Source organism: Neopelma chrysocephalum, unplaced genomic scaffold (genome assembly GCF_003984885.1).
Source record: "Neopelma chrysocephalum unplaced genomic scaffold, ASM398488v2 Primary Assembly neopelma1_68, whole genome shotgun sequence".
NCBI classification, from domain to species: Eukaryota; Metazoa; Chordata; class Aves; order Passeriformes; family Pipridae; genus Neopelma; species Neopelma chrysocephalum.
The window spans coordinates 2918453-3168049 of NW_020897727.1; the positions used below are offsets into that span (position 1 = coordinate 2918453).

The window sequence follows — 249597 nt, forward strand, 5'->3', positions numbered from 1 at the left end:
CGGCCGGTCCCCGGCACGCCGGCCCGGCCCGCGCCGCGCTCGCCCATCGCCGCCACGGCCGCGCAACGACCCCTGCTGCCCCCGGCAGGCCCGCCCCCGCCGCTTTCAGCCAATCACAGCGCGCCGCTGCCGCCGCTCCGCGGCGCTATTGGCGAACAGCGCCGCCAGTCACAGGGGGATTCGGGGATTTCCAGCCCATCGTGGTTGTACGAGCGGCAGGGCAGGGGACGGGGGGCGGGGAAGGGGCGGGGGGCGGGGCACTCCGCGAGAAGGACGCTGATTGGTCACGCGGAGCTCGGAGGCGGGACGTCGGGGCTACGGCGGCGCTGATTGGGTGGAACTGGCGTGCCCCCGAGGGCGGGGCGGGCACTCGCGGGGTCGGGGTGGCCCCGCCCATCCCGTCCAGTCCCTCAGGGCCGGACCTGGACCCGGACTTGGACCTAGACCTGGACCTGGACCAGCCCCTGCTCCGGGGCTCCGCTGTCCGCGGGCCCGTCCCCGCCACCCCTTCTTGGGAAGGACTCGCGTCCTGCGTCCAGCTCCTTGTCCTGAGCGAGACTCGCCGTCCCCGGCGCGGCAGCACGTGGGGACGGGAGGAAGGGGCTCCTCGGGGCCCGGTACGGTCACAAACCTGGCCAGGCGCGGAACTACCCACTGAATTAATGAATTGTCCTTCCGTGCGCACTGGGGAAGAGGGCGGGAGGGATTTTAGCCGTGCGGTTTCCCCACTGCACAGCCTTTACAGGCGCAGGGTAATTCCGAGCTCGCTGGGGAAGCAGCGGCCGCGGAGTTCGTGAATGTCAGGCTTGGCCTGGCTTCAGTACCCAGTTTTGAAATATTTTTTACTTTCAAGAAATGTAAGTAATACTGCTGAATATTTGATTTAATAAAAGCCAAATGAAGCTCCTCTTTAACCGACCTGCTTTTGATTGTGACTGTCGTCTGAACGCTGCGCAGTTTCATCCACTTCACATCGCTGTTGTTTATATATAGTGAGCTCTGCTTAAATAAAGAATGACAGAATGAACTCTGGGATAGAAGGGAGTTGCTCAGCGGGACGGTTGTGTTTACAAACTATTCACACATTTCCAGAAAGCAATATTTGTTTTTAGAGAAGATTTTGTTAATTAATTTTTTTTAATGCTTTTCTTTTTTCTTTTTTCTTTTTTTTTTTAAATAATGTGGTATTTTAAACCGGTGCTTTAAATTTCATTTAAAAAATATTTCTGAAGTTTTGCCTTGCGAGAAATCGACATCTTCGAAAAATGCAGTATATAATCCTATACCTAAAGTGGTTACAGTAATATTGACATACAAATAAACACTTTCCTGGTTTCTTAGCACCTGTAACATTCCTGTAATACATGTTTTTTATGTAATTTAGTAACATATGCACTTCAACATTAGCTGAAGGCTGTTCCAGTTAATCCTGTTCCCTATAGCTCTCCAGAATCCAGAGACACAGTCAGTAAGCAGACCCAGTGCAGCCTGAAATCTAAGCTCTGGAGCCCTGTGTGTCACTGCCGAGGTTTTTGCTAGGAAGATGGGAAGGTAGGACACAAGGTTTTATTGGTCTGGATACGTGCCAGATGGAAAGGACACAGACACCAGCAGGAGTTTATTGGAAACTCCTGAGGAAACACTGAGAGTCCATCTACTATGGAATGAATGCTCACACTAATCATTTCACTAGTCACTTACAAGCAGAACTGCATTTCAAAGTGTCATTTAATTTTTAAAGAATCTTGAAAATACATACTAAGATTTATGCCTTACATTTCTTCATTTTGCAGGAGAGCTCCCAGTAACCCCAGCCATGCTCAGCTGATCCTCAAGGTGGCTATCTATACACAGCTGCTGCAGCCCTCCACTTGGAGAGCTGCCTTTTATGCTACTACAACGTGCATTAGCATGTCTGCTATAAACCCTGTTATCCCAAATTTCATTATGTTTACGTTTTGGGTATAGATAAATCACATGGGGAACATGACGATAAGTATTAGCCAAAGTACACTATAATTATATGTGAGAAGAAAAGGGGACAGACACAACATGAGCAGAAAATATCAAAATACTTGATAGGAATGACTACATGTAGTGTTCCTAATAACTCACAACCAAATGTTTAAAAATATTCTGTGTTCCATGTAATTATATACTTAACCCTCTATGAATCCATCAGGAAAAATGACCAGCATGACCCATTTAGAAGGTCTGTCGTTCTCCAGACAGAACAGTGCTTGTGACATTTAACCCAAGTTAATATCCCATTGACCCACTGGCTTGCGCACAGCTCCATGTCACTGACACACCACAGATGAAAGGCAGGCCAAGACTGGTGTTTACTCTAAAGCCCCTTCATACTCCTTCAGAAGTATAAAGGAGTTGTAAAGTGATAACAGGACTTTGGCAGTGTAAAACGGGCCTGGTACGTCTCTTTCATGTTGAAAACCCTGTCAGTAACACCAGCATGAGATATTTTTCATTAAACAGTGAATGATTTCTTTAAACCACACTCTTGTTAAGAGAGACATGTTTTGTAATAATGAAGTATGGTAAACAAATTCCACTTTCAAATGACACAACACAACACGATTAAATATTATATCATAGCATGGTACAAAGTTTTGTGCTGAGCCAGGATAGGAATATGGTATTCATTTATCACAGCATCACCCCAAAAGTGCAGAATATTCATGCAAAACAGCTGAATTTTTTCTGCTAATTCAAACATGGAAATGTTGGTATTTATCCAGCTGCATTTAAGAAAAAGAGAGGAGAGGTTCTTGTAGAAGCATCAAAGACAATATTACCACACTTTCTAAATATTAGTTATGTGATAAAAAGGGACTTGGATAAATATGTTAGGTATTTCTGCTTCCCGCTGGTTTTTGGTGTTTGTTTTTTTGTGTGTGTGTTTTTTTTTCTTTCTCTCACTACCTACAGTTCTAATGAATGATTTAGTAAAATAAATAAGGTTTAGTTACATAGTTTGGGGCCTGAGATGGAAAAGCAGCACAGACTATGAAGTTGCCTGAAGCTGTACTTCTTAGGACAGAAGCTGAAGAGTATTTTGTAATAGGGCTAATACAGCCACATTCTTTAACAAGAATAAGACCTTACTGTGCCTATAATGAAATGCCAATAAAATCTGCCAGAAAATTGCAGTTCATAGATGACATTGGTTTATCTCTCAATTTTTCAAGCTGATACCAGCTTTGTAGTCTATGGTTGAATACTGTATCTGTCTGGGTTTGTGTAATCTATCTGATTGGAAAAATGGGAACTGCCCAAAATGGAGTATAAATCAAGGCAGAATGTTTGACACTATTACAGCAGTCTCTTCTGTTTTTTTAACTACCAAAAGCACCAACACAGTCTTTCAATAGTGGCAGGCATCCTTAACATGACATCACGCTGCTGGCTCATCTGGTGGCTAGTTGCCAACTTTTGGGCATAAACTTTCAGGTTATTCTTTCTAAAATGAATATTTTCATCTTAAATTGGTATGGAGGACCTAACTCCTATGACAACCACCTTTTATGCACTGCAGTGTTATGATTGATATGAACCTTGCCTCACTCCTACATTATTGCAGAGCACTTTTTTTCCATATCCCTTGGTAGATGCATTTTAACACTGTGTTCTTTATGTTTGATGAAGCCAGTGCTTTCACAGAATACAAACTCTATGTGAGCCAGTGCATGAGGATCCCTTTTCCATCCCTATAACAGAACATTCTTTTCCGTTAAAATTTACCACAGTTTTATGAGTATTCAGGTAAATGGATGGTGTTAAGTGCACTTGCCCATCTCTCAGAATGCTCTGCTGCCGTTGTGAAAATTTTCTTTTCGCCTGCTTGACCCTTTACACAGTATTTGACTATTGGAAGTGAAGCTGAGTATATAAAAAGAAAAATACGAATTATGCATTCTGCTAACAAACATCAGTGTATACTGTAGTGGGGTTTGCATGTGCTAATCAAGTAGACGTTTAGGAAAGTAAAATGCTGCCAGACTCACAACACTGGGTCCGGTGAAGGGTGAGGTGCTGTTCAGAACCAACCCGAGCTCCTGGGAGCGGGATGAGGAGCAGTAGCCTGCTAAACCTACTGTGGATGTCATGGCTCCTGGGCATGAGGAACACGTTCAGGAACCAGCTGTGACCATAAATGCTGGTTCAACAAGGGCAGGCAGAACTCTTGTAGAACATCCTTGATTTGTAAAGTAGTTCGTATCTATCAGCCGCGATCATAATAACAGATTTCACTTTTTTTTTAAATCATCCAGGTTAACTGGATTAGGACTTACTTATTCTGAAATAATTGAAAGTAGAGGTCATACTTAATATACTGAAAAAAGTACTTTTTTCTTTTAGCATTTAACAAGAGAAGGACAATAGCACTAAGCATCACAAAATAATACATTGCTTTTTGGCAACACATAAATTAACAGATTCAGAATTCAAAGTTTAGATACATCTGTGAACTGTCAGCATGAGCAAAATGCACTGAAATCCCTCTTGGTTTTTGCTCACAAATGTAACCAAACCCATAAATCTAACTTTAAAGGAATGAGAGTAGAGCCAGAAACACATGCCTTGTCTACACTTAAAAGGGTTGGCTGGTATAGCTACACCTTAGAGCTGAATTGGCAAGCACAGATTTCTGTTGTAACTTAAATCATATTCTGCATGGAACATGCTAAAGTGACTGAAGGACTCTGCCAGTATAATGGCATCTACACAAGGGCTTTTGCCAGTGTGGTTGTAGCTGCATTGGAGTGATTTTTCATCATTCTGACAGCTATTTTGGCAAAACTTCTACATTCAGACAAAGTCCAAGTTGGAGTTGGCATTATTTTATGTGGCAAATAGAGCAGAAGAGAAGCACTACCAGTTTATGGCCCTGGTTCTACATTATTGTAAACTGTTTGTTCTGAAGGAATGTGTGGAGCAGGATCCATGTGGTCCTTTGGATGTTTGCCTCCCACATTTGAGCTGCATTAAAATTGCTTGGTTTTTCAGTGACTGAGCTTTGGCAAAGGGGAAACTTACATTACTTAAAAAAGATAATGTCCATATTATTTACCTCAGAAATAGCTATCCTGAGGGTTTAAAGCAAATTTCCAAAGTGAAGTGAACTGCAAAAGGAAGCATCTGCGCCAAAGGACATGTGGATTAATACATCATTCTATTTCACTTTGTCCTCAGTTCAACAACGAATTTAAGCGTATATTAAGCATAGGATTAATTTTAGGCACACTTGTAAGCCCATTTCAAGTTTAGTAGACATGTCAGATATGATAATGCTCCCACTTGAACTTTAATTAAGCAGATATTTGAAATTAATCATATGTTTAAGCACTGTGTGGAATCAGGATTTCTGTCAGAAGTGCAAGTTTATGCAGAACGAGGCTATTTGCTGTGGTAGCACCTGCATTTTCTTTCCTGAACTGGATGTTAAGTCTGTACTTTAAAGACATCCCAAAAGGCATTATTTTTCCACATAAGCACATTTACATATTTGGCTCTTTTTTTTCCTAATCTCCCTTTTGTTAAGTGTGTTTTTTTGGCTTCACAAATCCATGCAGAGAAGTTTTTCATTGATTCTGTTAATTGCATTTACTGTTGAACTCTTTCCTCTGCCAAGCCCTGTGGAATCCTGACTCTGGGGTTCCCAGACCTGCCCGGCGCTGGGCCCTGCTCGCCGCGGGCGAGACACAAGGGCTGCTCGGGGCAGATAGGAAATTTCATGCGTAATCAGCCAGCACTGAACCTGTGAGCCAATGGGACGAGGAAGTCTGATTTAATCAAGGCTTCTTCCTTCCTTTTTGTAAGACACAGAATGTGCCTGCTAGAAGAAAGCACAGACGTTTCTCTGCATTCCGAAAATGCAAAGTGGGCTTTGCGTGGCCTTGTACAGACCGTCCATGTGCCACAACTAACAGCAATTCAGCAGTTTCCAGGTGAGTGTTCTGTGCACTTTGGTTTCTAGTTATTTAAAACTCAGTGAAGGAGCTGGAGCAGCATTTACCCTGAAATGGAACAGGATGAGTGTCTGTTCCAGGTAAAATGGTGTAATTTGTTGCAGGGGTTTTGTATTGTTCTGTATTTTTTTAATATGTAAAAATAAATAGTAGCTTACTTAAAAGAGCTTGCAATCATTTTTAGCTGTGAAAATGAAACTGTTTATATGAAGCGCATGTTTTCAAGGCACATATATTCAAGGCAGAAGACTTGTGTATCATAACATCCAATTCTGCATTCTTCTGTTCACAAGTGCGTTATGTTTCGCTGGTAGATGATTTTTAAAGTAGCATTTATATATATAAATAGACACTCACATATATGCATATGTTAGGTATATAAAGCTATACATATGTAAATTTTTTTAAAATGTAAATACAATTTTGCTTACAAAGTTATCCCAGCTTACAACCAAGAAAAAAGTTGTCATTTAAATTTGTTTGGCCATTTTCAGATTCCTCATTTAATCTACTATATATGCTCTTGGGATAAACTGTTGTGATTTTCAAAAGACTGACCAGTTAGACAATAAGTGGCTACTCTTCATGCTCAAAAAGCAGATCTTAAGGAGGACTCCAATAACAGCGAGAACTTTTCATTCCGAGTCTGAAGTCCGAAAATAAGGGCTTCCATGATGCTTTTATTAAGGAGAATGACCACATTTATGTACTTGTTTATCCAAGCCAGGCAAAGGAAAGGTTTCTGTTAGGGGAAAGTGGTTTGCCCTTTCATTATTTCCAGTGGGGAAAGTAATTTCCTTTTATAACCTTGCAGCTTGCCAGAAATCAATAGGACTGCTGAAGGAGTTTCCTCACCTCTGTATCCTGCACTGCATAACTGGGTGGTTGGCAATTGGAGGCAAAATGATATGTAGTAACATCTCTCTCCTAAGCTCTCCCATTATTTAATAACCACTGCTTGGGCATTATTTTAGCAGGGCTTTTTAAAACTGTATTGTTCTGTTATTTGATTTTCACCTATTGGCTGAATTGTGAGCAAAACTTCACTCATGATAACTAACTGAACACAATACCCTGGCAAAGCTGTTAGGATGTTCTTAGAACTTGTCCAACTGCTAGTATAACACAGTGATGTAACAGGTAGGTTTTGGGTTTGGTTTTTTTTTTAGTAGGAGCATATTGTGTTAGGCGTTTTATCAGTGTATCGTAAAATACTGGTCCTAACAGAACAGGCATACAGATCTACTACAGTACAGTATGTAGGGTAAGAGGACTAGTAAAGGGAGAATGTTTTTATACAATAATTAGTAAATTCAGTTATTCTTACACTGAGCCATTGTCAAATGCACTTGTTTTGTTCTCATAGTACAGAGACAAGTCCCTGGAGGCAACCTGAAACTGTGAAATGTGATAAAAACATTGTACTATTTTAGATATCACTCCATTTTGCCCTACAGGTTGTTATTAAGAACAGATGGCAAGTTTTTGAGTCTTGAGAACGGTATATTCTAGCAGTGTAAGAGAACCAGGCTGCTAGTTATACTGAGTATCTTCAAGATTTTACTTCATCTGAACTCATACTTGCAAGCTTGAGGGCAAAATACAAGGAGGAAAAAATCTGCCCACACTGAAGTTCATGACCAAATTCTTACAGGTAAGAATTGATTTCCACACCTAATCTTATTCAAAATAACTTCTTATGGTTTTCATATTTGGTTTTAATCTGCCAGAAAAAAATATCCAAGCACTTTCAGCAGTAACAGTGATAGGAATGGTTCTGCACTGGTAGCTGTGTAGATATTTCTTTTTTTTACTTTAGCTTTTATGAAACTACAGTTGCACTGATACAAGTTCACAGAGAAAAATGAGTAAGCAATAAAAAAGATTACCAAACTGGATCCTCTAAAGGCGTGGTACTAAGAAATATCATGGGTTTTGTAATCTTTCAGTGAGAGCTTGCAATGGACCAAGATTCACACGGCACAGCAGAAAGGGAACTGTTGGAAGCTGTAAGCAGAATTACTACATTTTCTACCACAAGCCCACCTGATAAAGAAGAAAATCAACCCAAAGCTGAAATTTCGTGTCAAATGAGAAAAGAAAACCCAGAAAAAGATGACTTGAAAGGTTGATGCTATCTTCTAATTTTATTTTTCATCTAGCTATTTATGCCATTAATCTTTTATATAAAAAACTTTTCTTATTAATTGCAGCAGTAGTTCAAAATTATACTGCTACACTGCATTGAAAATAACCCTTGATTAGACTTGTAATAATAATGTAGCAAGAGTGAAACAGATGCATATCCAGGTGTGTTTACACACACACAGTTTTCCTCTTAAATTGTTTGTACCTAAAATGTATTACAGATTTGATTTACACACCAGGAATGAAACCAGTGATCATCAGATGGCCTGTCTCAGGAGTGCACCTTCTGTGCATCACAAAATCTGAACTTCTTGATAGTATCAGCAAAGACACCAAGATTGAAGTTATCTCAAGCAGGCGGCTCTCACATGCCTTTAAAGAGGCAGCATGGAACATTTACTATGCCCAAGATTGCTGTCATTTGTTATTAAATAAAATGTTATGTATAATTCAAAATATATATAATCTCATCAAAATTTTTCATCCTGCAAGGATGTCATAAAACCCACCTCTCTTAGGAAATATTTGCTTTGTAGAGATCAAGCCAAACCCCAAAAGCCTTGATAATTGAAACTGTATGGCCAATTGATTGAGAAAATGTAAGAGTAGGAGTACTATGATGCCTTTACAAGTCTATTTCTGCATCAAGCTGATCTCTTACCCTTCATTTGTGCTCATTCACCTCCATTGTCAGAATGCTACATACATTGCAGACTGACTTCGGCTGACTGCCTTGACAGTGTGCCCACTGAAATACAAATATTCCACTTCTTTTATCCACTTTGCTAGCCTATATGCCACCTGATGAAAACTGTTGTCAGTAGATTTCAAAGATAGAGAAATCACCCTTTTGAAATGCTACATCAAATTCTCCTGTAAGCAAACTCTTCAACCAGCTGTCCTATATTTTTATATATGCATACGTATACATATGTATGTGTGTGTCTGTATGTGAGTGTGGGAGGAGAGAGAAGGGAAAAGAAGGAGGTATGTAAAATATTTGCAGCTGAACTGTGTCATCAGCTACAAAAGAAAAGGAGGATGCAAAAATTCCTCCTTCATTTGAGCTGGTTATCCAGCTTTGAGGTTAGGATATTCATGTTTTCTCAGCTTTTGCCTATTACTGCACAAACCCCATATTTGAATAGGGTCAGTATTTGAAAATATGTCTAAATTTGCAGCTGCATTGTGTTAACTCCTCCTTTGAGCAACAAAGAAGCCTGGAGAAACATCTGACTCAGAAGACTCTGTTGATGTTTCTTCGGACTGCCTCTGGGATGGTGAACAAAATCTCATGCTCAGACTGTGCCTGAGGTTACACCCTTCACATACAATACTTCTTGGCACTACTTTTTCTACAACTTTGTATTCTGCAGATGATTTGGTGTCTTTCAAAATTTTAGACCAAATAACTTTCCTCAAACGGACCTGTCATTACTATCAGTGAAATAACTTATTTTATCAGTCTTTAGTTCTTGCTGTTACAGCAATAAAAAAGTCTAGGCTATCCTTTCACAATAAATGCACAAGAGCTTTCTTTCCAAATGCAAAGGATATAACCTGAAATACTAAATGTATTATTTTTAGATTTCAACGCAACCCTAAGTCCCCACTCTTCGATGACCACTAAGGAGCTTCAGGAATACTGGAGGAATGAAAAAAGCCAGTGCAGACAAGTCAAACTCCTTTTTGAGATCCCATCAACCAGAATTGTAGAGCACCACTTATCTAAATATGTGGTAAGCTAAGAAATGAATATGTAAGAAGATCATTAATTTTTCTTCACTCTACAGGGGTCTGCACAGCACACAGCATGTCTCTCTACATGAAAGCCTTACCGAGGGCCAAGTTTTGCAAGCCACGATCATACAGTGTAGAAGCTCACTGATTGTATGGGCATAGCTGGTGGAATCTGCCTTTAAAAAATCCCTCTGATAGTCAATTCACAAAATCTGCATCAGTGCAGAAGTGATATCAAGTAAATTAGTAGCTTTAGTATCCCTAACACCCAGAGTTTTGTCAACATTAAGGAAATTCACACAAGGAAAAAAATATCAATATAGTTACACTTCCACTGAGCTAGCCTGCTGTAGCAGCTGCAGTACATTTGTATAACTTCCACATCAGAGGTTTCTGTTAGCACAAGTGCAGAAGTCTTTGATGTTGAAAAAGCCTAAGACATCCTCCAGCTACATCGATTGGGATTGTTCCCCTTCCCTACCTAGAGCTCCCTTAGGTGGCATATTTCTGTCGTAGTTTTAAAATGAAACGGGTATCATGGGTAGGAACAACAGAATAGGTTGGATTTTTGTATCTTTACTCGTAGTATTGACATTGGGCTTTTATTTCTGCTCCTGGCCTTCAGAAAGACTGATCTAGAGTGAGTCTCTTACTACTCCTGTAAAATTCAGATAGGGATGATTTCCTTCGTTGCTACAACCTCTGAGATGAAAAATGCCAAGAATCATACTAGCATTGCTGATACTGGGTCATCCAGCTTGGTAGAATTTGGAGCAGGTAAATGTTTTGCAGCCTGGCCTGAGATCTTGTTGCATTCTAGACACACCTACTTAGTTCCTGCTATACAAACCTACTTATTGCTGCTGTTATTGCATACTCAATAGTATCCAGCTTGCTGAATAGTTCAAAATTATTTTAGTATAACTGTATAAGAACAAGAGTATCACTCAGCTTATGTGCAATTAGTTAAAGTTAGTTATAAGTTACATATCTAGGCAAAAAGATTTACATTAGAAAGAAATTGAGCCAATTTGACAGTCAAATTAAATGGTATTTCTTGCCTTTTTCATGCACACTCCACAAACAAAAAATCCCAAGTACTTGTAAATTATTCACTTAGCTGCCCTTGATAAAATGACAACTTAAAAAAATTGCTCTTATGATTGTTTTAGAATGCATCAGGCATATATACACTTTTCAGCAGGGAGCAGGACAAAGTATAGGAAAATGTCACAGTGCTTACAAATGAAAAGAGATCAGAGAAGTCAGCTCAAATTTAGAAACCTTTCAAGAGGCGCCTGTAAAGATCATTTATGAAGATTAAAAGAGAGAATTTCTCTTTAAGGAAAAACAAGGAAGAGAATCAGACAGACACTAGAACGAGTTCTGGTTTGCACCCTTCAGAGCAGCAAAGAAAACAACTGGCATGAGTAAAACCTGTCCAGTTCCTGTAAAAATCAATGGGAACAGAGTGAAGTTGAATATGAATATGGACATCTAAAAGGCTCACAGTCTGTGTCCTTAGCTGGTGTGTGGTGCCACAGTCAAGCTGGCCTCAGTGCAGCTTCACTGGTTTACACACATTAGGGATTTGGCCCTTCCTCAACATCACAGTGCTTTGATCAGATCCAGAAGAGAATCTATTTGTACAACACGTAACACACAATTTTGCTTTGCAGCTTTTTTCCTAATATCACATTTATTATAACCATTTTGAGGCTAGTGAAGAGCTGAGGAAGACATACTCTTGACTTACAGTGGGGCAGCATTGCTGTTAGCTATTAGTGAAGGAATTTAGATAGCAAACAGATTGTTGTAGAAATGTCAAATTTTTTTTTATTATTTACATGCCAAGTAAGTTTGAATAGAGGGCAATGATTTAGAGGGGGGGGAAAAAGGCTTTGGAGTTGCTCCATCTTATTTTTGCACATACCAAATATATTGCCAAATACTCCCTCTTCTTTCACAGGATTAATAACACCCCCAAATCCCTAGTAATATCTCTTACAAACAACATTTCTGAATACTATGACCAATGTAAAATAGATTACATTCGATATTAAGTCTGGGAAATCCATTCAGTTCACTGAAGTTGATTGATTGCAGCAGCCATGGCTGTTATAAACAAAGTACAGCTACAGAAATGCTTTGTGAGTGTTTTTATGTGCCTCAATCTGCTGCTAGTTTGCCTTTCCCAGCACCTTGCAGGATGGAATCTGTTAGTGCACTATCTACAACTTATTTGCATGCTAAGGGTAAGTCTGGTGACAAAAGTACAGAACAGCAGGCGGTGGGAATTATTAATTTGATGGTTGCAGATTTTTCAGGCCTACGCTGAGCACGCATCATAATCCCAGACAGCACGTGATTCAGCAGCACTGCTATAAACCATAAGAGTATACAAGATTACACACATAAAATTGGTGCAGGAATGTTTTAGCTGGAGAAATATACAGGCACAGTGTCTTTTCAAAGCAGTAACAGAAAAAATGTGACTGCAATAGGGCTAGAATGCTCCTTCTCATGCTTATTTTTTTGTTTGATTGTGTTTAGATGTATAAAATCATCATTCTGCAAACAGGGAGTTTTGACAGCAACAAGTCTGTAATTGAACGGCGTTATTCAGATTTTGAGAAACTGCACAGAAATCTGCTGGAGGAATTTAGTGAAGAAATGGAAGATGTGACCTTTCCCAAAAAAACTCTAACGGGGAACTTCACAGAAGAAATAATCAATGAGAGAAAATTAGCCTTCAAGGACTACCTGAGACTTCTATATTCTATGAAATGTGTCCGAAGATCAAAAAAATTTATTGACTTTTTAACAAGGCCGGAGCTTCAGGAGGCGTATGGTTGCTTGCGGGGTGGCCAGTACCCCAAAGCTTTGGAAATCCTTTTGGAAGTCATTGGTCTGCAGGAAAGGCTGACAAGAGGCAACCCTGTCTCAATTGTCCCTACTCTCTGTGCTATCATGGTGTGCCACAAGGACCTGGAAAACCCAGCAAGTGCCTTTGAATATGGAGAAAAAGCTCTATCACGCCTTCGTGTGCATTCCAGCCACAGGTATTATATCCCATTGTTAGAAACGATGATCACTCTGGCCTATGAACTTGGCAAGGACTTTCTGTCTCTGCAAGAAAAACTGGAAGAATGGAAGGCAAAGAAAGATCCTGTACGGGTATTTACCCTGAAAGAACTTGCAGTTCGGGAGTATGTACAATGAGCACAAGAAACAATTTCATTAAAGAGCAAATTCCTGAAGGAGTAAGAACTGAAAATTATCAGTTTGGCAAACGTAGCATTGTATTAATAAAAAAAAAAATTAAGTATCTTCCATGCTCCAAAGGGACATTAGCATCGATGTTGGAAAATATTACATTTTCTCTGCAGATATGAGGAGTATCTAAGGAGCACCTTAGGGTTTTTTGAAAGAAATTTGCGAGAAAATAATCATTTATGTTTTGCTTATTTTGAACGAAGCTTATTTTGTGTGAAAAGTCAGAATAAGAAATTGCAATGAATAAAGCACTTAAGAATCTGCAGAATCAGAGGCATTTCTTGCTTATGTGGAAACTATTTCCTTTCAAGAACAAAAACACTTTCTCAGCTGATGCAATTTAAAAGATGCATCTTCAGACACTGAATGTAGTTTTTTCCTCCTCAAGCTCAGGCCTGGTCAAACAGCACTTTGCTGTTTTTGAGAATGATGGGATTGGTCCTGTTCCCACTGAATTCAGCTGCTGTGGGCAGGAGAATGTGGGGGGGAAGGTTTACAATCAACTTTGATAGGAGCAAAAAATACAAGGGATGATCATTCCATCAGAGATGAGGGAATGTACCTCATTTCCCTTTTGTAACTAGCAGAGTTTTATGACTGGCATTGAAGGCACATTCTTGTTTGGAGTGATCTTTAAGCACAGCTTTGACCAGGGTAGAAAATTCAAACCACATGCACTATATCCATAGTGGAAAGGGACTACAGGAGAGTGCTGTTGGGGAGAACATCTGGCTATTATAATGCTAGCCTTTAATTCTGATTATTGAGCTTTGAGATATGGTTAGCAGACAGTCTGTGCTTCCCGCTTTCCTGTCAGAGGTTTATATAAATTGGGCCTTGCCTTAGCTTTACAGCCTGGTATACCATGGAAGCATCATCTTCGTGGCACTGCAATATTACAGCTAATTTTTTAGGGATCCAACACACCTAGAAAATACTAAGCTTGTTTTGGCCCTAACACTCTTGGGAAAGCTTCCTAAGAGCTGAAAAAGTCTCTATTTAACTGCTTTGGTAATTTCCCTCAACTCTATGATCTTTCCCATACACTTATTTTAACAATCTGGTAAATTAATTCTCATAAGTACTGTAATTAATTTCATTAACTAGCATGGGTCATTATTCTCTGCTGAACACAGTCCACTAAATACTTTCAGGCCTGAACTCCAGTACAGAGACTACATGCACCACAATGACACTATCAATAAGTTAGGAATAACTGTATTAACTTACCTCCCAGACACACGAAAGAATCAGCTAATTGGAAAGGCACTGAGCCTGAAAAAGTTTGCTGTGTATTGTTACAAGAAGGATGTCTTGAAAAAAAATACAGAATAATAGGAGTGTCTAGGGTACAATGTTAATATTTTAAGTAGCTATTAACAGCTAGGCATTAAACTCAAAATACATGGATTATTTGTTATTTGACAATTGTTTTCTTCTAGTTATACCAGCAGTAATAGAATTAAGAGTAATTAATTAAGAGACTTAGGGACTAATCTTCCCACAACATACCATATTGCAGGACAGTTAAAATGAATGAAAGGTAACACCTTCTTAGAGAATTTCTGAATCAGTAACAAAGCACTGAAGAAGAAAGCATGTCTGGGGTCTCCATCACATTCAAGCACAATCAAGCTAAGCTAGAAAGGAGTCATGGCCTTCACACTGCTCTAACTCCACAGCAGTTGGTGATGAAAGACCAGAAGAATAGGAAAAAAATCATTTCCTCCTTTTTGCTCCCTCCCATCATTGTGTGCAGTGCCCAGGGCACAGCTCCCTTGGATTCTCCTCAGGTTCCCATGGGATGGCACGTGAGTATCTAATTGCATCCACAGACCCTCACAGCTGACCATAGGATTAGAGAGTCCATAAGGACATGCTGTCTGACAATCACCAGGAAAGGCAGCACATCAACAAGATCTTACTTTTAACCTTTACTCATGGTAATGTTATAAATTTCCATCTCAGAAGGACTGACTGATCCAAAGCTGACCAATTTCTGCTCGCATGTTTTGAGGTGCAATTTGGCTGAGAGAAAAATTTATATAATTCAAAAGGCACTAAAATAAACAGTGAAAAAAAACCCCACTGTTTTAATGGGGTGAGCCAAATCTCTTGTTTTCCATACAATTTACTAGTAGAATTTTGTCAGCAAAATGATCCTAGAATAGGTTTCATTGTCCCCATCCACCAGAAGGTGAAGGTCAGTTTCCTTGTATTATGGGGGAAGATGAACTACATAAATACAGGAATAGTGTGAAGAAAGAACATTGTTGGGTAATTCTCCCACACTGAACTTCCTTATTTTCAGCTGTGGCAATCAGTTGGCCACAACATCTTCAGAGCTACCCAGTAAGAACCTATCATCTGCCTCACTCAAAGGGCTGATTTAAATTTCTGCCGCATTGAGACTTCCAATCAAGCCACTTCAAAGGGTCAAGGGTAACGTTCATAAAATGAGTTTGTGGTTTCATTACTATTAGAATACAACAAAATTAAAATCTCCCCAACAATTCAAGCTCCCCCAAGCAAATCAGGTATGCATTTCCTTCCTACAAATGCAAAGCCTGTGACCTCTGGATTTATTAATCTCTTCAGGGATTGCATTGAAAATCTCAGAAAGAAAAAGCTAGAATGGTTATGGTGACAAATGGGGATCCACAGAGCCTGGATTTCACCCGGAGCTCTGCCACAGACTTGGTCTGAACTTTGCACAAGGAACTTAACCTCTGTGCCTCTATTTCCTCACTCAGTACTTCCCCATAAGGTTTCCTCATTCAGGTTTTCAGTACTCATACATCAGGAAAGCTTTGAAACCTGACCAAATGAGTTAACTCTAGCATTTAACTCAGAAATGTGCAATGGGATAGAGGCAATTTTGATTTATACAAGCCTGTTTCATTTGTCAAGGATATCTTGAACTGAAAGAGAACTTAGAAGCACTAAGTTGCCAAACCTGTGTGCTTATGGTGGATTGCACAGTTTCTTACCAGTGCAGTCTTATTTTAAAATCAGGTGCTACTTTCCTTATAAACTAGAGAAGTTACAAAATTATCTTTATATTACACTGTGCTGTAGTGAGACCATGCTGGCTGATCAGCTCCACAGGCAATCAGCCAATTCCAATTTCTTAGCTATATACTCTCAGAGAGTGGTTGGACCTGCCAAAAGAATTCTGCTTCCTTTTACTCACATTTCAAAAGTCAACTTCTGCATATTCTTTTTTACTTGATTTTTACAGCAAAGTGAGTATTCAGCAGTTACAAGTTACTAAACTGAAGAGTAATGGCATTCCTGCTCCCATAGTGATCCAATTGTCTTCCACTCGCAATTGTCCAAGGTAGGGACAGCCTGCAAGGACCAGGATCCCTCTGCCTGTACATGCAACTTTATCTTCAACAGTTAAAAATGTGTAGCCTGGTAGGACAGATTTCCTGCAGGCAGTCAGAGATTAGTATCTTTCCCCATTACTTTTGCTCAGTGCAGCAATACAGTAGCATTGCTGTATTGTCCTGGCTTTTTCATAAGATGTATAACAACGAAATGGGTGCTCTACACCTGCCACCACATCTTAATTTTCCTCTGAATAGTGTTTTAAGAAGGGCTCAAAAAAGAAATAGCTAAAATTTCCATCCACATCTACCTGTCTTGCTTATCTATTGCCCTTCCTTAACTCTTGTTGAGAAGCCATTGGACAAACGATGGCTGAAATTCTTGTGCACTTTCCATGGGGTTCACATGCTGTCCCCAAAGTACACATCCCAGCCCTCCAGGTGATGGCCAGCACAAGTAAATAACACTGCATCAGTGAAGCTATTTTGGAAGAAAAAAACTCTGGTACTACCACATATGCAAGAACATAACATAAATTAACAAAGCAGGTGGTTCCTGCTTCCAGACAGCCATTTTACTTCCACTCTTCACTGCTGTACAATATTTGAGTGATAAAGGCTTGTTTTATAAATAAATCCATTTCATCCATTTCCTGTCTCCCAAAACAATGTGTGCTCTTTACAAAATGTTTCTTTGGTTTAATGAAATAAATGGAAATGAGCAGTTTCTGGCATTTGTCCTGTTTGCATTATTAACCTTCATCAGCCATTCTCTGTACCTAGAAGGCAGCTGGCGTCAACAGGCAGAATGTCTGGAGACCCAAGCTCTGCTCTTGGCAATGTCACAAGCCCTTGAATGAGTGACCTTGATCAAGTGTAATCAAATCTCAGGTTTCTTTTGAATACCAATATGGCTTTGTCCTCTTCTATAAAGCTGTGTTTTACTTATATTTTAGCCGTACATTCCAACGTATCATTTTCCCCATTTTACACCTGGGGGAATTGTGGTACAAGAGAAGTGATTTTTCTCAAAGTCTAATACAGTGGTCTGGAGACCACACTGACTGCCTGGAGAAATACTGAAGCACAACTTGCATCGCAGATTTACAAAGCAGAGACATGTCACTGTTGCATGTTCTTAAGTACATCTTGCATGAACATCCACAATACAGCTTCATTTTTGACCTGACAAAACTGTGTGATATGTCTATGGAAGAGAAAAGAGTGGATTAAGTCTGACTAATTAATGTATTTCAAGAACTAATAAGTGGTTGAACAGCACAAATATTTAAACCACTACTTTACAAAAATAGCAAAGAAAAAAGTCTTGCCTAAGAGATTTTTAGGATATATTAAAAAAATCTCCAGACTTCAGTATCATTTTCCACAAGATGGAACAGGAAAATATTTTCAAATGCATTTTTCCAGTTTTAAGAATTTCTCAGAGCTCTGGAATTTCTTTCCAGTGCTCTTGTAGTCTTAACAAGAAGAATCACACAACCACTAGAGTACCATATACATTAGTAATTTTTCTCAACAACAGCACACAATGCATCAGAGCTTTATAGTATGATCTTACTTTTCCAATTGTCACTGGCACCTCTGAAGTATATCTACAACAGATAACAATCCAGGTGTAAGTTCACATTTAATTTTTTTCCAGGAAAAAAGGTAAAAAAAAAAAATGCTGTCCAATCAAAATCTGCCTAGAATGTCTGACAAACCACAGGCTGCACACAAGCTAGAAGAAAATTTAAATAAAATCTGGGCAGATCATCTCCAAGAGTCCATGGAGAGTTGCATTACGATCTATTGAGCTTTGCCCCATTTCCATATCAATTATTATATCATTTGGGGCATTAAGTAGATAATACTGTTTACACAACTTTCTAAAATAACTAAAGAAGCCCATGAGGATGTCTAGTTACTTATGAAACATATGCAGACAAGATGCTCTCTGTGCAATGCAGCATCTTGTTTACAGGGAATCCTGTGATCTTTAACACATACTTGTTATTAACTCCTGTTATCTGCTGCATCACTGGAGGATAATATTTGCTTTCCTGAATCTTAATAAGGCTAAATACATTTATTGAATTCAACAGATTTGTACAATCAGCATGGGAGTCGAGTTCAGGACACAAGATGAAATCTAGGTTTTGTGGCTCAGACAGCAGCTGAGCAAATCAAATCAAGAATGTGGTTTTTTGTGGTTTTTGTTTTCTTTTTAGATCAAAGACAGGAGTAAGATGTGTTGAAAAACAAAACACAGTTGTAATGGTGCAAAATACTGAATGTCAATTCCCATCTGGATGAGGTGAGAACCCCAAAGAACCAACAAACCAACCCATTTACATTAGGATCACATTACAACATATGTTCATCACACTTTATGAGTATATATATGCTCTATATACAGATACACAAGACACAAATTTTCATGTCAGACCAGTAAGAGCTGAGAGTAGCTACACTGAAATAAGTTATAATGTAATTGAGAGCACAGTAAGTCTTACTGTACATATAAACATGTGCAAAATCTCTATACACAGTGGATGGACAGATGGCTGATGAGTGGTTAGAACAAACAAATTTGAATGTTTTAATGCCTAATAAATGTTTGCCAAGTATTTAAAAAATTTAGATCAGAGCTACTTTTACAAGTACCACATGGATATATACATATATATGTGTATATATATATAGTCATAGTACGATTTTCTTCTATTAGAAATAGTAATATATATATCTAAGTCTGTGATTATTAAGAAAAATGCTGAGGAGAAATAGACTGGATGAACTTTCATTTACTAATATCTCTAAACTAGTAGTTTAAATATTGTTTCATTTCAGACAGTATGAGACTCTAACTTGATAACTGGTAGGAAATCTTAGAGAATTTTACTGAAAATGCAGAATTTAAATCCTAATATTTTTCTCGTTGCTCCTCAGAGTTAATAAAGGTTTGCCTCCTCCTGACACGGGACCGCAGTGCCACTAGATGGAGCCGCAGCATTTTCAGGAGCTCAGGACCCCGCGAGCTCAAGGGAATGGAACAGAAAACTTTTTTAATGACTTGAATTTTATTTAAAAAAAAATCTACTCTCAAGTCTAACATTTAAATTTTAATATGATTAAACTAAATATATATCTCTCAATTCCATTGTGAGTTCAGACTGTAGCGCCTGGCTTTCCAGCTGTCCTTCAGGACAATTTACCATACCCCTTTATCAGGCAGCTCTAGGAGCCTGCTGGAAAGCTGAAAGAGAAAATGTTCTTGCAGGCTTTTAGACCTGGTGAGTTCAAAGCCAGAGTCACTGCAGCGTCTCAGTTCCTACAGTACCTTTTCCTTCTGATCAAAAGGAACCAAGTAAAACTCACAAGTCTTAAAAGAACTATCAAATAATGGGGGGAGGGAAGTAAAAATAAATGGACCCATAATGCCTTCTGAATGGTGCGGGGGAAAGTTCACTGACTCCATTTTAGATAGCCACACTCCATGAGACCTGATTCTGAGTCCAGCTACTATAATATATATCTGTTAATTTCTTTATGCACAGGTATAAATATACTGCAAACAGTATGCATGCACACATCTTGATTTTGAGCTTTGTGTTCTTGTTGATAACGTAGAAGGGGAACATGTGACAACTGAACCTGTGCTGCAGCTGCCAGTCATCTCCTTTACCTGTGCTTTAAGCAGCAAAACACAGAAATGTTTTCGGAAGCAGCCGCTGAGAAACTCAACAAATCCAGTCAGCATAGGCCTGTGTTCCCTGAGTTCTGCTAGAGATTTTATCAAATTGCTGGGATGGCCTGGATTTGGAGACTGGCTTCTCCCCCCACTGAGTGCCAGCTGCAGACCAGAGTTTGAAAGCAGCCTCCCCCTGCATCAAGATTTTTTTTTTCCAAAAGGTTTCTGCAGAATCTGCCAGCTTTTAGAAACAGCATGAGGGAACTGGGCAGTCCTGTGGCAGTAAAAAGCAGGAAGACTATGCCAAAGTCTTTGAAAGAACAGCCTCAGGAGGTGAAATCTTTGAAGGTGTGTCTCCATCCTTCCTTTTCAGCTTCCTACAGAAACCATGGAAGGAAAATAAAAAAAGAAAAAGGAAAGAGACAGGGAGAAAGAAAAGAGAGACATACAATCTCAAAAGACAAGACATGGATTTGGTTGTTTCTGTCACTGCACCTCACCTCCAGGAACAGCAGCTTAAATGTGTGCTGAGTTAGCAGAAGGGCACTTCCATGGACTCAATAATAAAATATAGTGCTTTTATAGGGCTTCACATGTTCAGAACATTTTATAAATACTGGGCCAGATTAATCCAGGCTTTAAATCTGCATAAACCTTGGCAGAGGGCTCTGGTCCCCATGAGATTATGAAGTCTGCCATGAAACTAAATTGTGATGATCAAAAACAGAGATTCAAAAAAGGCACAGCCAGGAAGAAAATTTTGTTATTTGTGAAACGTGAAGACAGAAAAAAAATCTATGAAGAGACAAACAAATGGTTGGTTAGTTGCATAATAGACAGCTTCATTTCTAGGGCTGTCTTTGGAAAATTTTGGGAATAAATTTGGGTATAAATTTTCCTTCATTTCATCTCCTCTGGAGAACAAGGGGTCATGCTGATTTTTTACAATAAAAACAGTACCTCAGAGGGACTGACAGGGAAAAACTAATTTTGGTTCATGCATTTATATTTTTCTCCTCCTGAGGAGATAGCAGTGAGGATACTTGGTTAAAAGTAAACATAAACAATGGTATAAATTATATAGTCTTCACAAGCAGCAGTAAAACCCAAATACCTTATTCCTTGATTATTATGCTCCATGTTCCTCTGACTGGCCCACATAGCAACTGTAAGAGGCTTGATTTGTACTGCATCAGAATGTATTTTACATGTACTTAGATTTGAAATGTATTTAAAATTATGATTTGTCCTGCTGTGCAGTAGCTTAATGATAACTGACCTAATTTGCCATATAAATCTCTTGTATAGGAAAGGAATACATTTTCCTTTGGGAAGGCAGAGCACTCTGAAACAGCCTTTGTTTGCTGCTGCCACCCCAAACCCCTTCAATACCTAAGGTAAGAGGCAGAGGGTGAAGGCAGTGCAAGGACACTCTTTATCTGACCTCAGCACATTTTTCCTATTTTGGTCACCCTGTACCATCCCACTGATGTTCCCAATGGAGAGAATGAGGGAGCAGTAAACATGATCAACAGCAACAAGTGAAAAGTTGAGACAAAGAACAGTTACCCAGCTGATCACAGACAGAGGAATCACCAGGTAGAGCTGGGTAGATTACCTGTGTGTCAGTCCAGAGGTTCAGTCATTCCACTGGATATATTTATAGCTACTATTTTGCATGTTTCACAACATCACTATGTTGATCCAGAGACTCCCTGCTCCTTCCTCCCATCTCATCCCATTCTCTCTGTCTCAGACACTGTAATTATATTGGGATCAAAATAGATAGATTTACAACCTATGGAAAGGTCTCTAAATTGAAAACAGTGTAGTTCCACCTAAGACTTTCCTGCCTGTTGCAGATGACCCTGAAGCATCTGTGCTGCTCCCACAGTTGCCATGATGTGAGGTTGCCACTGACACCCTTTGTCTCACTGCTCTGAAAACAGCAGGGACAAGCCAAGGAGGTGGACTTCCACCAGTCTGACCTTCAGTACAGGCAGAGCTGTTAACAAACATGCAGGACCATTATTAGTAAGGCCACTGAACTAACCCCTCTCAGTTCCCTTCTTGTTAGTCCAGATCATCAGCATCTATTTCAGGCACCATCTCTTTCCTAATTTGATGCCTCTTTACAACCTACAGTTCTCTTCCATGAAGATGCAATGATGATGATCAAATTATTGCCTTAAATATTCTACTTATTAAAAAAAAAAAGGATAAAAAGAAAATCTTGCAACAATGAAAGAAGTCATATGCTAGTCTGATTTTCATTAAAATCTCTAGGTCTAGGAAAAAACCTAACTCTTAGCCTCCTTCCTCAGCATGTCACCCTGTTCCTCCTGACAGCTTCTGGCAACAATCTGCTTTTTTTAATCCTGAGAAACCAACTGAAGTTTGCTTTATCTCCAAGCCCCTTGCTCTGCAAAAATATTTGTATCATTTTGGATCCATGAGTCATGTCCCCCAAACCTATTTGTTTATTTCTCCCACTGTCTTTCTTGTGGATGACTGAGGCCATGTATCAGAAAGAATTGTGTGGCTTTCCCATTTCTTATCAGAAGCAGCAAAGGTTAGAACAATGTGCACATAAAGGGAGATCAGATAACCCACCTATGTATTGCTTCACCTGCCACCTCCAGGTGATTCACAGCACTCATGCAATTCATTCTGGTCAGCAGTGTTAGAGTAGTGTATTGTACTGCCTGGAAAATCACCCCCCAAGCCTGTTATAAAGCAATACACTGAATTAGTTGCTTCTCTTACTCTGGTGTAAGAGAGAACTTGCCCTCTGCCTGTTTGAACTGAGTGCATAAATTTCTACCTTCTCTTTACCAGTTGGTCTTTTTGGTTTTTTCTTTCTAAATGAATCTTTTTGGAATTTGTATGTAGTTCAGAGCTAATTTTAGCTTGATCAAAAAGTGCTCTGGGGATGCTTGCATAAAAGGTGCTATAGAAATGTACTACATTGCATCGTATCCAAATCAAATTCAACATAGTTAAAAATTAGCTATGGTAGTAAAAAACGCTGCAGGGATGAAGCTGGCACAGAGTCCATGATGGAAAAAATGTCTAAAGAGTTGTGATCTCTGTATTTTCACAGGTTAAGACATGGACCTTCAAGGGCAATTTGAACCTGAAGCTTTGAGATATGAGCATAAATTAAGAAGGGATTTATAACAGTGGAACACTGAGCTGCAGGCATGCAGAAAAACACCAGTGGATCTAGACTACATAATGCTCAATAGCTGTGGGTAGTAGGGTAGATCACTTGCCTTTGTCCCTGCCCTGTTGGTAATGATGCAAGGCACATGACAAGGACATCATGTAGGAGAATCAATACTCAGAAACACTGAGAAAAATCTTATTTTTTCCATAGAATGGAGAAGCAGTGGCACTCTGAGGTCAGAGTTAGGCAGTCAGGTATACACGGATAATTGCAAGCATTGCAGTCTTCACAAACATGTATTGATTCACCACAGAATGCCTCCCAAAGAAAAGGAATTCTTAAGATTTCTTAACATTCTCCCATGAGAACAAGTTTCTTTTTCAATCCATTGTGCTACTGTTACAACCTTATTTTTATTTTCAAGAATTTTCATTGGATCACAGAATTCCTCTCTGACACAGCTCACCTTTTAGAGATATTTTTCAATTGATCTAATCCAACCATTCTACCTAAGAACTCCTTTGCCTGTTCAAAAAAAAAAACACAACAAAACCCAAAGCAAAAAAAAACAAAGACCTAAGGATGCATGTAAAATGTAGCATCATTAACAATTCTTTAATATATACAAGCAAATCTGGCAACTTTAAATCATGTTACTACTTTGAAACATGCCACAGACTGTCTTTTCCACTTTCTACTTAGTGAATCTTCATAGGGTTTTTAATACTCTTTCTACTTTTGCCATGATCAAAGGAATTGCTCTCCGTTTGCTTGTTCCTCTGATAAGTGATAAAAGATGTCAGTGAGACTAATGAGAACTGCCTCCAGCTTCCTTCATAAAGCCCTGTAGAAAAGAAATCACAATGCATCGTCAAACCTGCTAGTCTTTTAGGAAATAAAATGTGGAAAAATACTAGGCACAAAGACAACAGGGGGATGGGAACGGAGGAGGAGGGGGGGGAAAAGAGCTTTTACAAAAGAAACAAGGATATTGATGTGTAAGCAGAAATATTACTCCCATCAATAGCCTGTATTGGGGTAAATCCTGAAACAACTGCATATGCAAATGTGGAACTTCATTTCTTTGTGCCACAGTATTTGCTCTTTCACACACACACATATTGCACATATTGGAAAGGTCACATACAGCTTCCCCCCAATCCCATTATACAGCAGTGTTAAAAATCAGAATCCAAATCCAGATTAGGTCTTTACCCTTCAATGCTGAATGACAGTTCACTTTACTTTTTTTCAGGATCTGCCAGAACAAAACTCTTTTCAGTTTCAAAGTGAATTTTGCTCACTAGTGCAAAGGCCCTCATTCCAGTGAGGGCTGAAGGCAGTCAGCACATCTTCAGGCCCTAAAACCATGGACATGTTTCCATTTACTGACACTGAACACAATTTGAATAAACTCCACGGATCAGATGACGTGTGTGCGCATCGAGACCAGTCCCAAAGAATGGCAAGATTTTAATTTGTGCTGAGAAGAGGTGCTCAACCTTCTAAACAAATTCTCCCTCCCATTCCTGTTTCCTGTAGATTTGCTGACCAATATCTCATCTTCAGGGGCTGCTGTTGTGTTTCCTCTAGCCCAGATATTGGTCAAATGCAAATAGATAAATATCTTGCTAAGGTAGGACAGGTAGTCTCACTTCTTTGAATTAAACAGAAATTGAAGACATACAAATCAAACAGCTGGCTCATTGCCCATGTGCCATCCTGCTCCATGGCAGATGTCTAGAGAATGAGTTCTTGCTTTTCTAGACTAACACAGGCATGCCAAAAGGTGGTGGCATTGTAATTTTTCCTGTGAATAACCTGTGCTTGGTGGATTGCACATCAAACCCTGATGAGTCAGACCTATGGGCTTCTTAGCGAGTTATATGAAGGTTGAGAACAGAACAGCCCAACAGAGAATCACAACCTTAAAGTCAGCAAGAAGAAAACTGATTTGTTTTTTCTTGTTTTGCATCAATACTTCTGTTATTTCCCAAAGTAAGGCCGATTATCTCAGGCTGGTAACTTTTAAAACATATTGATTTATGACTAAGAAGAGCCATTTCATTATATCTGCATACATAGCTTCCTAACTATACACACTTATTAAAGCAACTATAGAAGGTAATAATCTATGAAAATTTGGATTATAAATCAATATTTATAAATAAAATGATTGAAAGGAGAAAATGTAAAGTTATCAAAGTGTATTTTCCTTTTCAAATTAATTATTTTAATCAACAAAGGAAGGCTTATAAAGTGACTTGCAATGGTTGTTTCTAACCATCATGTCAGTCAAGATTTTAAAACTAGTAGGCCGCATCTTATCCTGCTTTTTCAGAGACTTGGTGCCAGACAAGGCAAATAGGATATATTTAATTCCAAGACAAAATTTTAATACTGTTATCTTTTTTTTAGACAGATAACTGAAGAGTACACAGTGAAAACAAATATCTCAATTTTCTACATGTTGACTTTAATCACTAAATGAAATTGAGTAAGTGGAAGGCAGCAGAACTGTTCTCTTCACTGCTAATGAGTAGTTACTCACTGACCTGATGTGAACACCTTGCCAGAAACACATTTTAGTGGGTTTTTCTTTAAACTTTGAATGATTTAATACATCAGAATAAATTGGACTCAATGTGGGTTTAAAACTTAATTTTAAAGTTTTACTCAAGAAAGACTTTTTTAAACTTAAATTAAAAGTCCAATTTATTTTTAAGTCATTGATTTTTATCCATCCTGCTGTTTCTCTTCATTAAGGGAAGAATGACTCTGATGCCTCAACAGAACAGAAACTCTGATCTTTCTCCTGGGGCTCTGTTTCCCCTTTATACTAATACTAAATATGAAGGGTCTATGGAATCTTAAATAAGGAAAAGAAATGCATTTCTAAGCTGGATAGGGGAAGGATTAAGTCAGGGAAGTAGCCTAGGGGAGAGTGGAGCTACATAAACAGATAGACACCCTGAGGCACCTTCTATCACCATTAACTTCACTGGATTGAACCACCAATTAACACCAGCCCTGAGTCTGGTCGGTACTTCCTAAGCCATAATCACAGATACTCTTAGGGCTGCATCCTTCTCAAATAGTACAATTACAATGTTAACCACCAAAAAACAGCAGAAGTTGCTTTTGATTCTCTTTGGATTACTGTTACCTTGTGAGAGAGTCAGTGAGTACACTAATTAGCATAAGAATAAGCCGATGTTTGAATTCAATTTCCTTCGTGATCATATTCACCAGAAGAATCATTGGTTGGGGAAGATACAGAGTTTTGTGCTTATTATTTAAGCTCATAAATACTACCCTCGCAGCTTTCCCCCCATGCAAACACCTGCAGAGAAACAGTGCCTCTTGTATTCAAAACAAGAGCTCCTTTATGGTTTTTGTCATGTGAACTGTCCATTTTGTGCATTTTACTAAAAATATCAGGACACATTTTTGGCCTGTTTTTACAAATCTCAAAGTATTGAAAAGGGCATTTAGCAGCAACTTGCTGGTAGCTTGAAATTCACAAAAGAATTTCAGCAACACAAGGTGATTATAAACATCCAGTCCTGCTCCAAAACAGAGTAATTTCTCAGAGATTCCACAGGTGTCTGCCTGCGCAGGAGTTAGTGATGACTAAGGTTTGTAGCCTCAAAAGACTGAAACTGGAAGCTCCAGACTGTTGAAAAAAGGCCTGCTCTTCAATCGTTATGATTGTGGGAACAATAATAAATCTGTTTTAGGGCCACCTCAGAAAGATGCAGGTTTTTCATTTGGTATTTAGCTCTATTTGTCAAAACTTTCCAGGGCATTTCGAGAGAGCCCTGATACTGTTTGATGGAAATGTACTGGTAATTTCCACACCTACACAGCAAAACTGATTGTCAGAGCTGCATCAGGGAAGAAAGAGAACCTGCAAATTAGGAAAGAAAATAGAAATATGAATACTGTTCTTCAGAGAATGAAGAGAAAATGTTATTGAGACATCCAGCTATGCATGTTAACTCTGTCCAGCACTCAGACAGCTAATGGACACAGGTTGGTTTGTCCCCTGAATTCCAGCCTCTCCAGTCTCTCCAATTCTCCTACCTACAGGCTGCAGTACTCAGAAATACCCAATTCAATTAAATAATTTCTACAAAAAGGAAGAACCAAACCCTCAGGATGTGTCAGCTGAGAGAGCTGTTTAGCTTTGCATAGGCTAAACTGCATCCTGCATTTTGATAGTCCAGCTCCCATCCATCAGCACCCTCTTCCCCAAGTGAGAGAGTGCCCACCCAAACTGCCTCATCCCTCCCCATCCTCAGCTGGACAGGGGAGAATAAATATAATGAAAGGCTCATGAGCAAATAATGAGAAATAAAAACACCTTTCCCTCACCTCTCCCTTCTTCCCAGGCTTAACTTTACTCCTGAATCGTCCCCCACAGCACCACAGGGGAATGGGGAATAATGGCTTGCAAAAAAAGGTGAAAGAAAAAATGAATGAAAGAACGAGGATAAACACAATTAAAAAAAAAAAAAGGAAACCAGTCAAATAAATCTATTAATGTTTAAATTTAGGAGGGAAGAAGGGAGGGATATAAAAGAATAATGAAATACTGACATAGAATTAAAATTTCGCAAATAAGGTGCACAGGGAAAAAAAAAGAGGGGGTAGTTAGAGAAATAAAAAAAGCCCAAAGTGAAGAAAATATGAAAATAAAGAAGACTAACATAAGATGCACATCTCAGTTATTGCAGTATGATAGCCATTCTGGGTTTCTGTCTCTCTCAAACTGCACTGTGAATCAAAAACTGGATGTCAATCTTTACTCATTTTCAGCAAGAAAATCATTATTCTTTTCATGTTACTTTTCTTTTTAAAAAAAAAGAAAATTGGACTGGAAACTTCCCAGTCCCCCACAAGTTGCAAGAATTTTCTACTTGAAAATGAAATTTTACAAGTGAAAATTGTACTGCAGCTCTGCATCAAAATATTTTAGACAGTTTTAAGAACACCACCAACTTTCCTTTGGCAAAGAAAAAACAAAAAATCTCAAAGGTTTGCTTAGAAATTGCTTAAAGCTTATAGGGAAAGCTGGGAGTTTTCCAAAGTTGTTTTTATTATCTTTGCATAGAAAACATAAAGGCAGATGAATGACCACAGTTGAAGTCTGATAAAAATTAGACCCTAGAACTCTCTACCATCTGCCTGGGTTTTTGCTTATTTGCTTATTTTGCTTATTTTTCATTCAGGTAACATCTCCTTCCTCTAGTAATTTCAGTGAAAACCATTCTAAAAAGCTATTCCTGAAATGATATTAAACTTGGACAAACAAGTTGAGGAATTGCTGCAATGACATGTATTAGAGTTTTTCCAGGGGAATCAGCTTATTTTAATTTTGTTGTATCACTTCTGGGAAACATCTTAGCCAGAGCAATTTTTTACACTTGATCATTTACAGGGTATTTCTTTCATTTAGTAGGTTTTTCAATATGTGTAAAAGACTAGGGATTTACCCATGTTATTTTCAGGATATAGAGGCAGGGAGTTCAAGGAAAAATATTAGTGGTGAGGGCTTGTAACAGGAATGTCATAGAAATGCTTATTCTTGTGATCAGTTCCATTTCAGGGCTGTTAGCCAGACCTCTTGTAATAAATTTAGGCTTTCCTAAACAGGAAACCTCAGAAAAATTCATTTGAATGAACTGTAGCTGTGAATTAACGTTCCCAAGTGCTTTACACAGACATGCACTTAAGGGTTTAACAGACCACAGTGCAGTAGAGTTTGGAGATGTCTAGGATATAGCTGAGAGATACCACAACCTCAGCAGTAATTATTTTTTAACAACATAATTCAAATTGGAAGACTTATACTCCTTTTAGTATCTTCAACACTTCAGTTTCACTTAAGTCGTACTTGGTTTTATCCTTGGGAGACCCAAGGTAAGGAAGTGGAGAAATAGTTTTGCCTAGTACTGCATGGAAATGAGAAATATGACTCAATTGCCATAAAAACCAACAACACAAAACCTGGAAGATGGAATCCTTGTCCCTTAAGGCTCTCCCCAAAATGAAGACCAGTGAATATTTCTTCTGCTTTACAGCTGCATGGAAGACACATATACCCTCATGGACAAAAGCTCTCTAAGGACAGGATCAGTGACAGATCCTGTGGAGAGAACTCCACTGAACATATATATGGTCTTTCTTGCTATTCAGTTCCTACATCTTACTGGTTTTTGGTATAATTTTAGAAATCTAATGATAGAACTGCATGCTGCAGTCCTGTCCCACCTCAGAGGTGCTGTGCACAGAGGTCAATGCCCTCTCTAATGGCATTTCCTGCTGCACTACTTATGTCGTGTGTTCAGGTGCTTCCCACTGTGGTACTCAAACATGTTTCACAGTATCTGCTTTCACAGTACCACTCTTAATCACCATGCCCAGTTCATAATCCCTGTTACTTGATTTATTACTTTTCTTCTGGCTATAGAACAAAAGATTTTATTTTTCTGGTTCCAATTCTACTTTGTGATCCAAGTCACCTGGAAGGACAGATGCCCTTGATTGGCATTCTGCCACCAACAGTGTCATAGCAGTGATGTTACAGTGAGAAATAGTGCCTAATGCCAGGCTCCACACTGATGTATGTCATTCCTGGAAACATTGCTATTTAATGAAAATTTGTTTTGACAGCTTTTGCAAGGTAAGTCCATCACCCTGTTCTTAATTATTTAATGTTTTCCATATAGATTAACTATAATATTCTTTACGTAATAGTCACAAAATTTACAGAAGCCTAAACAGATTGAATCTTTACGTAAGCAGACATTTTCATTCACTTCACTGGGCTGCTACATAAATATAAGCAGGTGCAGAAGGCAGCTTGTGGTATATTGTGGTTTCAGATATTTAAATTTTCAGTTTGAGACATCCTCAAAATGATAATCACTACAGGATAAAAATATTTGAGACAGTGCATTATGACTGAAATCAGCATTATGGAGCACAGAGGCCAGAAAGGTATTTAGGTCAGCATTTCTTGTCAGTGTAGCATTCCGGGGCATGCAGTCTGAAGCTGCCACCTCCCACTCACAGAATGGGCCTGGACACAGCATTAGCTAAAATAGGGGACTATCAGCATAAATCTGGGAGATTGCACTCTGCCACTTTTTGTGTGCATGGACATTTAGATCCAGTATTTTTTTCCTATCCAGATCATTTATAATCTCAAGTGAAAGCAAGACTTCCCTAAAATGTTTTAAAAGCTGTTCTTGACTGAAGCACAGTTTATCTGTGTTTAGTGTGGTGGAGCTCAACAGCAAAATTCATACTGATGCTGAGCAAAGCTTTCCAAATGGAAGGGTTTTCTTTCCAGTTGATAAAGCACTGGTCTTAGCTGTGAGAACTAGGGTTTACTTCTCACTTTCCATCATCCTCAGAGCAAAACAAAAAAGAATTTAGGCCTTTCAAAACACTTACTGCACAGAAGCTCTAGAGAACAGAAACACACACAGAACAGCAATGCAAAAACATGGTGTGCTTAAACTCTCTCTTGTCCATCTGTACCTTATGCACAAATTCCTCCAGAAAAATTAATACTCTCCATCTGGCAATGGAGGGTGCTTTGAGCACTTTGGAGCAAAAAGGCCATTATAGCTTTAAGCTCGTTATATAAAAAACTCCCATATTTTTTAAATTTATAAATAAACGTAATATGCTCAGAGAAGAGAGCAAATTATTAAATATTAGGAACAGATGGGAAAATGTCAGACCATGGCTACTTGTATTTCCTGCATTTCACAGCTGGTTTGCAAGTATGAAGCATGCAAAGCCTTAAGCCACTCAGATCAAATGATCACAGTGGACCAAATTCTGTGTCCTTTATTCAGGCTATTTATTCTGCATTTGATTCACGTGTCGTTTTGCCTGAAAGCTACACCTTCTTGTGCAAAGTGCTTTCACTTAGGACTGATTGCAAAACCTCTTTAAGATGGTTCAGTAACTAAACCAAGTTTCCAAACCCCTCCAGACCCTTTGCCTTCAACTGTACATCAAGGAGAGAGAACTGTCCAGGGCTTTCCTAGTCCCACCTAAAAATCTTGTATCTTTCCCTACAGAAAATGGTAGTCACAGCAGGTCTCTTTTTCTTTCTCTTCAGTTTTTCATCTGTTTTAGCCTCTTCAACATCGTCAGTCTCAGGAAATATGAAAGGCATCTTTATTTCTTTGGAGAAGAAAAACAGGAGCTGTTTAGTACTAAGAACACTTTCTCCTAGTTTAGTCTGTTGTGAACGTAGTTACTATAAAATAAAAATAAAAAACCCACAACAAACAATAAAACCAACAACAAAAAAACAAATCAAAAACCTCCCTGAGAACAAACCACTGGTGTCATTATATTTTAAACAAAAAATCTAGATGATAGATGCAGCCAGACACTGTGTTCCTTTTAACCTGAAACTCTGCCTGTGGGCCATATCATCCTAAAAAGTCTTTGATACAAGTTAGGAACTAATGCTAGGGGCGTATCCAGAACTGCACACAGGTACCTGCTGATTTGCCAACTCACAGGTTTCAAAAGTCTTGTAGCCTGCTCCTGGCACCTCTTGTCAGTCACTGACAGGAAGATCTTCCTCTGTGAAGGGCGATTTGCACAGCAGGGGACCTGCAAAGCAGCTGCCGCAGGTACTGCAAAGAAAATACAAGAAGCAAATTATAAAAAAATGAATGTTTTTTAAAAAAAAGGATCAAGAGAGGGAGGGGAGGGATTTGCTTTCATGAAAAATGGGGCACAGAGCAAAGAGGGCGGTAGACATGAAAATGCCATAAAAACCTCGGGGTGCAGGGGATGTAGCTGATCAAAGACATTAAATGCCACATGGTGAACGATTCAGTGGCACACAGAGAGGCCAGGATGTGCCTCTGTGCATCACAGCTGCACCTGATCCTGCTGCCTGGGTGTCCTGCTCTGTGGCCGTTCCAGGGAGGGCAGGGCCTCCCATGCTCTCAGTGCAGGAGCAGAGCTTGAGCCACAGCAGCCCCTGCTTTAAATTCTCACGAGCTACAGATAAACAGCTCGTGCTTTTGGCAGGATGGCAGAGTCCTGTGCACTGCAGCCGTGTCATCTCACAGTGCTCTGGAGAACATGGCACGCAGAGGGACCATTTGCACATCTACTATATTCCCCTCAGAGACAAGCCTGAATTATTTAAAGGCATAAGAGGGAATACTTTAGCTTCAGCTTGTCATATATGGAAAGGAGAAAACATAAAATAGTACATTTAGTTTTTATAAGTCAAAAATCTAAACCCAAACACAGGATTAATTTAGGCTTTCTGCTTTACAGAATAATGTTAGAGGTTTGTCCAGAACATGGCTTCTCTCTCCCCTCCTCAAGTCTAGTTTTTTTATTTTTCAGTAACTAGGTATCAATCTCATCAGCATTTATCCTTTTTCCTGCCTCTTTCCGCTTGCCTAAATCTGCTGTCACAAAGAATTCTTCTCACACCCATAAAAAAGGAACCTGAAAAATCTATTGTAACAATCATATCTTCATACTGTCTTCCTAAAGGGTTTAAAGATAGAAAAAGCTGGCTTTGTTATGCCACTACACATTATAAGCAAAAGATGAACAGAGTAAATCAAATAATAAAAAATACACGCAGAGATAAAAAGCTGAGTGACATCTTCCCCCCCCCAGTTAATTCAGTCTGCAAGATTGTAAAATGTTTGCCAGCTCCTGCTAGTTGAGATGCTCATAGCTATGACTTGTAAGGTACCCAGAATTTCAGTCAAAGCCTATTTTCAGGAGATGAACTCTCTTACCAGCTTTTGGGAAAGCAAATGCTGGTGTGGGATGTGTGACTGCAGTACCCTTAGGTGGATTGTTAGACAGCCCAGACTAACTGTATGGTTGAGATAATTATGTTTTACAGTGCTGGAAAAGATGAGTGAGATGACACTCCATGACCTATGGCTATGGAGTGAAGGAGGTCCTTGCAAAAGACAACCAAAAGACCTTCCACTCTATTTCAAGGAAGAGCTTATCAAGGAGGGCAATGAAATGGCAGTTACATGTGTATCAGTCACAGCTACCTCTTCCCAACTGAAAAAGCAATAAGGATTGCTTTACTTCAAGCTGCTGAATAACAAAAGGTATTGCTTGCCTCCCCTCTGAAAATCGCCAGAAATATGATTGTATATAGGACAATTTATATCTAAAAGCATGACTCTGAGGAGTAACCAAAGGTAAACCAGGCTTTCAAATCTAACAATGCATAGATTTTGATATATTCAAGACCTAGATACAGCCTCAGCATTAGCAGCTTTAAAATCCAAATTTCTGGCCCAGTCCAGAGCTGCAGCTTCAGGCATGCCAAACAGCAGGCAGATTCAAAAGAGTTCTTCAGCTTTTGCTAGAAATTCAAACAAAGAACAAATTGACAAGAACTAGAGAAGGAATCAGTTTACAAACTCGATATTTTAAAGGTAAATTAGAGTGCCCGCACGTTTCTTATGTGGCTATTCCAAGCTGTCTCCAGCAATGTGTACTAACAGCTTAAACCTGAGACTATGTAATTTCATACAACTGCAGCTGTGTGCCAGCTCTTTAAATGATTCATCTAAACAGCCATAGTTAAAATGCCCCAATTTTCTAAATCAGTTGGGAAAGATATTTCATAGCAATACGGAATTAATACTGTCCAACTTATTAGAATTAGTCATGACTATAATTAAGAGCATGCACAGGAGTAGCCATGGGAAAAACAGACCTCTGAAAAGTACTTTTGGAGGTAAAATTACATATTGATCCCTAGTGATAATGGGATAATGCTTCAAGCTTGCAGGCAAAACGACAGGTTTTTTTGAACCATGAAAAATGAACACACCAGAAGTTAAGTGAGAAACTTAATAAGTTACAGGTGAAGCAGAATATTTTTCTAGGTGGTAGAAGGACATCTTCAAGGATACAAAATTTTTAAAAAGAATTTGCATTTACTTTGCACTAAATAAGTGGCTGTAGAAGACAAAGATTATGATATAGACAATTCTTAGTGATTGGATGCTCTGTTAGTAAGGAGGAGGGTGCTAAAACTAAAATGACTCATTAAAAATAGATTCATTGCTGAACTGTATGAGATACCTTAAACTTAAGCATTCAAAATTATCTAAAAAGGAAACAAGTAAAACAGAGGTGGAATACAATATCTGTCACTGGCTGTCATGGTGGAAAAAAAAGGAACAAAAAAAATCAGGCACAGTAGGAGAGAAAAAAAAAAGGGTCCAGCGTATCATTAAGTCAACAACCCCCAAAGAGCAGGATTATTTTAAAGCAGAAATTCCAGTGCTGCCAGATGCCTGTTTTCATAAGGACCAAGAGAGGTTGGCTGCACACATTTCAAACCCACTCAGACTTGTGGGCTTAAAAATGTGCTCTTGTAAGCAAGCCTTCTGCATTCCACAAAGAAGCAGAACACTCACATTTCCAGAAGCATTAGAGGTTGGAGCTGACCTGGTAAACCTACTTATTGTCATAGATGAAGACCAGAAGGTATGCATGGCAATCCCCAAACCTGGCATCACTTGGCACCTCATGGCACTGGGGAAAAGAAGTTCAGGAACAAAATATGCTAGTAAAATATTAAAAAGAGAAGGAAGAAGGGTAAGGTTGATACTGAAAACTTGTACAATAGCCTTGTCTTTGAAAAGCAGAAAGAGAGATGATCTGAAATGCACTTGCATTATTTTTTCATTGACCCATCCTTTTCCTAGGTTCCAAGTGAATACATTTGTAGGTGATGCAAAAAAGCAAGCTGCTTTGTGCCACAAAACCAAAAAATCTTTCCATTAGAAAGGGCACTCACCATTTCCTTTGCTGACAAAGACTCTCACAGACACTTCCCCAAAAGCAGTCCTTTCCAAGGTTAAATACAGCAAATGTAAAATTAAAGATATTGACCTGTTTTCAGGCCAAATCCTCAGCTGCTGCACATTGACAGAGCCACTGATTCACTGAATGAAGGAAACATTTGATCAGATGCAGGTGGGCCACTGGAACAACAGTTGCCAGCCCGAAACATCAATTAATAGTTTAATTAAAAAGGCAGTCTCTATGACTGAGAGGAGGATAGAACAATACTATAAAATCTAAAACCTTCAAGAATAGATTTTTTTGTTAATTCTTCAGAATCAGACATCTACTTTCACTGTTATTATTATTTGTTATGAGATATTAGAAGATATTTGTGTATATCAAAATAATAGAAAAGATATTTCTGATCTTTTTGTTTCACACAGTTTACCTATAAACAGAAATACGATGTCAGCTTTGAAAAATCTGCCTTTAGAGATAATAATTTTCACCCAAATATCTATGGGACTTGGAGAAGATTTCCAAGACAATATGAAGACAGTTTTCCACCCCTTTGGTAATTCCATTGGTCTCCCTGTCCTTACTTCATTTAATTTAGAAGGGTAGAAGTAACTAATCCTAGTGTACAGTTTTAATACAGACAATGATTTAGCCAAAATGTCTTTTTCCATAATTTGTCAGCACCAATTATCAAATGCAAAAGAATAGAGCTCCATAGAGCTCATTATCCTCTAGCTAAGCTCAACTATTTCAGTTTTAAATTCTACTACATTGTCATGAATCACTATTACTGCAAGAGCAAGACGAAGGCACTTTTCTTTAACCTTCCTTTCTTAGCAGCATATTGACTTCTACACAAGTACAGAAAAAGTGTTGCAGAAAGCAGTTTCTGAAAGATGTTTTTCATCAGGGTTTCACTACTGACAGGCGGCTCACTGGAAGGCAACATCACAGAGATCATTGTGTCTGCCCTCGGTGTCATTGCTGAATTTATGTCTGCTTCCCACATTCTTCCAGGCATCTGCATTTAGATTATGTGTGAAATCCTAGCACTCTTAACCAATGGCAAAATTCCCATTGACTTCAACGGGGCCTGGATTTCTTCCTATTAATGTGTGAATCATAGAATGGTTTGGGTTGGAAGGGACCTTAAAGATCATCTAATTCCAATCCACCCTGCCAATCCCCTAAATTCATTCCAGGAACACAATTGTTCTCTGCTAATTAACAACTACATGACATTTGTGAACATCTCTGGAATAAGGCTCCTGTAGCCTTTTGTCCCTATTTCTGTACTTAATATATTGGTTAAATTTTACAGCATTTTAACCTCCAATGCTTTCAGCTCAGGTAACACAAGCACTTCTAGTGGATAGCCTATGGGACTACTCACGGTTAGAAGTTAAATGCAAGGTTAAGTGATGAAATGTCAGGTTCATGCTTTCTATATAGCTTTTTCATTGGAGTGTATTTGATAGCTTTCTGCTGAATCAATCGAGAATACTGTTGCCATGAATAACTTCTGCTATAAAATTGATAGAAATCAATAAAAATAATGAGAGAAGCAATCTTTGTGTGATAATTTATCATTCAACTGCTACAAGAAGTCCAAAAAAAAAAAAAGGTGAATAGGCCTGAACAGGCACTTGAAAAGTAAACCAGCATGAAGGCAGGTACAAGGGAGAGGGAGGGAGCATAAACACAGGAAACCACTTGGAGAGGGACCATATCAGAAGACTCTCTTCGAGGTTTCAATGATCACATGTCCAAGTCAAGATTACAGATGGTGTCACAGGCTGGGAAGGGCCCAGTTCCTTTGTGTAAAAAAAAAATCTATGACCAGGAAGATTCACATTTCTTTCACAGGGTTTTTGAGAGATATATCTCTGAGGCAGCTTATATGAACCCCCTAGCCAAGAAGCATTAGTTCTCTCTACTGCTACACTATTTGGAGGAGTGAGATGTGATTTGTGACTTCTGCTCGTACCTCTCTGTAGCTATGATAAAGCTCATGTTTAAAATCACAAAGTAAAGGTTAAAACAGTTATATGTGTGACATTCTATGTGTTAGTCTATATAGATTATAAATTCTGTCCAGAGCCTATAAAACCATAGCTCTAAGAACCTTGATGCTTCAGTTCCTACTAACCAGATAGATATACTGCAGCTGAATGTTGCAAGTATGATTTAAGTGAAAAATCTGAGTATATGTGCTAAAAAAAGTAGAAAGGTTGTTTATTCTGCATTTTCTCTACCTGTGTACACAGGTTTCTAGGGGGTTTTAAAGCTTAGTAACATGTGTAGCTGAAAGACTTGAATCCATCCATACAGATTTGCAGACATTTGTCCAAAATGTTTAGAGGCATTAGACTCTTTTTGAGTCTAATGTGGTGCTGGGGTGGATTCACAGAGCAGGACAATCTGAAGGACCAACATTGTAATTACATTATTTATAATGTAGTTCACAGAAATAGAGATCATTTGTTAAGCCTTCTTTTTCTGTATATGACCAGGCCAAGATATGTCAAGAAAAAAGAGTAGTAGGTTAAAACATTTGTGGATGTTATGCAGGGTAGAATAAGGAGATATTTGTTCAGAAATATTTCAAGACTGTCTCAAACTCTACCCTCAGGATGAAAAAATGATATTTAAAAACGGAGTTATTTATACTTAAGAAAAACAGAATAGATATGTCTTCACTGCTCCTTCTCTACTGGTAGGCTTGGAAAGACAATGAGGCAAGAAATTCCTCATTAACCTCAACCGCACCTGTCTCTTCCAACTGCAAAAGCTTTGTTAATGTCTGTATAAGACTAATATATAGGGTCAGATTATGACATTCTTGTGAGCAATACCAGTGAAATAACAGGACATTATACAGAGCATGGACCAAGATGCTGTGTAAGAGAAAAGGTATCTCACTTTTCAAAACACTGGGAATGAAAGGTTTGTGGAGGACAGTCCTTTAACTTCTCAGTGCTAATGTGCCAATCCAGCAAAGACTGAGTACACACTAAACTTCAGGGAATATTCATGTGCTGAAAATTCAACAGCTGCACAGCATTTTCCTGCATCAGGAGCTCTGCCAGTTTTTATACCCTTTGCAGTTCATAGACTATTCTCAGGTTGCAGTTCTAAACTTTCCCAGATCTGCTGATGATCACTAAGACGTGCAAGGAGATGATAGTCAAACATTCCTTCTTAACTTCATTTACTTTAGTCACTTCACCTTTTCATAAATGGAGAGGTCATATGCTGCTCTAGAATGTGTCTGTGTCATGTTGGCTATTACTTCACGGTGCTCTAAGGAGCAAATGGAGTGTTCGCTCAAGGTTCTTGACAATTCCTACTCTTTTCACAGTCATGACTATTAGTGCCTCATTTCCTTTCATTTTCTATATCGTTCTATGGTAATTTGAGAAGAGTGCTGATCCAAGAACAGGAAACACAGAGAAAAATTTTGAACTCTGGGCCTCGCTCTACAGCTAACACAGCAACACAGTACCTGCTTCCAAGAGCTGTTCCTGTGAACACACAAGTAAGTGCTGTCAGGGTCAGTTTTTCCACCTTCCTTTAACAGTCTACAAAATGTATTCTATAACATACGCCAGGTTAATACAGAAATATTAGGAGGATTACTTAATTTGTAAGACCACTGAGGACCTCAGAGAACAGGCACTAGTTGAGCTCAAAGTATTTGCAGGAATCTCTGTGGATTCCTTTGCTGGTAAAACCTCAGACCAGACAAAGATAATCTTACTTGGCTTTCAGCATCCAACCATTAGAGGTGAGTGGTTATAACGCTGCTCTGAGTGAGCTTTTGTCTTGTAGAAAGGATATTTAACAGCATACAGTGTATCAAGCCTCATATTAATAAATGATGAAATTCATTTCAATCAGAATTATTGCCACAAGCACTAAGAAGTGTAATTAATATTTTCTGGTGTGCCTTGTCTCATAATAGTTTTTATTCAACATGAAGGATCACGAGGAGTTGTATAATTTTGAGCAGAATGCTACAACACAAATTCCTTGCGCTAGGCTTTAGTTTAAGGATTTTCCACCATAAGAAAATCAGGTATGAAATACTTGTTATAGTGCTTTAAAATATGCTAACTTGAATGGTGGTATTTATCTCAGTGAAAAGTTTTATGTTGCTGAGAGCCAGATTTCTGAAACTGCTAAATGAGCAGGTAGACACATTTCTTCACCTGCAACACCACTGCCACAGGCTGCCAAGTCATGCCCAGCTCTGCATTACTGTAATGGAGTTACAATTACTGCAGAATGGAGTTAAATTCTCTGTCATCACATCCATGCACACACACAGATTCTCATATCTCCTATGTAAAACTATTCCTCTGGATACAGTGATGGAAAATACAGAGGTTTTGCTATACAAGCTGTAACATTAATATCTGAGGAAGTTGGTGCCAATTGAAATCAATGAAAATTGGATTTGCTGTTGAGGATTTTTCCAGTGGGAAGAGTTTGAGCTGCCTGTGTGGGATTTTCTGGGTTTTGTATGACACTAGGTGGCAGTAGTTGTTTTAGAAGCCTTTTTCCTTTCTTTCTTTTTTAATTTTGATCCATAAATAGAAGTGAAAATGCATACACAATAAAATCAGTGCTGACTCCACTGCCAGTTGACGAGGTTGGAAAATATAGAGAACCTCAATACCAGATAGCAGTGTATGACTTGAGAACCAAGACCAAAGATGTGTCCAAATAGTGATGGCCAGTCCCAAGATCTTGTTAAGAAACCTAAGAAGTCATACAGTCTGTCATGGGAAGATTTCTTCTAAGGCCTTCTCAGAACTAAACATATAAATTCTTTCCCTTCTAGGGCTAGTCACTACATTATCAACAGATAATGCTCTTTCCTCACATGTGGGAAACTTCACCTTTTTTTTTCTTTCCTCTTTTGGAGATAAGTTATCTTAGGACAAGAAGAAGTATGCACATTAATAACGAATTGAAAGATCCACTTTCTACGTTGCATGCAATTAGGTATTTTTTAATTAACTATCAGAAAAAGAATATGATATATTCCCAAAACATCATTTATCTAACAAGTAACAAAACATCAATTTAACTTTTTTTGAATTCCAATTCACCAAATTTTTTTAAATATTAAAGTGGATTCAAACATCACTATCTCATCATAGTGCTGTTTAAAATAATTTTGTATTTCTACGCTTTCAGTATGCAAAACAAAGAATTAAAACATGCAGATCAAATCTAAAAACTCAGGAGTGTTCTAAAAACTATATTTCAGTTTCTTCTGAGCCTGATATTTCCTGATCCTATAAAAGTATATATAATCAAGTTTGTTCTCTATATCCATCTTCGTAAAGCGAGGTGTTTACTTTTTTATGAAAACTGAGCTTTTCACCTAATCATTGAGACAAGGAACTGAAGCTTTAAAAAAAGTTTTGTGAGGTTTTCATTTAACTTGCAAGAGTTGGCAATGCTGTATTTCAGGAACTGCTGGAATGGTGCTTCCTGAGACCATATATATCAGCTGTTCAGTGGAAAATATCAATCCTCTATATAACCCTTTTGGGCAGCAAGGGAAGCAAGAAATGGCTGAGTCAGTGAGGGGGTTTTAACAGTACCATTTTCCATGTTGTAATCTAGTCAAAAAGTCCCTATTTGTAGAAAAAGACCCAACATTTTTTGTAAGTCATCATTGGGAATTTGGTTTTTTTCATCATACTCAAAAGCCGTCACTGGCTGAGCTCCTCCTTGAGCCATGGTGGGATGTTGACTATGAGCAAGAACTAGTCCAGAACTAGGTTGTCTCTTAAAGACTCTTTGAGCACTAACTCTAGATAATGAAAGCAGTTGCACTCATGGCACAAAGTGTTCTCGCTAAAGTGGGGGTGATCTCTCCACAAGATTTCACTTTTGGAACCATGTGCTAAGGAAATGAACTGTCAGGACAGCACTGAAGATCACAGCACCCCGGTAGAGAACTACAGCACTACTGGATTTCTAGTAAATGTGGAATTTCTGGCCAGAGTTCATACAACGTTTTCATTTCTCTGATCCCAATGTTATTTGCCACCAGACCAGATATTTGAACTCATCTATCCTAATCTAGTTCTCACATTCTTCTCTTCTCAAAGAAAAAAGAAAACAGCACATCGATTTTTTTTTGTCTTCAGACTGACAATGACACTGTGCAGACTAATAGTGATACAGTTATGAACTCCAGCTGTCTTTGGTAAGGAAAAGCCATTAACATTGGCTTTCCCTTTATCCTTTCCTTTTATATCTACTTGCTTGTTAGCTGAACTTTCTTTGTACCTCTTGAAACCCACTGTAATAATTCATACTGATTGCAAAAGACATGCTAGAAGAAAAGGCTGCAAAGCCACTTATTTGTAGTTATCTCAGTTGTTGATCTTAGCCAATAAACTGCTGACTGATCACTGCAAATGTTTCTGCTTATAGCAGATATGCAGTGGGCTGATACTTAATTCGCTTTAGCTTCTGGTGCTGCTGGTCTATTAGCATGACAGCCAAAATGCTGTGCTGTGCCCCAGCTCAGGCACAGCACAAGTGATGCACCACATTTCAGAGGTGGTGTCTGTGCTGCTCTGAAGTGGGACAGACTGGACCATCCAGCACATGCCACTGGTGTCACCTCAGAGGTGCACAGTGATCTACACATCCAGCACTCCTAGGCTTGTCCATCAAAGCTAGTATATTTTAAAAGAGGTGGGGAAAGTAACATGTGGGAAGGAAATGGGTATCTTAGGTTCTACTCTGATTTCTATTGACAGCTCTGTACCATCTGTGGCTTTCCCCACTCTCAGTTTTACCTTTATAGTGTTCACTGCGAGGTCCCTTCTCTGTCAGGATGATGCTGTCTGTGCTCCAGGGGTTCACGTCAGCCACAGAACTGAGCTCTTCCTGGTACTTTGCAAACAACCCGTGGTGCATCACTGTTCTGGGATGTCCTCTGTATTTATCTGCAGAATTCCAACACACAACAACCAAAAAAGCTGAATGAGTGGAATCTGGATGTTTAAAACACTCCATCTGGGCTTCTACCTCATCTCTAGACAGGCACTTCTAGCTACCCACAGGCAGTTTTATCTTTGAAACTCAAATGGAAATTTTATCCTTCATATGCCCTCAGCTTTGAGCCGATTACCCCAATGCAAAACTAAGCCAGTCTGTGTAAAGATACCCCCTCCACAGCCCTCACACACTGTGAAGGAGACAGCTAACCACAACACTCAGTTTTGTGCACACTTGCACTGATCAATACTGTCATTGCTTCTCTGTATTCCCTGCCTCTCCCCATCCATCTGCTTTTTCTTGTCTTAGCAATGGCAGCTTTTGGAAAATGGAGTGGCTTTTTGGTTTTTTTCTTTGAACGAGATTTGGGGGTTACCAACCCACAATTAGAGCTCCCACACTCTACAGTTCTCCAGGTGATAAACACTAGCCCAGAGAAGCACAGAGAGGGACACACACTGAACACCTGCTTATAAGCTCAGGGCCCATGTAAGGCCCATGTAGCACTGCAGCTTCAATGTACAAGATAAAAGTGCAAGTGCTGCAGGGCCAGAGCAAAGGAATAAATTTCAGACACACGGAGAATGCCTAATATAAATAAAATAAACTGTATAAATCAAATATTTAGCTTTTGAAATGCTAGCTGTTCCAGATGTAAAAATCTAAACAATTATCCCTGAGATAAGCATCACAAAGTATATTTATATTTCCCCCTAGGTTTTATTTTGTGTTCATTAATATATACAACATTTTCCTTTTTAAAAATACTTTATGAGCCACATGCTCTCTCTATGTACTTTTATGGAATTGCTATTGGAATTGGATGAAACTGCATTTGCATTCAAGGGAAAACTCACCTCACTGTAATCATGTCTAATTTGTTGGAGCACTGAGTATTTAAATCAGGTTATTATAATGTTTACAGCTCCCACAACCCCCAAATTGCATGATAATTGTCATGTCACGCAATTTATAGCTATGCAGACTCTGCACTAAGACTGACAGGACCATTGTGTATATTATTAGTCAAACACTTGCGAATCTGAAGAAATTATGAGGAAACCAAAAAAAATGTGAGGAGCAGAGTCTTACTACCATGGGCGCAATGCAGTTTAAAGTAAACCCACTCCATTTCACTACTGAAAATGTGCAGTATTTCTGCCCTTTGAGATCCTAGAAGAACATTTCAGCTGGTATATTCAGAGGTTCAGGTGGTAAGCAGCCTTCAAGTAAACAAAGACTGGCCAAAATGTAAACTCTCTGCAAGTACATATTCTTCTTCTGTTAGGCAAATTTACTTCTTCAGGTTTATTCCTGATATCAGACAGAAATATAAGGACTGGATTGTGAAGTATTCAGAAAGAAAAGAACTACTAAGTACCTAGACAACAATATGAGTGCTGCTTGACTTTCAGCTCTGCAGCGGCTCTATGTGGAATTCAGCAGCTGAATTGCAGACTTGTAAGCAAATCTATGACACTGAAGGAAACACACCCTGCTCATTTTACAGCACTTAGCACAGTGTAGTAATGCTTCATGAGTAAGTTTGTAGATGTCACTATAAAATCACCAAGAATAGTAATTTCTCATTAAGAGGGGGGAGGGAAAAGAAATGAAAAGACAATTATGTTTTCTGTCCCCAAACTATAATTCTCACTGGCAGAAAATGCACACAGCTGCTCAAAACTCAGTGGTGCTGCCAGTACTAAAATTCTCTTCTAGAAAGCTGGGAGAAATGTGGTCCCTCTTTTCCATTTCTCAAATGCAGATCCCACTCCGTGGGGCAGTAGCTGCTCCTCACTTCCAGAGATGTGTGGCCAGTGGCAACTCCATGTTCTCCTCTTTTAACTCAGTAATGCCAAATTAGTGGGGAAGAAAAATGAAGGCACTGTAATGATCAAAGAGGAAATTTTGCAAAAAGGCACGTGTGGTTGGTTGCTAATGAAACACAATGCCAGTGGTTCTTTTCAAACAGGAAGCAGATTCTCCTGTTACTTTATGGAAAGGCTGACGAAAATTTGCACCACCTTTGAGAATAGTTGTTCTGGAACATCCTCTTTAGGCGATCTCCAGCAGACTGCTGGCAGTGAGATGGAGCAGTGGCAGAAGGGACTTCCCTGTGGCTTGTAAGTAAATTGATTAGGACTAAAGCCCTGAATAGGCAGGCTCTGTACTGGCTACGTGAGGTTGTGGCAGCCATGTGGGCCAGTGAGCTGAAAAACAGGTGGTCAGCAGCAACTGCCAAATCAGCATCTTGACCTCATCAATAGCCAATAAAAAATAGAACAGAAACAAGATACAGATGGTGAATAACTAAATAAAAAGATATTAAGCTGCCAAGAGGAGCTCTTCTGGGGAGTAAACTGGCTATGATACCACCAATTCTGACTAAGAAAAAGAGATGAAATTGTTCGTATAATGTATTCAGTGTATGACTATGATTCATATGTTCTAACATTCGAAAGAGAAAGAATTTGAAGTATTTAGATGGTTAATGGTTATTAATAAGGCAAGTAATATTTATAAAGATGTAAAGATATTCTCATTCAAGAACACACAGTCAGGGAAACAGAAAAAGAAATAGATTCTAGAGACCAGTTTCCAGTAGAAGCTGATTCTAAAACAAAATGGAGAGTTGGAAAATGGTAAATTAAAAATCAGAGTATTAGATTACTTCAAAAATAAAGAATGCAAGTCAAACAAATATACATTTTTTTAGAATCAAAAAAATTCAAGTTCAAACACACCTGCCAAAGCTTCAAGATTCAAATCGACCTATGGGATGGAAGGAGCAGACAGGCATGGCCATTGGAATGTGTTACAGGAAAAACGTGTAAGATAAATGAAACACAACAGCCAAAGCACCCAACTCTCTTGTGAGTCATGATAGATAACCAGCAGGAACGTGGTGGATGGTGATAGCCAGTGAGCCCTGCAGCTTCAAAAGACAAGGACAAAACATTAGGTTAAAAACAGCTATTTACAAAAGAGCAGAGACTAATTGTCCAGTTGCCATATAGGAAATTGTTAGATGAACATGTTACTATGACAAGAAAAGAAAGATGAAAGCTAATGAAGGAGCAGGTGACAATAACAGAGTTATGGTAGCATTGCTTTGCTAAAATTTATTTGTAAACAGAATTAAGCATTACATGTTACATTTTTTTAATACAGTAATCCAGAGGGAGAAGGAGTGGAGTGCTGAAGGATTCTGTGCATCCACAATGCCCTAGGGTAGCTACATCAAACAGAAAATGGAAGCAGTGTCCAACAGGATTCCCAGGTGCCAAGGCAGAAATACCAGATCTGGGAAAGTATCCGTATGTGTAAACTATTATCACTACAACACACAAGATAACAAGTCTTGAGAACTGCCTCATGCATAAAAAAATGGTGCTGAAGACCTGTCTGGCCTGTCAGCCTTACCAGGACATTCCTCCCTTTGAAAATCTCTGAAGTAATAACATTTATTAAACTTTTTTTGTAAACATCAGTTTTCTTGCTGTTCTGTGCTTGTTTGTTTGGTTTACCATTCAGCACAAACAAAGCAAGTTTGGTAACTACGTTGGAGGGCATCGTTAAATCTCAAAGGTAAATGAGAGCAAATCTCAAGAGGAACAAGCAAAGCCCCTCCAGGCTCAGGAAGTGTGGTAGGACACCCTGACACCCTGCACTCCTGACATCCTGCACTCTGGGGCTTGCCCAGGGCTCCTCTCCTGCCTTACAGCTGAGCTGGGACTGGCAGAGTGCCTGTGGGAAATGCCAGACTCAAGCAACCCCCACCCCCATCTCTATGTATTTCTGTGTCAGAGAACAGCACAGTCTCCCTTAGACCCCACAGTCTGGATTCCCTGTGCTCCCTCTGGCCTGGTGTTGTAGGGCAGGGCCCTTCCAGCAATGAGCACCCACACCTGGGTGGTTGTGTGAGCTACTGCACTCCACCACAGCTCTGCCTGCAGGTCTCCCTTGGCATTTTTGTGATCTACAATACTCCTAAACCAAGCTTTGCCATTGTATGTGGCCATTTGTGCATGGGGCTGTGCCACAGCTGTCAGGTCAGCTTGAGAGCATCGCTGCTGGCCTGGGTGAGGGTAAGGGCGGTGGCCATGCAGGCAGACTTGATGATTTATAGACAATCAAAGCACACAAACACTTCCCTACAGCATGTGATTTCTGGTTCCATGATGTCTCTGTGTTGCCAGGGCCAAAAGTTCTCTGATTTTCTTTTAAAAACTGGCAACTACTTATTAAAGGTAATTATTAAACTTTAAGTTTCAGCAAATGTTTAAAATACAATATATTGTAGAAGCTCATATAAACTGCACCTGTAAGTGACATCTTTGCAATAGTCTTGTACATAGGAGGCTCAAAGCTATTTCTTGCCAGCAGCAGTGATCCACAGACTTTAGATGTTGTTAAAAAGCTTACAATATCAGCAGGGCAACTGCTGCCTCCATTAGAAACATGATACTAAGATGCTGATTAATACCAGGAGGGGGCTTTAATCAGCCAAAGCCATATGCTATTTCACTTAAGATGAAAGTGCAAATGATAATCATTATTTCAGAAAGGATGTATTTAAAAGAAGAGCAGAACAGCAAGTGGCATCTTTTTATCATTACAGCTTCTTCATGAAGTCCCTTTTTTTCTAAAGCTTTATAAGCTTTTATGAACATCTGGATCATTTCTTCATTATATAGGCTTCCAATATCATTATGTTTGATGTAGTGTTTTTAGGGGAGCTGTGCTAAATGTCTAAATATACAATTAATTCCTATTAATTATAGTTTTCAAACTGATGAAATTAGCCATCATTAACTTAATCACTTGTATTTTATCTTAAAATTGTATTCACTCTTTTATAATCCCTACATCTAAAGCCATTTCTTCCCTGGGCTTTGTGTGATGTTTTGCATGCTGTTTGTATAAAGGTTTGCCAGCCATTTTCAAATGCTTGTAGAACTGAAGCTGTCAGCAGCAGGCCATTTTAAAATAGAACCTAATTCAGCTCAGTTGTTTTACCAAGAAGTGCTTCAGAGAGAAGGGAAAAAAAAGAGGTGAATTTGGATCTGTAAAGGGCAAGACTTCATTAGACCTGATGAAACTTTAGTTCTGTATTCCTTACACCAAGGTAAGGGGGTTGAGCAAGGCTTAACAAGAGGAGAGTAAGGGAAGAGAGTAATTCACTGGCTTCCACTCCATGTGGCAGTAATTCAGCATGAATAGAAACAAATGATTTAGAAGTCTGCATTGACTGTACTTGAAGAATTACGAGCATCTTTAATGTCAAGTTACAACACATCTAAAGAAAAAACATCTCTAAAGCTTTTTCTGAACACTCTAGGCTTATTTAAGGTTTCTTCTGTGACTTAAACTGGAACACATATTATGACACCTTAAATGCCTTCCCTAGTTTCCAAGCTAAAGTTAGGTAGATATTCCCTTTTCTTTCATATGGCATTTGCAGAATTAAAAGAGAAAGAATGAGGGGGTTAAAAGCACCAGAACAGACCTGCTTAGCTCTCATCAGTCTGCTTTCAGGCACTGGGAGTCAGAAAGAGTGCAGGGAGCCAGAACTGCTGTTAGCACTGAAAAGACACAAGTATCAGCTTTGTGGGGTGGGGTGTGTCCAGGACTCTCTCCATCTACAACTGTTGACCCTCCACAGAACAACAGAGCATGGTAAACAAGAATTACACAGACTCCAAGACAGCACAGTGTCTATGCAGCATTGCAGTCCATCCTGCCAACCCAGACTCTCTCAACAGCACCTTTTGGGTAAGAGCTGAGGCCCACAGAAAGCTGCCCACCTTCTGCACTCTTACCCCATCACAGCCCAGGATGTACCTCAGGTGCCTGGTTTGGATACACTTTAAGGAATGAAGCTACTGGAAAAGACATTTCTCTTTAGAGGTTCATCATCCTGAGCAGGTATTTCTAATTCCATCTATTACAGATTTTTTTCTGCTGGATCTGAAGGAGTTTAAATGACATTCATGTCCACCTTTTATAAGGAATGTGGTATTATCCTGGTTTTGTACTAAGGGCTCACAGATCTCCTCCTCTGCTTGAATTTACATAGGAGGTGTTAAATACATCAAGAGCACGAAGACCTCTCATTCTGAAAAACAAAGCTGTATTCTTGTCTTTGTTTTCACTGGCATTTTGTGGTAGCAAATACTTTCTTTAATTCAATTATCTCCAATCTCAGAAACTTCTTGTCACAGCTGTGATGTCCCATTCTTCTATTCAGGTAATTTATTGTATTCTTCTCTTTATTTATGATATGGTGTGATATCAAATGATTATTTGGGGCTCAAGGTTCCATCCATCTGCCTTGGTGTCACAGACCCACGTGCTCCTGCTCTGCTTGTCTTCCAGGCTCCTGTTTTGGGAGGCTAACATACTTAAAAATATAGTTCCCAGTGCCTCAGATTACAAGGAAGCAGATTCTACATTGCTACCCCTTTCTTCCATAACATGTTGGAAAATTCTTACTTCTGTCAAAAAAACCCTCAGCTTGATTGACACTGAAAATTCTCGTTCTGAGAGAGATTGAGCAGGAGCTAAAGTTTGTTTTATTCCTTCTGTAGTGAGACAAGGTTGTTGTTGGTTTTGAAAACTTGTGGCAGCATGTGAGACCCAGCAGCAAAGTTGTGCCGGCTGGGGATGGAATCCTTCGATCTGTTTTAATCACTACTTTATTTCCTTTCAGCTCCTGCCTCTCCTTTGGCTTCGCTCTCATTTTTACTCTCCTCCAAATGGAAATTTTAAAGTATAAGACTCAGATATCCAACCCATGGCTCACCTCCAGGTGTGCCACAATATGTCTGCTCATCATAGGGGCTGCTTTTGCTCCAGAGGGCAAAGCTTTTTACCTTTGATCACTCCAGATGTATTTTCTCCTCATAATAAACTGAAAATTACAATCATCCCTTTTGAGTCTCTGACAGCTCATTTGCCCATTATTTCTTCAGTAAGGCATTCAGAGAATATAGTGGTACACAGTCTAACGCAGTTTTAAACCAAAATTCAGGAACAGTAAAAATGAACTGTCTCTCCACAAGTAAATTAGCTGCAAGGTGCTCCAAGATCAAGACAGCAGCATCCAGATCCAGCAGGTCTGGAATTTAGCATTTACTTCAGAAGTTCCCAAGCTGGGCTGACAAGGATGGCCCAAAGTTGACTCTGTAGTTCTGTATAATGTAGATACCACTTCTTTGCAAATCCCTCCTGACTAAACACAGAGACCAGAATACTCCAATTGCTTCTAGGTAATGTGAAAGACATTCATGTGGCCACTTTAACAAACTTATTCTGGAAAAAAGACTGTGACTGATTCAAGAACATAAGAAATATTGCAGTAGGCCAGTGGGGCACCTAGACTAGCATTCTGTCTCCAGCAGTGGAGGAGTGACCTTTAACCCAGACCTTTATTTCCTGTCTCTTAACCAGTTTTCAATAAAATAACCTATCCACCAACGATTTTGCAAGGCAATGTCTTCAATAACCTTCTGTGTGTTACCTTCAAGAAGTTTTGTTGAAAATCAAAGTATTGATATGCACATGCTTATAGACATCTCACTGAACTGCAGCAGGTTAGGGGCAGGATTTCCCTTTCCAGAAGCTCTTGCCCACTGCACCACATTTCTCTATGGACTCACTGAACCTTTTCTGTATGACAAATTCCACCCTCACTGTGCTGTTTATCCCAAGATCCCCACTAAAGCTCATTTTGTATTTCACTTACATTTCATTTGAGTAATCTCAGACAGAAGCACTCAGGAAATTGCTCATTTGCTTCAGGCATGGTAAACTCCACAAACACCACAGCTGAGATCTGAATGGTCTCTGAATTAGCACAACCTGCAGCATCCAATGGGCTCAGTCCATTTAGTTGTGCAAAGGGTGACAAAAATCTTGCAGCTGCACCTAGAGGTATGATATAAACCCAAAGGCTTGTACCTTTGCTACCACCCCAAATCAGTCCCCTTTGAAAACTTTTTTTTCCATTTTTTGCCATGACAAGATTCTTCAGAACTAGCACACAGAGCCTTTAAAAGATTAAGGTGCTTTGCTCCTAATGATCCCTTTGCTTACAGAATGGGTTGGGGGTTGCAGCCTACGGGATCCACGGCAAATAAACAAACAGCAACAAGGACTAATGACTAAGAGGCTCAGTTTGTACTAAGATGCCTTGAGCCGGAGTCCCAGCTCTGCCTCTGGCAGGCTGCAGGACCTTTGAAAGTCTTTCCGTATCCACTGCACTCTGTAATTATCTTGTCTATTTAGATTGTGAGCTCTTGGTGTCAGTGATTGACATGACACATTTGTACAGTGCCAGTAAAACAGGAGTCATAGCACAGCCCAGGTTAGGACCCCGAGGTGCTGCTTTAATTACAACATCACTCTCCTGTTCTGGCATTGCAGTAAACCATAGCTACATTATAATATCCACCTGCTTTGGGCCATCTGGTGTACATAAATGTCCCTGTCCATTTTACATGTAAATATAACTCTTTGAAGACTCTTCTTATTGTTACCAGTCATTGCTTGTTAAGTGCTGTCAAAGTTTCCTGTGCTATAGGAGAAGTGGATCCAAGGAGCTTTAAAATCCAAGCAGAGCAGCAAACTGTTTGGAGACAGCGTGCAGGGGATGAGCCAGGAGCTGTTTCCCGTTCAGGGTGTTCCCCAGGAGTGGGCTGCACTGCAGCTGCAGCAGGTTGCAGGGAACTGGCAAAGGGGACAATGTTTGAACAGGCACAGTTTTGAGCATGGAAGGAAGTTGCAGGTTCAGGAAGCACAACATAGGACACTGTGCTGAACAAGGAAGGAAATATAAAGACAGAAGGATATAAAGGCAAAAGGAACAAGAGGAGGGACAGAACAAAACCGTAGCTGTTCTCTAGGGAGGGACAAAACAGATCAAAGCTCCTAAGGCTAAAAAAATTAAAATTTATATAAAAGGGATTAAGCGGATAAAATATTTCCAAATGGGGGAAGAGGGGAAGCTTTGGTTGTCACATACCTTCTAGTGTCAGAAATTGTAAGAAGATCCCCACATTTTTGCTATTGCATAGAGACGTCTGCCTTCCTGTGACAATGGCCCTGAATTTCAGAGCTGGAGTACGACAGAACTCTGATACTGTAACAGATCTGTTCTGCTAAGCAGGGATTATCTTTGCATAAGATTCGTATGAAGTGCCTCACACAAGTGAAGCTGAATAGGGCTTCTAGGCCCAACTAAAATACACAGGATGCAAAAAAAATCATCATCACCATCACCACCGTAAGCTGAAGCAGTGTGGCACTCCACTGAAGAATACTGCAGTCCAACTGTCTGAGAAAGAGAATATACTTTGAACTAATTTATCCACTGGTTCTTCTATCTTTTAAGGATTCAAATGTCAAGATCACCTCTTATCTGCCAATCCTATTCCAATTCCCTTTGTCTGGAGAAATTGAACTCAGAGAGGATCATAACAAAATGAGGTGATTAAGTCTCCTAGAACAAATACAGTGCCTTCTCAGTGCTGAAGGGTAAAACTTTCTTACTTCCAAAGTCTTTTGAGAGTCCTGAAATTCTTTTCTTCTGCATTGCATTTTGAAGTTGCTCCCCATGAATATCGTTGTCAGACAAGACTAACTCTCCACCTACCGACTGTCAGTTTTCACAGAGATGACATTTAAAAGACTCAGAGCTTGAAAGCTAATCTCTCTTCTCAAAAATTATATTTCCCAGCAAATATTTGGATATATACCAGACAAATAAGGTGAATATGAGTTTCCTTGTAACAGTTCAACCACAAAGATGAAGACTGTATAAGAATGGGACTTAATTTAACTAAAAAGACACTTGTGACAAAATAGTGTCAGCTTCAGACCAGAGTTCTGTGTAACTGCAACTCTTTAGAAAAACAACAATAAAAATCTGAATGAAAATTTCATTCTGTAAATGCAATACTAAGGTTGACACTGTTATCTGCTGGGACAGTTTCTATGAATAGTGAATCAAATCCTTCAGCATATTAGCATGGCTCACAGTAAAGAAAATACCTACAATGCCATGGGAGGCGTGATAGTTGCATTCAGACAACCAAACTGTTCTTAACACAGCCTGGCTATGGCTCAGTGCTTTTGTGACAGGACAGACTTGACAATGCTCAGCAGCCCAGATGGGTTTTACAGTCTGGGCCGAATTTCATTCTGTGACGGCTTCCCTGGCACCTGCACCAAAGGCAGCTAAAGTGAACTTGAGAGTCTGTGGGATCCCATCACTGCACTAGGAACACATCTGAAGTCCTTGAAAATGTTTTGGGAGTGCTTTTGTCATCTCTTTTCTTTTGTATTGTTATTATTTTTTAGAATGATCCGATCCTATTGCACTTCAAATTAAGCTTAAGTTTTGAATGCCAGCAAGACACTTCAACCATTTCTTTTAGACCTTAAGGTGAAAGATCTCAGATGTCACACACAGCAGCTTACAACAACACACAGTATTTCAGCTGCTCCTATTGCTGTGGCATCACCCTAATCCATCAGATTATTACAAAAACATTTCTTTTGCTGCACATCTGCACCTGAAAGCAGCACGAGATTTGACTACAGATCTTTGGGAGTGCTTGATGCAGGACTAAAGATGCCACCCTCTATTTTTCTGCTCCTATACAATGGTCAGTGTTAGTTCTGCTCCTGTGCCCACTGTTTCACAAGGTTCTTCTTTCTTGCTCCCATGTTCCATTCAAACCCCAGAACAAGGTCCTGGTGCTTTAGCAGGGAATAGCTCAGTGAGGCTCTACCTGTGTGTAATGGCATTCAGTAGGATTTTTATCAACAGTTCTCCAAAGGGTAGTGCAGTTGCACACCATCACCAGGGAAGCTTTCCCATTCTTGAGCTTCCCAAGGCATTTCTCTAATGGACGTGGAACCCATAGGTTGATGATAAAGCTATAAAAAAATTTAAAAATCCAAGTTTAGAGAAAATATTAAACAGTTGAGTCTTAAAATTATGCAAGATCTCATTTTTATATGTCTGTACTCTGTAAATCAGCATGTATTATAGCCAACTCACACTACTCACAATCAGATAATCTCTGTTCACTTTTGTCTCACCTAAACTTGGAGAAAATATATTTGGCTGTTGACTTTGGACTTTCCCTGACACTCTTCCACACCTAATCCTCTTCAGCCAAAATAATCTGAGTCTGACAGGGAGATTTGGATGAAAGAAAAGGTCTTCTTTTATTCAGATTTTATTTTTTGTCTCTGCATATTATTTTCTTAAAGTAGAATGGAGAGGAAGAAAAGTTCAAGAAATACAAGAGATGATTCTTAGGACACATAGCTTTCCAGAGAAAATGTAGGCGTTCTCTCTACTAATATTGTTATCTTCTCACAAGATGTCCCTCATGTAAGAATGAAAACAGATACAGTGTCAATGCTCCCATGCATTATAACCCTCATTTTTCTTTTATAAGTTATCATCCCAAGGCTGCAAAGTTTCCACGGAGTTTTAGGCAGCTCTGAATGATATGTGTTCTTAAACAGAAAAAGTCACTCTGTGTTTATGCATGTCTCTTCCCCATATTCAAAGTGCTATTAAATATTGTTTTCTTCTGATTATTCTCAACTCACAGAAGAAAAGCCTGATAAGAATTTAAGTGCTTTGACTGAAGCTATGGAGTTTTACCTCCTATTTCCCTGGATTTCTGTGGCTATCTATTCCTTAACTAGCACACAGGAAACATCCAGTCATCTCTATGTTCTGACAAATATTTCTGATTTTAATGGGCAAGGCTCATTTTAGTGTCCTAAAGGTTAATACACACCAAAGGAGCCTGGCTATGCCTGGGAACTCACCTGTATACGTTACTTACTCAGATAGCCCCCATCGTGACAGGCACCCATTGCAGGGGGTTTATGCCCTGTTCATTAATCAAAGCTATTTTGCAGTCTCAGTCTAGTTTCCAGCAGACAGATGGTAATATTAAGACGTTGATACATTTTAGACTCCAAGCCCGCAGAGCTGTCTCAGCAAAGGAAAAGACTGACTGGCAGAGAGCCCGGACTCCCATCGCAGCCCCCGTGGGTGCTCCCTTTTCCAGGGCAACACGCCCGGTGCACTTGCTCTGTGAGTAAATCAAGCAAAGCACACACAGTTCATCAAAACAACCTTTTACAGCTTCAAGAATAATGAAAAAGAAACTTAAATTCAATGCTAGCAGCAAGAAGATACAGTAGTAACACCCCCTCCTACAGCTAATTTTCCAGTAACATCACTGGATGTTCTCCTCACGAAAAATATCTGGTTTGGATCCAGAATGTGCCTTCCTCTTCATCCCAAAACTGCTTAGCCTCCCCAAGTGACTATCACTCCATTACAGTCTCTAGATCCTAGGTACAAACCGAGTTAAATAATTGGCACTTTCCTTTGTTTGATTCAGCACACATCTTTTGTCAGTGTTGAGACACTAGAGACCACAAAGCAACCACTATAAATTTCCAAAATGAACTGTGCTGGTTTATACTTTCCTCTCTGATGCTTTTCCCAGTATTAACTCTGCATCTTCTGAAAATTACACTTTGTCAAATTAAGCACAGTGGGTGGTACACTTACTATTGTTAGGTAAAACCATTGACAGAGCATTCATTCCTTATAGAACAACAAGGATTTTTTACCAAATTCCCATCTTGATTCTACACTTTTTAAAAAATCCACTTTTTCTTAATCTCTTAAACTTGGGCTAAGCAGAGTTTTGAGGTTTGCAGAGCTGTTCTCCAGCTGAGTGTTTCCTTTTAGATATGCACACCTCCTTGTTGGACATTCATTATCAAACCTTGTGTTTGCCTTTTATCTACAAGTCCTCTTCAGTGTTCAGCATAAACTACATGGACACCTTGCAGATTGACATTTCTTCATTCATGCTTTACCTTAAACAGCATGCGAAGACATCAAAGAAGAGGAGCCGACTTTGATGTTACAAAATGAAAAACGCCTCATGATTTGCCAAGACCAGGGGAACTTGTAGTTTGCTCTTTTTTCCCTTAAAGAAATACTACTGCTTTCCCCATGAATATGTGAAAATCTTTGCTATTTTCACCAAACTTGTATAAATATTTTGTTCCTGGTAAAACATCAAGCCACGTCTCATTGCAGTCTGTTAAATATGGGCCCCAGTGCCTAAACTGCAGTGTCTTGAAGGAACACACTTTATTTAAAGAGCTCATTTGCTTCGCACCTGTGACTTTGCACACAAGGAGTGTCACGAACCCCAGCATCACCTCACTAATGCTGATAATGACTGTGCTTGTGCTGAGTTTTTCATTCACAGGTCACTGAGAGGGATCTACAAAAGCATGGTCACTCCTACACTGTAGATAAAGGAATTGTGCAATAAGAGATGTTATTTGGTTTGGCCATGGAAGCAAATAGCCAGCAATAAAACAGAGCTGTCCCAATTCCTTGCGGGTGCTTGACTCGGCAGCTCACTCTGTTCATGAAACCAAAGTTGATTTCCTCAGCACCATAACAGTCACAAAAAGTGCCAACAGCCCTGGGAGGAAGCCAGTCATACCTTATCAGAAGGTGCTGCACACCACAATAGGAAAGACCAGATTTGGTTCATAATTCATGTTCCTATTGTTTTGAATACTAAAGAGGGAGGTTTTCTTTGCGTGTTTGCTTTCATTGTTTGAAGTGAAGAGCTGCCCTGTCCTTATAAGGAGAGAAGGAATGTGCGTAATTAATCCAAGGCTAGAGAACAGAGACATTAAAAATGAACATTTGTTATTGATTTCCCAGACTGCAGTGAAACTGAGAAGAATATCATGGGAGGAAAAGATATGTAATTAAATGTGATTTGTTCGAATGCTGCCGAGGTAGGTCATTGCATATGTATCATTCAACTACATTGCTTCAACGTAAAGCACAAAGTTCCTCTCCCTGGTACAAAATCCTTTGATTAACCAGGCTCCCTTCATTGGTGGAAGGGGCCAACCCTTTTGTTGTTTTGCTGCTGGCAGTGTTGCTTGTGCTATTTCTTTAAGACTCTTCATCAGATGTGGTTTGTCAGGAACATGCCTAGACTGTAAGTCAGAACAGAGCTCATTTTCTTTGATGTGCATTTGTAATGTGACTGCTCCGAAAGGAGGGGAATGAAAACTTTGGTCACACTGTTAATCTGCAGGAACTACATTTTAAGCAACTGGATGCGAGTAGGCTCTGCACGTACTGTAGTGTCGGCTACTCCTTTCAAACAGAATTTTATCAATAATTGGTGCCAACACAAGAATGTATGTCAAACACTTAGCCACACACAATTCAGTGAGAATGTGTTTAGTCCAGACTTTCTGCTATATTTTCAGTTTTGGACCTGAATTTTTCCAAACCAACACATATAGCTACTTTAACCTCATTTCTTGCTGTATTGTGCTCAAGACCAGCACAGATACCACGAGTTTCACTATTTGGCTCCAGTGTCACAGGTTTTGTATTCAAGGCTTTTACCCTTGAGCAAGTGTTTTGCACACCGAGAAAATCTGAAATTGAAAGGGTTACACTTCCTTGAAGGTCCACTTGAATGACTGTGAGAAGAGAGCCAAAATGGTAATCAGATCCCTATGAGATCATATTGAAAGCAGCCATGCCTATTTCACAGAGTCTTCTGATGTTGTAGGGGTCTGTAAAACATTTAATCACTGGAGTTTCAATAAGTTGAGATTTGTTGTGAGTACTGTAGAGAGCACTCTTCTTAGATAAAATGCTGCCTCGTAATGCTCTTACAGCTACATGAGCCAGAATGCAATCGAATATCCATGGTGATTTAGCCTTGCACCGTCATCCCAGTGAAGGAGATGCAGGATTTTAACAGCTACATAGCAGTGGATTAATATAACTATTCATTACAATTCATGGGAGGCCTGATCCAGCTTCTGTCACAGTAGAAGGAAAGATGCCATTTGATTTTGCTGTGAGTTTGGATGGGGTTTTGTGTGTCTAATCCTGTAACTGCCCTCCACTGCCACAGAAGCTTCTCTAGGGCTCTCTATTACTCTGCTGCCCAGTGGCACCTACACAGCTGCCTGCCTCCTCTTATTACTCAGTGGAGCCCAGGTGATGCTAATTCTGTCAGGCAACTAAGCCTTGCTACAGAGGGGCTTAATAGCTAAACCTTGTCTACCTTGTTTTATTTTATTCAAGCCTGTGAGGTTCTGACTGACCTATGATTTATGTTTGGCATAAACCATGTTGATGTCTGTCTCTGAAAGAAGTATTTGAAGATGGCTCTGCAAAAACTCACAGATGTGACTGCGTGTGGATGAAACCTAATCAGCTTTGCTGACAGGGTACCATCTCCTCTGGCTCAAGGTGTGCAGGGAGCCAAGAGACAACCCTTGCTGGCCAATCTTCACTAAACAGGAAGCAATCGTCATCTAGTTGAGCTTGCACCAAATAAACCTTTTATTAAGCCTATATTTTGAGAAAGCCCTTCTCCACCAATGGTATTGTTTGAAACTTACTTTGAAAGACTCAGAAACCAAGCTAAAACGGACCAAGATTAAAGAGCAAATAATTCACACAGATCAACCCAAAAACCTCTTCCGTTTTCTTGGAAGGATCCAAACCTGTAGACTGTCAATGGAACATTGAAGAAAACTGAAAGGTAGTTTATGCCTCTCAAGTGCTTAAAACAAAACAAACAGCTGAGCCCATTTTATGGTACCGTTTCTGTCTTTGCAACCACTACTGAGCAACAGAATGAGGAAGTTTGTAGGTACCGAGGCTAAAAGATGGTTCAGTGTATGGTTATATTGTGTTCTTTCTGCCCGTACAATCAAAATATACATTAGATGAAAAAAAAAATAATTACCTGGGCTGCTAGAGCCAACCAAATAAAAAGGGTGCCTCTTACCAAAGAACACTGAGTTTTCAGAGATGGTTCCTGAAATATGCCAGGTTTGAAAATGGAAGCCTCAGAGCATCAGTCCTTTCCTCTTGGCTGACAGGCACTTGCAGAAGAACAGAAAAGGCTTTCCAGCAGATATTTTGAGTGTCAGGGGAAAAAAAGTACTCATGAATTAATGTGGATTTTGAGGAGAATGATATTGCCTAAAAATACCATTGTTAGTACAGGCTTTTTTGACAGACTTGGCAGATTTTTGCAGCACCTTCTGACTGTAAAAAATTGTGTGTGTGACTTAACTGTTTTATTTCTGCCTTTTGGAGTTTAGTCTCTGTCACTGTTGCCCTCTGCATTCAACTCCTCTGAGCACCCAGTGCTCCTGACACTCATTGTTATTCTGCTCTCTGCTTTCAACAATATTCCAGTGAGATTCCCTCCTTGTCAAAGCACCGACTCAGTCTACCTTAGAGAACTGCCTGTTGATCTCTGAGACACAGGTGAATCTTTCTGGTTTCACTATCGTTATTAGCTGGCCAACAGTGCCAGGATTAAAATGTTAAACAGAAAAAAAAGTGTTCTCAACGTTACTTGTATCGCTTAGAGTAATAGAAATCTCACAATAATTTAGTGCTCTGCTGTGCTTGAAGATTGAACATTGAGTAATGCTTATCAGTATCACATTCACTTCCTCCCCCCAGCTTTGCTGCTAGTGCTCAAGTCTCACCCTATAGCCCCTTTTTCAGGCTGCCTATCAGATGTTTTTGAAAAGAAGTGTTTGGAGGTATAAGGATTAGCCAGGTGAAATCCTGTGTGATCCCTTTGTTTCCCAGGTCAGACACTGAAAAGCACACCATCTATAAGCCATATTTATCCCCCTTTTTTCTTGAGCCCAAAATAAGGCCTGGTCAAATCACCATAAATATTCTCATTAAGCATTAGCCTATTCTTAAGGAAATAGTTCTCAGTATCAACTCAGCTGCAAGAAGCCCTTATTAGCTTTGTAAAAGCTGTATAGCAGCAGACTAGAGACAGAAAGGTAAAGGAAGCAGATTAAATTCTCAAGCAGCACTGTGCCAGTTTAAGATGCCTGCCTCCAGTCACAAACTATGCCCCTGTCTGTAGCAGCAGCAGTCACTTCTCTACCAGTTTGGATGCATTCAGGTGAGGGAAGTTCCTCGGCCTGAACAAGCCTTATTTCTAGGCATGGTTTCATGCAGCCCCAGGACATTCCAAGCTGCAGCCAGCAGGGACTGAAGCACTCCAAGGCTGGGCTGCAGCTTCTGCTGCTCCTGCACTCCTTGCAGCCTCCTTGCAGTCCTGCCAAGACCCTCTGACACTCCACTATGTTGCTTGAACACATTCAGTAGCTCCCCAAGGGAAAGACCTTCCCTCTCTGAAATCCTTCCCCATGTTAAAAGACTAAAACATAACCACAAAAAAAAGTAGAGGACTAAATACTGTGCATTTAATAAGGGCAAAAAGAATCACCAGAATTATAACAATGAGACCAGTCCCCAGCACAAGGGACTGGGATACTGGAAAGGACAGAAACACCTGTTTGCTGCACACCTCAAGGCAGTCTCTGCTGAGAAGCCTTGGGAAGTAACTTCTCAATGTTCAGAAGTTTATCCCATTCCTTAAACACATGCAACACTGGCTGCTGTCAGAACTGTACTGCTAAGCTAAACTACCTGTTTTGGTAATATTTGGTAATATTTGGTAATATTTGGTAATGCAGATTTGGGACCTTTATGAGGCATAGTCATCTCCAGAAATTTCATAAATAAACCTGCTCATTGCTTGCCTAATTAACTGATCTCATGTAGCTGCAAACCCTGGTTAAGGAAACTGGTCCACTTCCTCCACAGTGGCAAATAACAAGCATTACACAGCAGTGATCCAAATACTTCCGTCAAATATTTCCAATATCTCTGAAATCTTTCAGAAAACAGTGGGTATGTTGTATTTTTTGCTTGGCACTACAACTGTAGTGCATAGTACCACTGTAACATCAGACTCTCATTTATCCTTCCCCAAATGGACTCTCGCAATTAAGGGAGAAAACCACGTCTTTAAAGACCTAAGAAGTGCTATCACACTTTGAACTATTATACTCCTCAACTTAAAAATATTATCTACGCAGTATTCTCCTTACCCGAGAAGCTCAGAAGTAGGAATTAGATGTTTGAACTCCTTCAGCAGTAAGAGAACAAGGAAGAGAAAAAAAAAATCAATCTACTGCAAGTGACCACTATGGGATATTAGAGCTGACACTCTTACTGTTAATTGAAGTACTATACTGTATCAAACAAAATGGTTAAGGACTTAACTGTATCTAACCGTCTATTGGTAGAATTTTGAAAATCAATCATGGCAAAATATATGAGCAATTTAAGCTCTTACTGTAAAGAACAGCAAGTCATTGCAAGCAAAAAATTCAAAATTGCCCCAGCCCTTCAAGCTTTACAACTGATAAACTGCAAAAACCACAGTTGAGCCAAGCCTTTCTCTCTTGGAACTTGCTAGAGCAGCTCGTGGGATTACTGCCCCAAAGTGTCCCTTCTGCCTCCTATTGGAGCATAAGAGACTTTGAAACATCACAAATTCATTTTCCACATGGAAGATGATTTTCAGATTAATTTTTTTCTTCATGTTTATCCTTAAGGTAGTTTTCTACTCAGAACTCTGAGAAAAAAAATAAGGGGTGGGGGGGTATGTTCTGGTTCCCATGCAGTCTACATCAAAAGTTACCAGGGCTACAAACCAGTTAGCAAGCAAGCTGACAGACCTAACCAAGAGGCTGCTGGGCCCCCTGAAGGAAAAAAAGAAATGACTGAAAGACATCAGAAGAGGAAAAATAAAAAATTAAAGTCCATGCTGTTGTGCTAAGCTGGTCAGAGCATGCCCACTTCATCCTATTTAGGGTGAAAGTGTCTAATATTATATCTGACTGGAAAAAAAAAAAAAAGGCAAGAAACTAAATTCAAAAGTTCTGAACATTTTTCATGCTTTTCCCCTGGCAGTGAGTGCTGCTGACTGGCCCCCTTGCAGACATGGGGAGCCACAGTCACTCCCTGGCTGTGCAATGGCCACCACGAGGGCTACATCGACCGAGCTCAGGGTGTGAGGGATCCCTTGGCAGCCACAGCCAGCGACAAATCAAGCAGTTATTTTCATCAAAGTGATAGAAACAGAGTTGATCAAAACAAGCAGAAGGCACTGTTCTGTTTGGTCTGTACACTTTGTACACTGCCACTTGGGAACTTAATTAGTCCACATGCTTCATGTTTCTATCTTTAGTCTGATGGCATGCAGCTGTTCTTTTCAACATCGCTGCCTACTGCCCTTGCCCTGCTGTTGGGGTACAGTTGTAAATAGAAAAGGCGGGATTGCCTCAAGTTTAACCCTCTGCCAGCCTTTGCTGATTGCCTAAAACAGAATATTTTGGCCTAAATTATGAAGTAAATTGTTTCATTACCTCATGGGAGTTCAGCCATGTGGCGGGGTATGGAAGGGAATCCTGCAGTCTCACAGTGCTCATCCCATCCCAGGGCCACCCTCCAGAGCCAAAATGCTGAAAAAAAATCAACTCTTTTAAGGGCAATCATGCTTGTTGGAGTGAGGAGGAAGCATTTTTTAATCATTACCAGCATGAGGTGAGGGAGCAGAGGTGGTGCTGCTTCCTACCTCAACTGAGGTGGGTTTGGGGCAGAACAAGCCCTGACATGAAGTATGAGGGAATGTAGCTTATTTCAGGGTATCGAGGCCTGGCATTTTCCCCAGAAGATCTCCTGCCATGATAGACAGTGATTAGGATTGTGTAAGGATTTATGAATAAAAGAAAAACAATCAAGAAGTGAGGTTGTGATGGTCTTTTCATATCGTAACAGGAAAAACCATCTACTGAAGATTCCCAGCTGGCCAATGAAGCCAATATTGAGGAGAGACTCAGCAATAAGGGCGTGAGCTCCCACTCCTGGTTGCCTCTGTGTTCAACATCAGGATAAGCCTCAACACCCCTATTTATGGCACAGGAAGGAGGACAAAGCTGGCTTTATAGTCCAAGTCTGCCAAGAGGAGAAGGGAATGCCACTATGCACTACATGCAATAAATGAGGGTCTTCAAAGTCCTGTCTCTTATGTCATTTCTTTCACAGAGTGTCACAGCCTTGGCCTTTCAGCTGGGACATTCATATCTCCCAGCTGGAATGCAGTTGGCATCCCCAGGCCTGGCTGTAACCTCCCAGTTCAGAGAGCAACTAATTTTTCTGAGCAGTTAAGAAGTTACACATTCATCTGCTCCTGAGGTTAACCATATCAGTATTCTCCACCTCCTGCCTCCCCCCCTTCCATTAATTTTTGTCTCTTGTAATCATTTTTTTCTCATATCCTAGAAATTCCTGCTTCACTACCTTGACATGGCAGACTTTGATACAATTACAGCTTGGCTACATATCTTAATTTATGTTACAATATTGCTGTAGTGATATCGGAGACAAATGTTTAATTCACAGAACCTCAGTTTCAAACTACAGTCCCTGAATGCAAACAGCAGACTTCAATATTTTTTCATCAATTTCTTAGTTCATAAAAATCAATTTTTGTAGAGTTTTTACACTGTACATAAAAGACTGTGGCATCAATTAGCCTTAATTCTTTTTTTTTTTTTCTTTTTTGGAAACCTCTTTGTAGGAAAATCTCTTATTTCAGCAATTTGCATTATCCACACAATCTGCTTTGAAGTTCTAAGTTATGGTAAGAAAAGGATCCACTTATCTGCACATAAAAAATGTTCAAAGCTTATAAATTCCCTGAAACAGATGTACATTATCATTGGATTTGCCTTTCTCTCTTTGCTGTTGCATGGCTAATAGAGTTTCATGTGCCCCCTCACATCCTCCCCATTTAGCATCTTTTCTCTACAGAAGCATGCACCCTACTGTGCCAATCCACACTTCAAAGATTTCTGTCTATCTATTAGAAACAAAGCACAAAGTGAGAACATATGGCCCCTTTTAAATTTCCCACATTTAAGTCAATATCGTTTCTTTTCTCCTTTGGCAAAGAAACATAATAAGGTTTATCTTCTCCCTTCCTAAATCTGCTGGCTCTCTCAGACTGCTTGTGCCAATTCAGCAGTTACTTTGCAGTATCAGACTTGGCAGCACATATGAAAACAAAATCTCTAATTTTTTAAATTGCTTTTATTTCTTCAGATCAAGAAGATGCATTTAAATGATGAAAAAGGACAAAACGTAACTGCTCACTTTCAGATAAGTGGATTTTAAACCCATGAAAGGGCACAACAGAAAGTCAACAGCGAAAAAATTGTCTTGTTCAAGTTATTTTCACGGTGACATCTTTCCAAACTGACTAAAGGGATGGAGGAGCATTCTGGAATCTAAGGCTTTACCAAGTACAAGCACCTGCTTGTCACACATCCCAGATATTCCACAGAAACCCAATGTACCGGGGTTAAAGGGGAATGATCTGTGAGACACTGATGCCCCTCTTGAGGAAAAAGGGCAGTTACCTGTCTCAGGATCATTTTTTCTCCTAGGTTTTCTCTGTTGGTGTCAGATATAGTGAACATACCTCTTGTGTGCTGGCAAGAAGAAATTTTGGACCATTTCTTTGGAGTAACTCCATCCTGCACATCCTTGGGGAGATGAGTAACAGGGCACGCAGGATGCTCGTGGTGAGGTCTCCTGTTCAGAGGATTTCCTTTACAGTTGTGGGCTATAGAAGAAGTATCTATATGAACAAAGGCTCCAAGTAAAATAAACTTCATTAACTATTGTTAGAGAGATCAGCAGACACATAATATCCTGTGAATGCTGAATTCCTGATTCAACTATAGGAAAAAGAGCTGCAGTGGTGATGTTTATAGCAGAGGAAGGTATGACAGTCTTGCCCTGCTCCCGAAAACACAATTACTTGCTCCTTTAATTCATAGTTATTAGCTAAAATGACTCCATGTTTCAGACTCATAAGACATCAAGATTGTAGTCTTTAAATTAATTGATTTTAGCATCCATTTATTAGACCAGGAAAGTTCTTATAAAACCTGTCCCTGATCAGTGCAAGCTGGGAGCGTCCCAGGACCCTGATTCCAAGAGAGCGTAAATTGAAGTACCTCTGTTCACATCTGTTGATCCACTAAAGCTGCACAAAGTTACAAAGTTGCCATTGAAACCTATGGAAGTCACATCCACAGATCCACTGAGGGTTTCTGGCCCTAGCAGAGGGCACATTCAAACAGCAAGTTGTGACTACAGACATCAAAAGTAAAAAATATTCCCTGAGAAGGCTGTAAAGAGACAGGAGGAATGTGAGGCCCACAGTGCTGCATATTGCTCCACTTCATACTTTGGCACTTACTGGAAACTCCAAGTCTCTTTAATTGAGCTTTTCCTCCCTTCCACTCCTTGCAGGGTGAGAGGGTTAATTGCTTTGGACCGAAACATTACAATTTTTGTACTCCTGCTTCCTAATGGCACATTGAACACGCAGAAATGTCATGTGCACACACCACAGAGGAGTCCATACAGCACTCAGAGCAAGGATGAGAATAGCTGCAGACCTTCCAGCCATGGATATCTATAAAGCACTGTATCTACAGCTTTAAAAATCAGCACTGGCCAAGTGAGACCTTAATGCTAATTGCCATAGGATTTCACTGTTTATCTTAGTTGAACTAGAGTTACCAGTCATGGTTGTTAACAACCTCAAGTGGCACTTTATTCATCTATCAACAGTCTTATCCTGTGAACAAGCAAGCAAAGAACTATAAACACCCACTCCAAAGTCACTTTGTAGGTTTAAGCTGAAGCCCACAGAAAAAGGCTATTCACAGACTGTCAGTGAGAACAGACAAAATACAACCTCCAAACCAAGGTTTTAATCTACAAAGTTTTATTTGTCTTTTTAAACTTGTAAACCATAAAAAGAGCTTATCAAATATCTGAAATTAGTACAAGAAAAAATGATGACTCATATAGCAAACTGCATTTGTAAGGTCCAAATTCCAAGACATGCATGGGGCTCTCCTGGCTTCCATTTATGAAGCTGAAGACAAATTTGGCCCAGTTTGTTAGGTGTTTCTTTAGAAAATTCACAAAGCCTCAGCGTGCTATACTTCGTGAATAGAACAGAACAGGAAGGAACAAGTGTAAGAATAAGCACTCAGCACCAGAAGGATCTGAACCCCATATCTTCATCCACAAAATACAATACCAAAAGAGTACATCTCTTAGCTGGTAGTAATTACATCTGCTTTGTCTCTATGGACTAGGCACTCAAAGGAAGACACAAATCCCACTTCATAGACATGTCCTAAAAACCAGAAAGCACAGTGCACTTCATTGCCAGCATGCCTGATATTGTTAACGTTTGCCCATTGCCAAATTTATGAAACCCCTTAAATATTATGTCTTCAACGTTCTTTTAAAAAATTCTGGAACTTCCTACTCTCGTACCCCAAAATGAGACAAGCCTAATGAGACAACCAATAGGCCCAGTCTGCCATTCCTTGTGATGCAAAGATTATCTGTTGTGTCAGTAGATTTCACAGGCATATTTTAGTTAGTGCTTAGTGTTTAGAAAAATCAGGACAGACAGCAAAGCTTTGGGTAACATTTGACCAACTTACGTGTGTTTGTAATCAAAGAGAAAAAGAAATGATGCCACTATTAAAAACATGTTCTAAAGAATATTCAAAGCATCTGTAGAAACACCTCTGCTTATAAAAAATTTTCCCTCAGCTCAGACAGGGACTCAGGAAACCAGGGCATCATTCCTTATTCTGCCACAGCCCCAGTGGTGATTACCTGCGACTTTCCTTCCTTGTTCCTCCCCCTGCACACTAGAGATCAACCTCTTATAGAAAGTCTTTCAAGTTTTCCCAGTGAAAAGCATTTTATGAACTAGTGTTGCTATTTTATAAGCAATAAATGTACCATAAGAGATTCAAAAAAGTAATATGAATATAGCTCCTCCATACAGCATTTTCCTGCCTCTTGTGTGTCTCCCCCAGCCCCTCTGTTGGACATTTCTATGCTATCCCTACATTTCTCAAATCTTTCTGTCCATCTCTTTCCAATCTTTCTTCACAGCTCTTACCCTCACAGTAATCTGCCTGAATAGTCCTTAAGTCCTGCTATTTAAAAAAAAAAAAGAAATTAGAAGACCTCATCCATATGATTCCTGTAATTTTATGGCATTTAGAATTGAATTGTCTAGAATTACATAGAAATATAAAAGTAAATTAAAACATCATTGAAAACCTCATTATTTAGTAATTATAATCCAAGCTTCAAGTAAGATGCAGTTCAATGTCTATTGAATAATTTCAATATAAAGTTATTTGCTTTTCTATGTCTGTTACTTTTAGACCATTTTGAGCAAATTTTAAATGTGCACACAACACAAAAAAATGCCAAAACAGCCCCTTCAAAATCAAATCAACTCAACATCTGTCAAATATGCAAAGAAAATAAATTATTATGTCATAATTTGAGGCTGGTTTTGCTGCTAAGTGCATTAGGAAAGAAATCTTCTTCCAGAAGCTATTTAGAAAACACATTAAGTTTAATTTTTATTTTATGGATTTCCAAACATGTTTCTGCTTGGTACATTTTAAAAAAAAGAAGTCTGAGAACTAACAGGATGCTGAATAAGACTTGGTTCCCAGCAAAGCCATGAATAAGTCATGTTTGAAAACATATTTTCAGATCTTGATGAATTGCATCAAGGTAATTAAAGGTGAGACGTGATTAGCTGACATGTTTCCAAACATGAACATTCTTGCCTGTACTCCAGGCAAAAATTATGGTGAGTGTTTTTGCAAATTTTCTAGCATGATGAATTTTTCTCAAGTATAATCTAGGCCCCAAGGGGCCCAACTTTCCTGTTAATTGGAATACAAATGAAATCTGTCATTCAATAATTGAGGTACACAATGACATATGGAGAACAGTATGCATTCATCGTATCTGTATATTTATGTGGCAACTTGTAGACAGTCAAGCATACACAGTACTGATCCCTTTTTAAAAAAAACACCTCTGTCAAAATCCATCTTGTTCCACTCACTAACTTCTGCCAGAGGACACACGCACACACACCCACACACATATATATATATACACACACACACATATCTTTCAGGTACTTCTCCAGCTAAACCTTGCTATTCTGTCCTCATGATTACAGAGGTCATATACTTGGCTTTTTAATTTGATATGGCCCTAAGGGGCTGGTCTGCCAATATGCCAAGAGCATCTGTACCTCATCATCCAAGGGCAGAACTGGGTCTTCATTTCTAGCAATGATTAAATGACATGTGGATGTTTCAAACACATTTGGAAGTGTCTTGAAGTCCTCCAGTGATATCAGTATAAAGCACAGTATTTGCTGCTAATCTTAGTTAATTTACCAGCTTGATGTCTTACAGTAAAACTTCCATTTAATATTAGCTACTACAAACCCATCAGCAGTAAGATGCATAAAAAATAAATACTGAAATTACTGGCTGCACATTATGTAGACTTCAAACCCGCCTTCCTGGAATGAAATTATAGGCTCCCTGCAGCCAGTGGGAATCTGGCAGTCTTGCCAGAGATTTCACTGGGACAGAGATTTTACTACACAGCCTTAGCTTAGGTTACTTCCTATTAGGTGGTCATGAAGTTGCGAGAAGAGCTTATCAATCCTTCTTTTCAAAAAACTGTCTTTCCCAGAATTGCAGCTGGTAGAGGTGAGCAAAATTTTTCTATTGAATTTTTTCAGCAAATAGTGCAAATTTTGGGATCGGTTTTGTTTTGCTGAACTGCCTTGTGTAAAAACCAAAGAAGTCAGTGGAAAGGCTGGAGTTTCCATCTGAAATGACTTGGTGTCACTCCATTTCACTTTTAAATAGTAACAATATACTCAACTCTGATATTTTTTCCCTTGGGAATAAAATGTTTTTTTAACCAGAAACGAATTTATTTTAAATCTTAATTCAGCTATAGTTTTGAACAACTTAAAATAATATTTTTTTTTTAAAAAAGGTGTTCAGAATTAATAACAAGATGAAAAATCAGTTATTCGACACAGGTCTAACAGCAGGGGACAAGAAATTTAACTTTGAAACTTGATAGCTTAAATATAAAACCAAAGCATACCCAGTCCATACGTAATTTCCTGATCCTGTTCCCAAAAACATTAATGCAAGCTCTTTCATCAGTGGGATCTGCAAGCACTGAGAGCAATTGCAATAAGCCCCTGAAATCCACAACAAGAAGAAGGAAATATACTTTCTGAACTAGTAAAACTTTAATTAACAGGGGGTTCTCTTGGCACAGTTTTTGCTGTTAAATAAATAAAGCATTTAGTCAAAACCATCTATATTTACTATACAAAATACTGAAAAGCAAACATATTTAAAAGATACGGAAATTTAAGGTTCTGTGAAAAGAATCTGTGCTACATGTTATTCACACTTAATGCACATAACACAACTGCAACACAGTATTTAGATACTGTATATTCATACATGGCTGGTGTAAAGTTTTAGTATGGGGATGCCACGTTATTAAAATGTATTTGTATTTCACAGAATGTGAGCAAGGCAGAATTTGTCTTTCGAATCTCTAAATATAATAAACCTAAACAAATCAATGCAATAGTCAGTTGTGTTCTATTTCAGAGTTTGCTTGGCACAGCAAGTACTGCACACTTCTCAATCAGATGGGATTTTGTTATTGGTGCTGTTATCTTTTCCAGCAAAAATATCTTTGGGTGAAAGAGTATTTATACTCCTTTGCTTCCCTTTCTTAGAAAACCTCACAGTTCTGAAAGCACTCGAGTTTTCCAGAATGTTTTCTGGTTTTCAGCAATAATCTGCATTAAAAAAATTGACTACAATTTCCACCTCTTAGTCTTTCTGACATATGCTTTACTGAAAAGAGAACAGCTTTAATTACTCCTTCAAAACAAATAGCATGGCATCCCTTCTTGGATGGAATGTACACTGTGTGTTTGCATGCGGTATAATGTAAGTCACTTGAATACATCAGACTTTGTTAACACTATAATATAAATAAGCTTATTCCTTCTACTAGACATATAAATGCCTTTTTTTTTTTTTGCAGTCCATAATTATATATACATTGAAAAAGAATGATACACAAGCAGCAAAAAAGGCTTAGACTAGAACAACTCAGTGGTAACTAACCAAATTTGTGGCCTTTTCATATTTTCAACACAGAAAATTCTGCATATAAATATTTTTGGACTTAAGGAATTTTAAAATAAACAGAACAGTATAGTTGTCACACAGATCAAACACATTTTAAAAACATTTTGTTAAATTTAACAGAACATGCTGTTGACAGCTAAAAAAAAAATAAAATAAACCAGATTTTTTAAAGAGGACAATAAGTCTAAAAATCTGCTGATCCAGGGAGACGAGAGATGGACCTAATTACTAGGAAGCAGTGATTCTATTCAAATTTCATGAAAAGGCAAGGCTTTCCACTGTTCTTTAAAAGGTGATGTCTCCATGTTCTTAGAAAGGACAGCATCCCTCTAAAACTGGTCAGCAATAAGGTAATACCCCATTTTGGACTGATCAAAACTCTAGTCAGGAAAAAAAATACCCTAATCATAAAGGGCTTATATCAATGTTGGATAGTTACATTTTACAATATATACTATTGACAAAATACCACAACATTAAAAATAATTAAAACCGAAAGAAAATACGTTTATAGAACAATTATGTTTCCATGTAAGAGTTCTCTACTTGAATGTTCCAAAAGAAATGTAGGTGTTTTCAGTCAGTTTCTATCTGCAAAATGGTGATCTGTACAAAACCCAACTGAATCTATTATAAATCTGGGCTCCAAAGAAAGCAAAACTTGAACGTACTGCACCTTTTTTTTTTTTTCACTTTTCCAATTTGCTTTTGACCTTCAAATTTCTCAGCAGCCATTAAGGTCTTGTGAGTGTGGTCTCATTCTCCTTCATGGAATGGAAGCCCTTTGATACGGAAAAAAGCAGAAGAGGCCAGAATGATTGTGAATTACACTTTTCGTACATGTTGAATCGTCTCTAAAGTGGGAGAAGCACAAACTGGTAGGTGCTTGGGAAATTTAAATTGGAGGCACCAAGAATATGCCATGGGATATGTTTCCAAAAAGTCACTGTTGTGGGGAAAAAAAAAGTTAATATTCAAACCACAGATTTCTAAAACACAACAAAATGTACCTGAGAGTGTGCATATTTATATATATATATTTATATTTATATTTTATATATATTTGCCAACATTTAAAGTGAGAAAGTATATTTTCCTCAATTCTTTCTCAAAACAAAGAACTGTGGATTTAAACAAAACAACCCCCCAGTCAACCCCTCTCCTTCTCAAACCCCTATGAATGATACTTATGGCCCAAGCACTAAAGTCTAGTGATGCTTTGGAAAACCCCATTTCACATCCTCCTCTTTTCATATGGTTACCCCAAACAGAGTGGAGAATAAGCAAGAGAAAAAAAAAATAAAAGAAGTATATTTAAATATTACCCAGTATATAACAGACTGTACTTGTGTCAATGAAGAATCTCCAAGAAAATAAAGTGTGAGTCATACAAACGTAGCCCTGTTGACAAGTTTAGCTAATATTTCCTCGTAATTAAGATAATTTGAAAGGATGTGAACACAAACAGGCTACATGAACGCAGTATATTAAATTTCCCCCCTGTAGCACATTACAATCAATAAAAAGAAAATAAAATCTGAATAATACTAGAGGTAGCAGCTGTTTGTATTTTCCATTATCTGAGTATCTCTGGAGTCCAACTCTTCGAACATTGCTCCCCTGATAAAAGGCTTGTGTGCGATCAGCCGACATACAGCAGAGTGGTAAGCTAGATGTCTGCAAGAGTGTTTGAAGTATCTTTCCTATTACAATGGAAGTAGTACTTGTAAAGAAGTGCGTTGACGACCTGTATTAAATCACAGCTCAAAAAGCTATGGCTGTTTGCTGTTTTACAAGCCACTTACAAACAAAAACAAACAAAAAAATCCACAAGGTGTTTAAGTAAGCTATGCGGTTCCACAACATATAAATAGGGTAAGTTTCAAGAGTTCCATATAACCTCTAAAATATATGCAAGCTGAATATTAATGGAGTAATAATAATATTAATCATAGTAATGCCTTAGTTCTGGTATCACAAGAATGCATTTCCTTCATATGGGATGATTCTTGGAGGATGTTGGTGGGATCTCTTCTATGTCTGGTAGAAGTGGTGGTAGTGGTGGTGGTGCTCGTGGTGGTGGTGGTGTTCATGTCTTTGTATCATTTGTCCAACTTGGCCTTCATATAAAATGACTGTGGGCAGGTCTCTCACATGTTCCTTTTCCACAACTGTCCCCGGAGACTGGAAGGTTTTGCACATTTGGTGATTCTCCTTTGCCCTCTGCTTATGCTTCTTGTGAATCTGTTGAGATTGCAAGGGAAGGTAAGGTAGATTCTGGCCCACCCGTGCACTTGGGGAAGCCATGGGCATGGGCACCCCTTGAAAAGGTTTATTTCTAACTGCCCTTCCAGGATGCACAGGGGCGACATTTTTGCCCTGGGTTTTGGGAGACCTCACAAAGTGCTTGTTTGAGTCCTGGTTCCGGAGCCTCTGCTGGATTTCTGCAATCTTGGCATACGAACTTTCAGCCAGATTGATGTGGTTTGGATCCACCACTTGAGATTTCCTATGATGAGCATGGAAGGTTTCAGGCTCATGAGAACGGGATCTAGTTTGATTCACAATTCTGCCTGGTGGGTCATGTTTTTGAGCTGCTGGAGGAGATCCTAGGAAATAACAAGCTGAGTTAGTCATCTAGCATTTCAAAGTTTTAATTAGTAGCATGCAGTTGGCAGGGACAGCATTATCGGCAGAACAATTTTTTCCTAAGGAAGTGAATGCAATTATAGCTGTCTAGATTAATTATATTCAATTATCTGACCAGTAAATAATACACACACAAATATATATACCTATCAATAGAAGAATGAATGTGTGTTTGTGTGTGTGTATAAACGTCTTTACATTGCCTTCTCTTGGTCACCAAAGTAACTGTGAATGGAATAGTAAAATCCTGGCAGAGTGTAGGGAAAGAAAGGAAATCCAAATCTCTTTAATTTGGGGACAGAAGCCAAAATTCCAGGTATGAAGCCACATTCTTCTATTTTTGGGTCAGTAGTGAGTACAAAATATGTGCTGGTATCATCTTGGGAACAAGCTCCAACATCCAAAAGTCAATCCTTGCCTCACCCATAGACTAAATAATTTAGATGTAAAGATTGTTCTTCTAGGCTCACCTCCAAGTTTACCTACACAAACAAGTACATCAAAGCAGCCTTGCAGCACATTAGCCATCCATTGTGATACCACCTTCACCAATAGTTATCTTGCAGTATTCACTATTCCTCCCAGTAAGTCACTACAGACAAATCACACAGGTTCACAATTCTCTGTCCCTGATATGGAACACGCAACTTAAGAAAGAAAAGATGATGAAGCTGTAACATCAATTACCTGGCCCAAACTTTGATGTGTAGTTTTCTATTCCTGCAAGATCCAAATAGTGGTTTCTCCTTTCAATGTTCTCATCAACACAGTGACGATAGCACCCACTTTGCTCTGGATTGTTCTCACTCTGGTGGTATCTGTCAGCAGGAAGCAAAATTACTATTCAGCAGAACTTCTTTAAAGTTGTTATTACCATCTGCAAACCAACAACTAATGGCCCCTTTGAAGTGACAGGAGTTGCTCACAAAGAAACAACAAAAGCTTGAAATTCTGGATGACCGGATTTGCTAAATCGATAGGCCTGAACTGGCTGTTCCTTCCCCTCACATAAATCAACCCCGATGTTGCAAAGCAAAGGAGGCTTTCAAATTGCATCATGTGTGCAAAAACAAATAAAAATGCTCCTAGGGTTTATTACACTTTGTCTTGGGGCCAAACCATTCAACTGATTCTCCAACGTGGACATGCCAAAGAAAATCTGCTGTTTGATTCATGACCGTTCCCACCGCTGTCAGGAAGCACTGGGGTAAGACTCATGTCAGATAAATGTTCGTGTGTATCTGCTTCAGAAAGACAGGCAACAGCACAGGTGTAGGAACTAGAGAGAGTCTGAGAAGAGAAGGTGTTGCTAGGACATCCAAAGGTAAACACTGCTTTCTAAAGTATGATTAATAAGGTCAGATCAGACACTGGCTTTAGAATCTCAACTCTTTTCCTGCTCAGCTTTGCAATTTTATTTATAGCAGAACTATTTCCTGAGAATGAATATCTGAAATACCATTCATTCATGAGGCAGAAAAAAATGAGGCAGAGGTTTACAGTATTGTAGCCCATAATGCCAAACAACTTAATTCAGTAATTTAAACGGATGTCTGCAAATATGAACAATATTTTCAATATAACGAACAGGATAAGCAGAAAACTCTTGATTAAGTTACTGCCTGTCATTCAGACAATTCGGTCTCCAAGACCACAAGATTGGCTTTGCTCTTTTTCTGCACTGATGTCAACCTAAGACCAGAATTTGGCCTTCTATCCTACACCAGTTGCTAAATATGGGCTCTTTACTGTATGGTGCCCAGTACTCTGCTTCGAGTTTATTAACACATTTCCAAGTTTCCAGAGGCTGCTGATCCCATAGAGCTTTGGCACAGACAGCTTTCCTGGTCTAGCATAGTACTGTTCAGGGACTTTACAGAACTGAGTCCCCTCGTGTCTCTGTCAGACACAGGTCTACAGCTTCTCTGATAAAAGTCGCAAGACTTGACCTACCTGGAAGATCATTTTTGCTCTACTTTGATAGAGTCTCCTGAATGGAGGAGAGTCTGCCTGGAAAGCAGGTAAGCTTTAAAGACTCTGAGTCAGCTTTGAACTCCAGAAGTGACATGGGGTACTGTCAAAAAAAAGAGGGAATGTCCAGATATTCTTTATTTTTTGGATACATAGCCAACACAGTACCTTTCCTGCCTCAGACACACCTTTACAGGTTGTTACGCTTTAGCAGGTCAACATAAAAGGTCTCTGGGGCTAGAACCTGTCTAGTTGAAGTTGCCAGGCAGCTTCACCTACAGAAACCATTGGGACTTGCACACATGTGCTGAAGACAATGCACAGTTCACCCAGAAAAAACATCATTGGGATTGATCCAACACAATTAAGCAACACTGTATACAGCACTGTCTGTTGGAAACAAAGTTAACAGGGAACCTGGTTTTTTGTTACTGTAATAAATTCAATCTCTCATCAAGACAGCGAAGAAGAACTATGCCAGGACTGCCACAACCCTACGTTTTAATAGCTTTCTTACATGCAAGATGACGTTCGACAATATCCATGCAAATATACACAGTGAAGCAATTACACACTGATGAGAGATGTGCTGCAGTGTCAAAGACAACTTCAAGTACTTCTGAGAACTGAAGTGTCTGGCGTCCAGCCCCACAGTGCTCTCTTGCATACACATGGGAAGACTCAGGCATGCATCAACCATGCATCAAGAACTGTGTAAAAATACACAGTGTTGTTACTGGTTTTTTTGGTTTGGTTCAGTTTTGGTTTTAATAAAAAATGGCATCTGTTGAAGTGTTTGTGGAGTGTACAAAAGCCCTTTCTAAAATTCCCACGCTGGAGTGTCATCCTGATGGTAATAAGCACACAACAATATATCAGGAAAGGGGAATAGAGCAGTGACAGAGCACAGGGCAGAAAAATGCAGGGACATTTCCTGAAAGCCTCACTTACCCAGAATGTAGAGTTTAAGTCAGTCAGGGAGAACTAGGCTATCTAGCCATGAATCTAGCTACTTATCTTGATACTTGTATTAGCCCTACAGGTGAAAACTCCTGCCTGTAGCTTCCAGCAGATGAAAAATCTAACCCATCTATCTCCCAACCTTCAGGATAAAAACATTTCTATCCATTTTATCTTGAATATTAATCACACCTCGCCTAGAATTCCTAAGTGACTGAATTTGTGAAATGTGTGCACTTCTCACAAGTCCTCATTGCTGCTTTCAAAGGGGAAGCCTCTGCATTAATATTGTGAGATTCTGATGTGAGCCTCAGCAGCTTTCCTGAGGGTTATCAACTTGGTCAGGCTGCACACACATCCCTGCAACATGCACATGTGAACAGCACACTCTTTGCTCTGTCCACATTTATTGGGATGCAATAAAAACTGTCTGATGCTGATCTGCTCAGACCAAGATACAGATTTGTTCTGTCTATGAAGCCTCCAAGAAAAGGGATGAGAAGGACAAACATTTTGTTCCAGCATTTGATGCTTTTATGACTGTGGATTTAATTGGAAGTGCCTGCCATTCATAGAAACACTATATTTGCAGAACCAGGACTTTCAGGTGAATGAGAAGGGGACTTCAAACTGAAAGGGGATTTTTGCAATAAATTATCAAACAAAAACAGTCTATTGAATTCACACAGGGCAAAGCTTTGCTAATGGGCAGAGGGAATCTGAACACCACAGCTGGGCCAGCAAGTAAAACCATTCAGTTGCATAGAAGATTTTGTACAGAAATTACTATTAATCTTCTGTCACCAGTTAACTCTTCTTTTAATCTCAAATTTGATTGTACTGGGATTTGCTCATTGGAATAACTTACTAGCATTTTTTCTCTATGCAAAAAAGGGAGGTACTGTTCTCTTGTCATTTTTAATAAGACTGAATACTCCTTCTCCTGATAAGTTTGTTACATATTCGGACAAATATCCCTAAAACCAAGGAAAGCCAAAAATGTGTGGAGTTTGGGTTTTGGTTTATTTTTGTTTGTTTGTTTTTTATTAATTTGCAGCTGAAGAAACAAATGTAACAAATGAGTCAATGTCATTTCTGTACCATTTCAGCAAATACTTCCCTCTGCCTTAGTGTGAAACATAAAATCTTAAAACGTATCAAAGCTATACAGCAAGATGACTTGTTAGCTCTCTGTTCTGGTTATGACCTGGCAACCAAGATAGACCTGTGCTGTGCTATAAACCTCACTTATTTGCAGATGGCATCTAAAAAGGCAATACACGTCCTCCAAAGAGCTCACAGAGGAAGAAAATTTCAATTTTCAATATTTTTTGCTTTTTTGTTTGTTTTGTTTTAATATACGAAGTATCCACCCATGAAATCTGCTCATGGTTCCACAGTGAAAACTCCTGATATTCCTCTATTTTAACATAATTTTAAAAAATAAAATGAACAAGCAAGAAAGCAGTGGTTGAGGTTTCCTCGGACGTGCCCAGTGCCTGTCAGGAGTCAGGGTTCTGTCCCCTTACCTGAGAGAAGCCCGCTGCTTCTTCTCAGAGCTTCTTGCTTCTTCATTAGCTTTGTTTTCAGCTCTATGCCTGGCACTCTGCAAATCTGACAAGGGAAAGTATATTATTCTCACATTACTGTTCCTGCTGATCAGCATAACTAACGTGCTACACTGCAAACACATCTTTTCCTGTCGGTAGATCAAGACGTAACATATCATGTCATGTAACCTTATCAAATGTGCTCTTGTCCGCTCGACAGATTTTAAGCAGATATAACCTTGACTGCAGGACATAAGTCAGGGTTAGGCTGCACACCATGTGGCAGCCCAAATGGAGCCACATTCACACTGAAATGCTTGTCCCTCAGGAGGGCTCAGCAGTTTGCAACTCAATGCTGTACTAACTCATCACATAGTTCCCCAGCAGTGCAGATCTGCTTATGTCTGCACTTGATGGAGTGGATGTATTATTAAAACTGAGGTAACAAGGCTCTCCTTTTAGATGAGATGCCCACATTTTCTACTGAAATATTACTTTAAATACTTTGAAGTATTTCAACTTAGTACTACTTTACCTACTGAAGTAATTATGCTGATACAACTATTATTACAGTGAATATAAGTTGGATAAGCCATCAGGGTATAAGCATTTTTATAATGCCAGCACAAAAAATGTGCAATTTTTATGCATAGATTCATATATGTTACTTATGCTTAATTTTTTATTTTTACCCAAGAGCAGTGATAGCATAAAACATTTTATACTGCTACACCTGCTTCCATACAAACCAAGCACTGTAATATCAGCAGAATTAGAGTGATACCAGTGAAAAAGGCCTTAAATCTGCCTTGCAGTACACAAAGACAATTACACAACATAGGGGTTACAAGAAGCAATCAATCAGGAGAGGGAACCCTAATTTGCTAAACTGACACTCAAAGGAATGAGGCAATTTTACACCCAAGATCATAAAGGTTGATTTCCAAAGGCTGATTGCACATCCTTACCAGTATGATTTAACAAAATACTCTTTTTCTTCTGGCTGCCATCTGGTGCCACAGTAAGTTTCACTCGCAGAGTTTTGCTGGAACTGGGAGAATGGTTTACTGATGCATCAACTACCTCATAGATGGTGTGAAGCAAGCTGGTAATATCCTATAGTTGGATTGAAACACAAAAACACACAGTACTGTGAAAATGGCATGAAACCCACAGCTCTGATGCTTACATCTATTTTGGACTTGGGAATAATAAATGCTGAAATATCCGCAGAAGTCACTGAATTTAAAAGAGTTCAACCTGCACAGAACCTTACGATCTGTATCAAATAGATTTATGAACTGGGGCAAACCAGATCAAAACAATAACAGCAACAAAAGATATTCAGGTTTCCCAACCTGTGAATCAGCAAAATGGTTTTCTGCCTTTTCTTTGATTTTAATAGAAGCCAGGACTAACCATTCACACTCCACTAAAAATTTAATGCACATGGCCAAAACAAATAGAGAAATTGAAGGAAATCTTGGACATTGCAGCCTTCCTACTTCTTTTTTTTCCCCTTGGGATAGTTAAATGGTTCGTTATCTAGAAGAAAACCACTAAGAGAAGTTGCAAAACTCTAAACCTTGTGTTTGGAAATAAATGATGTCTGAATATCACCCTACCATATGTGTTTTGGGGTCTAGCTTATTTTGCAAAATCCAAACCAGTTATAAACCTATATTTTTGAGCTGCAAATATTATCCAGTTGGGCCGTTACAGAACATTCTTCACAGATATCTTTGAAGGCAATGGGATGTGAACAAACACTTATGTGTCTGGCTATATAAAAAAAAACACCAGCCAATTTTAATAAGTCAATTGTTTCAAACAGGAAAAACACTGTTTAGTAGCTGGTGATGCTCAAAGGTCTCTCAGGTTGATCTAATCTAGCCAGGCTCAAATAGGGTATTACCTTAAATTGCCAAAATGAAAAGGAGATCTCTTGGCTCACTGCTTTTCCTCAAAGCGATTTTACCCAAATTGATCTCGGGCACCAATCTAAGAACAGAGCATTCTGATCATTGTATGTTATAAAGAGCCCATTCAATACATATCTAAGAATTTCTCCATGCTGGTCTTCCTTTTCCTTGATCTATCCTAGGACCTGGGCTCTTTCCAGATGCCTGTGAGCACAAAAGAAATATCTAAATAATATTTTGTTAAGTATAGCTGGTTCTGAGGATTAAGAGTCAGGTCTATAAAAACCTCTACAACTTTTCCTTTACCCAGGGGTCACACCTGTTAACAATGGCAGCTCAAAGTTTGGTATGTTCTAATGGGTCCCAACATTTTAGTAGTCAATATACCACACAGCCCTCTTTATGTAACCAGATTTACAGGGTGACACAGAAATATTAATTTCTACTCACACAGAATTTAGGGAAATACTGACCTTCTGATCAGGACAAATGCTTTTACAGTAGATGATTTTTCAGCTCAGTGGGCAGAAAGAGTAACTAAATCCTAGAGGGTCCAGATTTTGTCTTAACATGTACCCTCTCTAACTTTCTGCCCTCAGGGGGGTTTCTCCAGACTTGAGAGTTCAAGACAATATATTCATAAAAAGAGAGCAGAATTTACAGTCTCCCACTTATTTCTCCACTGATATTTTTTTCTACCATGACTGTCAGAATCTCTCTATATGGGCTGTTACTACCATGTCAGTAGCTGCTTTCCATACTCTTGAGAACCACCATCTAAAGCTTGAAAGAGGGAAAGACAGCTCCATGAAAATCTGGTGGACACCTCACAGCTCTTTAACACATCTCACTTCTCCCACTTCCACCCTAATTTGAAACGTAGCCAGACCTCTAAATACACACAGCCGTATCTGACAGCCAGCTTGGAGGGCTGGATTTTTGTTTCGTCTATGAGGAAAACCCCAAGCAAACACATTAACAGACAAACAAATCATATCTGCTGTTCTAGGAGCATTGTGCTATAATCCTACACTTTGATAAGCCAAACCTTCTCCTTCAGCAGAATACTTAAGCACCATATTTATTCTTAACAGGGCTTCATGCAGTCAGCACTTGGGTGAATGGAGCTTTTTTCATACATTCCTTAGCAAATGTTGGTTAGCCAACATGTCATCTTTCCATGCAGGGCTGCTATCAAGAGTTTATCAACTCTTTCATTCACAATAATCTGTCCTCCTGCCTTTTTCAGCTACAACAGATATTTTTAAAGCAGATGTACATCTAGTCTATTTTAACTTCAATAGGTAAAGACAAAAAATCTCCCACTGTCCTTTTACATGATTTTTTTTCCCCAGAGTTGAGGTCTAACTTGCTAACTGGCTTAAATCTAACCCTTGTGCTCTGTGAGGGTCTTTCCAACAAGCTGCTTGACTCAGCAGTTTAAAAAGTACCCCCAAAGGCTGTCATGGAAGGCCAGATGCAGCATTTGCATGACACATAGTTGGCAAGTCAGAAATATGTGCACACAAATATAACATCAGGACAATTTACATCTCTCAGCCAAACAGGCCCAAATGAATGTAAATTAATGCCCAGGTTGTTGAAGAGACTGCACAGAGGAATCAGGACACCTTGTGGACTTACACACTGCTGCCTTTGCATTTTGTTACATGTTTAATAACAGCTTCCTCCACAAGGATCTGAACTGCTCTGCATTCTGGCACTGGAGGAACGTGGTGGTCAGATTGGATATGTACCAAGATCGAGATTAGGGATATCCATAAGAAACCACTTAATGCTTATGCTGATCTTTTAAATACTGACAACAACATATTTATTATAGGATTCATTTACTTGTGGTCCTGATTTGGGGTTGGGAATTTCAGCAAACTGACAGTTCTGATTTGGTCAAACAAGGCTGTCATCTGCCAAGGTCCTGGCTGAGCAGGTACCAGCTACAGGGCAGCTTGAAACTCCTGTTGCTTCCCCATTATTGCTTCTCAGTTGTAAAATACGAGTTTCTGAGTCACTGATCTATTGGGAATGGTCTTCATCAATGAGATTTGAACTGTGACTAAAACTACCTTCTCACAGCTCTGTTTTGGCAGCTAATATGGTCATGGTTTCTTGTCAAATTAGTAGCAATAAACCATTAAAGTATATGTTGCAAACTCTGTATTTTACAGTTACATGTATATTTACCCCCCAAAGTATTTTCATTTTCCAGTAGCCTGCCAGGAGACTGAGGCAATTAATGTTTCCCTTGAAAGTTGTCCCACACTGAACATTATCTGTAATTAAATTCCTTAAAAACTGCTCAAATCCATTGAGTTTACCTTCTACACACGAGTTTGTGCATTTCACTGTCCACAAGAAATTTGGCAAAGATCAAGAATAAAAGCTAGTTAAATTTTCCTCTCTTCTGAAACACCCATCAGCATGTCTCAGAGCCCACCTACCAAAGAATTTAACTTTTCTGTAAAGTGGGTTATGAGTTTTACTAGTCATGTGATTTTGCAACTGCTTTGCTTAATACTGCTTGGCACTTCCCACACAAAAAAGTTCATCCCACATTTCTCAAACTTGCTCACTTTTTACATGAAAAATAAACAAGAAGAGATTTTTCAGTGTTGTCCATTTAAAAAAAAATTGCTTTTTTTAGTGAAATGTACTTTAAACTATTTTTACTTACAAATCATTGTGGATTTTAAAAATACTATATTACATGGGTAAAGAGAAACAAGAATGAACAAATGAACAAAGATTTCTCTCCTTCATAGCAAATGGATTATATTTAGAGGGGAAATATGCTGCATGACTAACTTCTGAAGGGCTTCTAGGATGCAGAACTTCTGCTGGGATAGCTAGTTTAATCAAGTAAGAAAACTGAAACTATTATATTTATCCACAAAGGAGAAAACAAATGCTTGCTGGGTAGCAAACAGCCAGCACATGCCATACCCAGATTTATTTGTGTTTTGCTTATTGAACACCAGAGTTGATTTTTCCAGGGTGAAGTATTTAAGCAGTGTAATCTGCATGTTTTTCCCATCCTATTTTATCAAGGAGATAGTACAACAAAGTATATTAAAAAGAGCAATTTTAATAGCTTGCCAGAAATATTTTCATTAGAAATTTTAAAAAATGAACAGTTAAGGCCAAACATGTGTGCTACATTCACACATATATCCACAGAATACTTTACAGATCTCTAGTAGGAGATTAGCAGTAATTTAGAACATTCAGAGGAACCAATGGGTCTGAAAAAAGAACAAGAGCATTGAAGTATTCCTTATTCCTTACAGAAGTTATGTGACTGAGAAAGTCCCTATTCTAGGTATTAATTTGCATTTCTAAGGAATGTTAGTGGTACAGTGACAACCTTATTTTTCCCATATTAACAAAGCTTATCATCATAGGACTAGCTAGCAAACTAGAGATTCTGTGAAAGAAACTAATAGGCTTTTACAGTAGAATTAATTTAACAGAATGAGATATTTGCACCAGAAAAAAGCCCTAAAAAAACCCCAAACCACCAGCCTCCCCTCAAAAACACAAAACACCCCAAAACTCCCCATGAGTTTAGAAACACTGAAAGAAAACATTCAGTTTGACTCCTTGTAACTTGTCTGGGAGAGAAGTCTTTGACTCCCATTAAAACCAAAAGAGAACACCATATTTTCTTTTAATTTTTCTATCTGGCACAAATCTGATAGCTGAAATGATGGTTACTCTGACACAGACAGGCACCACTCCTCTGTCTGTTGGTTCCATTGCTCTTTCTATATCCTGAGTTAATATGATGTTGATAAATGCAGTGAAAACCAAGAACTTTCAAGATAAGGGTCAGGCTGATAAATGGTGGCCCCCAAAAACCCAATATCCTTTCTCAAGTCAACAATTTGGTGCTGAGTTCAGAATGCAGATATAACCTCAAACCTTTTCATTCATCAGAGAATATGAAAAAAAACAACTAGAAAGGGAAAGAACAAGACACAAAGGAAACATAAGAGAAAAAATCGAGTATTTAATGTAAGATACAAAGAACATTTTTAGCATTAAAAATGCATGAAGAGAAACATCTATATCAGTTCATTACCTTTCCCTTGGAAAAAGATAAATACAAATGTCTCATTTGTACTTTGTTTGTAGTCTGATTTTTACATACAGCAGGATGTTTTAGTGCAACATCAGCTCTGTTTGATCACATACATTTTTGAATCATTCCTATTTGGAATGAGAAAGGAGCTTCATTTGCTATCTAGTCAAAAACTACTAGGGAAGAAATTCCTTTTTTTTAGTCCTGACAAGCAACTTTCTTGTGTGCTTATTCCTGTGCAGCCGCTCACCAAAGAAACTCAATTTTCCAAGGAAAACTGATTGGAAAGAAAAAACAACCAAAAAAAAGCTGGGGTTTATGAAGTATAATTACATTCAGAGAGCTCAACATAAAACCTCATGGATCAAAACACATTAGTTCAATTATCCAAGTTTCAAGTCTGATTACAAATATTCGTGTGAAGATAATTACAGTGCAGCTGTCAGTTCTAAAAAGGCCTGCTGTACATAATGAATTGTCCTCTTATGGCTTAAGGAATGAAAGGAAACATTATTAGCCAAGTTTTGTAATATACATATTAGAACAGGAAAAGTTATCTCCCACTAAACCAAACGGACTGAAAAACGGTCGTCTTCTATGACAGAAAAAGCAGTAGTTTAATAACATACAGTAATGCTAATTTATAATTTGCCATCCCAATAATTATGCTTTCATAATGGGTGTATCTCTTCAAGAAGCATGACTAGATGTGAATTTCTAATTATAAGGACTACAGAATAAGTCATACAGACTCTAGGAGGAAATCAAAGCAACATTAAGTTCAGAAAATGTTGTTAAGATCCAGAAGAAATTTCACTAAGATGGAATTTGAATGCTCTTGTGGTGATCTGTCATTGTGTAAAACCCAAAGGGAAATTTTATCAACTAAATAAGTATCTTGTTTACAATTTTTAAACATTTTAATGAAAAAAACATTCAGTCCACCTGTAAAATTGCACCCACCTACGTGTCTCTTACAAACATAATTTAACACTGTGGATTCCTTTTAAGCTTTCCGGACATGAAACCCAATGTTTTGAACACAATGACTTTGAATCAAATGAAATGGATGTGGGTGGGTAAGCCACCGCTCTTCCAGTGTCCCACTTTTCCAACATGATAAAAACAAGAATAATAAGACCGATTTCTTTTTGTAAAGCACCTCAAGTGCTACAGGTAGAAAACTGACTTAAGAAATTTCACCTCTTTGTTAAATCCAGCTGTAAATCCAGGAGACATTAAAGTAAAATTTTCCAAGAAGGAGAAAAGGTCCATAGTAAGCTTTTCTCACCAGAACACTGGACCTTTGTCAAAAAAAGCTGACTGGTTCTGAAAGCACTTTCATCAGCTCGCTAAAGGGCAGTGGTACAGATCAGCCCTCTTCCTCAGACTGCCTGTTCTGTCCCTGGTCCAGCAATGTACTTCACATACATTTAACTCAAAGCATGTCTCTTATTAATTTTAATTGAAACTATTAGAAGGTTTAACATTCACCATCGTTCAGTCATTTGCTGGAACAGGAGCAGAGTAGCTTAGCAAAGGACAGTATGAGACTATGTCTACCAGTGTGCCAACAGAACAAGAAATTCTATGTCATGTGAAGGGACAAAAATTACTTTTCTGTGGCCAAAACTATCTATGAGGTGCTATTGTTGGTCATTTTTGAAAAAAAAAAAGCCTCGTAAATAGCACCTGGATTCAACAGAACACAACCAACAACATGGATTATACAAATGGCCCTGGAAGAGTTTACAAAAGAAATGTGTAACATAAATGGGAAGATCTGCAATGGTGCATACTATTTGTTTCTATCTTTGGTCACATGTAAAGAGCTGAAAATTTGGTCCCTTGGCTAAAAGAAATTTTTTTGGCACAGGTTCAAACCCGAATGTAGCAACCTCCAGACCTCAGAGTAGTATGATTTTCAATCCCTGCACAGATTTGGTTTCAGTTAAGCTGCAGTCTGCTTTTGTAGCAGGGAGAGGTAGAATTTGGCTGTAACATATTCTCTAAGTACAGTCAAATTAAGCTCTTTGGTGTACCACATAATCACAAATAATTATTGTATACATACTTGAAAGCATATTGGCATTATGTTCAGCAGATGGAACTCCCACTGACATTAATGGGAATTCCATGCCTGAACGTAAAAGACACCCATGTGTGTGGGTTTGGGTTTATGTGTTTTTCCCCTATTTTTGAGTCATGATAATCTTGTAATGAAGACTTAGCCTTAGGTCTCGAAAGACCTGGGTTCAATCTGCCACTACGTTCTTGTAAGACTTTGAGCAAGTTATTTCAGTTTTCTAGTCTCTGTTTCCCACACATTAACACATATACTACTTCCTCACCCCACCCTCCTTGCCCCCTCTTGCCCCTATGTCACATCTTCCCATTTGAAACTCTGGACTTGGCCTGCAACTTTTCATCTGCTTGTCCTCTTGCATGAGGGGCACAGATTTCACTTGACTATTCAAAGCACTATCAGAGTAGAGACAATAAAAATAGCCTAGTAATGATGTTCAAATACATGCTAAAAGCCCTGAACAACCACAACATTTGACAATTGGTTCATAAATGTCAAAAGAGATTTACTTCAGTCTTACAGGAAAGAATTCTGCCCTCAGTTGGTGCCACTACACTTTCAAGTGTTTACCCTATTCCTTTCAGTCAGTTTTTAGCCATTGTCACAGACACCAGCATAAGAGCTAAGAGAGCAAAAAACCTTTGCTTTCCAGTTGATTATCTAAAAGCATGGAAGAGAGTAAAAGATCACCTCACAAAAAAAATCAATGACAGCACATGGCAGTAAATCTCAAGTAAAAGACATTCTTCTAGAAGAAGTGTTATCCAATTTGGGTAGAAATAGTTCTGAAACTGTATCTAGTTCTAATCGGTATCTGTTCTCTTATTTAACTTCTCATTTGCACAGGAAATATGACTTGAAGATATTCTGATAATAAAAAATCAGGTATGCTGTGACAGCCATTCACTATGGTCCTCCAGCAAATATCATCAATGTTATCTATATGTGGAAGGATAAGGCAGAGATCAGCCCAATATTCATGAAAACAATAGAACAGTATAGTTAGTACTATTGGAAAGAATGTCAGCAAGCAACCTTGCTATTTGGTTAGCTTAACTCTGAAAAGCAGGAGAGAAGCCAGAACAATATACATTTGCAAGGGTTTATTTTGACAGTGTGTTTAGCTGTTCAGTTGTTTCAGATATTTTTCCTCCTCAAATGCCAGTACTATTTTTTAAAGGCTAATCTCAGGTATTAAACAACAACCAGCTTAAAAAATGGTACAGTACATCTGAAAACAGTAAACTAGTGGTGGGATTGTTTCTAGGAGGGAAGGGTCCATGGAAACTGCTGTTTAAGTTGGCAGGACACCTCTGCTTCATAGAAGAAAAAATGTTCCTGTTATAAAACACTTATCTTATTAGCAAACGCTGCACATAAAGGGGCAGCTGTACTTTGCTTACCTCACGTGTGACTCTTCCGTTGTTATCAAAGTCATACAGTGTGAAGGTCCATTCTTGCCTGTTATCTTCCTCTACAGACACATCACATTGCAATTCCTAAGAAACATGCAAAGAGCAGCTGATTACCTAAAGCAAAAGGCCTGTTTGCAGAGGAGACTCTCCATAGAAGGAGGCTGCTTGCTTTCTTCCTTCCTCCCTCCCTTGTGGGAGGAAACTTTCGGGATATGTTCTGGAGAGGCCTCTGTCCACCGCAATGAAGAGGTCTCATCACAATCACATAACCATCCTAACTCTCTAGGCTACACTTCAGGGAATTCACAAAATGCTTTCTACTTCATTGTAGAAAACAGAAAAAGGTACAAGAAAACTACTCCCTGAAGCTCTTGAAATACAGTAAGTTTTCCCACTAAAAACTGAGAAGGAAAACTCTGCTTAACTCAGGAAGACAACAGACTCAGAGAACGAGGCAGCACAATAGAGGGCCAGGAGCAGGGGTTAATACAACATGGACACAAATCCCCACCAGAGAGACCTGTCCTTGGCACAGATATTTGATAGGCAAAGATTGTCAGAGTTAGTGCAGTGCAGCATCATGCCACTGGAGCTCCTGAAATGGAGCCTGCCTAGGAACTGGCAAGTAAGAATGACCTGGGAGTGGTGCCTGCTCCGCGTTTTAACTGTGCTTCTGTTAGTGAGAGTGTGATTTGTGGAAAGCCTGAAAGAATCAATTTGTTAAAGTGGGAAAAAAAATCCCCAAACCAAAACCAAGACTTCGGTCAAGAACAAAGGATGCACTTTGACTGACTCCAGTCACCTGAGTGAAAATCATTTGCTGTCTCTCAATCAGTCTGTGCAATCAGAATTATCCAGAGCCACAAAAAGGCAAAACAGAGAAGTTACAGTGCAATTAAAATGAAAGTCACTGTATGCAAGTAAAATAAACAGCTCCAAATAAATTCAGCCTGATAGACTTCAAAATACCTGGTTGATCTTCTGACTTGAAACCAATTCCCTACAGCAGTAACGGGTACCCCCTGTCCCCTGCCGAGTTCAAAGGCAGTCTTCTCTCAGTTGTAACAAGCCCGGCTGAGAGCTGCCAAGTGCCCCACACTCCACTGTGGAAACACAGTCTCGTATTACATAAACATTACCGGCACCTTTAAAAGCCAAATCACATCCACCTCGGATTTAGACCTCTTGTCGCAACACTTGTGTTTCTGATTCTTTTATACCTTTGAAACATTTACCAATCTCTTGGCTCCCAGCTTACAGAGCTGGAAAACTTTCATTTGTAGAACAAGGGGAAAAATATCAATACTTGGTTTCTTGCCACATATTAATACTTCCCTGTCCCACACTGCCTAACATAACATCTTTATGTGAGGATGTGCTCTGCTTAGTTAAGAGCCATGGAAACCTTCCCTGCATTAGTCACGGTGCCTAGTACCAAGTGCTAACCTTTATGGCATGCCAAGAACTACTTGGGAACAAACGCAGACTTTGCCGGCACAGTGGAGTTACAGCTACTCTGGCACCAACCATGTTGACAGGTGTCCTCCAACATTCAAATATCAAGGCACTGTTAATTGCAATTTATCATGCCTTTCCTGTCTGCAAATGTCTGCTGCTCAAGGTAGAATATAAAATGTGCCTAGAAGAAGAGTTATCACTGTGGGGAAAAATGGGCAGGAAAAGTCACCTCCTCCCAGAAGGCCCACAAGCACCTAGCAACATCTGAACCACCCATGAGAAACCTACATCCTCTTAATCAGCCTTAAAACAGTAAAAAATAAATCATGCGAGACTATTCAGTCTGTCCTAGAGGAGGAAATGAACACTCGAGCCATGCTGCAAGGTGGCTGCATGGTCTTTTAAACAGCAGTTGAGGAAACGCAAAGCTCATTACTGTGACAGGCTGACAGCACTGAAAGGCACAAGTTTGCCATGTCTGCTAGAGTGCAGAGATGAAAATTCATGCTGTCTCTTGCTGGCACCAGAATATCTTCCTCCTCACCAAGACAGACAACCCACCAGCTGGATGACAGCATGTTTTAATACTCATATTTATTAAATCACTCCCTATATAAACAAAATCCACCAACTACACACAATGTTGGCAGTTGTATGATGTTTGTAAGTCTACAAGGAGATAGACTACTGGACTCAGTGCCCTCCTTTTCCTCTTGCCATGTGATCAGACGAATTTCCCCCGCAGGAGGTCAGAGTTATTTCAGTTTGGAGACCTGAGTACAAAAGACCAATCATTATGGAAGTTTTCACAAGCATCTTGTACACTGGGCAGATTTAACCAAGTGCAGTAGTCCATGAAAGTCAATCTAAAGATTTGATAACACGATAACTGGCATAATAGATAAAGGGTTAAACCTAAAGCCTCTTCTTAATATATATTTCAGATCCTACAGAGGAATGATCATCATTTTATTCTGTCCAAACCTGGAAATAAATGCCATTAATCACCTCGTAAGGAGCACCAATAGTAAGGCACTGATTTGTGCCAATTCTGCTGCTTCCTGTGCCCATCACAATCGCTGAGAGCAATAAACGTGCATCAGATGACATTATTTGGTCCACAGGTTATTTTTTTACCATAATTATGTCAGTACAGTGAAACTTTAAAATACAGAGGACTTACTTCAAATTTCAGTTGCTTCTTGGAACTTGTGCGTGTGTCACTTTCTTTTTCTGCTTTCTTTTCATCTCCACTGCAAACTCCATCTGTCTTCTCTGGAGGCAAAGCCACTGCGAAAAGAATATTTAAGAAAAAACGCTTATAAGGAAATGTCAAAGCAGACTTATATTTGCAAATCTGTCTTTATATTTAGGGTGAAATTGATTTCAGCAAACTTGTATGAGAGGATCATTATACTTGATTTGCTTTTGTGTTCACTACACATCTGGGATAATTTCAGCAGACAATCTACCAACAGCTTTTGGTACACAGCCTCTCCTACAAACATCACTAGAGTCACAGGAAGTTCAAACACAATATTATGAGAATATAAATCAGCAGAACTGTTACTGCAAATAAGTTGAATAATTTGCAAAATATTGAAAGTTGGTGACATGTTGCAAAAACACATCACATTCACTGGCAGTGAATGAAGTAATGAAGCTGAAATAAAGTCCTCATTCTGTTTCAATTTTCTTCTTCAAATACACACTAACCCTACTACCTTCCAAGAAGGTAGCACTACCTGACAAAAAGGTTAAGCTACATTTTTTCAAGTATGTATGAAACAGTATATTTCACCCAAGTTTCAAGTTAAAACATCATGCACTTGCATAAATCAATAACACTCATAAAGAGCATCAATATCAACATCTATCATAACATATACCAGATATATAACAGAAAGATATATGCTTCTCATGTGGATTAGAAGACAAATGCCTAGGAACTTAATAGCTGTGCCTTTGGCTCCTGCAGAGGCACATAGCCTTGCACATGATGAAAGCCTATATCCAAAGAAAACTATATTCTATATTCATTAGCATTATGAAAATATACATGGATTTTTAACCCTACTCTCAGACTTTTTAGATATGATTTTTTACACATCCATACACCTCTGCCATCCTAATCACTAGACCACTGCCGCGGCCCGGGTTCGATTCCCGGTCAGGGATACTCCCCCGGGCAGATGGAGCTCGTCAGCCCTGTAAGGCCATCCATCTATGAGAAGGTCACTCTAAACAAACCTACGTCCTGAGGACCTCACTGCCATTGTCCAAGCTTGCTTGGCCCCGGCAGATGAACCTTAGGATTAAAGGGTGGGCTCAGTTCAGCGCAGGCTGTGTCTCACCTAAAAAATCCATTGCGCAGGCTTGAAAGGTAAAAGACCTTTCCCAAAATCTTTGTTCACGAAGACTGGCCATACTATACGACACCTCTGCCAACAGTGTTATCTCTATACTCCATTATGTATAGCAGTAATCCTGCCTACTCCCCAAAAATTAGCAGATATTGGGAGAATATGGGTCCTAAAGTCAACATTTTTTTTCCCTTGCGCTGCAGCTATGTAGGAACTGTTTCTTGGAGATGCTTTGTAAGTAGGATCTCATTTAAGTGCCAGTTCAGTCAAGTTAGATTCCTTACAAAAAGGGAGATATGATCCCCTCTAGTTCAGGGCAAGCCATTTCAAACTGGGTTTACTCTGTGGCTCTCCTGGTGTTCCACACTGCTGAGCTGCCTCCCAAGCATTCTTCCAGGAAAGCAAGTCACTAACATGCTAGAAATTAAGATACTCTATTAGGCATTTTCCAGCACTTTCTTTCATGTTTAAAATAGAACAATTAGCTTAAAAAAAAACCAAACCAAAACCCCAATTCCCATTACCATGTCTTTATACTCTCAGAAACTCCAGAAGCTAAGATTTTTGCCACAACATTCACATTGCCACCCTGCAACACATATCACATTTTCTAGTCTCATTTCTTTGTTTAAATTTAACATTGTTGTTTTACTTTTGTTTGTTTGTTCTTAAAACTGTGGTATACAAGATGGATGTGCAGTAAAGAAAGGGGGAATGAAGTAGAAACCCTAACCCTTGGAATTTCCTGACTTTGATACTTATTTGCAGTTTTGATGTTATACTAACAGCAGCTTCCCAACACACACGTAATTTGCATTGTACGAATGCAAGCAGAGATAGTATTTATTATACACATACTGACATGCTGATACCCTTTGATTTCTGCTCCAAGTCATGTTAGGGTTCCCTACACCAAATATAAACTAAGTAGGAAGGTCAGACAAAGGAAGGCAAAGCTGGCTTCACAGCAGTTTCTTCCCTGATCCTTTTAATTTGGTGTTATTGGACAAGCAGGGACTGTTTCTTATGAGGTTTTTGTATAGTGTTTATGACATTTAAAGCACTTATTAAAATAAATATTACTTACAATACATAACTTTAAAGTATATCTGAAGAACCACCATTTGCTTTATATTCACTTGGTCCATAAATACAACTCAACCTTCTTGGAAGTTCAAAGCTAAGGCCACAAAAAGACCCCCATAAAACAAAAGACAACATTTGCTTGTCTACCTTAGTCCAGCTCTGTTGTTTCCTTCAAAAATCAACAAGAAATTAAAAGGTAACGTGGGCCTTCATAAAAAAGACAGTTACATTGACAGTGGTACCTTCTGGTTCCAGGAGCAGCCCTTCCACTGGCACGTTTAATAACCTGCCTGGATGTACAATTTGTGTATTCAGATAGGAAGCTTTCCCTTTCATGTATAATTTATGTAACAGAGGAAAAAATGTGCACTGACAAATTACTCTTCTCAGAAAAACAAGGGTTGAGCTATTGGGGAAGGAGGGGATACATCTTGCAGTACACTCCTTGAGAGAGTTTAAATACTGTATGCCAGAAATTATCCTCTTTGAGCTTTGCTGACCTTTGATCTGAAGAACTCATTGGCCTTGCTGCTCCAGGGAATTATCCTTTGAAATCAGTTACTCATTTTGGAGCTCAAATGGAATGGGGAAATCTGGTGATCTCATCCTGATGTCAAGTTTCATTCAGCAAAGAAAAATGAGATCTAAACGAGGAAACTTTAAAGGGGAATATGGGGATATTAAAATAGTATTTACAAGTGATCAAACAATGTGTCTGTACATATATCCTCATGTGCCTTATCCAAACCCAATGAACATTTAAAAATACTTACTGTTTTGTCTGAGAAGAAGGATAAGTGTTTGGTATCTTGCTTCTATACTTAGTTTTGACTATTGACATGTGCTCAATTTCATGAAGGATATAAACACATGCTGAACCTACTTATAAATAAAATGAGAATGTCTGCTTGGGGCAGTTAAAACTGGCAGCCTGTAAACAGAGATCCACCAGTGAGCTGCATGCCAAGGTTCAGATATATTCACAATGTGAGCTTCCTTTCAGCTCTGCCAATGATATTAAACTAGACCAGACAAGATAGCTATCTCAAAGGAGTGTGGAGAATTAATAGAATTGTGTTTCCAAAGTCTAGGCCATCAGAAATAGGTCCACATACAATATATCATCTGTGCAAAAATACTTACCTCCCCACTCAGATAACAAGCCCTGACAAAGAGAACATGCTACATAGACAAATACATATAGAAACCTACCCTTGTTGTGGGAATCCACAACTGGAGGGGAAAAAAGTATATATATTGCTTCTCATGGGAATAACCATATGCTCTCAAAAACAATGTTCCCTAACAGAATGTTTCATGAATTGAAATACTGCATATGTTTTCTTTATTATGCTCTTTCCTTGTTCATTATTAATGGTCTTGTATTCACTTCTATAACCCTAAGACACTATAAAAATGCGTCTGGACAATATTTGAAATTGGAAAGACAAAAAAGGAAAAATATTAACTTGGAAAAATTGTGAAATACCATTCTTTCATGAAAAACAAACTGACTGGCTTAAGTGTACTAGCAGATGTTTCTCTCTATGATTGTTAATTACTACCACCCAATTGCTCCTAATTGAAGTGGGGGAGGAAGAGAGGGAGAGAATGAACACCAGTTTAAAGATATTAAGACTCATCTCAGAAGAATTAGGTCCTTTTTTTTTCAGGGTCTTTGCATTCCTAAGGGAAGGGGGTAATAATTCAAAATGCTCCTTAGGAATCACCAAAATATCCCAGAAATGAGGTAAACTGCTGTGCTGTGTGCGTTGAATGAGCATAGAATAGTAAGCTTCAGGCAGCCAAACCATTCTTCCCTCGTCTCCATCTGCATCTGAGAATAAGAGAGAAAAAAGGAGTGCCAAAATAAAGCTGCACTCAGGTGGAAAAGTGACTGTTTAAACTTTCACCCTCACTCAGGTGGCTTGTCATTCCACATTTCTCAAAGGCTCATTCCATGCTCTTTATCAAATGATCTTCCTTCTCAAAATAAGGACAGTTTCATTCTATTTTTCAACTGTACCTACCATTAACAGGATCCTGTGGCCAGAATCAAAGAAGGATGCAACTCTGATGAACGTTCATGTCTAAGTCACGGCTACCAACTCAAATCTGCACAGCAGTTGGGAGAACTCAGGCTAAAGACAAACTACTTCAGAGCTTCTTTTGGATGCCATTCCAAAACATACGTGACTATTGCATCTCCTTAATTCAAAAATCAGAACTGTGGGAGAAGCTGTGCAACTCCACAATGATAAATTATGACTGGACATTACCACTGATGTCTTAAACCTATATTAATGTCAGGGTCATTACTGTGCAATTTTTGGGAGAAACCAGAGTAAAGGTAAAATTGGAGAACTGACAAAAATGCCACCCGTGAAAGTAAGCATCTGGCATACATGAAAACAAACCTTTGAAGTGGAATATTATTAGCCCTCATCTCATGGTAGACAGATTGGATTCCACAGCAATTTTTTAAAACTACTACCACAAGCAAAGGGACAGAATTATCTGTACACGGGGAAAAAAACCAACAAACCTTGAACCTGAGATTTGTGGGGAAGTAGGATAAAAGGAAAATTTTAAAGTGACATATCAAGACACAGAGACGAAGTCAAAAGCCCTTCTGTAACAGCTCAAATTGAACTTCAGTAGCAGTATTTGACTGGTGGAATTGAGCAAAGAGGTGGCCCAACCGAGCTCAGTAGTAAAATTCCTACTGATGTCAATAGGGTTTCCCTTCCAATTTACAGATCTAGCAGATGAAGAACTCAGAGACTATGAGGACCAAAGGGACAGAAAGAGAATTAATTTCTTTTTTTTTTTTTTAGAGGAAGTCTCTGATGTCTAAATTATCTGGTTCTGTCAACATTTTTTCCATTGCAAATCAGGTTTGACAAACATAACTGACATTCTTCACTGACTGCACAACACCCAGAGCAATAACAACCACGTTTGAAAGTCTAAATCGAGGAGAAGTTCTTTAATTAACAATAACATTCACATTCAGATTTCACTTTCAAGTTATCCTGGAGGCCATGGATTAAGAAATATCACCCCCATTAAGATCCCATTTTGTTTTATTCCACCGAGGTAATTGAAATATCTCCCTGATGGAGATAACTTTGCCTGAGCAAAGGTCCTCTTCACCAGTGGCAAATGAACATAGGGAGAATGGAACCAGGAAGGAAGTAACATTCCTGTTCCACAGCCACCAGAGCAAGAGCATAGAAAAACAGGCTCGTCCTGGGTCAGTGCCAAAAGCATGTATTCAACTTTCCCTGTCTAAAAGCTGAAGCTGATGAATTAGACACACCCTTCAAAACAACAAAGATAAAGCTGCCTTCTCTGAAGCTTACTGTAGGGAAATTAATTGTCCATTTTAAGTCCAGTGGGACAAGTCAAAACCAATTTAGCAGAAGCTGTACTAGTAGTGCCTTGTACCAGCCTGGGATGGGTATTTCAACCCGAAAATAGGGAGAGAAGTCATGTTCTTCTGTTTCACGGTTTCCTGTTGACACAAATTAAAGGTTCTATTGCACACCACAGAGTGAAAAAAAAAAAAAAAGATTGTCACAAGATCTACTGCCAGCACCCGACCAGGGGGAGGCAGAGCAGAGGGGTAGTGACTCAGGACCTTGTGACAGCTTGCAAAAAACAAATTACAAAACAAAACAAAAGAACAAAAATAGACAACCAAAACATGTTTTAATCATTCAGGCATCAATGATTCTAAATGACAAGACATCACTAGGACACTGAGGAATGGCTAAACTGAAATTCACTCAAATATTCCTTTTCTCTTGTGACTAAAATTTAGTCAGACTCACAGGTCAGTGCAAGACCTCTTCTCTTAAAGGTTCAATTCCTTTTGCCAACCTCAATAACTTGCCATTGTTAAACAGAAGTATTTGCAAGCCTTGATACAGAATCACAGGTTTCTGTCTGGGTCTGCCTTTCCTTTTTTCTTTTTTGGCTTTTATGTTGGGTGGGAGGGGCGGGTGGGGTGGATTTTTTTACTATTTCCTTAAAAAAAAACTTTTGTACTAAGGATGCAGATACAAAGGACAATATGGTCTCTCTCTGCTAGCTAGGGTGTAACTCATACATGCTTAAACACTAAACCTAGATTTCTCACACTCTTTCTGGCGTGAGTTTGCTAAAGGGAGGGAGTTTGCTGAATTCTGCCAGATTATGATTCCCTTTTCCAATTAGTTCCCCAACTGGCTGTATTTCATCAACAGAAACTGCCAGATTAAATGCCTTACTTGACCATCTTCACCCAATACACTTTGATGTTCAGTTCTCAAGCTTCAAAATACCTTTTGGATGAAGATCAGACAGCACTAAACAGAATTACTAATTAATTAAGCAAAGTTAAATTTTAAACACTGTTTGTTGTGTTAGCCAAAAGCCTGAACAGAACAGTCTTTTTTTTTTTTCCCTTCCTCATTGGAGATCAAAGAAGATCATTTCTCACTCCCCTCCCCTATCTTAAGGAAAAAAAAAAGGGAGAGGGCAGAACACTACAACAGGGAAGAATCTCCATAAGCTTTGGTCAGAATAGTTCAGAATAATACCTGTAGCAGCAAGATTTATGTTTGATCAGTGGACATATCAAAAGCCACATGAACAGAATGCAATCTGCTGTAACTCTCTGTACTATTTAACACGGGTAAGTACTTCTTAAGTGAAAACTGTCACTGTCACATGGACCACTTACCACTTTTTAACAGTATTATATGTCCCTGGAGCTCTGAAGGGGCCTGTGAAGCATTAAATTCTGTTGCTGAACAGTGACAGATGGGGATATCAACCCATCACTTGTGACTGACTTAAAGCAAAAGAAGAAAGACTTCTCTTTTCTAAAGGTGGCCATTTACTGATTTTGGTTAGTAGATGGTTAAAATTTTGCATTTTAAAAATCCCTTCTCAGTGTAAGTTGCACATATGCATGTTCACATAGGATTTTCTATCTTGAATTTCCTTTGTCTCTTTGGGTATTTTTCCCCCTGAGATTCACAAGGGAAGAAAAAGAAGAAAGAAACCCAGCCACTACATAACCCTTTATTCAAATGAAGGCTGAGTAGGTAATGTTATTAATAATGTAGGCTTTGATATCAACTCGCTGCCATCTAACTTAGATGTTCAATGGGAAAGTCGTGTTTCTACCACCTTTGCTATGATAACAGGGCCTCTAAAGGCATCTGAACTCTAATATTCATGTCATGGGAATTGCTTCCCATGAGGAAGAATATCACTCTGACCCTCACAAAGCTAACCTTTTACAGAGAGCAGTATTGTCGACCCATACTGTAACGTTATTTTGGCTGTAATGAATCAGTTACACATCTGACAACTCTTTCATAGTTAATATTCAGTAGTAGTTCAGTGTTCCCATCCTCAGAACCCTATATTACCCTGAGAGGTGGGGGAGGATGGAGACAACACAATTGAAATGCATTACTGTGATTAATATAAATAGGCCAGCATATATATGTGTACATAAAAACATACGTCTCTTTCCCTTTCCATATTTATGGATGGGTCAGGAATGGTACTGAGGTGATACACCACACACTACAAAATATGCACAGAAATAAAATTCATCAATGCTTGACCCAACCACCTAAATTCTAGGGAGCACACAGGATCTCACCACAAGAAATTATTCCCACAGAGCAAAGGCAGGTGTCTGGTCGCTGTTAAATAATGAGTACAGTGCAGCCTAAAGACCTCAACCAGAGATGGAAGCTCACTGTGCTACATACTGTTAAAAGTGCAGAAGAGGAGATGGTTTGGAGCATGACTTGGTCCAGGCTTACAGGACAAGCCAGCCCTTCCTGTTGCTCTGGAGAGCCCACGCATTTTGCAACTCAAGAATCAGATTTCCATTTTGAGCTACCCCTTTGGGGGAAAATCCTGTAATGTTCTCCTAGACACCATCACTGTGGATTTGCCTTCAAATGTAGCCTCTTGAAATCTGGGCAGCAATCACTACATGCCTGTGTCCTGGGCAGCAGCCCTGCAGGGCACAGGCACCTGGGACAGGGCAGCTGGGTGCTCTGTACAGCTCCCAGAGGGTCCTGCAGCAACACAGCGAGCGGGTTCATCCGAACCTCACTTTGCCAAGAACACACCTGGATGGTTCCACTTTCTGTAAAGGTTCCTTCAAACAACAAAACAAGGGTAGAGCCCCACACTTTGGCTTTGTGCCCCCAAATCCTTAGGCCGGACTATAACTCCCTCCTAAATACACCTTTGCACAGAGTCCAAGGATGCCTTGGCTCTCCTTGGCAGCTGCCCTGCCAGCACTGAGCCCCGTGTGCAGCCCCGTGTGCAAGGCACAGCAATGCTCTTCACTCCTCCAGAGCCCTGTGGAAATTCCTTGGGTAGCAGTTCTTTTACTTCTGGATATTTTGTTTTACAACTAATATTCCCTTCCTCTCTTTCTGTTACCTTTACAGTTTTAAACCCTTTTTGGTACAAAGTTGAGCACTTTGGATGACGTATTTTATTGCTGAAAGGACCTGGGTTGCTGGATCAGATTTATAAAGCAAGAAAAATACTGATCGCTGGTATTTTTATTTTTTTGGTAGGATGGGGGGTTGGGACTTTCCATCTAACAAGAGCAGCTGGACTCCAAGCTCTTTCAAGAGTAGAAATGTTGCTTCAGGTTCATTTCCACAACCCCATAGTGCTGCATTTATTATTTGCTTTTACTCACAAACTAGTTGTGGTTACAAAAAACAAGCTTGTCTTCCAAACAAACGACATTTTATCTCTTTCTCCACAGGAGAATAAGGTTGACTGCTACTTGTGCTTTGAGGTTGGGATATGATTGAGATGAAACATCTGTTAAGAAAAAAGGTGTGGGGGGACTTTTTTCTGCTAAAAATATCATGCCTTTTTTTTTTCCACCAAACTTGAAACATGTGATGAAATTCAACTTTTAAAATATAACCCTGGAGCTACTTGAAACTATAAAAGTCTCCTCAGTATCTGAGGCAAGTCAGAATTTCCACTGTTCAAGCTGGGCTTTTATGAAGAGCAGACTTTAGAAAAAGCTGTAATCTGTCTAGGTAACAAAGGGCACTTGTTCTGCCTGGTGAGGTAAAACTTTGGGTTTCTGTAGCTACTGCAGCAGAAGTGGAGTTGAAACACACAAAAGCACCCTGACTGATACACACTTTGAATTTGGAACAGCAACTGGCAAAGCAATATGTTTGTCATGGAAATTGCCTCCGTAGGTCTGCATCTACACACTTGTGTTTGGAAGGTTCAGCAGGATGACAGGTTGTTGTGGCTAAACTATCCAGTCCCAAGGGTCTGGATCGAGCTGTCTACATGAAACAACGGCTCCTAAATTCAGTCCTAGAAATGCAAGAATTGTTTTATCCTGTGGTAATGTGTACCTTCACATGAGACACTGGGGAATATGAAATCCCTACGGGCAGGAGAGAAGGGCCTTAACAGGAGCACGCACATGGGATCTAAACAAAAACCTACTGCAGAAAGCTACCAAAAACCCAGCCAAGGCAGCACTCTAACTCACTTGTCTGGCCATGTCATGGTTCAGTTAAGCACAAGAAAACTTGCAACTTTAGGAATATTTGGGAGTTGCAGCAGGACATATTGCCTATTAAATGCAGTATTCAAAGTTTCTGAAAATGAGTGTAGTGTTTCTTGTAAAGGCAAGGGATCTGAAACAAATATGTTGCCTTCTGAAATATCAAAGGCCAAAACTTTCAATTACAAGGGCACAAAACAGGAATAATTCCATGAACACCGGCATGAGAGTATTATCTGGTCCAAAATCTTTCCCTGGAAATATGCAATAGCTTCACATGGGTAAAAAAAAAGTTAAAAAAAGAAAAGAAAAGAGAGAGTCACAAGAGAATCAGAGAAGAATGGCATTTTGACTCACTTTTCAAAAACATATTTAATAAAACCTCCATGAACTGTGGTCAAAGCTACAAGAAAAATAACTGGTAATAATCATTGCTGGGAAATTAAAAGTAGAAAAGAACCTTTGTTCAAGTAGAATAAATGAAACCACTGGTATTCATCATGTTTCCAGAGAGATTGTTTTCAAACTCCTGACTTGTTCCCATATTTCATTCTTTGTTCTTGGTGGTGGATGTCCTGAGGCAAAGTTCAAGTACATTTTTATACTGCTGTACATGTACAGTAATGCAGCTTTATCTCTGTATCATACCCACCAGATCTTCTGTCCCTCACACGTACACCCAAGTCCATCAGTTTGCCAAGGTACATCTGATGGCAGACCCTGACTCCCAGGTCAGGCACCACTGCCCAGGCAGGAGAGCAGGACGTGCAGACAGACACGGGTAGTTGTGACCCAGCCACCCCTGGGAAGGGTTGGGCAGGTGCACCCACACTGTGCAGGGCTGTGACCCAGCCTGCCTCCCTCTGCACTTGCTGTGACTGTCACCCAGCCGAGGCCAAAGGAACAGCTCACCTGGATATGCCTGTGTGTGCTACAGCTCCTTCCTCCTCTGAATCACAACACTGACAGTCCAAGGAAAACACCAATGACCAAGACAGATTTGGTGAGTCCAGCTTGCTGAGGCCCAGCCCTTTCAAACCACATGCACAGACCATGACCCTCATAGCCCTGGCACCCATTTCTCAGCCCTGTCTCAGTTGTGCTACAAGGCAGCTTCCTTTGAGCTTCACTCACTGATATGGACAACCAGCTGGGTGCCAACACTGTTGCCTGAGCTCTGCTGTGATGCTTTGCTCACCTTTGCGGTGCTGAAGGCAAATGCAAAAGCCCTCCTGCCTTTGACGAGATCCCCCTGATCATCCTTTTGTCCTTTAATTCTTCTGCTTCCCACAAGCACCATGATGGTCTGGCTCTCCCATGCTACAACAGAAGCAGCTTGAGAGATCCACAGACATAGATTTTTCAACAGCTGTACCCACTGTTCACAACTACTCCAGAGCTGAGAGTAAATGAATATTCTTATTCTTAATTGATCCTTTTTTTAATGACCCCTCGGAAGGAATATTAGCTTCTCTGTGGAAGAAGGAAAAGTTGCCAGTCTTAGGTAGATGGAAAGAGCATGGAAAACCAATATTATTATAAATACCATGTATATAATATTATTTTAAATCTTTCCATGTTTAAAACATTCATTAAGGATCAACTCCTTGCTTTTTTTTTTTTCAAGGTGCTTTTTCACTTCCCTTTTCATTATCTTGGTTTATTACTGAGGTATTTTTTACACATTACATACAATTAAATTAATATTAACATTTGGTTTTCTTTGGTCACCATAAAAAATATAGGCCACTTGTAAGTTTGGAAGGCTTTCTTGTGTTGACACCCTCTCTCTGTCATATTCTAAGGGACAGATATGGATGCAGAAAATCCCAGGCTGCATTCTCAGCCTTGCTATTGTGTTCCTGAAGCAAACATATAACTTGTTTGTGTTCAATATAACAACTTTTCAGATATGTAGAATGATCTAAACACAGAGGTCAACGTGAAACTATTACTAACACCATGTATGAACTTCCCAGGCTAATGCAGAGGATTATAACCCAGAACACTCTCAAACCAGGGACAAAACACATCATCTATCAAAACCTGTTAGGCAGCACCAGCAGGAGCTGGTGGGGTGTCAGCTAAAGGGAGCAATACCCTACATGCAGGGAACAAGCAGGATGCAGGGAGGAGAGCACAAACCCTCCGCACAGCAGCGGCTCAGTGTGAGCAGGAAAGCTCACCCTCCAAGGTGTCATAACAGCCCACTTTTCACTGCCTTTCTGTGCTCTGCTTGCCAACATGGGTGGGAGCTGTTAGACACTGCAAAGGTTCATTTGGAAACACCTGGAGACCACTAACTTGTTACACACAGGCCATGGGCAACCGTTGGATGGCAACAGTCTTTCATCACTACTGACCTGGCTGCGCTTGAAACAGCAGCTCTAGAAGTAAAAGCCTCTGATCCAAATACCAACCCCCCTCAACTGGAACAGCTAATGTTAAGAAACACTTGTACAATTTTATATTTTTTTTATTTTTTTTTAAATGCCTTATGCCGTAAGATTTTCCTCCCACTCATGGCAAGCAGCCTACCTGCTTCTTATAATTTCCTGGATCTGTGCACAACCACAGGAAAACTTCTGCTAATCCTACCAGTCTCATGTTCTTTGGTGACTTTTATTCTAACTGCCAAACTAAGCAGTTTTCTCCTGGCACTCTGCACTGCTCCTTCCTCCCCATACCCCCACGTCCTTCGGTCCTCCTTCCAACCCACAGTAACCAGCTTATCAGCTGCCAGCCTCAGCAGGGACCCGCTGCTTGTCAGATGCTGGTGGCTGCTGCCCGTGGGTCACCCTGAAGCTGAAGATATTTTTCAGAGTTGTTTCATGTCCCATTGAGTAGCAGGAAAGGATAAAGCAGAAACCTCTCGAGAGCTGAAAAAATGCAGCCAGTGAGCAAGTGATCACCAGTTCTGAGGTGATCACATAGCATATAGTCATGCATAGCAAATCTATGGTAAGTGCATAGGATTAGCAACAAGTCATTAAAATGCAGAGTTCCCATATAACATTCAAGCAGGCTGACCACAAGAGCACTTTTAAGGTGGAATTATTAGCACTCTATTTACAGTGTTAGTAATAAATAGGTATTTGGTTTAAGAACCTAAGAGAGAAGGCACTTTCTGCAATGCAGCAAGCCTGCATCAACAGTTCTAGGTAGGTAATAACAATGGTGCTGACATAAAGTTAATTTGCCTGTGTGCAAGATGTAATCTATCCTTTTCTACAAATACACTGAAATTTCATATATATAGTATGTAAAAAATTATTTAAGCTTTAGGAAATAAATTAAATTAAATAAATAAATAAAATAAATAACCATCATAAGTGAAGGCATTAACTAGGGAGAATCATGCAGTTTGACATAACTGCTTTTTATTACCCATTCATAGCTCAGCCTAGAACATTAATTATTAGAGCTAAGAGATTAGCAAAGTATGGTAAAAAGTGTCTCCCATGCAAAAAGAAGGTTAGTAAAACTAGTTAAAATGCTTGTTCAAGTTCTCCTTTACTGACAAGTTTATAAACAATTTGGGCCCAAGTACCACATTTTGCCACCCTTCCTCTGAGTTGACAACCCAACAAATATTCTTCCAGTTACCAATTTTAGGAATAAGTCCAGGAACTAAAGCCTTCACTGAATTTTTCCTGAATGGAGAAAGCAGCCCTACTGTGGGGTGCAGTGGGGAAGGATACTCCCCTCATGCCCTCCCCTGCAGCCCCAAAGGAAGGACTGACTGGACACACTAGTACCAACTTGAAAAACATATAGTAATACTGTAATATTACTATAATTATAATACTTAATATAGTAATATTAAGAATATAAGGATCTTTTTTCTGTTTCTCTGAATACAAAATGCTTTACTTGCAGGTTTAAAAATTCCATCATGTCTTGTAAATATGTGAAAAGTGCAACAAGTAGCTCTTTTACAGATATGCTAGATTTTTTTCCAGCGACAACATGTACTTTGAACTCTGCTGGAGGACTCTCTAATATTTATAGGCAAGAAGATGACCTGAATAATTTGTCCTTTCTGGTACCAGAACAGGGAACATCTTACATCTAGGGACTTGGATACAACCGGGTTGGAAAACAAAAAATTGGGTTTGTTGATTCCAGCCAAGCTCCGTCATTGCTTTCAAGAGGACTTTGGATATCATGTTCGGATAAGGCACCAGGAAGGCTTGGATATTCTCCAATCTTCTGTTGAGAGAATAATAATCAAGACATCACCCTTGGCTGACAAATGAAACAGGGAATAGATTGCTATCAGTGTAAGAGGCAGCTCTTCTGGCAGGAGCAGGACTAGACTGATCTCCAGAGATGCAAGATTTCTGATTAGTAGAAACACCTGAGTTGTACTTTTCAGGAGAACAGTGACATGAGAAATCACATTATCGCATAACTATCTGAGATGATAGGTTAGGTGTCTCCTGATAGGTTACATATCTCACCTTGAGCTCAAGACTTCACTGTGAACTCCAAAAGGCAGCTGAAGTAGACTGACAGGTGTGTCCCACCGGGCTCTAAAGAGCTTGTATTGAGACAAGGAGGAAGTCATCCCTTTATGCAGTCAGAATGCATCAGAGAGAGATTTTCCTTTCTGAATTGATCTTTCTGAAAAGTTTTTAAATGTTCAAGCAATAACATGGAGAAACCCCAGTTCCCTTCAGAAAGGCACGCAGTGGTCAAGACAAGAAAGTTCTTCTGGTCTACAAGCTTTAGCTGCAAAAATTTCCCAAACAGTCCAGGGAAAGGAGGTGAAAAAAGTTCTGGAAAACAAGAGCAGGACTCTCTAGCAATGCATTAGAAGCTTACTTATACCTTGAAGAGTTAAGTGAGAACTTAGATGTCATTATTGAACACACAAACAGCAGATGTCTTTCTGAGCTGCCTGAGTATCTCCATGACAGAAGAGTGACTTGCTGTTTGATGCCACATTCAATTCCTGCCTGCCATTTTAGCTTCTCTGTTGACATGAAATGAAAAGTATCTGCCAATGTCTGTGCTAGTTTTTGTGACTTCTTCCAGGGCCACCTCCAGTCATTCAGTTCTGGTGACCTTTTGTTCCATCTAGGGCCAAGGAAGAGAAAATGTGAGCTCTTTCATCCTACACAAGAAGAGTGATGAAGCAAATGTTTTCTGTGCAGGAACTGTGGGGCAAGAAAGTTGAAGCACAAGACATTTGTACACAGCCACAGCAGATTGCACAAGTACTCTAGGTTTGGCAAATGGGAGTCTCTGAAATGCAGTGGGAAATCACTTGGAATGAAAGCTGCAAATGAATCCACTGCAGAACTTATATCCACCATGCCCAATTGTTGAGTTATTAACGAAAGAGGAAGAAGAAAAACAGAGTCAGAGTAATATGAGACTGAGGTTTCCATTGGTGTCTCTTATCTAAGGAAATCGCTGACCACATAAGAGAAAATCCAAAAATTTCAATTTAGTGACTTGCCCAGCAGCAAAATCAAAGGCAGGTGGTGGATATATTAGACAATACTGGTCAAACTGTTTCTTTCCGCACAGCACTTCGTAAACAGAATCACAGCTATTGAGTTCTAACCTCTTGTCATGCAGCAACATTGAGTCAACAATCCGCTCTCATGGCTTAATGCTTTTGATGTTTACTTTGTTCTTTGTATAGTTCAAAAGAAAGCACTAATGCACCAGTCCTCTTACCAAATACAATCTTAATCCCAGAATCCCGAGCCTTTTGCTGTTGGCCAGTTAAGTCTGTTAAGACGAAAGGATTTGATCAAGCTTTACATAACAACACAGAAGTTAAATCCAGCAAAGAGAGTTCTTTTTATCTGTACTGCTCAGACAGCTAAGAGGGGGAAAAAAGAGAGAGAAGAAAAAAAAAAGGTAATGAACTTGGCTATGTAAAACAAAATAAGGAATTCAATTATTTCTCTTATTGCCACTTTGTCTTTTCAGTGAGAGTCTTCTAAAGAATTCAGATTTATTCTCCAGTAAAGTTTCTGAGTGCAAAGGCTATAACTTTCCCCCAAACCAGAACTGTGGCACCTGCTGTGGCTTTTTGCAAATCTGAGAAATGTTTCTTTTTCTTTTTTTTTTTTTGCATCCCCACCATGTATTTATGAAGGCAGAATATAGCTCTTTGATGCATGGTATTTGATAGACCTGGGTTTAAGTCTTTGTTTTGCCATTCATGTCCTCTGTGAGCTTAGTCCAACCAACCATTTCCCGGGTTACAGTTCCTTGTCTCTGAAACCAGCCATCAGTGATTTTGATGTTCCTATGACACATGAACATATAATCATCCAGCACACATATTACACCAGCACATATGTAAAGATAATGAGGCAGCAAAATAAAGGCATAACAACTATTTTAGATGGAAATGTTCCAGAATATTAATTACTTTTTCCCACAGAAACATTTCTACACAGAGAAGAGGAATGGCAGTGGTCATCTTGTACCTAAATCACACAGAATTCAAGCTGTGCCCAAACACAGATGTCAAATCAAGCTTCAGCTTCAATTTATGCTAATATCACAATTTTATGCCAGTACAAAGCACAGTCATTAAAAATATGATGCCAGTAAAAACTACGAGCTGATATAATAAGGGTGCTTTAACACAATGCTTGTAGTATTGTCTGACAAATTATAGGAGTTTCAATATCCCGTTCAAATAGGAAGTGACCAACACTGTCCCCAGGATGGCAAGCATAGCCTGGAGATCTGAGAGCAGAGGGATGAGGACCAAGCCTTGACAATCTGCATGCATTTGCCTGAGCCCTGGGTGGGAACAGTCATCTTCCTCCCAAATGGAAAGATGCCACAGAACAGCTCTTCCCCAGTGACAGCACACAAAGCATGGACCACCAGCTGGTATCTAAATCTGGTCTTCACTACTCAGATACTTCATAACAAATGAGATGCATCAGAAGTAATAACATGAAACTGCTGAAAGACTGAAACTGCAGCAACCTAAAAGGTTTTACACCCTAATAAAAAAAATCCTGCTGCTGACTAAATTGGAAATATTATATATTGAATATTATGTTTGCTATGCAAGACGATTCTACACAACAAAGAAAGAAATAATTAGAGGCAAGGAAAGACAGAATGAGACAAAGAAAATAAAATTATTCACCTTGCTGACATTTAATATCCTGTGTGAAGTAGTTTCTCCTATAATTCTAAAATTAAAACCTACCCCTTATTATCATTATGACCCACTGTGGGCAGATATGAAAACTGAAACAGAAACGCTAAAAAAACCCCCATCATGGCAAGCAGACTTTGCTATTGTGATTAAGAGTAGCCTACAAGGACCAGCTGAAATTGAGCTCCTGTGTTACAGCACATGCAAGGGAACATTCTCTGTTAACTACAGAGTTGATAGAAACGTGGAACCCAAGAAACATGGTATATTAACACATTTCACAGGTAAGGAACTGGAAGGTAGACATTATTAACATAAAGAATCTTTTAAGTTCAGTTTAGACAGAAGCCTCTAATACCAGAAACAAATGCCTGGATTATAAAAGGACAGAAATTTCCAGGTTAAGCTTGACATGGTTCATTGCTCTAACTAAATTTGGCATATTGTTTCCACTACCCTATAATATAAATCTAGCACACAGCTCATGGAATCACTTGTAATACTAGACAGTGTCTGAAGTCTGTTTTCCTTGAAAGGAATGAGCAGCTAATTATTGTCCTCCATTCATCAACTCCCACTTGCCCAACTGAAATTCAAGGTACCTCAGATGTGTTCCCTGGTATGCAGGATATAGCATCCATACTCAAGGTCCCCAAAGGCCATTCCCACCACAACAGTGATTCCACCTCAGTTGCCTCACAGATGAGGAGATGAGATGGAAAGAGGTGTCCAAGGCAGTAACAATTCCATTCACATTCAAGAAAAATGTTTTGAGTAAGAGTCTCTAGTCTTTATTAGAAATTAATGTAGGAGTTTCTAAGGCTGGTCTGTGTAACACAGAAGGGAGTGCAGCACATCACATAACCCAGTGCTGACATTGTCAGTGACTGCATTTGCCACTTCTGCTCAGGACAGCTATTCACAACTGCTATCAGTGTCAACAGCAGTACCTAGAAAAAATTGTGAGACCTTGAATTAAAACACTTGGTCCCTGTGATACAAGTGGGTGACCTTTTTCAATACCAATGGTAGCAGATAGAGAAATAACACCCTATTTCCATCCTAACAGTTTTTTCAAGCAAAAAACACATCAGTAGTTTAAGAATTGCATTCTCAATATAGGCATTCTCACACTGATTTGTTCACTAACTTACTCCAAATTACCTTAATATTAACCAAAAAATTTTGTTCTTTAAATACCTTCTAGGTGGAAGTGTTCATCACCAATAGTGTCTCTGTAGCCTTCCCCAGATAAATCCTGTTTAAAACAAAAAAAATAACCAAAATTAATGACAAATATACTATATACTAAGTGTTGAGGTGTTAACAATATGTACTTAGTATTGCCAGAATTAATTTAAAACAGTAATGAGAGCACAGGAGCTGTTTTCCAGGAAAGAAGTCAATCACTTTACTCGTGGTAGTCAATGCATTTGATACTATTTTACAGTGCTGTGGACATACTTTTGGACAAAAATTTAATGAAGATGAATTGGCCATAGAGGGGAAAGAAGAAGAAATGTTCATGTTCAAATAATTTTACAAAATAGATTGATATTTAACATTTCAAGATTCTGTCAATCAAGCAAGTTAAAAAAATTCCAAATGGAAATGATAAAGGAGAAATAAGCCCCTCACTACCTACAGAGGAATGTTATCGCTTGGTTCCACCAACAAACAGAAAACTTTCATATGCCAGAGGTCACCCAAGAAAAGCAGATATGAGATTCCGATGAGCTGCCTAATCCTTCAGTCCCAAAATTAATGAAATATTGTCAGCCCCAGCACATCTAGAACAACACAGAAGCAGATGCCATAGATATGCAGATGAACTTATCTCAGAGCCAAAAAACATTTCTCCAACGGTGCTGAAGTAGTAATGAAGGGCATCAGTGGGATTTGGAGCTAATCCCACTTACAAAGACCCTGAAGAACATTCTTACTCTCTTAATAGCAGACCCTTCCAGCTTCAGCTCCCCACCCCAGTTAAACCATAAGCAATGCCAGCTATCCTCATGTCCTACCTGCTCTCATTCATTCCAGAGGCTTTAGCATCACCATAACATCACTGACCTTACATTATAACATTGCTCCCTAAATTCTCTACAAACATTATCTGCCACTGATAAACAGCTGTGGTGACAAAGAAGAATATGGACCTAAAAAGTTGGCATGCTGCACTCCTGGCCAGTTCAACTTTACCTTCAGACACACACCAGGAACACAGAGTCAGCATCCTCAGCATCAGTCTGTGAGCTGGAAGTTGACAGCTCAGAGCTTTTTTGTACAAGACAAGAATAAGGTAATAAATAACCTGTGAAAAAAATGTCTGGTTGCATTCATTAGCTTTATTGTTAAGGAATGTGATCAAGATAAAGCAGTTCACCTCCTTTTGTTGAAAAAGCTGACAGAGGTTCTTTGCCTTCCACATGCCCAAATGTTATTCTTTGAGATTAGTTATATCAAAGTAACTAAGCCACAAAAGCATATCTTCAGAATTTTCCAGTATCAATTTCTGCAACAGCTTGTTAAATATTAGAGTTCACAAACACTACTGGATAGATAGCCCAAAAACCCCGAAAATACTGTCTGTTTATGAACAGGTCCCCTCAAGTACAGTTAGAAGTCACAGGACAAATGGCTCTGAGAAACGATGGCAATCTGGCCTGGAATGCTGGGATACTACACAGCACAATGCTTTTTTAAAAGCTGACATTCTGGATTTAGCTTTCCAGGTAGCAAATCACAAAAACCTATTTTTGTTCTAGTTAAAAATGTCTCTTTTTCAGGGCATGTGCTAAATAATACCAATCATTACCTTAAAAATTATGGAAGAAATCGACAGAGAATTAAAAGAAGACAAAATAAAATGTTGGCATGACTTATCATATTTTTGCAAGATGATGGTCTTTCCAGGGCCATCTAAAGATTAGTATACTTTTGTTTGATCAAATTGTCCCTTGTCATCATTTTCCACGAAGCTCGGAGAGCACACCTCTGACTGCTTTCATATATAGAAGTGATTCTGCTCTCCCACAATGCTAAATATTCAATAACTCTTTTGATTGGGTTTTCGGTTTGGTTTGGGGTTTTGTTTGTTTGTGGGTTTTTTTGTTATTTTTGTTTTGATTGGTTTGTTTGGGTTTTTTTTAACTAAAAGAAGGAGTCCTGCTCCCTTTGAAAAAAACAAAAAAAATTCTATTAACCTGGTCAGCAAATATGCAATGAGTAGGTATGCTCTTACTTGTAGTGTATCTCTGATGATAATACTATCTAGGTGGTAGCCTTCATCTCCTAAAATTTTAGCAAAGCAAGTGCTGCATCTGGGTATCAAATATTGCCTGTTAAAATGATGTCATTTGTCTCATCCTCTACCAAGCTCACAAGTCATTAATTTTTGTGTTTTTTCAAAAGACATCACTTAAAAATGAGCATACATTTATTGATGTAAAATGCGCTATCAAGTAACTCAGAGGAAAACAGTGGAAGACAAAGTGTAAAACAGCAGAGTGAAACATTAATATTCATGATGCTAGCTTCCTTATTTTCTCACTTTTAATCATTACATGGGTCTTAAGCAAATATGTTTTATATTCTAGTCTAGTTTCATTCCTTCTCTAGCTCCTAGTTATTTAAGTTAAAGTAGTAACTTAATGCAAGCAAATTTCCATTAAGTGTTTCTGCCTTAAACCAAATTACTATAAATTAACACAACCTAAAAAGTGTTTTCATGCTGTTGAACCATAATATACCTGTTAGACAGCACATAAATTGACAATCCATCCAGAAACTGATGAGAGTATCGTTTGAACATTTAGTGACACATTTAAGCAGAATTCCTGAGCTCCCATTCAAATGTGTTCCCCTCTGTGTGTAAGATTATGACATGTATTATCTTTGATAGACAGCCATGTATCTGCAAAAGGTGTGGGCTTTCACAGGAAAAAAATGTGGGGGAAAAAGAAGATACTCTCTCATTCATCTTATCATCATTAACTCTTCTGTCAGAAAAACTGCAAGAGAGTTACTTGAATATTTTTAGCACCACCAAGACAGATGCCACAACCTGGATAAACACCAAAATGCATCTGCTTGAGAAAAAGTCTCTGGGCAGTGTATGTAAACTCACACTCAACAGAAGAGTACAAAATCTGAGAAAGCATCAGAGAAAACAATTCTCTCTGCAGCTCATACTCCATAATGAAAATTAACCTGCACAAATTGCCTTGAAGTGAATGAAACAGTGCATCTACCCACAGCACCCCAAAATCACAAAGTGGACTAGAGTAAAGGAAAAGGGTAAAATGTGTAAAACAGAACTCACGGCTCAAGGAATTCTAGCCGGAAGCAAATGTTATAGCCAGGTAGGAATATCTGACGCTGGGGAGAAGCATGTTTGGGCACAAAGCAAGCACGGGCTGGAGGGGATGGAAAAGCCAGCAGTGGCTCTGCGCTCAGCCTGGCCCTGCTGCGAGGTCCTCGGTGCCTGTGCCATGGCAGGGCTGGTGCCCAAGAGCAAAAGCAACAACATTTAGGTCATGGGCAGTTGTACATCACTGTCCTGACACGATGTTTTAAATCACAACACTGCATTTTCAAACTGGAACACTGAGTCATGAAGCAACCAAAACCAGATGTACCCTGTGAAATACTATAGAAATGAGGTCAGCAAGCACTTGAAAGAATAAAGAAAAGAAACATTTACATAGAAGGATTATTCCAGCATGCCATTGCTGTGGGTTGCTAAACAGGAACCCATCTACACTAAGTGTCTCTACCTCACCAGGAGTTTCCCAGATAAATAAGTTGGCCTCTGTTAGCTACTAACACAAATCACACTGAATGACTAAGATTCAGGCCCAAACATCTGCTTCAAATCTCGGAGCAGCTGCTGCCTGGCCTGGGTAGAAAGGACCTCGTGTCCCATATATCCCATTCTGAGAGGTGCCTCTGTACTCAGCTCAGACCTCAGAGGGTGGGGGTGGAGAGAAGAATTAATTAGTGCAACTCTCTCAGAAATGTTGCTGAGTATATGCACAAGGAGAAAAACAATATTTAAAAGCTCCCACACCCCAGGGCTTCTATTCAGTTGGGTACAAGTCCGGCAATCGTCACTCACTTCCCACCTTCATTGCACAATCAGACTCCGATTAATTCTAACTCGCTGGAAATTTTAGGGTTTTTTTTAACCTCAACATCAGCCCTAACCACCCTGTGCAGTTTTCTTACTGATACAAGTCTCTGGAGCCAAATGCCAGGCACTCACTCTAGGGCTTCCAGCTACTGACTTCCTTCTCAGCAGCCATCTGAAAAAGCTGCAATCCAAATCCTCATCCATCATTCTGCCTACATCACTTTATTCCTCTGATGCCTTTGCTGGCTCCCTTTCTGCTTCTACATTGAGGGGAAGCTCCTTGACTTTACCTTCCAGGCTCCTCGCAGTTATGTTTGTGGTCACATCTCCTAGTCCTTATGCCTACCAGTTCCTTTCATCTTGCTCAACAGTGTGACTCCATCTACCTGTCCTGACTCTGCCCTTCCATGCAGCTCCCCATGACATCCAGCATGTAAGAACCAAAGCTACAGATTGCAGCCAGAGTGTGTATTTGAGCAGCCTGAGCCTGGACTAACATGGTCTTCAATGCAGTTTTGCTCCAGTGTAACTAGAGACAGCTACATCCATAGATGTATTAGATGTATCAAAGGATAAACTTTGATTTAAGTAGGTTATCATGATAACAAGGACATTTTTAAAGTTTGGGCCCCCCTACTCTCTGTATTACATCTCAAGTCAATATTGTGTTAATTAACATTTTTCCAAAAGGTGTTGCTCTTTTCAAGTAGAAACAAGTTACTTTACTTCTCCTTCTTCAAACATCTCATTAAAATCCTTTGATTTAGCCTTAAGATAGTCAATTTTCCACATTTTTGGCAGAAAATATGCACACATTTCCTGTTTTAGTGAATTTTTTATGAAGGAATCATATATATCCTTTTTTTTTTGCACAACATGCAAAATGACAAATTGTCAACCAAGAAAACTTTCCTCCCTATTTTTACCCATCTGACTAAAACATGTGGGTTTTTCTTTCTTTATTCTCATACTGATGCAATAAAGTTCCAGCACATTTGGAACAAGCAAAGTTGAAGAAACACATTTCACAACAGGACTGCAAGGGACAGGACATGTGGTAACTCTGTAGATTTTACAAAGGTTTTTTACATCTTCTGTAGATTTTACAAAGGTTTTAAAGTCACTGCCAACAAAAATATTGTGCTACCTATGCAAAAACTTCAGTTCTTGATGTAGAAAAAACAACCCCAAGAAAAGGAGGCTCAAGAAATTGGGGATGCCCTTCGGCCTTTCACCTGAATGACTGAGGGCCCTGTCAGGTGCCAAGTGGCCACTCTGAATCCTTCAGTCTCACTCGCAGGAAACGTATTTCCAAAATAAGTTTGAAATTCATACAGCAAGTCCTTAGCAGATTGTGAGAACATCATCTATTGAAGATGCTTCAGGAAACCCATCCAAACCCCAAAGCAGTCATTATCATTGTTTTACTTCACTTTTAATCTTGTTCAGACTTGAAGAGAAAGAGGAAAAAGACTTTTTAGAAAACAGGTTGATGAAAGGAACCTTGTTCCCCTTTGGGTATCTGAAATTTCCCATGGACTAGAAACACAGCCATGTGTAACTGTGATCAGCTCAAGCCTAGGCTTCACTACTAGGAAGCCTGCTCACACCTCAAAAAACGGTATTATTTCTTTTAGGATAATGTAGGTCTAAGTAGGTATTCATTTATCTGAGGGGGTCATAATTTTTTAAATATGGGGTTACAGACAGGTTTAAAACTTAAAAATAAAATAAATAGCCAGACGAATGTGGAGATGACATTGTGCTGGGTTAGCAGCTTTCGTGCAGACAAACCCATGCAGCCAAAGGTACAGAAAAGGAGACATTTATGCACACAATTTTGTGCGGTCAGTACTTACAGGCCAGAGGTAAGAATGTGCTTTGGGCATGCATTTGGTTCTCTCTGCACTTGGAAGTGAAGACTTCATACTAATATTCTCTTTCAAAAATGCTTGAAGATCCCCCTCATAAGCTTCTTCAAATAAACAATACGCTCCTGTATTACATTGTCCTATTTAGGACAAGAGCTTCCTTTCCTTCCCTGTTCATAAGTAGTCTGTAAATCCAAGGCCTTACACAGATAAAAGCATATATGCCAAGCCTCACTATGATGAAAATTGAAACCAGGCAAACACATTTAAGAATTAAAGCATATGCCACATAGAAAAACACTATAGAGCAATACACATTTATGCCTTGGTTTAAGCCTAATATTCTTCTTCTACAATGTATTTCCCCTTTTCTTCTGCAATCATGAGGTTTTACTTTTTCAAGTTGACCATTCTGGATAATTTAATAACAAAAATAATTTGCTAGGATGCAACTTTCTGTAAAGAACACATAAAGCAGCTCACACTTGAAGAAATCAGAGACTTTAATTCTTAGACCAACATTATAATTGCAACACATTGCAACTGAAATGATGTAGATTGGTCAGCAGAAGCAGCAAGCTCAACTTCTATAGTGGTTTATTTCTCTGAAATAAGAACCCATGCTCTGTCATTGCAGAAGGGTTTTTCCTCCTCCACCATGCATCAAAGCTTCTCTCAGACAAAATTTTGTCATAATATAATCACAGCAGGTAGAGTTGTTAAGAAAACAGACTTTTCCTCTAAGATGTCTGATAAATGATCTTGGATGGGTTTCACTGCTGTGGTTTAGGATTTTACTGGTTTTATCTGCCATGTTGGCCTCTGTGCCCAAAGTTATGGTCTTCCTAACAGAGACAGCAGGACACGAGAAATCTAGCACAGTAGATACCAAAATTCATCCTCTGGTACCTTAGCACAAAGATCGCAGTAATCTACCAGCTCCAAAAATATAGTGGTGACACACAGAAACTCATTTTGCTCAGCTGCCTCTGCTCTAGGAGCAGTAACTCCCAGCCATAATAATGTGGTAACAGTGTTTGAAATCACTGCATCTGTATCTACCAGTCTGACAGAATTGGTGCCCCTGCAACCTCATCTCTGGTGACTGTAGAGCAATTCCAGCTGCTGATAAATACTGTGATGATAAAGACAGGACAGCCAAAAAAGCCAAAACAACAACCCCATGTTAATCTCCAGCCACAAAGGATCATGAACAATTAGAGGCTTATGAGGCAGAAAATATCCCCAATCTTTATTTTCCTGTTACATATCCTCAAATGGGTACAAGGAACAGTTGTTGTATGATATGCTTTTAAGGATATCCCATTCATAGGAACATGAACATGAAGCTGTTGAGGAAGTGAAAGTGCAAAGCAGAGGATGCTTACAGAAAAGCCTTCATGGAAGACATCTGAATAAGCAAGAAAAGAAATGACTTTTTGTTCCACATTGCTTACAACATGCAGCTGAACCTCTTTTGTCCCAGAGACAAACACATGCACCAGGCTATACCACAGGATAAACCATAAATCCTTTCTTCATTTTTCTGATGTGTTTATTTTCTCCAGCCTATGAAAATCAGGTAATGACGATAATGAAACATGCTCTTTTCAAGTAGCTTTGTCATCTCTGCTGCAGTGGGCAAGTAAGCATCCTCTTTCAGTGGTCAGTCATTACAATCCACATTCAAAAAAGGCTACCTGCCTGCTCATTTAATTTGAATCATAAGATTCACACATACTGTGGAACAAACACAGAGCTTGTATATATAAATCAATTTATATCCTGCATATATATATTGAAAAATCTATAGAGGAAAATAAACGCAGCAATAATAGCTTAAAATACTAGGCACTTTAATCCAATGTATGTTAAGACCTGTAGATACTCAGAAGATCCATGTGGACAGTTTTACTTACATTATTCCAGTTTCAAGACAGAACATTACAGTTTCTATGATGTTTTAACCCTATATTTCATGGATCTTTATAAACCCTTGCTAGGTGTTGCAAAGTGACATCTTCCATTAACACTATTATTGGAATTTTGGAAGTATTATGACTTCTAATTCTTAAGGTGATAGGGTGAAACACAGTTTTTCAAGGACTTCTGCCAGATAAGAGATCATATAATTGAAAGCAACTGTAAGAACAGATGTATGAAATCAGCAGTTACTTTTCAACTGAAGGGTCCAGCCATCTTCAACTAAAAAAGATCATCAGTCTTTGAGATTAAATAGGACTGAAACAAGAAATGACTGCTTTTTGCTATATTTAAATTCACTTTGAAGCTACTTCAGAAGAATAAATGAACGCACTCTACAGATTCAGCTATTTACCTTACTTTGTTCTAACTATACTCTAATCTCTTTGCTGATTGGAAAATCAGTTGTCCCATGTCCCCCAGGACCTTATCTTCAACATAGATTATACTGATGAACAAGTCTAAGAACACGAATGAAAGAGGACAAATCTTCATCTTCCCTCCAGCCTGGAGAAGCTCAGTAACTCCTCCAAATTGCTTATTTTGGGCTTCTTCTCCACAGCAGACAGATGGGTGTAGCTCTGTAATAAATCTGATTTTCTGTTCAACTTCCTTTCATGATAGATTTGGTTACCAAGAAACAATTTAACAGACAGATTTAAGTGCACTGAGGTGATTGTATCCAGGCATGCCCTGGGAAATAAGCTTGCAGAAAACGGCTACAGAGCTTGACTACAGAATAACTTGCTCATTTAAGATGTGATCTCTGACTTCAGTGATCATTACAGCTTTAACATACTGCATTCTGAACCCTTCTTGTGAGAATAGTCTGTCTTCCTACAAGGCTCGGGTTTTCATACTGCACAAGGGCTTAAAGCTCCCCTAGAATGATAATCAATGCTCCTCTATTATGTTTATAGCTCTAAGTCTTTTCCTGCTAATGGATGACGTATATTTATGCAGCTGGAGGAAACCTGGATTCAATAACTGCTCCACCACAGACTCACTGTGTGGTGTAGGGTAAGTCACTTAAGTCTCTCTGTGCCTTCATTTTTCAACTGTAAAACGGAATTCTTGGTGCCCACCTTTGCAAAGAGCTCTGAATCCTCAAGATGAAAACATACCCCACTAAATAATATTACCTTGTTAGGAAGCACAGGTGTGTGACCCTGGACACATATGCTAATGTTGAGCCATAAATCTGTCAACAGGAGGTGCTGGCAAAACAGATGGTTCACATTCCTTTTTAAACCACCTCTTTGTCCCCAGAGCCCAGGTATGTCAACTAATCATTTTATAACTGGTCGGGGTTTTAATGGGCCAGGAAGTCACAGAGAAGCACAATACCACCAGCATTATGGCTACAAACAGAGCCAACAAGAGGAAAAGACAAACCTAGAGGTTTCTTTTACTCTTCTCTCCTGCCTCCTGGCATGTAGGACAAGCACTGTGAGGCTCTGCAGAAAAAGATTAAAAAAAGCAGAACCAGTCTCCACACATTCCTGAAAGTAGTCCAGCATGGGTGACCATGCCTGACTGCTGACTGGTGCTGCATACATGGAAACAAGACACATGGTTTTTAATTACAGGCAGTAAAAAGTCACAGACACACACCATTTAAAAACCTATTTAAATGAACAGTTGCATGTTGATTCACAGGGTCAGGAGGATTACAAGCAAATAAAAACTTCCCTTCTAAACATTTATTTTTTTACTTAAGAGTTACCTCTATTATTAGAAATTCCAATTCCCCGTCTCAATAGTGAAAACTGAGTACCCGGCATTTTCCTTGAGAATGTTACTGTAGCAACAAGGTCTGGGGCAGGATTTATGCTGCAGGCTGGGCAGGCGGCTGGCAGGGAGGGCTTAGGTGGGCTGGGCAGGCAGGGAGGGCAAGACAAAGCAGCAGGCAGGGTGGGCAGAGCAGGAGGCAGGGCAGGGCAGCGCACTGGGCAGGGCAGGGCAGCAGGCAGAGCAGCAGGCAGGGCAGAGCAGCAGGCAGGGTAGAGCAGCAGGCAGGGCAGGGCAGGGCAGGGCAGCAGGCAGGGTAGAGCAGCAGGCAGGGCAGGGCAGGACAGGGCAGCAGGCAGAGCAGCAGGCAGGGCAGGCAGCTGTGCAGGCCCGTCTGCCACGCACATTCCCATAAATGGAATCGCAGGGCCAGCGGCCCACATCAAAGCATGGAGTTTAGCAGATTTCCCCTTCCCCTCCCCCTGAGTCTTTGAGACGGAGACTTCATACTCCAGAATTTAATATCTTTTTCCTCCCTCCCCCCATCAGCCCCTTTGTCTGTGTCTCTGTTCTCTAAGAGCTAACAGATGTTGATGCCATATAGTTTCAAAGAAAACTTTTGATGCCCACATAACTCATTACAACTAATATATTCCAAGAATGCTTGTAGCTCAGGAAACACTGGGGTGAAAAAACAGAGAAGGGGCAAATGGCTACACTGAGTAAGCCTTGAGAGAAAATAAATAGTTCACTTCAAAGTCATCAGGGAATTCTTTAACAAGCTCTTTCTTCCGCAAAACACAGAACAAATTCAGCTGAGCCTAGAATTCCCAAAGGAAAAAAATAAAACCAAACTCCATATAAATGGCAAAGCCGAGGAAAGCATCTGAGAGGTCGCCTGGCTCGCCCAGCAACAAAGTACAGCATTCTCAAGGTTCACCATTCCCAAGCAACCTGCACTGTGCCAGGGCACAAAAGCACTGCTGAAAAGCAGAGACTGTCAACAAAAACAATACAGAGAGCCCTAGAAAAAGCTAACCCTGTCCCTCTGCACGGAATGAATGCAGATGGCAACGAGATTGCTCAATTCACTGAGCACTGTAATTCAGCCTTACAACATAGGAGGAGGACGTTTCACAAAAGTCACAAAGAGAAGAAACACTCCCTCATTTAGCAAAAGCAGGTGACTGTATTTTTGGGGGCAGGCAGGTCTGTGTTCTTAGCTGTTTTCTAGGGTTACATCTAGGATATAACCCTTCATAAATTTTTCCAGCAGGTCTCCTCCCCTCCTCTGCTGCTTCAGCACACAGCTGCATCCTCCTCTCCGTTTGGTGAGCAGCCCCCCAGGAGTCACCAGGGGTTGGTAGGGAGAGGGGTTGAGAAAAGGGGGGAGGGCAAGAATGCGATTACATCAATTTCCACAGCAGGAGGATCAGATTGCATCATTGTACACAACTTGGGGCCCGCTCTTTTATCCCTGATGCAGGCAAATTTCCCATTGAAATCAGTGGGAGACTTGTCTGTGCAAGGACTGCAGAATCGGGTGTTCTGTGATCACAGAATTAGAAAGCAGTAGGAAGTCACACCTGGCAGCACCTCTCTCAGTGGTGCTGTGCCCTCCATCGGGATGGATATCAAATCACAACAAATGAAAATATAACAATGATGTTAAATCCCTTCTCCCCCTCATACACAAACTCCTAAAAATCCACCACTGCAGTTACTGTATAAAAATCTGTATAAAGTTCCTGCCAGTGTACTGCAGATTTCACACAAAGCAAGTAACAATAAGAAAGAAAATATCGGGGGGTGGCAGGAATCCATCCTACTACACATATGTAGGCTTCTCTCATCTAACAACTAGAAAGCAAAGAGTTTTAAGGGTTTTAAATAAGCAGGTGTGTTCTGCTTGGGTTTTTTTCCAGGGGTTTAGATGGAAGAGAAGAAACAAAGACAGTCACCCCTACTGCAGCAACAACAATGCATGGTCTCTTTTTTCTGAGTCGTTCCAATACAAGTCACAGTACAGTAACACAATATGTGGAATTATTAGTTTTTCATTGCTGCTCATGTGCAAGCACCACACTTTGTATCCACTTGCATCTGCATGAAAATTTTTCTTGTAGCAACTCAATAGTCTCCCCACTTTAGCTGGCTCTACTCTCATACACACCTTTGCAGAATACTTATCCCTCAAACACACTTGTAAACAGCTTAGGAAAACCTGAACTAAAATCTTCTATCAGATTTGTTGAGGATAAAATGTGTTTCCTTGCAAAATGATTTCTTATTATCTCTCCTGCCTCACTGTTTGGGGATAAGTCTTTTCCACTAGTGAATAACAAGGAAGGCATCCTCAAGCCTTGGGGTTTTATAAGTAAAATATCATATTACTGAGGTCATCATCCACCACATTTCAGAGCACCAGGAAGCTTCAGCAGGAGAGCAGAGAGCAGAGTTCCTCAGGTAACTCAATTTGAGTGGGGCCAAGGTGGGAAACGTCAGAAGACAGGGGGTAAACACACAGAATCACAAGATTTGAAATTCTATTCCATAAATTCAAAAGCTCACTAAATTCTCAAAATAGTGTACCCGTAGAATCTGGCTTCTAAAAGTTTCCTCAAAACTCCCCAGTGCCTCTGGACTACGAGGACTATTCAGCACATGGGAAGCCTGGGCAGCCCTACCAGTACCACTCGCCTGTGGTGGCTTCGCTGGTGACATCCAGTCCCCACCAAACAGCAGGTTCTGAGCTATCAGGAGGCAGCACTTGGCCAGGAACTGCCTGTGTGTGTTTTTCTCATGTTTTTTACCACTGTCAAAGAGCAATTTCCAGTGTGGGCTAATGACATGCTCCTTCTGTCTCACATATACCAGAATACAGTGAATACAGTGAGGAAAACCAACCAAGAACCACAAAATACATGATATAATATAAATATTATATTTTCAGTGTCCTGGTCAGGCCTGGTATTAGTTTCAGCTGAGCCCTATCGTGACTATTTTGTGACAGCAAAATAATTTGGCCTTTAGGATGAAAAAATAGCAAACAATATTTAGAAGGAAAAAAAATGCAGATAAAAAACTTAGTAACTATTACTTACGGTGGCTATTGGTAGCGTGAGCTGGAGTTTCCTCAGCATAAGGTGAAGCACAACAGCAGCAGCATGACTGAGGTTTTACATTAAAAAATAACTGAATGACAGTCTAAGGTTCCTCATAAAGCTGGTGATGCTTTACCTTAGAAATCTGCACCTATAACAGTACTCTGACTTTACACCATGATTTTGCCTTCTATATTCAAAACATTAACTACAGAGGAACTGATACATCTAGCTTATTAACAATCTTGCTGGACTCTCTCAGCTGTTTCTATATATTGAAAATTTACATTCAATAGGCTAAGTTACCTTTGCTGGACTTTGTCAAAGAATAAACCCAACTTATAGACAAGCCAGAGCACAAAACCTTTCAAGTACATCTCCTTCAAATGGTCTTAATAGTAGGAGAACAGCAGTATTGAATGTTCTCAGAAACTTGTAATTCCTTTCCAATCTCAAGCAGACAAATTAAATAGAATTTAATTCTTTCATTTTCCCAAACTCTTTTGGCTTTTTTTAAACTTTTAAAGAAATCAATAGATTTTCAACTCTCCTGCCCTGAAGAGTAAAGGTTTAGACAGAAATCTTTTAGGTGTGTATATCTTCCTCCAACAGAACTTCTGGTGATCCATACAGGAACTGTGTTATATAGGAGGGAAAAAAATCCCTACTTCAGCCTGTCATGATGGAGCAGATCCTGATTTTGGTGCAACTCTGACATTGTGGACATACAAAACCCCAAACACGGGGCCATTGCTATGGTTTTGTTTCCTGAACTGGGCAGAATGATGCCCAGAGACATCCAAAGATGTTGGAAAGGCTTTTGTGGCTGTTTCTCATCACTTCAGGGAAAATGTTTGGTTTTCTGATTGTTTGTTGCGTATGTTCTTTTTGTTACACTGCAACAAGAACAGAAAGGCTAAGGGGAAAAGACCAAACACCAAGCTTCCTCTCAAGAAACACTGATAGAAAAACATAATGCAGTCTCACAGAATATGGACACATATCTGACAAAAGCTGACCTTGGCATCAGACTTCACATAAAATGGGAGAGGCCAAAACCAGCACTCTGAGAAGCCAGCTTAACCAAGGATTTTGGATGCTGTCAAAAGCCATAAGAGCACTGTTTCCATGTTCTGAGCACACCACTGGCAAGTCCTCAGTGTGCTCCCCTTGAAAAGGTACAGCCCCCCTTTAAACAGGTGGCATAGGAAACACAACTCAGTGACTGGCACAAAACACTTGGACAAAAGTGGCATCGCTTGGGATCACAACAGACACTTTCTCTTCCCATAGAGGGTGGGAGAAAGCTGAAAGACAAACTTACGGTACTTCAGTTTCAGCACAGGTCCACAAAGCCCTCATCATGTGGCTGTGACTAGCAAGGGACACAAACTGGAGTTTTAAGAGTCTTATCAAGTTACCATCCTGCCTTACTTTCTTTTTTAAACCAATCTAACTCCATCTTCGTGGCAAGGTGTTGTTCTCATTTGCTATGATTTATAACATCTTATTTAAACATAAGGGCTAGTGGAAATCCTTTACAATGTTTATACAATCTTTAATGTTTTCCATGAGGACCAGACACATTTGGGAGGGGAAGGAGAAGGGATGACAGCCCAATGCAGATTATATGGAGAATAGCAGGCTTGACTGACCCCATGCAGCTATTAAAAGGACAGCAGCATTTTAAAATTCACATTTGCCCAGAAAAGTTTTACCTAGTCTTATGTAAACACTGGAAAGGCATTAAAGGAAGAAGGAAATCTCAGCATTTCCAGACAGTTCACTTTGACTTTACAAAGACTGTTTCTTTAATGTCTCAATTCAAGCCTGTTGGTCCTTTTAATATGCTCCAGTATGAAAGTCACAAAGAGGAGTGGTGCAAATAATTATGAAAATAAAGGAAAACGACAAGGAGACTTTATTACCTCAAGCTACTTTCATTTAAATTTTTAAATATAAACTAGGGGAAATATTTCATCCCAGTCATTACTGGCATCTCAGTTAACATTATTATTTTAATGTCAAATGCTGTTTAATGCTGCTAATTTTTAATAGCTTGTATTCAAAGAATGAAAGAAAATTAACACAAACAGATCTCTCTCACTAGGCACAATTCTTAACTTCAGTCAGAGAGGTCTGTCAGGCAGCCCAGATTGCATCAACAGCTTCATAAGCTCATGACACACCAGCAACATAGCACAAACTGTTGCCCAAGCTGTCCTGGCAGGACATGCAAGCCTTGATTTTGATCCCAGTTTTACCCTAGTTTCACATTTCAGTAACTGCAGTAGAACAAAATCAGAGTGACTGGAAACAAAATTGCGCCTTCACCTCTTGCCGAAGCATTCAAGACCAACTCATTTTCTAGTCAGCTATAGCATCAATATCAATATCAAAGTAAATATTTTAACTTAAGTTGAAAACTCTTTATATTTCTTCCACAAGCAAAATATTAAGAACTCTGCCCTAGAGAAAGATAAAAGGAGCCAATCTCCCCTTTAAATTACCAAGCAAGCCTGGATTTTGACTCCTTTTTCAATGGGAAGTCAAAACGTCTGACTCCAATCAGTTTGTATAAACCAGCTTTTGTTTTTCCTTTTACCCAAATGACTCCACTCTTAAGGATTTATTGTAACTGGATTGCTTTTCTACCCAGCAGGGAGCTGTAGCACTAGCAAAGCTGTTCCACACAGTAGGTTTTCCGCTGATTGAATTTCTAGACTTTCAGCTCTTCGGAAATGTTTGCTCTTGTACAAGCTGTCAGAGGGAAATTGTGTGCAGTCGATTTTGTCTCAGCTAAAGCCAGGCGGGGTTCCATATGCAGCCAGCCAATGTGGAATTGAAAGAAGGAAGATCAATCAAATTGCAAAGGAAAAAAAAGGTCTCAGCACAAACAAACAAAAAAAAACCCCAAAGAAACAAACCATACAACAGAAAAGGGCAGGGAAAAGCATATGAGAATGAAAACCATTTCTGCAAATAGGTGCACTAAACAGAACCAGCGACATCCTTTTTTAAAAGGAAAGCTTTTATTTAAAAATCATTGAAATAAGGACTAGGAGCCATTTGAAGAAGCAGTTCCATTAATCATGCACAAAGGCAACACCACTGTGTTGCTCTCAAACCAAGCTGCTGTACAATCCCTCATCCCTGGAGCAGCCCACGTTACCAGTACTGCCATGGCTGTCAGTGCCACGGTCACAGCACAGCAAACAGCCACAGGGAGCTCTGCTACACAGTCTGTGTAATCAGGAACACACACTGGGAAGGTGTAGGAAGCCATTGGAAAGCATCTCAGCTGCCATGCTTGTCACAGATGGTGGAGGGTGATTTAACAAGAAGGATTTTTCAGCCATCACATTCTCAGTATCTTACAAAGACCAAGAAGTCACCCCCAAGTGCACCACAGCCATTATCTTGCCAGGCACGTGGTCTAATGGTCCCAATTGCTGCCTGCACCTGAGGTTTTGTCCTTTAGAAATCTAATAACTGACAAAGCCAGAAGTGCACATGGGCCAACACAACCAAATAAGTCAGAAGTAACAAGCAGAGATCAAGACATTAAAAATCTGTATTAAAAATTCAATAAAAGGATATCAGGATAAGCAGCACTTGTCCATGGTCTGGTCTGCAATAGCTCATCTTTTGAACCCATAAGGACGTATTTTAGTTCTAACCATATTACAGAGAACAGAAATGCTTTTAGGCATAAGCCAATACTTCCAAATGACATAGTAACCCATGGATGTGACAACACAGGTGAGCTTTAGACTGGGAATCTCTGCCCTGCCAGCCATGGGCAAATAAGCCTCACAATCTTAAAGTGCACCATAAGACAACCAGAAGCAATTGCAGGGACACCAGACACACCACCCTGCCTCTGTACCAAGGTTTGTGTTTTGAAGACCCTGTGTTAGAAAAATTATGTCGCCTGTTTTTCCTTTTAAGAAATAATTACAGCTAGTAGGTCATTCTTTTTTGACACGCAGTGAAAATCACAAAGTCATACAACAGGGATTTGGTTTTAAATTGCTGGACTTGACCTTAAGTCAAGTACCAATCTCTTCACTCTCGTGACCAGTGATAGGACTAAAGGAAACAGCATGAGCTGTGTCAGGGGAGGTTTAGCTTGGATATCAGGAAAAGGTTTTTCACCTGGAGTGTGGTTGAATACTGGGAGAGGCTCCCCAGGGAAGTGGTCTCAGCACCAAGCCTAAGTTCAAGAAGCATTTGGACAATAACTCTCAGGCATGTGGTGGGATTGTTGGAGTGTCCTGTGCAGAGCCAGGAGTTGGACTCGATGATCCTTGTGGTTCCCCTACAACTCAGCATATTCTATGCTTCTATGATTAAAAGACTCTAAGTCCTACTACCTTGTATTGTTCTGGACTCATCCTCATGTCTAAGTTTAGCGAGTAGCCAGTGAGTACAGCAGTATCCACAGTATTCACTGTCTTCAAGGACAATCACCCTGTCTTAACACCTGTTACACACATAATGGGCAAAAAGTGACTGGTGCAGAGTCTCAGTGACGGTGCAAAAAAGAACCTTCAGTTTGCCATCACTGTCTTTTCTCAGAAAACTCTATACAGTGAGAAAAGATGACATCTATCATGAAACAAATAATAATAATGAGGATTTTTCCATCTATTCTTCCCTAGTCATCTGCCTTCCATTAACAGTGGTTTTCTCTCTCAGTTCCTACCTTATTTCACCTGTTAAGTGTAGCTCAGTGATTTTCCTGCTGGGAATCTGTTCAGACACGCTTTTCCAACTCAGCGCACTGACAGCCTGACATTCGTGCTCCTAATCAACAGTGCACCTCAACAAAGTCTTGATGATGAAAGGAAATATCCTGCCTCCAAAGTATTCTAAAGGACCATGTGGCTGACGAAGACATTTGCACCACTATTTGCACCATATTTAATGAACCTCATTACCTAATCAGTTGTCTACTCATGCTAGTCACTGAAGAGTTTCCTCATTTTTTCCTTTACCTCTTGGGAGGATACATTTCCTCTTTGACCACAAAGAAAGATATTGCAAACAAAGAAGAAAGAGGTCAGTGATACACAAGAAGGAAGCACAAGGCTACAAACGACCTGTAACTTTGATCAGTCCTTTCTCCTGATGCTACTAAGATTTAGTCCAGCTGTCCCAGGCACTAGTGCTAACAGTGTCCCAGCCTAGGGTTATAAGCATGTACAATAGCTAAATAAAGTGTTGCCTTAAGATAAAAATTCACTCATAAATCCCAACAAAGGTTATTGAAAGGTTATTGCTCTCCAATAAAAGATACACTGGCATTTTCAACTATCTTCAGATTTGATTTAGAGGGACATAGACTTTGATTCAACATTGCAAATGCATAGCCTTCAGTGTTCTATGGGAAAAGCAGAACAAGAATTGGTTAATTCTCCCCACATAGTCTGAAGAAGCTTTGATTGCCTGAAAGACTTTTTACCTCATTATCAATTTCAATCAAGTTTTCTATTGCACAATTCGGTTTGAGGGCAAGTGGTTACACAAAGTGCAAAGAATTATTCTGGAGCTGACAGACATAACTGAGGCAAGGTAGGTACAGCTCCAGCACATATTCTCACCAACAATTACCCCTAATCAACTGCTTAATTTCTTAGATCTATTCCACTTTCAGGTCCTAAAAAACAAGAACAATATCTGAACTGTCTGTCAAAGCCAGTGTTCACCATGACCAGCCTTAAGCATTCTACAGACTTTGCTCTATTTACCTGCTCTGAATAAAAGCCTGCCTTGCTCTTCCTCTTCTAAAAGAGAAAGCTATAAGAGGGAGAAAGTGGAATGACTGAGTGGAGCAAGAGGACTTTTGGGGACTTTGGAAAAGGAAGAGCAGAGCTTAGAACTTCGCAGCTCACCTCCATGTTCTCCCAGCTGAGACACCAAGAATCTCATCATACTAACTTACCTATGCACTGCACTGGAAAATACATACCTTCCTCAAAAGGTTAGAGCAGAAGTTTGAATGTCTGAGTCACTCTAATGTGTGTAATTATACAAAATACACATTGTGGATTTACATCTCCCATTTAAGTAAATGAAGTTTTGCCATTGATTTTCATGGAAGGAGACCTTATTTCCAGTGCATAGCATAGGCCAGCTGCAGATTAACATCCTAAACCATATGCCATGCCTTTCAGGGCTCACTTTAGACTACAACTGTCTTTCATCTCAAACAAACTGCTGTCAATCTGCCTTTATACAGTTCAACTATTACCTTGCAGTTATTACTAGAAAGTACCAACTGACTGCTTTTAAGGAGCAAGGCAGTTTCACACAGAACCAGGACGAAGAGAACAGAAGAAGATAAAGTAAGAAATCTAGAAGGTACATATATACTTTTTATTATTGGTATTTTTAAAGACACAAAAGACATTGAGGTTGGGAGAATTTAGACACAAGAACACTGGGAAACAGATGCAGAGAAGAAATTAAAGGCACCCAGTCATGGAAACCTTTGCACAGGCACTAAACCTTATTCAAATGAATAGTTTTTTTGAAACCAACCTGACTCCTCAAATTAATAAATTTAACAGTTTTCAGGATCAATCATCTCAAATGAATGCCTAAAATAAATGAAAAGAAGATAGAAGATATCAGAATAACAGCACACGAAATATCGTATCACACTAATACTAATGTTAATCATCCCTCATTAAACAAACTTCAAAGCAGTACAAGAAACCTGAATGGTAATATAGGCAAGATTTATACTGATGATAGAAATGAGGCTAAGGTACATAATAGCACATGCAGTGAAAACGAAGTAATCAGAAAGACTGAAGCAAAAAGACAAAGCACAAGGACTACAGCAGGAGAGAAAATGGGATGTATGTAGACAAAGAACACTCCCAGATGTTTTATTCCCTTGTGTGTTCAGGGTCACAGCCTGCAAACATTTAACACCTGATGAAAAGACTAAAGCCATGGCCATTACTGTGAGTTTCAATGACCTGGGTCTAACTCTTAAAGATATTCCTAGGTTTAGAGTTGCAGGGGCTTCTAAATGAGCACACACACGTGCATCTGTAGGATTTGGTCATTAGCTCACAGCCCTCTCTGAGTTGCATTTTCCTTATAATATTTCTCCAACAGCCACAGCCTTATCCAAGTGAGAACAAACTGCTGAGAGTGTGACAAGATGTGGTGCAATACAGAGAGCCAGTGGAGACTGGTATTTATGAGAAAGAATGGACAAATTCTACTGCTTGTCTGAGAGAAATGAGATGGGCTGCTGGCTGACACCAGAAAGCACTGAGAACACTGCCCCAGTGAGAAAAAATTCTTTAGCATTTAGATGAACTTTCCTCAGATCATGTATATGTAAAATAAAGTCAGGTATCAACAGCTATTATATACATGGAGCTGCTTTAAAAAAATCCCTCAAACTATCAAGAATTCAAAAGAAAACTGGATATGAAGAAAATAGTTCTATGGATGATGTCTTTCAGTGAAGCTCTTTTGCAACTCTATGTGCTATGGAAAAAAGAAGCAGATGGATCCTCTGTCCATCTTAACAAGTTTCTGCAAAGTGTCACTCTGCTGAAGCAGCATGGCCAGCTGACAGTGCAGTACCTCACCCACCACCAGGCTCCCTCTGTGCTGCCAGGCACTGTCTGTACTACCTGAGCAACCATTTCAAAGTAATCCCCAAAGTTCCTACATAAGCTGTTCTTACATCAGTGTTTATAGTACAGACATCACTCTCAGACGTGTTGTATAAAGCAGAAAGGAGTAACCATCCCCATTGACACAGCTCAAAGGCAATAATTCACAAGAGGCATGCTAGAAAACAATAAAACAAATATCTGAGGAGTGGTAAAAAGGCAATAGAGGTAGGCTAGAAAAACATATATCATTATAGAAGTATAGGACCTGAAAGTTACACCAAGGTGATGGAAAAATTAAATGATCAGATGTTCATTGTAAGCCTTTTTTGTACAGTCTTTCCAGGATCTCCAGTGCCAAAGCAGAAGCCTCAGCAGTTTGAGCTAGGGGACGGTGTCCCTAAACAGTCACCTGCTGCAGGCTTAAAGGCTCTGCAAACAAGATACAGAAGGATTTTCAGTGCACAGGAACAGAACTTTAAGTAATTTTCTGGTCCATTTGAATTGATGGATATTGTAGACTCAAATACTGCAGGGAAGCCTAGGAGGAGAGTGTCTGTTAACATGTGACAAGTGTTTGATCAGGAAACAGGAACGCAGCCTGTCTTAGATCACAAAACACAGTGGCTGGGATAGTTTTGGCACATCAATTCAAAAATTCTCTGCCCTAGGATGGATTGAGGTGTTTCACAGAGGCTGGTAGTATATGGATTTTGCACTGAAGTCCAAGGTATTCTCCATTTGCCCACACAGTACTAAGACCATTTTAGTTTCTCTGCTTTTATGGCAAACAACTCTGCATACCCAATATTTACCAATTGTAATGTGGCAGCAGAATCCCTGTTAACAGCTCAATTTTGTGAATCTCTTACACAACGCCTGCAAAGAAAAATTTCCAGCTGCTGAGCTTGTTATGGGTTGGGTACTCCTTTGCATCCTGACTGAATCCTAAATGTGCCCAATAAAGCTCCGTTTATTTTAACTAGGGATATTTCCATAGGCCTGTTTTGATGGGCAAAGCTCCTTCTTCTCTGCTTTGGTGTCTTTTCCATTAAAGAGTAACAAATTTAAAAGTTTAAAAATAAATAAATAAATGAAACAGGAAACTATCATAGCTTCAAAATCTCACTTTCTGGATAGAATTTAGGACAAGGGACAATGCTAACAAATACAATTTGTACCAGACTTTAAAGCCTACATACTCAAGCCAATGATCACACACATACACAAATTCACACTGTGAATTCTCTTATAAGTTTGCTGGAGATAACACACAAAAGCTTGTTTAGACACCTCTGCTCTCTTCTTTTTCCCCTAACATACCATCTCTGTGTTTATTTTTGTTATGCCCTTGCACACAGAGCCTTAGCTCTCTGCTTGCAATGTACATTCTGCTCATCTCACTGAAGGAGAAGGGGAATCGAGGAGAACACGGGTTTCCAAACTGTACATAGAACAAGTCGCCACACCAGGACATTCAGAATCAGTCAGGGCTGCATTTAAAAAACAGACGGGGGCAGGTAGGTAAGTCACTCTGAACATTATTAAATCATACTGACAGAAAACCGTAGCTCTTCTGCATCGAGTTTAGGCACACAGGGTAACAAGGATAGCTCTGTACTTCAGTACAGGCAGCTGTCACAGCCCTCCTTGCCTGCTCGACCTAGGGAAGAGTGCAACACAGCCAAGGAAAGAACACAGTTCAAAGGCCTGAGCCTGAAAGCAAATGCTAAAGAAAAAAAAGGAAAAATGAGAACAAAGAAATCTTAAGCTGGTTTGTCTGTTTTTCAATTTACACAACTGTAAACAAATTCAGAGGTTTATTAGTTTATAATGCTTTTTGTGGTCATGTAACTCAAATGTGAGCTTTGATTTAAGAAATGGAATTTGGCAAGAAAGGAGTTTCAAGGCAGCCTACTCACTTTCCCATTAAGCAGATTAAAAAAGAATTCAAAATATTTAACTTTGAGTAATAAGGTCTGTACTTGTGTAGCAACTAATCTTGTGCTCATGCACATCCCAATTTGGTACTGCACTTGCTTAACTTCAAGCAAGTAAGTAATCTCACTGACTTCTCCCATACTTCAGCACACGCTAAGTGCTTTGCTGAAATGGGGCCATGATCAGATTTAAACAGTGTCCCTTAATGAGGATTTACTCATTAGAATAAAAGGTCTCCAGAAAAGCCACTCAGCCTGTTCAAAGCCAGCCATTCACCTTAACCAGCAACTTTTTATCTAATTTTGCTTTTAAATAAAGCTATCCTACATACAAGGGTGGAATCCACAAAGAGTTGTTTTAAATAGAACATTTCAAGTTCAGCTAAATCTGGGAAAAATCAGGGCCTGGACTGTTAACCATATCCGGACTTGCTGTGCCCATATGTAGAAGGCAGCAGCACATAATCCCTTGGTACACCACAGCCACTTGGGCATTCAGCCTTAACTCTGGATGTGCTGTCTTGCTTTTGTAATCCAACAAGCAACTTCCATATTTTCTGGCCAAGCTCTTTTCAGTTATGATTTTTTCCAGACTTCAGTTGATACTTGCACGCAAAATGAATGGAATTCAAACCTTTATGCTACAATAGGCTTTATTTGCATATACCACATACTTTTAAACACTAATCATTGTCAAGAGCAGCATCGGAGAAATAACCTTATTGGCCTTGAAAATACAGGATACAGTTAGTAATTACTGAAGAAGAACCATGTATTTCTCCCTCTCCAACTCAAAGAGAAGGCCAGTATTTTACAATGAGAACATTCATGAGTTCCTTTAAAGCAGGTTTAGGTCTTTGTCACAATTATGATTATTCTACTACTGCTTTAGCCATACCCTCATGCAGGTGTTACTGCAGAAAAAATTTTTATTTCACAGTAAGTTACTCTAAAGAAGAAATTACATTATACCACATCCACATATAGCAATGGGCATTCATTTACCTGTTTAGAAAAATACAAGCAAAACCATAGAAGCTGCAGCTTTGGCAGCCAGTACGGATTTAAATTTCCCACTGGGAAGAGGGGAGAGTTTTGCCTGAGCTGGTACATCTGCCCTCCTCAGAGGGGCTGTTCCAGCATTATTCCCACAGCACTACCAGTGGCACAGGCTTGTCTGCAAAAGGAAGCTCTGCTGGATTTAAACTGGAGGCTTTGTTTTAAAGAGAGTTCAAGTGCAAAAAAGCTGCGTGAACATTTATTTCTTGTGGTTTATTTTCATTTGGCTTAATTGATTCCGAATCATTCTAAGCCAAACAAAAAAGATAGCCAGAATCCTTAATGCCCACAATAGAGTCTTCACCATTCAATCTAAATTAAAGTAGCAGTTTATTTAAACTAAAGTTGTTGTGTGTGGACAAGGCCAAAGCTAATCAAGTGTTGTCTCACCACAATCCCAGTGAACAGTATGAGTGGAGATAATGGAAGGCTCTGCTTCCTGCCACAGCAATTAGCAACGAGGGAGGGAGGCTCTGCCAGTCCAGAGGAAGACCAATTTGGAATGTAGAGGGAAGAGGGAGAGGGGGTCCCTGCTACATGGGGCTGGCAAATCTATTTCTGCACCAAAGAAACAATCCCCTCAACGTCCCTCCAGTGTGTTGTCGAACCTGACCTGTGTGAAATTTGAGAATGGATATAAATCAAAGGGAGAAAAAGTAATAAAAAGCTCCCGGCAGACTTGATGACATGTTGATAATGTTCTCGTCCTGGAGTCAGGGTGACACCAGCCCAAAGATGATATATAGAACTAAGCCCACATACCGACGATTTACTGGCCTAACGACAGTTTTCATTGATCAGAGGCCAACAATTACTGGATTCCTTCCCACTGCCTATTTCAGTATCAGGCTCTGGCGTACAATCAAAACACTAGCCCTGCTTCTCCACAGTTCATGTGCCAACTTTGCAGTGGATGCTCAAGCCAAGCAAGAATGATATGCAAATCTGGCAGGTGTTTGGGGCATACCAGTGCTGCTCAAAAACCCAGCCATAAAAAAGGAAACGGCAGACAGGCAGGGGAGTCCCGATCTGCTGCAGGAAGGCTGCAGGCTCTGTACAGTACACAGTAAACAGGTCCCAGAAACTGGAGACATGGCTTTCAGGCAGCAATAGAAAAGCTCAATTATTTTACCTCAGTATAAACAAAGCACATTCTTTATATCCCCACCAGATTCTCTAAAGGCCTATTTTGCCATTAAAGCTTATTGCAAAAAGAACAAGAACTTACCAGTGCTGGTACTAATCACAACATTCCTTTGTATTTTGTTTTGTTTTGTGTCTTGAAGTAGGGAACCAGTAGAAAGAGATTTCCTTCCCAAGTGTATGGAAAATGGACGTGTCAAACTGAATTAATATCTGCAATAGCACATTTAAATGGCCATGATTAAGCTGCTGGAATGAGATGAATCAATGTGGGAAAGGTGCTGGCAAAGAAATATTTTTTCAGCATATTAGTGTCTCTTACAGACAGGCAAGTGCACGTAATTTGTCTTGGTCTATCAGGATTTATCTACACAGTTAGCATAGGGAAATACTGTGAATTTCCAAAAGCTTTGGTCCCTTCTTTGGGACCCAAAGAAAATTGGGAAAGACTCCAAAGAAACAACTCCTGCTAAAAGAAGTAATTTCCTTACTGTAGACTCATGAGATATACACATTTAAAACTACACAGGAGCACAGATCACGCACAGACTGATCCAGCCATATCTTTGTACAACACTCTTAAAAAGATGCCACTAAATGCTTTCTGTCTCTCTTGACCTCTTTCTCTTAAATCTAATTTGGCCAAGTTTTTCAACAGAAACAAAAGCAGCTCAAGAGTTCAGAAAGGAAATTACTGTTTTTAGAAACACAGACAATAAAAAAGATCTTCTTAAGACCTAATGTCTTTTGAAAAAAATTACTTTCTGAAATTTCATGAGATGTTAGAGTTGGGTGACTAGTTTTAAGGAAAATACAGGCAGAAGAACAGTATAGTTTTGAAGAAACCAGAAGTTTGGGGGGGTTATGTTTCAATAATATCTGTATAAAAATGAAACTACCATTAGAAATTCCGTCAACATCTTGGAAGAATAATAACCATCACCCAGGTCAACCTGAAATTTGCATACTTTCAACCATATGTCCTTTTCTTTAAGAAAAAAATTATATAAAACTTAAAATACTTAACTCTCTTCCACAAAAGGGGAAAGGATGTAACTACAAAGAAATAATTAAGCAACTGAGAATCCAGAAGATGCTACCAGCACATACTCTGAAACGAAAGGGAGGTTTCTTCTATTCAAGCTTCCCAAGAGTAAAACTTTTAAGAAAAGAGTCCAGGAGGTTTAAATGCAAGTAGATTTTTATGGGAAGAATTAACCTTTATATAAACATATTGCACAAAGGAAGACCCCCTGAAAGTAGATGAACCTGACAGCCTTTATGTGTTCCCAATGCAGCACCATCTGTAAAGGTCTTCCTTGCTGCCTCACTTTCTAACTTCACTTAATATGGCATTTTAGCTTCCACGTGTCTTTACTCTTGAAATGTGACAGGCCAGCACCAATAATTATTTGCATTGCAGCCATGCCTACACGCCCTGGCGATGAGCTGGAACCCTCTCACACTAAGCACTGAACTACCAATTAACTGAGCCTGAGTGTTGCCCAGGCTGTCCTGTGTGCAAATGACTCCTTGTCATCCCACACAAAAAGCATTCCCCCAGGAACCAGCACCACCCTGCCCCAACTGCACCAGACTGTCACAGAGGGGAGCAGCTCTACATGAGGCTCTCTAAAGACAAGTCACTGCTGGGGCAGCTCAAGCACTAAAAGTACATTTATTTTTTGCCTAATGCAGACAGGTTTTTAAAAAGAGCTTCTGCATATTTTCCATGCTAAAGGAATAAATAGAGAATGGACAGAATGGCAGCAGAGATGAGAAATACACTTTTGTTTTCCTTGTTAAGAAAGGGGCAAGAATTATTTGAGGGTCCCCATGGAATACATACTTCTATCAGTCTCTTCTCCATTCAGTTGCAGTACTCATCTGGATCCTAACTCTCTTTGCAACTGCTGAAACCACATATCTTTAACAACAACATTGACAAAACAAAATTAGCTCCATAACCCTATTTTCTTATTCCTTTTTTTTTTTCCCATTCCTGGGCAGGCATTATTTCAGCAGCAATATTTCAGTGTGGAGTGAGAAGGTTGTGATATTGGTAAACACTTTCCTTCAGCAAGTGATAGTCATTAATCTGAGCTGAGAAATTAAAGCAAAGCCCCACCTGAAACATTGGAGCTGCCAGCCTGCATCATACATCTACTGGGAGGAAATAGAGGACAGAGCTCGCCTAGACAAATGCCACCACTGTGTTACGGGTGTTGAAGCAATTAATTCTCAGCATATTTTTACCATATAAACAGGGGCCATAGCAAGTTGGTTTAAGTATGTTTCCTCCCACCCTTTCATATCACTGTTCTTTCCTTCTTTCGCTAGTATTTAGACAGTCTGGTGTTCATCAGAGTGCCCTCCTGGTCAGGCAGGCATCTGTTTCAGCTTCAAGCAGTCTGTGGGGAAAATCAAAGCTTTTATGTTCAAAGAGGCCAAATTATTACCTGAAGAGGGACCCCAGATCAGAACATCTGTATTGCAGTAAGTAGGTGTATTTCTAAATATCAGATTTTTGGAGATGAAATAATCTACAAATACTAAGGTGAAAGATTTATTCATACCACTTACTTCAAATACTAATCATACCAATCAAGGCTAAAAAATTTCTTTTCAGATATAGCTCTCTCCCAAGGGACCTGCCTTATAATTACAAGGAGAACACGGTACCTGTATGCTGTTTACTATACACCAAATGGAATGATAGGGTCAAACAACATTATATCAACATTATTCCCAGAAGTGCACTGTCTCTGACAATTTTTTCAGGGCCTCTCCTGTTGGATTTATTTGCTGTGTTTGATTGCTCTTTGATGAATCTGAGTTATTACAGTGAAATATTGTAATGCATCGAGTGTTGAAATCTGGTCAATACTAAGTTTACTTTAGACCTTTAGTGACATATGAAGGATTTACAAATTTCTACTGAGCAGAAGAAGACTGTTTGATGCTGTTCCAAACTGTTTTGGACATTTACTGCTCACGCTTCTGAAATGTAAGAGTACTGTGGAAGCAACCAGAAGCTCTGGTGTTGCCTGCAGATGGTAGGACCTTACACTCAGCAGTACTCTGTCCAAATCTGGAAGGTTATGTCAAGTGTGCAGTCAGGAAAAGGAAGTTTATATTGATCATACAGATCAAAACTTCCTCAGTAGGACTCTTCCATCCCTTCAGTCAGAGCTTTTTTTTTGGCTGGTGCAAGCTAAACTTTTCAGGCTTTCTCCTCTTACCCACTGTTTTTATTTCTCATTTCAGATCTCAGCCTTTTCACTGGATTACCTCCTCCTTTTTTGGACAGTTGGTAGCTTGTGTTTATATACAGAAGTCAATATACATCAAAACCTCCCAACCTGCCAAATCTCCCAGAGCTGAAATGTGTGCCTAAACTGAGGAATACAAGAAATAAATTTGCAGAATTAAACTTTAGTTTTAGTAATTTACCAGTCCAGTTCCTCTAACTTCACCTTCGTTGTCCCTCCCTTTCCGCTGACACAGATAAGTTACAATACAAATGAGATGAAAAATAGGTCTGTGTGGAGTGGTAATAAAAATAAAGCTAAAATGAAAGAGACCTGAAACATGGAGTCAAAGTGCTCTGTGCAATTAGGATCACTTAATTTTCTATTTCACTAAGTGAAGGTTGCACACAGGGCTGATCTCTGCAAGTAACTGTGATGTAAAAGAGCAATTTTCAAGTATTTATGCTCTGTGCAAGTAATACTTGAGTAAAAGGGACATAAAATCCTTCTTGTTCACAATGTGACAACATCTGACAGAGCAAGTTTCTCTATATTGCCATGTTGAAAAAATAAAAATCAAAGCAATTCTCCTCTTACAAAGAGCCCATGCCACTAGAGAGCACAGCTGGGAAATCTCCTGGATATGCTACACCCTACCTGCCCAAATGGAATTTCTTCCCTCTATTAATCTCTCCAGCAAGTGGTGGGGCTGCCACTATATTTAGCCAGTTCATGCAGGACTGGCTCCCGCTGTCTTCAAAAGGCATATCAGGTGCTGATGCCTATTTTTAAACAGGACATCTAAACTTCCCAAGTGTGGTGACCCATGAGTTTGGACATTCTCTTTTTAATCAAGTGAGTTAATTAACTACAAGGCTCTAAAGGAAAAAAAGGCATCAAAGAGGAAGACCAGGCTACAATAAAGCAGCTCAAGATCTGAGTGATAGGAGCTCCTCCTACTTCAAGAACAACTATTCAGGGAAGGAATTTTTTCCCCTCCTCTTATCTATGCCACTGAAATACAGGCAAGGCTTCTTCCTTCCTGTGAGGCTGACATCATCTTTTGTTCAAGAAAGTCTCAAGCACTGGTATTATTCACTCTCAAGTGAAAAGTTATTCAACAGACAAAATCTTGTCCTTAAATACCATGCCACTGGGAAGATATTAAAAAAGTATTGAAATCCATGACTGAAAGTAACTACAAACTGCTTTATAGACATTAACAAAACCTTGTAAAATAAGCATGACAACTAGCTGAGGTAGTGAGCAGCAATGGCAGGTGATAGGATGGCACAGGATGCAATGGTGGTTGAAAAAATATAAAGGTTTCTTCAAGAGAGATAAAGCAAGGCATGCAGAAGTTACAGAGTTCAAGAGGGCCAATCACAGAACCCAGGATTTCTTACAACCTCACCTACTTTGAAACTGCTGGCCAATAATCCTTCCAAAGCATGCTGCTAGGGTTATTACTTGTTCCTTATGCTAATTATACATATAGTGAAAAAGACATTCAGTGTTTTCAACCATTTTAATTCTGGGAAAACAAACAAACAAACAGCTTAAAGTTGTTCAGGTTATTCACACAAACACACATCTTCCTACTGGTACACATCTCACCACTAACATAGGGGAGCTGTTACTTTGAGCTGTGCTGCTGGGGAAAATGCAAGGATTTTCAATCTGTTCAATGTAAAAAGCAGATACAAAGAGATATGGGATAAGTCATAATTCTAGCACAAGGCTGAGAAGTACTACAAGTGCTTATCCAGTTCTGTGACACACAGGCAAACACTGAAAACACAGTGAACAAGATGATCAATGGACAAACCCCCTCTATCTGTAGAGGAGGTGCACCCGCTGTTGATAGTGGCTGTCATGTTCTGGTTCTGCAAAGATAAGTCCTTGGTCCTCTGTTTTCTCTCTCTCTGTTACATGAACACACAAACACACTGTCCCTTAAACACCCACACTTAACAAAGCGCAACAGAGGCCAAGCTTCCCAGTCAAAGGTTCCTAAATCTACCCTTTTCCAGATTGATGAGATTAATGCTTGCCTGTCCCTGCTGACATTCCAATTTGCTCTCCAGCTTAAAGGCCTTCCTTAAAGCAGCAATGAATAAAGAAAGAGTAGTCAGCAGCTTTCCTTTCTCCTTTTTCTGTCATCTGCTCTTCTCCTTACATCCATATGCATGTCCTCTCCCAGATTTTTATCAGTGTTTCTTTTGTTAAGTTTCTCCCTTCTCAGCCATTAAACACAGTTGGGTTTCCTTTTTTTCCCCTGAGAGAGGGTGACAGCTTTGGACCAAGCAGTGACTTGCAGCACACACAGTGGACATGAGTCTATCCATGGAAACCTGATATATCTCCTCCGGTTAAAATAGCACAACTAACTGTAAAATTTCAAAGCAGCTAGACACTGAGCAGCTAATCCTACCTCACTTACCTCCTGCTATATATTCAAAAATAACAACGTTCTCCATGCTATAAGAAAATTCTCACCCCTGGTCTATATATATCAGTTCCACCCAGAGGAGCCAGCCAGAGGCGAGGTCTCATTCTGCTCTGCGTAACACACGCGGCAGATCAGACATTCCTGCTCACGTGGCTTCCCAGAAACAGTCCCAGTGCTAAAACTGACCTCACTTAAGTTTCTGTTTCTTTCCACTGATGAAAGGAGACAGCATGACTAGCTCAGATGTCAACATTTACCTTGTAGACATCTAAAGTTAGCCAAGATGAACTGAGCTCCAGACACGACAAGGAGTACAGAGGACTGCAGTGCCTCAGCAGCTGTGGTGAGGGGTGCTAGTAAGACAAAGGGTAACCATAAATTAAATACAGATCCTACATGTGAGTACTATAAAAGCTGGAAATTTTCCTATGCCCATGCTATTTAAATAAGATTAAAAAATTATTGTCAAATTAGTAATTAACTTCCTATTTGTAGAAGCTGAAAGCCTTAGAATAAAGACAACTATAGCAATTTATCCAGGTAGGAACTACAGGTTTTGACCTCAGCTTCACTGAACTGAGTATTTACAACTTTTCCAGCTCAGTTATAATTGACAAAATTCTTCATAGCTCAAGTAATAAACAAATCCAGAATAATTTTCTGTATTGTATCATATGCAGCACATTTGTTTTTCATATTTATTGTTACAGACAGCATTCACGCCTCCAGTACCCTCTTCATTGTGTTCTGCTCCTTTTCCCACTTATTTCCATTCCCAACCTCTCATGGCAGTTTTGCAAACAAATCACAGCATCCCTTCCATTGCTGCTTGACTCAGCATGCTTATTTGCTTAAAAAAGTACTCATAACGTCCTCATTGCAATGAGGTCTGATTCTCCCAGACAGCTTTTGCTGATATTATTGCATGTTTAGCTCTGTTTAATAGGCCTAATCCTAAAATACAAGTCATCAACTCATTTTGGTCAGCCCCATTTCTGAGCAGTCAAGTCAGCTGTTTAAACAATGTGCTTCCACTTCTCATCTTCAAGGTAAATTACTTCATTGGGAAGCAGCGTATCTTTAGAAGCATCTGCTGTGGTTGAACAAAAGGCAAGAGTCAAACTCTCTTGCTGTTTTACAAACACTGAGCAATTTTTTTTAATTAACAGGATGATTGAAAAATTGTTGTATAATTTAGAAAAAAAAACTTTAATTAAAGCAAAAACAAATAGAAAAAACAACTCTCACCCCTATTTGGTTAGAGATATGCTCAGGCACTACATGTTTTCTGGCACAACCTGGACTTGCAGTAGGATAACAGAGTTCAGAGGTTCGCCCACCATTCACCATACCCTGTAAAAACTAAAACCAAACAGGCTTTTACATCCATCCCTCAAACTGATTTGAGCAGTCATTTCCACCAATCCCAGGGAAAGGATTATCAAACCATGGACTTTAAAATGAGGGTGAACTCACACACAACCTGCAGAACTCTTACAACCCAATTTTCTTCTAGGCAATGGCTCCTCTCAACATTCATGAACTCGTTCGTAGATCTGATTTAAAAGAGAACAATTTCCTCTAACAAATACAGTCATAGGAGAAGGCCATAACAGACAAATCTGCATCCCTATTTAGCAGAATATCTTCCTAAAGAAAAATTCATAAAATAGCAACTTTTTTATCAACTTGTGCGTGCTTTTGCATTTTTGTTCTGAGTTTTCCTTTCATTATGCCAATCATACAAGCAATCAGACGTCCTCATTAAAAATTAATAAACAGAGCAACATACATGCCAAAGGCAAATTCTGGAAAACACAAAAGAAAATATTTTTCTTATTTATATATTTATAAATACATGTGTTTATGTATTTATAAAATGTTGGAAACATTTGTGTACAAATACCAAATTTAAGGGAAACTGAAGTTGCAAAGGAATGTCTCCAAGTAGGTATAATCCTGAGCTCTCAGATCGGTTGTCACGTAGGAGATGGACTCTTGGAAAACTTTGCTCTCTGGACAGATGTGTGGCCTTTTACACTGGTAGTTATGATCCTGCATGTGAGAGGAAATGGTATATGAACAGATTTGGACAGTCAGCCCCAGTTAAACCTTAGGAAAGTGAGAATGGGTTTATAAGCGAGGACCAGATTGTATTTGGTTAGCAGGTTTTTAAAAGCATGTGTGTAAAAGGATACTGCTGCAAAGGAAGTAGCCCAGCTTCAACTCCCATTAACCCTTGACAGGTATGACTTAAAGCTGAAATCTCACACCTTCCCTGGTTTAGCTCTAAGTGCTCAGATATGTACATAGATAATTCTCAAATTCCCAGGGTTTATAGTTCTCAGCTCCATCTAATGAAGAAACGTCCTCACAGTGTTTATTTTTCGAATGCACTAGAAAGCCTCCCGGCTCTCAAGTCTCTGAATGCCCATTTCAGCCAGCTACCAGTTCATGTCACACTGTAATGAGCATGAAATCTAACTATAAACCACACAGGGCCAAATTCGTATTAAAAGAGACAGGGGAAGTAAAACAGGCATAAGGGAAACTCAGTTCACAGCTGTGCAGATCACAGCTAAAGTGAGACATACAAGAACAAGATTACATTTTCTATCAAATTCCATAGAGATTAAGTCATCAAAATAACTGGTAAGGAGGATGGTTAATTCCACTAAACAAATCTGATATATACAAAAGGGAGACTGTTTCCCCCAGAATGAACAGAACACATGATAAATTCAGTCACTGCTAAGACAACAGCGAACTTTATGACCATAGTAATGCAGTTAATTACACAAGTAGGCAAACTTTGAAACTATCAGGTGCACTTTGGAAGTGTCTAAAAATCCGAGTACTCCCACTCTAAATACAAGTGAAAGATATATCCTGCCACACACAGTCTCAGCAGGTAGGAGACATAAATAAACATAGTACTGGAAAAAAAGATACAAAGGAAGTGAAACTACTTATTCCCAGTCACAGAAAAGTTCAATAGAAAATTGAAAATAGTGTGGAAGTCCCTCCATCCCATCTCCTGAATTACGTCCCTGAGGCTGTACATGATTACAGAAGTATAATAAATGTTCCATGTAATACTTGCTTTGTCACCCTTCTTGAATAGACACAGACACAATGCCAGGCAGTTTTAGCATCATTCAAAGAAAAGTTAATTTTTTTTCCCCTCACATCTCTATATTGGATATTTTATGCCTACGAGGAAGAGGGAGAAAAGGCAGACTCAGGTCCAGCTTTGGTGGTGCTGGAGCAGACATCTCTTATCATGGTAATAATAACTTTACCCTAGGACACAGAAGAAATTTTGCTGTTTTTCAGAGACCAGGACATGGAGAGAAAGAGCAGACACAGAAGAGAAAGGGAAAAAGGAACATCCAAGACAGGTTGAGGTTAGAGGCTGAGTTGGAAAAAAGAAGAATTAGAAACCTAATATGAGTAAACAAAGTATTATTCCGTGGCTTTAGGAGGGCTCTTCTTAATACTTGGCTCCCAAATCAACTTCAGCAAGGCATTTTCTTTTCTGTAGCACATTTACCAGTGACATGCCAATAACACCAGGTTGCTGTAAGAAACAGCTCTTTACTGAGCATAGTCAGGAATGAGCAGTCTCACAGAAACTGAGCTGATGGAGACCTGCTGCCATCCTGGTATATGTAATATTTTACTGTGGTGGAAGGAAGGAATAAGAGGATGAAAAGCCTGGGAAAACAGGACCATCTCCAATTCATTCTTTCTCCATGGAAAATGGTTGTTCACCTTAGACTGGGTGGGATACAAGTGTACACTAGCCCATTCTGACCACAATTATAGCCATTCAAAGAACAGTTTCTTTGCCAGGCACAGTACCATTCCGATCATCCACACCACTCACTTGCAGGCTATCATGTCAAATAACATTAGACACAATTAATGTTATTAGCAACAATCTCACCACCAATTTAATGTGAGCTTTTGCCTCAACATGGACGTCACACTCCTTAGGTATAACAATTAGAGTAAGTTAGGCATACAATAGCCAGGTTTTACACAAAACATAGATCTGCTGAGGCATTTGTTTTTCCCATCAACCACATGTGCTAGTCTTTGATAGGAAATGAGAGCTAAATTGTTTATTGCCTCCAAGAACTATGGTTTTATCCCAAGGCAACATACAATAAATACACCAATATATCTGTTATGCAAAGATCTACTTTGTAGGAGGATGAGTGCTGTCTTTGTGTTTGGTCTCATATTCACCAGGTTCTGTTGGTCATTAAAACTTGTTCTCCCCCCAAGAAGGAATCAAATATTATTTAATAACAAAGATGTCGGTAAAGATCAGACTTATTACAGGACAAACTAAACCCATAATGCATTATCTTCTTTTTGAAGTTTAGCTTGGGGCTATGTGAAAAGAAAAGTGAATTCAAGGTGAAATAGATAAACATATGAAAAATTGTTTCTCAATACTGTTGATTTGGAGGAAGCAAACACACAAAACCAGCCCATCAGCTTGCAGGATGAGAGCTGAGCTATCTTTCTGCTGTCTCAGAAGCAATAACTCTTCCCTGACACATAATAAATAAAAGGGTTCAAAATCTGAGCAGTAACAGAAGGCTCAAAGGGCTTCAGACTCCCTGTGGTAGTCTGCCAAGCCAGCTGAGGGAATGGTGTGGTTTTTCCTTGGTAAGAAAGAAAACCAGAATTTGAGTAAAACATGCCACAGTCTCGACAAGTGCTGTCAGAGAAACAACAAGAATAAAGAGTTGGAATCCAAAATGATGCTGGTGCTTGGGCTGAGTTCTTGCCCCAGGAAGAATCGGAACGACTATCACTGACATGGAAGGAAGTTAAGAAGACAAGCTCACTAGTCAGATGTAAGGGCAAATACCACCACTGAACATGACCAAAAGGTTTTCTGAGAGCTGAATACTCCGATTTCCCACTGTTTAGATAAACCAAGGGCATAGCTACAGTTTCCTAAGAGCGCAGTTCCTGAAGTTCATTTGGAGTTCATTTCAGACTGGCCCAATCCAGGAACTCCAAGCCAAACAACACAAGAGAGAAAACTCACTGTCATTATACACACAGAAACACAGCTGATCATCCCAGCAAAGCTATACCCAGGACAAGGCAATGATGTGTCAGCATCTCCCGGAGTAGGACTGCAGTAGGATGTAGAGGTGCTGGGCACCATTTGCTGCAAAGTGTTCATATGTGGCAAACCAAATACATATTCTCGTCTTCCCTCTCCACTTCCCAGCTGGTAGCCTGCTTCCAGCTCCCTCCAAGTGGTGAACCACCACACAACCAGCAGCTGCAGCCCTAGCAGAGCCACCCAAACTCTGTGCTGTCACTCCAGCAGCTTCTTGCCCCGTAAGCAAAAAGAAAGACAATAGAAAAGAAAAATGAGAAGTAGAGAGGGTAAAAGAAAGGTCTGGGGAAAGGCAGGTATAAAGGGAAAGAAAAATAATTGGGAAGAAGACATACTGCACAACAGTAAGGAAAAAAAACAAGCTAGGAAGGGGTAGAGGGGGATGAAGGCATTAGAGCAGGCACACAAGAGCTGAATGCGAAGATAAACAGCAACAAGTATCTTTTGCTACATAGGGCTCTCCATAGAGACACAGAGGGAAAAAGTTTGCCTCTAATTAGAACAAACTGCTTCCATTCACCTCCACAGAGCATCAGCTTCTAAGTTCTATCTTGGTTTTGTTTTTCCCTATCCGTGGGCTAGGCAGCAGCACTGGTGTGAAAGTGCAGCCACCTGCACTCCCCCCGCACACAGCAGTGCTGGGGGACCGGCTGCAAACCGCGGCGTTATCGGCCACTGGGAACGGCCGGGGCTTGGCCCTTCTGAAAGGGGTTTTCCACCTGGTATCACAGCAGGAAATGTCACAGTCTATTACACAGACCTCGGATACAACAAAACAGCGTATTCATTTCTATTCTAAAGAAATTGCCATGTTCATTTGGACATGCCTATTAAGTCTTAAGAAAAAATAAATTTGAGCGACTGCCAAATTTAAAGCCGCGTGTTTGATAATTTTTTTCCCCCCAAGTAATATAATGGGCCTAATCCATATTGTGGGCAAGTATCCTGTAAAATTTAATTAAAAGCCCAAAGCTAGTAAACAAGGTGATATTATGACACCAGAAATATAACAGAGTTTTGCAAGGTTTCAGTGTAACTCAAGTCACAGGTGGTTCATAGTCCATGAGCCTGTAGCCCTTTGCAGTAACTACCTACTGTACTTTTTTTGTGCATGTTACTCAGTGGGGCTTAGTGCCCCTAAATGTTTCCTGGAGGAGGAGATGAAATAATTATTTTGGTGTAGTCTAGCCTCCACTAAACAAAAAAATATTTCCATTTCCATCCTTTGGGATTTCATACGTCCTGAAGTTTGATGGTTAAGAGTACCGTACTAAGTACTAAGACAGATCATAAAAAAGGTTCAGACTTTTCTCCAGAGAAATGTTGTGCTGTGATCTCACTGTTTTCCCAGATAAATTTCATTGCATTGTTTCTTTTGCAGCAGTTTTAGACCCATGTGAATGCCATAGCCAATACCAGATGTGCCTCCACACACTTGCAAGAGAGCTCTGAACAAAGAAAATCCAGGAGAGCTGGAGTTCTGCTTAATGAGAACAGCCCTGGGACAAAGCTTTAATAGTTTAACTAAAATTACATTCAAAACTTAATTAGCAGAAGCTCTGAACTCACAAGCTGTGGCCCATGAGTTCTAATACACTAATTAGCAAAGACACCCTTTAAAGCCAAGTATAGCTAAACCTTCTTGAAGGGCTGTCACGTGAGTCCTTGGATCTGAGGCAACATTTGCACTGCACATGGGAAATTCAGCATTATTTCACTATGGTACTGTTGCATATACAGTTATTGTAGGTCCCAATTACTCTGGGTAACAAACCAACTATAAAATGTTCATAGCATATATTTCTATAAATGAGGAAAGATCAAAGCAAACTTTAAACATGGGCTTTAAGAAACCTGGTCTAGTGAAAAGTGTCCCTGCCTATGGTAGAGGGGTTGGAACTAGATGGTCTTTAAAGTCCCTTCCAGCCCAAACTATTCTATGATTCTATGATGATTCTATGACTTATATACAGTAATGGGAGCCACAACTTTGGACACAGGACAATGATTTTGAAAACTTCAGAAAAATTACATCCTAAGGAAGGACAAAACCAATCCTGAATAACATTCATTTTTTTCCCTAAAAATCTTCCTGGCTCAAACAAAACATCCAGTGATCTGTTCAGGTAATTTTCAAACAGTTCTGTTTCAGTTTTCATCTTCTCTACATGTTTACTTGCTATAAATGAAATAGGGAACAAAAACTGCTCAAGCATTAGAAATAAAGATTCATTTCAAACACATAAAAATCAGATATTTCAGTAATTTTGAATAAAATGTGACATTTCTTGAAGTGAAGCTTTATGACACAGTGTGTCTATTTTGACAAATTATATTGTCTGGGAAAAAAAATTCACAGTAGGCTTCCAAATCAGATTTGGGTTGTCCCACTATCTTTAGTGACATTACTTAATCAATATTATCAGTTTCGGTAGGATATTCAATTAAGTCCAGATTTCAGGACTCCTCACAAGGAATACATAAATATTTTTTTATTGTAAAAATTTTCCCTTCCAAAGCAGCCCTGGAAAAGGTCCGAAACACCTTTTTGTTGCCACAAACACATGTATTTCAGTTGTTACCATTTCCACAGCATTATATCATGGAGATTTTCAACAATGCCTTACACAGTGGAGAACGGGAAGGAAAATTTAAATCAAGGACATCAGGGCAATATGTATTTATTAAAGAAACTATCGTACAGTCTTAAAGAAAAGGAACAAAAGGAAATTTTATACTCCCGTGACAAATTTCCAGTCAGTGAAATCCATTGTGCTTAATTTATTTACCTTTGAAGGACAAACACAGACATTGCTGGGATTTGGATCTGTTGTGCCAGGGCATTTCAGTGGTTGAAACCTGATGCTTCTATGAACCATCCATTAGTTTTCCTTCTCTGAGGTCTTGTTTTTGCTACTAAAAAGGTGTGTTTCTCTATTTCAATAAAACTACCTTAGGCTAAAATAAGATATAGTTTGCTACCCAAAGGTTAAGAAACAGAACACCTTTTCAACAGGAAAACGGGACAATCTTCTCTTTCCTTATTGCCTAAAGCAATCAAAAGCCCTGGAGCATTGTTGGGTTATTTTATTTTAATGGATCTTGGTCAGTTTATAAATGTGCTTATAAGGCACGGCTGTCTGTAACCACAGGGGATAACCTTGAGAACCCAGAGGATTACTCCAGCCCTTCACCTAATTTTTTCTAATGCACATGCGATATCCAAGATAGAGAAAAAAGGTTTTTAAATATATGGCAAACTAGGTAAAGTCACCCCCTGGCTGCTGCTGACCTTGTGTAGCCAATCCTTGGGTAAACACCTTGTCTTCGCTGTGCTTTTACCTCAAGGTAGCACATGGAACTTAGAACCCTGAATTTTAAAAATACACTTCCACTGGAGTGATGTCCACTGTATCCCACCTGTCAACACCCAGATAACACAAACTGGCAAACTTTGATAAGTGACAAAGTAGAGGGTGCTGTAGTAACTACTCACTGCATACACAGCCTGATAACTGGAGCAGTGATGCTGCATCTGATCAGAGACCATTTGAGTCTAATTCAAGACAAGTAACTACAGCTCAGCCCAGCCCTGTGACATGGACCCTGGACATCCATTCTGCTGTCCCCAAGCACTGCCACAAGTCCCGGGCAAATATCAAATATTACACATTGCAACAATCCTCTCATGTGATGGCTACTGTTTTACTCCTGGAACTGTATAAAACTCGTACTGACACAAATCCACAGCTAATAGCTATTAGGGTGGTTACTATCTACATGAAATGTCCTTCTTTTCAGCTTTATATAATGTACATGAGATGCACAAAACATCAAGGGAAATCTTAAACAGGAGTACAGAAAAACTTACTCCCAACAGGTTGAAACTAATACCAAAATAAAAAAAAAAGAGAGGAGTACATCAAAGTACAGTATTTAGTTCTGCTTGTATGTGTAAAGCACTAAGTCTTCCCTTGAGGATACAGAGTTGTGATGTTTGCTCCTGCACTGTGCTGCCTCCCTTAAACCCATAGAAAGAGTTCAGGCCTCATGATAACTTTGCAACTGCTGATCCAGTAAGCTGCTTAAAAGACTCTTGATCTCTCAAAGCAAATTTTTTGCTTCCAGTTTCAAGTTACATTCCCTATTTCAAGTGACTCAAAAAAAAAGGAAGAATCAAGGGGGGAAAAAAAGAAATTTAAAAAAAAAAAAAGAAGAAGAAAAATTAAAATGAGACACAAAAGCTTGCAACAGAAACCAACCAGCAAGAATTCAATAGCACACTATTCAAATTTCGGTCCAGCCTGTTCAAGGTAATAGGTGGGCATCGAAATGAGGTTAATCTTCCCCTTTTCTCCTGTAATTAAATGCAGAAAGGAGACTAGCTGGATCTGCAACACAAAAATTAGTTTCAATTGCAGCCACAGCACTGACTGCTGTTCTGCAGTTGTAAGGAAATGCTTCATATCACCCTGGCATGAAGAAAAAACCATGAAGAGAGAAAACTCATGAGGTTTATCATCCTGCCTCCCTTCCTAATCTTCTTCAGTCCCAAAGAAAAGATACTGCAATCTAAAGTTGGTTTAGACTTTCCATCAACTTTGGGCAGACTGTCCCAACCAAGAGGGTACTTTACAGAGGAGCTGGTGAGCTCTCAGGAGCCAAAGCTGGGGCAGCATCCTACCACCTCTCTGGCTACAAATGTATCCTGGCTTTCTTCTGTTTCAAAAATAATTCACAGAAATGACGAAGTTCACCAGAAAGATATCTAAGATATTTTTCCTCTTTCCATATTAAGTTTCCGATGAATTTCCCCCAGACTGAGAAAATCTGATCTTGCACCCTGAATCTCCAGTTTGTTTGTAGAACTGTTTGGTCTGTAGACTGTCATGAATAACACATTCTCCAAGTTAAATGCAAAGTGAATTTATTAGTGGATTTTATTTCTAGTAAGCATCTGGTAAAAAAACCCAAAAAGCTCCCCAAAGAAACCCCAACAAACTCTTAGAGGATCATTAAGACACTAGAAATGCATATCTAAACATATAGAACAGTCACTATGCTTTATGTGTCCTCTCAAATTCAAGTATTTCTTTCCATACCAGGTGAACAATGAGTGAGCTGCTCTATATGATGCCCTCAAAGGCCCTCCAGCAATTTAATTTATGAAATTTATGTTTTCACTTTAGTTATTTTCAATGAGACAGAGCTGAAACAATACTGGCTCTTATTGCCAACTTTTCATTCCTGCATATTATGTGACTAACAGCACTACTTCCTAATAACCAAATTTGTTTTGTAATTAATACAGCTAGGCTTTGCAAAAATTGCACAAGGTGTATGAACAGGGATGAGACATAAAAGCCTCAGGCACACCAAAAAAAAATCTCTCCTTTTCATACATTCACTCCCAAAGTGTTTGTGTAAACACGAAAAAATTTGGCTCATTTTCACTTCATTTAGGCCATAAGAGACCAGGAGGTGGCAACATTTGGATATTACTGTCATGCTGAAATCATAAGCATATGGGAGAAAAAAAGGTTATAAATAAAATATATAGATGACTGAAGTCAATGGGAACTGCACATATGCATCCAAGGACTTTATTTGGACCATAAACCGGAAAACCGGCATCAGCTAAAACCACAACAGAAATGGATATAATTTGTCAGGTCCAAATGCAAGAATGCAAATGGAAATGACAGAGACAGAACACTAAAACCTCAAAGAGGATCTGCAATAGACATCAAAATACTTACAGAAATTACAGAGAAACATCCTTGGAGATAAATAATTGAAGATGAGCCTGCTAATATAATTAACTCCTCCAGTTCAGGAAAAAAAGAGTACAAAGTCGAGATGTGAAAAAGAAAAGAGATTTATCACAAGTAGCATGCTTTTGCTTAACAGAAAAAAAAAACACCCAGCCAAAACAACAAAAAACCCCCAAACAACAAAACACACACACACACACACAAATCCAATTAATAATAATCTTCTACTGCCACCTCTCTCCTCCCTAACTAGCACATGCCCACACTAGGAACAATTTCATACTTGTCCAGACATCAAATCCAATTGTATTTATGTTGTGCACAAATCTAGCAGGTTACCAAGCCAACAATTTTAACTACTGATGTTCCTGTTGTTGTGCCAGCCATGTGCTTTTATGGAAAATACGAGTTACAAATCACACAGCATGTGGAATGAATCAATAATTGAGCAAATCTGCTCTCTCATGAACAGTTTTCAAATTTCTGTGTGAGGCAAAGCATAAGCAGAGTCCTTGGGCACTCAGACAATACACCACTGAACTTTATGCAGTTGGAGTAGATGTTAAACAATAGTGCACACAGAGCTTCCTCTTTCTCCCTCAAAATGGGGTTTTAAAGCAAGGCTTGCACCTGAATTACATTTTTGAAAGTAGTGGTTGGTAGAAACAAACACAGCTGTCTTCTTGTCAGAGCTTGATGAGCTCCTGTTGGAGATAAGGGTGCTCCTGCAAAACCAGGCAGAACCTGCCTCTTCTGGGAAGTGGAGGTGTAGGGAGCAACCACTTTAGAGTTTGTGTTCCCAAGTGCCAACACTGAAGTCTCAAGACAAGTACTATTTCACTTCAGTAATGCCTAGCAGTTTTTCTCCTACCTTTGGATCTCAAAGTATCTCTGGATACAAGATGACTGTGTCTGTCCACAGACTCTGACAGTCTATCACACAGCTAAGCCTTTCTATTACATGACTCTCAGCTCTGATGCACATAATATATTGGCTTCAACTCCTCTTTCAAGAAGGCATTCTTACAGGTATCAGGGCTTTCCTTTTTCTTGTGTAAGGGCCTCAGATCTAGAAAGAAAGAAATTTACTGGGATTTATATTCTCTTTCTGTTTTTCTGAAGCTTTTGGTATTCTGCCTTTATCATTCATGTCTAGTGCTTTGAATATCACTGTTCTGACAGATGCATCATTTCGCTTTTTACAAGTGTTTCTATTACTCTTTCAACTTCGAACTGATCATCATTTTTATTTAAATGCAACATTTCAACTAACAAGTTGTCGAAAAAGATAATCAAGACTCCTTTTCCTACATTTTCTTGTCACTTGGTAGCCTATAATACTCAAGGGCTTCTATTTCAAAATCTCTTTGAATTACAGCTCCTCATTCACTTCTGGAAGACTCAAGGTTGGATTAAACATCTCATTGCTTCCTGTTACAATCCTAAAAGGACTCTTTTTTGTCTTACATTACTTTTTTTCCATTCTTCGTATACTTATTTGTCATTTGCATTTCATTAGCACCTGGAGATCCCAATGAAACTGTAGATACTGGTTTGCATGTTACAGCACTGGAATAGAGGAGTTCTGCCCCAGGAGTTAAAAATGGAAAGAAACAACATCCTTCCCTTGTGGGAAGGAGGAACAACATGTAAAATACAGAAACAAGATAGTCCAAGCTCACAAGGAAGCCTCTGAAAGACACAGAAAGTAAAGCCAGTGAAGCCAGATCTCTTAAACTGCAAGGCTACCTATCTCCTCTTTCTGATATTCTATTTTCCTACTCCCATGTGAGACCAATGTATAAATGGCTGTCATTTGCTTTTGCAGTCTCCAGAATCTGTTTTTCCAACTGCCAAAGATGGAGTTGTAGTAGACCAAAAGCACTTGATTTTGAAAAGTGAGTGCAAGGAGTGAAATGGAATTATGACCCCCATTTCCATAGAGCAGTGCTTCAAGGTACTGAGTGGACTAAAACGACAGTCAAAGAAATTTGATATTAAATATTAAACCAAGAAAACACATGCTCTGAAGAACAGATCTTCACTTCTAAGCAAAGATGGGATATTATTTTTCACAAAAATACATTTATTGCTGAATGTCTTATATTAAAAAAAATATTAAAAAAAAAAAATCGACAAGAACCCCAGCCTGGAGCATATAATGGTTTATGCAACAAATACTTGTGAAATGCCTACTTAAAAAGTTAAACCCCCTGGAGGGCTTGTGAATCTTTTAGTTGTAATGTACCCCTGGAGAATTTTATTTTGTATCCGCCTAGCCTAAAGTTAAAGAGCACTTTTTGAACATGTTTGCTTTACTTGAAGCTAAAATCTGGGTTACTTGGGGGAGGGTAATGGAGAGTCTAATAAATCTTACAATATACTTCTTGGCAAGAAAACTACTTACTGGTGTCATGAAGAAACAACTTTACTGCTCTCTAAAGAAATATTGGTTTCAGAAGTTACTATTGTATTCAAGACACATGGAAGCTACATTAAATCAAGTTGTGAAACCTACTTGGTAATACGTGTTTTAAAAAAAAAAAAAGTTAAACCCTGAAACAGATTCTGACATATTAAAAGAAAAGGCCGGGGGGGGGGAAGTAAAGTTTCTGAGGCTGCCATAAGTTTTGAAGGAGGAACTTTAAAACTTGGGTGTTCCTCTCCATAAGTCACATTCCACAAGGAAACAGCTTGATTTTATGTATATACTTTTACCATTCAAACTTCAGTGTTGTTTTTTTTTTAAGCTTCTATTTTTCTGTTCAAAACTGTGTATATGTATGCAAAGGAAGCATGAAGAGGAAGAACACTTGCTCTGAGAACACCAGCTAGTGTATGTTTTCTTACTCATATTTGGGCAAGAGCCCTAACTCTTGGCTCACAACACTCCCAGTTACTTTCTTCCCCAAACACTGCATCCACAAATGGATCAGCTAATTAATCTAGACAAAATTAATTAAGGCCACCAGCAGCAGAACAAAATTGCTTTGCCAGTTGCCTGTGTATCTGGATGTCCTCCTACATGCTGCCCAGAGGAAAAAATTGAGAGGCTCAATCTTTACAGAAAATCAACTGTAAAAACAATAAAGTGAACTTAGATCCTTTGAAAGAAAGCAGATTGAGTAGTCAATTTATCCTCAGAACAGACACAGTTTAGATGAGAGCAAGGTTATGTTCTTCCATGGTGCCGTGTTCAATTCCATACCTGAGGGACCATCAGTACAAAGGAAACAAGTTAAATTCAAAGTCCCTGAATTTCTATGCTTTCAGTTTGAAGATGCCTATGAGAATGTGAAGCGAGAGAAGGTGCCACAACTGTCCTTCTGTGGCACATTTGGTAGAGTATGAAGAAAAATATTTCCTTGGAAGTGGCATTTGTAGCTGTATAAATGGCTATGAACCAGAGACCTCTAGTTCTCCTTCTCTCTATTGATTCTGGGCTAAAGAAGTTAACTCAGTAAAATCAAGACAATAATTAAAAAAAAGAGATCTGCATATGAATAAGACTCTGATGCTTGCAGTCTGTTTGTTAATTCCAAAATACACTCCCTTTCTCAAGCCTGGATATAGCAGATACAGCCTGAGCCACATCATACTACTTTTGTCTTGTTAATCCTCTGTTGAATGCAGAGTATATTGCCAGTTTATGATCAGTTAGGCCAAGTTTGTCTTTTTCTTTTCTAAAAATATGATTCTCATGATACTGAAAATTACTTCTCCGGTTGCTGAAACACATCTGCTTCTAGGCCAGAACTGGAACCAAAAGCCTCTAAGAGGTGCAGGACAATATTGCAAATAAGCTTCTTTTTCCTCAATGTGAACAGATTCAAAATTCCATATAGAACATTTTCAATGTATACATTTCATGCAGCAAAGATTCCTTAAGTGGGAAGATTGTTTCCCACTTTAGCCTTCTGTATTGCTCTGCCTCCTCCCTCATGTGGCACTGTGGCCAACAAAAAGAAGAGACAAAGAATTTAAAAAAAAAAAAAAAAAAGGGAAAAAAGGAAAGAGAGAAACCCCTCAACACCTCAATGCCTACCTTTCAAGGAGCTTTTCAAAACTTCTCAATTCTGATGGATCTGAGCAGTAAACTCCTTTACTGGCTACTGATAATTGAAATTAAGCAGACAGTATATTTTTAAAGCTTCAAATTCCAAAGTAAACTTTATCAGGAACCTCAGAATAATTGTCTCAACTCTGCAAATTAGAATGAATATTTAATGTTACACTGCTACCAGCACAAAAGGCCTACTTCTTTTGATAAAGACACTGATTTATCTCAAAGTGTCCTGGGAGGTTGAGGCTGAAATATTGCAAGAGAAGCTAGCTTGGATCTAGGTTTCAAAAATGACAAAAAAATTATCAACCCTCAGTTCTTAACTGCCTTACATTAGTCTTCAAAGTTAAAAGGGGGATTAAAAACATCACTAAGTAAAGCAGGAAAATACCAGACATGCTGGATTTCAAGCACAGTCCAATTTTATCTCCTAATTATTTAAAATACAAGCTGCCAAGTGCACCAACCATTATGACAACAAAAATCTGATCCAACTTTGCAACAGCAACAAAAAAATGTTTATCAGAGAGGTCTAAACCACAGACTCATTTTGTAAACTTGGAAGCAATTCCAGAGCTAGTGCCATACATCTCAAAGGAAAAGATAAACCCTCACTCACATTTTTATGTAACAACAAATGGATCAGCAGACTTCACGCAAAAAAATTAAAATCCTTCACAGTTGAAGCCACAAGACTGCAACAACAACTACTTCTTATCAGGGATATTTCCACTAACATAAGTGCAAGTAAAACTCTTGGCAGAAGTGTCCTGATTTGTGTGTGTCAAGAGCAAGGAACAAAGCCAGCTCTCAAGGGCTCAGAGCACTCGCCTGCCCCTTACAAGAAAGGAAACCATTTGCCTGCTTCAGGAAGGGTCTTGTAGGACAAGGGTTTTGTCCCCTCCCTAATCATCTCTGATTTCCAAATACCTTGCACAGAATATGAAGGCAAATAGCACCTGAGAAATACAGACTGAACAGTGAACTCAAGACTTAAATTGTGTGTGTGAGAATGAGACGCAGGCAAACACATTTGAAGCAAGAGGGAAATTTCATGTTCTTATTCGTCACTCATGTTTTTTCAAATGCTTCTGAAGGATGAGCTGGCTCAGCAGATCAGAAAGGAAAATGGTGTCTTTCAATAACAGGCTGCGGGTCCAGTTCCAGCTGGGTCTTATGGTGGCTGAAAGTTATTATCCAACAGGTGGCCAATGTTGAATGAAATAAGGATTTCACTTCCCATTACTGCTAAGTAAGTGTCTGCAACACGACTGGCAGTTTCACCAGACAGGCCAAGCCCTGGCTCTCCAAGCCGTGACCGAGGTGTGCTGGCAGGGCAGGACAGTGGCTTACACCTGTTTTGTGGCAAAGGACTTCATTTAACCAGTGCTGTTAAATATGAACCAGGAGTAAGCTTGTGTTTTTAAAAGAAAGATTAAGAGGAAAATTCTACATACATGACTTTTGCCTGATTAATTCCAGCAACAGAATATATATCTAGCGTGTTTACACTATATAAATTATTATTACATCAAATTAAACTCGAAACATAACTCTTAAATTGTGTTCGAAGCTAGAAGCTGTAGGACCTTGCCATCTGATACAGCTCTGCTATCATGGTTTATGGAGCAAATGACTAAGCTATGAAACTTTACTGGATGAACCTCAGTGAAGTGCTTCAGGCTAGTTTCTCAACATCAGGACATCTGAGAGTATGGCTACATGGCAGGCATTCCACAGTAATAGCTCGTGTCAACACTTCCACTGGGGTAAATAAAGGCATAAGCTGCCTCAAATTACCGTGTATTTACCCTGGGGTACAAGGGAATGCAGACAGAACTCCATGGAGCAGCCAGCTACTGGTGTGTCCACAGCCTCACTTACCCAGAGGCCATCTGCCCCAAAACTGCAACCAAAATCCCGAATTAGCCCTCAAGGTTCTTGATCCTAAGAGATCTCCACCCTAACCAGGCACAATGTGCTACATGGATAAGAAGGGATGAGGTGGGGTTTAACTCTCCCACCACTGCCATTCCATTCTTTGCCTGGTTGCCAATAAACCCTCCATGCAGACAACCTATTTTAAGCTTCCTCTGACGTTGGCTGTCCATGTATGCTTACAGGGAAAGGCAAACCACCATCCAAAAGAACAGCCCCCAGGAGAAACCAAATAATTAGCAACATGTGTTTTGGTACAGAAAGGTGCAGAGAACATGGCTTTCCCTTTCAAGGCACATGAAGGAAAAACGTTGGCAAAGCAGGGAACTAGATACTGTTTTCTCAGCAATATTTAGTCTAACTCAGCCTCCACCTACGTTAACTTTTGCACTGAAAGAAATACACTGTGTAAACTTTTAAACATTTATTTTTCCTTTATATCCTATCCAGTGTCTTCTCTCAAGAGTATTCAAAAAAGCTGAAAAAGGGCAGCATCTCCTCAGGTGACTCTACAGTAGGAAGTGTCTCTGAGCCACAAGAGTCAGAATCACTATTTCTAAAGAAGTGTTTTCACTTGTGTGTTATTGATGACAATGTTATTGATGACCCAGTAAGGAAGAGAATAAACCCCACATTGTCATGACTGTGACCAAAAGAAACCACATATATATATGTATACACACACACACACACACACACACACACACACACACACACACACACGTATATATACACATGCACACATTCAGGAAAAAGAAGGTAATTTTAAAACAAGTATTTCAATAATAGATGAGTGTTACAAAACGATATTTTTCCTCTTAAATGCATGGATAAAGGACCTTTTGCTAGTCTCTGAATTTGGCTTTCACAGCTACATCATCAAGCAATGTCTTACCCAATAAAAATATTTCTTCAGAATTTAATAACTACATCTATAGCACCTTGTCTAAGATTCAAAAGCCTTGGAAATTAAAATATGGCAAGAGCAGAATTTATGACAACTCTGTGAAGTAATGTCTATGCATACATTCCCTCTTAATGTCATGATTAATTTACTGCTAGGACAAAACTCTAACAAACTTATTTTTAAGTTATTGGTTCTCCCCCAAAACAATGCCCACCCACAGAAGTCAAGCTGTTGGTCCCTGTGCCTGCCTGCTGAGTTGTTTTCTGCCCACTGAATGATGGCAACCAGAATAAAAGTCAACAATTCTCAGATGTGTTAAAAGCTTCAAGCTCTTTGCAGCACTCCCCATAAGCCATAAGCAAATGTGATATTGCAAAATGGCTTGTCATCACCCTCTTCCTGCCCTTCCCAACACATATATTCCTCATGAAGGGATCTTTTCTCTCCAATAGCACCTTTGAGATACTGAAACCATACTGCTCTATTATAGGAAATAGCAGGGGAAGATGTGTGCTCTTACACAAACAATTCTATTTATTAATCGAAAACAACTTCCAGGGTTGGCATTTCCAATATATTTATTATTTCAAGGATCATTAATCTTTATAAAGGACAAATCTCAGAGTTATAACTAACAGCTGTCAGCATAATCCGTTAAACCCATGCCTAAAGTAACAACACTTCTATGTTGAACGGCATCATGTAAAAGATATTCATTGAAAGGGAGAAAAATCTCGTAAATCTCAATTTTGCTGACATAGATGCACATGATTATTCTAGATTTTCAGTAGAAGAGAGTGAAATGGACAGAGTTCAATGGACTCAACTTTGTCACATTACTTTTCCATTACACACTTAAGAATGTTAAGAAATGTAAACTGTGCAGTTTTAGCAATTCTGAGTGGAATTAAAACCTGTACCATTTTCCAATAATTACTCCACATTCAAACAGACCTCCATTACAATGTCTTTACACTCAATTTTTGCCAAGTTCCCCCACTATTATTCCTTCACAGTTCTAAGTAATCTTTTTATAAATGTCAAGTAATCCCGACTAAATTCTCATGTGGTCATTATCTCAGTATTTACTGGCATTTTTACATATAGAAACTGATTGCAATAGGTATTCCAGAATAGCTGCTGTGCAAACACTCTGTATCACAGTAGAAGTCTGCACAAGTAAGCACATAAATTACTGATAAATAAAAGTTCCTTTTATTCTTTCATTCTATGTCTATGATAAGAAGTTTTCTTATCAGCTTCCCTACATACATAAGCAGCAAATAATTTGCTCTTTCAGTCATCTTAGTTCAACCACCCTTAGCTCTTCTGTGAAGTTCTTCAAGCTCGTCCATTATCTTTTTGGAGGTTTTACTGGGAACAAAAGGATACTGAAATGGTGGCAAAGAACCATCCTGCCCGTGTGATAAGATCTCTACACACATGTAAAACACTGCCAGACTTGGACTGGCCTGAGCATCTTTGCTGAAACACATGTAAGTTCACCACCGGTGCTTGTACCCACACATCTAATAGGGCTAAAAGGAGCACTTGCAAATTCAACAAGGAATGAGAGAGAGGGCAGAGTAACAATACTTTAGATCCATGCTGGTTTCTGAAGAAGTCACATCCCCTGCAATAATCCAAAAGGAACAGCAAGTAAAACTCAGCTGGGGTTGTAGCCTGCACTCATTGAAACTTCCTACTGATTTTCAGTAATTCCCTAACGAGGGGTGCAAAAAGTCAGCAAAAGGAAAAGGATTTCTCTAAAGGTCACATTCAAATGCTTCTGAACAAGTTATTATTTTCAATTCTGACCTCTTTGGTATCAACTGGAACTTTGCCTGAGAAAATGGTTTCGGGACTCTGCCCACTGGTTTGTTTGTACAGTGGTACAGGAAATATGTAAATAGATTAAATTCACGACAAAGTGCCAAGCATTTGAGATCGCTGTTTCTGTAATATTCTCTGCCACACAATTATAACTGCCAAAGCCTAACTCTATGGAAGTCAGCACTAAAACCTCTCTGAAAACAGACACCATGCAGTGTCTGATGGGCTTGCTTGCCACCATCCCAGGACCATCACACATGTTCACACATTATCAGCCTCTGCTCAGAATGAAGCCAGTCTGTAATTACACTAAGTGCCCCACACCAGTCTACAGATACAATGGGTGACAGCCCAGGGGAAAGCATGTTCCATGCCCAGCTAATTTGTTCTGTTCACTTTTGGATAATTGATTTTCACTGCCATTCATAAATCATGTCTTCTGAAAAGAATTCAAATTTAGAGCCCTAACCTCCCACTCTATAAACATACTGCCCAGTCAGACCCAGCTTAACAGATCTAAGCAGACAGCTCTTTTACCCAAAGTCAGAGTTGCTCTAATGGTTCTGCTTCACTGCAGGACCTAATTCTTAGTGGTCATCTTTCCCACTTACAGTTCTCCAAAACCAAGGATACCTATTATTTAGTTTAACCCTTTCCCATCTAGCAATTAACTTCAATTATTTGATCAGTGAAATGTCACAAGCTATCCAACTGAAACAAAGAAAGAAAGAAATAGAAGCTTTCCTAAAAAGATAGCATGATGGGACATATACTTTCTTCTGTGTAAGAACATACAAGTTTTCACTTCGAGACAGTTTATGACAAAAATATTATTTTTAATAGACAATTAACATTACATTTTCAGTTCTACTAGGCCTAGTCAAGTTGCCTCTATTTGCCCAAATATTCAGAATTTGCCCAGTTAAAGAAAGGATCTGACTCCAGCAGAAAGAAATATTTTCTAAAACAAAGACATGCTGAAAAAGTGAGACTTATACTACTAGAACAGAACATCTCTCAAGCCACATGGGTGAATTTTAACATTTATATCCCTGCTAACTAGACACAGGCTCAAACCAAAACCACAAATATGGGGAAAGTCTGAACCCAGATCAGAATTTTATAGCTCACACCCCAACTCTCCTCTTAACAATGGTTGGAAAATGCTTTTCAAAACTCCTACAATATTTGTTCCATACACAGGAAATGAGTTTAATAGTACATCTTTGGGGATTAGCTTTGTTTAGCTGTCCAAGGCTTTGATTCAAAGTCTGTAGATAGTATTGCTTTAGTTTCTACACAGAAACAGATGTATTTCCTGATGGGATGTCTCCCTTGCTCACATGGTCATTCACCTTAATCCCTGTTAACTTTATAGGATGCTACACTGCACATATTATTGGCTGTAAAGGAAGTCCTTTATACATGTTTCTTGGTCTTCCTCTATTCACAGCATGAAAATGGCAAAGATAAATATACTGCTGAAGCATGGGAATTGGGAAGTTGGATAAAAAGTATTACATTCTTACAGAGGAATTCTTCATTTCTAGACAACATAAAGCAGCTCCCGAGGATAAATTTACTGCTTTTCTGCTTCAGCATAGTGGGCTGTATTATGACCCTATAATCCACTGCGAGCAAGGCAGCTGCTGAGAGCTGCACTGCCCTGGAGCTGTCTGAGAGATGACTATGATTCACTGAATCACAGTTTCCTTTCCAATTTCCACTCTGCCTCAAGGAAGGCAGCAAGGACTGCCTCTGCACTGTCCTCTTCCCAAAATGATTCTGCTCATGAGCTGGGCTATGCTCCACTGTCTTTCCACTCGCAAATAGGCAAGTAAAGTAGTAGGAGATGTGAGAAGATATTCTTTAAGCTCCAAAAATACTTATATGCACATGTCTTTTGTTAGCAACCTGTACAGCAGTTATGGTAAGGTATAGTCAGGCCTATATAGAGTTATATGGGACATAGTTGCCCCAAATGTTAGTTTGGTGTGCCAGCCAACACAAGATGGCAAATGGATTCTTGGCATTCCACACTCAAATGTGCACCCTGCTGGTTAGACCACCACGTGGCTTTGTTTCGCCCCCAAGATTTAGTTTCTGAACAATGTAGCATTTAAATCAAGCTAAGGGAAAGGCAATAGCTGTTAAAATAGAAGCATCTAACACATACAATGTTGAGACCGTTGAGGAACTGGGAGGGAAAGAAAGAAGCACAGGGCAACTGCTGAGAAAGTGTGATCTGAGGGCAATAGGTGGCAAAGAAAACTCAGTGTCCAAAGGGAGGCGGGTTGGGGGGGGAAATCAACAACAAATGCCTTTATCCAGCACATACGCTAAAGTACAATGATTCCAGCCAGACTGACCAAACTCTCCAAAACCACAGAGCTGTTAGACTAAAACCATCCTTACAATTCAATATTCAGAAAAATCATCCTTAAATACATAATAATAGGGTTTGAGATGCTATAAATCCTTTAGGCAGAATTTGTCTGAATTCTCATATTTACAAAAGTGCGAGCAAGGAAGCTACAGGCTGGGATGTGACTGGTTGCAGCACAGCAGCTGTGAGGGTGTGCTCACTGCTGCCAGGCTGAGAGGACAATAAGTGCCTCTTCAGTACCATACATTTAACTGTGCTCTCTATTGTTTAACAGAATAAATGACATTCGCAGCAGAGAATTTAGTGGCAACAACTAAAAAGCTTGGGAGTATCCATCACTAACCATCAGTCACCATTTCTAAGTATGACCGTGGGTGATACATCACAGCCAGCACCAAAGCAGGAGGGAAGAGGTGTTAATTAACCTGTAAACCTGCTCCACTTTGTGCTGCAGATAGCACAAAGGCCCACCGGAATAGGAGGCATAGTTCACCCTCATTATAAGGCTCTCCATTACAAAGCCGGTGCAAAGAAAAGCCTACTGCTTTGACTCACCACTCCACTTCAGTTCTTTGTAAACATTTTGACATGCATTTCACTCATGTACAAACTCTGCTGCTCTAAAGAATAACCTTCAAGAGAGGGTAATTTCATTATTCAATCAAACACCAGAAAAAGAAAGCTCATCTCCCTGCAAAGCCTCAAGTCTAGCTGGTGCATCAGAGCTAGTCTGTAGTTGAACTTTTAACAAACCTTTTCCTTCCCCCTTTAGTTATGTCCATTTCATCCAGTAACAGTGATAAAAGTCTGGCATTCTCCTCATCCTATATAATATACCTGTTATGATTTATACATATGCCAGCCATATGCTCAACTACATTCCTATTAATCTTGCACCGAATTTATATGCATTACCAAGAGCAAGGTACCACAATAAATAGGAAGTCTACCTCGCTTGAATACACATGTCCTTAGAGAGGGCTCCACAAAAGAGGAGATTCAGCTCATACGAGAAAGACATATCCCTCTCACCACCTACTATAGCCTCATTTGGATGAGTGAGGTTTAAAATGTCTTTTTTTTCCATATGTTAGAACTGCTTTGATTAATGTAAACTTTTTAGGATTGGACTTCTTAAGCCACTGGATTGTGATAAGAGCTGGACAGTTCAGAAAGGTTCCTTTCTGAAACATTTTAGGAAGATTACTGTAGAGCAAAAGAAACAATCTAAGAGGTTGGGTTATTTTGCAAGGGGAGATTATATAAACGTCAAGGGCAATTCAAACATTCTTTTTTCATTATTTTCTTACATTGCTCAGGAATTACGTGATAAATACCTGGCTTATTCATAAAAACATAGCAATTAATTAAGTGTACAGCTGGAACTGAAGTTGTTCATGAACTGTAAATATTTCTCTGGTGGGGAAGTGGGAAAAAGTGGATAGAATCAGTAGTTTCTAAGAGAAGACAAATGAGACTAAATGAGTGGCAAGTGTTAAGCTATTTTGGGTCTCTGTGAAGACCTGAACAACTTTAGAAAGGATATACTGTTGAAGCTAGGATCTGGACTAAAATACATGGCTTCTGGATTTCATTCTTAAGACATAAATTCAGAGTCTCAGAGACCAGATAGCACCACAGCAATGGCTATCCATCTCTGACCACCCACATCACAAACACCTCCCAGCCTCACATCCCAGCCGTCAGACCAGTCTTCTAATCTCAGATGACTTCAAAGACTACCTACCTTGTGATCCATGGAGCTTAAGAAAGCTGTATTTAACCTATTACCCTATCTCCTTAAGTACAACAGGGCTGACATCCTACCATGGAGATCCCAACCACTAAGTAGAGACCCGAGGGGCAACACCAGCCAGCCCAGTTAGCAAAGACACACCCTGTTATCAGAGGTGCAAGGGCTGCAGGAAACCTGTGCCTGAAGCACAGAGAGCCTTAACTTTGCAAGGATTCTGTGATATACACCTGTATATAAAATAGGTGGTGGTTCAGCACCATGTGCTAATGGCTAAATCTAAGAAGTGCTGCACTAGAACATGCAGCTTCCAGAAGACTGAGCTACTCGTAATTACTGTCACAAGATAAAAATACGAGCAAATATTATTTTATTATTGAAGTCAAAAGGATTAAGGGCACAGCCCAGACATCCCATCTGTGGTGCCTGTACTTCAGATGAGCCCGTTCTCACCTCTTCCCCTTAACAACCAAGTCAATGATTTGTTGTATCCTGTGCATGCAAGTTGGATTCATTTCTTTGACTATGTCCTCAACACTGGATGAACCCTAATTTTGCCCTTTCCATTCTTTGCCAAGCCTGTCTACATAAACTGAAGAAACACTCTCTTCTCTGCCCACTTGCTTTTTTCAGGCCTCCTTTCAGAGGAAAGGTCCAGCCTTTCCTCTAACCAGCCCTCTTTTGTCTTCTTTCTTAAGAGTGCATTTTCACCCGGTCTGAAGGGATTGCATTTTGCTCATTCCTGTTTGATATATTTCTTGCGAGACAGGATCAAATGAGATTGAAGGCCCAGAAAACCCCATGCTGTGTACCCTGCATAAAATGTACTTTCTCTTACACTAGAAAAAGGCTTACACGACATGTATTTTTTATAAATATATATCTATGAAATTTTGAAAGTAGGCAAAAAACATTATAATATCATAAGGTGGCAAAGAATACAAAAGAAGAAAAAAACCACAGTGAATAGAATCTTTTTTTATAAAAAAGAAAACTATGCTTAACACAAACTCCTTCATGAATTCTCTTTATACTTCCAGTGACACAAATTCACCATTCTGCTGACACTGTTGCTGACTCTACTGAAAAAGTCACCCAAGAAGGTTTATTTTAAAATAAAATTTTATGAGGAGAGGAAATGGGGATTTGTAGTAGAGTATTTCCTTCTACTTAATCACAGAATCATTATTGTGATGGTATAAAGTCCACTTGGTCTTTTAATTGATTTAATGATAAACCCATAACATTTTGGGGGTAACTGTCACAAAGGCATCAAGTTAAAGAAGAAAAATCTTAAACTATAGTTACCCAAAAAAATCCCTCCCAAAATTATGTAATATCAACAAACAACAAACCCCTGCAGTAACTCTGTGTTTCTAATAGTGCTATCAATTTTAATACTAGCTCCAGATTCCATTCATTTCAAGTCACTGAGGAATTCTTAAGTATTTATAATCATCAGTCAAACAAGGAACCTTTTCAGCTCTTTGACCTTAGAATCATGAGGTATAAACTTTCAACCTCCATACAGAAGATATTTTTAAAACAAAGAGTGCATTTCCCAGAATAATGATGCTCTAATACTAAACAGCAGCTCAGTTATTTTGTGTTAAGAAACCAAAGCCCTTCTTACACAGTTTCAAAGCAGCAGCTGTGACTTTGAAATTAGGAACTCATTCTGGCCACCTGCTTCAAAACCAGCCAAAATAAACGTGGTGGGATGGTTCCTGTTGATAACCATTGGATGGCAGGGTAGCACAGGTTGTTTACTGCTAGGGCTTAGGTCCTAGACATCACTAACTTCTTCAGGATCTCATGTGGATGAGGACCTTGGGATCAAGCTGCATCTGAAAGCTGGATTAATTATTAAGTGCTACTTTGCAGTACTGATACTCAAGAGGAGCAAAACTTCATTGCACAGCTGAGGTGTATTGTTCACAGCACGCCATTCACAGTGATGTTTTACTCCCACGGTAGATGATACTTCTCAATCGCTTGCCAAACAGAGAGTATTATGGTCTGGCTTGTAAGGTATTGGTTTCTTTGAAGAAAGGGTTTGTTTTGCTCTGTATTTTCTTTTTTTTTTTTTTTTGTAATATGGTCAAAACCATCCATAATAGCAATAACAGTAAACTAAAATTTATTACTTTAAAGCCTCAAACTAGCCTACTTTTTCTAGCCTTACTGAAAAAAACATTGCAAAAAACCAGTGTCAACCAATTCAACCTAGTGAACACATCTTCCAGGTTCACAACCACAGCTACTGTAGCAGAGTGACCTCGGGAGATATTTCAGAGCCTAATCCTGCTCTCCACAGAGTTAATGGATTTCAACAGTAAAAGAATTTGGCCCACAAAGTATCAGCCATTTCTAATTCTCAGCATTAAAAAGCAAATGTAATCCCCTTCAGAAAACTATACTACAGAGTACTATACAAGAAAAACACACCTTTAATATTTAAAAACCATACAGACACGTTCCTAAAAGTTTATTTTAGTATAACATTGTTAAAGAGGGAGAGAAGAAAAGAAAAAAAAAAAGATCAGGTCACTGATAAGTGTCCTAAATTCTTTTCACTATCCACTCCTTTTTGCCTTGTGTTCTCCCTTAACACACACCTTGAGCAGAGGCACATTTCAGACAAAGTAATCTACTGTAACACTCCCCTTGCCAAGGTGGAAACACGCTCTTCTCCCTATGGCCAGCAAAGGACCCACACTTTGATCTTCAAGGAAAAGCCCCTGGATGGTGCAACTGAAAAGTCTGCTACAAGTTTATTTCTTTTTTTTTCTTCTTCTTTTCCTATAAATTACTCCTCCTTTTGATGTCTATTCTTGCTCTTAAAAAAAATACACACATCAAGTTAAGATGAAAACTGCCCACACTACAAGTTTGTGTTTACAAGCTTAAGAGCAAGTTTCACTTGAACACAGGTCAATGCCGCTTTAAGAAAACATCACATACCGAAAAAAAATCACACATGGTTAGAACACATCACGAGCAGAGGAATTGTGGACTCAGTCTGTGAGGCACCAAGCCAGCCTGAGAAGCCCTTTGAAGTTAGAAAAACATCCTCTGGTCAGAGCACATTTGTGAAACCGTGGGACAGGCGCTTTAAACAACATTCACTCCGAGATCACCTGCGGTGTGCCAGTGGATTGGCGCCTGTGTAACTTCAACAACGTAACCCTTTATATTCCACAAAGATCACTCACTCCAAAAACCTGTCCTATCAACAGCACACAGTCAAAAAACTGCGTGTCAAAGCATGCATCATTTCTCTGTGCAACACAGGCAGGCAGTTCCAACAGACATGTGAAGTTTGGGAAACCCAGCCGTAAGCAGACCTTGGTCAGCAGAAGAAAGGGTGGTGCCGGACAAGGCAGTGCTGACACAGAAGGAAAGCGTCACCCTGCAAGAAGGGACACTGCAAACCAGTATTGCACAAAGCTTACAATACAGTTTGGCACGCAGCTAGGTATGACACAAAACACTGCTAGTCACCATCATCGTGAGAAGAAAGATTCTTGGCTGTGGACAGCTAAGTCCAGGTAACACATTTTTTTCCCCTCCCCATTTATGGATAGATAAGACTGAACATCAGAAGACTGCTTTTGCAGCAGAGTTACCTGCCTCCACCCAGCTCTGCCGTCAGCTATTAGCACCCAGCCCGCTGGCATCAGTAAGCTGTGCCAACACAATTTAAAGCAAATCCACCCCTGATCTGGCATGTCTCTCTGACAGCCATGCCTCTAAGAAAAGAGTCTCTAACTGAAGGCAGCACTGTCTATCCAGTCCTCATACTACTGGATATTGGAATTGATATGAAATAACAGTAAATTTTGACTAGACCCCATGTCAGTTGATACTGTGGAAGGAGCAAGCCTCACCCTGTCTTTGGACAGGGATCCTGCTGATATTAGGAGACAGTTGGACCATACAGTAGGCCAGGACTTTTTCCTTTCTTAAAACATACCCCTAAAGGCACAATATTAGCATTTTTCTTGTCTAACCATTCTACTCTTCTGTGTTTGAAGATCTTTCCTACTTTTCTCAGTGGTGGCAAAATTCCCCTCATTTTTGAGGAGACAGGACTGTCAGTGTTGCCATCAGAAACACATGAGGAGGGTCAGATTACTGTTGCAGAGCTGACAAGGGACCTCACAGTCTTTTTGCTTCTCCCACAGGACATTACCCATTGTCTGTTATTCAGTTACTGGCAAATCCAGAGGGCTTCCCACTGCAGTGCCTTTGGTTTCTGTCTTTCCAAAAATGGGGAAAATCAAAGGTGGTTATAGATTAAGGATAAATTGTTTTAGCAGAGGTTTGTTCTGTATTTAAACAGCACAGGTGCTTTAATGAATAAGCACAAGCAACATCTGCATGCTGCAGCCTAGCTGGTCCCTCCTGGGTAACAATAAACACCCAAGGACATAGAGCTACTTCAACATGCCTTACTTTTGACTTTCAGCACACATTTCTCACAAAAATTTTCTTTTTTTTTTTCTAAATGGTATTTTCAAAACAAACAAACAAACAAACAAAAAAACAAAAACAAAAAAACACATTTGGAAAATAGTGCCATAATAAAGCTGATGACCAAATTCCAATTAAGTCTTCCTTTCCAAATACTGGGTTTTTTTCATTCTTTTCTGTTACACATCACCATGTTTTAATCCAAGAGCAACTGTCTTTCCAAGTAAAGCCCTGTACAATAGCTTATGCAGAAAGAGATCTCATTTACTTCTTTATGGTGTGCATTAGTCCAGAGTTAATGATTTTGTGTGCTTTCTATTGGTCAAAAATAAATGATGGAAAACAGCCTTAGAGTAGAAATTAAAAAAAAAAAAAGAATTAGACTGTGGTTCAATACTTTAACAAACCAACCTAAATAGATAAAAAACCACCTTCATACAATAAAAATGTGTCATTTTAATGGGTATTAAGCAGTGCTGTGGGAATAGCCTCTTTCAAAACATGCTTTTTAAACCTATCTGGAAAATTACATTGCTAATTACAAATAGGAATTTAAGTGGCAGTACAGCTGGGAAAAACTTTTGTGAACCTGTCATAAAATGATCAGATAAACTGCATCTTCAGGGGAAAATACATTGCCATTACATCAGCAATGTAGCTGCCAGATAAAAAGACTATTAGTCTCACCACTTGAACCTTCCCTCATCTTTCACTGATGTGGCAGAGAACCCAATACAAAAGCACTAAAAGCAATGAGAAGTTTCCCCTCTACTAGAGCAGGGATTGTGCATCAAAACAAAACCGAGAAATAATGCAGAATTTGTAAAATTATAAAAAGAGTCTTACCTAACTGCACTGAATTAGTTAAAAATATACATTTAAATGTAATTTATTTATGGTATTCAAAAAACTACTTTTGCATACATATCCACATCAGGAACAAGACCTTGTACATAAGCTTTGCATAAATAAAAATGGCTTTAACTGAGATAACCTATGAAGTTTATCCTCAAAATAAAATTAAATATTCGGGAAGGCTAAATGAGGCACAGTTTTTCCATGGGAAAAAATATCAAAGTATTATTTATTTTCCTGTAAGTACTTGTTTTGAGAAGCCTTTCCTCCCCACCTGGGCTTCTGCTAAAAGCCACAATCTACATTTAAACAGTGTGTACGCTTTAGAAAATTATCAACCCTCTTTTTTTATAGCAGGAGCTTATGAAATTATTTGATCCACTTTTCATATAGAAAGTCTAGGACTGACCATAAAGAAATAGGCAGGCTCCCAGTATAAACTTACTGGGATTACATCAAAGACCTTCCTCTAGGATCAGACGATTGATTTCTTCAATGCTTTTTAGAATTTCTTCCAGGATATTTTGGGTTATTGCCTTAGACCTTTGCTCAGCTGGAATGACAGATACTCTGTTTGCTAGGCTCTGATGTTCTCTCTTTACAGGGGAATGAGTGTCTGTAGTGTACACACACGTACACTATATGAACAGAGAGAGACTTGGAAAGTTCACAAGCAAAATTATTATTTATTGTTTCAAAAAGAGTAGTTTATTACAGAAACACTGATACAGGCTTAACCGCAGCATCTTACGCAACACAGAGACTGCTTGTTATTCTGTGAGCTCAGGACTGGGACACTCTATGCTCAGAGAAAATTCCCACTCCCCCAAAAAGGCATTTGTTCTTTATATGCACTTAACGCACAAGGCTTAGCTTTACAGCTACTGCCTTCTTTACCTAACTCTTGAAACCGACTGTCCTGGAACTATAAAAGATTTTTTAAGGTAGGACAAGAAGAGGCTTAGTCCTTACCTACCACTGTCAAACCTTTGGGGAATCAGACAGCAAACTATCTCCGAGGGCAATGCGACACACTACCCACCGTTCTCCTTCCTCCCCCAAGACAAATCTGTCACCTCTGTACCACTCATCATTCGCATCAGAGTATGGATCAAAAGATCCGAGCCTGCTCCCAAATCCCATTTCTCCTGCAAGACAGTACTTTGTTCTGTCACTTCCCTACTGAGTCTATCCCCTTATTTTATGCCTCACAGCATGTGTGGCTGCACCCCAAGATCAAACACCCATGCATGATTTTCTTTCACAGATCTTGAATCACAATGTTATACTTTAATAGGAACCTCAATATACTTAATCCCTTTAAAGCTGCCACAGTAATGCCCCCAAATGCATTAAATTCCACCCTAATCACAAAATACAAAGTATTTCTCTGGATGGACAGTGCACAGACTGTTCTGACCACATGCCAATCCACCTCGGAGCTAAAGCAACATACACTGCCTGCATTTGTTAGTTAGAAGTCCAAGGATACATGGCTGAAAATTCCAGGCACTTCAGAAGTTCTCTGCTGCAAATTTTCCTCAAAACATAACTGATCTCCCACATTTAAGGGAGGATCTCACATTCTCAATGCCTTCTCATTGCAAATGATACAAGGGACCAGAGCCACTGAGCCTGCATTGAAATTCAAACCCATTTAAACAAAACTGATACATGGCCTTTTTCAAGATATAGGCAAGACACCCTCTCACAGTCAGTTCGATGAGCTTCAGAGTCCCACTGAATTCTCAGATTGAGAAGGGTTATTGCAGAAAATTACCAAACTACCAGAGCTTTGACAAAAAGTAGAAAAACTGCTGGCCCAATAAGTCTTGTCCACAAGTATTAAATTTTATTATCAGCTTCAGGTTTAAGGAACATCTCCTTCTCATATGTTTAGCAGGGACCTTGGTTTGGACCAGGGAACCACAGGGCCTTTTCTTACCCCTGCTCGGAGATTAGTGTGGGGTGGGAGCTTTTACACATATTTTTACAGGGCTCTTCTTAGCCATTGAGGAGCTTCTCAGACACCGATGGTGTTTCAGTCTCCTGTGGCCACAGTCTGGTCATCTGAGGAGCAAAAATATTTACTGCACCAAAAGTTTTATAGACTAAAACAACAGGACTGTTTATTGCCCTATAATATACCATAGGCCACACCACAGAATCACAAAATGGTCAAGTTGGAAGACACCACAGTGGTGGGGGGTCATCTGGTCCAAACTCCCTGCTTAAACTGGGTCATCCTACAGCACACAGATCAGGTTTGTATGCAGGTGGTTCTTGAATATCTCTGGTGATGGAGACTCCAGAACCTCTCCGGGCAATCTGTTCGTGGTCATTACACAGTAAAGATGTGCAGGTAGAACTTGCTGTGCATCTGTTTCTATCCATTGCCTCTTGTCCTATTGCTTGGCACCACCAAGAGAAGCCTGGCTCCAGCCTCTTAAAACCCACCCTTCACATACTGATAGACATTGAGGAGGTCCCCTCTGAGCCACCTCTTCTCAAGGCTGAACAGGCCCAACTCTCTCAGTCTTTCCTCATAAGAGAGGTACTCGAGTCCCTTGATCATCCTTGCAGCCTCCACTGGAATCCAGGAGCTCCATGTCTCTCCTGTCCTAAGGAGCCCAGAACTGGACAGAGCACTTCAGAGGTGTCTCACCAGGGCAAAGGGGCAGGATCACATCCCTCACTCTTCCTAATGCATCCCAGGATCTCATCAGGCTTCTTGTGCTCCAGGACACACTGCTGGCTCAGGGACAGCTTCTTGTCCACCAGGACCCCCAGGTCCTTCTCAGCAGAGCTGCTCTCCAGCAGGACAGCCCCAGTCTGTACTGGTGCATGAAGTTGTTCCTCCACAGGTGCAGAACCATGCATTGCCTGTGCTGAACTTCAGACAGTTCTTCTTTGCCCATCTCTCCAACCTGTCAAGGTCCTTCTGAAGGGCTGCCCAGCACTCTGAGCTACTGGCTGCTCCTCCCAGGGAAAGTCTTTCTTTCAATATTCTTTCACCCTGTTCTCCTGGGTCAGAGATTCCTGAGGGCTGGTCTTGTCAGTGCAGGCCAATGCAAAGAAGGCATCTGGTAGCTCTGCCTTCTCTGCATCCTCTGTTACCAAGGTCCCTCCTCCATTTAGTAATGGGCCCACATTATCCTTAGTTAACCTTTTGTTACTGATGTATTTGAAGAAGCTCTTCTCATTTTCCTTGACATCCTTGGCCAGATTTAATTGCAGATGGGCCTTGGCCTTCCTTGTCTCGTTTCTGCTTACTCTGACAAACACAAATGGAGCCAGTGCTACTCAATTTCACAAGTGTTATAGGACCTCCCAACAAGAGACTGCAGCACTCCCTTCCTCAAACAACTGGATTCTGTATGACTAAACCAGAAGTATTTCTGACATATGATAGGCACCCATCAGTTCATGTGAGACACAAACTTACAGGTATTAAGGAATCTAGCTGAACACTTCTTTGCAATAAGCCTGTTGGAATGCCCACTCCCATAGCAAGCCAATGGATCAGTCCTTATTAAACAGCGTACATGTGGCTACATGACAGCAGTCTGTTTGGAAGACACTAACTGTACAGGACTTTTCCAGCTCAAAAAAGGATGTCTCATATGTTCAGAAGTGTCATCTTCAAATTAGAAGGCAATTTATATGCCATATTGCTCTGATGACAAGAAATCCAGAAGCTTACAAAGAGTAAACGTACTGTACAACTGCACCCCTTGCAGAGAGACCAGGAGAGCAGTAGTTGAACATGCACAAATCATTTCCCTTTTCTCTTAGCTTACACTAAATGCACAGCCCTTTCAGCACAGCCAACACCACTGGCGTTCCACCACCACAAGACAAATGTCATGAGATACTGCAATACAAACATGCTTTGCTGGCTCAGAAATCAGACACAATGAAGATTTTGCATTTGGAACTTGGTTAATAATTCTTGAATGGAATACAGGCCAACTCAGTCTCCCATAGCTGTAGTTAATCTGTAGGAGTAAATACAAGCTTAGTTTTGCTGCCAATGTTGGCAGATATGACTAAATAAATTCACAGAGAAAGTATATTTGACCATTTCTTCACATTATTTTTTTAGCTAAAACTGTGCTTCACTTTCCATGAAAAGATATCCATAAATATCACATAGTTTGAAAACTCACAAGTATTTAGAGTGACTGGTATATCAACTAGAAAAGTGGTTCCATTACAAAAAAAAAAATACTTCAAGTATTCTGTACATGTGAACATCTACCATTTACTTTCCAACCAGTTTTGATGCTGACATTCATGAAGTAAAATCCATCTGCAAGGATTTCTATAAAGGCCAACATCTGCAGCACTGGGAACAACGTTCCATTTTGATTTAAATATCATCACCGAACAATTATTTCCCCAGCTTTGGAAAAACTAACTCCGACAAAGTTTCAGTACTCAAGAGACTTATCTTTCCTCTGTTCATAACCCAACTCAAAAGAAATCATAAAAGTCAACTAAGATCTTCTTCTTCTGAAGGGTGCCTACAAATAGCCACTTACCAAGCTCCTCCTGGGTCTTATTACAGATCTCAAAACCTACAGAAAACCCTTCTGTTAATGAATGCTGCTGAAAAGAACATTCCCATATGTTGACAATCATGTGCTGCAAATGTCCTATTTTTCTTATAACCAAAGTTTTAGTGTGAAGTCTGGACTACATTATTTACATTTAAGACATTAAAGGATATACCATATTGTTGTTACTTTTCATCCCAATTTACAGAAGAAAGTGTACTCCATAACCAAGACCTTCTTATCCAGAAGAATTAAGGTTTCACTAAGCCAACAGGGACTATCAGGAGCCCAAGAAACATAGATGAGGACTTCATCCAGCTACTATACAGAATATGCTTTCTTCTTACAAACACCAAACTAAGTAACTCCACTTTAGAGGAGGTGGGATAGAGGGGGTTGTTAGAGATCAAAAAAAAGTTACTTTAATGAGACTGTTTGCAGAAACTTCACGGGCCATTCAGCTTTCCAATCAACATGCCAAATTAAAAGTGCACCACAGTAAATCTGAAAGACCTATAAAATGAGCCCTGATGAAATACAGACTGTCTTCCATCCACCTCCTCCATATGGCTCAAGCAAAGTCAACTTTTAATGTCATAACACAAAATATTTAATTTATGCTTTTCTTCATATGTCAATTTAACCTCTGGCACATAGCTTTGAAACCATGTAAGGATGCCTAACACTTTCCATATGGCAACTGAATTGTGGCTTTTAATTGCACCAACTGGTATCATTCAAGGATAATTCCCTTGGAATCCAGCTTTCTGCTACAGTATTGGCCAATTCACTAATCTCATCACCATGGCACTAATACTTTCAGAGACTCTTTGATTGTTAATATTCATATTATAATTTTCCCAAACCAGAGCTGTCAAGATATACTGTGTGCACCACTAATTAAATTATCTTGGTTTGTTGGCACCAAATTTCAACACTAAATAAGATTCTACTTTTCTCTCTATCAATACAAAGTTTGGCAATTTTATTTTGAACACCACACAGAATATTTGTGTGTATTAAAATACTTTTTAGTCATACCAATATCTGTCACTGCTGAGTCAGTTGTTTATTTTAATCCTCAGAGTCAACAAAAATAATTATCTATACAATATTGACATTATTGGACTTGAAAATATTTCAGTTAAAAAGATCGCTTCAAGCAGTCACACAAGATAGCATCCAAGGAAATCTTCATTGCTCTTGTCACCATATCAGTAAGAAGGCAGTCTTTCAAATGTCATTCCACCCCTGAAATCACCCCAAAGTAGTGCTACAATTACATCTTCCATTTCAACAGCCTTTAAGCCATAGCATGTACATACCACTAAAGAAGTCTCTTTTCTGTTCATTATTTTCATTTTGGATGAATGACCTCCCCAGCTGTGTCTTCCAGAAGGCGATGTATTTTTAATATGCACACACACACATATGCTATTTAGCAGTGGGGGACTGGGAAGGATTTTTTTTTTTAATTTAAGATTGATCATACTAGAGGAGCAGTGAAGTTGACACTGGTGTTGTCTCCTCTCAGCCATGCAAGGAATGCCCATTAATGTCACTGGCAGTTACAGGCACAGAACAAATGGAGAACAAGCCCCACCTCTGAAGTACTGATGTGCCTCAGCATTTCGTACTGTATTAGTCCCAAACCACATACTCAACTCTAATTAATATCAATTAGAGTTGAACAAGAGGATCACTAGCACCAAAGAGCCCAGCAGAAGTGGTAAGCTAAAGTCTTTCCTATTTTACCTAAAATGATTACCTTCAATGTGACTCACTGAGAGTTGGTTAAAATATTAATTAAAAACACAATGTTTTTTCCATTCCCAAGCACAGATCTGAATGAGACGCACAAGAAACTAGTAAAATTTCTTATGGCTTTGAAGATAAAAGTAAATTGAATCAAGCAAATGTCATATTTAATATTTGTCCCTCTAGCACTAAACTACTTCTCAGTTAAATAAATAAATACTTGAATATTTGCAAACAATGTTCATCTCCAAAAATAGTTTGCAAAAGTAAACACACTGAGTAAATTTAAGCTTAAGAATTATACAGGATAATCCACAGCATCAGAAAACTGTTCTGGGTACAAGGTAGCTCTGTCATGAAGCAGCAAAAGATGTGTATTCAGTTGCTCTAACAGATTTACAGCCTCAGTGGTTTCAATTAGCTTTGAACTAGAAGTTGACTCTGGACCTCATACTTTTCATGGATGGAACAGAATTCCTTTTTTATTTAATCCTACATGATGTGGAAGGCTGCAGCCCAGCCCTCAGCCTCCACAGTCATTAAAACGTTTAGAGCAGAGCAGCCCCTGCTGGGCGGGTGGCAATGGTTTAATGAGATCAGAGCTCCCGGCCCAGCACCGACAGCTTCACACACACCTCGAGTGCATATTTGGGACACACTCCCCTTCCTCTGGCTCATGCCTTCACCCAACAGTTTACCAGGAGATCCTTCTCAGATGGCTGGTGCATTTGGTAGTAGCTGGACACTAATTACTGTTCTTTCAGTGAATTGGAGGAGGGAGACACAGATGGATAGGACACAACATGGACAACTCATCAGCTGAGGGAAATCTGCTCTAGCCAAGAAACTCTCAAAACTTCCGTTCAGGAGCAGAAAAGGTATTGTATAATTGAGCTCTGCTAGAGCCAAACACCCCTTGAGTGCACTGATGTAAAGACCTCCCCTCCACAACTATTTTAAATTCAATCATTCTAGAGAGGACTACAAATGAAACTTTATTGCTTTCCTGTATTAGTCACTCATTCCTCTTGTAAAATGCTACATGAATCCCCTGAACTTCAGTGTCATCTCCCCTGTACGACTAACTTCACCAAAACAACTCAGTGCCTCTGCTCTTGAGGGAAACAGCCTTCCAACTACAACCTAGACAAAATTTTTGGCTTATATAGAGTGATATATGTCAAATTGCACTATCACATCCAAGTTTTGACAAAAATTATTCAAATCTTTGAAGTTTCAGACTTGAAAGACACTGAGTGCTCTCCTCTCCCATCAACAGGTCTTTGGAGTGAAGTGGATTTCACCAAATATGCCCTACTTCCTAACAAAACCACCATCGACAAAGCTCTAGTTAAGGATTCCTAATAGGGAAATTATTTCTAGGATTTTTTTTTTTAATTCAGCTGGATGTTTCTGTGAATGCAGATGTTTTCATCAGTGTTTGATCTAACTTCTTCTGCCATAAGTCACAAATAGAGCAACTAGGACCTATTTGGGGGCAAAGAAATGTTTTACTGAGAAGCCAAAGTTTCAGCTGTGACACACTAAAACTGTAGCACTTCACAGAGCCTTTTAAGCTTATTTTAAGATGAATTTTGGTCAATGTTGGGACTACACAACTGTCCCACACAACCCCCAGTGAGTAAACCATTAGTAGAAGCAACTACTATTTCTACATCTTGAGGTGAATGAAGAACCAAGAGGTTAGGCTACAATTCACTTTGTAATTTGGTACAATTATACAAGAGATCAAAGAGATCTCAGACAAGAAGCAATCATGCAATCTCAGTTATGGAGTCAATAGCTGTGACTTCATAATCCTTGTCAAAATGACTGTACATATGGCACATCTGGTTCCAATGTAGGATTAGAAATGCATCCTTCCATATTCCAAAAGTTCATATTTAAAAGGAACTTTAATGTAGCTGTCCCAGTGTGCCTGTGACAGGATGACAATTAAACTACATAAATTAGCAGGGTATATATGCGTATAGATACTACCAAATACATTAGGCAGTATACGGCAAATATTTTTGAACATTCAGAAACAGCTTTATAAGGATGACAGTAAAAAGCCTCATGGGATCAGTGCTTTTAAAAACACTTAAACCTATTTACAGTTTTATAACACACTAAAACTGCAGACTAATATTCAGTTAATGGCTTGCTAATTGCTGAGCCATCATGAGGAGGACTTCCTCTTGAGTAAGAAGAAAAATACTTTCTACAGTCATTCCAGCTGAGCAGACCTAGTGAAGCTGACAACTGAAGAGTGTCATGAATAGAAAGTGTCTTTGACAAAAGATATTTTCTCCTTATTTTCAGAAAGCAAATTATCGTAGTGGAAGAAAATATATTTCACAAACTAAAGTCAGAGTTTTTTATCTTTAACTCTTGTATTTTAAACCTATGGGTTTAGTTTGGCAAGTTGAGCTTCTTTTCTAGAAAATATACAAGTGAAAGGTAGAACACATCTAAAAAGCTTGACTTACAAAAACTATGATAATTGAAAAATAATTAAAAACACGTGTTTCTACTCTTTGCATCTGTATCATACATGTATGTTCTATTAGAAATGAGAACTTCTTTCTTTGGACACACTGTTTCCAAATAAAGCACAATAAAAATCACTTCAACCAACCATACCTGCAAGCCGATGGTGATTATGCTCATCAATTACAAACACTCCCTTTGCCCTACTTCTAGGGAATCTCACAATTTATCCTCCTTGAAATACAATACTGGTGGAACCTAAAAAGTCATCATTAGCTTTTCCCAAGCTACACATCTTCTACTCACTTTAACATCCCACCTGAAATGTGGTATTCTCCACTTGAGAGTTAATTTTTCCTGAGACACAAGAAGTCCAGGCTTCTGACAATACAACTGGTAGCTGACAAAGCAAAGAGTCTGCAGGAGGTTTGGTGGCCCTGCTCTGCTTGTGCTTTCAGAGCCACATTGCTTGCTGGGAAGCACAGATTCCAATCTCCCCATCTCTCAGGTTACCTTTCCAGTGATGAAGCTTTCAGGGCTTGATCCAAAGTCAATGAGAGTCTTTCAGTAAACATCAATAAGCTCTGGATCATACCCTGAAACACTTTGAGGACCATATCTAAGAATTGTTAAGTCTGTTTACCTCCCATCGTGCCTTTTTGTTTAAAGAGACAACATTCAGGATAAATAAAAGAAAAAGGCAACTAAAATATTTCTTCCAGCCCTGGTTTACATGGAGAGCTGAAGGAAAGAGAAGGGGTGGAAAGCGACCAGTGTGGTAACAGCCAGGACAAGTGACATATACAGTAACTCTTATGGAGAAAGTCAGCCACGCATTATTAGCAAACAGCAAATAAATAACTATACACTCTTCAGGGACTTCTCCTTTCCTGCGAAAATGTCACAGGCAAACTTGTGCACTAATCCAGGTTCACAAGCTTGCACACACTGGCTGGCTGCAGGGCTTTTCCCAGAGATTCTCTGTTTGTTCCTGTTTGTAAAGGGTTTTGTTCTAATCGTACTGCCCAGACACCAGCAGTCAGGTTCCCTTACTCCTCAGGCTTTTGTACCCTCACCAAGTTTGCTCTGCAGCTCCCAACTTCATCAAAGGACAGAAGGAAACCACCCACGGGGCAGCCCCTTGGAGCAACATTAGGGCAAAGAAAACCTTCCTTTGCACAATCGCCCCTTGGGAGGGAAAGAGGGATGTAGAAAGAGCTTTTGCTTTTCACTATTTCAAAAGGAAGGGGCGGGGGGGGCAGCGAGGACGCTGACATACCCTGGCGCTGGAGAGCCTGCAAACGGCCCGGTGCTGGCAGCCTTGCTGGAGTCCCGAGCTGCTGCCGCCGCTGCTGCTGCCCCCGGAGTATTTCTGCTTCACCATCCAGTCCTCCAGCCCTTTGCGAGCCAGAGAGGCGTTCACCGCAAAACTATCACCTAGAAAAGAGACAATGCCGTCGCTGAGCGCCCGCAGAGCCCGCCCGGCCCCCGCGGCCATCCCCGCTCCCGGCCGGGCTGGAGCTGGAGCCGGGGCTGGAGCCGGAGCCGGGGCGGGCACGGGGAGCGCAAACCGCGGCGGAAAGTTGAGGGAAGAGGAGGGCAGGGGGCCGGGGGCAGCCGGGCGGACCGGGGGAAGGCGTTCAAAGTTACTAGCAGTAAGGAACCATCCCTACCTTCTGGACTTTCTCTGGGTTTACAAACGGCAGCTAGGCAGATCCGGAGGAAAGTGTGTGAGGGAAATAATAAAGGAAGATCGTTAGATACCAGTATAAAATCACAGCAACAAACCGAGTAAAAATCCGAATAAGGGGAAGGGGCTAAGGAAGTAGCAAGTGAAAGGAACTAACCATGTTTCGAGTGAAGTTTCCCCATCTCTCTGCATTGATCTGCAATTACGATTCATTTGACTGTGTTCAGTAGGGTCAGGTTCGCTTGTTGTTATTTTTGTAGATATATAAAATCCCAGCGTGTTTAGAAATCCATGTGCTCCGCTTCTCCCTGCTAAGCACAAGCGAGCTCAAATCTCAGCTCCTCTCCTGCAGCACGGTCCGGCGTCCCCCTCTCCGCCCCAGCCTTCCTCCTCTCTCCTCTCTTTCCCAAAGACAGAGGCGGTTACAAAAGACCTTACTTCACCCACCGGGGAACATGATTGACACCTCATTGAGATTAGACCACTTGCAGGCAGCCTCCGCCTTCCCATTGGGCCGCGGCGGCAGATGAAAGGGGCGAGTGAGCCTTTTGGAGGCTCAAAAAGGAAGAAAGGAAAAAAAAAAAAAAGAAGAAAGAAAAAAAAAAAGGAAAAAAAAAAAAGAAAAAGGAGCAGCAGGGGCGCGTTTCACTTCCAGCCAGGCACGGGCGGCGGGGCCGGCCCCGCTCCGCGCCCCGCGCAGCCCAGCGCGGACAATGCGCGGAGCCGCCCCCGCCCTCCCGCCCGCCGGGCAGCGCCGCCCTCCGCGGGTGTGCGGGGCCCGCGGGCAGCGCTCGCTCCCTGCGGGGCCGCTCTGGGGGCCGCTCGGCCCCCGCCCGCCCAAAACCAGCGTCCCCGCACGGGCCGCGGGGTCGCCTCCCGGCCGCGCCTCCTCGCCAGGGATGCCGAGGGATCCGGACGGCGCGCAGCCCGCCCCGGGATGTCCGCACGCTGCCTCCTCTGTGCTCGGGCGCGGGGCTGAACCCCTCGTGTCCCTGCTTGGCGGTATCTGGATTGCAAAGGAAGCCAGTATGTCTGGAAAAGCGGTTGGAAAAGTCTGTTGACTTAGTCCTGCAAACTGTTTTTCACGGGCATCCCTTCGCACAAAAGTGATCCTAATGAAGTCACTGTTAACGCCAAAATGCAGTTTTCAGGGTCAGGTCCAGAACCCTTTCTCAGTGACTCAAAATGCTGGCAGCAAGAGGACAAAGTCTCTCTCAGCTTTTTTAAATTTTTAGTTAAGCAGATTAGATTTACAAAGAATCTCCCCTTCTTCTCCAACTTATGAATGGTATATTTTTTACATATAGCATAAATTAAAAGGAAACTTGCTGCTTCATAAAGACAATTCTCACAGTCATTAAAAATTTGCTTCCTTCTTCTGTCTGGTCATTATTTTTCTGTTTATGAAAATCACATCTCCCTTGAGATCCTTGTAGTTCAACTAGGAGAGATAAAAGGGAGTGCATAGTAGGTTCAGAACAAGAAAAAATGAACACTTCTGAGAATTTTAGTCAAGAAACTACTAGTCAAACTATGTAGGGTTTGACCCAGATGGGCCTGGTCCAAAAACTTCAAGGCCACATCTGTGCTTTCAAATCCATACGTTTCAAGCACAGGGAGGAAGGAGTTAGACTTGGGAGCTCATCTGAAAAAAAGATTCAAAGCATATGTAGTAACACTTCTGCAGGGAATTGGGACCGGGAGAGGAGGGTCAGGCTTGGAGCTCATTTTTAGAAGGAATTCCAAAGCACATGGATGTGGTGAAGTTCTGGTATGAAACAACTACACAGCACAGCCAATGCAATGCCATTAAATGAACCATTTAAAGCCAAATTGTTCTTTGGATGATTGCAAAGTCATTTCTCCCATTATTTCAACTATTTATCTGTCTAGCAGAGGAAACACTTGCATTGTGAAATGCAGCCATTGCAACAGCATCAATCACTTGTCAAATATCTAATAACATGTTTCTTCTGTGAATCTCTTTTTTACGTATTTTAATAATTTATTTGGCCCATTTTTTCTGTTGTGTATTTAAAATGACATATTTGTTCCTTTGAAGATTGCCTCTTGTTTTGGGGAGGAGAAAGAGGGGAAGAAAGTGATTAGATGAAGCAAGGCTCCTTGGGGCATGAGCCTCACCTAGACTGTGAAAACTTGTAAAAACTCTCTGATGCACATTAAGAAATTTGAAATTGTAATACCAATTTTATTTTCTCCTCAGCTTGGCATAGATTCAAGTACCCTTTTAAAACTTCATCGGGAAATATTTTATTTGGAATATCACTGTTTACAAGAAATTTATCCATTTATCTTGTGAAATGGTGCCTCTATCATTCAGCTCTTAGGAACAAAACGAGGCCTTAGAAATGTCACGAGTTCAGCAGGTCTGAACAAGTGGCTGGGGGAAGAAGCCCTTGCTTTCACAGCAGATTACAGAGGTCCACTTGTGTCCCAGTTATGGAAATGAAGGACTTGTGTTGGTAACACCGTCACTCTTGAGCAGTACTGCTTTCACATACGCAACATTTGTTAGAGTTTAAAGCAAGCCTTTTTTAGTTACAGGTGATTACATACCCCACAAAACCAAGGTTTTCACAGGAGAGCAAATGTGACAAAAGCATCCCAAATGTCAGTAACAGACTCTGTGTACAATGGGATTCATGACTGTACTGCTTGGGCATAGGAGTAACAAAATTACAATCAAGTTAGATTACTCTGAGTATGAATCTCAACTGCAACTAATTCTTCCTCCACCTGGGAAAGAGAAACTTTGAGCTATTCTTAAAGAGTCAAATCTTGCAATTCTTAGCATGGTTTTGCTTAGACAAATTCCAGTTGTCTCCAGGGAGATTTAGCATGGTATAACTAAACAGGACCTCAAGATTTGACTCGGTAGAATTATAATGATCCTCAAACTACAGGGACCTCAAGGCATACTAAGCCTTTTGTTTTTTCTTCCATGGAGCCACAAGTGTGTTAAGTAGTGACGTCTAGTAAAATATCAGAGTAAAGTAGACCATTCACAGAACAGTACTAATGATTAAAGGGTCTCTAATTCAACCCAGTGACCCCAGTGGAATTCTCAAAGTTAGAAAGTTATGACGTAGAGTATTATTCATTGCCCTTTCATTAGTGCTGACTATGCTCTACTTTTTCAGAAGATGGAAAACCCTTTTGAACCTCACTATACTATAAACTAGTTGATGATAGGAAATGTATTTTAGCCAAGGAGCAAGTGAATAAGGCCACTCTGGGAATTAATTTTCAATATTCAATAGCATAGCAGAATTAATTGCAATATTTGCAATAGCAAGAGTTATATCATTGGTTAGACTGAGAAGAAACTGTTGCAGGCTTCACTGACACACTCATAAAGTCCCTATGACCAGTGGAGAAGGCCCAGCCCTGTACAGCACACAGGTCACATGCCAGAACCACTGACACCCACGGCAGAATAGGGCTCTGCTTGGTGCCTGAGACAGGATGGCAGCAAAGCACCCCTTCCCTCCAGGCTACTGCTTCCTACATGTAGGAGCAGAGGGAGGAGGGCTAATACATATGATAGATGAAAGCATCACACTGGTTCTTCTATCTGGGTAATGGGGCATGTGGTAGGATACCGCTTTCCAGTTCTTCTGCTTTATCTCTTTCCTTTTCTTCCCTTCTCCTGCCATGCTCCCATCCAGCTGGAGGTGAAAGAAGTCAGGTATTGGCCTGCCATGGTCAGGTGCTGTTCTCTTCCATCTGGAAGTGGCATGCAGGTCATGCTGGACGACCTCCAGAAGAAGTGAATGTTGACATGTGTTTTTTAAAGTGGAAAAACCCCATCTAATTCTAAAAAAAAACTAAAATGTGCACATAGAGGCAGTAAACTGCAAGCTGCATGGCTACTCCTCTGCATGAAATAATCTAAGCCCATATTGTACAGAAACACTTTAAGAAAAGGTTGCTCAGTTGTGAAAGGAAAAACTTATAAAACTACATGTTTCTAAAGACACTTCTGGTGCTCTCAGCACCATTGCTGGGGACGACGTCAAACATATCTAAGCTCTTAAGATTTCCAGGGTCCAGCTGATACAGAATTTTTATCCTCATCTCTCTCAGAATCACAGATGGTCACAAACCAGACAGGATGTCCCTTTGGACCACTTCTAACCAATCCCTTTTTACTCCATCAACAAAGAATTGCCTACAGCCGTGATATCCCTTCAACAATTGTCTCAATCACTGTCCTGCTCTCAAAGTTATGACCGATCCTTTTAAGAACATTTAAATTTTGTTTTGGTGACCATATGAGTGCTTTGATTGCTCATTCCCAACACTCACTAATGGGATGCCTGTCACAAGACACTGTTTTAACCAAGGCCTTTGTCCTTGGTACCTATGGTTTTGGCAGTTTTTTCAGCTCTTCTGCCTCAGGCATTTTTGCAATCTGGCATGTTAGCACCTACTGGTTTTAGCAACTTTGCAGCCTTGGCTTCTTGCCTCAAAGCTTTGGCATGAGTCTGCACTATGGTATCCTTTCAACTCTGAACATACTCGCTTCACAGGTTTTCCTTGGGTTTTTCTAGGATGTCAGCAACTGCCCTAACCCTAGAGGGGGAAGGAAGACTGATCGGCAAGTTCGCACAGTGCCTGCGCAGCAGAAAGATGTCTATCGCAAATGAGCACATTCACTACATCACTTGCCAGATATTGCACATGCTCAGGTACCATGAGACATTTTTTCCAGGCCTTCTTTAAGATTATCCCTATACATCTTCTGAGAGCCTGTGATGATTGGCTGGCAAACTTCATAGCCTCAGACTGCTAAACCACTATGTGTCCATGCTCCAGTGGATACAGCTTCCATTATCAAAGTATTTTCTCTTTTACCTATCTTCAAGCCAAGAAAACCCATCAGATAGAGATAGTTCTTGGGTTTAAAAGGGCTGGTAGTTCAGGGTGACAAGTGCTGATTCAGCAGATGAGATGTTTTCTACAACAACCACCAAGAGACAACTAGTTGTCCTTTGTACTGCCTTCAACAAAAATACTCCTTCCCAGGTAGTGTCACATCTTCCTTTCATTGTATTCAGGGAAACGAATCAGAAGACTTGAAATGGAAGAATCCATGGTGATGAGGATATAGGTTCATGCCAGGTTAATCTTTGTTCTCTCCATCTGAAAGTCCAGGTCAGCAACTGCCTTCAGTGAAGGCTTGAGTTTAGAAGTGCTTTGTCATTGTGAATTACTAATTGTCATCTGTTGTGTCCTGCAACTTCTCTTTCAAAGGACTTTGCATAGCCAACTCAATAATCCAGATTTCAGCTCATCAGAAAACTGGAAAGGTGAAAAAAACAGTTGATGCTACCTAAAACAAGTGAGAGACTCTTGCTAACATGTATCTCTCTATAGCTGAGGAAGCTGGGCCAGGGCTTTCCCAGCAACTTAGAAGCAACTGACTTTTTCAGTATATTTTACTGAGTGTTGGATCTAGAATCTGTTTGCTTGGAATCTGACTGCAGATCCACCAAAATGAATTCAAAGATCATACAAAATTACTGGGAATTTTTCTGTCAAAGTTTCCCTAAGGAAAACACAGTTCCTATCCAAATAAAACGAACTTGCAGCTTATTTACAAATCCAAAACTGTGAATGTCCTTCATAAAACGGAATCTTTGAGATAATTTAAAGTGTGATTTTTCTGAGTTTCTTTTTCCAGTGGATACTTTGCTGAGATGAAATTTGCTAACAACTGTAACAATATGCAGAGAAAGAGGAAAAATAACTTTTGCCAACAACATGTATAGTGTGCTACACATAAAAAGAAAAGAAGCAAAGTAAAAAGTACTGCCATGACTTCAATAATCAGAACCTTTCCTTTAGCATCTAAGAAATGACAAGTAAGAAAGTTTTAATATAGGAGAGGATTTTTATTTGCATTTCTTAACAATAAGGGTGGTTTATATTCCACCTGGTGTCTTTTCTCACATCATCTTTTATGGGCTTCTCTCAGTGACAAGTACCTTTGTACAAAGGTTTCCTCCCCCCTTCTCCCCCTTCTCTGGTTCTAACTCTCTAGCAGGCTTCAGCATACAAACACAATGGGAGCATTGAAAGGAAGACAGTGGGACACCTCCTTTGATCTTGTGTTCTAATAACTTGTGTATGTTTGTGTCCAAAAACAATGTTCCAAGGCTGTGAGGACTGCTGCTGCCGAAAAGAATACTCATCACAGGGGCGGTGGAATAGTTAAACTGTATTCAGGAGAGTAAAGTACTGGCCAATAATGTAAACAGCAGACTGTAAACTCTCTAAATGCTTTGATGACTGAAGAGAGCCCCACTCCACAGCTGACGACATAGAACAACATAGGTCTGTTCAAAGCATGGCACTGAGGGTCACCATTAAATCATACAATTCCCTATTACTTTTCATACCCATTCTAGAGGATACTCACTGCACACGGACAAAAGAAACGTGTCTTGCGTTAAAGCAAATGGCTACTGTCAGATAAGCCAGCTGAGCTCCTCCACTCTGCTGCTGCCTGATCAATGTTGTTGGGGTTTTTTCAAACTACGAGAAGCTGGATTTGTGTTTTAATTTTTCATTTTGTGACTCACCGAGGCTTTCCTTTCTAAAAAGGAAAAATTATTGCTAGAAAAATAATTGGCATGGGAACAGAAATAAGACCAGTCAGACCTTACACAGGGAGCACATTGCTTGTGTAAAGTCACTTCTGACAAAGTGGCAACCCCACAGGAAGGGGTGGAGGAAGGAGAAAGTCACTTGATCACTGTCCTATTATTTACAACTATGGCTGGGTAAAGTCTTATACATTTACTTATATTGTCCCATATTGACAAATCCATGAACTTTGGAAAAAAAATGTAACAATCAGGATCTGCACCTATGTTTTGTATTTAGACTCCACCTCTGGAACCAACAGATTTGAAACTACAGAGTTTGACAGACACCCAGGCGTGATTTTTAATATGATAGCGTTTGCAAAACTCTCATGAAATGTGAAAGGCTTGAATTCAATGTGTGTTGGTTCAGCACAGCACTTCTATGTTAGTTTTGCTTGTTTTTTTAAAAATAAGCATAAAGTTTATTGAAGTCCTGTTGCTATAGTAAACAGGGTTGGTGCTGTGCTTACAAATAAGTGTAAGAAGTGTTGAACTTAATAGGTATCTGAAAAGGATGAAAAATGTTAGTAAAACTACCTTTTAAGTTCTCTATGAATTACAATTCCAAAGTGTTTTCACAAACACTCATAACCATATCATACTGGGAAAGAAAACTTTACTCTAAAACCTGTGCCTAGACCACCATTTTACTGTACAAATCTGGCACCAGTAACTTGCCACAAGTATTTTGTCATTCTAAAATAAACTTGGCTATAAAAGAATGTCTTCTTTTGAACATTGAGATAGAGCAGAATGAACATTCAGGTTTATTTTCAAGCTGTTTTCATGTGGAATTTTTGCTCAGTACCAATTTTCCCCACAGGTATGCTGTGCACACTAAGGAGGGGTGTTGATGCAAAGCCTGTGATGCAGCAGGTGTCCAACAACTGATAGAGGTGAGGAGCAGAGGCACAGAGAGTAGACCTTCTCCACTGCACTGTGTGTGCTTCTGCTCTGTGGCACCGAGCAGATCTGGGCTACCTGTAGCCCACAGACATCATGGGAATGAATTACACAAGACTACGACAAGAAAGATCCCAACTGTTGACTACAGATTCTCAGTAACTGCATGCAAGGGGCCCAAAAAGTGTGGTCCTGGCTCAGTGCTCAGCATTTTTGCAGCTTACCAAAGCTGTTGAATCAGCAATAGACCTGTTTCAGGCATAGACCCAGGGAGGTAGAGGCACAGAGCAGCAGTGAAGAGCGTGTTAGCACTTCCCAGCACAGCACACACACACTCCAGGTGATGAGACACAGACAGAACCCCATGTGCACTGAATTCCTGGCAAGAAAAGCAGAAACCACTAACACAGTTCAACTATACTGAGGCAACCAGCACAGCACAAACACCTTGCTCTAAAGTATCCTTGCTGTTTACACATATTCTCTAAACTTCACTGTGAAAAACAGCTTTGTTGTCAAAATTCACTTATTTTTTTCTTACAACATGCATCCAATGGAGCCATAACACTGTCTCATGCAGATAAGACACTATCTCAAATGAGCTTAAAACCAAAGACTTCTTCAATTTTACAAGGAAATTTCTGGCAGATGGTCAGACATGAAACGACCAAGTAAACTCTTTCAACATATAATTCATACTTTTCAGCTTTTCTTTTACCATTAACTGTCAGTGATACAAGACTTTGCATCTGCCTAGTGCATTACACATTAATCTGTGTGCTGGCCTCTTCACTGTACCACAGCAACATTTTCTTATGGCATTAATGACATAATCATTGCATTCAGATAGGCTGCATTAGTTTGAATGAAGTGAAGATAACCCATGGAGATCCACTTTGCTGCTCTATTCCACACTGCGTCCTTTTGCATTGTGTATTTTCAAATACATGACTGAAGCTACAGGAATTCTGCAATTTGCATAAAACTAACAAGCCCTCAATTCTTCTCCTAGCATTCATAACTTTGCTGTGGTGGTTTTGAACTGGTGCCAGACCATGTCTGACCAGGGCAGCATTTCTGCCAGCATCCTGCAAAGGCAGGGTGCATCCTAGCAGGCTTTGCCTTTGCCTCTCTTCCGTCAGCCAAAGGTCAGGCAAATGAAAGGCCTCAGGCACATCGACCACACACCTTGTACTTCCTCACAGCATTACCTACTGCCCTCACTCGTGGAAGCTTCTTGCAATGCCTTAAGAGAATCCTTCCCTATAAGACTCCTTCAGTATTGTGAGGCAGATACAGGACTGTGGGCTGGATCACTGAGGCTAATACTGCCTTCACACAGTAATAGATCAGAAATAGTCTATTATTTATTCAACCAAACGGAGATTTTAAAACACACAAACAAACTCCTGAAAATATAGGAGGTAGAATTCATCTCCCTCTACAGTCAATGGAGAGAAATAGGTGATTCATGTGACCTATTTCATATGTCTTTATGAAGTTGAGATGAATCATCTTCTAAAAGTACCTATTAGGATATGATTTGTCTCATCTTAATATAGACATTTAAAATAGGTCAGATGAACAGGCTATTCCCCTCACTTGGCTGTACTGGACACTAGGTGACTAGATCAAGTGAAGATATTGGAGGTAGCTAAAGCTGGGTGAGATGCATTCCATTTTGCACATGGAGTAAGACTTTAAGGTTCCTTTTCCCCCTGGTCTTGAAAGGAGAGATGATTTTTTTTTTTAGCACAAAAATAATTCTCCTGATGATATGTACTGCAAAATATTTAGGAGATCAGAAGGAACAAATTGCTACTAAGCTGAACAAGGCTGAAGTCAGCATGTACAAAAGCCTGAGAGATCACACCTTTGTCACCATACAGAAGGCAGTCAATGTGTAAAGTTAAGACTGTTAATGTGTGCTAAGCCAATTTCTGTATGTATAGTTGTAGCTGTTGTGGAACGTTTCAAGGGGTATTTTCTGTTTCTGCAAGGAGCAAGAATGTCATCATGAAAAGTTTCGAACTGCTCTGGTCTTAGGGTCTCCTCTAACCAGCCTCCTTGTGCAGACAGACACTGTCCAGTGACCAGCCCAGCCACTCCCATCAACCTCAAGCCGAGAAAACAGGAAAGAACTGTGCAGTCTCTAGTCCTCTGATATTCCTAACCAGCTAAAGAGTGGGAGTACCTTACCTTACACAATAGGCTTGAGAAAAGATGGGCAAACCAACATAAGGGAAATCCACTGACACTTTCTAAATACGTAGAAGCCTTTTCAAACTCAAGAATTCCCTGAATAACAACTTGTGAGAGACTGAGATGATTGAGTGGAAGTATCAGGATATATTAACCCTATTATATTCTTCCCCAGGCATCTGCTTTTGGTCACCGTTAGAGATCATTGCCCTGTTCAGCAATTCATAATCTACCTCCCACAAAAAAATAAAGTGGATCATGAGTGTTTCAGACCAATTGAAGAAGTTCAATTAGTATTGTCGCCATGGAAGAGAGGAAGAAAATTCTTGCACTGAGTTCAGCTAAGCCACTGAGCTGGTCTGGAGGCTCCATACTGATTTCAAGAGACCCATGAGGTACAATTCATTCTCTTTATGTCTGAGTAGCTGTACAATAATATCCACATTATTAAAATAAAATCTTGTTTCATAAGACAGTTTCCTCGTATGTTCTGAGTATTTCCTACTGAGAGTGGGAAGGCATTAATAAAACTGGATTTAAAATTCTACAAATCAGCATAAATCTCTATGGAAAAAGAATATACTTCAGCTCTTCCCTGCTGTTGGATTATTGTTGAATACCCTATGGTTCTCCACAAATTCTTTTCTGTAGCACAAACCAATGAGACGGATAATGGAACTTTTGTTTATAAATTCTATATTCTCTTTACTGTAAAGTCTCATATTTTAATAGCTCATCTTTCACACAATGGAAATGTACTCAGAATTATGGCCCCCTGGCAAACAGTTAAGGAGTTTAAATTTATCGGTCTTAAATCAGGTCAAACAGGACTAACAACCTAAAAGATAACATAGCCTCCTCCTGGTCACTGACAAAGAGTTTTAACACTATTTCGCTCCTGTATTGGTTCTGTGGGTACAGCACTGCTGTTGCCTCCAGATGGACTTCATACTGCTGATCACAAGACTCTGAATCCAGCAGTTCAGCCAGGTTTCAGTCCAGCTCCCTGTCCACTCATCTAGACCACACTTCATCAGTTAGTCAGCAAGGATGTTACTATGTTAGACAGTATCAAAAGTTCTACTAAAGTCAAGATAAACAATATCCACTGCAACATCCACATTTCATTATAGAAGGCTACCAGGTTTGCCAGGGATTACTTCCCTACTTCACAATCAATGCTAAGCACTCCCAGTCACCTTCTGTCCTTAGCATGCTTGGAAATAGCTTCCAGGAGAATTTTCTCCATTGCCTTCCCTGAGATCAAGGGGAAGCTGACTGGCCTGTAATTCTCAGATTCTCCTTTTTGCCCTCCATGAACTTATGTGTCACATTTGCTTTGCTTCAGTCCTCAGAAACCTCCCCCCATAGCCATGACCTTTCAAGGAGAATTGAGATATCACAGTGATATCAGCCAGCTCCCTCGTGAGTGCATCCCCTCAGTTCCCACACACTTGTGTACATCCAGCTTCTTTAAACACTTCCTAAGCTGATATTATTCCACTGAGGGAACCTGACATTATTCCATTGAGGGCAAGTTTTCATTGCTTCAGACTTTCTCATTGGACTCAGGAACCTGGGATTGCTGAAGGTTGGTCTTACCAGTTGAGAAAGAACCGAAGAGTTCACTGAGTACCTTGGCCTTCTCCGTGTCTTTTGTCAAAGAGCCCAACGCCTCATTCTGTAGCAGACCCACATTTTACCTGCTGATACACTTGCAGAAGCCCTTCTTGTTGCTCCTCCCATTCCTTGCTCTATTTGAGTCCAAGTGGGCTTTGGCTTTTCCAGCCCAACCCCGCATTGATATGAGTTGCTGGAGCCTACACTGTGGAACACACCTGAAGGTTGTGTCTAGGCTCTATTACAAACTCAGTGTGCCAACCTCAGAAGTAAACATGGAATGGTCTTTTGTGTACAAACTGGCAGGAGACTGATTTTGCAAGGACCACATAATATCCCTGACATCCATAGTTTTCACTTTAGCAATTAAAAGAATCCAGATGTGACTACCTGCATTCATTTAAAGTAAATGAAATGGAAGTAAATATTACAAGCAAATACAAGAGTTTAAAAACTGCTACAATGGTCCAAGCCTTTGTCAAGCTTACAGCTGGGATCAGAGCTGTGCAGAAAGTAGATTTTCTGCTTTGTAGGAAATTTCACAATTTTTTTATTGTTCTAAAAGAGGAAAAAACACTTCACATTTTCATAAATTTTTTCATGTTCTTTTTGGGTTGAAACTGATTTTTCTGATTTTTAGGCTTTTTCTATTACAAAACAGTTTGTCTTCCTAATCCTAAACAGTGGGCTTAAAAAGCTACTTTACAAGGTAAAAATGTTCTATTCCAAAAATAAAAAGAGTTTCTGTTTCAAGTCTATTCAAATATTCTGCTCCAATATTTTAATACATAGAAAATTGTCAGAAGTGAAGCATTTATATGGCTTGCCATTTTGCAGTGAAGAGCTGCCCCACAATAAATTTTCTGACCAGTTCCAATTCGAAACATGAGAGAATACAGGGATTATATTTACAAGTGGTTTTGTATCTTCAATAGTATTACTCATCCCTTTCATCTCTTAAGGGCAAAGATGACTCAGAAATCATGATTGAAAGTTCAGACCCTAGATATAACAAATATAATAATTATATTTATTATTTTATCTTATTGTAAAGATTTAACATATCATCTGGAAACATAGTATCCAATTCTGTTTAATCTGATTCTTTATTTACCTAAATTCATCTTTCTGGGAATTTTAGTGAGGAAGGTATACTTTCATTTCATGAGCGTTTCAGTCTGTCTATTCCAGCTCTACTATAAAGGAAGAACATATTAGTTTTTCCAGTTTCCCTTCCACCCAAACTGCAAGGTGCCTCTGATTATGCTAAACATTTTGGCTAGCTAGAGCCAGTTAGCTTTGTTTATTTTTATACTGAAGATTTTTACAGTTGCTTTGTTAGAACACCAGGGCTTTTTCACCAATGAGATGCAAAAATTAATAATATTTTGTTTGCTAATGCTGAGTTGACAGTCACAACATACAGCATCCAGACTAATCCTGGACAAGAACTCTGTGCCCATCAGATACTCCAAATAGTACAGCCATAATCCTATTAAAAAGATAAAATAATATAAGAGAAATAAAACCTAAAAGGAATCTTAAGTATGTATATTCCTCTTTAGGCTTCACAACTGAACAGTCCCTCTAAAGCCATCACATTTCATTACAGTGGAGCTTTCTGGTCCAACCCCATGTATAGAAAAGGCTCCTGCATCCTTGAGTTCTTTGCTGCCTGTATTTGGCACAGATTTTGAGTATAGGATGAGCATCTGACCTTCAAAAAAAATCTTAAATTCAGAATATATAAAATGGGCTGCTTAGCCATTCTTCTTATTTCTAAAGGAGATTAAATGCAGTTGAAGAAACTACACTGCATTCAGAAACTGGAACCTTTGGAAGAAAGGGTGACATTTTCTCAAAAAGAAAAAGTCCACAGACTAGGACTTTTCAACTGTTTCAGTATAAAAGAGCCAAATATAAAAAGCAGGAAACCATTCTGTACTTTCAGAATAATGTGAAAAAGACAACCCAAGAGAGCTTTAATACCTGAAATGCTCTTAAATCCTAAAGAAAGACTTTTTGTAATACTATATCAAAAGGGGAAAGGGAAATAGCCCAACACAGTGCTTTCCTTTTTTCAGCATGATATGGATGTGGAAAGTATGTTAATTTCTGTATTCTCAAAGGAAAACAAATAGCATAAACAGACAGACAGAAGAGGAAGAGAGAAGTATGTTTAAAATAATAGCGAAACCCACCACTCATTTAAGCTGTTAGCTCTGGGAAGGCTCAGGCTGTGTGTCCAATCACAGGACCTACAGTTTATGCCAAGGCTTGTTTCAGATGCATTCTGCACCAACTCCACCAAACGCAAACACAATTAGAGCATTCAGCATCAGACAGTAGGAGATCCCCTTTGATGTTGGGATAAAATGAGGATATGCATGGTTTTGTCCAAAATGACAACCATCCCAGGTTTACTAATGGGTATCTAATAGAAAAAGAGAACTTTATGATGCTCATTAATTACCAAACTGTCATGTGCTTCTGGCAGAAAGAAAGTAATCCTCTTCTCCAGATTAGACAGCCACCACAAAGGACTTCAAAGAACTTTCAGTCCCCTCCCCTGAGAGCTGCCTTGCATAAACCTCACAGCACTAACCGTGCAAATTAAAAGAAGGGAGCAGTTGACAAACCCTTCCTGATACATGCGCAGTCTATTGCTGTTGGCAGTTCAGACACGAGCCCTTATTCTGTTGGCAGATGTGCACATCCTCTATACATAAAATGTGCTCTAAAATTCACACAAAACTTTACAAATTATCAGTAAACAGTGCTTTCCATTCTTGTCTTCAAACCTGGAGATATTTGTGCCGAAGACCCTTTGGTGGCAATAAAAAAATCTTTTTTAAGAACATGAAAATGTAGAAGAAATTTAGCTGAAACTCTAGTTCTCAGAAATTTTCCTCAGATGCTTTTCTTAATAAGGAGCAGCTAAAGTATGCCTTTTTCTAGCAATTCGCCACAATGGGTATAAAGGGCTACAGAAATCATCCAGTATGAGAATGGATGTGTTAGGGAGCATGAAGCACTTACAGTGATTCCCCTAGTTTTAAATGGTCAGACGTTTATGGAGTTGGAGATTTTGCTTTCAGCACAAATTCCTTCCCTTGCTCTTACATTTCTACAAACTCCTTATATGTAACTTTTTTTTTTCCCAGGGACTGAACTACAGACTTCAAAGTAGGCAATACATTTCACATATTTATGATTGTCACCCAAATGCATGTATTTATGGCTGTTTTCACAAAGGTCTGAAACAGTGATAAAGTCTGAATTGTCTCTCAGGAGGAGCAGGGGGATGGGTACTTCTGATGTTTGGATGACACATGAATTCTAGATGACAGGATTGTGTTCTTGAACATATTTGCCTTGTAGTTTTTTTCTATTTACTCATGTAGATTCAAATCACTTTACTGACAAGGTGAAAGACGATGAGCCTCATTATGATTTGGAATCTGAATATTCTCATTCGAAGCATCCCAAGCAGTACTTGGTTAAAGTTGTGTATATTGGTCTTACTGGACAGACCAAGCATTTAATAGGTGCCCTACAAATTTTAAATTTAAATAAGGATTTTCTTCAACCAATTTGACAGATTTTTCAGAACAATGATTGCCAGAAGCACACTGCTATCCAAAACAGGACCGGTTTTATGTTTACCAAGAACATAAAAAGTCCAGGGGAAGTAGTGCTGAGAGACAAACAGAACTAAGGGTTCAGAGGAAAAGTAATAATCATAGGGACCATCAAAAACTTTTATTCATAGTGCTTTCAGATAGCACCTCTTTGGTACATCATGGCAAACCTATTCCAAACCCTGAACTATTTGAAAGCTTCCCTCCTTCCCAAGTAATGTGTGTGTTGCTTCTCAATTTTTAAGTAGTAACAAAAAACCTAAGAGAAAATAGATTTAGTTTTCCTTCTTTTTTTTTTTTTTGAATGAGCAATCTAACATCCTTGAAAACTCTAGGGTTGCATCAGAAACATCATGTATTCTGAATACGTGACCAACTTAGGTCACAGTTATGTATGTAAAATACTAAATGAGACTGGCTGAAATTTGTTATTAATATTTTTAGTGAAAGAATCATCTTTTTGAGGGGCAAAAACAAAAAACATTTCAATGGAAATAAAATTTTTGTGGTACAGAAATATCAAGAACTTAGAAAATAATGTCAGCACAAAACTGGAAAAGGGGGGATTTTGTCTGAGAATTCTTTCACTTTTCTCCTTCCATTGATTTTATTTGAGGATCAAAAATCTATTTCTTGATTGTCTCTACAGTTAGACCCTCCATTGTCTCTTTTGATCATGAAACATATTCCTTTCTAGAGTACTCTTTTTTTTATATTAATAATTACTAAGGGCCTCAACATTTCCAAATTGCCATGAGCAGAATTTTTACTTTCCTATCAGCTCTCCAGGAAGAGCATTTATAATGGGCCCAGTTATACATGATGAAATAAAAATTTAATATTTGAATGTGAGACAGTCTGTGTTTGGTCAGATACAAAGACGCCACCTGATAGCTTCCAGCCCTACACTGGGGGAAAGACAAGCACTGCTCACACTGAGGAGTCAAAAGAAATACAATCATAACCACTGAAATGGTACTTTTGTATTGTGCTATAGAAACTTTCCTGATTGTATCTCTACAGATTCTTTCCTTCCCAGTAGAACCTTTTAAAAATACTTCTTAATATACTATGTGCTCTTGATGCCACTACTTCTGTATAATCTGCTATTTTCTCTGGGATGAAACCATCACAAATTGTTTTAAATTATTAATAAAGACAGACCAAGCTTTTTGATTAGTTTGCAAGTTAGCTAAAGATGACCAGAACTTGTAGGCTGAACGATCATAGGACTTTCTTTTCTGCCCCTTTTCAGAGGTTATCACTACAGCTGAAAATCCAATGTCCATCTTCACTTTGCGCTTGCAATTCAGCTGATACAAAAAAGCAGGACTTAGTCTTTGGCACAACATCCTCTGTCAAGAACATCCTCCTCGACCTTCTTCCCCAAAGACAGTCAAGAAACATACAGTCAAGGGTAAACCACTCCCGGCTTGGTGTCATGGGCGTGCATTTCTGAGGCAAGTTCTCTCCTGGTAGGTGAACAAAAGCAATGCATTCATACTATTTCCACCCCCTTAAATTCATCTATAATTTTTTGTCACAGTAAGACTAAAATCACAGTTAATTCCTGAATGGATATGTTTCTGTGGACACATCAACTTCCACAATATGCCAACAAAAATGTGACTCACTTTGTTGTCTCTTTTCTCTAGTGAACATCAACAGATAATTCTTGTTTCAAAATACTCTGGTTGGCACCAAACAAACAAGTAATTCTCCTGAATGTGAAATAATTTCCATTAGTTTCCCTTTGGTTAAGTGACAGCTGAAAGAAAAGAAGTCCTGGAAAAAATCTGGACGGGAATGATCCTTGCAGGCAAAAATTGAATTGGGTTCAATTAAAAAATGCAGTCACAGTGGGGTTTGCACTGAATTTTTGTGCTGCGTTTTTGAGCACATGAAAGAAGCAATGAAAGAACAAATGAAGGCAGTAAGAAGAAATCCAAGGCAAACAGAGGTGATATGATCTGAGAAGAGATAAGAAAAAGAGTTTTAGATTAGAGGGCTGTGTGGACAAAGGCCTGGATCTGTGAATCCCGTATTTAATCCCAGCTGTGCTCAGGAGAACAGGACGTGGTGCATATTCTTTGTAGATGAACAGATTTGTTCCAGAGAAACACTTCACTCCATAGTCAACTTCTCATCCTAAAAGAAACAAGCTAAAATTGGCGAGCCCCTTAGGTCAAAAAGAGATTAGTGGTGTTAGCAATGAGGTCTGAAGCATAAGCACAGAAATTTCCAGTTGCTATTCCTGCTCAGCCAAAGTGCAAGCTCTAGCATTTTTTCAGTTCAATTCAATGTCAAACTCAAATGAATGGCTCACAAGTTGGTCAGAAAGGGCACGAGGTTTTTCAGCAGTCACTTAGTCCCATCTAGCACCAATGATGGTCCAAAAATTTTTCCCCTCCAAAAAACTGCATTGTTCCAATCCAGGACCAGCCCTTGATATGCTTGAGCCAGCTCAGGGCATAACTGGCCACAGCATGACTAAGATGTAAAAGTCAGGAGGGAAGGAAGAGACCCCACTTGAACTGGCAAAAGACTTGAGGAAAATTATATCTCTGGCATATTCAAGTTCTTGTAACATCTTCCAGGATAAACAGGCAAAGAACCAGTTTATACACAGTCAGATGCATCTGGACTTGCAGATCAAGATCAGGGTAGAAAAGAAGCAACAGTCATTCCAAGAGACTGTGAATTTGCCAATAGAACTTGAACCTTTCCCTTTTCTTCTCAGCAGCACACTTCACAGGAAGACAACTGGAGCTGAAAGAGCTGCCAACTGATTGCTGTGAGCTGAGACAGCACAACTCAGAGCCTGATCCTGGGAAAGCAGAAGTATGAAGGATTTTGAGATGTTTCTGTGCAATTAAAAACAGCAATCAATTCAGTTGGTAGAAAAAAAGAGTAAATGGGAACAACTGAGACATTAAATTAAGTTATTAAACGTTCTAGCATGACAGAATTTCCCCTGAAAAGATCTGGCCAAGTCCTCAGATGATCATAGATACACATAGGTCTGAAGAGTATAGGAGGTTGATTTGGGAGTTTTCCAGAATATGAAAACTTCAGCACGTATGAGGAAGAGGAAGAGGAACCCTTTTAGTGGTCAGCAAACTGTGACTGGGCAATTTTAAGAGTTCATTCATCCCTTCCATACACACATACATACAAACGCACACACAAGGACTGCTCCTTTTCTAGTCTACCCATGAGTCAAGTTTTTACAGATTGAACCCAGAGTCCAGTGGTGGAGAGTGAATAAAATAAGAGTGGTGCTTTGGAAGAGGTAATGTTTGTGTTACATAGTGCTGTACCCCTTGACAACAGATTTCAGATCAGTAGGGCATTTCTACTTGAATTCTCAGAAGAACAAATTGATGATCTGGACAATCCATATATTGCTGCTATAGCTTTATAGATTTAAACCACGAACAGGTTCACAGAAAAGGATGGCAATAATGCTTTGTCCATTATTATTACATTGAAAGATTAGCAGCAAATGCTATCCCAACCAGAGCAATTACCAGGCAAAAACATCCACACAGAACTACCCAAGACAAAAACCAGATGGCTCCTCGGGCCTCTGTTAACTCCTGTTAATATACCTGAATGAACTGGGTCATCAAAAAGCATGAGTACACCCAGAATTTACGCAACTGAAAAAGTTTTCACTTCATTGACTGGAACAATGGATTTGTTCTTTCAATAAAAGCATACAAGGTGCTAAAATACTTACCCAAGAGGGAGTATTGGAGCAGAATGCCACAGTGAAATCATGTGGGGAATGAAGCACTCCAATATGCAGTTCTTCAGACAATCATGCTTAATGCTTTTTCCATCACAGAAGGAAATCCTGGTATTTCAAATTGAAATCAAGGTGCAGGGTATGGAACTATGTACCGGTTACCACTGGGCCTTTTAAGAGACAGAAATACTCTGGCTAAAGCTGTTGCTGTTATGAGTCTGCTGAAGCTGGCAAGCTGACAAACATCCATATCACCTATTAGTTTAGACAACCCTGATCATGAGTTTTCAAAATGACCAATAATGATTATTTCATGCAATCTTTTTTTGAAGCTGATTGCTCATCCTATTATGTGATTACCAAACAAAGATAGACCTGCAGCAAAATAAGATATGGTGTCCTTTCACAAAGGAGAACAGATTTCAATTCTGAACCTCCAACTTCCAAACCAGCATGGAGTAGAAACGTGCCTGATTTGCTAGTCCCAAATCTAGAACAAACACTTCTAGGACACTAATGCATTCAGGTTCACGCATGGAATGAAACACACGAGAAGATGCACAGCAGTAATGCTGATTGGAATCCAGATATTTATCATTAGAGCACATGTTAAAGTAGGACTATTGAACAAATGGAAAATATTAGCTCATAGCAGAAAGAGATCTATAGAATATGAGAGAATTGACTCCTCTCATGAGTCACTGAACAGGTGATTGGAAATAAGTTGGTCATGCTTACCTGAAATGTTAACCATATAAATGTTTTCATAAAACCACAAATTATCCAGTTATCATTGTTGGACACTTACCAAGCTTGAAAGCAAATGCAGCAAATATGCAAAATGCTGATAACCCACAAAGCACTCCAGATGAGTTCTAGTGTACCCAGCCAATGACAGCCCAAGACTATGGGGGGGATAATAACTGCTGTTGAGAGGATGATCAGAACAAACTCATTGCCAGATTATATTTGATGATATTAGGTTAATGAAATGGGAAAATAGCTCTATTCACTCTGAAGGCTCTTCTGAAGGTGTTTATATCTTGAAAATAATCCCAATGTTAATGCAGAATTGTGAGTGCATTTCCTATTTAAAAAAATAATCAGTATAATAGCTGCTAAGAAGATCTATCTGATGATCTTGTTGAGGGTCAGAACAGCTTATCTGTTCTTAGGACTGTAAAGATAATATTAAGCATGCAAAGAAGCAGCTATGGATCTAGACAAAGCTGCTCAGTAAATCAAAAGGCTCCCCTGCTATGTTACACTGCACACAAACAGCTTTAGCTCCAGGTCTGCACACACTGACAGCTACTTACATGAATTTTAACACTAGGACACAACATTAAGACGATATTTTCAGAGCAGTATTTTTTCCATTCCGATGTCCCCCAGTCTCTGGCAGCTTCCTCTGGGTTACTAACTTCTACACTTCAAAGAGGCAAAGAAGGCAGAAATGCTAGTACACTCTGACAGGGAGCAGTGAGAACTGGAATTTACACCTTGGGCTGTGGCAGAGCTCAGAACTTCCCTGGTACAGGAGAGGCTCATACCATGGTGAGTGTGTAGAGCACACGTAAAGCCTAACACTTTATAAAATAAAACCTTCCTCTTGAAATCTCAAGATGAATATCACAAAGAAATAGTTAGATATGGAGACATACACTTCAAATCAAAAGCTCTCCTTGTGTCTCTAAAGCAGCAATATCAGGTTTCAGCTCTCCGACTGTGAGCTGATAACCCAGTTAAGGAATAATACAACCATCAGTTCAACAACTGCCCGACTCCATGTCATTTTCTGACCAGCTTCTCTTTTCCTACTCTAGAGTAAACATAGTTGACAAGGCCAAATATGTAGAACACAGACACACAAAAAAACCCCAAACAACAAATCAAAACAAAACTAGTGGCTCCATAACCACAGGGGAGAGCCACAGTCTGTTCTCTTGCAACCAATCTTGGTTATGAAAGAAATTCCTGTGAAGGCAAATTGCTGTGAGAGGGAAGTGCTGCTTGCACAGGCAGGGAGCTGGGCTGCGGGGAGGGTGGGATTAGTACAGTCACTTCTTTTCATGGGGGAACAGAGAGACCAGACAAAGGGATCAATTGCTCATCTGGAAGAGAATTAAATCAACCAGAAATCAGCAAGAGGGGCACTGGGCAGATGTAAAACGTTAAGTCTGATGGTGTTGTTCCTAAGACTTGAAGTACAGATCGTGGTATCTAAGACTTACAAAATAAAAAGTTTATGAACTAGAGTAGTACAAATATATTTCTGTATTTTGGGAACTACAATAAGGTGATGAGCCAGGTAAAAGGAAAAAAAAAACCCTAACATTTTGATCACATTGAAATTAAACATTCTTTTCAAGTAAACATCTCTATAATAATCCTAGATTTTACATGCTTGAATAACGACAGTTTAAAAAAAACCCCACAAAACAACAACTTTCCAAAGTAAAATATTTCAGGGGTGAACAACACTAAGGGAACATCTCGGATTTTGCAAACCATAGTCCAGGTTTAAGAATAAAAATGAAAAAAAATACCGTTGACTTGATTTTTTTCCCTATGGAGAAACACGTTTTGGTGTCTGCACTTTTGCCTTGAGTAGCTTAGGGCTTCTCTCTCAGCAAAGCAGAGCAGAGTTCATCCAGCTGTCTAATGAGGTAATAGTGAGTTCTGTGACAGGATTTGTAGGCAGGACAGGATCCTCAGTTTGGTAGTTGAGGAACAGAAGGCATAGTGAATGGAAAAAGAATTTATTTTCAATATTTAAGAAGAGACAAAGTAAGGGAACTAATGAAAAGGTCCTAATCCCTTTCTGCTAGGCTTTCTGAAGTCTAATTTTGGCGGATATATGCAGTTAGAATTCTCTCAGTTTACACACTGTCATAAACAGTTATTACCTGTAAACTACTGGAAGGAAGAGATGACTTCTCAGTCAGAGAATCCCCAGCTGTGTGGGTCACAGGACACAGGCTCTGTCTAGATTGATGCTATCTGGTCCTCAGTCCTATGCAAAGAGGAAGACAAGGAGATGTAACCACCATCTCAATTACAAGGACTGGATCTAACACCGAAGAGGAGCAGAGCAGTGCACAGAAGTTGAAGCTTGAAAGCTCCCTACATACTTTTTTTCCACTGACCCTAACAACTATTTTGAAGAGGGAATCTGATCAACTTGTGAAAGATACAGAAGAGACAGAAAGGGGATAGTTTCTGCAATAGTAGTGATTTGGACATACTATGATGTTCCTTCCTATTTGATAATCATACAATTATATAATAATCTAGATTGGAAGGGACTCTGGAGGTCATCTAATCCAAATCCCTGCATCCCAAATCCCTGTTCAGAATTTCCCTTGGTGCAACCTGTGGCCAGTTCTTCTCAGCCTTTCACTGTGCATCTGCAGGAAGAGTCTCATGAGTATTGAAAGTGCAGGGTCTGCCACACTTTGTCAGGCTAATGATTTGGTATCATGTTTCTAAGCACTAAAGGCTGTTAAGGGAAGAACAAGTTATGCACAGATTAACTCCATCATCCTTTCTGATTCCAACAAGTGAAAATTTAGGAACACCTTGAGTTAACACCTCTGGTGGTGCTTAATTAGACATAGGTTTAACTCTTTGTGGAATCTATTTTGTTTCCACAAAATTCTGTGGTGGTAAGTGCTGTAGTTGACCTATAAATTATGAAAAAGGGCTTCCTTTACTTGAAATGAAACAAATTGAGCTCTCCCAGTTTTAGCAATATTTTATTGGAAGCCAGTGAGACTAAGATGCACAACTTCACTAGATGATTTATGCAACTTCAGTGACAATGGGTCTCAAGGATGTTTTCAAACTTTACAGTGCAGGGAAACTGTTGAGATAGCAAATGTTAGGACCCTCTGAGAACTTCTCTGCATCAGAAAGTTTACCATCAGGACCATCACAATGAAGTTTTTCCATCAAACTTCTAGGAATGTAATTTCTCATGTGAAGACACTCAAAACAGGCCAGTTCACCCAGAATTTACAGCAATATAGCTATCATAATATATTATAGATTGACTGGTAAACCTAAACATGTACGTAAAGATTGGCTGCAGTAAGGCAAACAAATTTGGAAATAGAAGTTTATTTTTTTCCCTTCAAAGACAACTTCTTGCCCACTTTTAAGATCAAAGGCAAATTACAAAGATATTATCAAGAGAAACATAGTTGTGTCAGTCCCAAACTAAAAATTAAATTCTGTGGTGTCACCACCAGTCACTTTAAAAATCCTCTGTCGTTTCTTCTATGCTCATGTCTAAAGCAGCACTGGCCAGAACACTGAACCTTAAAATTGAAATACACTCACTGTAAAATTATTTTTTTACTTCTGCTGACTTTAACTACCAGGGTTGCCCTCCTTTCAGTCTGATGCCACCATCTGTCCATTCCTTTCCAAGAGTTTAAGTATAGTTATAATAGCAAGTGAAAGAATAATTAGACTTCGGTTGAAATACCAGGTGTCTTACCAGCTTAGTATATTCCAGAAAAGAAGAGTCTATACAGACTTTTCATGCTGGTGCTGAACTGTCTCTTAGCTGCTTTTTCAGTTTTTCCTTCTGTAGACTTTCCAATAAATGCCTTTAAAACTCACTACTCTGATCCCTACCTCCACTTTTGTTTCAGTGTTGAGTCATTTTATTTGACTCCCTTTGTAGTAGCAAACTGCCCTTTGTATAAATTGAACCTAGTTAAGAATTCTCTTTTGCTGTGAATCCGAATGGAATTCTTGGCAGCACATGCCATACACCATACCAGGGTGTTTGCTCCCGTATTTCACTCAAAAGCACTGGGCTTTGTTCTGATTTACACACTTCAGATAAGATCAGAATCAGGCCAACAGTTTCTGCCAAAAGAGCATACAAACTGAAAGGCAGAGAAGATAAAATAGACTCACTCCAAGAGATTCAGAGAATGAAAGTAGCATAAAGCTTTTTAACTTTTTCTGTTTTAGCAGGGAGTGATGCTAACTTGTGCTGAGCATCCATAGGTCCTGTGAAAGCAGGGAGATTTACAGAGGTATCAGATAGGAAAGTAAAAAGACAAAGGAATTGGAAAAAAAAAAGAAAAAAATAAAATTTTAAAATATGGCACACTACTTCAGAGAAGGTTGCTTTGTTTGTATCGCACGGTGCAATCACAGTCATGTTTTTAGAGACCTCAGGACTACTCTCTTTGTCCAGAAAAGTTAACAGTCTAGAGAACAGTTGACCAGAGAACAACTCTCTAGATTTAGTTATCATTACTGTTGCTTCTGTCCTTCTGACATACCTCTTCCCCTTGCTAATTGACCATACAGCAACTAAAGCAAGCATTCATAACTTGCACTGTAATCTAGTTCCAAGCACAGCTGTGAGATGACTGAAGGCAGTTTCCCTCCCAACTTGCTTTTGTAGGGACAGGGAACAACGTTCTGCAGACAGCAAGCTGGGCTCCAGCCTAAGCCCTTTTGCATCTTGAACTCAGCAGCTCCCATCCTAAAGAATGCTGTCCCTGTCCCCTCAGCTTCTTGCTTTTATTCTTCATAAGCTCTGTCACAGCATATGGCCAAAAACTCAGATTTGCTACCTTGTTTTTCAGATGCATTTTCAGGACTTGGCCAGCCCCCAGTTCATAGTGAAAAATCTCATGCCCATGTTAAGAATCTGTCTCAGCTCAAACTCTGTACTTTTGAGAGGCACAAGAAAAAGTAACATCTGTGCAGGTTACACAGCAACAGTAAATCAGTTCTAAGATCATAAGCTTTGTCTGATATTAAAAGAGACAAAAATAAAAGGCAGGTATTGGAGCAAGAAACAGTGCCTTATAGGTGCTGAAGCATGCCTGGTATTTTAATGTGGGCCCAAGCTCTTGTTCATAAGTCTGGATGGGCCAGACACACGCAAGCCATGCATGCTACAAAACTGTCTGCCAAGAGAGAACACAAGCCAGCTCTTCCTGACTATGTGAATGCTCTAAGTCAAAAGTGCAGCTGGGCTAATAGTCATTGGGAAAGAAAGCAAGAGTCATAGGGTTCAGAAGGCTTTAACAACTGACTTCATGTCACAGTGTAGACATAATCCCACAATCTCACTGTGCAGTTCCTGGACAGCTGCAGAAAGACTTGGGAGAGAAATACGATGTGCTTTCTTCCCAAAAGTCAAGGCCCTACTCCTTTGACACATCTCTCCAGGCAATGGAAAGAATCACGACCTGATCTTGATTCTCATAGTCAGAGCTACTGTAAATATGCCATGTCTACACGGCAGGATGAGTGCACTCTGCAGTGGGACCAGGACACACCTCACAAAGATGCTCTTGGGTTCCAAGTGAAGACACAACAGAGGCACACCATCCTATGGAACAGCAGGGCCTGATTGGGATGCTCATACCACCAGAACTGAGGGGTACAGAATGGAATTCTCATGCTCCACAGCATGGCACAGATTTAGTAGAATAACTAAAAAATTACATTTTATTTTGGTTCATGTGATCTTACTTCTCACTCTGTCCAAACACTGTGTTTTACCAAAACAACTTACCAACACAGGTTGCCATTTCAGGCTTTGTATTATTTTTGATGCTGCCAGATGAATTTGTTTCCCAGACTATTCAGAGATGCTGAACTAGTTCTGTTTAGCCTATAGAAAATTCAGGTTTTAAGAGAAAGTTACTAATCTGATCGTCCAGTTTTGCTTTCATCAAGAAATGAAAGTTGCATGTGTCTCAAAATAACTAGATTCACTCCATGGCAGAATGATGGAGAAGGTATAGATGTTACTTTTTCCTATACCCCCCAGATGGATTCTTTTTTCAGATGCAAAACACATATTGTTTTCAAAGCAATATGTATTGTATGACATAAAGCATGCCAAGTTTCATGAAAACCTAAGCATGTTTAAAAAATAAGAGTTGGATGATACTCATACATTAAAGTTGATCATTAAAGTTAATTTTTGTTTATTTCTGGTAATTATGTTAATCCTGAAGTGGTTTTGTGGTATACATTGAAACTGATTGCAATGAAATGTTTACTAATCTACAGTACCTCTTTCTGTATGAATCTATCACATGGTTATTTTCTTAATTTTCAAAAAATGAATTAAAATTTTATATATAATGTCTCATAGGTTATTGTTTGAAGCAACTCCAAATGACACAAGTCATCAATCAGTCACCTTACAGCAAAAGAAGCGACTGTCGTCACACTGTCTGTATGTGAATGGATAAGTTCATAAGTTTAACTTATAAAGTTTATAAGTTAGAATCCAGATAAATTTAACTGCTTTTTAGACCACGTATTGGGTTTGGTTTTCAAACATAGGCAGTGTTCTACTGCCAGAAAACAGGCCCCTGGGTATTTTGTCTTCAGAATGTCCTCCATCAGTTAAGATTTTGATAATCCTACTTTACAGGGGCTAAAATGTTGGATATTTCCAATCGTTCCTGATATAAATAAGGCAAGCATTTTGGAGAGGAATCCAGAAGTATTTAATCAGGCAAAACTTCCACTGATTTCCATGGGAGTCTTGTCGGAGTAAGAACTGAGTTAAGACTTCAAGACTTGGCACATTATCAATCCCAGCAAATGACGGGCGAGAGCTGATGCCTAACGCATGTTCTAGGGAGGAAACAACTTGGCTCAGGGACCATATTTAAAACATCACATACTGTAGCTTAAGCTCTGTAAGAAGTGAGAAGAACAAAGTTTAAGTTAGTCTCTAAACACCCAAGTCAGAGTTCAAATACAGTGCAAATATTCTTTACATATCTCAGCATGTCTAGTGGCACGCTGACTGTAAAAGGCAAGAACGATGGATAAAAAGTAGCAGGGTCTTAATGCCAAACGAGTGCCTTGAGGAAGCATCACAATACATATTTTTTTCACAAGCTAGATAGCACATGATTGTCATACGAAAATGTTAGTTAAGAAACACTATTAAAATAAGGAACACAGTATTTCGTATGGCTATTTTAGATATTCTTTTTTTCCCTGAATTTCTCCAAACAATAATCTCTTTTTTTATCCTGTTTGAGTCTGTGGAGGAGAGTGAAATATCACATCCTCAGGACCAAAGACAAAAGCCAAGAAAAAGAGAAATGAAGGGGTTTACTCTACTTCCCTTTCGAAATGCTAACATAACTGTGAATTTGTCCAGCAGATTGTGTTTACCACTGCACAGTCTTGCCTTATAAAGACCAATTTTTGAACATGTTTCAATAATAAAAATAAGTTTAACAAATGAAGTAAGCTGTTCAGGAATGGGATTTCTAGCTCAGTCCCCTTGCCTGATCCATCACAGGTGGCACTTTTTTAATGTACCTGATGTTGCAGATTAGATCAAAAGCCAGCAGTTAACTGGGGATTTGTCTGAGCTGCAGCAGATTCAGAAACTGCAAAAAAATCCTTTTACAGAAGGAGTATTACACCCTCTTCTCAAGCTCCTTCATGAAAAATACTGCTCCAACGGAGGACAAGACTTCAGGCCATGAACACTCTGGTTGTTTTGAAATATACTGTCCTGGAGACTTAAAAATTCCATCTCTTCTATAAGGAATGTCTTACCTTTCAGGGTGAGTCCCATAAAGTCATTAGTTATATCATATACCTTCCTGTAGTATTGGTAGAACATTAAAGCACGACAATACAAAGTGTTGGGCTAACCCATAGACCTGTGTGCAGAATACTACAAAATATATTTTGGGGCAATACAGATAGAGAGACAGAGGTAGAAACAGCTTTCAAAGTCTTGCTGACCAGGTGCTGATAAATGAAAACCAGGTGTTGTCCAGAGTTCTTTCTAGGCAAACATCAAAATCTGAGTTGGACTCAAAACAAGAAAGATTTTTCTACTTTATTTCTGGTTGATTTGACTGACTATTTTAGTAAGCATACTGCTCTTTTAGAAAAAAAACATTCTGCCTGCACAAACACTTGCTTTTTAATTGAAACACCTCCTCCCATCTAAAGACTTAAATGGTGATCTTAGCAAGAGACTAAAATTATATACAAATCCTTTATACTAATTCTTTTTGAGAAGAAAGTTGACACTGTAATGACTTTCACAGCATGCGGACTGGACAAACACCACCAACATACACTAAGATGCACCTTAACCACTGAATCATATTCTAAATAGTAGTGACAAAACAAGTGCACAGCCAGTTTAATTTGTTCAGAACTCTTAATGGCACACAGACTCCTCACATATTGTCTGGATGTAACATAGTATTACATTTTAAAGAGCTGCTTTCCTTTCCCCTTTTGTAACTAGATGTCAGATTGTGGGAGAGTTTATTAGATAAAAGAAAAAGAGAAGAAAATAGTTTCTGGGTTTGACCAGAGTATATGGCCAATGGCATCCTGGCCTGTATCAAAAACAGTGTGGCAGCAGGACCAGGGCAGTGATTGTCCCCCTGCACTGGGCACTGATGAGGCCACACCTTGGGTCCTGCATCCAGTTTTGGGTCCCTCAATTCAAGAAAGGCATTGAGGGGCTGGAGTGAGTCCAGAGAAGGGCAATGGAGCTTGGGAAGGATCTGGAGAGTCAGTTGTGTGAGGAGCAGCTGAGGGAGTTGAGGGTGTGTAGCCTGGAGAAAAGGAGGCTCATGGGAGACCTTCTCTCTCTCTACAACTCCCTGAAAGGAGGTTGTAGCCAGGTGGGGGTTGGGCTCTTCTCCCAGGCACCAAGCGACAGGACAAGAGGGCACAGCCTCAAGCTGTGTCAGGGGAGGGTCATGTTGGACATCAGGAAGAATTTTTTCACTGAATGGGTGGTTAAGCGTTGGAATGGGCTGCCCAGGAAAGTGGTGCAGTCATTATCCCTGGAAGTGTTCAAGAAACAACTGGACATGGCACTTAGTGCCGTGGTCTAGTTGACAAGGTGTTCAGTCAAAGGTTGAAGTGGATGATCCTGAAGGTCTTTTCCAACCTTAATGATTCTATGATTCTATTATATCCACCAAAGTTTAAAGAAGCTGCAAAAGCTTAGACAGTTTTCACCACTTCAATTCCAGTTTCATGACTTAAAGTGATCTTAAAAATGTCTTCATATATACAGATATAAGTGTGAATGCATTATGATGTCTTTTCCACTTACAAAGGATACGGTCACCTCTCATTTTTAACCCTATAGATTTGGGACAAAAATACCTCCGTTCTAAATAGCCTTCACTTGCACATGAAAAATATTCTGACTCTAATAAAGATGCAGAATTCACTATTTCTTTCACAGCTGAAGCTCAGCTACTTTCACTCTACATAACTCCATGCTTCCACCTTGTAAGCTTCAACACTGTTTGCTCGGCCTCCCATTACACACTGAAACTTTTTAGGAAAAGGAAAGAGGGGAAGATAATTAGCTAGAACATAGGCATGAAAGAGGAGCAGACAAACAAGGAGTAAAGATATCTAGGGTAGTGAAAAGTTTTATAAGCCAGGTGAGACAATAACATCTACAGTGCATTGGAGATTCAAATTCTTTAAGCACATAGCAACCATGGTGAACTTCCTAGCTGAAATAAGTATTGACCCTGAGCTCAAGATTATTCATTTGTCATGAGTGCAATGTTTAATGTTCCTTAATTTCAGTTGGACTTTTCAGGATTATGTACTTCGGGGCCTGGCCGTTTGTCTGTCTGAGCCATGCATCAGAGCCATCGCAATTCAGATATTACAGATTTAAGCAGCACAACAGGAAAATGTCTCCACTCAAAGAGAGCCTTGTCTAGGTGGTCATTCTCCATTCTCTCCACCCCCCAGTCTCATTAACCTTGCAAGATGAAGCCTCATCCTGTGGAGATTTATTCCATTTCCAGGGAATAAGACCACGCTTCTAGCTAGGAACATTACATGCCAACACTGTCATAAAATAGACAATTGAAAGGCTCTGCCTCTTGAAGAGAATTGCAAAGAATGAAACAAGAAGGTCTGTATAAAAATAAAGAAATGCAGTTAAAAACATTAAAGTTTCCACAGGCATTACTAACTCAGCCTCCCTGGATACCATGTGATACATAGTTTTGGGACAGGAAAACAGATATTCAAAGATAAATGCTTCTTCTGATTTCCTAATTAAAAATATGGCAGCTGGTGAGGACAATGGTGCTAAATGCACTACCAGAATTTCTTGTTTGTGGGGGAAGGAACTACTCTGAAATTTAAATGCATCTTTAAATATATGTGCACTTTCATAATAGCTATGTCATGGGATGTTACCAGCCTCCTGCTGCTGTCAGCATCTTTTAGTTCCAACAGCTTGTTTCTGACACATCCTATCCAAACTTCGCTATTAATGGTAGAGGTGGAACATGATGGGAGCTGTACCTGAGCTTCCTTTTGCTGAATGTACTTTTTAAAGAGAAATCCAAACAAACCTGGCCGATACTAATATCTGATTTCTACCAATTAAGTTAATTTGAGCACACAGGATAATGATAGGAAGTACAAACCTAGGAAAAGGCCACATGCATTCAGCATACAACTGCAATCCTGAAGACAAACATGCCCTTAAAAGCATACGCATGTGTAATACTTAAATAATTTGGGTTTTATCATTAATTTTATCATTCTTTGGTTAGTTTTACAGCATTGCAGAATAGATCCTCACCCCATGTGTTTCCCCATTTTGTAGAATGGAAATGTAACCTGTTCTGTGCAATAATAATTTTATTAAAATTTTTATGTGAGAGGCCACAGACACACATCTTCAGTTTCTCAGAGTGAGGCAGGCATGCTCACAGATATTAGTGCACCTGCTGAAGTAATGGATCTCAACGGCTGATTATGAGAAGCCGGGGGAGCAGCACAGAATGCTGTGCTCTGTCCATATGCCAGCTATTAGATGTTGAGCACTAAAACCAGATGACTGCATCTCTGCAGCTAGAAAAGGCATCAGATCCCATGCCTGCAGGCAGACTCTTTTTTTAAAAATTATTTATATGAGATCGGAAAAAAAAAGTCTTTCCCTGGCAGTATCGCAATTAACAGGAAACAAAGACCAACAGTAACACAGCACACGATGCCAGGAGTGCTGATCCTCCTCCAACTTCTGAATCCATTTAGTGTGTCCCAGAAGGCCCTGCACAGATGAAACTCTTTGATATGTTTTTAACCTCTATGAGAGCTACACAGGTGCAGCCCATTTGGAAAGCAGGCAGCTCCCATTTTTCCACCAAGGGTAATGTTACTTTGAAATCATTCCATGAAGTCATTAGACATGAGTTTGTTGTTAGTGTTTTTAAAAGACATAATTTATTCTTTTTTTTTTTTACTTTCAATAGCTTAAGAACTGCAATGAATTAAAAAGTCATCTCAGAAACCCATTAAGGTGAGTTCCAGTCACCAAGTCCCAGCCTGCTTTGTTAAGCAAATTGACTTAAGTCATTGTATTTACTGCTTAAAAAAATAAATTAACCAAAAGAAAAAACCCTTACACTCAGAGTGTATATGCTCTTTTCAAATTCTATGTCTGTAGATTAATAAAACCACTCTGTTAAGCTGTCCTGGTGAAATGGGAAATGAAATATGTCACTATGAGTATGAACACATTTTAAGGCAGTTCTTAGAAGTTAGAAAATCTTGATTATGTAATGTAATTTATTACAATTGGGAGATTTTTTGTTAAGGAAAACTTCACATAGTAACATAATCATGAAACCTTCCTATTTACTGAAATAAAGTAGGTGAAACATTACATCTCAATTGTTAAATTGTCAATCTTATTCTTTTAAATGTAACGCTGCTTTTCTTCACACATAATGATGGAGATAGTATCTCTCATATAAATAGCAAGTAAATGAAAGCCAAATATCTCAGTATTGATTTGTCTATAGCTATTTTTGCAGAATACATAATTCACTCTCTGAAACACAAAGCATTGCAACCAAAATAGGCTATTATGATTATTGCATTTGATCTCCTGGGTAACGTAAGCAAAAGAACCACTAATTTCTGCATCAAACCCATTGTTTTTGTTTGATCTACAGCACCTCTTTTAAAAAGATATCTACTCTTAATACAAAGACTTCAAGTGAAGGAAAAGCCACTGTGTCCCTAGGAAATTTTTACAGTGGTTAATTTACTCTTCCTGTTAAAAATGGGCACATCACTTCGGTCCTGCATTTGTCTAGCTCCTGCTTCTAAACTAGACTCTTATACCTTTTTCTGCTTAAAAAGCTAGATTAGAGATGGCAGCAGTAATTGTGCAAGTTGATCTACAATAACATATAGCCTTTGGTGTCGACACTAATCAAGGTTAGCAACTCTAACAACAGCTAGATATGCAGCAGGAGGCAAAGGTTCAGTTAATTCAGAGTTCTTTTGCCTTTGTGCTTTTGATGAAATTTTAATTCAGTTTGGGTGCAGGTCTATTTCTTTTATTGTTTGGTGTTTGAGAATATTAAAATGAACATAAAAAAAACCCAGAACTGTTGCTACATTTTCACTGATAAGCTGTTATTCACATACACTGATAAAGGAAAACTCAAAGCTACTGATGGTCTTTGTTTATAAAACAGAGCAATTACTACTGTCAGAATTTATCACCAATAATACCTAGGCTATAGCTTTTACAGTCTAATGAAAAGGCATTAAGGTTACCCTGAACAGCTGTAAAGAAACTGATGGGTACTGTAAGCCAGCAAAAATTACTTCTTTGTATCAGCAGCAGATTTCAACTAAAATAATTGTTTTATTGGGAAATGTAAATTCCATATATTTCTTAAAGGACTTCAGTTGGAATACTGTGAACACTTTCAAACTCCTTTGGACTACTTACTTTCCCAAAAACAATGCCTCTTTAAAATCTAGAAATAGATCTGTTTTGGACAAAGCATTTCGCTTAGAAAATGCAAACAGAAAAATCTAAACAGCGTATGTTATATTCTACTTTATGGGCTTCAATTGAGAAGAAATCAAGAATGACACTATAATTAATGTTGAGACAGGCATTTAAACAAATAGATTTCAGTTTTGCTTACATATATGAATGATTGGATTTACTCCCCAAACATGACATACTAATTCTTCACTGGACAATCTGGAGTGCAGCTGTGGGGAGTGTGGAGTGGTGGGAAGTTAGGAAACATTGAGGGGGCACAATTTGGAAGGCATTAGGAACTGTATAAGGTTGAGAATCACATGAAAAAGCAAGAGTTATTCTTAAGTTTGTCAAAATAGTTACTTGTGGTCTTCCTAAAATTGTAAAGCAAACATTGCCACCACCACCAAAATAACCAAACCCAACAAAACCAGCAACAAACTGACACCACATTGAAAAAAAAACCGCAACCATAACCAAAACCCAAAACCCAAACCCACAACCTGTATTTGCATTATTCACAAAGAAAAAATAACTTTTAGTTCTTAGCCTAGCAAGGCTGTACAACACTCCTACCTCCTAACCAGAAGCTCAGAAGAACTTTGTCCTGCATACTATGTGGTAATTTCAGCCACATACATTAGCTCTTGAAGGGAAGGAGGTACTAAACTTATTTACCAGGACTAGTATTATATACTATTGCACCATTAAACACCATACAACTCCTTTCCTTATCCATCCTTCGATACCTTCCATACTGCAAACTTGAACATATCCTGAACTGAAAGACTGTCCACACATTAATCATACACTTCAAAGCCTCAATCAACTTTCCCAACAAAGCAAAACCATAAATTTTTAAACACTCTCTCTCAGTGGGAGTCAAGGTTTGAGTGGAGGGAGGAGATGTGGGAAGTAAAAATGGGCAAGGTTGAAAGGCAAAGGTACAACTTGTAACTGGGACTTCAAGGGGTGGATAAGCTTAACTAGTGATTTCCTGGTTTTTCTAACACTTGTGTTGATAGTATGTGCACTTCAGAAACCTGGCCCTGGCCCTTAGTTTTACAGAGCAGGGGAGAGAATGTGGAACAACAGCTGCACTTCAAAAGCCACATGGCTTTCAGAGTGTTTTGTTCCCCTTCACACGTTTTTATGCCAGAAGGGAACATATGGTCCACTGTTTGGAAATCTCCCAGCTTAAATTTTTGTTTGATTAATTTCATCCAACTACTCCCAGTTACAAGCCCTCATAACACCTCAGACAGTTATGCTCCTTTCTTTACATTTATACCCTTCAATTAGCTGTAGTTGCTTAAGCGCCTTCTTAATCACCATATAGCCATGCACATCTACTCCTTTTCATCTTTTCTTGTCATCATCTTACCTGTGCTCTTTAATCATGTTTGTGGCTCTTTTCGGAATTCACTCCAACTTCTTCATATTTTTGTCTGATATTAAACTGTCCATACCAATACTTTCTCTTGTAGGTGCAGTGTTATTTCTGTATTGGGAACCAATTTATCTTCAGACCCTTGTATATCACCTATCACAGCAGTATCTGAGCAGTTTCCAACTTGCTAAAGAATGTGAGAGTGTCCTTGTTCCCAGCCTGGCCTGTAACACTTCATGACCATGATTTTGAAATGTTGTGTGTCATTCTGTTACAGGTTGGTGTTCAATTTCTCATCCGTTTTTATTCTCAAATGTAAGATGGCAGTGCAGAGAGCCTGCAGGAACTGGGATACCTGGACAAAATGCTGATGGTTGGGTACAGATCCTTCCTCTGCGAGGAATTTCTGCACTGGGAAGAACTTGATGGTGCATGAGCTGGACAAACACTCATATATGAAGCACACATAGGATCTGCATTGGCCCTTAACCTCATATATGCTGTTTAAGTGGGGATCCAAATCAAGGTTTAGTTAAGCAGAGAGCCAGCTTGACCCATTCACAACTCCAATGAACTAATGGTATGCAACCTCCTCATGTACTGTTTGAGCATGAGTCTCATAATTTATACATTTTAAACAGTTAGTTTTTCTTCCCCTTCAGTAAATGGGTAACAGGAAACAGACAAAGCTCCTTAACTTTTCTTTAATCTTCCTCACTAGTGAAGTGAAAATCAAACAATAATTGTCTGGATGATCTCATTATTGTCAACAAAACTGAAACCTTGAAGTCCACATACACTGATATGCTGATACATTAAACAAAAAAGGGAACTGTGCTTACATGTTGTTCAATAAATAAATAAGAGCTATAGAGAGATCTATGATGAATGAGCACCCTGGGAGGGCTTCAGCTTGTCAGAATTATACAGTGACATTAATCACAGCATAACGGGATTGCTGCAGGCTTCCAGTGCAAAGTCCTCATTATAACTTCAAAACAAGACAAAACAAAAAAGCAAAAATCCCCACAACTTCTGAGGCATTCAAAGCAGAATCTTAAGCAATGGACTTTTCCATTGGAATGCAAAATTAAATATTCAAAATAAACTGACCTTCATCACATAAACAGTCACGTTATCAGTGGAAACCTGTCAATCTAGTTGCACCATCCAAACAGGCCATGTTTCCAAAGCATTTGTGATCGCTGGGCTTGTGCACCAACATGGGCTTTCAGCTACATGACCTAAGCTAAACTGTATAATTACAGCACTAATGGCCTCTCCCACTCGGGTGAAATAAGCAATATTTGCAAAGCAGTCTCACCAGGACATCTAGGTGTCATGTCAGCAATGCTTTCGGGGGACTCCCACCTCTTCAGCACTTGGAGAGGGGCTGCTGGAGGGAAAATTTCTACAATGCTGACTTGGCTCCAGAAAAATTCAAAACCATGGGGACCAGAAATGACTGTACAATTGTCAGCTGGCTCAAAGTTGCCTGGATAATTATTTTAATTTAAGAATTAGATTGATGGGAACTCAGAGTGCTGACCATGTTATGAGTTATGATCCATTAAATTAAACTCCTTCAAATATTATATACATGTATACTTGTCAAATGCAAGAACTTTAACAGATCTTTCCTAAGACAGCCATAGACAGTTTTTACTTCTGGCCGAAGCAAAAACACCCCATCTTTGTTTAGCAAGTTACTTTCTTGGGGGATAGAAAACTAGAGGATAAAATATTCATGTTTAATAACATATAGTCAGATCTATCAAATCCCAGAAATCAGAAATATTAATTAATAAAAAAAGAATGTTCTAAAGATTTTTGTGCTTTAAGCAGCTTGTGAAATATTTTGAGTAACTTCTAATTCTCTCCTAACCTGTTAGCTTACCTCGGTTGGGTTTATTTTGGGATGTTTGTTAATGGAATTTCCAGAGCAGTGAACAGACACTGTTAATTGCCGGTATATTACATTCACAGAAATATCACCTACACTACATATCCTCTGTGTTATTTTGGGGTATTAAGATTGCGTAAAAAATATAAAGCTGTATTTCTGGAAAGAGAACTTAGGTATACAAATAAGTGCATGGATTTTCAGGTATTCACTACATTTGGTGTTGAGCTGTTTTTAATGTCAAATATATACTTAAGGATCTAGTGGGAGTGGAGTAATACTGAAAAATCTGGTCCCAGTTATGGGTGCTGAGAACATAAAAATCCTACCCCGGTAAAGACAAAGCCTTGAATGTCATTGATCTTTTTCTTTCCCATTGAGCTCTAATCCTGCATCAGCAGAACAAAGAGTTAGTACTGCATGGTTGGGAAGTTAAATTTTCCTCCACACCTGCAGGTCATTCCTCCTGGGCTCCCTCCATTGATAGCCAAAAAGTTATTTGCTTGAAAAACTAATCATGTGGTGCAGTTGAGCTCCTTCATTTCCAGAAGAAAGGCATCTGAAGTTAGGCCCTGTTTCACAAAGAATTCATGAGAGAGATAGGTTGAATCAGTGGGATCTGCCTGCAGACTTAGGGCCACGATTGTGTTCCTGTTTGTTTAGTCTAATTAAAAACATAGAATCATAGAATCGTTTAGGTTGGGAAAGGCCTTTAAGACTGTTGAGTCCAACAATTAACCCATCACTGCCAAGTCCACCACTCAACCATGTCCCCAGCTGCCACAGATATTTTAAATATCTCCAGGGATGGTGACTCCACCACTTCCTTGGGCAGCCTGTTCCAGCACTTGACAACCCTTTAAGTAAAGAAATTTTTGCTAATATCCTGTCTAAACCACCCCTGGTGCAGCTTGAGGCCATTTCCTATTGGCCTGTTATTTGTTACTTGGGAAAAGAGACTGACATCCACCTGACTACAACTTCCTTTCAGGACATGTATCTTAGGTAAAATTTTCATACTTCCAACAAAATTATAACACATTGCAATTTAAAAGCCTCAGATGAAAAGTGTCATATAAATGCCAAGTGCTAAGAAAAAGGTAGGAGATTTGCATTTAGGAGAGGAAAAGATAGACTGCTTCAAGAAGCATTTCTAGTAAGAAATGAGGTAACAATTTCTTAAAAGCCACCATTTCCGGTAGAATGAATTTAAGAAAGTTCCTTTGGTCATGACAAGCGATGCAGCAGAAGACAGAATGTCCTCTCATCAAAGTCTCCTTTGCAAGGAAGGACACATTTATTAAACAAGACAGACAGGAAGTGCAGTAGATAGTGCTCACATCTCTGAGTCAAAGACATTTCAAACACTAAATCCCTTTCTAGTCCCTCCACCCACAGGTGGTTTTTCCCACAATAAAATGAATGGAAGCTGAGGAAGGGAACAAGGAATAGACAGAAACTCTGTCAGCCCTTTGGAAAACACAGTGATTCCTTCTCCATACTCAAGCAAGTGATACAGAAAGCACACCCTGTGACTTACAGCCCAATTCCTCACTTTGATTAATAAAACATGGGGAGAAGCAGGAATTGCAGAGAATTCCATGAAGCAATAAACAGCAATTTGGTGGTGATAGTATACCAGCTACTACCCCACCCCAGCATAGAATCAGATTTCAGTCAAACCAGTACTGTTTCAAGTCCACTGTTCCCTCTAGTCCATTAAACCTTTCTGTGTGCTGGGCGAGTCACAGTTGTTTGGATTTTTTCACATTAGATCATGCACTGCAATAACTGTGGCTTGTGCTGTTTCACATTCAGCCAGTCTTGTTTCTTGGTTCTAAACTCACACCACAGAAGCTACAGCAACACGTCCCCAGTTCCTGTTGAAGTCATGGCTCTGACCATGTCTTTCAAACAGGGGTTGCTAACATTAATTCAACTTTATGCAATGCTGCTAGAAAAGCATTTATGTTTAAGGACAACTATCTCAGAATAAAGAGATAATTATGGCTCAGAATATGAAAAATAATCAGAGCATGGACCCAACTACCAGAGCAGTTTCTAGAACTACTTCCGTAGCTAGAAAGGGCAAAAAAAAATCTTCAAAAGATGAGGAAAAAACTCTCCTTTCCTTGTAGGTTTTGGAGTGGTGCCTACAACCCAAAAATAAAACAGCTCCAAAGAGCAAGGGAAGACCCAGTTCTTAAGATTCAGCTCCGTCCTGTCTCCCTTGGGACCTCATTGCAGCAGAGCCTTTCTCTCTCCTCAGAAATCCCAAACAATTCCAGTGTGTGGAGGGAGAAGTGGAAGTGGTGATCCCCCACCTCCTCAGGGCTGGACTGGTGCCCAGCCTCCCACGTGTGCACGTCTCGGGAAGAGTCCTCTGCCTCTGCAGCCACTGCAACTGTTTTCACGCCCAGATTTGACTTCATGTCCCCCACAGCAGGGAGGCGGCCCCGTAAGAAATTCATCTTTTCTAGAAACCACAAACCTAATCCTAGCTGTTAGTAAAATAATCTGTCTCCCACCCCATCCTAGTCATCTCAGCAGAGCTACCACTAACATATTTATTCCACGGATGTTTCTTTCGATTCTTTGGTTGTGTGAAGAATTAATCCTTCATGTATGTGATACCAATGAAATACATATCTTTTGCATCCTTTTTCTTTGGAACATATTAGCTTTAGAAAGTCTACATGAAGCAGAAGAAGACTACTTTTTACTCTTTCTTTCCTACTGAATGGATTAACCAATTAACAATATGGCTATATTGGAGAATAAATCAATAGATGGAATGACTGTCTCCCATAGAAAAATAATTTCAGTTTATCTGTTCCCCAACATCTTACAAAAATAAATTTCTTTACTTAAAGTCTCACAAGAAAACTGCTGCCTAACCAAAAAAAAAAAAGCTGTCTAAGATTTAATGCATTCCTTTTTTGCTACTAAAATTAAGTTTGATCAACTGAGACATTTCTAATGACAGCAATTATCAGGAATTATAATGGGTGTGGCCCACAATTCACTGAAGAACGTTATGAATTTTCTGCTACAAGGTACCTCAACAGCAAGACAACATTGACTTTCTACAGTAATTGCAAATAGAGTGTCTTAAAAATACACTGGTATAAGGTATTTATTCATTCTAATTGGAAACTTCACCTTTAAGGTGTTTACTCAATCCCTCTAAGCCCAAACATGCATTGAGCTACAGCTCCATCTTTAAGGCAGCCCTCATCCCAGGTCTCCAGGCTGGGCATGCCTCCATGGGAAATCCGGCTCTGATGGCTCCTGTCCCTCATCCCAACCCCAACTGCCCACAGAGCAGAATGGATCAGGGTGGTTGAGCTCTCTGGTTAAGTGGACTTCAATGGATTTCCAGCTCTAAAGAAGCTTTCAGTTCCAAAACCCTAATCCTAACCTGCTATCCTTAGAGTGGGTAATCTTAAAGAGTGGTTTGATATAAAGGTGGACTGTTCTCAGTAATCAGTTAATCATAAAATATTCAGAATCAACTACTGAAGAATGATGAGAGAAAATAGGAATCCTTCCTCACAGACATCATTACAGAAATCTCAGCTAGGGCTGAAAGTGCCTTAGTTAAAGAAAGACTGTAAGAAGAGTTTTTAAAATAATATAATTTAAGAAATGTTATTCTGCTTTCACCAAAAATCCCTCATTTTTCCACATTTGTCTTGGATTGATAGATGTTTGCCAGGATTCTCTAAAAGGGTTATTTCCAGAAATAGCAACTAGTCCAGAAGACTTTTTCCTCAAAGGAACAGAACAGACAATATCCAGACACTACACTGTGCCATTACCTATTGGTAATATGTAAATCAATAGACGAATCTGCTGTATGTGCATCACTTCCAGCATTGCATGCCAATAAGCAACTTGATCATAGGACAAAATTTTCTTTGGACAGCATGGATGGATTGATGTAATACACTTTATAAAACAAATTAAGCTTTTTTTCAAGAAAGTCTGCATCATCTCCCAAGTCCCAAACCTTTCTTGTAAAGTGAAAACAGTTTGCCATACTGCTCATCTGTCTTGTTCTGCTTTTTATAGGAGGAGCTATTAGTGTTTAGTAAAAATAACAAAAATAATCTAGGTCATATCTAGATGCGATGGAAAGATGTGTGCAGGTTCTTTACCTTTCTCCTTCTCCCATCCACGTATTTAAGTGTCTTGCTTCAATTATCTTAACAGTTATGATCATTTAAACATTCAAGTAATAAGGGTCTTGTATATAGGGGAAATTCACTCTCTGTATTTGGGAGTATGACAGCCTCATCAATCAGAAAGTGAAGATAATAAACATCTTTGAAGAGTGTTTTAGAAGTTAGTGGAATATTTACAAATACAAATTTGAACTCCTGATCTTAAGGCTCTCATGTTACTCTAATTACATTGTCATTGGAGCTCCTGTGTATACAAATAAGTTTGGGGTGCATATAAACAAAATTACTTAAATTAAAATTACTTCTGCATTCTTCCTGTCAAGGAAAAAAAAAATCTTAAAATACAAGGTATGGATCAGTAGTTAAGAATGGTCAGATACAAAAGTTAAATGTTGCCCAAAAATAAATGTTGCGTTTGTTCCTTACAGCATCTCAACCAAACCCCTAGTAACCATTTAACATTGCTTAATATATTTCCATGTCTTCATTTTTCCTTTAACACAGCCAAACCAGTGTTCAAAGACACCCATCTTCAAAGGCTATCTCACTCTTATAGCTAAATACACAAATCAGCACTCAGGCAGGTTTGGCAGGGTAGTTACTGCACAGTGGGCCCAGTAGTGGAATTTAGACTTCTTCAATGGGAGAAAAATTGCTGAAAACTGAATTCAACTTATGTAGGTCTAGGAGATACATAGGATTTACCAAAACAAATTCACTGTGCCTATTGGTACAGGAGAATTGAGGTACCCAGAGCCCCAGCTGGGTACCTTGGCCTCTCACAGACATGCAGAAAGATACAGGAGAGAAAGAGGAATGAGCAAGCTCTGCACTGAGCCTGAAGCACTCAGAAGTAGAGAATCATGGTAAATAAGGCCAGAAAGAACTTCAAAAAGGTATTTAGTTCAGAGCACTAAACCTTACTCCCAGAGCACCCTCAATTATACTCTTGTTATTTCTGGCAGATGTTTATTTAAAGATGTCCAAAATGAAGCTTCAGCACCTCCCTATGCATTAGCATTTTTTTTAATCTTGACTATTTGAGACGTTAAAAAAAAGCCAACATTAAGCCAGAAGTTATTTGACACAAGCTAAGCTCATTATTTCCCTTCCTGTGCCTCACAGATGTGGAGGATAGATTGTTCTATTCTTCTTTTCACAGTTGCACACTTGCACATCATGTCTACTATCAGTCTTCTTTAAATAGAGAATCCTATTCCATTCAATCATTACTCCTAAGTCATGTTTGCAGCACCTCTGCTTATTCTTCTTGCTTTCCTCCAGATTCTTTCCAACTTGTTCACACCTATACTAGACAAGGCTATGTGCACGTGGACAAGAGTAGAAAGAACAATTTCTTATGCAATATAATCTTACACAAGATAAACATATTCCTGACTCTTTTTCAGTTTGTGAACTACTACAGCCCTCAGATACAGTTACAACAAGTATTATCTAGTTGATTGTCCTCATCCATTATTTGCACAGTATTTTGCATGAGTCTGCTCCAAGGGCAGTTTGTCTGAGAGAGGAAAATGTGGACTTTTTTTCGGCCTGCAAACCCATTTTGAATTCTAACACTATATTCCCACTTCCTTGCAGCCTCTCTCCACTGTATATCCAAAACACATACTTATTTTTTAATCTATACTCATTGATAACATTATTGAGCCATACTGGATCTACAATAGGCATTTGCAGAATCCTAAGGGCCATTTTGAGGTGAACTCTTTGTGATTACTCTTCAAGTACCATTTTCCAACTAGTTTTGCACTCACCTTAGAGCTCCCTCATGTGACTTCTGCAGCAAAGGCAACTTGTAAAGGAGGACATCTTTGGTGCAGCTGTGTGATAGTTCTCACACAACTGTTAGGGTGTTTGGAAAGAGCAACAAACATCTCTATCTACTCAAATTGTTTCTGCCCTCTGCTTCCTGTTTCCTAGAGTAACCTATCTGCCCCCATGGTGTTATAAGTTACTAGAATCAGGGGCACTATTTCCTACTAAAAATAAGACGTGATTTGTTGTCTCATTTTTAGTTACAAAACACATGAACTCTTCTCGTTGGCTGAGGCTTTAGCACTGAAATGATAATGGATGAACAGCGAATGGGGACAGTAGTGAAACATTTTGAAAATGAGTCTTCCTTTTGTAACTGACTTGTGTGCTTCTCTCACTCCAGGCTGTTGAACCTGGATGTGCTTCACTGAGTCAGTTGTACCTACACCTGTGGGGTTTTATCCAGCCTGTGAGGTTTTGAGTTCCTAAAAAACTGAAGATCCTGACTGAACACATCGTTTCTCACAATGCCAAGAAGGTCTAAAAAAATTCAAATTAAAATAATGAAAGTGTTCACTTGTTACAATGCTTATGTGACAAAATACACTCCCCTCTCCTTCTGTGTCCTCTTTTTCTTTCTAGTATGGGAATTCTTAAAACAATAAGCACCATAGAAATCCAGGTCTGACTACTTTGCTTTTTCTTAGAAATTAGAATACAAGTGGCAAACTAGTTGATTTGAGACATGTGAGAGATTGCACATGTAAAAGGACTATTAACTGAGTTGGGAATTCTTTCCTGCCAAAATTGAGTCTGTCTCTATATTTGTACTTGCTTAGCAAAACACCACAGCAGTTGCCAAGTTCTGGCCTACTTCATGTGTGAGGTATTATGTAAATTCTTTAATAGCTGATTTTGGTTACAGGCTCATGACTATTAAAACATGATGCAGGGGAGGGAGGTCATGGAACTGCTCTAAGCTTGCTGAGTATGTCAGGGTTTCAGTGTGGGAAGTCTTGGTGGCAAATTTGAGACAGCTAAGGCTTGTGAATTCAGGTAGGTGCCTGCTCAGTGAAGGTGCAGCTCCAGAGAGCTCAGGGAAGCCATGGCAGTCCAGCACTTGGAATAAAACTGGGGCCAGGATGGATCTCTCTCCTTGTGCCTGTCCCGCTTCTTCAGCGGCTGGTACAGAAGCAGCTGCTGAACAGGGGCTCCTGGGGCAAGAGGAGGAACAAATGCTCCCACCAAGTAAATACAAGCAGCCTGAACTGCAACAACAGATCACCACAATGTGCCAAATGCATATGTTAAATAAGGTGTATGCACCAAACAGCCTTGCAGGGTTCTACCATTACTCTAATGGTAACAGAAATATAAATGCATTTCACTAGGAGAGGCTGGAGAAATGCTCTTTGTTAGGAATCCACACCTACTCCCCCTTCCATTTAAAGCTCAGAAAAACTCCCAGAACTTCAGTGATCCAAAAATGCCTGCAACAAAACCATGAAAGATAGTGCTTCAAAGTCCTGATATTTCTAAGACAAAAGGCAAGCCAAAGCAATTCTTCCTTAAACATAAGGGAAAAAAAGAAGAAAACAGACATAAACCCTTTCCCTCCCTCCCTTTGCAGGTCTCCTTTAAACAGACTGCACCCTCCCCCTACAAAAAGAAAGAAAAAAAAAGTCGTTTAAACAAACAACAGATGCAGCCTAAACTAACTGCATGGTAAGTGCATACTAAAGGCATATGCTCTGTTCTACCTAGCCATATGTCCTTCCCACACACATACTTTAGTTCCAACTTTGGTCCAGTTTTAGACAAACAGAACAAGGGTGCATGGAGAGGTTGTCTTCTAGTAAATTTTCAGAAAATGCCCTAAGATTTGTTTAATCAATGACAGACCCTAAAAAGTAAACAGTATAAATAAAGTGCTCCAGGAAACAGAAATTAACCGTAACAATTAAAGAGAAAGTATAGACTGCATCTCTGATGAGGCAAAGCTGCTGCATAATTGTTGCTTGTAAATTTGTCAGATTCTAACACTAGATTATAAAATTATCTTCAAGAAATCTGTTACAAAAGTCTCTCCTTTTAATTTGTAGTAACATGGTCTTTTTGTCCTACAAAACAAACTCTTAGCTTTCCCATTGAAAGTATTGAATTCTACTTTGTTCCCCCTGGATTCTGAATGTAATGCTCCTTCCCAGATGATAAAGTCATATGTTGTCAAATATATAGCTTAACTGTACCAGAACTATTAGAGCTGGAAAACAGGGCTTGGAAAATATCAGCAGTTACACTTTGGCACAGAAAGCTGTTGCTTCTAAGCGTATGCTTGGAGGATTAAGAAAAGATCAAGAGGTAAAAGATCACAGATCTGGCCAGCTGTTAGCAGCTAACTCCAAAATGTGCTTCGCCCATCCTTTACTCTGACTTCAGTGGAGTAGCTACAGGAAGCCTGTGAGCCAAAACTGACTATGGTCCCATGGATTTAAGTACTTCCCTCTTTGCACAGCTGAATTAAACTAGTTAACCTGAAAATTATTTTTAAACATCATCCAACATCACTGCATTTTCCCTGTTAGTTTTGAATAATTGTTTCCTACACCATCCCCTAATTTCCTCTTAGTCAAACCTGCAATTCACACACCGAAATTGTTTTGAGGTGCTAGGTCCAGAATACCCTTAGAAATTTTGTGACAACATCCTGGTATTGCTTCTTCTGCACTGTAACATGGTTCTACCTGAAGGCTGGGGCACTGCTCTAGGAAGCTCCTCTCCAGTAAACAATATTTTTTATAGAGAGCATGTAAGATTGTAGTCAGTCAGCAACGTCAACAGCAAACTGTTACCTCATATCTACATTTCACTGATTAAATTTTGTCAGATGTTTCCTTCTCTGCTTCCCTCATCAGCCCATCAGCCCAGTACCAACAACCACCAGGAGATACAGAGCCTTCAAAACACAAAACCAGGTATGGAACTTCTATATGGCTATTTTAGTTAAGTTAAAAAGAGGTAAATAAATTTTACTTTTGTAAGTACACAACTAATTTAAAATGTTTGGATTCCCCTTGCATCTTTGTATACAATGCCTTTAATCTAAGTTTGTTTAATTCCACAGAATATATCTGCACTTTTCTGCTAATTGGATTGACTGGCTCAGATTTCCTCCTTGCTTTTCTGAGGAAAGCACCAGAAAGCCCTGTTTGAACAGATCCGTAAGGGGCAGTCAGCCAGCCACCACAGAGCTGTGCTTCCAGAGATGAGCACTGCACTTATTCTAACCCATAAAACTCTAAATTCTTTACCTAAAAGAAATCACATTATTATGGTATAATGCCTAATTATAAAAGCATGTGAGACAGGTAGGTACTCTGGACATATGGGTGGTAGGTTATGGGATTTTAGTGTATCTTCATCAATGCCTCCACCAAGGCCTGCAGGGTTAGACTCTTGCCCCTAAGGAAACTGTTAGGGGAGAAGTATCTTCTAAAAATCTGTTACAAAAAAAGCCCCTGTACTATATTTTCTCCTACAAAATATAACTCAAGCCATGCATGAAGGTAATTTCTTAAAGGTTTTAAGGACAGTGTTTTAAGGGAATTTGCATGAAATTCATTACACTTTTACAGCCACACAACTAACATACCAGTCCCAGGCTAATGAAAATTCATTCCCATCACAGTCAGGCTCTCAGTCAGTGCGAGTGGCCAAGATAGTTCTGTTTCACCTTGGGTTTGTCAGCACTTGAATTCTTTGAAATTCAATTCCTTATCTCTAGTAAAACAATGTCTCCCAAAAGAACAAAGGTTGCATCTTACATTTCTTTGTATGAAACACTTCTCATAAACCACCTTCTTTGCCTATCCCATCCTTTTCATGCATTCAGTTGCAGCCTGTCAGCATCCAGGTTTCTGTAAGTTCCCATGTTCCTCACCATGAATTTAGAAGGTTCCTCTACCTGCACCACTGCTGGCACCCTTTCGAAGGAAAATTCCCTCATGTGACACAGCAATAATTGGTGACCAGTATAATCACCTTGTTTACTTCAGAGGAACCAGTGATTTCTTAGCCAAAGGCATGTTTCAAATCAGTTCAAAAGCCATGTGAAACTCCCCCACGAAACTGTAGGCCTAGAGAATCATCATTCTTCAGCAGCTAGATCAGGAATGCCTGTCAATAAATTAGCCATGTACTATCCTTTCAAGTGGGTATACTTTATGGCACCCCTGATGTCAGGAGCACTGCAGTTTTCAAGTGGATGAGTATAAAGTTTACACTGGGGGTAATTCAGTGTTTGCTTCCAGATAGCAAGTTAGCCTAGGGAAACAAAGGTTGCCATAATACATAAGTGGAATGTGAGAGAGGCAAAAAAAAGGCTTGGTTAGGTGAATTTTCACAAACCCAAATCTTCATTCAAGGTTTATAGCGTCCCACTTGATGCCCTACCTCCCCCTCTGTTCCAGTCATTAACATTCCAGTGGTCCATGCTAATTTGGAAGTCATCATTACCTTTGGGTCTAACAACAAGAACAAAAGGTAGATCCTGGGTTAGCAAAAAACTTGATGTCTTATATCCTTCCACTCTATACTTCTGCACCGGCTGCACAGACATACAAGAGAGGATTGTTCAGCTGAAATGTGTATGTAATGATTGTCTGTCACTGCATTGTGAAAACCAGCAGTCCCTCCTGTAAAACACTTAAATACAGGAGCCTTGACTTGCAGTCTTCAGAATGAAGCACTCAAATCTGAGCTGACAAGGTAAAGTATTCATAATCATCAAGTGAAAAGTTGCACTTAGTGCTGAGATTTCAGATTTTGACTTACTGAGCAGGATCTGAGGAAACTTTCTTATTCAGTGATTAGTGAGCAAATAAAGAAGAGATCATCCATGGCCCTTAAAATGTTTGCATAAATGCTCACATTGAATAGAAAAAGGAAAGCTGTATGATTGAAAAGAAAAAAAAAATATAGCTGTAAGCTGTTCAGGAGCTTTGATTCTACTGTTGGTAATTTCACACTCTCTATTGACTGTCGAGTTAAACAAAAAACAAAACAAAGCAAAAAAAAACACACATAGATTCAAGAAACCAGAAACCATATGGCTCTAAAGATGAAAGCAGAACTAACAACTCAGGGTAATTTTTACTATGTCCATTAGAGATCTTCTGAAGGTGAACAGGAGGAAGAAAGCAAGCTGGTAAAAATGTAGGGCACCATATTAACATCATCCCAAACATTACTGTTGGGAAGCATAATTCTGGACATGCTAATGCTCTGGGGTTTTATTTTTTTTGGTCCCTTTTGAAACTCTCACACATGTGCCTCAGCCCCTAACAGATGCTAAGGTCCTGAGAGCAATTCTGATATTTGTGTCACTTGCTATCATTCTAGAATAATAATCTGTCTTTTTAGGAATTTGGTGAAGAGTGACTGGAGTCTCAAGAAAGGCCTGTGGCCTCCAGTAGTGTCACAGATAATGCACTCTATCCTTATTTTCAATGGTGTTCAGCATAGTGACCCTTTTTTTTTTTTTGAAACCACTTTCAGGAATTAAATCCTCAGAGGAGCTATAGTGAAGACATAAAATTCAGCTTATTTTCCAAATTTGGGCCAGACCCCATGCAAATGAAAGTAAGATCAGAGCACCATAGGGGAAACCTCCTTGTGTGACTTGTATCTGGCCCTTGTAAATTAGAAGATACTTAATAATCTGTGACCTTGCACAAATACCAAAGATTTTTATTTAAGTACCTCCTTTACGAGTACTTTATAAATAGTTAGTTTTGTACAGCACTTCCATGTGGAAGTTTCCACAAGAAAGGTTTCTACTCATTAGCATGTCTGAGCAATATCAACTCTCCCAATGCCACTGATGGCTACAGCACATGCTTAGGTGTGGATGGAATCAAGTCACGCTGGAATGGGGCTTCCTTTGAGACATTTCGCTCTTCACCAGGAAAACAGATGCTCATGTTTTTATACTTATGTTAAAAAGTTCTTTCAAGTTTTGCCTTCAGTGATAAAGTTAAAAACAAAGGGAAAATGTTTCTTCCTGTTTTAAAAATAACACAAAAAGCTGAAATTTCTTTTGAAGAGAGTAGTCCAGGAATCAGAGAACTAGGGAACAAAGAGTCTAAGTTTCCATCTGAAGAAAAGAAAGGAAATTTCTGCTTCCTAGAGTAGCACATCAAACATTTTGTAGGGTCTTCCAGCCATCCTGGAAGCCCTTCACCCTCAAAAACGTTTCTGAAATGCATAAAATGAATACCAATAAAAATACATAATTCCTTCCTGTTGATGGCAAAAGATGGACTTTATCAGTTGGCCCACTCAACTCATCTGCAATGTTCTTGCATTTGTTCTTATATTTGTTCTGCGTAACAGAAAATGACACAGCAGAATAACAACCGATGGAGATTACAGCTTCTTTAAGAATAAAATACATAATATAGGACTCCAGACAGATCATTCAGAAACAAACTTCTTTCTCTTTAGAGTATTTTATTTGCTCTTTACTACCAGCCAGTTGTTACCAATGGAATAAGAATTCTCTTCCTCTCTCCCTGTTGTATATATATAATAGATATGAAAAAAAATATATCTGCAAATGCATACACAGAGTCTGAATAAATGTATATGATCTAGGAAGCATTTAACTACCTCACCATCCCTTATATTTTTCAGAAAATATCCACCAGGGAGGACAGGCACAAGGGATAGGCTGTAGGACACCAGCACTTTATTTTAATACTGCACACAATCAAAATCAAATCCCAGAAGAAGAAATAGTTTTCAGATTAACTGTTAAAGTGGAAGTCTTTTTCCAGGGAGTCTATTCTGGACAATATTTGGAGAATCAAACAAAGTTATGAAAAAATTGGCTGCACCTTCTCCATTTTTGATACACTTAAGCATCAAAAGAAAGATCTGGAAACTAAGAAAAGCAACAGATCTGATAATTTTTTCTTATTTTAAAAATCAAACCAATTTCAATTTTTTTTTACTACTTTTCAAGAAAGGAAAAAAAAAAATCCCCAAATTTACATAGATATTTGGCCTCAAGTGCTAAGGGTTTTTGAAAAGGAAAGATTTCTCTGTCTTCAGATGTTAACTTTACTGCAGGAGTGTCACTCACTGTAGATTTTTCTCAGGTTTAATTTCAATTCAGTTACTTTAATTGACAAATTTAATCACAAACAACTTTGCACACATGTGATTGAATCATATATACGGTAGAATAAATATGCAGGATGCATTCCAAATGTGTTGGCTCTGGTCCAAAAGCCAGCGACTGAAGTAAATTTGGATTATCCACATGCTTCAAATTAAGCACTTGCTTAAGTGTCTGAAGAATTGAAGCCATAACTTTTTACATTTCTCTCCACAAAGATTTTATAATATTGTCCTGGGATATTTAAAAATAGAGAAAATATGAAGAACAATGATGTTAATACAGTTACACAGGAATAAGATAGTGAGAACAAGAAAAAAATGTGAACTCTGTATCACTTGAGTGTTTGAACTCTGTCTATGGCAGAAATCTACAGACTGTGAAAATCTTGACTGATAAGTTTGTATTCAATCAGGGACTAAGGAAATTCATTTTTCAGGATTTTGTAATAGAGCCAGGAGATAGAAAGAAGCCTATATTCTAGCTCTTTTATCAATGGTATGTTTCAAACAAAGCTGAATAGAACATACAGTTCTATTTGGTATATTCTCAGATATACAATACAGCACTATACATGACAGTACTGTTCTAATTCAATAAAAACAAAGAGTAAACAAACATTACTGTAGAAAGGCAGAACCAAAACCAAAGCTTTGATGATATTAGAGCTGGAAAAAACTACTAGATGACTTCCAATTCACTAGCAATAATACAACAATTACACAAGAATTCCCCAGCAACAATATAGCAGATAAACTTTTGCTAGTAAAAGTGGGCAATATCTGTGAAGATGCAATGATTACAAAAATTCATTTCTTTACATATGCCAAATATATGAAAAGAAAAGCAATCCTCATATCTTCCTCTGTTTGCAACTATAGCCAACTCTAGGTTTTCTGCTGATAGTTCTGTGTGCTTTTTTTGGCACATCAAGAAAAGTTACAACTCTAATTGTAGAATTTGAATTGATCTGATTTACTTTATTTTCGAGGAGTGTAAGAGCTTGATGTGCTGATCTGGCTTGAAATGTAGACAAAAAAAGTCTGAAAGAGTTTACTGACACAGTCACTTTTTAAAGAAACAAATAGTGGTTCCCATTCTAAAACAATTATTTATATAGTTCTCCTTCATCGTTGATTTCTCTACATGTGGAATTTAACCTCTTTTGCACACAATGCAGAACAGCAGGACTAACTGATATAATGTATAGGAAATGACTTGTGGAGCTAAAGCAAACAGTTGATGTGCTTACAAGATAAGTGTCAGCTTGCGGAAATAGCAAATAACAATGACACAATTCCCTCCTCTCAAAGTATGTGCACAGTGCAAAGACCTGCTGCTAATTTTCACTCAGCAAGGGGGGATGCCATTGGCCTTTTGTTACACAGAGAAGCTGGTGATGTCATTTGGCTTTGTACTGGATAGTCTGCTGCCTACAGGCCTATGAGAAGATTTTTCCCAGCTAAAAGTAGCACTCTGCTGAGCAGAATTAAATAATTCCACATGAATCATTCCTCGAGGCTATTATTTTTCTCATATGTATTGAAATCTATGGTTGAGCAAAGTATTCTATGGAGTAAAATATCATTGGCATCAATATGGGTTTTGCACTCTTTGGACTAATTCTCTGGTTCCTTTACTAGTAAACGCCCTTATTAGGCATGGAAAAAGATGCCTTAGGTTTTATTTTTTAAAGCAGTCCTAGGAATCTTGATAGTCCAATTTGGTTTGATCAAAAGAAATTTAGATCGAAATATGTTTTGCGTCAAAAATTAGTGTCCCTTCCAACAGAACAACAAAATTAAGCATAGACAAAAAATGTTTTCCTAGCTTTTATTTCTCTTTTCATTTGAAAGTAATTTATTTTAACATTTCCTGCCAGGCAGCAAAGTGTGGACTTTGTAGCAAAGTCAAGAACAGAAAAAAAAGACAAAGCTTTTTCTGTGTTAGGATTTGTTCTTTTTTAAAGCTTTACTCATACTAGCTTTTTCTATTCCCAGAATTTCCAGTTCAGCTTTCATGGAGGTTGTCAGAGGGTCCCCGTCTCCAGGGAACAACAATGAAATACAGTAATTGGATGTGGCACTGCAACTCTGTGAGTTTATCCCAACTTGTCACTGCTGGCTACTGTTTCCCCTCATTAATTCCATCACACTGGCTGGTGGCCACTGATTTGACATGCCCTGTCTGAGCAGAAATTACTATTCCTCCCTCAGTGGCCAGTCCCTCATTCCTTACACACTTGGGCAGTTCTGCTGCAATCAGCAGGATTGCTCATATGCATCGGAGATGGAAGGATCTGCCTGAGGATCCTTTAATAAGCCCACATGGAATAGGGGAGTATGTGGTAACTGAGCTCATGTCATTAGTTTGCATTATCTGCATGGAGCAATAGCATGTGTGGAACTCCCTGTAGCCAATAAATAGCACATAACCAAAAATGATCACAAAAAGAAGGGTTATCATGGAAAGATGACAGGCACATGGCCAAGAAAAGGAAAAGATTGCCCCAAAAGTACAGCACAACCCATGTTAGTTCCTACTGTGCTGTTGATTACTGAATAGCAAAATTCTTTAAAAATTACCATCAGAAGTTTTATTGGAAGAGATCAACCGAGATGGCAAATCTGAAGAAATGCAGATCTGCAGAAAACAGGACAAAACGATTCAGGACTATCAGATTGTAAAGACTTTTAACATCCATTTGCCCAAACACTCCTGGAACATAAGTCACATAGTCTCATACAAAAAAAACAGAAGTAGCATTGTCTTAACACATCACCTTAAATACCATCCTTAGAGAAAAATATCTCTCCAGGGCAGCACAATTTAGACCATCCCTAAAGAGCAACAGTTTTCAGGGTGCAGTGTATTTGAATTAAAGTTTCACATCAGCAGTTATAATTCAGAAAACTTATATCAAGCATAAAAATATTAATCATAATTTTTACATAGGCACATATAGATGTGGATGTGTTAAATACTAAGGACAATTAGTAACTTTAGAATACTATTATATGCATATTCTTTGATAAAAGAAAATTACAAATTCTCTTTTAAAAGAATTTTGACAATTTACCTTACCATCTTAAAAAACAGGTGAGATTTTGCCTGGACATTCAAATGGTAATGATTATTTTCTATGATTAAGTCTGTTAAGCTATCATTATCAATTCAAATAATAAATGTATGGTTAATTCACAGATTCTCCTGGTTCCTTAACTGAACAATACATTCATCTTACTTTTCAATGTAAATGATCATAATTTTTGTATGCAGCTTTAGAGGAAACTGGATTTCAGTGATGGGTGTAAGTGTGATCCCTGTGTGAACTATAAAGCACCTAAAATGCAATGAGCTGCAAAAGGGTTACAGTTACTTGAAAACAGAAACTTAAGGAAAGAGCTTTTCTCATCCCATAATCTTCTTGGGTTTGTTGTTAACACCTTTCTCTGATTTTGAACCTGTAGGTAATACTGTATTTATAAAACAGATTATGTTCCTTTTCTTCCCTGTATTTTATCTTTCTTTCAAACTGTCACCTTAAAAGTATATATAATACCCAAATATTAGCAGATTTCTGTCCAGCTGAGATTGTCCATCACCTCAGAATAAGCCCTTCAATCAGAACCACAAGTCCAAGGTCATTCACAGAAGTCTGCTTCTGCTGATATCCTCCTGCCTGCCCTTGGAGGGAATCCACTCCCTTTGGCATCCCAGATTCTAGGAATCTGCTAACCATCGAGGCTGCAAAGGTTCTTCAGGGCTGAAGAAAAATCTGCAAGCCATTTTCCTAACCTGGAGAGCCAGGTCAGTAAGACAATAAAAGAAAAAATGAAAGAAACTAACATAAATAGCTTTTGACACCCAGCACCATAAAAGTAAAATACTTTAAAACTTGGCATCATATAGAAGTTAGCTAATTATAGTGGCGCCATTCATGATGATATAATTAACTGTATGTCTGCATTTCTATTATAAACTCCTATTTTCAGAGGTTTATGATAGAGCTTTAAAAATTTGCTCTGGCCAGAGACTTGGCATGCTGAATCTCACCCTGGAAGCAACTTTTTTTCCCTCCAAAACTGAAGAAGAAAGACCTGCTGGTGTTTTGTTTGTGGGGGAGTTTTTTTGGGTTGGGTTGGGGTTTTTTTGAAAAGCTTATAATAAGGTAATCCCAAATCTTCATTTGCGAAGCCTAGCCACGATGATGATGATAAGGTAATAAAAATAACAACATAGAAATAGTGCCCTTTATGCACTCAAAGACTTTGGGGTTTTAAAAACAAATTTTGTCCTGTGTTGTGTGATGTAGTGATAAAAGTGCCCCACACACCTCGTTTCTGGAAATGCTACTGTGTTGCACATACTTTAGGTCAGGAACGTGTCCGAAAATTTCTAACCAGGACCTGCTGTTGGAACAACTCCTGCGCTTAAAACATCCTGACATCCTCTCATTCTTAATTGGCACCTCTTTTTTTCCTCCCTCCTTTCTCCCGAAAGCCGTATGGCAGCCAAAAAGCTGATCTTACACAAGTGGAATTGAGGTCCCTTCCTTGCATTTAGCAAATCTAGTAGTGATTCCTTACGGAAATTGAAGAAACATCCTGCAATATGGAAAAAGCCATAAGTTTCCTGGAAGTGGGCAGGCAAAATCAAGACACACCTACAGCACACTTAGCACTGTTTGCAGAACAGGTCCAGCGGTTACTGGGGCAGTCTGTCCCTGGGCAGCCCGATGAACTGCTCTGCAAGGGGTTGGCTCCCTGTGTGACTTTAGGCTGCTGGTTTGGTGACTCTTCCAATATACATGTTACCTCCCTGAGTGAAATACACTGAAGCTGAGCTGTTAGGGAACAAAAGTCTACAGAGATATACAGAAATTTGGTGTTTACTCCTCGATGAATAATCAGAGATTTTACCATAGTTAAAGGAAACGTGACTGTGAGATTTGCAAAATAGAGTTATAGCCAAGGAATAAAATATTCTAAACATCTGCTCCACAGTACTTATTAAAACTACCTTTTTTTTTTTTTTTAATCTTCTGGAAGTTAAAATTGGTTTTGTTTACTTATATACACTTCTAAGAGAATTCCTTACACCAACAATTGGCCTCATCACAAAAATCCTGATTGCCAACAATGTACTGGAAACTTCCATATGATATTGAGAAGAAGTTTCCTTCCCCTGTTTCCATTTTGGAATATTCTGTTCTTACTACTCTGCTGCTTTCCTTTGGTCTGGAGAAGATACTGTTTATTCCTTTGACCCTCTAAGAACTCCTTATGCAGATTTCTTTAGAGCCAATGTCTGTGGAAATCAAAAGGAGAGTTTTAGCTGATTTACCAGTCAGACTGATGGGCTCTTTGTGATCCTTCCAATGGTATACAAAAGTGTAGTTTCTTCTTTTCTCTATGGAGCTGTTATTCTTCCTGTCTTTTAGGACATGGTTATTGACATAAAATAATATGGAGAGACATTTTGTTCCCTTTGCAACAAAACAGTGAATCACTACTTTTTCTCATCTTGCTTTCCCCCCACATACCATAACCCCACTTTGTTTGGATAGTGTTTCTACAACATTTGCCTGCATAATTGTATTACACAGCTACAACTTTCCTTCCCAGAAAATACCCTTTGAATACTTTCCAGATGAAAAATTACACTGGTTCTCTCCAGGAGGCCAAACAACGTTTTTCAAATGCCACATGCACATTCTGTACTAACTCCAGTGGTGGTGGTCCCTCTACTGTGTCTCTCTGCTCTGTATCTCAGGATATTAGGTCTTAGGAAGAAAAGATAATGCCATCTCTATAGCACTAAGACACAGAGAACACAAGTCTGGAAGTAATGCCATGCATATTTCATCTTTGACTAGAAAAGCTAGGGAGTAAACAAAATAAAAAAGTAATTCACATGATATCTTTCTGTTTATAGTAACTATAATACAGCTGAGAGCACGTTCCTAAGAGCAAACCATGCTTAAACATTTGGAAATGTAGTTATCGTGGCTAGAGCCCAGGTATCTGGTGACAACATTTGTGATGGAGTTGTTAGAATTCATAAACACATAAATGCAGCCAAAGCTCTGAGTACACTGGGGACTCTTGCCAAGGCATAGAAGTTTTGCTTCCCTTGCTGGTAAGGTTATGGAGGGAATATAAACTGTGTGTTTGTACATGAATCATTGTCATTCCTAAGGATACCAAGGGGGCCCACATCACAGCCTTTCTCACTCAGGCTACCAAGATTGCATATCCTTCCCCAGCCAGTCTCCACACAAGTTTATATGCAGGGTACAGACTGAAAGATCCCCCATCACGCTGGTGTGGCACAGCTTCCTAGACAGTACATCACAGTGATCTAAGATGTCCCAGATATATAAAAGAGGTTAAGGGATATGCTGTTCCATCAGGTTATTTCTCAAGACCACAATTTAGATTTAGTCTGTGGTTACTCTCCTGGTTCAGCTTCCAAGAGCTCCAGGTGTGAAAACCTTGTGGTAGGCAATGGCATTTCCTGTGAGTGATCTGTGCTCGAAGCAGACCTGCTGCAATGATTCCAGCACTCCAGAGAACCCCCACACCTGGGTAAGTACCAGAGGGGTTTATCAAACACAAATGACTAAACAAAGTTCAATGCAACTATACCTCACAGTAACTACCATGGCACCCACTGCTTCCCTGTCAGTTTATGCCAAGAGATACACAAATGAAGATGATAAAAGATTAGCAATGTATCTGGAGTAGCTCCTCTGAAGCAAACCTAGTTATATTCTACTTACTTTGGTGTAAAGGAAATAAAAATCTGACAATTTGCAATGCAGAAAAGGAGAAGACTAAATTCAGTCTTTGGTAAGCATCAAACTTCCTAGAAGGATAATTATTTTAGTCAGTGACTGTCTAACCTGTGAATGACCTGATCATGTACTATTTTTCAGACATTAATGTAAACTCATAACAGGCAACAAAAAGCAGCCAACAGTAAAAATCTGTAGGAAAGATAACTATCTCCTCCTTTGTCTCAATTATTTTTCCTCCACAGTGATTTTATCTTTGCTGTCTGTTATATTTATAAAAAACATTTTATATACTTTCTATTATAAAACAGAACAGATGAAAGAGTGTTTATATTAATTATATTTTGATTTCTACATGAGTTTGAGATGTAATTCCAAGTGCACCCAAACTACTGATAATTATGTTTTAAATATAAATTTCATTTAAAGAGGGATGCCCAGAAATATTTTTACAGTGCACTTTCAGATCAAAATGCCAATACATTAAAAATTCAAAAGCCCTCAAAAATAAAATCTGTTCAAACAGGGTGGGAAAACAGAAGAGAGGTATTGAAATGAAAGGAACATATCTTCAAATGAGCAATTCTCTTTTTCATTCAGATTTTTGAAAAGGTAGATTAAACTGAGTTTATAACACTGAAAGTTTTCAAATGAAACTGTAATGTCTCAATAGACTCAGTCCAAATTCTAGGAGATTTTACATTTGAACAATATTTAGATTACCTTTTTATCCTAACTCTAGGAAAAATATTAAATCTTGAAAATTCTCCTGAGTTAAGGCAGTCATATTGTGCCCAGCAACACTCCTAATCAGCTGTTCAGAACATCAATGTCACCTTGCATCACAGCACCAGCAGTGGTCCACACCTGAAGGGTTTTCTCTGTACTCGAACAATAGTTGGAACATTTTGGTAGAAATTCTTTTTTAAAGAAAACAATTTTTTTTTTTTAAAGTGAGAAGATACTTTGATTTTTTAAAAAATATTTACAAACCTAGACCTGTGTTTTAATTTAAAATATATTAATTGAAAATATCACTAAGAGGTAGCCCTAATCTAGAATTTTCATCCTTTTGCTATGCCTCAAAAACTTCGGCAATTGCAGTAGTTAAAAGACTGTAACGGATAGATTAATCTTAGAAAAGTGGTTTAATTTTTTGGATTGAGATTTTCTTTAGTAACATTCAAAGCTAATATAGACACTAAATTAATAAAATTAGATCTTTTAAAATTTGTATGTTTCTTTCTGAATGAGATTTTACTACAAAATATCAGAATTCGTATTTGATTGAATATCCAGATATTCAATATACTTCCCATGGAGATCTCTGAAGGCAGAAGGTTTTTTAGGTTTTCCATTCCAAAAAAATTCTTCTTTATTGCAAGCCCTCTTGAAAAAGTTTCTTATTTCCCACGGGATGTAAAAATGAGCCTAGTTTTCCTTGAGAAAGGATCTGTGATAAGCTGTTCATTTCTGCAGCCACTGGCTCTGGCTTGCCCCAACGCTGCTAAATTCTTTGTGTGAGGAGCTGCCAGTGTGGCTCCTTGGGAAAATCAATAATTAGGGGGCGAGAGTTTCTGAGCCTTTACTTCCATCTCCCACGGAAAGAAATAAGGAAATAACAAATTCTATACTTCTTTAAAATCCAGTGGCTTGGCTGCAGCGGGCATTACCTGAAGGCATTACCTTCTCACGCTTTAATTTAACAGCTACTCTATTTGATTTACATAATACTCAGTTAAAATGACAACCAGAGCTTAGCATTACTGCCTGCAGCCTTACAGCTGATGCTGTCCCAAGCCCTGCCCTCCAAGACAACTATGCCCAAGTGCCTTTGCAGTCACACCCACAGACAGCAGCAGCAGCTGCTCCAAACATGTCACCTCCTGCCTGCCAAAGGGACACCCACGCAGGGCAGGGGCAGGACAGGCACGGCATGACCACAGTCAGCACGGCTCTGGCCAAGGGGCAGACACTTTCTAAGTGCCTGGGTGAGGCTGAGATACATGAATCTCCAGCTGGGTTTGTTTTTAGCCTTTGTTTCTCAGTAGGAAAATCTCCCTGATTTGCTTTGCTCAGGTGTTACCAGGGGCAGCATCAGCCTCAGAGAGCTTTTGGGGGGGCATGCACGGCATTGCAGAGGAAGTGCTGGGCTGTTTTGAGTGCCTGGGACTGCTGGTGACCAGGGGGTGTCTGCACACTGTGGGGGGGACCTGTTCTGCAAGGACCCTGCTCTCCCTGCCAGTCACATCCCCTGACACAAGCAGTGCTGAGAGTGTTGTACAGCTCGCTGCATCCTTACTGGTGTCTCTGCCATGGGAAACCAGCATTTGATACTAAAAAGATGTCATCTTGTCAACACATCATCTCTGAAAGGCTGGTTTAGGCCTACAGCCCAGGCATGGGTCACACTGGCAAACAGTACAAGCATAAATTTGCTGCTCAGAGAAGAGAGTGGTACATACAGAAAGGCAGTGCAGAGCACCTAAACTCGAGGCCCGAAGCAGCACAACATCCAAAGGAGCAGTTTACCTCCCTACCCCCTGTTCTTTCTAACCCTTGCAGTGTTTACACTGCAGAAGTGGCTACTTTAAAAAACGAATGCTGAATTGAAAATCTGACACTACGTTATTGGCATTTAGCTGATAATCAGTGTTAGATAGTTGCATACATCTGGGTCAAGGGTACACAAATTAAGTTTGTTAGCATCACTGCAAACACTTTAAATATTGCAAGAATATTTTTTTACCACGGAATTTAATTTTATTTTTAACCACAATTATTATAGCCTTAGTCTACAAAAATCATATGAACTCTGGGAAGCATATGACAGGCTCCCAAATCAACATTTAAGCAGTTTAGAAATTAAAACTTATTTAAGAAGAGACATTTAGAGTATTATTGAGGAGCTGTTCTTATTTCATACTACTTCAGCATCACAGCTTGGCTAAAGGTTGTAGTCAGTTCAGTAGAAATCAGTATAATGATTCCAACATTAAGAAAAATGAACAACAGGGAATATGATTTAGAGATAGTACATGTCAATTTTGAAATACCATCTTTTGGCTTATGTGCATTCCTGCTGTGTGTATGTGAGAAAGAGCTTCTTTCATGTATTTCCAGATCAGTTAGAAGTATCTACCAATACAGCTGCAAGATAATGAGCCCAAGTCTGCTCTGACTGCTGTATCACAGACAGAACAGGACATCTCTCTGCTCACCACGGACTTGCTGGAGAATCCTCAGCTCTCAGGGGACAAACAGAAAAGCAGTCACAGCAAACAGCTTTACCTACAGGCCTAGAGCTAAGGCTGCAGTGTATTAATGGCTGCCACAGAAAATATGAAGCTGATTATCTGCCATGAAATGAGAGGGCTGATTCTCCCCAGCTGTACACACTTCTGGCAGTGTAAAGAATCTGCCTCGCCTTTGCTCTCTGATCACACAAGGAAAATTTACCTTACCTCTCTCTTCATCCTCTTCTTTACATGTCTGAGATATGATCAATGAAAAAAGGTGTGAACATATTTATCCCCTGGCTGACCTTGGCTATATTATCAGGTCCAGGTATTAATGTAACTGCACGAACAAGGGAGTACTGTCCTTGCTTCTTCAATTAACAAATCACTTCTAGCAACTAAAATGCCACCAGTAGTGCTGGCAGGTAAATTTTCATCCTGAGAAACTTTATAAAATACACTCCCAATGACACACAACTGACTAAGCCAATAGGGATTTATAAGAATTATTTAGATAATCTACTAATTTTTAGTGGCTGTAATGGGAAATGTTCTCTTCTTGGAACTATCCTTTACCATTCTGCAACAGTAATACAGCTTTTTCTTAAAATTCCCATCAGCTTTGCCATAGGATTTAGAATATTGAGTCAAAATTGTTGCCACCCATGTCAAACTTAACCCTGCACCACACCATTTCTCACTTAGAGTATTTTAATGGCAATGTTACTCTGTATGTGACATTTGGTCCATTGTATACTTGTATATTTTCTCCCAGTGTATCACTGAGATTCTGACACAGATTGCAAATTACAGATGTTACACAAATGCACAAGCAGCTAGCAATGACAAAATAGACACAGACGTGTATATGCAGCTTTTAAAATTGTTTTCCATACCTCTTTTTAAAAACATTCCTCGACCAGCCCTCTTTCAACCCTCCCCTCCAAACTGAATACTAGCACAGGGATCCAGATCATCTATAGTTTTGAATCAGAAATGCAAAACCCAGGTATGTCCTGCCTTGTTTATGAGGAATGAGTATTCCTTACTTAAAGACAACTTTCATTAGTCACGTACTTAGAGTGTATAGGAGACAAGTAAAATTAAACAGCCAGACATTAGACTCTCTTTTGTGTGTAAGTGTTCACAAAGGGCAGAGGAAGAGAAACTACAGTTTAATATAATTCTACTATTAGTTATATGGATGCAAAACTGAAGAAGCTCAAGCAAAGTCAGCAGAGATCTCCAGATATGCTGCCATAGCTGACAAAAGCGTTTGGCTCAGGTTGCTTACAAAGCTCAGCAGTGGCTATCACCCTTATTCAGTCACACCAGCACAGCAAGCAGTACTTTGGGAAGAAGAGGATAACTCCTCAGTGGCACATCTGTTAGGTATAGATGGCATTCATTTGAGTAGCTTTGCCAATGGATGACATGCCAAGTCCTTTATACTAAAAGGCTTCTGCTTGATGTTAATCATTCGCTCTGTGCCAGTTAACATGTTTATCCTTCTAGGAAATACTTTGATCTATACTGGCACTTGAAATATAGCAACCAATTTTACTAGACTGGAAATGAACAAACAAGATCTTGTGTGAATTGCCAAATGGCACAGCAAAATGCAGGATGCATGTTACAAAGGGTTGCTTAGCAACTAGAAAAGGCCATGCACTCCATTTTACTATTTTGGTTTGAAATAGAAAATAAATGGCCTTATAGTTGTTTGAAATACATGGAGAGCTAGAACACAATACTGCTCTGGAGAAATCTATTTGTGAGGAGTGTGTGTCATGGGAGACAGAGAGACTCTGAACTCAACATTCAATAGGTAAGTGAAGGAGAAACTGCCTTTCAGATATTTTGCCTTAAAATGTAAATGTAACAGTAGTTTAAGTTCAGTGCATGTATTGTGCTATTCAACCAGGATTTAAAACAATTGTTTATTTTTACCTTTCATCTTCGAATTGTAAGAGGTTTAGTTTTTTGCAAAGACAACTATTAGCTCATCCTGCATTTGCATGCAAGGAAGTAGAAGTTTAGAGCAGTTGGTAATTTACCCATGCAAGTTGCCAAACTGAATACATCACAGGCATCCTGAATGTAAGCAACATAAAAAAGAAAACAAACAAACAAACAAAAAACCCAAGGAACTTCAGCATAAAATGCCTCCTTCCTCCCTCTTCCAGAGCTCTCCCCATGCCTGGCAGCCGGTCTTAAATAGACAGATATGAATAATCACCTAGCAATACTTAATATTCATACAGGAAGAATAAAGGTCTCTGAAAACTTGAAGTCTCCTATAGGTCAAAGAATTCACTGTCTTTATTTTCCAACATGAGAAACTGAGACAGAGATTAAAACTATTCTAGAAAATCACGTGGGAAGTCTACTGTGTTTTGAGAGGAGAACACCTTAGCAGTAGAGTTATCTTCTCTTCCACCAGTATTCTTATTATACAAGCATCTAAAGCAGGTATGAGCACTCGATATTGCTCAGCCAACAAAACTCACTTGCACACTCCATCTCTGTGTTATCTCTCAGCCCAGGCAATCACACGCTGGAGCCAACGCACGAGTCCTCGGTGCAGCCGCAGGAACCCACCTAACTCAGTGGGAGTTGAGAAGAGCCCCAGCCCAGACAGGGCTCAGACCTCTGCAGCAGCGTGGTACAACAGGGTGAGCTGAGCACAAAGGAGCAGCTACTGTCAGGAGGTGTCAGGCCCTTAATCTATGTAACATGTAAGCTGCAGCCAACAGCCTTCGACACAATACCGCATGTGTCCGCTGAAAATGGCATTGCCCATAATTGCATTGTTTGCTTAGAAGGGACCTGAGATCCGGATCAAGTTCAACAAGATCTGTGTCATTCTAGTTAGTGCTGTTTTTCAAGCACACCCCTTAAGTGAACAGAAAGCCCTCTGAATCCATGACCAGACTTTCAGGGCCAGATAACTGACTGTTTCGGTTTCTTTCAAGTTGTATCGCAGTAGACACACACAGTATCCTGGATACTGGACAGATTCAAAAGTGGGAAGAAAAGGTTCCAGCACACTGGCTTTAAAAGAGAGAACAAAGTAAGTGAGGATCAGAGGGAGGAAGGCGATCGCTATGACACTAAGACAATTAATCACTGCCAGATGTTAAGGGTCACACAGCACTGCATGCTGGGAAGATCAGCAGGGGTTCTTGGACAGGGAATAGAGGGAAAAAATAACCTGTCATGTCAGTGAACTAGTCAGGGGTTTAGGGTTCCTGTCGTTTAACTATTAGTGTGCTCTTAATAATAAAATGACAATACATTGAAGAAGAAGGGGAGGAAGATAGGGGAGTTGGCAGAAAAGAGGGAGTGACAGCTTAATAATCCCTGTCTGTCAAAAGCACTAAAAATACCATCCCAAATTCAATGCTCTTACTTTTGTAATGAACGCACCAGGGTTCCTGTTTGATTAATAGAACACTTGTTGACTGACAAGGACAAATGTGCACATGGTCTGAACACAGCACTGTGCATAAATAATTTAAATTGTACTACAGCCAGAGCTCAGCTTGCATTGGGGGTTCTGTGATAAACCCCTATGTTTCAGCAGTTCATAACATGGCCCTAAAAGTAAAGCTCAGAAGTCTCAACCCTAAAGTTGGACTGAGAAGGCTGGTTGGTTTCTTTGAAGCATGAAAAAGAAATCAATACCCTTTGGAAATCACAGACCTTTGTTAGGGTAGTGGTGGTGGTGTCTCCGTTGGCTCTGGTTGTACATCTCTCACATTACAGCAAAAAGCAGATGGCTTTACACTGAACAATGCAAACAAATTTGTATTCATGGTTATTCCCACTCATCCCCACTAACAGCAACGCTAATGACAGGAGTATATAATCATCCCAAAAATAGGGAACTTCTTTCTTTAAACTTTATTTTCAAAGGAAAGAATTCAGAACATTTTGTAAATGGACACTTAGTTGCAAATATTTCCTGTGTTTCTTTGAGGGATTAATTTAGTTTGGTTAAACTGTTATCTAATGATACCCTTTTCCACAGCCTGCTTTTACCTCAGAAAGGAATATTTTACACCAAAACTGACACATCTCTTTGTTCTTATAACAATATGTAAGTGCTCAAATATTTATCAATATTTCATGTCCCTGGGGCCCACACACAAGGGCAATGGAAGAAACAAACAATTAGGACACTTGCAGATATCCTGAGTATCTCATGGAAGACCTAACTTCAAAATTTCCATTGATCCTGTACAGGTATGACTGAATTCACACATATCATATCAATCATAATTCACTTTTCTGAATATTTTACTCACCTGGTGAGAATATGCAAACACTAGAAACGATGCCTAAATTGTTGGCTATTTCACCATTTTTTTTCCTGACAAGTCAGAATACATCTTTAAATCATTATTCAGGGAGTAAAATAACTGCTAGTTTAAACAATTCATCACAATATGGTCAGAAGGGAAAAATAACGAAACTGAATATATCATCAGATTGGAAGCTATAACAGAACTTCTCCAAACAGTCCACACTTTATCTAAGATCTGCTCTTTCCTTCCAATTCATTGGATCTTCTAATCTATCAGATGATTTTGGTGACCTAAATTCCAATCAAGAGAAGTGTTGCTGAGTACTTTCAGCTTTCCTAGCAGCCACAAAGGTGAGATTCCTTGCTACCCTTGGGGAAGGCTTGGCTTTGCAGAAGCAGGCTCTCAAGGCTTAAGCAAATAATCAGTAGTTTGTTAAATTTTTCTGAGTATTTCTTTTCCAGATTTTTTTTCTTGCAATTTATAATGTGATTTACATAAATAGCAAATTTATATACATTGCATCCAATAAATATGTAGAAGAACTGCTTCTTTGCCCTCTTCTACATTAGATAGTATTAAGAACTTAATAGGTAGTCCTCAAATGTGAGTAACCATTTTTGACTGTATTATGTCTTCTTCAATCATTGTAAGAAGCTATTTTTTATTTATTTCCTTGACTCACTATTTGGAGTTTCAAATTGTTCTTGCAAATCTATATAGATTAGACAAGTCTTTATAGCAACCTCTATGTTGTAGTCAAATTGTATAAGGAAAAGGGTTGTACAGTAGCAACTTTTTCAATTTGTTGAAATGAACACAGTCAGGACTCATCATTCCTCTTCCTAGCATTGCCACTAAATTACTTCAGGCAAAATTTGGCTTGTGCTTCAGCTGCCTCCTTTATAAAACTGTAGCGAGCCTTCCCCAGTCTCGTTAATCACATATTTTCCAGTATTAATGGACATCACAGTACTGCACTATTATGGAACCTTTCAGGAGAAAGGAGAGTCAACAGAGAACTTCTATGTAACCAGCACCTCACATCACGTGACACCAGCAAACCCATCACTCCTTAAAAAAGCTGCTAAGGTAGCCCTCTGCAGAAGGCAAACATTGTTTTACACGCCCATCTCTACAGCAATAGTGTCTCGTTAACCAACCTCCTTTGGAGTTAATTTAATAGTTTGACTGATGTGACATATTACGAGTTAATTTGCTAACATTACTTCATAGCATTAATGTCACCTTTATATTTATTTAATACATCATAGCAGACACAGAGTACCTCTGCCACACTTTCCCACTATTTACACAGCGCAGAAATAAGCCCAGGAACTTGCTGCTTAAGCTCTCTGTCCCACAGTTTAGTTTCCTCTTACCTTTTCTTGTTGTAGTTCATTGATGTCGGAAACACAACAGATGGTTGATGCTGCTTTGTAATGCTTCTGTTTCCTGGTGGCCCCTGATGCTGTGTGTCACCACACTGTAAGGGTGCTTTAAGGTGCAATGAGGTTTGAGGTACTTGGAGAGACAAAGAAGCCACCTGAGGTACTGATGCACTGTCTGAATAAAAACAAACAAACAGAACTGGTTACACAAGTGCAAGGCACATTCTTGCAGCATCTTCAACAAGTAGTTTTACCTTACGAGATAAAAAAGGTAAAAATAAAATAAATGCTGCATGTAGACCAAACACCTTTTGGGTATTTAATTTATCTCAAGAATTTCCAGCTTATAAGGAAACTGAGAATAACTGAAGGCCACTAGACACTCAATACATCACATTGCTAAGCAAACCAGTCCTGATGTTCCATGTACTTGGACTTTATCAGCCACTTCATCATCCTAAGACATCTGGCAAATGACTAATATACTTTTTGTCTCTTTGTTTTCATGGATATAACAGATTGGACAAGATTAAAAGCAAAATTTGCATGTTACAGAGACACATGCAATAGTCTGCATAATTGCACATGGGTTATGTTAGTAGGGCATTTTCATACATGAAATTTCCTCTGCTCCACAGCACTTTCACACACACTTTAGTTTGTTTCATACTTCATTCCCCTAAATGACATACCATGATATACAGCTAAACTTTCTGCTGGATCAGTCCTACAATTACACATGTTTGTTCCACATGTGCCTACCAAAAATATCAGAGCCTCCATGCAGCTTTCTTCTTTAAAGTAAATAGCAAGGAATAGACTGTTTTATTCCTCTCCAAAACTTTAGTCCCAGTAGGCAAAAAAGAGTCTTAGTGTGTGTGAAAAGGATGGGCAACAAAAAAGCACAAAAGCTTTTTTGCTTTTGTCACTTAAGCTATCAAACAAATAAAAGCAGACTGGCTAGCAGCCAACTTGAATTGCAGTTAAATAAATTTCTATTACACTTATTCATTTTGGACAACACAAAATAATTGATCAAAAGCAAAAAGCCCCCAGAAATTATTTTTAAGTTAAAGCCTATCTTTAGCAATATGATAGCAATCTATAAGCTACTGCAGGCAGAACAAGTCATCATTTTAATTTGTGACAATTAATAAGGTGAACTTATATTCATTCTAAGAACTTCCTTCTTGTTCCTAAAGGAAAACTGACTTGTAATACAGCATAACACATATTATGGGAAAAGTTTAAAAATTGCTGTTAACAAAACACATCTTACCTCTTTCAAACGCAATAAAGAGCACTTTAATTTTTCTTTAAAAGTTTATAAATAGGCAGATATAATTTTACCTACAGAAGTATTAGTATTAATTGTCAACTTTGCCCACATATTTGCAGGCTATATTCTCAAAGCAATATTCTTATGTTGATTACTCAGCTAGCAAATACACAGGTGAGCTGTTTATTTTAAGAACATTTCATTAACCCAGTGGGGTCTTGAACTGAAAGAAATGGCTTAGTTTTTCCTTGTGCATTGTAGTAGAATATGCACCTAAATTATCAATGGCATTTACCCTCCAGCTTAAACTAGAGTAACATGGTTGACAGGAGGAGAGCTAACTTTTAAATCCAGCCAGATAGACTGTTTTCTGACAGAGTTTCAACTGAACAATACACATGTAGACAATTACCCAGGTTTTAGAAGCTGGCCAAACCCAGAGAAGAGCTGGAAACATGTTCCTTAGTGTTTCTCATTACAGACTGACTGACTGAAAGGATTCCATGGGAGAATGGCTTGTTCAGGGCTGGCCTTTCATCTCAGAGGCCTGTGTATAATGTGCCCCAGATTCCGTGTGAGTGAGGTGGTGTAAGCGCGGTCTGACCTGGGAGTTGCTTTTCACGGCACATGAGCAGTGCAGAATTCATGGGCAGTGCAGGTGGCAGCCAGTGTGCCAGGCAGGGGCAGGGGTGCCAGTGGGAGTGCAGGTCCTGGTGCTGTTGTTCCAGGCAGGGTTTGCCCTGCGCTCCCCTTGCAGCCCCTGCAGAGCCACCTCACCCCATCTGCACACCTTGCACACAGAGGAGGTGACAGCACTTGGGAATCTGAGCCAGGCTTGGGGGGAGTTCTAGACTGACTGACAATACATGTAGTTTTGCTTTCCTTACAAACTATTAAAAAAAAAAAATCTAAGGCCCAGTCCAATCTGCTAACACTGCTTTAATTCACTACAAGGCTGTTGGTTCTCATATCAGTCTCCAAGTACAGCTACACCTGCATGTTAGTGAAGGCAACTGCCATCCTCAGCACTGGGAGGGATTTGCATTTGAAGTACAGTTTACTTCAGCAGTTTGCATGGAATAATTGATATCCTGCTATTTTTTCCAAATGCTTTTACAAGAGTTCAATGTGTGTTGGTCTGTGCATGTTCTTGAGCATCAGACTGGTAATCGGATAAAATCCAGCTGTATTGATAAGATACTCCAAAAGGAAGCATTAAATGCATAAATACAGTGTGTCTACCATGACCTGATATGTTGATTGCTCCATACTTTTCGCATACTGTCTTGAATTTTGCTATTAAGCTGGGATTTCTCACAGTCAAGGAAGCAAACCCAATTCCAAAATCCAATTTCCCTTCAGTTTTTCTAAACCACAAACTAGTACAATTTATAGAGAAGAATATATACTATGACACATTTTCTCAAAGGGAACATTTACTGCAGAATCCATCACTCTAATGACATCTTTTTTAGCCTCTACATTTTAAGCATTTCACTACAAGTATGTCTATTCGCAGGAATTAGTAGAGCCTGTATTAGTCAATGCTAGACCACCAATATGGAGTTTTGTACAGACACAACACCTCAGATTTAGTGTAAGGAGTATGCAAAGATTGAATCTATTTTATGTATGTGCAAATTTTTCTAGAAACAATTTTCTCCTTTTCGCAGCAGACTTTGGCCTCTCAAAGATGCATTCTGTGAGCCCACCTGCATCCCTTAAAGCATCTCTCTACATGGTGCTGAAGCAGAAAAATAAGTGAGGTACCTACTTTCTTTTTGCTCTCTTTTAATCTGATGACCCTTCTGTATTTAGTGGTCCCAGAGAAACCCCAAACTATCTTTTATTATTCTCCACGGCCACATTTTACTTCTCAAATATTTACTGCTCAGCTACACCTAATTGCCTTGAATGTTGCCTCTTGGAGAAGAAATTATTATCAGCCTCTTCAGATTGCTCTTCCCGATGCTGATACATGAATGATATAGTTACAACTCTCCCACTACTTGTGTTTGTACAGTTACAACATCTGGAGCCAGTTAATAACATGAGAATCACAAAAGAAGGAAAGTTTCCAGCCTTTGCGGTTTCTGAGAAAAGTCACTCAAACATACCCTACAAGCCCACAAACCAGAAAATAAAGTTCTAATTTTATTTATTTAAAATATCATTAATTTTCAGTACTTAGGGATGACAATACTGTGTGGCTGATCCTCTCATCTCAGTGTGAGCCTGATGCCTATAATGGACAGACAGCTGCGTGTTTGGTCATGGGAGGAGCATTTTCCTGTGTTAAGGAGGATGCTCAGAGCAAGGACACTGAGGAGCTTGGGGCCTGGAACAGCACAGCTTTGCTGCTGCTCTCCTGGTCTGCACTGCTCTGTGCCAACCTGCTGTGTCCAAAAAGTGCCATGCTGGAGCAGGAAAGAGTAGTACCACTCTGCACTTGAAAAGTCTTCATTTATTTCCCACTGTAGGATACCTATTGTTCCTATTCTTAAGACACTCACTCAAAAGATTACATATATAATAATCAACAAATAAAATAGTAGAACACGAGCAACATTTATGCTGCTCTCCAAGACTCACATGGTTTTGGAATTTGCTCCAAGATCAATTAATTACTTTTTTATAACACACGAAAATTTCCAATTAGAAAATTGCCAATAGTACAGAGCCACTTGCTCATAGATCAATTTTATATTGTAAAGATACTTATAGATTTCCACTTTGGAGTTAGCGATTTCTAGAAAGATGTGTTAGAAAAAACTTTCAAGAGGCTACAAGCCATTTTGGTTTATGTACAAGAATGTAACTGGTAAAAGAGGAGCTATTGGAACGCTTCAGAAACCTTTAATGTGAAGCCCTTGTCTTTCCCATTTTTGAAATCTTACTCACTTGAGTAAAATAACTGCCAACTGTTTCTATCAATCTGACAGGCTGTAACTTTCTGAGCCTGCCTTGGTCACAGAGGGCTAAGAAAAAGTGCCTTACATTGTCCTTCCCCTCTTGTTCCTCTGTTTCTCGCCTTTTTCATCTTTCTTGTGAATTTAGAGAGCTTCCCACTTCTAAACTCTCAGGCTTTCAAAGTGTGACACATGAGTTTAAACACATCTTGTTAACTTAATATTTCACAGAAAAGACTTTCCTTTGGAAATATTCTAGGTCAGCTTTAACCACTACTATGAGAAGTAATTTTTCTAAGGTCTTGATTCTTTTAAGTACCAAGTATCCTCAAATCGTGATCTCAGAATTAGACCCTTTATGGTTTCCCACTGGAAGCTCACAAAAAAAAATTTAAAAAAAAATCAGAGGAACAATTTTGGTCCACGGCCATCAATTGTAAAGAGTCACAAAGGAGAAGATATTCCTAAAACAGTGATGGAAATAGAGAAGGAAAAGCATGAAAGGGCTTCCAATCATGCAATGGATGCTGCTCCCTTGTGAACACACTCTGACGTTTTCTTCTTAACAATGAACAAAAGCTATTTTCTCTAAGGGGGAGAACAGGAAAAGGCTCAAGCTAAAGCTGGGTCAGGACTGGTGAGCACAGAGCTTCTGTGTCATTGGTTAGAGGAGTTAAAGTCCACTTAAAAGCCTCTCTTGCCTGTCCCCAGCCTATGCTCTGCCTTTGAAGTCCGTCTTCTCCCTCCAAAATGCTGCTCCCTGGGCCTCAGCCTTCTGTGAAGTTCCCTGTCCCACTCAACTTCCTATCCAGCCAACTTCTATCCACTTCTATCCAACTTCTCTATAGCTGTGCTGCCTTTCCTTTCCAAATCGCCAAATCCGGTTGCAAAACTGTCCCCTAAAACTGCACCATTTAGGAAGAAACAGATGAGAATTTGATTTATAAATATTTTTCCAGCAGTTAATAATAAAGCATTACCTGAATGGATCTTTGTTAGCAACAGAGTCCTAGCACCTCTGCATCACGCAACTTTTCATATATTTTCAGACTTTTGGGGTTTTTTTAGCTTTTTTTTTAATTAACTTCTTTCTTTAAGACCTAGAGATTTAAAAGGATTCAGGAAACACATTGCTTTTTCCAGATGAAGTAAGATACAGAGATTTCAAAGATCTGAACTACACTCACTGTTTCCTAGTGCTTTCAGACAAAAGAAGGAATACAGCCCGGGGTGGGAGTAGCACAATGTACCCCCTCCCAGGCAGCACGTGTGATAGTACATTCACACACACAGAGGACAAATAGGATGATGGAACATTAAAGCTGCAAGTAAAGGTAATGCAGTCACAATTTGTAAATGCAGAAGTTAAGCACAGATTTGTACTAGGATGCAGACTTTGCTAGCTTGATCACTGAACAATAGTGTTTCAGGAACAGTGTACCATAGGGCTCTCTTTTTTTTTTATTGTTTATACACTAAACATACATGAGGACAGAATAACTCATTAATATCAACTAGAGACAAAGCCAGACTTTCAAAACTAGAGCAATCTGAAGATGTTCAGGATAAGATTTTAAAATAAACAAGAGAAAAAGCAGTTTTTCCAAAAGAATGCTTCCTCCCCCTCTTCCTTGTCCCCTACTCCTCTGTCTCCAACAGAGCCAGCACCAGATGTTTCAGAAACCACACACTGGGCAGATACACAAGATCATCTGTCCCTTCTTCCATAAAGGTCTCATCCAAAGGGAAAAAATCTAGACAACCTAGTTCAAAGAACATGCCAGTAGCAGCAAATAGCAAGCCTTCTATTTTAAATAGCTCTCACATTTGAAAAGAAAAATTTTAATGGAATAGTTTAAAAATTTCAAATCCTGAAAAGCAGATCACACCAACAGAAGAGTCTACAGGATATTTCTGTGATAAACACGTTCGTCTCAAACAGTTCACGAGTATGTAATCTATGAACATGATTAATGAGGAAAGAATATTTTCTCAGAATTAAGATTACTACTTTACTACCACAGAATAAAGCCCTGATGGGCAAGTAACACTTTATGGATTTAGAAACAAGTGAAACATTTTCCCTCCAGAATAGAAGTCTTTCACCCTAATCCAGGAAATGTATGTTTTTCCAATATGCAAATATTTTCAAAAATGCACAGTTAATATTCTCATATCTTTAATGAAAAACATTTAGTGGTAAATAGAATTTCTAAAAATCAAATATTTATTCAAGATTAATAGTAACACAATAGAATGGATTTAGATATTGAAATCGTGACAAATAATTAAAAATGGGTTTGTTTCAAAATAAAATGAATGTATTGGTTAAAGAGGGATTTTCTTCTATATGTAAATGTAACAGGCAATATTTTTGTCTCGGACTTTGACTACTATTTTACTTCTAAAAGCAGCATCTGTAAAGATGCAGTCATGATTTCTGGTGACAAGTAATAGTGTCGTAAGTCAGGTTGAGGAGCAGAATGGAGCAATGCCCAGGGTAGCACTGAAGGGGGGCTGGGGCAGCTGTGGGGGATCACAGCCCCTACCTCACCATTATAACTGCACAGTGTAAAACACCTCTTAGGTTGCTTTCAAGTGCACAGACAGCCAGTCCTGCCCCTGGCTGGCCCAGGATCAAAGGACTGCAAAGGTGGCTCCGTGCCACCGCTCCCTCTGGCTCTGCTCAGCTCCAGGAAGACCAAACTCAGCACAGCTGAGAATCCATCCCAGCACGTTAATCATAAGGCTTGGGTGGAACTGCTGTCATGCTGGAGTTTTCATTTCCTCCACCTTTCAGAGCCTGACTTTTTCAAAAGGACACAAGAGATGCTTCATTAATTATCAGACAACTTAATTTTGAAATGAAGCACCTCAGATTGGAAATGTCCTGTAGCTTGCAATTTGAGAAAGCAATTGAAGTCTGCAGAAGTCAGGCATGTATTACCTAGAAAAGATTCACAAGAAGAAATTGTGAACTTATTTCAGATGTCACTTGACAGTGACATAAACACAGCACCACGAAAGACAAAGTCCAAATCAATCTGATAAAGCATTTTCAGATCAAGAAAAATACAGCAGTTCATACTAATCTGATTTGCTAAAAGTGCAAGAAACTGAGTTAGGTGCTCACTCTGTCTGGTGCCAGTGGGGCTGCTGGCAGTACAGCCTGGCACCGCAGCCTTTGTCCTTTTTTTTCCCTTCACATGGAGAGAGACAAAGGAAAAATAAATTACAGTCACTCTGGTGTGATGAAAAGAAGTCACAAGAAGAATTGACGACAGAAGAATTGATTTGTCATTGACGACAAACAAGTGTAGACCTGATATTGGCAAAATTTCTTACACAGAACCAAACACATTTCACTACAGTAGAGATATAAATTTTTACTGTACTCCAGCTGCAGTGTCAAGTTCAAGAGAATTAAAAATTCTTTTTTATTAATTATTTTTAAAGGGAATACAGAGCAGATATTTACCACAGCTCCATATATTCCAGAAAACTCAGGACTCAGTATTTAACTGGAAACAGATGCATATTTCTAACATTTATAATTTATATCAACATAACATTATTTAATTTCAGGAGCTGTTCATAGGAGCTATCAGTGTCCCATGGATGGGATGGATAAAGATTAGTGTGAACACTGGGATGTGAGGGACCAAAGATGCAAATGAGGTCACAAAGACCGAGGAGACAAATGAAAACTCCCTATGCAATTATAAAATATTTCAAACCAGAAAAAGTTTGCTGGATTATGGAAATACATTCTTTCTGAATACTTTTTTTTCCCCTTCAAATCCTTGCCATCTTTAAAAGCAAGGTGACAGCTCTCACAAGAGAAATTTTTCTTGTTCTCTGCTGTGATTTGATTTAGATCTCCTTTCCAGTGACAGACTGCCAGATTGTGTAAAGCCCAGAGATCTCTACAGCAGGCAGTCCACTAATGACTCAAAGTTTGTGTAAGATACAGAGAGGCACATACAGAGAGAGAGAGA

The 249597-nt window shown here is 39.4% G+C and overlaps 2 protein-coding genes across 3 annotated transcripts; one reads left to right on the forward strand and one right to left on the reverse strand.

The window, feature by feature from the left end:
• The first annotated feature begins 5855 nt into the window (after positions 1-5855).
• Positions 5856-13324, forward strand: SNX20 (sorting nexin 20). The gene is made up of 4 exons (XM_027685042.1): positions 5856-5966; positions 7937-8114; positions 9723-9874; positions 12429-13324. The coding sequence occupies exons 2-4, from the start codon at positions 7949-7951 to the stop codon at positions 13095-13097; spliced, it is 987 nt and encodes a 328-aa protein (XP_027540843.1). The 5' UTR covers positions 5856-5966; positions 7937-7948; the 3' UTR covers positions 13098-13324.
• Positions 13325-64831: 51507 nt separating this feature from the next.
• NKD1 (NKD1, WNT signaling pathway inhibitor) lies at positions 64832-177063 on the reverse strand. Of its 2 annotated transcripts, XM_027685040.1 has the most exons (10): positions 176769-177060; positions 176595-176627; positions 176201-176358; positions 106861-106918; positions 88672-88778; positions 86019-86114; positions 77477-77624; positions 76488-76572; positions 72715-72845; positions 64832-71987 (listed from the first exon to the last, which is right to left on the reverse strand). In XM_027685040.1, exons 1-10 carry the CDS (start codon positions 176791-176793, stop codon positions 71413-71415), a joined length of 1416 nt encoding a protein of 471 aa, XP_027540841.1. In that variant the 5' UTR covers positions 176794-177060; the 3' UTR covers positions 64832-71412. The 2 variants fall into 2 exon arrangements, with proteins under 2 accessions (XP_027540841.1, XP_027540842.1); XM_027685041.1 differs by lacking the exon at positions 86019-86114 and having other exon boundaries at positions 176769-177063.
• Between the last annotated feature and the right edge of the window lie 72534 nt (positions 177064-249597).

Excerpts from the sequence above, each read along its gene's own strand:
- SNX20 (XM_027685042.1), top strand. The coding sequence starts at position 7,949 with ATGGACCAAGATTCACACGGCACAGCAGAAAGGGAACTGTTGGAAGCT. Across the intron at positions 8,115-9,722 it reads AGAAAAAGATGACTTGAAAG|ATTTCAACGCAACCCTAAGT; the intron begins GTTGATGCTATC and ends TATTATTTTTAG. Across the intron at positions 9,875-12,428 it reads ACCACTTATCTAAATATGTG|ATGTATAAAATCATCATTCT; the intron begins GTAAGCTAAGAA and ends GATTGTGTTTAG.
- NKD1 (XM_027685040.1), bottom strand. The coding sequence starts at position 176,793 with ATGGGGAAACTTCACTCGAAACATG. Across the intron at positions 176,359-176,594 it reads ACCCAGAGAAAGTCCAGAAG|GTGATAGTTTTGCGGTGAAC; the intron begins GTAGGGATGGTT and ends TCTCTTTTCTAG. Across the intron at positions 71,988-72,714 it reads CACATCAAAGTTTGGGCCAG|GATCTCCTCCAGCAGCTCAA; the intron begins GTAATTGATGTT and ends GTTATTTCCTAG.